The following is a 265,782-nucleotide window of genomic DNA, read 5'->3' as shown; positions in this document are numbered from 1 at the left end:
CCTTTGTGTTCTCCACGCCAACTCATTTACTTCCATTGCAGACTTAGCAGATCCCACTGGAAATTGCCCTCTGCCCTGTGTGTTCATGTTCTCTCTCCCCTCTTCCCCCTGCCAAGGGAGACTGCTCCTGCCGCATTACCCAACTCCTTCTTCTAATGGGCATTATCTCATCCCCAGTGCCCACTCCTACCTACACAACTGCTCCCTAATATACTGGCCCCTTCTGCGACACTGAAGGCCAGCAGTATGGGCAGTGGAAGGAAAATACAGCTGGGCTGGAGCCAGTTCCCTCTGGCTCAGAAAGGAGAGGAACACTAACACACCTGCTTGGGTCACACCTTCTTCCCCACCCTGCAACCCTCTCACTGCTAACTTTCCCCAGTACCGCACAAAGCAGAGGGAGAGAAGAGCAGGTAGGAATTACCTCACCTTCTGTTCTAAGCTGGCTCCACATGTCCCCAGCAGCTGTTGCTTCCCAAAGGCCTGCAGCTCAGATTTCCAACAGCAGCATCTAGTAGCTGAAGCCAGAACTGAAATACAGTAGAACCTCAGAATTACAACTGACCGGTCAACTGCAGCCCTCATTTGGAACTGGAAGTACACAATCAGGCAGCAGCAGAGACAAAGAAACCAAAACACAAATACAGCACAGTATTGTGTTAAAAGTGAACTACTAGGGAAAGTTGCTGTGCTTGTTTCACTTAAGATTGTTAAAAGCAGCATTTTTCTTCTACATAGTAAAGTTTCAAAGCTGTATTAAGTCAATATTCAGTTGTAAACTTTTGAAAAAAAAAACTAATGTTTTGGTCAGAACATTTTGGAGTTACGAACAACCTCCATTCCCAAGGTGTTCATAAGAGGTTCTACTGTAACAGGAAATCCTGACTTGCCAGGAGCTTCATGTGAGAAGTAAAAATAACCTAAAAATCATAGAACTTATGCATTTGATGAAGTGAGCTGTAGCTCACGAAAGTTTATGCTCAAACAAATGTTAGTCTCTAAGGTGCCACAAGTACTCCTTTTCTTTTTATGAATATGTAGTGAGTGAGCAACTGTATTAGACAAGTCGCTGTTCACAGCAGTGCCTATTTGCTGTGAGGTCCATACAACATTTTGTGCTTTCATAATTTGTAGCCCTCAGAATTTTAATATTAATGACCTGGCCTTTTCAGCTATGAACTATGGAAGTCTTGTCTCCATTTAAAAGAGCAGGAAGCAGAGGTACTGAAAGGTGATGGCACTCTAGAACCTGCTTTGCAATGAGAGCAATTTGTTCCTTTCAAGGAGCATATAGGGGCATTCTTACTGTTGATTACTCTTCATATCGTGAAAATTCCAAACATGCATATTCACAGTGGAGGTTCCAGGTGGAAATAATCAGGCCAGATTTCCTGTCCTTCTTGGGTGACTCTCTCTGCTCAATAGAACTTAGGGCACATATTTGCATGTTCATATTCCTCCAGTTCCTAGTGCTCTCTGCAGTTCTCCTTAGAGGATAAATATTTCCAGTTTAATAGCTGGCCACGTGGTCAGTCTTCAGCATGAGGCCATTTACCAAATCCTAGCATTGTTACTTGCCTGTGTCCATTGAGGAAGGGATCAAGCTATCCAGGTATCTCAATATCTTTTTTTGTAGAACCCTCAGTCTCCCAACAGCTGGTAGCCAGGGACAGGGTACCCTTGTAGCTGCCTCAACAGGGGTTCCCCCACCCCAGAAACTTCCCCCTTTTTGTTATGGTCCAGAATACCTATCTATGGATTGCTTTAATCTCCTAGTACAGTTTTCCCTTCTTGCTGAATGCCCAACTGCCGCTAAGACCATGTACACCTTCCTCAGTCAGAAGCATGTAACACCTTCACAGATGGCATAGATTTAGCTTTTTTGACCCCTCACGCAACTAAATCTTTGGTGTTTGAAGTCTTTTCCTCTTGTTGATACATGTTTCATCCTTATTTCTCTGTCAGTTTCTCTGTTTTTGCAGGGGGCACACTTCTCCATCCATATTTTCTTTCCTCCAGCCCAGTTCTCACCCTCCTCCCCCCACAGTATTGCTATCAATAAGTGTTGTCTGCTCCCGTCTTGTCTCACTCTGCTGCCCCACTCACTCTCAAGTCTGCAGCTTCCTCTGTGGCTTGGCTCTCCGGCCATGTCACCAAAGTCCTCCCCTTCCAGGGATTTCATGGTCTTTCCAGACCTGGTGGCTGGCTGGCACCTCTAATACCCTTGCTACTCTCCCAAGGCTGGTAAAGGAGCCCACCTCCACCCTGGGTTCCATCCTAGAGACCCTATAACAAGCCACCATAATCCCTAGACAGGTCTACCTCTTGCTGTTCTTTGCCTGGGCTTCTTCCTGCATATCCAGCCTCTAACTCCACTCAGGGAGCAACTGCAGGCTTTTCCAGCAGTAGCCCCTCTTTCTGCACCCCAGCTACCGGGCTTTATACAGGCCCTGCCTGTTCCTGCACAGGTGAGCCTGTCCTTAATTAGCTACCTCCAGCTTAAATCTCCCTTGCTTGGAGCCTAATTAGCTGATTGGGCCCACCTGCCCTAATTCAGCTCTTGCAGGGCTAGTGTGAGGAGTCCACCCCATCACAGATGCCTCCACTTCATAGACAGTGAGCATGGTGAAACATTCATTTCCAATGTTTGTAATGGCTACTGAGATCTGGCTACTACCTTGTTTGATTAGCAACTGGGTCTTTCTGCTTCTCAAGATGCTTCCTCTTTGGCTGCAGGGTCCTACTAATGTCATAATAAAGTAGTCCTACATCCTGTGGCTACAATTTGTTTTATCTGGTGTCTGCCCATTAATCCACTGTCCTTGGATGGGATAGAATTACTGGTAGCTTGCATGTGGCCAGTTCTACCTGTGAATGGCACGTGCACAAAACCATACATGAGATGCTCACATGTCTGCATGTCATCTGTTCTTATTGGCCTGAATTGTTTAATTTTAAAAAATCATAAATGTTGCTCTAGCAAGCATGGTGGGCTAGACCACCTATGGTGAATGACATTTTGTGGCTTAAAAGAGTAGATCTGTGTGTAGTTGAGGTAATTAAAGCCAGATGACTTTCTGGTCAGCTTGATGGCTGTTTAGAGCTGGAGAGTTCTGTAGAATTTATAGGAAAGTAATGTGTTAGTCTCTGGCTTCCTGATTGTTCACCACTCACACCAGTCTGCAGTCAGTTTTATTCAATGATTTAACTCTACTTATTTTCTTGTGTACAATTCAGCTCTAGCCTCGGGCCCTTAGTAGGTCATTGCTTTACACCTGCTAGAATAATCATAGGCCTTTCTTGAATGTGCCCTGCTTCTTGCCAATTTACAAGCTTTAACATTTAAGATGGATGCAAACATGGCATGGTATTAGTAAGCTCCTTCCTATTCCACAGATCAGGATTTAAGATGTGAAATACTTACTAAAATTATTTTTAAAAGCTAGTTCTGCACTTTTTGAAACTGCTGGAGCCACATCTCATAATCGTGTTGTGAAGCTATTTGGTTTCTCATCTGTCTGAATAATCCCGAGACTTCCATTTTACAGAAATTATTACAAACTATGGCTGGTCTTATTCTTCACCCCGGTTTCTAGAGTCTTAGTTTAGAGTCCAAAATCCTGAAGTCTGGGGTGAGTTATGAAAGAACTGTAGGGTTGTCTTCAAGTCAGTAGTAAACAGTGCTAAACAGCCTATTTGACAGAGAGGCCTCATGTTGCTATCAAGCTGGCTGTGTTCAGGGCTAGACCTACAGATGCACTTTCTCTTGCACCTTAGTTTGGGTTTTCAAAAATTTCTAAAAAAAACATGGAAACTTTGTAAGACTCTAGAATTATGACAAGTAGAATTCTGTGCTTAACTCACTAGTCAATATAAAACTATTCCAGGCACAGCTGTCTCAAATGCTTTAAGATAAAACATGTCCCATTTCCAGAAAGTTAAGCGGTTTGATGGGGGAAAAAAAGCTCCTTCCCCTTTACTGGAAAACCATGGTAGCTGTGAGGTAGTTAATGTGTCCTGGCAGAGTTGGTGCAGGAGGTAGTATATGTACAGTAGTAGGACAACATGTCTTACCAGGCACCTCAACATTTGCACCAGTGTATTAACTTCAAATTGCCCTACCTCCTGCTTTGCAAAGGTTTGCTGTCTCCCTCAAGCAATTCCATAACCTTTCTCCTTAAGGTTCCCAGCTTACCATACTTGTGTTTGGGCTATTTAAAGTCAGTGGAAGAGGATCAGTGACATACATTTAAAGGAAGAATGTATGTTTTCTGATTTGGAAGGTTGTGGCTGTTTCAATATTGTCTTGTAGAGTTCATTAAATAGAATCTTTAACAAAAGTAAATTTCTTACCTATTAAGTCTTTGAACATGATTTCTAAATTTTATATCTTAGTCTCCACTCTGGCATGACTATACTTCCTATACCTTTACCATTCACTGATTCCCCTTACCACTGACACTCCTGCTTTTCTTGTACCTGACAGCGGTAGTACACCTAGACAATACTAGAGGTCAGCAAGAGCAAAGGAATACGATTTACCCATGTAAAATGATACAGAACTACATTGCCCCGCTAGGGGACTGTGCACACACATTATTAGATGTAAGTAGTTAAATACTTCCACAATATTAATTAATCTAATGCAGTCACTGCGGCTCTGCTGAGTATGAGGGTGTGCCCGCATGGAACTGAGTGCAAGATCTGTATTTTTAGTGGGTGTCCCTGAAGTTTTCCATTTGTAATATAGGGTATGCCTACACTGCCCCCAACCCCATGCCTTCCTCATCTAATTTATAATGAAAAAGGGGTTGTCAATCACAAGGAGCTCTCTCTTTTCCCATCAGCCCCCACAAGTAACTAAGGAACAACAATGACCTGGTCTGCATCCAGTCCTTTGTAGTCATCCAGACATAGGATGGGGGAGCAAAGGGAGAAACTAAGGGTGGGGTCTGAGAGGGGCTTAGAGGACCCACTGTCATCACAGAGCAAACTCCCAAGGGAAATATTTAATTTTAATATTTAAAAATGCTTTTCATAAAGCAAAATGTAAAAGCCACGATTCTCCTCTCGGTCCTTCTTTAGGTATTGGCTTCATTGTCACTCCCAAACCCTACCCTTGATTCTCTTAAACCACCTCAAGCTCTCCCAGCTCTTCCCATACCTTCCAACTGAGCTATAATAAAAAATAATTGAGCCACACTAGAGAAAATAACGTACTGTGTCAGCAGCAATTGCTTAAAAATATTGGAATTTTGTGTTCAGGACTGATCTTCCATTGCCACAAAGATCCGCAGAAATGGAGGCTGGCAAAGGACACAACAAAATTGGTTAGCACGTTGGAAATTCATAACAGGAGAGTTGGAAAGACTGGGGACTATTCTCTTAGAGAGATGATCAGAGGGAATATGATAGGAATATAAAATAATTAATGGTGTAAAGGTAAATCAGCCGCTTCTGCTTAACTTTTCTCACAACACAAGCACAAGGGAGCATTCAATTAAATAGAAAGGCAGTAAATTTAAAACTGGTAAAAGGAAATATTTTATTTTATACAGTGCATCACCTCTCTTCGTTATTCAATTTAAGTAGTACTGGATTTGCCAGTGAAGTTGCTGCCTGATTTGAAAAGCTGCTTTGATGGTCCTTTCATTATTCGAGCAGAGTTCCTGTACATTCTGGGCCTTTCTGATTAATTTCTGACCAATAGCAAGTGACTATCTGCCAGAATGAGTGTTTATTTTTCTAAGTGTTTAGTTATTAAAGCAAAAGCACCAAGGACAGAAGTGCTTCCAAATGTTGTGAACTTTACAATTGTTAAGGTTTCTGAGAGGTCACAAAGGTCCCAGATAACATTAGCAACTAAATGCTATGTTGTCCCTTTGCGCTATCAACAGGAAACATCTTTAACAGCACAGGAACTACAGCTTGTAATTGGCTTGGTGCAAGAACATGACAGTATTTTTCTCATCCTATCAGGAGTCAGATATTTTGGGAGCTGATATATAAAGCACACAGCACATAGTGTCTTTTGAACATTGGGACATGGTAATGTGGGAATTTAGTGGTGCTTTGCTATTTATTAAGTTGTTGTAGTTGTAGAGGGATTATTTTCTCATCATGCATTGTTCAGGCTGATATTTCCTCACAGTTCATACATATTTACGACATTTTTGTGGATATATATGTATGATTAGATATACTTAACACTGAGAGGAAGCTTTTAAAGAGACATTTTGCAAATAACTAACTACAATAATTAATTCAAATATAGAAGTCCTTAGTCATTCCTTATCAAAATGCCCATTGACTTCAAAAGTACAGAATTAAGCTCCATATAAACAAACTTCAGTAACTTTCTAGATTATAGAACTTCATATGTGTGATGGACTCAGGTACTGAGCTAGTAAGGAGAGTTATGCTGTGATCTGTATATTCAAAGGAGCAGGTCTCTGTGCTAGTCACTAATATTCAATTAGTAAACGAAAAAGTTCAGTGCAAATACAACTCACTTTAAAGCAAAGCAAATGGGTATTTACCTGGGGCAGCAAAGAGTTGAGATGGAAGAGTGAACAAAACTTACAGTTAACGTTCTGCACAGAGCCAAACCTTTGATGGATATTACAAACTTCACTTTCCCCATTTGCTAAAGTGTATTTTCCAAGGCTTCCTGATTGGATCAGTAGCAAACTTCAGCTACCTAATAAGAAAAATAATTCATACTAGCACTTAAATGGCTAAACCTTAGCTAACCAGTCAGTTCTGTCCATTCATACAGGACGTGACTCGTCTTCGATTTTGCATTCTAATCTCATAATGAAGTCAAGTCACATGGAAGGCAAGATCAGGCCCAAAGTATTGACTATGGATTCCCTTTCAGTGTGAAATGCTTTCTCCTCTGAAGTAACTATCTGAGAGCACTGGGGTGTTAAAGACATGGCTGGGTAAAAAATAGATCCTGATGAGCATGATAGAAAAAATTGTAATAGCTGGAAAGCTGTTTTTAAACTTTCCTATAAAATGATAGATCTAGTCCTACAAACCCTTCCTCAGGTGATTAGTCCCGTGGCTGCTATTTGCCTATTTTTATACCATACCTAACATCGTAGCAGCTAATCCTGAATTCTCATGTAAGTAAGGATTGCTCTGGTGTGAACGGCTTCTCAGGAGTGGGTCCCCTGAGACCAATCCATGTTTATTTTTTAAATGTCCATAATCTTTATTACAGTTTATTCATAAATAGCTGTCACTTTAATTCATAAATGTACAATATATGTTTTGAACGGCTGATGCTGTGTTCGGCAGAGCTGGATAGCAGGATTGATGGTGGGCTGTAAGATTAAGTGGCACACCACCAAGCAGGTGAAGGTGTTGTTTTGATTTTAAGCTTGTCCTCCCCTTGCAAAAACACCATGGGAGGTGATATTCACATAATTTTGCAGATTTGCTTTACCCATAGATTATGCCATCTTAACCCAGCATAATGCAGGGTGCCTGATCCCGTGCTAATGGAAAGGCAAGGTGTCTGCCTAGCCAGCACTGCCACAAAAAGTTGTGGTACTGAGTTGGTGGGGGCATAGCCAGGGTCTTACTGCTAGATCCTGTGAGCTGTGTAAACCGACTGATTCCACCTTAAATTTTACAAGCTAAATTAAATCCAAACAAATTGACTTAGGGCATTGTATCAAGCACCCAAAAGTCAGAGACATCTGAGATTTGTGGTTATCGGCATCCAAGCTGAGATCCGCAAATATGGTCCATGGATAGAAAGTAGCTATTCACAGATTTGCAAGGCTCTAGATATAAAATTTGGCTTTGCATCAATCTGTGATCCACAAATATGGTCTGCAGATATAAAATGGATATCTGCAGATTTGCAGGGTTCTAGTTATTTGCAGTGTGTTAAGGTGACCACATTTCACAGATGGAGTATTTTCAGAGAGCAAAACCCTGTTTTGCTTAAACATGCCTGTGTAATTAAATCTCTCAACCCTAGATGCTGTTCAGTATAGCTGAGTTAAGATTATAGGAAAAACATTAACATTTTGAGCTTCCTGACTTTTAAGTGCTTGATTGCACAAACTTTATGAGGCATCAGTGTTAAAATTCTTCGTGTGATGTTTTATGACAGCATGTATGAAGGATGCCAGATAAAGAGAAATTGATTGCGCTCGTTGCAAAGAATAACTGTATCTTGTCAATGTTCCACATTTCAAAACCCAAAGGGTTCATTCGCTTCACTCTTTCCTTCTCATTCTTGATTTCTGTCCCCTTCCTCCCTTCTTACTCACGTCTCCAGTTGACTTCCAGGATAAGTACCTCACTCACTGGTTTAGAAATTTTTTGTAAAAGCAACCATGCAAATTTATGAAACAAGAATAAAGCAAAAGCCACAAATTTTTCACCGTTGGCAGCACCTCCGTAGTTGATATCCAAAGGAGTTGGGTTCATGTCCTTCTCATTGAGAGCTACACAAGGAGACACGCTGAAACTGCCTGTCCCTCTCCCACACAAAAAAGGGACTAGATGCCACCACAGCTCCTTTTCTTCCTGCGCCAAACCTCATGGAGACCTTACCACAGGTCTGGGGTCTTCACTGGGTAAGGGGTGGAAACAAGGTAAACCAGGGCAGGAACAGGCAAGCTAGCGATGGGACGGGGGGCCCACACATTGTCGCCTTTTCAGCTCTGTCCCAGAAAGACAACACTGCCTTGGGCTGTATTACCATTTCCATGTAGCTGTGAGTATGTGACATCAGGGTAACAATGCTTCAGAGGAGGGAGATAATTGTATCAGAGGTGGCATGGCAGCAGAGGGCCTCCTCATGGATTGGACAGATCCCTTTGGATCCAAGCAGCTGTCTGGTGAGTCACCAGGTCTTGGGTAGGCACTGCAGCTGTCTGGGTGTGGGAGCGGAAAATTCTACCCACTCATCCACCAGGCTGATGTGTGAGGATTTCCACAAGGGGATCCTCACAGAGATCGCTTCCCCCAGCCTTTTGCCACAGGACAAGTTACTCAGTTCCCTGGCTACCAACATTACACATAGCCACCAAGGCAGGATTGTTAATGTTAGATGGTTTTTGTTTCTTATAAGCAAATTTATCAAGGCAAAAGATCAAGGGTCACATTCACCAAATCTCTGTGTTGTGCAACCTTTTATCTACTAAGGCTCCTATTGGGTGTAGTGGTGGGGCACCTCCCAGAGGAATGAAAGCACTGGCTAGTGAAGGGTGATGCTGTGATGCTAAGGCCCTCATTAGTTTCTTTGTGGCGCACTGTGTCCAATGCTGGGCACTGTCTTCCAGGAAGGAAATTATTGCCCTGGTGAGGCTACATGGAAGGGTATTTTCCTGGAAGGTCTGGAAACACCTGCCTTACAGTGAGAGATTTATGAAACTCGATCTATTCAGTTTATCCAAGCAAAGGGTAAGAGAGTGACTTGACCACTGTCTAGATGTCCCAACATGCGGAGAAGATTTCTGATGGTGGTGGGCTCTTCAGTCTAGCAGACAAAGATACAATAGATCTCCTGGCTGCAAGCTGAAGCTAGACAAATTCAGGGTAGAAATAAGGTGCCATTTTTTAACAGTGAGGGTGATTACCCATTGGAACAATTTAGCTAGGGATGTGGAGGAATTCTTCATCATTTGCGGTCTTTAAATCAAGACTATGCATCTCTTCCTAAAATATATGCTCGAGCTCAACCTGAAGTTATGAGGTATATGAAGGACTACTGGTCGGCACTGGGGGGAGAATTCTTTGGCACAGCAGGTCAGCAACAAATTTAGATTTCAAAGGGGCAGACTTTGAGAAACTAAAGGAACTAGTTAGTGAAATCAACTGGACTAAAGAGCTGAGGCATTTAAATGCTTGTATCCCAAGCAAGGAGGAAAAGATTTGTAGGGAAGGCTCCAGACCTAACTGGATGAATAACAACTTCAGAACAGATATTAGGCATAAGCAGAGAGCCTACGAGGAATGGAAGAATGCACTGATCAGCAAAGAAAGCTATATCTTGGAGGTAAAAATGTGTAGGGCTCAAGGGAGAATTGCCAAAAGTCAAGCAGACTTAGACATTGCAAAGGAAATTAAAACAAATAGAGGTTCTTTAGTCATATAAATAAAAAGAGACTAAGAAGAGAACTACATAAAAATTAAGAAACTAGTTAAACAGAAATTAAAACGAACAGTCGCAAGGGTGAAATGCCTGCAAACTACCTGGTAACTACTTAAAAACACCATAATAGTGGCTCAAATTAAATGTATACCCCAAATTTAAAAAAAAAACAGTAAGAAGACTAAAAAAATAAATGCCACCATACTAAACAGCAGAGTAAAAGAGCCAGTGTGAGGCAAAAGGCATCCTTTTAAAAATTGGAAGTCAAATCCTAGTGAGGACAACAGACAGGAGCATAAACTCTGGCAAGTCATGTGTGAAAGTATAGTACGGCAGGCCAATAAAGAATTAGAAGAGCAACTAGATAAAGACACACAAACTAACAGCAAAAATATTTGTATGTACAGCAGACTCAGGAAGCCTGCCAGTCAGTAGGGCCACTGGAAAACTGAGCTGCTAAAGGAGCACCCAAGGAAAACAAGGTAGTTGCGGAGCAGCTAAATGAATTCTTTGCATCAGTCTTCACTAAAGAGGATGTGAGGGTGATTCCCAAACCTGAGCTGTTCTTTATAGGTATCAAATCTCAGGAACTGTCCCAGCTTGAGGTGTTAATAGAGAAGGTTTTGGAATAAATTAATACATTAAACAGTAATAAGTCACCAGGACCAGCTAGTATTCACCCAAGATTCTGAAGGAACTCAAATGTGAAATTGCAGAGCTACCAACTGTAGTATGTAACCTATTGCTTAAATCAGACTTTGGACCAGATGACTGGAGGGTAGCTCATGTAATGCTGATTTTTAAAAACAGGATGCAGAGGTGATCCTGGCAATTACCGGCAGGTAAGCCTAACTTTATTACCAGGCAAGTTGGTTGAAACTATAGTAAAGGACAAATTTATCGGACACATAGATGAACACAATATCTTTGTGAAGAGTCAACACAGTTTTAGTAGAGGGAAATCATGCCTCACCAATCTATTAGAATTCTTTGAAGCGGGGGGTCAACAAGTATGTGAACAAGAGTGATCCAGTCACTGTACTATACTTGGACTTTCAGAAAGCCTTTGAAAAAGTCCCACATGAAAGGCACTTAAGAAAACTAAGCAGTCATGGGATAAGAGGGAAGGTCCTCTCATGGATCAGTAACTGGTTAAAAGATAGGAAAGAAAGGGTAGGAATAAATTATCAGTTTTTCACCGTAAAGAGAGCTAAATAGCAGGGTCCCCTGAGGCTCTGTACAGGGACCAGTGTTGTTCAACATATTCGTAAACGATCTGGAAAAGGGGGTTAACAGTGAGGTGGCAAAATTAGCAGATGGTACAAAATTAGTCAAGATAGCAAGTTCAAAGCTGACTGTGAGAGTTACAAAAGGATCTCACAAAACTGGATGACTGGGCAACAAAACGGCAGCTGAAAGTCAACGCTGATAAGTGCAAAGTAATACACATTGGAAAACACAGTCCCAACTATACATACGAAATTATGGATTGTGTGTATGTGTGACTACAATAGCTATTACCACCCAAGAAAAAGATCTTGGCGTTATAATGGATAGGGCCTGAAAACATCTGCTGCTGTGGCAGTCAACCCCATGCTTTGGATGTCCCTAAACCTTCAGCTGCCAGAAGCTGGGACTGGACAACAAGATAAATCAATTGAAATTGTCCTGTCAGTTAATTCCCTCTGAAGCCTCTAACACTAGACACTGTCATAAATAGGATACCGGACTAGATGGATCATGGTACCACATGGGAAAATATTAATTAAGCTACAGAAGATAGGGATTAGCACAGATATTGTAAAGTGGGTAAGGCATTGGCTAAAGTGGAGCAATGATGGGTTGTGCCAAAGAACTATCAGGCTGGAGGGAAATTACTAGTGAGTTCCTCAAGGATCTGTTTTTGTAATAGCTCTTATTAAATATTTTAATTAATGGCATAAAAAGTAGGAGTGTGCTAATGAAATTTGATGGTGACACAAGTTGGGGGGCATTGTAAATACCAAGGAGGATCAAAATATTATACAGGAAGAATTAGGATGATGTAAGCAATAGAAATGGGATTAAATTTAATAGTACAATGTGCAAGGTCATGCTCTTAGGGACTAAGATCTGTGTGTTTTAGTCAATCATAGGATGACTATGAGCCATCACTATGATGAAGCCATAAAAAAGGCAAATGCAAGCCTAGTATGTATCAGGCAAAGTATTTAATGTAGAGATAGGGACGTATTCATGCCATCATACAGGGTAGTAGTAAGACATCCTCTGGAATACTTTGTACAATTCTGGTCACCCCACATCCAAGAAAAATGAAATCAAACTGGAGCAGGTGCAGAGAAAGGCTACTAGGATGATCAGAGGAATGGAGAGCCCATCTTACAAGAGAAGATTAAAAGAGCTTGACTCTTTTAGCTTAGTAAAACAAGGCTCAGAGGGGCTATGATTGCTCTTTATAAATACATCAGGGAAGGAAAACAGCTATTTAAACTAAAGGATAATGTTGGCATAAGAACAAATGGGTATAAACCGGCCATGAATAAATTTAACCTGGAAATTAAAAGGCTTCCAACCATCGGAACAATGAAGTTCCAAAACAGCATTCTAGTAGGAATACTGGGGGGAAACAACCTTACTAGATTTAAAATGGAGTTTGATAAATTTGTGAACAAGATTATATTATGAAGTTGCCTGTGATAGCTGAGTACTGGACTGATGACCAAGATGGTCCATTCCCATAGGCATCAACTTTCCCCGGCGCCGGTGGGTGCTTGCACCCCCACACCCCTGCCCCTGCCCCAACTCCACCCCTTCCCTGCCACATTCCAACCCCTTCCCCAAAGTCCCCACCCCAACTCCGCCCCCTCCCTGCCCCTATTGGACCCCTCCCCAGATGCCAGCCCCAGCACTGCCTCTTCCCCGAGTGTGCTGCGTTCCCCCTCCCTCCCAGCTGTTTTGCGGCAGCAAGCACTGGGGAGCGGGGGGGAATGCAGGATGCGGCGTGCTCAGGGGAGGAGGCGGAGCGGAGGCCCAGGTGAGCTGGGGTGGGGGTGGGGGGCGGAGCAGGGAGCTGCCAGTGGGTGCAGAGCACCCACCAATTTTTCCCCATGGGTGCCCCAGCCCCGGAGCACCCATGCAGTCGGTGCCTATGTCCCTTCCAGTCTTATGTCCTATATTCCTATGTTAGGCAGGATGTCGGACTAGATGATCAGAGTGGGCCTTTCTGGTCTTAGAATCTCTGAACAATCCATCCTAAACATTTCTTTTTCTTTCAGTGACCACTAGATTAAGTTATCTCCCCTTGATACAAGCAAAGCTCCTTGAGACACATCTGAAGCTTCCTGCGGTGTCCTGGGGCATCCACAGCAAACCATCTAGAAGACAGTCAGTGAGGGCAGAGCTGAGCCCGAAAACTAGAAGTGAACAAGCAATTCACAAAGAGGGACAGTGCCAGCTTTATTTCTCTCACCAAGAAACAAATGCAGCAAGAATAGCATCTGCTCAGAGAAAAATTCTCAGCTAGACTTCCTGCTTGAGCCAAGAGTTGAGCAGAAGGGAGGATGATGCAAAGAAGGTGTTAGGTGGGAGAGATGATGTGTCTGTGCTTGTACCAGGCCTCTGTATTTGCAGCACAATTGGTCAAATGGGGAAATCTTCTGCCGCACAACAGCACTTGGGACAAACAGTCCTGCTGAGTAAGTGGGGCAGTTCCTGGAAATGCCTAAATTGTGTTTCTACCTGTTGCTGGAAATATTTCCTCCCTTTCCTTTTTGGCAGAGGACTCTAGCACACGTATGCTCATCTGGACTTCTGCTGCACATAAACCTGCTTTGTCAGAGACAGCAACAAGCCAGAGAATCACAGCACAATATTGTAGAATATCTGTTTTTTTGTGGTTATAATTCTTTCCCCTTACAGAAGTATTTAGAGGTAATATAATTATCCCTGTAGGATAGCAGTTGTCAATAGTGCCTTTTTCCTGAGGCTCTCTAAGCACTTAGCAGCCATTTGGTAATTACATACCTGGGAGAAAGGTTAGTGGTGGTATTATCATTGAGCAGATAAGGAACCGTAGATATTGGAGGGAGGAGAAGTGATTTGCCAAGGCCACATAATGAGTTAGTGGTGCAGCAGGGACCAGCTCCAGGAATCCTGGCTTCCTTGCTCTAACTCACTAGGCTCATCTTTCTTCCAGAAGCTGAGTGGCCCAGACAAGAGGTTCCAGGCTGGAATTCCTTGTAACTTTCCCAGTTTAAAAATATTTACTCACAAAGACTGAACTAGAATCAGGGAAGAAGAGGAATAATTGAGTATGAAGAAGTTTAATAGTCTAAGTCTTGGCACCTCCCCACAAAAGATATAGCAAGGTGAGACGTATAGGCACTGAGGGGTGTCACCCACCTTTTGATGGTATTTCAGCTCTTGGCCCCTCACCATATGTCTGAGCTGTCTCATGAAGAACAGGAGAGTAGTGAGCCTTGCAGGGCTTGCAAGGATAGGGGTGCAGATGAGACAGAGCAAGTACCCATCATCCCTGGTTAGATTCTGTCTCACAGAACTTGCACAGGTTTCAGAGTAGCAGCCGTGTTAGTCTGTATCCGCAAAAAGAAAAGGAGTACTTGTGTCACCTTAGAGACTAACCAATTTATTTGAGCATAAGCTTTCGTGAGCTACAGCTCACTTCATCGGATGCATGCAGTAGAAAATACAGTGGGGAGATTTTATATACACAGAGAACATGAAACAATGGGTGTTACCATACACACTGTAAAGAGAGTGATCAGGTAAGGTGAGCTATTACCAGCGGGGGGGGGGGGGGGGGGGCAAGGGAGACCTTTTGTAGTGATAATCAAGGTGGGCCATTTCCAGCAATTGACAGTGTGAGGAATGGGGGCAGGAGGGGGGGAATAAACATGGGGAAATAGTTTTACTTTGTGTAATGACCCATCCACTCCCAGTCTTTATTCAAGCCTAAGTTAATTGTGTCCAGTTTGCAAATTAATTCCAATTCAGCAGTCTCTCTTTGGAGTCTGTTTTTGAAGTTTTTTTGTTGAAGAATTGCCACTTTTAGGTCTGTAATCGAGTGACCAAAGAGATTAAAGTGTTCTCCGACTGGTTTTTGAATGTTATAATTCTTGATGTCTGATTTGTGTCCATTTATTCTTTTACATAGAGACTGTCCAGTTTGACCAATGTACATGGCAGAGGGGCATTGCTGGCATATGATGGCATATATCACATTGGTAGATGTGCAAGTGAACGAGCCTCTGATAGTGTGGCTGATGTGATTAGGCCCTATGATGGTGTCCCCTGAATAGATATGTGGACACAGTTGGCAACGGGCTTTGTTGCAAGGATAGGTTCCTGGGTTAGCGGTTCTGTTGGGTGGTGTGTGGTTGCTGGTAGAATATTTGTTTCAGGTTGGGGGGCTGTCTGTAGGCAAGGACTGGCCTGTCTCCCAAGATCTGTGAGAGTGATGGGTCGTCCTTCAGGATAGGTTGTAGATCCTTGATGATGCGTTGAGGAGGTTTTAGTTGGAGGCTGAAGGTGATGGCTAGTGGCGTTCTGTTATTTTCTTTGTTGGGCCTGTCCTGTAGTAGGTGACTTCTGGGTACTCTTCTGGCTCTGTCAATCTGTTTCTTCACTTCAGCAGGTGGGAATTGTAGTTGTAAGAATGCTTGATAGAGATCTTGTAGGTGTCTGTCTCTGTCTGAGGGGTTGGAGCAAATGCAGTTGTATCGTAGAGCTTGGCTGTAGACAATGGATCGTGTGGTGTGGTCTGGATGAAAGCTGGAGGCATGTAGGTAAGCACAGCGGTCAGTAGGTTTCCGGTATAGGGTGGTGTTTATGTGATCATCGCTTATTAGCACCGTAGTGTCCTGGAAGTGGATCTCTTTTGTGGACTGGTCCAGGCTGAGGTTGATGGTGGGATGGAAATTGTTGAAATCATGGTGGAATTCCTCAAGGGCTTCTTTTCCATGGGTCCAGATGATGATGACGTCATCAGTGTAGCGCAAGTAGAGTAGGGGCGTTAGGGGACGAGAGCTGAGGAAGCGTTGTTCTAAGTCAGCCATAAAAATGTTGGCATACTGTGGGGCCATGCGGGTACTCATAGCAGTGCCACTGATTTGAAGGTATACATTGTCCCCAAATGTGAAATAGTTATCGGTGAGGACAAAGTCACAAAGTTCAGCCACTAGGTTTGCCGTGACATTATTGTGGCTATTGTTCCTGACGGCTTGTAGTCCATCTTTGTGTGGAATGTTGGTGTAGAGGGCTTCTACATCCATAGCGGCTAGGATGGTGTTTTCAGGAAGATCACTGATGGATTGTAGTTTTGTCAAGAAGTCAGTGGTGTCTCGAAAATAGCTGGGAGTGCTGGTAGCATAGGGCCTGAGGAGGGAGTCTACATAGCCAGACAATCCTGCTGTCAGGGTGCCAATGCCTGAGATGATGGGGCATCCAGGATTTCCAGGTTTATGGATCTTGGGTAACAGATAGAATACCCCAGGTCGGGGTTCCAGGGGTGTGCCTGTGCGGATTTGTTCTTGTGCTTTTTCCACAGAATAGGATACAATAGGAATTAGCAGGTCTAGCATAGTGCTGGCCCCTTCATTCCCACAAGATCTCCTACAAGTGTCACCTGTGCTGGATGATCAGTAGTGTCAAAGATTGCAGAGAGCTCTAGCAGAAACTGCAGAGGGGTTTTGGTGTGGCTCAAGGCCAACAAGGGATGGTTCATCAGCTCCAGCAAAACCATCTCTGGGCAGTGTCTGACACCTAAATGTGGTGAATGCAGGAGAGATGCTGCTGGAACTTGGATGCCACCACTTTCTCAATACCCTTGCTAAAAAGAAAAGGATAGATGGTTGGGTAAGTGTAGAGTCCTGCACTTTTTAAGGTGGCTCATAGATACTTTCTGTGTAGGAAGCATTGATGATCTCAGTATAAGGCCCAGTTGTTCTTTGCTTGCAAGAGGGGCAGGGTGTCTATGTCAGATATAACAATCTGGACCTACCTCAGAGCTTCCAGGAGGCTGAGGAATGTCCATTCCCCCCTGCCCCCGCCTCATATTAGTTACTGCAAAACACGTGAGCTTTGGATTTGCAGTCACTGGCTGTGGTTGGTGATGGCTAGTTATTAGAGCAAGAAGCAGGGACTCAGGAATCTGGCATTCTAGTTCTTTGACAGGTCCTGCCCCTGCTCTGTGCCTCAGTTTCCTCAGTCTGTAAAATGGGGATGATAATTTTACTTAGCTCGAAGGAGACTTGAGAGCCTCAAATCATTAATTTGGTAAGGCTGCTTTGAGAGCATTAGAGAAGAGCAGAGAATTATTATTGTCATTGGTGTGTGGTTGAAAGTGAAGAGCATGAAGGATCTTTTGTCCCTTACAGGGGAGGAGGCCAGCTTGTTTTTTTTCTGGTACTCTTAAAAAGAAACAACCAGCTGCTGTCGATTTTACATGTTAACTGATTCAGCTCTATATTGTGGCTAGAGCTAGGCTTGGTGGTGGGGCTCCTGCTGCACCCATGACAATGCTGCACAAAGCAGCGCACCCGGAGCTCTGAACACTTGCAGCAGTTTCTGGGTCTGGCTCGAGTCGCATCTCAGAAATACCCAAGAGCAGAGTTTTATGGTGCTGCTGCAGGCCAAGGTGAGGGGGACATAAGGAAGCTTCAGAACTGAAAGATGGCATTGCAGTAAAGCTCTGCTGCCCGCAGAAATGGCATTCATTGTCAGAGCAACAAGACAATACCAAGCAAGAGCCAACACAAGGGAATTCATTCCCATCCTGAGCCATTCGGACATATTTCGCCTTCTGATTCTACTTGAACTAATAAAGAGCTAATACTAACCACATTGGTGAGGCAGGACAAACCAATTATTCTTGTAGCAATTTGCCATAAAAAATACTTTGGAGCAAAGCAGATTATTTTTATTTTGGACAACATCATTCAAGAACGCTGCGCCACAAGTTTGGTCTGAAAAAAACCACACACGTTTTGACTCTTTTTATCTTGTATCAGCGGCGGAGAGCTATGTGTGGTTACAGTTTTTTCTGCTCCTCATTTCTGAGAAGAGAGGATCATATTTAATCATTGTGTCAGTTGGCACAAACACCATGTTTGTAGTGAAATGCTAAAAAAACAGCCCATTTATCTTTCCCTCAATCAAGATTCATATGATACGGGCTCCTAACGTTAGAACCTATCAGTAATGAAACCTGTGAAGGCTTGTTTACTGTAATTTATTGTAAAGCATGATGTGACCTATCGTGCCTAATATAACAAACACTACTGCTCTAGTCTGTACCCAAGTGGTGGAGTTGCCTGGAAGACTGCTGCTTTGGCTCTGGATTATTATTCATTGTCATATGAATGAAGAGTAACTGGAGTGTGGACTGCGCTATTAAACAACACAGTTCAGAATATGCAATAGCTGCACAGCTGGCATCAGAGCATCACGTCTATCGGTTGCAGCAGTGAGGGTGAGCTAGGTGTAGCAGTAATAGTACATAGATAAGGCCAGAGGGGACCACTGTGTTCACCTAGTCTGACCCACATAACACTGTCAGACAAGTTCACCCAATTTTTCCTGCATCTAGCCCATAACTTCTAGTCAAGTTACAGCATACCTTTTGTGACACCGCATTTGGTGGTACTGCAGCATATGTTGTTCAAAGGAGCCTAGTTTACCAAGTGAACCAGATTATGCTGTATAGCTGCCCTGTCTGTATTAATTATTTTATTTTTAATATTGTTTTTATTGTTATATCACCTAGGAGCAGCAGTCATGGCCTGGTCCCCTCTTGTGGTAGGTGCTGCACAAACACAGAACAAAAAGATGTTCCCTGGCCCAAGTGCTCACAGTGTTCACCACGCTATCAATTTTTTTGTCACCTGCAAATTTTAGCAGCACTTCTTTTATATTTTCTTCCAGAACATTGCTAAAGCTATTGAATAGCATTGAGCCAATAACATTATCCTTGAGACCACACTAGAAACACTCCTCATAGGTGAGGATTCTTCATTTACGATTACTTTTTTGAGCTCTACCAGTTAGCCAGGTTTTAATCCATTTCACATGTGCTACATCAATTTTGTGTAGTAGTCTGCTTAGAGCAGAGTTGTGGAAACCCCACAAGGGAAGCTTATGAAAGCAGTTGAAACTGTCAGCTGCAGTAAAAGCAGCAGGTACTCAAAGAAAGCAAGGATAGAGAGAAGCTGTGAAACACAAACAGCCAGATGTGTTGACTTAGATGATGATTTGAAACCTGAAAATAAATCATATGAATACATTTGACATCAGTTTAATTTTTTTCACAGACAGGTATATTTATAACCCTCTGCTCTCAAAATGTCAACAGGGGGAGGAGACTAGCCCTGGGGACTAGCGTCTTGGCACAGATGCAAAATGTTGTGCAACCAAGAGGAAAGTTAGGAGGTTAAGGTGATGTGCTTGGTCTTGTGAGAAAAGAGCGCAAAAGAGCTCACACACTAAAAAACCCAAGCCACACCCTCCCGGTCTCTTTTTTCTGGATGTTTTCTACTGGCTAATGACATTTCAACTGATACTAAATTGTGAGGAGATGCACATCCAGTTAGGCTGAAACCAGAAAAACATTATATCATATCTTGAGAGCTAAGACACATGAAAGAAAATAACATTGCATTCTTAGGTGCTTGAACTAGGGTGCAGCACCCCCTGACTTAAAGTGGTTTCCATTACACTCAGGGTTTACAGTTTGGTTCAGTGGCTCTCAGCACCTCCACTATACAAATTGTTCCAGCACTCCTGATTCCATTCATCTTGGAACAATTAAGGTAAAACATTTGGGAGAAATAATAATAATAAAAACAATAGATATTCAGTGAGACTGGAAAACCTGGTACACAGTAATTCTGGAAGGGTCCTAGGGGTGGTAGCAGACAGCAAATTAGATACAGTCTTGAGTGTCATACACAAAAGTTTCATGTTATAGCACAAAGTGATGGTCATTCTTCTCTGGAGATCTGTAGTGCACTCATCCTGGAATAGTACATTCAGTTCTGGTACTACATGACTGAAAAAATATTGACCACTCAGAAGGAATTCAGAGAAGAGCAACAGAAATGATCAAGTGGCTGGAGGGGTTGCTTTTATGATGCAAGATTAAGAATTAAATATATATATAGCATGGCTAATGTGATAGGACCATTATAACAATCTACAAATATTTGACAGGTGCAAACATCACGAACGAAGAACTATTTAGTGTGGTACTTGGTGGTAACTATAAGTAGCAAGGTTTCAGAGTAGCAGCCATGTTCGTCTGTATTCGCAAAAAGAAAAGGCGTACTTGTGGCACCTTAGAGACTAACCAATTTATTTGAGCATAAGCTTTTGTGAGCTACAGCTCACTTCATCGGATGCATAAAGTAGATGACATTTTAAAAGGGAACATAGCTGACTAACAGGATAAACTTCCTGCCTGTGAGATGTTCTAGGCTATGGAGTAATCACACACAGAAAGTTGTGGAAGCTCCATTGTTAGAGACTTTAAAAACTAGACTGCACAAAACACTATTAAATGCAACATAGAGAACAATCCTGAGTATACAGAGAGATGGCTTGAATGATTTACTAAAGGGGTTTCAAACTCATTCTGAGAAAAGAGACAAATTAAATTTTAGTTTTGATGCATGGGTTGTGTTTACAAAGTTAGGGTCACGTAGTCGTCTCCATCCACTGCAGTTCACCCCTTGTCTAAAACCAGGAGATGAGAGGAGATTTGCACAAAGATTGAGGGCAGAATATAGGCCTTATGTTGTAACTAATCTTTTATATAGTAACCTTATTGTTACAGTCCATATCAATCACTGGGAAAAATAATCCATGATACTTTTAGGACCACCACTACTTCTGCCCTTTGGAGTTACCAGTTTTGTACACACAGCTGAGATAATCGTGGAAATGAGGAGCACAAACATGCCAATAAATTGTTTTAAAATGTATCTCTTAAAGTGTCGTCATTAGTCTTAAGAATCAACATCCTAATAATGCTACCATGAGATGCATGCAGCAGCACATAGCGTTGTCAAATCAGGCTGGTTAGATACTTGTAAAGACAGCACTTGAATCAGTTGCTCCAAGTTTATGTTTGGAAAGTTTTCTTCACAGTCATAAGTTCTAGAAACTTACATTTTAAAAAGTGAAAGTTTGCACTTTGCAGACACTCTATCATGGGGTCAGACAAATACTTTTAAACAGCTGGATCCAGCCCTGGGTGTGGTGCTTGAAACCACTGATATAGCTGGGCGTTTCCAACTCTAACTAATGGAATGCCATGATTCTATGGCTTTCTTGTTGATTTGTTGAAGGTCTTTAGTGATTTTTAAGCACTTCCAGACCACATGCCACCTGAGCCAAACCCATTGTGACTTGCTACCTGTCTACCTGAAAAACCACTTCCTCTCTCTCTTTTGGTACCAGTACAAGCAGCTAGCTGTTATCTTTCTAAATTGGTGTGAAGCAAGACACAGTTTGATTAGGAACCACATGCATTTCTTTATCCAGAATTTCTGAAGCCAATTAATTCCATAAAGCACAATCGTAGGCAGACTCCTTCCCTTCTCATTGACCTCTCCATTCTTGAAATTAAGAGATTATTCTAGTCTACTTCAATGAGTGCTTGGTGATATTTTAATCCATGTCTTCTGCTTGCCTCTTACAGTAATCACTTTTAATTTCCACAATATTTTTTAAAATATGTAAACTTAGTTCATGTTTGTAAAATGCTCTGATGATGAAAAGAAGACTATAAATGCTAAGTGTTACTATCAGCATGTTCAGGAGATATTTTATTCCATATTATCATAAGGAAACATATTGTGGCCTCTGCACATGTTAAAATGGATGGTAAATATAATAAAATTGTATATTTTGATGAGCATCCATCAGGAAACTGAAAATTTAGAGCTTTATTAATATTAAACATTCCAGTATTTCAGGCACACTTTCCATGAGTCTGTTTTAATTGAATACCAGACAGTAGACCCATTTGTGCATCCATTCCACCCCAAATGTGAATACAGACATGGCTTTTTCTCTTAAAAATCATAAAGAAGGAACCCGTTAATTTAACTGGCAGAAATTGCATGATAGGTACCCACAAAGTGGCCAGCCAAGCTAGAATTTTCTCTGAAAGCTCAGACACCAGAGCAATGAAAACCCAGATATAGGTACATATCTTGATTTTACTTAAGATGGTGGCACATGTATGTGTAAAAGAAATCCTTCATGGGCCTTATTCTCCTTTCATATACACCAGTGTTAATCTGGAATAACTACTGAAACCAGTGGAGTCACTGGTGTGAGTGAAGAAAGAGGTCTCGTGTCTAACTTAATGTGCATCATGGAGGGACCTTACATTCTTGAACACATAAAACCAAATAGAAATGTAAATGTTAGATTCCACACCTCCCATGGGGCCAACAACAACCTACAGGCAGCTTGTCTCAGTTTCCTCTGATACTGTGGAGTTTGGGACCATATAAAGATCTAGAGAGACAGGCACATACCCTGAAAAATCTAAAAAATTTGCTTTACTTAACCTGTCATCATGTATCAAACTCTTCAGAAGTTCTCAGGAGGAATTAGGCTGCTTTGGATATTGCTGTTCAGATCTGGATTGTGAAAAGAATGTCTAGGAACTACAATTATAACTCTTTCTGCATAAATCTAGCCATTGTGAAAGCCATCTCTGTATCATAGACTGACAGTCTTAGAACTCAGGAAAAGAGTAGCAGGAGCAACCTACAGTTTTATAAAAAAAATAAGATTGAAAAAACACACCCCTTGAAGTGTTTCTGCAGGTGGCCTCAGTTTCGAAAACCACTTGAGTCCCTGACTACTGAGTGTGTGGCTCTCCACAGCCCCTTGAGGTTTACTGATCTACTGTTAAGCTACTGATGGTAATAACAATACTTTATAGAGCAAACACTGAGAATACTGACATTGCAGAGGCATGCACAACATACTTGATGCATTAAAATACTGATTAAAGATTAAATAGTTAAACAGCAACAAACTGTAAGAGCATTTAGTTTCAGTCTTTGAGACAATAGTTACTGGATCATAAATTAATTGTATACCCCCAAAATAAAAAGAATAGTAAGAGAGCCAAGAAACAAACAAAGAAACAAACAAACAAACAAAGCTACTGTGACTAAACCACAGAGTAAAAGAAGCAGTTGGAAGCAAAAAGCCATCCTTTAAAAACTGGAAGTCAATTACTATTGAGGAAAATAGAAAGGAGCATAAACGCTGACAACTCAAATATAAGTAGGCAGGCCAAAAAAGAATCTGAAGTGCTACTAGTGTAAGACTCAAAAACTAACAGCAAAATAATTTGTAAGTACATCAGAAGCTGGAAGTCTGCCAAACAGCCAGTGGGGACACTGGATGGAGGAGGTGCTAAAGGAGCACTCAGGGAAGACAAAGCCATTACAAAGAAGCTAAATGAATTCTTTGCATCGCTCTTCACTGCAGAGGCTGTGAAGGAGATTCCCCCACACGAGCCATTCTTTTTAAGTGACAAATCTGAGGAACTGTCCTAGATTGAGGAGTAAATAGACGAGGTTTTTGGAACAAATTGATAAATTAAATAGTAATAAGTCACCAGGACCAGCTGGGATTTACCCAAAAGTTCTGAAGGAACTCAAATATTAAATTGCAGAACTACTGTGGTATGTAACTATCACTTAAAACAGTTTCTATACCAGATAACTGAAGGACAGCTAATGTGATGACATTTTTTTTTTCAAAAGGCTCCAGAAGCGATCCTAACTTCAGTGCCTGGCAAATTGGTTGAAACTATAGTACAGAGCAGAATGATCAGACTCATAGACGAACATGATTTGATGGGCAAGAGTCAGCACAGCTTTTGTAAAAGGAAATCATGTTTCACCAATCTATTAGAACTATTTGAGGGGGACTCAACAAACGTGGAAAAGCGTGAATCCAGTAGATATTGTGTACTTGGACTTTCTGAAAGCCTTTGACAAGGTCGCACACCAAAGGCTTTTAAGCAAACTAAGTAGTCATGGGATAAAAGGGAAGGTCCTCTCATGGATCAGAAATTGGTTAGAAGACAGGAAACAAAAGGTAGGAATAAATGGTCAGTTTCCAGAATGGCGTGAGGTAAATAGTGGTGTCCCCCAGAATCTGTACTGGGACCACTACTGTTCAACATATTCAGAAACAATCTGGAAAAAGGAGTAAACAGTGATCTGGCAAAGTTTGCAGATGATACAAAATTACTGACAATAGTTAAGTACAAAGCAGACTGTGAAGAGCTACAAAGGGATCTCACAAAACTGGATGATTGGGCAACAAAATGGCAGCTGAAATTCAGTGTTGATAAATGCAAAGTAATGCAGATTGGAAAACATAATGCCAACTATGCATACAAAGTGATGGGGGGTCTAAATTAGCTGTTACCACTCAAGAAAGAGATCTTGGAGTCACTGTGAATAGTTCTCTGAAAACATCTCCTCAATATGTAGCTGCAGTCAAAAACACTAACAAAATGTTAGGAACCATTAGGAAAGGGATAAATAATAAGACAGTAAATATCATAATGCCATTATATAAATCCATAGTACGCCCACACCTTGAATACTCCTTTCAGTTCTGGTTGCCTCATTTCAAAAAAGGTATATTAGTGATGGAAAAGGTGCAGAGAAGGGAAACAAAAATTATTAAGGAACTGCTTCCACACGAGGAGAGATTAAAAAGACTGGAACTATTCAGCTTGGAAAAGAGACGACTGAGGGAGGATATGACTGAGGTCTGTAAAATCATGAATGGTGTGGAGAAAGTGAATAAGGAAGTATTTACCTCTTCCCATTACACAAGAATCAGGGGCTACCCAATTAAATTAATAGGCACCTGGTTTTAAACAAACAAAAAGCAGTACTTCTTCACACAATGCATAGGCCAGGAGATGTTGTGAAGGCCAAAATTATAACAGGGTTTAAAAATGAATTAGATAAGTTCATGGAGGATAGGTCCATTAATGGCTATCAACCAAGATGATCAGGGACACAACCCTATGCTCTGGATGTCCCTAAGTATCTCACCACCAAAAGGTCAGACTGAACAACAAGGTATGGCTCAGCTGATGATTTCCTTGTACTGGCCACTGTCATAAAACAAGATACTGGGCTCCATGGACCATTGGTCTGACCCAGTATGGCCACTCTTATGTTCTTATGGGAGTAATGCTAAACAGTGGTGCATTCATAGAATCAGAGAAGATTAGGGTTGGAAGAGACATCAGGAGGTCATCTAGTCCAATCCCCTGCTCAAAGCAGGACCAACACCAACTAAATCATCCTAGCCAGGGCTTAAAAACCGCTAAGGATGGAGATTCCACCACCTCCCTAGGGAACCCATTCTAGTGCTTCACCACCCTCCTAGTGAAATAGTGTTTCCTAATATCCAACCTAGACCTCACACACTGCAACTTGAGACCATTGCTCCTTGTTCTGTCATCTGCCACCACTGAGAACAACTGAGCTCCATCCTCTTTGGAACCGCCCTTCAGGTAGTTGAAGGCTGCTATCAAATCCCCCTTACTCTTCTCTTCTGCAGACTAAACAATCCCAGTTCCCTCAGCCTCTCCTCGTAAGTCATGTGCCCCAGCCCCCTGATCATTTTCATTGCCCTCCACTGGACTCTCTCCAATTTGTCCACATCCTTTTTGTGGTGGGGGGACCAAAACTCGATGCAATACTCCAGATGTGGCCTCACCAGTGCCAAATAGAGGGGAATAATCACTTCCCTCAATCTGCTGGCAATGCTCCTACGAATGCAGCCCAATATGCCATTAGCCTTCTTGGCATCAAAGGCAAACTGCTGATTCATATCCAGCTTCTCATCCACTGTAATCCCCAGGTCCTTTTCGGCAGACCTGCTGCTTAGCCAGTCGGTCCCCAGCCTGTAGCGATGCATGGGATTCTTCCATCCTAAGTGCAGGACTCTGCACTTGTCCTGTTGAACCTCACCAGATTTCTTTTGGCCCAATCCTTCAATTTGTCTAGGTCATTCTGGACCCTATCCCTACCCTCCAGTGTATCTACCTCTCCCCCCAGCTTAGTGTCATCTGCAAATTTCCTGAGGGTGCAATCTATCCCATCATCCAGATCATTAATAAAGATGTTGAAAAAAACCGCCCCCAGGACCAACCCCTGGGGCACTCCGCTTGATACCGGCTGCCAACTAGACATCGAGCCATTAATCACTACCCGTTGAGCCTGACAATCTAGCCAGCTTTCTAGCCACCTTATAGTCCATTCATCCAATTCATACTTTTTTAACTTGCTGGCAGGAATGCTGTGGGAGACTGTAACAAAAGCTTTGCTAAAGTCAAGATATATCACATCCACCGCTTTCCCCATATCTACAGAGCCAGTTATCTCATCATAGAAGGCAATCAGGTTGGTGAGGCATGACTTGCCCTTGGTGAATCTATGTTGACTGCTCCTGATCACCTTCCTCTCCTCCAAGTACTTCAAAATGGTTTCCTGGAGGATCTGCTCCATGATTTTTCCAGAGACTGAGGTGAGGCTGACCAGTCTGTAGTTCCCAGGGTTCTCCTTCTTCCCTTTCTAAAAGATGGGCACTATATTTGCCTTTTTCCAATCATCCGGGACCTCCCATGATCACCATGAGTTTTCAAAGATTATCTAGATGCTCAGGAAGTGAACAAAGCATTCACTTTATTGACACTTTAATTAGTCAAAACTGATGCTCTTACAACTAATGTATAGTTTACTGATGGATCATCAAGAGAAAGAACAGACACAGCATGACAGCTCCTATCTTAATGCCACTTTCCACCAGAACCATAAAGCCAAGATCCCCTCCTCCCCCAGTAAGCTGAAAATCTGATCAGTTCTGATTTTCACAGGACTGATCACCCCACATCCTGGGAGTTGATCCCTGAACATATTTGTGTCCCTCTACACTGTGTCGTTACATTGCAATAGAGCACTATGATAGGATGAGACAGTGACATCACACCCGGGGCACTGAAAGATCTGATGGTGCATACATCGGTAACAATTCAAAGCAGTGGCAGCCCTACCTAAACTCCCTCCTTCTCCAGGAACAAATTCAGGTATCTCTTGAGCATATCTATACTCTGCTTCAGCTGCCTTCCCTTCTAACACACTTCATATGTTTATATATTTCCCTTTGCAGATAGTAGTTCTGTCCAAGTTCCTTACATTTTAGCCTACATTCCCTTGTTTTTGATCTTTTGCACAAAAAATTACTCCCATTTGAAGCTTAATAATGAGTTCTTAGTCCATCTGCCAGGCTTGTTATTTGGCATATCTAACCTGCAGGAGCCATTACGTTCTATTAAGTTTCTAAAATTGCTTATTTACTTTCAATTGCATGCCAAAAATACTTTAAAATCAAAACAGTTTTTCCAGCTGTATAGTCAACAGAAATATCTTGAATCCACGCACTTCCATGGTGGTTCAATGCTCAATCTGAAAATAGTCAAAACAACTTCTAAAAAACTGTGAAAAGTGTTCTGTCCCAGGTCAGAGACCTCAGAAGCCTAGATCCAACCTCGGAATGAATTTGTGTCTAGAACTGAATAACGATGCAAAGCAGGATCAGCTCCCCTATTATAGCAACAAGAGGGGGAAAGGGCCATTTATTACATTCAGTAATACAAACACTATTTTTTTCTGATAAAGTGGGATGAGAAATAGGATTTTTTTCTTGATATTTCTTTTTAATTGATTACTATTAATTTAACAATAATGACATCAGACACAATCTGCTTTTTCTCAGGGTGTGGGCAAAAGCCAGTTTTTCATCATCCCCGGAGCAAGGACCAAAGCCCTTTTTATTCATGGTGAAGAACAATAAAGCCTAATACTTTGTACTTGGATAGCACTGCTCAGCTGAAGAGCTTAAAGCACGCCACAATTAAAGGTGTCATTCCATATTCCTTTCTCAAGCAAAACTCCCCTATACGTTTCAATGGGGTTTCAAGGCCGTAATTCAGAGCAGCAGTTGGCTCTTTTGCCGACCAGCTAATTATATCAGGAGATTTTGCTGAAAAAATCGGGTACAAATTATGCTACACTTGAAGATTGAGTAGCAAAAAAAAGATGATAAAAGCAAAACTATATTTGCTTTGCAATAGTAAACTCCTCGACAGCAGCAAACATTCTGGCCATTAACAGTGGACAGAACAGCCCCAACTTCTTTTTCCTTCTAGCACAGCAGAGGAATGTAGTCTGCATTTGTAGGTTTACAGGTTTTTTTGTAATGCATATAGATTTTAAATGGTATTGCAAGTCAAAATAGCACAATAAACCTTGAAAAGCTGAAATAAAAAAGAATCTGTGTTTTAACTTAGTGTTGAGTATTTGTACAGCTGGCACCATTTAGTCCGGCACGTATGAGTGAGTGCAAGTTTGTGGTTACAGTTGTATATAAAAATATTGTAGCCTGCTCCTGCTTTAGGAACTAAACTTCAGCTCCCAATAGCTCTCTCTGTAATTCTTTTTCCAAATAAAAGGAAGAACTATTCCTGGCTTGTAATGGTGTATTTCTGTGGCTTCTTGAACTATAATGAAGGGAGTCTGGAATGTTAAAAATTACACATGCAATGCCAGTTCTTAACCCAGTGTAATTTGAGCTTTAAATGTTTTTAAGTTTACATTTTGAGTCTGTTATTGTACAACTTTTTAATTAAAATATTATTATACCTCAGATCACTAACAATGCTTGCTCAGAGATCCATTATCAACCATGCTAGAAATCAGATAAATATAGTAGAGGATTAAACCCATCTGCTAAGAGAATGATTTGATTTGATTTGGCTGATTTCTATCGGTAAAATAGTAGACATACTATTTGATGTTTGCTGGATTTCTACAATGGAAATGCCAGTTCTTCCTTCACTGTAAATGCTGCCAGTGTTAGTCCATAAAGTGGACTAAACCCGGATGAGATTTAAGAAACAGTTTAACCTGCCATGTTTGTCAGCGTCTGAAAAATCAGCTAATCTGTATATTATAGAGCCTCTATATACCAGACTGATATGCTTGTTGTATGGTATCATATTAAAGACTGTTTGTAACTATCTGTTTTTACATTGTCAAGTACACCAGATCTCAGCTGACACATCTAGGTGCTATCATAATTCAAATAGAGGGGCGCACACTTTGCAATGTGTGTAGACCAGGGTGATTGCACCCACCAGTCCCTCTGTTCCTCTCTAAAGCTCTCCATGCGCCATGCTCCCATCCTTCTCTATTTCACAAATTCCCTGTAACTCCCCCATCTTCGCCCGGCCAGAGGTTCTGTGTGCCACCCTCCCTGCCCCATTCTCCCCTCTGCTCATACCAGGTTCCTCCATTCCCCACCCCTCACCATGGATTCTTTGTGCCCCCCAAATTTCACCTCCTCCTACCCCCGGGGTCCCCAATTCTCCTTCTATGCCAGGCACACAGTGCACACCCCTTTCCCACTTTCCCTCCATTAAGAGGCTCTGTATGCTCCCCATTTCCTCCATCACAGTTCAGGTCAACTGTCCCAGTCTTCCCCCTCCAGCAAGGGCACTCACTTTTATGCTTCTAGTTCTCCAGCTGTCACTTCTCTTGGGTGGAGGTGATGCTCGCTCTCTCGCCTGACCAGGGTATTTTCAGGCTGCACAGATCCCTGATTACAATGTGTTATTCCCAGCAAGACAGACTGCTTAAACAGGCCAGCTTCTGCACTTTGCATACTCTTCAAAGGCTCTGAACAGCTGTAATGACCAGCAGACCCAAGTTTCCACACTGCTCTTTATAAGCAAGCACATTTACTCTTAAGGTGAAAGCATTATAGAGTAACTATAACAAAATAATAAAAGTTCTTATACACATACTCAAGCACAGAATCACCCAAAAGTTTTATGGGGGCCTCTGTAGGCCAACATCCTTCCACCCTTCCCAGGAAGGATTTGGGCTCTCTTTTGACAGAACAGCCTGTCTGGTTGCTGCATCAGAAAGCTATTTAGCCAAAAGTCCTTTCTTTGGTTGTTGGGCCCTGGAGACTCCAATTTGAACCAATATATGCAAACCTCTGTGTGGGGGGTGAGGAGACATCTCTGGAGGTGTTACAGTCTGAGTCAATTTGCTTTAACACTCACCCACCCACACAGAGTTCTCAGTTCCTGGAGAAGCTGTAGTCACCCCCACCCTCCCCAACCCCCGGCATTACATACAGTCCTTGGCCCGCAGTGACAATACAGTAAGCTCTCCCAAAGATGTTGCGGCAAATTGCCATACCTATCACATCCCCATTTCCCACCTCATCTGCATTCTAGGGGCTTTATGTGGTTTCCCTCCTCTCATGCTAGGGTCCCCCAATTTCCCCCGAGGGTGTCTGTGTATCCCTCCAAGTATCCCCCAGACCAGGGTTCCCCCATTCTCCTCCCCACAGCAGGGGCTGTGTGCACACACACGCACACCATCTCTTCTCCCCCGCCCCCATTATTTTTGACTGGGAGATTAATCATTCAGGGTTTCAGGGTGTCAATATGTTAAAAGCTATTGGGAGGATGAGCAGCAATAGGGTTCTATTAGAAGATGTTAATAGGTGGCATCAACAATCGCAGAGGTGCTTGAAGCTGTGACTATGCTAATCAGATAGTGGGGCAGCCTTTAAAACCTCTCTGACAGTTGACCAGAGGTCTGGGCATGTCAAGAGTAAAGGCTTTGGGGCCTTTTCAGCCTCATGCATTATTTAACCAGCTTGTCTAATTGATCTGCTACTTAGTTGTCTGATTTATTCATTATTGCCTATTTGCTTATTCTTTCATTAATTGATTAATAGCCCTCACTTAATGTCTCCTCAGCATTATTGCCTTATTGCTTCTTTTTCCTATCCCTCCTGGATTCCTTTCTCCCCTTCACTCCACCCTACTGCTCCCACTAGCTCCCCCAACCCCACATATCCACTCCCCCCATCCCTTCCAGAGATGGTCAATACTATTCCTAGACTGACTAGAGGGGTTCTACAAAAATGCTCATTGGGCCACTGTTTGTAGGGCCTGTGCAGACACTTGACCTCTGTGAGTCTGGAGGGGCAGTAACCAAGTCCACACCAGATCAGATACAAGAAGTTAAAACATGCAGTTCCTCTCAAGTATCAGATTGTGGCACATGCCCCAGATTCTGAGTATTTGGAGTCTTAAAATGTAGATTTTTGAGCACATTGATGTAACATACTTCAGAGTAACATGCTCCAAACTTGTGTAACATAGTTATTAGAATGTGCTCTGGTTTCATAGTGACTTGATGCTTTTATCCACTTCTCCTGATATGACATAGGATTCTTACCCTTTTCATGCCATAATTTATTTTTAGATACAAATTTTGTTTTGCAAGTTTAAGTAAAATTGTTTTATTATTTCCACATAATCAAGGCACAAACAGTTTCACTTTCTTTGAAGCTTTTTTATCTCCCTACAACTGGATTTGAATCTCTATTTCACCACCACAACCCTGTAGCCATAACCACAAGGCCACATAGTCCCAGGGTTGTTTTTGGAGGTGGTAGTGATGTGAGCTATTTTAGAAGCTGCAAGATATAATTTCAGTTATATTTGAAGGAGGATTACTTAGCTTTGAAAGTTCTAAGGGAGCCTTGCCTCCAATGTTTAGGGGGCAATTGCTGAAACCATCAGTAAAATGCTTGAAGTGACAGACTACCCTCAAGTTCTAACATAAACCACTATGTACAAACAGCAGACACTAACTATAGCTGAACCAATTGTCTTTGCTGCTGCTACCTAGCACCTGTCTAGGGCAGAAAAAGATGGGCCATGACACAGAAAGCCAAGCTGTAGAGAGTCACTTTATCATTACAGTGAACACCAAAAAGCATAAAACCAAGTTGCTTTTGGACTGCTGCTCTTCTGTGTGATAAATGTAATTCAAAGAATAACAATTTTTTTAAAAAATTCCTCAACATGGCCCTCAATTTTGTGGTGAAGTTTGGTACCCCCATTTTTAGCTGTAGGACCAGATGCTAACATTACATACCCAGCTCTCTGTTTTATGCCTGCCAGCTACCATTTGTGTCTGCAACTAATGGCAAAATTTCACTTGCAAAATTAGAGGCCATTTGTCAAAAATTAAGCCCTTAATTTACAAATTCTGCTCCCCCTTTAGCTCTTAATGTGTCAAGAGAATGGTGCAAAATCTCTGACCTTGCCAAGGCTCAAATGTCAGACTCAAAGTGTGACAAAGTCCTAAAACAAGTGACGCACAAAAAAATTATTATTCATGCTGGAAAAGCAAAATGTGGTATTTGTCTTTTTAGTGCGACTAATTCCTATAATTTCAATTTAATGATTCTTTAGTTACACCTGAGCTTTTCAACAATAAAAGTGAAGGCACATGAACTCTGTGAGGAACATAGGTAATTTTGGGACTAAAATGAGTGATGTCCCTCAAAATGAGGGTAATTTGAGAGATATTAATCATTACTCATCCCAGGTCCTGCTCCAGGCAGCCAGGCCCCATAAGTTAATATCACATAACTATTGGTAAGGAGGTGATACAGTAATGATTTTCATTATTAATTCAAGTTAATGATATTGATTAACTCAGCTCTGGGCTGTCTGGGCAAAAACTCTGAGTTCAGGTATAACGTCTCAGCTGAAAAGAACATTTGCAGCGGAACTAATTACTTCTGGCCACCTGACAGGAAAATTGCTGCTGTTGCATCCCAATAACAGCTATTCCGCTTGTCCTGAAAAATCAGAGTGCGACTTTCTTCCTGCTACATGGCTCAGTTCAGTGGAGGGACACAAAGGGGAGAGAAGTCCACAGGCCTCACACAAGACCAGCAGGCACAACTGGTCACAACAGAGCTGGGAAAAAAGGAAAGGGCAAGCAGATTAGATTGCTGTTGTGAACCCACTGATCTGAGGCATGCACTCCAATGCTTAGGGTGGAGGCGGGCACTCAGTGACTAACATATTATAAGTGGAGTTTATTCACTATGATCAATATATTATAGATAAGGTTTCCCTACCTAGCAAAATGGTGGGATAGTCTAGAAATGCATCCAATGCTATGGAAATGGCTCGAGCATGTGTACTTTCCTCTTCATCTAGTATTATTGTTATTACACACATTTTTAAGATGCTCATAGGATGACCAGACAGCAAATGTGAAAAATCGGGATGGGGGTGGAGGGTAATAGGACCCTATATAAGAAAAAGATGCAAAAATCAGGACTGTCCTTATAAAATCGGGACATCTGGTCACCCTAGATGCTCATCACCATAGCATTTGGGCATCTTTTTACATAATTTTGATTCAGTGACAAAATAAATAAATAAATAAATAATTCCTCAAATTATGAATCATACACTCGACAACAGCCTCCTTTTCACATACCTGCCACACCAAATCAACTATCCTACAGAGACCAGTGATGGGGAAATACCAATAGATTCCAAAACCAGCAGCTAGTTTCCATTCTAACACAGAGATACAGCTTACTTCCAAGCTAAGTGGCCAAGTTCTGACTCAGCCATGTCTTGAATAGGAGCAAATTTCATCCGCAAATGTCCTGTTCCCAGAGTATGTAAGTCCTACCCTTGGGAATGGCAGCTAAACCATTCCTGCCAGAGGCCAGGTGATGTGGGCTATGAGATTCTGGACCGGGAACTGTACTATTAGGGCTTTAACCAGAACCTTACACTTCACACCAAGATAAGCTGGTAGTCAGCGCAGAGTGAGAACACAGGCATAATTTGCTCTTGCTGGTCGATCCTGCTCACAGGGAGAGCAGCCACATTCTGTACTGGCTGAAGCACTCATGTGACATGCAGAGGCAAAGAGGGCGCTAGAGAAGGGCAAAGAGCTACAAGAAACATTTTTTTAATAAATGAAAAATTCCTCAGCTCAAATGTTTTGGGTGATCGTCAACAAATTCCAAAGAAGTATTATCAGCCAACACAAAGTGAGGCTTCACTTTACTATTTAATAAGGATATCAGACAAATGTCTCATTAGGACAAAGCCGCATTTGTATACTCTTTAAGGTCATGCCTATTCTGAGTCTTTAATTCACTTTTTAGAAACACGATTCTCCTTTGGATGCAATTAAAAACATGTCAACAAGAAAAAAATAAATGAAAAGAATTACTGCTGAGTGGAAAATTAATGGGCTGAGGAAGCCATTAAATACAACCACCCCATCTCTGCCCTGACTTAACTTGGAACATCAGAAGCTCTGAGCCCAGTTATGGTCATTATTACTGTTATTTAATACTTATACTATGGTAGTACCCTGAGACTCCAACCATTCTGCTCCGTGCTATACAAACACAGAGCAAGGCACAGGCCCATCACCAAAGAGCTCCCAGTGGTCATCAGGTTTGGTTTTCAGTGAAGGCAAAAGTTGCTGTTGCATTCTAAGAAGAATGTCACAAGAAAACTAGACGAAAAAAACATTTCCCTGAAACCCATCTTTGTAAAGTATCAAAATATTTTTCCATCCAGTGAAATAGCTATAAATAATGTTTTAAACTATTAAAACGGTAAATGCAGAAAAAGGGCTATTTACATAGGAGCATTTTGTGTTGTTTCAGTTTAATTTGTCACTGATCTAGGAGCCTCATACGTTAGCTGGAGGGAATCCAGAGCTTTCAAAGGTTTTCTGTCAGGGTTTGAAAACTTGCCAGTTTTTTTAATGGAGCCGAGCAGTCTCAGGCCTGTTGTTCTCAGCGATTTTGTGAGCCAGGGCCGCATGTTAGCAGGAAACAGAGCCAAGTGGGCTTCCTGAGCGTCTGAGAGAGGAAACACTGTAATAAGCATGGAGGCTGTGGTTAAAAATAACTCTGGTATATAAAGGCTGCAGAGAATCCCCTCTCTCACTCATACATGCCGCGGCCTCTTGGCTGGCTGCTTCATGCTGATTTCATGTGAGTGAGACACTTTGACATCTACACAGAGCAGGTGGTTTTTAAGCAAATGGAGACAGAAAACAATTCTATGGAGAACTGAAGCCCAAGAATTCAGCGTATCAGGCATTTAATAGTTTACATGTTGCCAGAAAGCTGCATCCTAGCTTTTGTTTCAAAACCTTTGCGTGTAAGGATAGGATAAGGCTCTGTGTAGAATTCTTAAACCCCAAAATTTGCATAGAAATTAAAAAACCCATATGGGACAGTGACTGTATTGTTTTTCTGTGATCTGAAATTCACAAAAGAGAAGAATAGCCTGAATCACACAAGCTCTCTGTCCCCTCTGAAAGCGGACACAAACACTGTGAGTGCTAGACCATCACAGCTAACATTGCAGTTTTTGCTTTGGCTTGAATCAGAGCTTTTGTCTTCTCATTCACTTTGAGGAACCTATCAGGAGAAAATACTAAATTTGTAGATATTCAACTATATTTGTAATTGAAATGCATGTTTTGCTGCATAGCATTAGTGCATTATCAAACACAGCTCTGTACACATTTTTCAATGCATTTATTTTGTGTACAATTCCATCCTCCTGTTCTTTATTGGAGGGGATGATTTCTCTTGCAATGTAAGACAAATTCATTCTGGGTATTTAGCAAATGAAAGCACCCTTTGCTCTACAGTAACTTGATACAAACCTGCTGCCTTCCAGTGAGCTCTGGTCTGAAAACATCCTTTGTAACTCACATGATGCCATAACTGGCAAAAACAGCCATCCCAGACTCATAACATTAGTTTTTATTATTACAAGCATTTATTTGGCACCCATCATGATGGTAAATATAAAAAGTTATCCACGTGATTTTAAAAGTTGCATTATATCAGACTGCCCCTTTAAAATTAATTACTTAAAATGGATGCAATATTTAAAGAGACTTCAAAAGAATTGTCTAGGAGAACTGGTATTTATTTACAGTAGTACCTGGATATATTCTAGTATCATAAATCCATAATTTTGGCTGATGAGGATTGTACTGAAGATTGGCACTCAGAGCCCTTCTAAAATTCATCAACAGAAGTAGGTTTGGTGCTTCTTGTGATTATTTGTCGTGGACACCTTGGAGTACATTTTCAGGGATATGTAAAGAAGGGAAGTTGAGAGTTCTGTTCCTGAATGGACAATACTTTCTACCAATTACTAATTGGCATTTTTCATCCCAAACTTTACCAGGAATTTACGTATGCAAGTGCTCTAAAATAGAGGCACAAATAATTGGAACAAAATGACACTCACAAAAATGAAGACCAGTGATCTGAAAGAAGTCTGTCCCTAAATATGCTACTACACTTTCAAAAGTTTATGTAGTACTGTAATTATTTGTATTATTGGAAAAATCTGTGCAGTTTTTGGATGCTTTAATTATCTAAGTCTGAACAGAACTTCAGGTTCCAGGAAGACAAATGAGATCAGCTACTCTGTATGTAAAGTATAATCTACAACGTAAAGATCCCTGTCTTCCTCTCCCTGGTTAATTCACCAGACTCTGATTCATACTTCCATGTATTCAAATAGAGAAAGTCATTCCAGGCAGCAGCAGCCAATTAACAGTGTCACAGTTAGTGAAACTCTTTCTTCAATATTTCCCATTACTCAGCTCCAGATATGCAGGACATATGACTAATAAATAATACAGGTGCTGTACAAAGATGATATTTTCTAAATGAGAACTAAACATATATCTATCACTCCATATATGTTTTTCCCTCATGAACTCCATCTCTGTATAATTTGATAATACACTTGCATCTATCTATTTAGCTAAAAATGTGAAACTAGCAAGACTTTTGGACATTAGTGAAGAAGCATCTTCATCTCCTATTTCCAGTTTTGGCTAGGTCGTCCCCCCCGCAAAGTTTGAAATGTTTAACTTCATGCTGACAAAATGGTCTACTAAAATAATCAGCAATGCTTCTATGAGAGCTTTGGCTGTACCAAATCTCACAAGCTAAGCAGGCTTGGGTCTAGTCTGTAATTAGATGGGAAACCCTTAAGGAAAACACTGGGGCTGTAGAGATGGTTTTGTTTTTAATCGTTAAGTGCTATACTAGACTGGTTTACACTTTCAGTCCTCAATACACCACAGTTTACACCTTATTCTTTGGGTTGCATGGCTGATATCAGGGAAAATAAACATTAGTTTTTATACCGGTTCAGCATTATTTATTGCCCCAAATGGCCACAAAAGACACAGTCACTTTCCTTCTCACATTGTCTTCTCACAGGTATTCTGTAACTTTTCTCACAATTCAGATAAACATAATCTGTAAACATGAAAGTTTGGGCAGCATCTGCTCATTAATGTAACAGGGATTGAATGGGTTCATTTCCTGTGGAGATTCCAATAATTCTGACATTTGTAGATCGGATGTTTTTTCCCCAAAGTCTCTAACATCTCTCCAGATTAATGGAATTGCTTAACTCAGAGCTCACTTTAGGAATCATAACTTTCAGAGAGACTCATTGTGCCATATAAACAGGTCCAGTCACATCCTCCTTGGTGGCTCTGTCAGGCATCCAATTCCCCCATCTAGCGATATGACCCACCATCAAGCCCCTCTTGCCACACTGAACATTTGATTCCCTCCCTCAAGTTGGATACCAGGCATGCTTACAAATAGCAGCACTTTGGGTGGGGTGTCTCTTTTAAAATCACATTAATTCAGATACAACTTCTAGGCCAGGGATTGTCTCTCTATCTGCCTCTGAGCAGTGCCCAGCCTAATGAAGCCCCAATCTGGACGGATGCTACCGTAATATATATCTTTATAAAGAATAAGTTATCTTTTTAAATTAAATGATACAAGCACTTTCTGCCCCACTCTGCTATCAACCCCATGAGGTGCAAACTCTTCACTGTACATTTGAATGTTTAACAAATTGCAGATTTCAAAAAGGAGCATTCGGCTAGGTTTGAAAGTCACTAATTGTGATCTGTTCCTCTGACCGTTTCGGTGGTTTCACAGAAGTTCCCATTTTGTGGCATTTGAGTTTAGATACTCTGCAGAAATTTTGAAGCTGTGGTTCACCCATTTTTCTATAAGATTAAAAAAATGAACTAACAGGCAGAATTGAGTTCTTAATCCTGAATTGACAGCTAAACATGAAATGCAGGCTACATAGCCTCATGCGAATTCAAAATATTTGCTGGCGAATGATGACAGGAACCAAACTGTATATCTAAGCAAAGCAGGTAACTAATAAACTGGCATAAGTATTTTTGGGCTGAAAGCTCCCTAAATAACTTTATGGACAGACTGGTTTGAAATACATTAAAGATTGCATCCATAGCTGCTTACTCTCCCAAACCAAAATAATAAGAAATTAGTTACTGAAGAAAATGTTAATTCTGGATATATCAAATGCAGATTATTTAAAATACAAACTAATTTCCCTTCATGCAAACTTCCATCATGAAGGATTTAATTTCCTCATGATTAGTAAGATCCATAAACTACTTTAACAGCCAGATCACATTTTTCATACATATTTCTGGGCAACTTAATACTGTTTTTACAGGTAGAACTATTTGTGGAAATGTAGCCTAGTCCCATTTTCTTCTAGATCAACAGAAGTTACCTGGCTGGGTCTGTAACCACCACTATCTGGTTGATGTTTGTGAGCCTTTGTGAAATGAGTTAGCAGTGGTCTCCATGGACAGCACAAAAACCACCATCAGAAATGATGGAAAAGGTAGCACTGTTAATAATATTGCAGAAAAGGAAAAAGTGTTCAATAAATATTTCTGTTTTGTATTTGGGGAAAAAGTCAGATGATGTATTCATACCATACAATTCTGATGCCACTGATAAAATACATTCCATTTCAACAGTAACTAAAGAGGATGTTAAACAGCAGCTACTAAAATTGGACATTTTTAAATCAGCTAGTCTGGATAACTTGCATTCAAGAGTTTTACACAACCTGGCTGAGGTACTCTCTGGACCATTAATGCTCATTTTCGGTAAGTCTTGGAACATTGGGGAAGAGTTCCAGAGGAGTGGAAGAAAGTTTGTGTTGTTCCAGTATTTAAAGAGGTAAACAGGATGAGCCAGGTAATTACAGATCTGTCAGCTGACCATCAATCCTGGGAAAAACAATGGAACAGCTGATCGACAGGACTCAGTTAATAAAGAATTAAAGGGAGTAATATGATTAATGCCAATCAACATGGGTTTAAGGAAAATAGATTTTGTGAAATTAAACTAGATTTTTTAATTAAATTACAGATTTGGTTGATAAAGGTAATCATGTTGATGTAATTTACTCAGACTTCTGTAAGGCATTTGACTTGGTACCACATATGGTTAAGAAACTAGAATGATACAAAATCAACATGGCACATAGCTGAATTAAAAACTGGCTAATTGATAGGTCTCAAAATATAATTGTAAACAAGGAAACATAATTCAGCAGGCATGTGTTTCTAGTGGTATCCCAGAGGGATCAGTTCATGGCTTTTCACTTTGTAACATTTTTGTATATGACTTAGAATAAAACATAAAATCATTACCGATAAAGTTTGCAGATGACACAGAGATTGGGAGAGTGATAATTAATGAAGAGGACAGGTTACTGATATAGAGGGATCCGGATCATTTGGTAAACTGGCACAAACAAACAATAGGTGTTTAAATATGGCCAAATATAAGGTCATGCATCTAGGAACAAAGAATATAGGCCATATTTACAAGATAGGGGACTCCATCCTGGGAATCAGTGACTCTGAAAAAGATTTGGGGTCATGATGGATAATCATCAGAACATGAGCTCCCAATGTGATGCTGTGGCTAAAAGGGCTAATGCATTCCTTGGATGTATAAAACAGAATACCAAGTAGCAGTAAAGAGATTATTTTACCTCTGTATTTGGCACTGGTCCAACTGCTACTGGAATACTGTGTCCAGTTCCGGTATCCACACTTCAAGAAAGATGTTGAAAAATTGGAAAGGATTCAGAGAACCCTACAAGAATGATTAAAGATTTTAAAGTCATTTATAGTGAATGACTCATGGAGCTCAATCTATTTTAGTTTGTCAAAGAAAAGCTTAAGGAGTGATTTGATCATAGTCTATAAGTGCCTACACTGGGAACAGAGATCTGATAACAGAGGGCTCTTTAACCTAGCAGATAAATGTATAACAAGATCCAATGGCTGGACGCTGAAGCTAGAAAAATTCATACTAGAAATAAGGTGCAAATTTTTAACAGTGAGGGTAATTAACCATGGGAACAGTTTATGAAGGGTTGTGTTGGACTTTCCATCACTGTAAATCTTTTACTCAAGATTGAAGGTTTTTCTAAAAGACATGCTCAGTCCAATGGCAGCTATTGGACTTGATGCAGAAATTAATCAATCAAAGATTTATGGCCTGTGTTATGCAAGAGGTCAAGCTAGATGATCACAATGGTCCCTTCTGGCCTTAAAAAAAAAAAATCTATGAATTGGCACAACATGGCCCCTGTGTTTTTTCACATTTTATTTTAAAAATGTTAAATATCCAGCTAGCTACCTAGATAGCAACCAGAGTCTGTAGAAAAAGATAATGAAATAAAGAAATTGTCAGACCTATAAAAGAGAATGGCATGATAATAAAAAGCAAGATAAGCTGAAGAAGCTTCAGTGAGATGTGACGCTAAGAAACTGCTTCAAGTGTGTAAACAATGACCAACACAGTTCCAGATTCACAGTGGTATCACCAAAGGAAAAGGTGGAAGATGGTAACAGTGGAAACAGAACAAAAGGAAAGATGATACTACATCTTAATTTAGTTCTCAGCCAACCAGAGCCAACAATTCCTACCAATGGATCTGAAGAGGGTGAAGAATTAAACATTTCACTGTTAAAAATGTCAGAAGCAGAAATAGAAAATACAATTAAGCAGCTAAAAAATGGCGAAGTGCCTTGTCAAGATAAACTCACTGCTGAAATGCTTCAAGGTTGGGAGGATATGATAGTACATGAAATGCATAAACTTTGCAATATCATTTGGGAGAAAGAACTCTGCCCAGCAGATTGGAAGAAAGGTGTGATCTGTAAACTACCAAAGAAAGGCAACCAACTGATGTGAGATCACTGCTGAGAAACATTACTTTCAGTATCTGTAAAAGTGTTCTGCAATATACTATTGAACAGAATCAAACTGGTCACAGGTGAAAAATTGTACAATGAGCAAGCAGGCTTTAGACTAAAAGATCACGTGTAGAGCACATCTTTACAATTGATTGAGAAAGAGTTTGCTTACCAGAGAAAATTAGTCTTGAATTTCATAGATTTCACCAAAGCTTTTGATTGCATTCATAGAGAGTCGCTATGAAAGATGTTGTGAGAAAATGGCCGTCCTAGAAAGATAGTGTCACTGGTCAAGATGCTGTAGGAAGGTTCAAATGCTGTGTAAGGACAGAAAGTGGAGAGACCAATTGGCTTGATATCATCACTGGAGCATGGCAGAGTTGCATGTTATCACTCCTTCTCTGCATTGTGATAGATTATGTGATGCAAAGAGCAACATCAAAGGAAGATACAGGAGTTATGTGAAGTAGAGGAAATTTTCAAGATCTTGACTTCTCAGATCACATTGGACACAGATCATGATCCCTGGAAAACGACCATGATCAGTGTCAAACATGAGGCTGCCAAAGTAGGATTAAGAATCAGCCAAAAGAAAAGTCATGACAATTGAAAGAGGAGTCAGCAATGATGGTACATATGTTATATCTGGAAAGCACAATCAGTGGTGATGGACAACTTCATAAGTAGTGAAAGCAAGAATTGGGAAGGCAAGTGGAGTTTTTTCGAGACTGGCAAATATTTGGAAGAGCCAGGAGATTCACACAAGAACCGAGATAAAGTTACACAATGTTACTAGTGATACGCACACTGGTAAATGCTTCTGAAACTTGGCAACTGTTATAAACCAACAACAGGAAACCTAATGCACTCCATCAGAGATGCTTGGAGAAAATACTTGGTGTCAACTAGTGGGATAAAATAACTAATGCTGATGTGTTAAAAGAACTGGCCTACAGATGGCAAGGAAAGTGATTTGAGAAAGAAAGCTGAAGTGGTATTGGCATGTTGTACAAATGTCAAAAAAGTACCCTTATATAAGTCCTTGACTTAGGGAAGATGGAAAATAGAAGACCAACAGATGCCACTCTCATAGAAGCAAACTACAGTGAAGTAGGAAACATGGCACTTGACAGACAGAGGTGGAAACACTGAGTTGCCTCGCATGACAGCTTCTCATAATGACAATAGTTACCTATTTATACTGCACACATAATGTGGCATCTGAACACCTTTCATGACAGCATCTGAGCACCATGTCAACATACCTACATAATATGTATCAACATATACAATGCCCAAAAAGACCACAAAGAAAAAAAATCTGCCTTGTTGGCTGTTTTAGCAAGGTCTGAATGCAAATGAAAGGTCAAACGCATCTGACGTTACTCCACTGAAATCAATGGAATTATGTTGGGGATTAATTTGGCCCAAGGACAAGAGGTGTCCTTCTGGGACATGCCTGAGACACATTGGGAGGCAAGTTTACACAGTCATTACCTGAGCTTTACCAGGATAGATAACATACTTTAGTCTTAGCATGGCCAGTCTCACACCTTCCACAGGCACTAATTCCAGTGTGTAATTCAAAGCTAAATTTTAAAAAAATTATGAATACAAATTAATTAATCTACATCTGCTTGGTACATAGTTGAGGGAAAAATACATTAATACATGTCTTTCCTGCTTACACAACATGTGAACAGTCAAGATATATTGCTGGTGCTGTAGTTTTGAGCCAAATAATAGTATGCAAAGGTAATGGGCCTGATTCTGATCTCACGCCAATGTCAGTCCATGGAACATCAGGCTGAGGCCATCTATGGACTGTCCAGTGAGAAAGGAGCGCTCCTGTTTGAATTCTGGGCTGACACAGAATGTTCGATAGACAAGGCATGTCCTGCTGCTGACCCAGGTACAATCAGCAACAGATCCCATTGCAGCCTTTCTGTATTGCTGCATTCCCTTTATATAGCACTAGGTCTGACCCATTCATTAAAGTTTAAGGTCCTGATTACAGTCTATTAAAAAGTTGGTTATTCGTTCCCTTTGATATAAAAAGACCAACAGAGATCAGCAATAAATTATAGAAAACCAACCTTGCCAACATAATATGCAGTTTTCAAACTGGAGTATTTTGTGTCCTATTCTAGCTGAAGGCCTCCCAAATCTCACCCATTAGCATTCTACTCACAGCAGATTAAAGAATACACTTTGCAATAATTTCCTTTTAATTTCAGATACCCTGCTTTTTGCACATTAGTGTAACTCCACTGGCTTCAGTGGCATTATTCCAAAATTACACTGGTGTAAATTAAATCAGTGTAATCTGGTTTTGGATATTTATTAAAAAGACTTCCATAGGGTGAGAAACGAAGCAGTTTCAACACAATGATAATGAAGCCAGAGGAAGATTGTAGCAAACTGTTACAAGGGTCGCACGAAGGGTGACCAGACAGCAAGTGTGAAAAATCGGGACGGGGGTGGGGGGTAATAGGAGCCTATATAAGAAAAAGACCCAAAAATTGGGGCTATCCCGATAAAATCAGGACATCTGATCACCCTAATCGCACGTAACTAGTGACTCACAACATAAGTAAACTCTCTTCACATTCAACTCATGGAGTTCAATATACTGAAATTTTTTAGCTTAATGGCTCTACTGAGGACAAAGAGAAACTGGAGGCGGAGAGCTGATTATTTCATGTACTTGGCTTTCATCTTCAGCATCCACTTAATGTTTCTTTTATTCAAAGAAGAAAACACAATATACTTTAGGTGACACAGAGTGACTATGGAGTTGCATATTCATATGTGCTTCCAGCACATAATGGAAAACAGAATCTGACTAGAACTTTGTTGTTAAACTTACACTTACAGTTGTCTACCCTAGAAACAAAATATTTTCTGTAGCAGTTGCTGAAATCACAAGAATATAAACTGACACAGACACTCGGCATGTTATCCAGGGAACATACGCATTCATTCAGAATTCAACAGAAGACACTTTCTTGGCTGACTCATATCACCATATATACATAGTGTGCACTTACAAATATTTTATTAGAGGAAAAGAGTTTGCATTTAAAAATTACACAGTGTGACATTACATTGCAGTGAGTCATACGTCTTTGTGTACTTTGTTACCATGCATTCAAGTGCATTGATTCTAGTCCATTCACAGGAGATTGACTGCTCCTCCTGGCCATTTTGTAAACTTTTAAATTAAAATATAAAGATACAAATTATTCAACCAATATTTTGGTTTTTTTAATAACTTGTAGCTATTTAAAAACATCAGTTAATTACCACAGTTATTGTTTCCCTGAGACAGATGCCTACGTGGACCCACACTTCTGAGATTAAAGCCCCCAGCACACAAACTCAGAATCCTGAGGCCAGTCTATCTTGCTCCCCATCTCTTACAGGGATCTCAGGGTATAAAAGGGGGAGTTGTCCCCAAACACCATTAATTTTTCCCCACTAATTCAGGAATCCCTTTAGATTGCAAAGAAGGGGGAATGTGGGCAGGAAGCGTGGATCTGTCTGTGGGCATCATCTCAGAGAACCACAGTTACTGGGGTAAATCACCATTCTTCTCCTTTGAGAATTGGCCACGTGGATCCCTGTTCTTGGATGACTGACAAGCAGCAGTGACCCTCAGCATGAGTCTGAGGAGTGTTAATTAAAGCTAACTGGGAGATAGCTTCCCCAAACTGGCATCAGATCAGGATGCCAAGGTGAAGACCAAAATTTATGTGATGTCTGCCAAACTACAGAAGTTACTAGGATTATTTTATTTCATAATGTCACTAGGCTTTGGCAATCTTTGTACACCATAGTGAAGAACAGATGGAGACCTGAGATTCCAGTAAGGTAAAGAAAGTCTCTCTCTCTTTTCCTTGCAGAGACAGTATGCACAAAATAAATCCCCACTGCTTTTTGTTCATCTGGATGGGTGGTGGCACTGATGGTATTCCTAGTATAGATAATGTTCCAGCAATTTCCCATGTTTTTTACTAGTTTGTTAATTAGGCCTTTCTCATGTGTAGTTCTGACCACATCACCCTCCTCTTTTAATTGCTCCACTGCCTCCTTCTTTTTCTCCATATCAGGATCAAGTTTCATGTCCTCACATTCAAAGCCTTTCACAGCTCTGCCTCCTCTATGCACCCCTGTATTTTACTAAACCACCCCACCTACTCTACTCAGTTGCTCTGATTGACCCTTCGCTAGCTTCACACAAACATCTCTGCTCCTTCCACGCAGTGCCCTCCCGGAGATGCATATAAGGCCACTACTGTCTCCTCCTTCATGTCCCCTCTCAAGACCCAGCTCTCCTGTGATGTCCACAATAAACTGCCAATACATGACTGTTCAGCTCTGAGTTGAGGGGATATATATTTTTACATTTAGGCCTGGTCAACACTTAAAATTTAAGCGAAAAATCCATACCCCTCAGCGATGTATCTATGATAATCTAACCCTTGGTGGAGATACAGCTATATCGATTGGAGAATAGTTTTGTCAACCTAGCTACCATTACCTGGGAAGGCAGTTTACCTACAGCAACAAAAAAAACCCTTCCCCCAAAACAAAACAAAACCCTTCAATTGATCTAGGCTGAATCTGCACTGTGGGTTTATGCTAGCATAGCAATGGCGCTGTAACTCTGCCACTGTAGACCCCATGGTGCATGCATGTCTAAAAATTGTATATTTCAATTGTGTATATATTGGGTTTCCCTCCCCACCCTCCATCTTCACCCACCCTTTGCAAATCGATGGTCTAAATTGTGAGTTCTTTTGAACCAGGACCAAGTGTTCATACAGCACCAAGTACAGTGGTCCTCAGTCCTGACTGAGACCTCTATACATTATTGCAATATAAGTAACAAACAATAATAATGAATTACATTGTTAATTTTTACACAATTTCAGAGCAAAATCCCACAAAGGCAACATTCCAGCTGAAACCCGATGGTATGATTCTTCTCTTACATAGCTGTGTCAGGCGTACCTCCAAACACATGGAAAACTAGGGCGTGAGGAGAGTCATAGATGTGACCTGGAACACATACCTTATGTTTGGAGGCTGAGGGCCAGCTCCAAGAGCAGCCCTCATAGATATGCAGGGATGGATGGGAGCTCCAGAGAATCTACCCCATGCTGAGTCAAGACCAAGTATACCTAGACCATCCCTGACAGATCTTTGTCCAACCTGTTCTCAGAAACCTCCCATTAAGATTCCACAACTCCTTTGATAACCTACTGCAGCACCTAACTATCCTGATTGTTAAAAAGTTTTTCCTAATTTACCTAAACCTCCTTTGGTGCAGATTAAACAGCAGCGTGCATTGATAACAAGGTAGGGGGCATGCCATGCTTTGGCCTATGGCAAAGTCCGGCTTGGGTGCCCAGTAAACTGCATGCTTGTTTCAAACAAGACAGGCCAATATGCTGCGGGGAGCCCCCTGCTCTACCCCAGCAGGGATGGACACTGTAGCTGGTGCAGCTTGGACCTCAGGGACTTATGGGGCCGGGGCGGATTCCCAGTCCTGGGAAGTGCCTGAGCATTTCCCCCGGAGGGAGGCCCTCCTGGCTGTGGACGGTTTACACCCAAGCAGGACTTGTCCCTAGTCCCAGGCCGCAGCCCGGCTGAGAAATAAGAAACTAGACATGATTGCATCGTTAGCGGTGAAGAAAGGACACTGCTGGCCACCGCGCTCCTGCCCCGCGGGAAGCCCTGACCACCACCCCCTCCGCTCCTGCCCCACGCGAAACCCTTAAACCGCCCCTCCCGCTCCTGCCCCAGGTGAAACCATGAACCCCCCCCGTCCCCCCCCTCCTTCCGCACGGGAAACCCTGAACGCCCCCCCCTTCTGCCCCCCGGGAAGCCCTGAACGCCCCCCCTTCTGCTCCTGTCCCAAGCGAAACCCTGAACCCCCACTTCCGCTCCTGCCCCACGGGAAACCATGAACTCCCCCTCCCCCCGCTCCTTCCCCACGGGAAACCCTGAACCGCCCCCCCCCTCCTCCTGCCCCACGGGAAACCCTGAACCCTCCCTCCCTCCCCCCCCGCTTCTGCCCTGCGGGAAACCATGAACCCCCACCACTCTTGCCCCACGGGAAGCCCTGACCCCCCCGCCCCCCGGGGGTGGCCCCGGTGCAGAGAGGGGAGCTGTATCGGGGAAACTCGGATCCCGTTTCACCGGCACTCTAGGAGCCCCGGGGCTGATCAGCGGCAGCCCAGGTGGGGGGACGGGGGGACCCAGGGGCCGGGGCCGGGGCCGGGGCCGGGGGCCGGCCGGCCGCTCCGCCCCGCTCAGGCTAGAGCTGCAGCTGCAGCAGCCGCCGCTGCCTCCTTTTATAGCGGGGCTAAATTTAGGTTGCGCCTGGCTCGTTCCCTCCCGCCCCGTCCGGGACGCGTTTCCTCCGCTCCCTGCAATTGGCTTGAGGGCTCTGGCGGCCCGGGCTATAAGGCAGGGAGGGCCCGGGAGCCGCCAGCTCGCAGCCCCTCCAGCCATCGCCCCCGGAGCAGCCGAGCCGGGACGCACTATGGCGCTGAGCGACACGACCCTGCCCTCGTTCGCCACCTTCGCCAGCCCCTGCAGGGAGAAAACTTTCCACGAAGTGAGTGTCCGCGAAGCGCCTGGGCGGGCCGGCCGGGGGCCCGCGTCCTGACCTGCCGGGGGCCCTTTCCCCCAGCCCCAAACTCCTCTGGCCGGGGAGGTCCAGAGGGATGCAGCTACCCACTGCTCCTGCAAGGGGACAGCTGGATAGTAATGATCTGACTCCTGCAAAGGCTTGGGTGGGAAATGCTGTGGAGTGTCAGCATGTGTGTGCAGTGCTAGGGGTGGGGAGTATGTGCAGGGGGAATGCCCCATGCAGTGCTGGGGCATTATAGCATTTTGAGTAACACTGATTGGCTGTAAACGCTAGCCCTGGAGCAGATGGGTTAACCCTGTCCATTAGCAGAGATTCCTGGATCCTCTCCCCTGAGCTCTAATATTCTCTGCTTTTCTTTCTCAGAGATGGAAATGTGACCAGGAGGACAAGGCCCCTGCCAACAGCTGCACCATGCCAGAACTGAGGCCAGGACTGGGCAGCCTCTCCCCTCGCAAAGAGGATGAAGATCTCAACAACGTTTTGGATTTTATCCTTTCCATGGGCAACGACAACTTCAGCCAGAACTCACCTAGTGGGGACTATCCCTCAGCACAGACAGAGCCTAGCAGCTTCTACCAGACAAATCCATCTTCTGGATGCTACAGTTCCCTGGGACAGAGCAATCCACCTTCTTACAACTCCAGCCTCATGTCAGAGATGATCAGATCTGAAATGGACTCAAACTTCTGCCTCCCCAGTCATGTCCAGGGACGATTCTTTGTGACATCCAGCTTTGGGAGCCCACACTTTGTGGACAACATTAAGCCAGAACCTGACATGGACAGTTATGGGCCTGTCATGGGCCTCGTCCCTCAGACATGCCCTAAGATCAAGCAAGAAGGCAATGCAACCTGCATGATGGCCTACGAGCAGCCCAGGATGGCCAGCTCACCCCAGATCCCTGGCACAGAGACACCCCCTCTGAGCCCTGATGACCTCATGGTGACTGACTGCCAAACACAGATGATCTGCCCCTCGTCAATGTCATTCCAACAAAGCTATCACCCTGCCACAGGCTTCCACCATCACCAGACCCACTTCCAGTACCAGAGTGCCTCTCAGTTTGGCTTGTTTGAGGACAGCCTGCCCTTGCAACCCTCAGCTCCAAGAGGCATGCTAACTCCTCCTTCCTCTCCCTTGGAGCTGATGGATTCCAAGCCCAAAAGAGGGCGACGATCCTGGCCCAGGAAGAGGACAGCCACACACACATGCACCTATGCAGGCTGTGGGAAAACCTATACCAAGAGTTCCCACTTGAAGGCCCACCTTAGAACACACACAGGTAAATACAGCGCAATGCTTGGCTATATGGGGCAACCACGTGGTTTGCCATGTACGGATGCTAAGAAACCCCCCGCCACAGAATTAGTTCTAAGAGCAGAATGTAACCTGAATTGTGTGAGAAGTTCATTAATCCTATAGAGTCTGTAAACTACATGCATGCATGCCCAGCCACAGTCTGAGAGGTTAATAACCCTGTCGTGGCTGGGCGCAGTCTGCATGTGTTTTTGCTTAAGTTTTTCCAACATAACGACGAGTGATACTTGCAGCAATGGCCCTCCAATCACTTCCTTCCCCCCGCCCCAAAAAAACCAACCAAACAAACCCACAACCATACTCCAAGCAGAGAGCTTCCTCTGCCCAGAGAAGGGAGAAGAGTGGCTACTGCAATTTAATTATCCTGGGAGGCACTTTGATACTATAGTGCTGGGCACCAGCATAAAATGCTATGCTAAAATAAATGTTAGGAATATGCTGAGATCTAGTGAGAGAATTTACAACCCTTCTAGTGTTTGGGAGCTGCCTTTATGTGGGAGGAATTCACTGAGTCATGGTCTGTCTGATTTTCCCAACAGGTGAGAAACCTTATCACTGTAACTGGGAAGGCTGCGGCTGGAAGTTTGCTCGCTCTGATGAACTGACTCGTCACTATCGCAAGCACACTGGCCACCGGCCCTTCCAGTGCCACCTCTGTGACAGGGCTTTCTCCAGGTCAGACCACCTGGCTCTGCACATGAAAAGGCACATGTAGCTATAGAGACTCGGTACTGCACATCAGACATTATTTAACTGCTCAGGTGCAGAATCGTTCAAAAATCTGTAGCTGGTACTACTTAGAGGCAACAAAGCTCTAGCCATGGATGGGAAGGAAGAATTTGACTCAAGGAGGTTTAGCCTGTCATCTCCTGAAGAGAATTTAAAGGGACTGTAATAGTGTGACTGTCCACTTCACTCAAGAGAATATGGTTTATTTATAGAGCTTCTGTGAAGGGTAAACTCAACAAGACTCCATGCAGATTGTATAGAAGAAGCTGTAAATACTGTACCTCTGATTGTAATTGCCCAATACATAAGCTTTATAAGACAATGTTTGTATGGAAACTGCCTGAAGTCAACCCTAGATGGGATTAAATGAATGTTTCTGTCGATGATATTTTAGATTTCAGTTGAAGGCATGGCTAAGAGAAACACTCTGATTGTTAGACTATTTGTTTCATTGGTGCAATAATATTCTTGTCTGCCATGATCTACACTAGAAGTACAGGGCTTGATGTCTTGTAAAAAAATAACCTATTTTACTGATTGATTTTTTTTTTATATATTGTAAATAATTTTATACGTTGAGAAATGTTGTAATGTATTATGTAAATAAGACAAATGGGCATTTTGCCTATTTCTGTTTTTATTAAAAAAGTAGCAATTTTTCAATGTTTGAAAACATTCTCTCTTTTTAATAAAATAAATGTTTAAGAGATGTGATCACCCTTTATATCCTTATTTGAGAGCCAGTCATTATCCTTCCCAACAGCTGAATCAACAGCCTCCTGGAAATGTTTTAAACGAGAAAAAATTATAGGAGGACATTTAAAAGAAAATCAGGTCCCTGTTCTAAAAACAGGACAAAATTAGGTGTAAAACTCCTGATTAGTTATAGTTGAATTGCAGAAAATTCAATGTTATTTCAAATAGGAAAGTGTTTCATATTCAACATGTACTTCCTAAAAATGGTTGTTCAGGTAAAAAGTAAGCAACACTGTAATTTCAGTCTCATTTCTAGTTTATGCTGGACTATTTTAATAGCATCCTTAATGTTTTCCAGATGTAGTCACAGTTTTGCCAGCAGTGTGTGGGTTTTTACTATAAATTTAAACACTGCATTTTTGTAATTATGGAGGCTTATTTTAAGGCATCTTTGTACATAAATTACCCTTGCTCTCAAGAGCTCAGTGCAGAATTCCTATCGATCAGTAGTGAAATGTTTAAACTTTTTTTTTTCTTTTTAACATAATTCTCCCACAGAGTTTGGCTAAAGTTTCTTTTTAATACACTCCAAAAACAAAGGTTCATTGAATACGTTATAAAGATTCACAGATTACAAGAGTTAATAAACACATTTTTGTATTGGAGCTAGATGACCTAGTCAAGAGTCCCAATTGCTGCAAACTAATTTCAGACAAACTGAGTAGTGTGATTGTAACAGTGCAGAGGTGAAGTCGGTCCACTGAAACCGTAAGGAGTTTCTCTAGACCTACACTGCTGTAAAAAAGATCAGAATCTGGCCCAATTTCTATATTTATGCACTTAGTCTAAAATTATAGTGGATATACTTCATTTTTACTTTTTAGAGCTAGGATTTCACACTATTGGAGTAAAATTATAATTATTATTAATTAGTATAGTATTAGGAAAATGTTTTTCCTAAAATGTATACACTTGTATATTTTAGTATAAGAAATAGAGTTGGGATTTTTTTTCTGACTTTACAAGTTATACTGCACATGAATGAAATCAACAGGAATGTATTTAAAGTCATTGCAAATATAGCTATTCTTCTGTGAAAGCAAAGTCTGGATTTGTTCATGTGGAACAGATGTATTTTGGGCTTCTAATCAGTGACATGGAAGAGTGAGTTCCACATTTCACTTTTACAGCTCTTTCAAAGTGAAATTTGAGGTAAAGTAACTTATTTGCCAGAAACAATTGCTCAATATAATTCCAGAAAGTGAGGATGACTTAAGGATGTTCTAAAATTATCACACCCATTGTTGCAATAGTTCTAAGTATTTCCTCCTTTTTTCTCATAGGCCAAGATTTCATATCTGAGCGTGTCTGTTGGTGTTTATAATCTCCTGAACAGAATTTTAAAATCAAATCTTAATCTAATCTTTCCATATTGAACTGGATACTTCAAGAATTTCCCTTTTTAGAGTGTTCTTGTATATGTTGCAACATAATAACTAGTTCTTAAAATACTCCCTTCGTCTCCATAGACTCACAGTTTTTGTGCCTTCTTTTATCTCTCATCTTACACATGGTACAGTCTCCCAAATAACATTCACTGGGTGAAACCCACCCTTATACAGAGAACCAGAACAAGGCTTATTGTACCACACGTAAGCTCTGTGCAGGGCCTGAGAAGCAACATTTTCAGCTCCCTTTGGCCAGGTGGCCTGTGCAGCGTGGCTATGCCTACCTACTACAGTTTATGGAGAGGCGTAGCAGCCAGAGCCACTGCTCTCTCTTGCCCTTGTGGATTCCCCATCTCACTAGCCCGCTTTCAGTTCCACCCACACACCTTGTAGAGAGCCCCTGTAGAGCTCTGCTCCATGGCATATGTGGGAACAGGTTCAATATGTCCATGAAGAAGTCATTTAATATCCACCATACACTATTTAAAAGTGAAGCGTTCACAATGTTTTTAGCTTTCATTTTGATGTAAGCAAATGTTAGACTGTACAAAGTCATCCTGATACATACACAGGCCTCTGCAAAGTAGGAGCCAACTAAACATTAACAAAGCCCCCTGACCACTATGATTTGAACTATCTGATGGTTGCCATCTATGACAGTTTCTGTGTAGTCTTTCCTGAGAGATTGCAGGTCCCTTGTCTCAAGATAGTCCCTCAATAAACAGCAGTGTTGTTTATATTCCCTTCCACTTGATGTTAAGGGACATGTTATGTTAACAGACAATCCTTATGAGATAGCAATGTTTCTTAATTGGTGCATCCATTGATGCACCTCCAGAGGGGTCTTCTAGAACAGAGTACAGAAATTGTGTGCTTTGCCATATGAGTCATTTGAGCCACCAATTTTTTCTTCAGTTGGAAGGAGCACTCTTATGCTAAAACACCATCCCAACAACAGCACGGTCACGTCCTATTTCTTTAAGTAATGTTCTTTGTTATGATAAGTAATGATTTCCAAGAATCCTGGCCAGGGGAGACCCCTACCACTAACCATGCCGGAGAGAGTTAATTCCTCTCCCACGTCCCCTCCAGCACACTAATATCTACATTCACCCATTTTAACATGATTATTAATACATAAATAAAAATCAGTCAGTCAAATCTGCTAAGAGGAAATGTAGAGTCCGTTGTAAACAAGATTTTCACACACACTCTTAAAAGATACCACAATGATGAGTGCACTATAAATGCAAGATAGATCAATAGATTAGATAGAGCATGCTTAGAAACAAACAGATCCAGCACAATGTCCCAAGTCAGTTAGCTGTTAACATTTTTGAATATGAGACATTTTCCAACATAGTTACTGTTATAAAGTTCAGTTTCAGCCTGCAATTTTTCACTCAGTTGAAAACAGTCTTCTCTCACCTGTTAACTCAGAAGTGCCAGTTAAAGCCACATGATGTGAACTCAGACTTTAGCAAATACTGTCCTAGCCTCAAAGTCTGTTGCTGCTGAAACAGCAACAAGAGCAGAACTTGTGTCCTGTCAGCCAGAGAAGCCATTATTGTAGCCCTCCAATACTTCCAGCACTACAGTGAAAACAATTATCCAAAACAGAGACAAAACAATTTAAAATCAAGGGTCTAAAGACTAAAATAGAAGCATGGAAAGGAGCTCTTCCAGATTATCCTGCAGCAATCTCGGGAAGTTTCTAACAACAAAGGAAAGCTTATAACAAACACAGAACTTTGGGGCACCTATTCAGGCTTTAGCTAACCCCATGTAATGATGGGGCTACTAGTATTTCTGAGTTTATAAACCCTTGGTTACTTTCAGTAGTTTATAAACTGATTGTAAAAAATTGTTCCAGGCTGAAATTCAGTCTCTAGCCATAAGCAGTACCAAAAATAGTTTGTCAATTTTTAAAATAATAGGATTGTTAAGTGTTGTGGTTTCAACAACTATTTTGTGCACCAATAACACCTCCCTTTCACAAGCCTCAAGAAGGAGGAAGCGGTTTAGAAATAAAACAGACACCATTTAAAATGTGTTTCCATGGGTCTAGAGGCTGCTGGCTCAATCTGGCAACGAGTGGGGTTTTCACAAATTCCCATGATCTTCTGATCCCAAACAACCAACTCCCTGAACTGGTACCCCCTACCAAAACTTGTCATCCTGTGGGGGTGGGAGGGTGCCCTAGTGCCCTGCTTCCTCATCCTGTGGTGTCTTTAGGGAAGGGTGGCAGGCCTATTCCCAGCAAACCTTTCCCCCATTTTCTTCCTCAGCAGACATGACGGACCCATTTGTTTACTTTCATCTGTCCACTGGACAGGTCCTAAGGGCATCTCCTCTCTTCCTTTCGCTTCAGGATATTCCCTTTGTGCCCTTTACCCATGTGGCACTCTTCAACCTCTTGCCCAAAGCTGCAGCATATATAACAGTAATCCATATACTAAGAGCTACTGACCCCTCCCATGTAACAGGGCACTAACAATTGGAACCTTATCCAGGTCAGGTGACTGGAACCAGGCCATGAAGTGAAATCGCTTAACAGCCCTCCTGTGTCACACCTTTATTGCTCCATGTGGCCCCTTTCCCCATATGTGACACTGACCTTGTCCATATGCCTCCTCCCTATGTCCATGCCTCCCTTTTTCCCCATCTATGGCACCAAGAACCTTCCCCATATATTTCCCACCTGTCCCTGCTTGCTCTCCATGAAATGGGCTGTCCCCATCCTCACTCATTACAGCAACGGGTGGTGTGCCTATTGACAGTTCCCTGCATGCTCTCATTGCACTTTATCTGCCATGCTCTCGTCCTCCTAGAGATTCTAGGGCAGGAGAGTACCTGAGGCATGGAGGAAAGGGAGCAGGAACTGCTATGCCTCCCATCTATGCTTGACAATAACCCTTAATAGCAGGAAGAAAACACATGCCACACTAGCTTGACCTTCACCAGGCCTGTGAGCACCTAGGACTGGGTTCTCATATCTGGCCACCCCTATGCCCATCAGGCCAGATAGAACAGTACCACAATGAAGTGGGTGTACTTCTTGCTTTCTCCACCCTCTGCTATACAAAATTGGGAAGGTGGTATAAATGGGCTCCTGAGAGACTCTACAGGGTAGAAAGAAAAGGAGTACTTGTGGCACCTTAGAGACTAACCAATTTATTTGAGCATAAGCTTTTGTGAGCTACAGCTCACTTCATTGGATGCATTCAGTGGAAAATACAGTTAGGAGATTTATATACACACAGAACATGAAAAAATGGGTGTTATCATACACACTGTAAGGAGAGTGATCACTTAAGATGAGTTATTACCAGCAGGAGAAGGGGTGGGGGGGAGAAAACCTTTTGTAGTGATAATCAAGGTGGGCCATTTCCAGCAGTTAACAAGAATGTCTGAGGAACAGTGTGGGGGGGGGGGGGGAGGAGAATAAACATGGGGAAATAGTTTTACTTTGTGTAATGACCCATCCACTTCCAGCCTCTATTCAAGCCTAAGTTAATTGTATCCAGTTTGCAAATTAATTCCAATTCAGCAGTCTCTCGCTGGAGTCTGTTTTTGAAGTCTTTTTGTTGTAATATTGCGCCTTTTAGGTCAGAGATCGAGTGACCAGAGAGATTGAAGTGTTCTCCAACTGGTTTTTGAATGTTATAATTCTTGATGTCTGATTTGTGTCCATTTATTCTTTTACATAGAGACTGTCCAGTTTGACCAATGTACATGGCAGAGGGGCATTGCTGGCACATGATGGCATATATCACATTGGTAGATGTGCAGGTGAATAAGCCTCTGATAGTGTGGCTGATGTGATTAGGCCCTATGATGGTGTCCCCTGAATAGATATGTGGACACAGTTGGCAACGGGCTTTGCTGCAAGGATAGGTTCCTGGGTTCGTGGTTCTGTGGTGTGGTGTGTGGTTGCTGGTGAGTATTTGCTTCAGGTTGGGGGGCTGTCTGTAAGCAAGGACTGGCCTGTCTCCCAAGATCTGTGAGAGTGATGGGTCGTCCTTCAGGATAGGTTGTAGATCCTTGAGGATGCGTTGGAGAGGTTTTAGTTGGGGGCTGAAGGTGATGGCTAGTGGCGTTCTGTTATTTTCTTTGTTGGGCCTGTCCTGTAGTAGGTGACTTCTGGGTACTCTTCTGGCTCTGTCAATCTGTTTCTTCACTTCAGCAGGTGGGTATTGTAGTTGTAAGAAGGCTTGATAGAGATCTTGTAGGTGTTTGTCTCTGTCTGAGGGGTTGGAGCAAATGCGGTTGTATTGTAGAGCTTGGCTGTAGACAATGGATCGTGTGGTGTGGTCTGGATGAAAGCTGGAGGCATGTAGGTAGGCATAGTGGTCAGCAGGTTTCTGGTATAGGGTGGTGTTTATGTGATCGTTGCTTATTAGCACCGTAGTGTCCAGGAAGTGGATCTCTTGTGTGGACTGGTCCAGGCTGAGGTTGATGGTGGGATGGAAATCGTTGAAATCATGGTGGAATTCCTCAAGGGCTTTTTTTCCATGGGTCCAGATGATGAAGATGTCATCAATATAGCACAAGCAGAGTAGGGGCATTAGGGGACGAGAGCTGAGGAAGCGTTGTTCTAAGTCAGCCATAAAAATGATGGCATACTGTGGGGCCACGCGGTACCCATAGCAGTGCCGCTGATTTGAAGGTATACATTGTCCCCAAAAGTGAAATAGTTATGGGTGAGGACAAAGTCACAAAGTTCAGCCACCAGGTTTGCCGTGACATTATCGGGGATACTGTTTCTGACGGCTTGTCGTCCATCTTTGTCTGGAATGTTGGTGTAGAGGGCTTCTACATCCATAGTGGCCAGGATGGTGTTTTCAGGAAGATGACCGATGGATTGTAGTTTCCTCAGGAAGTCAGTGGTGTCTCGAAGATAGCTGGGAGTGCTGGTAGCGTAGGGCCTGAGGAGGGAGTCTACATAGCCAGATAATCCTGCTGTCAGGGTGCCAATGCCTGAGATGATGGGGCATCCAGGATTTCCAGGTTTATGGATCTTGGGTAGCAGATAGAATACCTCAGGTCAGGGTTCCAGGGGTGTGTCTGTGCAGATTTGTTCTTGTGCTTTTTCCCAGCAAATGGTGTAGTTTCTTTTGGTAACCCTCAGTGGGATCAGAGGGTAATGGTTTGTAGAAAGTGGAGTTGGAGAGCTGCCGACCAGCCTCTTATTCATATTCCGACCTATTCGTGATGACGACAGCACCTCCTTTATCAGCCTTTTTGATTATGATGTAAGAGTTGTTTCTGAGGCTGTGGATGGCATTGTGTTCTGCACGGCTGAGGTTATGGGGCAAGTGATGCTGCTTTTCCACAATTTCAGCCCGTGCACGTCGGTGGAAGCACTCTATGTAGAAGTCCAGTCTGTTGTTTCGACCTTCAGGAGGAGTCCACCTAGAATCCTTCTTTTTGTAGTGTTGGTAGGAAGGTCTCAGTGGATTAGTATGTTGTTCAGAGGTGTGTTGGAAATATTCCTTGAGTCGGAGACGTCGAAAATAGGATTCTAGGTCACCACAGAACTGTATCATGTTCGTGGGGTGGAGGGGTAGAAGGAGAGGCCCTGAGATAGGACAGATTCTTCTGCTGGGCTAAGAGTATAGTTGGATAGATTAACAATAATGCTGGGTGGGTTAAGGGAACCATTGCTGTGGCCTCTTGTGGCATGTAGTAGTTTAGATAGTTTAGTGTCCTTTTTCTTCTGTAGAGAAGCAAAGTGTGTGTTGTAAATGGCTTGTCTAGTTTTTGTAGAGTCCAGCCACACGGAAGTTTGTGTGGAAGGTTGGTTTTTTATGAGAGTATCCAGTTTTGAGAGCTCATTCTTAATCTTTCCCTGTTTGCTGTAGAGGATGTTGATCAGGTGGTTCCGCAGTTTCTTTGAGAGCGTGTGGCACAAGCTGTCAGCATAGTCTGTGTGGTATGTAGATTGTAATGGATTTTTTACCTTCAGTCCTTTTGGTATGATGTCCATCTGTTTGCATTTGGAAAGGAAGATGATGTCTGTCTGTATCTGTACGAGTTTTTTCATGAAGTTGATAGATTTCCACTCCATATGGCTAAATGCAGTGCCTTGCAAGGTAGAGCATCTGAAAATGGATTTGTCTGCTCACACTATCCTCAGCTTGAGGTGCAGAGAGGTAGAGGGCGGGATTTATCCTAAATTCGATGTGCAGGAAACAGGTTTGATTTAATCTCTCACGGTGTGAGTTTCAGCCACAATTATTTGATCTAACAATATTTTATGTGGACTCAAAATGAGTCATGTGCCCAGCTTTACAGTACAAAGATGATATGTTCACTTACAGCATCTCCCCACCTGCTGCAGCATCGGGGCCAACTGAGGTTTTATGCATTCTGCAAGTTTATTTTTTTACCATCTGTTATTGGTGCCTATTGCTTATTTTATAAACTAAAAGTGCCCAGGAACTAGCACAACTTCAGCCTTTCACCTTCAACTCTGATAGCTACCCCTCCAAATCCCTACTGTTATATTAGACCAAAAGAGACTTTTATACAGAAAGCTGGTAGCAGAGATACTTTCTACAGCTTTAATTAAGGATGTGACCATGTGATGAAGCAGGACTGTTCTTAATGTTTCCTCTGAATATTGTAGAGATGCCTCAGTTTCCCCTAGGCAGTTCTCAAGTATCTAGGTGGTGGGATAAGGGTGTATGATCGTTGCAGAGCTCTAGAGGGCAGGTGTGTGCAGGGGTCTGGACACAGAGAATGGCCAACACCCTGTTTCCTGGCAACTGATGGCCTGGGCCCTTCCCCCTGCAAGGTGAGAGCTAAAGGTTTGGAGAACAAAGGAATCCGGTGCCCTCCTGGCCCGGGAAAGGGACAAAGCCCAGAGGAGGAGGGGCTAGAGGGAGTTGCAGTTTGGGTCTGGCTGGGGACATGGAGTGAAGGGTAGACGGGGTTGTCTGGCTCACTGCCCCCCAAAATGGACCCGGCTGAGGGGTCCTGTTCTCTGCACCTACAAGCTCTATGTTAGGCCATGTCCCTGTCATCTAATAAGCCTTCTGTTTTACTGGCTGGCTGAGAGTCACATCTGACTGCGAAGCTGGGGTGCAGGACCCTCTGGCTTCCCCAGGACCCCACCTGGGCGGACTCGCTGTGGGAAGCGCACAGAGGAGCAGAGGAGGCTGAATGCTCCGAGGTCAGACCCAGGAAGGTGGAAGTTGTGTGAGCTGTGTGTCCTGAAGACAGTCTGCTCACAGAAAGGAGACTCCCCCAGAGTCCTGACTGGCTTCGTAGGGAGCAGTTCCAGAGCATCACCCGGGGACTCCGGGACAGACCATTCCTTGAATCAGAGTCTTCTCACATTGTGAGGATTTGGAGGTTGCTTACTGACAGCCCAAAATAAAGTGACTGGATATCAATTTAATAGTGGACTTACCTAAAACAACTTAAAAAGTATACAAATATTAAAGCTGCCAAACAGCTTTTTGGTGAGGCTATTCCCTTCCCACCTCCCTCTAAAGGTCTGCATTGTAAGGGAAAGGGATTGTGCAGAAAAAGCAAAGTGGTGCTTCACTGTGAGGCTTTCACAGCAGCCCAACTGGGTGACCCACTTGCTTCAGAGTCAAGATAGATGCCTAGAGCTTCTTCCTTCAATAGCTATTCTTTGCCATGGTCTGGGATGCCAGTTTCCCCAAGAAACCAATACTATATCTGTAGTGCTGTTGGAAGAACTTCTGGCTGCATCTCTTTGTGCCCTGTCCGTTCTGTCAGACCATTTTCCACTCACTGCCCTTTGCAGTCTTTCAGCTGAAGGTGTGTCTCCAGTGGCTGTACAGCATGGAGTATTCAGCTTAGCAAGTCTGACTGCAGCTCCCTATGCTCTCTCACTACTTCTAGCCACAGTGTTGTAGACATCAAATACAAGAACTTTTAGCAATTTATTAATGGCAATGGACATTTTACCCAATTGCTTCCTTAGCAGGATTTGCTCCACGAGGCCCAGGAGCGACTGATTAGTGATTAGTGCCTGCTAATCATTTGAGTTGCCTCCCCTGCTCTGTTCTGCCTGTTGACTGGTGGAAATGGTTCTTGTGTTTTGTGCGAGACACCAGTATGAAATATGCACAAACACAAGATCCATCCACTGGGAAAAGACAGCTAGGACTTTCCATGGAGTCCCAAAACACAGATGGGTCATATTCCCCTCACCTATCAAGTTTTATGTGACAGGTGGTACCTTGGTAATAGTGATGGCTGCTGTACAAATGCCTAAGAGCCATGAGAGAGAACACAGTTTATGTGGAGGCCCTGTATTCGGATAGACGGTCATTGACATCTTTCAAGGGATCGAGATTGATAATATTTACATATAACTAAATGTATATTTAATTGATATGCCTTTTACATGGATTATTTATTTAATAGGATAAGGCAAAAAATGAAAAAAGCTGGGTGCCTCCAGTTCCAGTTAGGCACTTAAGTCCCTATTTGGGTACCTGCATCGGTGGCCTGATTTTCAGAGGGTCTGAGCACTCTCACCTTTAACTGAAATCAATGGGAATCACAGCCACTTGGCACTTCAGGACACTTATTTAGGCACCTATCTTTGGCCTCCTAACTGAAAAGGTTGGCCTCCACATTGTAGTACTTACTCATTTGTCCACATCCTAAAGGGTTTTCCCTAAACAGAAATTAATTTTAAAAGTACATCACAAAATAGCAGTATGTGGACAAAAGCCCTGTTGTTTTTTTTTATTTACCTGCTTCAGCCATCATTTGTTTGCAAATTAAAACAAGGTATTCATTGGCCTGACCATGAATCCAATGTGTGTAGAGATTACTGCTGAAGACATTTATCTTTCTGGTGGATTTATGCTTAGATGTGGTATCCCTTTAAGTGGGCTTCACTGTATGCTTTTGCAGTTATGTTCTTACACTTCAGAGTGTTCCTAGAGGGTTTGACCTATCACTATATCATCAGGAAACATCTGGAATAGCAGACTGAGTACTTCCTGGGACATTTTTGGTAAATGTAAAGAAATTGTTGCACCTTGAAGGTTTTCCACAGACTATTTTAGCACCTGGGCATGATGTTGGTATAAATTACAAGTTATTTTTCATAAGTCTATGTTTTTATACACACACACACACTCAAACCAAGGGAAGTAAATTGTGTTGAAATTAATTGATCTACAGAAGAGCCTCAGAGTTACAAATACCTCGGGAATGGAGGTTGGTCATAACTCTGAAATGTTTGTAATTCTGAACAAAATATTATGGTTGTTCTTTCAAAAGTTTACAACTGAACATTGACTTAATACAGCTTTGAGACTTTACTATGCAGAAGAAAAATGCATTTAATCATCTTAATTTAAATGAAGCAGGCACAGAAACCGTTTCCTTACCTTGTCAAATCTTATTTTAAACTTTCCCTTTATTTTTTAGTAGTTTACATTTAACACAGTACTGAACAGTATTTGCTTTTTTTGGGGTTTCTGCTGCCTGATTGCATACTTCCAGTTCCAAGTGAGGTGTGTAGTTCGTAACTCTGATGTTCTATTGTACCTATAAAAAAAAAAAAAAAGTCAAAGCATTCCTAGAATCACTGAGTCTCATTCCTTGAACAGATGAAGCTGAAGCTGGGTGCAGAAACCATTTCTAAGAATCAAGGGATTATTCCTAAATCAACAAGGGATGTTCACTGCTCCAGTCTATAAGCTCTTTCTATTGATCTGTGGTCAGGAGGAGCATTAATAGAAGCCTAGGGGCCAGAGGCACAATGTTTCTGACAGCTGACAGACAGAACTGAGGAAGCACATCATCAGGAAAGGCTACAGCCTCTGCAGTCCTTGAATGCCAGATGCCGACAGGATTTAAAATTGTTCCTGTGTCTTTGGATTGCACTAAACTATTTCCACACACAGTGAAAGCTGCATCAAAAGTATGAATGCTCTTAATTTCTTATTCAACAAACATTCATTTGTTTACCTTCCATATCATTTGCCATGAAGATGGTGACTAGCACACGGGGAGTGGTTGCAAACATTTTGTTTTGAAGTGATTGACTCAGAACAATGTCTATTGGCTCGGATGCTCAGTGACTGTCTTCTAACATGCATCCGATGAAGTGAGCTGTAGCTCACGAAAGCTTATGCTCAAATTAATTTGTTCGTCTCTAAGGTGCCACAAGTCCTCCTTTTCTTTTTGTCTTCTAACAGACTCCTCCTTCATCCATGCACTGCAGCTGCACTGTCACTTTGGTATATGCTGGGAGGAATAAGAGTTAGTGTGGCTTGCAACCACTAAACTACTGGACACCAACTAGGGTTAGGATTAGCGGCAAATCAGTATAGGACCTTCTACACACAATACACCATAGTGTTAGGTTGTGTTTGGGGGGTGGGCAATCAGATTGTGGTGTGTTTTTTATTGAAGTTTGGAAGCTGGTAGGTAGCTTGGGGTTTTTGACACTTAGTGTCCCACTTATCTTTCCCCCTCACCTCCTGAGAGCCCTCTTCCTCACTCCTTTATGTAAAGAAAAAAAAGACCTATCAGTCTCTGTATTGGATCACTGGTACAGCACATCCTATTAGATTGTACATGCCCTGAGGAAAAGAGTTTGAGGCATGTGATATGATTTGAAATGTACTTGACTACATTGTACTTCATAGTCCAAATAATTAAATGGAAGGAAGAGAAAGATCTGGGCCCCATGCCTGTAAGATTAAGATGGGGCATTACAGGATGAGGGGATGTATAGTGGGGAGGATAGGAAGTTTGTTAAACTAGCTAAGGACATTGAAACTAAGATGAAAATCTTGGCTTCAATAAAATTAGAGAGCTGAATATATTTCTGGGGAGTAGTTTCAAGAATAACAGATGGGACCTGAAATGGTACTCTATTGTTAACACACCACTATGTACAGACACAGAGTACGTGAAATATGGCAGAAATAATAAGGAATCAAAGGGATTAAACCTCTTTCAGGCCAGTGCATAAACACACTTCAATGTAAGGGGCTGTCTGAAATGCTCTCACAACTCCTCCCTATGCTAATTCCCTGGAAGGTTTAACATTATGGGACACAGTTTTTGTAGAAGGTGTGGTATAAGATCTTGTGACTGGATGGTATGTGCCAAGTGTGGTTTGTGGGAGGGGGAAATAGTGTGGACAGGCCAACAACCAGAAAAAAATATACAACCTAAAAATGTAATTCTAAACAAGATTCACAAATTTGACCCAAGATAGTTTGTGAAATCAGGGACACGGAACTCCAAAAAAAAGTAACTTTACATTTATTATATTAAACAATAACATTTCTCTTCTTGTATTAAACAATAAACACATGGCAAAGATTAAAATTAAAAACACCTTTTCCCAATTTGTTATATGATATTTAAAGGATAAATATAACTACAGTAATGTACATATTTGGATAGACTAGTGAATTTCTGGTAAATGCTGCAGTTTCTACTTTATATTTTCACCTTCTTAGCCTGTAACTTCCATCAGACTAAACAGAGTCATATTAAGAGGGACATTAAGGAACATAGCACTGTCATTATACTAACAGCAGAAGGAACCATTTATATTAAGTTTCCCTTTTAAAGTTATTTAGTTTTAAAGGGAAAAGCAGAAGTTGGAGTAAATGAAAATTCTATTTTAAATGACTGCGGCATTTATAACAATTCAGCCTTTTATTTATACATCTTTCAAGTAAAAAGAACCATAAAATAACAACTGATAAAACAAATGTCAGCAATTATTAAAAGTTAACTTGTTCATCCTAAAAACCCCTTAACGTTTCCATCATGTTCAAAGCAGAATTTGTGACAAAATTTCCTTACTCAGAAAATGTAAATGGATTTGATTGTGAATGGGAGGTCTGCAGAAAAGATGTAAATGCTGGACCATAAAGATTTAACTATTACTATTTGGTAATTTAATTGCCACTGGGACAGGACAATGCATTTATAATTACACAGTCTATTAGCACAGATCAAAACAAAACATCTGTTTGACAGAACTTATTTTGGAACATTGGAATTAAATAGAAATGCATTTTCTGAGAGTCAGGAATAAAGACAAATGGAAAATAGGAATGATCCTTATACATGGAGAAAATGATGATTCCTAACACTTAGACCAAAATTCCATAACTGCTGAATCTTCAGGACAAATATGGAGAAGTATTTCAAAAATAAAATGGTAAAACCCCAAAAGGGTTACAAGAACCCTGGAAAAGCTGAAAAGCAAAGCTGAAGTGATGACAAGGTGATTTCTATGAAGTGTCTAACAATAGGATTTCACATAGACCAGAAAAAAAAAAAAAAAAAAAAGTGCCATACTTTAACAGATAAAGCTTGGAATTTCCTTACATTTAAGAACACACTATATAAAACAAAATACCTTACAGACTGATCACTTACCCCACTTAAAAATAATTAGGCCAGAGGTTTCATAAGGAAAACTTTGCTGATCATATGAAGTCTCATACAACAGTACAGAAGTACCAGTATATCCCTTAGTATTATCTGTTCCTATGGTAGAATGGTTGGCAGTCCCTACAACAAGAATATTTTGTAAAAGCCTAGTTTCAATTGGATAAAAGTCTTCTTCCATTTCAGTCTGAAATGCAGTGTAGTGTTGCTCTGTGGTAATCAATGGTTGCCATGAGTCACCCCAGTAGTGACTGCACTTCATAAATGCAGATGTATATACTCAATACACACATGCTACTATAGAAATCTAGCACCTTCTTTGAGATTGTTTTACATACTGTGGTCTAATGATTTCTCCCTGTAGAAAACAGAATCATCTTAATTCTTTCATCGAAGACAAAAATGCAATGCATAGTCACTTCTCCTAAGGCAAAAATGTAGGTAGAAACTGAGAAACAAACAAAACACAGTTTGAACCCAGAGAAGAGTGACTGTGCAACCAAAATGACAGACAAGAGATTGAGGAAAAAGGCATCTTCTACCACATTTCTACCTAATGTCCAAATATGAAGATATGTGAATCATTCTTTAATTCAACAATAAAATATTCAACAAAAAACTAGGAGGCAAAGCTTTGTCTAATGCTGAGAGAAGGGAATGAGATGCCTTCCAACACAGACACATGCCAGCAGATTGGAAATGGACAGCAAGTGCAAGTGGACACAGGTGATAATATCCCAACCACATTGTCAAACGCCACCTTGGCAGATTTGTACTCACCTTTGACAGACAAACCCCTCAGGTGTCTCTGACATCTGGCAACAAACACAGCTTGTCGTGCCAATAACAGCATTATTGAATGTAATGACTGGAAGTTAATTTTTTTCTTTTGCCAGAACTTTGAAATTCTAACCACAAAGGTCTCATTTCCCGTTTCTGTATAGAAAATGCACATATGCATATAGACATATATACACATTTTTACAGTATATAGTAATATACTATATATTTACTGCATATACACTTTATAGAGCATATATATACTTATATACTACATATAGTTTGTGTGAATATATACACACTATCTTTGTTATATAATTTATTGGGTATTTACATACAGATATACCTTATTTTTGTGTGCGTGCACACCAATCTGCCCAAACTGAAGTGAATCTACTTGTGGTTAAGATTTCAGTGTTTGGTGGAAGAAGGAAAGATTAATGTGTTCTGATAAATTTTTGCTTTAGGAGAAGAAGTGGAGTGATTTCTATAAAAAATGTTGCTTCTAAGGGTACAGAAGAATGAAGATGACTGCTTTCTACAAGGAGAAACTTAGATATTACAGAAAGAAATCAGAGGGACGTTTCCTAGACTTCAGACTTCTAAAATTTATCCCTTCTCTTCCCAAATTAAAACCATCTCAGAACAGTTTAGGGTTATTGCATGTTTGCAACTGTAAATGGATTAACTACATATTTTCTTGGATTCCTGTTTGGTTAATTTGCTTGACCTTTTGCTACTGGCTCATTCTCAATATTTGGCCACACAAGGCTATATACCCCAGAAGGGACAATCAAAGTTTATACTTGGTTATAATACTAAATATATATATTAGATAAATTCACTTTTCTGACCTCATACTGTGTCCCAAAAACATTAACTATCACAGAAGTAAGAGAAACAAGGTTGGTGAGGTAATATCTAACTGAATATCACAGAAGTAACACAATTATATTAGAAGATTTCAGAGATTTGATAAAGTGGCTGAAATTCTTTCTATGGCACATAAATTTTCTGAGTAATCAGGCTCTTTAGCTCATCCACATGCCCCATTTGTGTGCAGAGATCCAGCAGCAGAATTCCTTTATAAATTGGTTTAAAGATACTGTTTCATTTGAGCAGAAGAGAAACAAATTATGTCGTTCCCCCTGCCCCCACACTTTACCACACAAAGACCCAAGCTTGAATGCAATCTTGTAACTTTCACTCCTCAGGCCTGGTGTATTCCAGAAGTAATGCTTTTACTCCCTGGGCTGCGGGGGAGGAGAGTGAACCTCCTAATGATAGGTTATGGAACGGCACTGCCAACTTGGAGAAGGTGGCTTGACCCTGCAGTCAGAGGTGAGGGCAATTGATACCATACATTGGAGGAGAGATGAAAGAGGAAATTACTATAAAAGCAGCATTTGCAATAAAAGTAAAATCTTTTAATTGTAAAGGGAGAAAAGCAGTGGCCTAATGTGGCTGTAAAATCAAAGGCATGACCCCTGTGTTCACACTACACTTCGGAAGGGGACTCAGATATTGCAGTTGCTTTGACACAGCACATGAGATTATTCAGCTGCATAAGGAATGAAAAAATCCTACAAAGTAGGAACTGTTACTGAAAATGAAAAAAAAAAGAATCTAAAAGCTTTATATGCACAGATACAGGTTTTTAAATTTCATCCTGCATCCCAATAGCCTATTTTTTCAACTTGGAAGAGCTAGATGTGTAAGAGAGGTACTAAGACAAATGCAAAATATATATGTACACAAGACAGAAAAAATACAAGAGAAGACAAAATAAAATAACAAAACTGCAACAACAGCTCAAAGAACAGGGGCAACTATCTCTCTGAAGCAATGTGACTATAGTAAAAGGTGGACTGAGAAAAGGCACATACTGTCTCATACAGCTGTTTCTGATTTGATCTGACTATATAGTTAGGATGACATCTACAGCCCTGCCATGTAAGTATATACTACAGTCAACCCCCTTTAATGGTAAAAACTTTGTATTGATGTTAGCTACAAGTAGATCTAATTTGCTTTCATGAGCTCAGTGTGTCGTGGACCAAAGGAAAAGAGAGTGTTCTGAAACTTTTGAAATCAGACTTGATAACTTAGGGCTTGTCCACACAGTTAGGTAATGCGCTCTAATGTGCTTTAGAAATCACACTTCTGTAATGTGTAACACACTAATCAGTCCATGTAGATCTGTCTAGTGCAGCACTGGTTCAAACAGCACTACATTAATGCTCATTAACATAGTGCTTTTTGAACCAGTACTGTGTTAATTCACACTAGGGGTCAACGTGGACCAACTAATGCATAACACATTAGTGTGATTTAGAAATCATACTCACACAGAGTGCATTATACTATCATGTAGACAAGCCCATAAACTCTCCATAATATACTTTACAGAAAAACAGTTATGGTTGGAAGGGACCACATAGGTCATCAAGTACTGAAAGTATGGCAGGATTATTTCCAACAGTGTTCATGGCAGCTTGTTACATCAAATACAGGACAACACAGAAACATATATGTTTTGTTAATATTTAGGGGTCTCTTCTCCCCTCATGATTCAAATTTAAAAGCCCATAGCATCTGTAATAACATTAAACAGGAGTTACACACATATTCAGGGATCAGCAACTCTGTACAATGTCTTCTGAAATGACGGGCTTCAGTTTTGTCAAATACATTCTGTCAGAAGACCTTAAATGGATGTTCTTAATTTAGAGTCGATTTTCAATGCAAATGCAGCATTGTCCTGAGACAATCAATGTTTAATTACATTTCTAGGTCTGAAAACTAGTCATCAGAAAAAATAATCCCTACTGGGATTCTTATGTCTGTGTGAGGAAAGTATCCAGAACGAGGCAATTAGAATGTAGGGATTGTTTGACTGGAAAAACAGGCACTAACATCATTGTGAAAGGAAAAAATAAAACAAAACAGGGACACACAAAAATGTAAACACATTACAGAAGATGAAGAAATACAATGCTATCCAACAGAGAATGTTTTACAAGCGGAGGGCCACACTTTTGGACATTCAGAATGTTAACTAGCCAAAATGCACATGTACAGAATTGGGGATGCAAATACAGGTATCACAAAGAACATTTTGAAAATTTGGCCCTAAATGCCCACTCCATTTACAAACAAAACCAAAGCACAAGGCAAGGACAAATGAAGTGCTGAGATTCCTGAAATTTACCAGAAAAGGCAGTTTCTATAAATGAATAATTCACAGCAAAAAATACCATAAGTACTCATTTTATATCCGTAACAAGTAAAATACATGTTGTATTACCTCTATAAAATACATGTAACATCCCCCCTGAATTCTGGAAGTCTATAAAAAAGCTGGACATACTGGCCTAATTAGTGCTATCAGTAGATAGGCTGTTTTTTTAAGCCTATCTGTTCTACAAATATTGCTGTAACTTTTGCATGAATATCCATTTATTCTATCTATCTGGCAAATAAATTCGGTGTGAACTTGGGCTAGTTTAAAATAAAGAACTTTCTAGTCTGTACAACAGTTGTATAACTTTTAATGACGGGCAGCAAGATTAATCATCAACCATAATATTTAAAAATGAGAGCACACACTTAATCACTTCCGAGGTAGAGATTGTAACATAGTCAATTGGATCATACAAATAAGAGCCCTATATTCTGCCTGTTGGAGCAAATGAAGGGAAAATATGGTTGCAGGGAAGACTGCAGTTCAAAATTAAAATTTAAAAAGTGTGAAATTGTTCAACATTATGTAGAAAAAGCCTCAAAAACGATAATTCCTGTCTTCATGCTTGTTCATGGAATTAATCTATATTTTATCCCATGATTTAGAACTGAGTCATCATTTGTCTAATTTACAATATCAGGATCACTCCTTTTAATACCACCATGTACAAATATTAAAAAAAACTTTTATGCAAATAATCATGTTTAAATAAGAAGAAGCTATTAAGTCTCATAGGCTTTGAATTCAAAATATGATTGACTCTATACGAGTTGTGTCGCTATGCATCTAATATATAAATAATCAGAGTTTCTTTCATAAGATAAGCCATATCTCACAGATGAAAGGTGAACACCTAAGAAATAATTTGCCCTAAAGTCTTTGAGCTAGGTGGTTTTATAGTCATTGGCCTACTATGAGTAATTAAATAAATGTAACAAAAAGAACTGAAAGCTAAGTGATAATTTTATAAACATACCCTTTTTTTTTTTTTAACAAGTGTCATTTTCTATAATTTTATTATTCATACTGCAGCCTCAAAACAATGACAATGGAATTCAGGTAATAAAAGCCAGATTCACAAATTGCAGCTTATTGTGTGCAACACTGTCTGCATTATAACGAAACTTTGCTTTCAGTACCTTAGGGTCATACGTTACATTTCTTACAAGCGGTAACTTTTATCTAGGAAGTATAATACAATTTTTACAGTGTGTTTCCTGTGCATTATGTACTTGAAAAGCCATGGAGAGCCCAGTTTGATATAACCAGCCAATCTTGTTATGCTTTGACTTAAAGGTGACTACAATTACTTAACAACATAAAACAAAAATTTTACAAAACCTTTTTTTAAAGGGTTTGACTTGCATTGGGTGGAGCCCAAAGACTTGTATTTAAGAGTTTGGCATATCAGCCTTACTGAGTGCAATAGCCAATTCAAGGTCTTCCTGTTCTTGTCTTCGCAATCGAGCCAGCCTCTCCTGCTCTGCTTTCTCACTCTCTCGCTTTGCCCAGGCCAGCTGCTGCTCCTCATTTCCAAACTAAAAAATAAAAATGGAAACTTCGTTAATAAACAAAAGAAATATAAACTAAGACAGCAGAAATAGTATGCAACATGCAGTAGATGTATATCATTAAGAAATGTGCATCAAGTAACAAGACGTATAAAGCTATCGCTTTTAGGTTGAAACCAGAAATAAACTCATTGGTTTCCCTACTCCATTCACTGATCTTTTTACTTAATACCTTCCTCCTCCCACCCAAGGCATAAACTTTGCATGTTGATGTTGTCCTGCCTGAATCCAGGTCCCAAATGCATACAAGAGAGTGACAGAAGATCTGGGGATAGAGAGGAACTCTACATCCATGGGCAAAATTACTTGGAAGAGTTTGAGGGTATAGCAGCCTACAACCATACTATGATGTTAGCCTCAAGCTGACAAAAATTGGAAGCTATTTACTGATATGCCACTACACTGTGAAGTGTTTTCTGTAATAGTTTCTGTAAATGGTGATACATGTTAATAATGAACCTGGAGACTGAAGATTTGTGGGAAGGTTCACCATCCGATCAAAAGTAAAATTCTGCTTTTGCAATTGTCTATAAAATAAATGCAGAGTTTTTCAGGCAGTACAGTAGCAAACAATATAACAGAATCCAAATGATTTTGCAACAAACACTAAAGAAATAAAATACATTTTAATATTCATCTTATTTTTTTTAATATTATCAAATAATTTCAATACATGGAAGCAATGTACAAAATTATTCCAATAATAAGCATCCCTAATATTACACAGAGTTTCACATATTAAAGAAGTGGACATTAAAAACTGATTGCATTGGATTTTGTATAAAATGTGAGAAATATTATTTTCTTATCAAAATAACACTTTATTTTACCTTTAAATAAAACCAATGATTAGTTTTTACTGTTTAATCTTTAAGGGCCCACTGTCCAGCAAACATGCACACAAATGTTTGCCGGATAGTAAGTATTTGCAAAACTAGTCCTTAGTTTTGTATTATTTCCACTGTTTAAAAAATTACTCTGATACTTATTTGAATGTTCAGAAAAATGTATCATTTTGATTTTTTTAGAAGGGAAAAGCAGTGCATAGAATTCTAAATTTCACCTTTGGTTGAATCAAATCTGTATAAACTGTGAATGCCACCTCCCTGGTCCATGATAGGACATATCTTTGAATGCAGCACAATACATAGTTGCACTGGCTTATTTTGCTACAGCATCCAGTACAAACTTTGTCTTATCCATATAGCCCTCAATTCAAGAAAGCATATGCTTAACTTTAAATAATAAATAATAACAATAATAAACATGCACTTATCTAGTTTATTATATGTCTCATGCACATTTTCCCAAGAATCTACCTTTCCATTATACACTATATCCATGCTTCATATTATTTTTAAACAAACGTATAAGATTACATTTCTTGCAGGTCCAAATTAATAATGTTAATCTATGCCCAATTCTCTGATCTTTTTAGTTACACTGTAGTTTATCTTTATGTTATCCTGGCTGTTGGCAGTTCCTCCTGCTATTACTGCTAAAAAACTGATGTCAGAAAAGCAAAGCTAGTAATACAAGTGCATTGCATCTTAGCAACTTGACCTTTGAAACCAAGAAACTGTGCAGTCCATTCCTATTACAACTTATTTCAGTGAATAGTAAATAAGGCTTAAAAGCTCACTAAATTGTAAATATATGATTTTCAAGATAATGAGTGAAACCCTGACCCCAATGAAGTCAGACTACGTGGGGCCAGAATTTTACCAAAGTTTCCTAACATTCAAAAGAAAATCCTAGGGATGGGATTTAGGGTGAAATTATTGTTACTTTTAAAGTTTTAGAGATATAATGAGCTTCAGCTAATCGCTTTTGGTCTCAGATACTTTTTCAACATTTTGAAAAAGTAAGTTTACCAGTGGTGTTCATTCCTTAGGATAAGATGCAAATTTCTAAAGACTTTTCTAAAAACAAACATGTTTATTTCATACATATCTGAAATCATGTTGTGTGGTTAGAAAAGCTTACTAAAAGAGTGACGTGGATTCAAGACAAAGCAAATCTGGATTTCTGACTAGTGTGGAACTCTTGATGACTGACATTTTTACATTATCATAACGTGCTAGCATGATCAAATATCATTTCAAAGCGTACTTTTGTATCAGTATGAAGATCCCTATTTATTATGTAAGTATAATTTATAATCACCACCAGATTAAAAGAAGTTATTTGTTTTTAGAATTTAAACAATGTAAGAATGACCAGACTGGGTCAGACCAAAGGTCCATCTAGCCCAATATCCTGTCTTCTGACAGTGGCCAATGCCAGGTGCCCCAGGGGGAATGAACAGAACAGGTAATCACCAAGTGATCCATTCCCTGTTGCTCATTCAAATTTTGATTGTACTTCTTAAATGCTCAAGTCACATGGGTTCTGAAAGTTCAAGTCTGTCTAAATGAACCTTAAATGGTTAGTGTTGGAACGTATAACCTAACAATTCAATATCATCACTGTTCTATGTGCAGATTGTCCATAAAAATCCATTTTACCGAGCTAAAAATAAATCAGTATAACATTATTATTGCTGTCCATTTTTCCACAAAAGCTGGATGTTGAAAGACAGTTCCACATAAAGATTTAATATGCATTATCAGAGGTACTTTCATTTGGTACAAGGTATCTGAAAACAACACTCAATAAAGTATTGATATATTTTTCAAAATATTAGAACAAGTACATTAATGGCCTAGTATAAGTGGAGGGAAGACAAATCATATGCAGGGAAAATATGTCTAATATGTGACAAAACTTCATATGCATTGAATAAAGAGCAATCTTTGAGCTTAGTTCTGAATGCTCGCGTTCCTTGAAAATGAAAATGTGCTTTCTATCAATTGTTTGCAGTGGTGTTGTAGCCGTGCTGGTTCCAAGATATGACACACACAAAGTCAGTGAGGTAATATCTTCTATCGGACAAACTTCTTTTGGTGGAACGAAAACATTGTCCCTTTGACCAGCTTCTGTTGGTGGAAGGGACAAATTTTACCTTCCACCAAAAGGAAGACTCACCTGGCTTGTCTTTTTCTACTGTTTGTAAGATTATTGGAATTCTGCAATTTTTTCTACCAGTTATAAACTAGAAATATCTGAAAAATGAACTAACACAATGTTTTGTCAGCTCCCAAGACTCATGTTTTATGTCAATCCAAAAGTCAAGAATGCAATGGAATCACACTCATTAAATCCAATGGATAACAACAACTCAGTAATCCAAACAACAACACTAGAATAACAATAAAAAAACTAAAGGAAATCGTCAGCTTCTCTTTGTTTGTAATCATGCAGAATTCCAGCTAACCAACATGGCAATTGCAGATCCTACAGCTCCACACTTCATGTCAGAAAACATACTGTAAATGGAGTTGTTTGCAATTTTCATAATCGAGAACAGGTTCCTCCAACCAACAGATAAGCACAATCCTTTCCCTGGTTTATGAGATATCTGGCTTACTTATGACTTCACAAAGCACGAGGTGAAGTATTACTAAGCGTGGAAACGTGATCCTGTGTTGTACACAACCAGAAAGAAAATAATGTTGAATAGAACAGGGAAACAAATAAATCTCTCTTTTTTTAAAGGAGCACTTAGTGAAGAGATTTCTGAGGGCAATAGAGAGCATTTACAAATGCAAGTTTAAATTTGTTTTATCAGACTAAATACTGTCCAGCGACAAGAGTTAACCTAAGCTATGACCAGCTAAATGATAAATGGTTATTCAGATCCTATTTTTTTTCTACTTTCCAAGGTTGATCCTATCTTCTACAACCCTGATGGCACAGGGGCATAAACACAAACTTAAATGGAAGAAATGACACTGGTTAATCATTTGGTATAAATCACTGATGACTTACTCAAGCCTGTCAGCTAAGAAATATTTGTACTCTGTAAATACAATAATCACCGCTGGTGATTCAGTAATTCCATTTTTATGCTTAGACATTACATCCTTGTTCCCAAAAAAAGAAACTAGGTACCATTCAAAAAAATTGCAGATAATGCAAGCTTTGTGTCTGATTTTTATTATGTCACCATTTTGTATACAGTCACAGAATTTAACTGCATACCAACTTTCAACAGACTTTTGCTAATTATGGTAAAGTTTAATAATATTTAGAGCTTTGATATTTTCAGATAAACTAAAGAATTGAGGGCAACTAAAAAACTATGCACAGAGGACCTCAGCTAAACATATATCAGGGAGGAGAATGATACACGTTTTACTGTGAACTGAAATACTGGGGGAAACTGTTTAAAAATTAATACCACTTGAGATTAAACTTTTTAAATAAAAACCAACACCTACTTATCAGTGAAATACGTCCACCAGATTTAAAAGAATAGACTGAGTTGGTAATTTTATTGTGTGGCAGTGCAATCCAGAACAAAAAACTTAAACACATGAAAGAAGGAACAGGCTGGAGGCTTTGTATGGAACATATTTTCTATTTACCACCAGTAGCATTTAGAACAGCTATTCTTATACTACATTTGAAGTCATTGTAAATGTATCTGCCAACACTAGAAACAAAGCCAGGCTTTTTGAAAACTTGGTACTTACTCCCGGAAAGGCACTTGGCTTTGCTGTAAGACCTTTTGATCTTTTCTAATGGGGTGCAATATGGATGTTAATATACTGGTTCTATAAAACAGACCTTAGTTTGCTTTGTTTAACAAGGGTTTCTCTATGTAAGAACATAAGACTGGCCCTACTGGGTCAGACCAAAGGTCCATCTAGCCCAGTATCCTGTCTTCCAACAGTGGCCAGTGCCAGGTGCCCTAGAGGGAATGAGCAGAACAGGTAATCATCAAGTGATCCATCCCCTGTCGCTCATTCCCAGCTTCCCAACAAGAATGGCAAACAGAGGCTAGGGACACCATTCCTGCCCATCCTGGCTAATAGCCATTGATGGACCTATCCTCCATTAATTTATCTAGTTATTTTTTGAACCCTGTTATGGTCTTGGCCTTCACAACATCCTCTGGCAAGGAGTTCCACAGGTTGACTGTGCATTGTGTGAAGAAATACTTCCTTTTATTTGTTTTAAACCTGCTGCCTATTAATTTCATCTGGTGACCCCTAGTTCTTGTGTTATGAGAAATAGTAAACAACATTTCCTTATCTACTTTCTCTACATAGGTCATGATTTTATAGACCTCAATCATATCTCCCCTTAGCCGTCTCTTTTCCAAGCTGAAAAGTCCCAGTCTTATTAATCTCTCCTCATACGGAAGCTGTTCCATTTCCCTAATAATTTTTGTTGCCCTTTTCTGAACCTTTTCCAATTGCAATATATCTTTTTTGAGATGGGGTGACCACATCTGCACACAGTATTCAAGATGTGGGCGTACCATGGATTTATTTAGAGGCAACATGATATTTTCTGTCCTATTATCTATCCCTTTCTTAATTATTCCCTGTATTCTGTTCGCGTTTTTGACTGCTGCTGTGCATTGAGTGGATGTTTTCAGAGACCTATCCAAAATGACTCCAAGATCTCTTTCTTGAGTGGTCACAGCTAATTTAGACCCCATCATTTTATATGTATAGTTGGGATTATGCTTTCCAATGTGCATTACTTTGCATTTATCAACATTAAATTTCATAAAATATATCAGTAATTGAAACTAAATTCCACAGCTAATAATTTTCAATCTCTCTCTTGTATATGTCTCTTTATGATTCATATTCCAGTGCATACAGAAAACATTGTGACAGGATTGTCAGAACTTTTTCACAAACAGTTACAAATACTATATGGAACCCTTTGTTTTAAGGATTTACTTTTCAGGATATGGTGAAACTGCTATATAAATGTCTTCAACAATTATTTCTGAGGAATGTTTACATCCTGGCTTCCAAAAATCAACTACAAAACAGCCTCCATGCAACAAAAACAGTACACAGATTTTGCTACAAATATCTTGAGAGAAAAGGCACACTGTAGTAAAATAATTTAAAAGAAAACAAATCCTTTTAAAATTGAGTATCAAACTCAAAACTCCTTTATTATTGAGAGAAAATGCCTTTTTACACAGAAATATTAATACAGAACTACAATGGGGACAGCATGAAGGTACTAAGACAGAAGCCAGTGGACAGTAGGTCTGCAAATAAAACAAAAAAAAACTAAGAGTTTGCGGCAAGCAGAGCAGAAAGTGGTTTGCTCAGAGACAATGAACTTAACTTACAGAGCTGAAGTCTGCAAAACCCAAGGAAGAGTCTTTAGAAGTTTTACTTGAAGAGGAAGGAGCAAATGGATCTTTTCCACTAAACGGGTCCCCAAACCCCTTTTTACTTTGAAACGGGTCACTGCTCTCAGCCCCAAATGGCTGGAATGGATCATGGGGCTTGGTAAAATCTGCAGACCCGAGCTGGCTTACAGGAGTACTTTTACCTGGAAAGTTCAGGAGAAGAAAAAAAAAAAAAAAAAAGGAGAAAAAGAGAGGTTACTTACCATGGAAAATGCAAATCCCTAAGTAGGAGATTGTCCTTCATGCACTTTTACTGTAATATCATCCTTTCTTCTTGGAATAATCTAAAAGATAACCTGATATCACAGCACCCATTATCCCTGCAAAAGGTCTCAACAGTTGTTTCTCTCTTCATGGATTTTCATAAATGTTATTTGTAAGCACTTGCAATAAGTTTATCTAGATTTATGAAAATACTATTGACAAAATTTAAGAAGATAGAAGACCAATATATAAAGGCATTTGATCAAAAATATTTGTCAATTACGACTTGTAGTTAACTTCGCTTGATTAAAGGTAGAGACATTTTAGTTTGATTTTCGGTCTTTCATTAAATAATAAATAAGAATGAGCACTAAGGGCCAGATTTTTAAAGGTATTTAGGGACCTAATGTCTAACAACTTTAAAAATCTGGCCTTTAACGCTTTACATTTCCAAACACTGAACAACTATGTTAAACAATCAGATTTTCCTAAACAATTACTATTATCTGTATATATATATTTTCTTTTCCAGAACTGGTTCATCCATCCACATTTGCAGTGTACAGTATATGCACAATGAGGAAAATAAGTTGGTGAGGAAACAAAGAATTGTTTAATTGTGTTTGATTGTGTAACCCTTACCCTTGTTAAGCACTTATTCTTATAAGCATTGACACTGACTTTAATGAAGTCAATGGGATTACTTGTGTAAGTACTGACAAGCCTGAATAAAGATTCCATATTCTAGCCTTGATATTCAGATTCTTGATATTAAATATGCATTAACATTTTTGCAAGGGCAATTTCCTGAGCTAAATAATAAACCAGGTAAGAATAAAAACTGACATGGTCTCCTAAGCTAGCACTCCTCACAGATGTACAAACAACCCTTAACTCAGCTCCCCTAGAAACAAATATCTGACTTGACCCTTCTTGGTATAAAAGTCAAATCAGTTACAAAGTACATAGAGAAATTTAAATAGAACTCCTGGAAGAGATTCCAAAGGATAAAAAACAGCACAAATTAGGGCTCATCAATACAAAACTTAGTTCACAGCAAGCTGGGGTGTAAATCTACCCGGCACTAGCCTGATGTGCACTGTATTCATGTGGAATCTGCTGCTGTGCATTAAAAGTTCAGTACTGCACTCTGAAACAGGAGCAAACTATGTTCTTGTCTACACAAGGAAAAAGCCTGCGTTAATTCCCTGAGTAGTCCAGAATGGAACTTTTAGTGCATGGTAGAAGGGTCCACATGGATACTTAGGGCTCACCTACATTCTGAAGTTAATGAACAAAAGGAATGAATTTAACATGAATGAGAGTGTCCCCATAGGGGTTTAATGCAGAGTTTACATTAGAGGACTATATTAATATGAACTAGGAACCTTTTAGTTCACATCTGCAGCATACACACAGTGCAGCATTTTAGTCTGAACTGCAGGGCAGTGTAGACAAGCCCCAAGTGTTTGTATAGCCCTTTTTTAATGCCCTTGGTGCATATAAAACTATGAATTCCAGACCTTCCTTATTTTCTTAAAGCTCTTTTATCCAAGTACCACACAGATCAAATTTTCCTTAGTTTATGAAATCTGAAGGGAACAAAGACATTTACTATCAGCTACTGCTAAGAAAGATAAAGAAGACTAGAATACCTGGTTTTCTCAGATGGTTTGCCCATTCAAAGTAGTAACCAGGCCCGCAAGATAAGGTCTATTTTGACTATTAAAATCATTTGTTTGGAATCATCCAGTCCTTTGATATGTAACTTAATATGAATTCTGTAATACATTCACTCCAGGATGACCTTATATAAAAATAAGAATTGAGTTCAAGCTCCAAGTATTTTAGAGGATATAAAAACATGTTTTATGATAGCTAGGTGAGTCAGTCTTATGTCCTCTCAGAATGCACAGTGAATCAGTAGGAGGTGCTGATGACTATTATTCAGTGCACACAACATTCAGGGGAAATTAATACAGATTAAAACAACAGGGGCTGTCTCAGCTAAAAAATTTAATTCCACAACAATATAGTATTGTATGGTTCAGATTAATTTTAGAATCATAGAATCACAGAATATCAGGGTTGGAAGGGACCTCAGGAGGTCATCGAGTCCAACCCCCTGCTCAAAGCAGGACCAATCCCCAACTAAATCATCCCAGCCAGGGCTTTGTCAATCCTGACCTTAAAAACTTCTAAGGAAGGAGATTCCATCACCTCTCTACCTAACGCATTCCAGTGCTTCACCACCCTCCTAGTGAAAAAGTTTTTCCCAACATCCAACCTAAATCTCCCCCACTGCAACTTGAGACCATTACTTCTTGTTCTGTCATCTGCTACCACTGAGAACAGTCTAGAGCCATCCTCTTTGGAACCCCCTTTCAGGTAGTTGAATGCAGCTATCAAATCCCCCCTCATTCTTCTCTTCTGTAGACTAAACAATCCCAGTTCCCTCAGCCTCTCCTCATAAGTCATGTGTTCCAGTCCCCTAATCATTTTTGTTGCCCTCCGCTGGACGCTTTCCAATTTTTCCACATCCTTCTTGTTGTGTGGGGCCCAAAACTGGACACAGTACTCCAGATGAGGCCTCACCAATGTCGAATAGACGGGAATGATCATGTCCCTTGATCTGCTGGCAATGCCCCTTCTTATACAGCCTAAAATGCCATTAGCCTTCTTGGCAACAAGGGCACACTGTTGACTCACATCCAGCTTTTCATCCACTGTAACCGCTAGGTCCTTTTCTGCAGAACTGCTGCCTAGCCATTCGGTCCCTAGTCTGTAGCGGTGCATGGGATTCTTCTGTCCTAAGTGCAGGACTCTGCACTTGTCCTTGTTGAACCTCATCTCATTTCTTTTGGCCCAATCCTCTAATTTGTCTAGGTCCCTCTGTATCCTATCCCTACCCTCCAGCATATCTACCACTTCTCCCAGTTTAGTGTCATCTGCAAACTTGCTGAGGGTGCAGTCCACGCCATCCTCCAGATCATTAATGAAGATGGCCTCAGGACCGACTCTTAGGGCACTCCACTTGATACCGGCTGCCAACTAGACCTGGAGCCATTGATCACTACCCGTTGAGCCCTATGATCTAGCCAGCTTTCTATCCACCTTACAGTCCATTCATCCAGCCCATACTTCTTTAGCTTGCTGGCAAGAATACTGTGGGAGACCGTATCAAGAGCTTTGCCAAAGTCAAGGAATAACAGGTCCACTGCTTTCCCCTCATCCACAGAGCAATCTTATTTTCTTTCTACTGTTGACTATGTAAAAAATGTAAAAATATATTGTCAAAGCTTTAAAATTAACACATTCCAATGTTTACTTATATCAAAATCAAATATTTCTAACCTGTCACAATCACTTGCCCTCATTAGCTGTACAGTAAGTTTAAAACGTTTAAAAAGTGAGGTTTTTTTAGTTATGTGAAGGCAACGAAAAATATTATTACAACACTTTTATGCAATCTCCATGCAACAGCAGAAGTTGCAAAAAACAAAAACCCCACCCCCTAGACATACACACACTATTTCCTTGAAACTTTCCAAACAAATTAATATTAGAATAAGTATGAGAAATTTGATCCAAAAAGGAATTTATAAGATGCTAAAAAACATAGGTTAGGATGTAATAGCTTTTATACCCTTAACTACAGAGTTGCTACAGCAACAGTACCATTTTATAATGATTCTACATAAAGAGAACCTTTTGGTTATGTCATTTGAATATCAGAAAGTTACAGCATCAGAAACTAGTTCCAAGAATTGATTGCCCATTGAAATTTTATTAATATTTTGCATCTGCATTTCCTAGTAAATAGGGTGGAAAAATTATCATCTTGACAAAAGTACTTATCGGTGACTCCTAAATATTCTGAGTTGTTTATAAAGGTATAGAAAGATATTGCTGTTTTAGGTATTCTGAGACCATCAAAAACCCTGTACTGATAAGTGATATCTAATACGGTCTACACTACGAGTTTAGGTCGAATTTAGCAGCGTTAGGTCAATTTAACCCTGCACCCATCCACACGACCAAGCCTGTTTAGTCGACTTAAAGGGCTCTTAAAATCGATTTCTGTACTCCTCCCCGGCAACGGGTTTAGCGCTAAAATCGACCTCGCTGGGTTGAATTTGGGGTAGTGTGGACGCAATTCGACAGTATTGGCCTCCGGGAGCTATCCCAGAGTGCTCCATTGTGACTGCTCTGGAGAGCACTCTCAACTCAGATGCACTGCCAGGTAGACAGGAAAAGCCCTGGAAACTTATGAATTTCATTTCCTGTTTGGCCAGCGTGGTGAGCTGATCAGCACAGGTGACCATGCAGAGCTCATCAGCACAGGTGACCATGGAGTCCCAGAATCGCAAAAGAGCTCCAGCATGGACTGAACGGGAGGTACTGTATCTTATCGCTGTATAGGGAGAAGAATCTGTGCAGGCAGAACTCTGTTCCAAAAGACGAAATGCCAATATATTTGCCAAAATCTCCAAAGGCATGATGGACAAGAGGGTACAACAGGGACACACAGCAGTGCTGCCTGAAAGTTAAGGAGCTGAGGCAAGCCTACCAAAAAACAAAGGATGCAGACGGTTGCTCCAGGTCAGAGCCCCATATATGCCACTTCTATGATGGGCTGCATGCAATTCTAGGGGGGGCCCCTACCACTACTCCACCACTGTCTGTGGACACCTGCAAGGGGGGAGTCTCACGCAACAGGGATGAGGATTTTTTGGAGGAGAAGGAGGTTGAGGATAGCGCACAGCAGGCAAGCGAAGAATCCCTTCTCCCCAGCAGCCAGGAACTGTTCATCACCCTGGAGCCAATACCCTCCCAAGGTGGGCTCCCGGACCATGAAGCTGGAGAAGGCACCTCTGGTGAGTGTACCTTGGTAAATATAATACAGGGTTTAAAAGCAAGCATGTTTAATGATTAATTTGCCCTGAAGACTTGGGATGCGTTTGCGGCCAATATAGCTACTGGAAAAATCTGTTAACATGTCTGGGGATGGAGCTATGGGTACCCAGCCACTCCACCCCAGAGGACTGCCCAAGCAACAGAAGGCTGGCATTCAATAAGTTTTGAACTGTAGTGTGGCCTTGTCCTTCCCTCCTCCCCTCATCCACCACCCCACCCGGTGCTTCCCTCCTCACCCACCCCTCCTGGGCTACTTTGCGAGTTTTCCCCCTATTTGTGTGATGAATTAATAAAGAATCCATGATTTTGAAACAATAATGACTTTATTGCCTCTGCAAGCGGTGATCGAAGGGGGGAGGTCCGTTGGCTTACAGGGAAGTAGAGTCAACCAAGGGGGCGGGTTTTCTTTAAAGAGAAACAAACAGAACTGTCACACCATAGCCTGGTCAGTCATGAAACCGGTTTTCAAAGCTTCTCCACTGCGCAGGGCACCCAGCTGTGCTCTTCTAATCTTCTAACTGCCCTGGTGTCTGGCTGAGTGTAATCGGCCACCAGGCGATTTGCCTCAACCTCTCACCCCACCAAAAAAAATCTCCCCCTTAATCTCACAGATATTGTGGAGCACACAGCAAGCAGCAATAACAATGGGAATATTGGTTTTGCTGAGGTCTAACCTAGTCAGTAAACTGCACCAGCGAGCTTTTAAATGTCCAAATGCACATTCTACCACTATTCTGCACTTGGTCAGCCTATAGTTGAACTGCTCCTTACTACTGTTCAGGGTGCCTGTGTATGGCTTCATGAGCCATGGCATTAAGGGGTAGGCTGTGTCCCCAAGGATAACTATAGGCATTTCAACATCCCCAATGGTAATTTTCTGGTCTGGGAAGTAAGTTCCTTCCTGTAGCTGTTCAAAAAGACCAGAGTTCCTGAAGATGTGAGCGTCATGCACCTTTCCCAGCCATCCCATGTTGATGTTGGTGAAACGTCCCTTGTGATCCACCAGTGCTTGCAGCACGATTGAAAATTACCCCTTGCGGTTTACGTACTGGCTGCCAAGGTGGTCTGGTCCCAAGACAGGGATATGCGTTCCGTCTATCACCCCACCACAGTTAGGAAACCCCACTGCAGCAAAGCCATCCACTGTGACCTGCACATTTCCCAGAGTAACTACCCTTGATAGCAGCAGCTCAGTGATTGCATTGGCTAATTGGATCACAGCAGCCCCCACAGTAGATTTACCCACTCCAAATTGATTCCCGACTGATCGGTAGCTGTCTGGCGTTGCAAGCTTCCAGAGGGCTATAGCCACTCGCTTCTCAGCTGTAAGGGCTGCTCTCATTTTGGTATTCTTGTGCTTCAGGGCAGGGGAAATCAAGTCAAAGTTCCATGAAAGTGCCCTTACGCATGCAAAAGTTTCGCAGCCACTGGGAATCATCCCAGACCTGCAACACTATGCGGTCCCACCAATCTGTGCTTGTTTTCCGGGCCCAGAATCGGCGTCCACAGCAGGAACCTGCCCCATTACCACCATGATGTCCAAACTGCCAGGGCCCGTGCTTTGAGAGAAGTCTGTGTCCATGTCTTCATCACTATTGTGATCGCACTGTCGTCGCCTCCTTGCCTACTTCTGCAGGTACTGCACATACTGCAGGATAATGCGCGAGGTGTTTACAATGCTCACAACAGCAGCGGTGAGCTAAGCGGGCTCCATGCTTGCCGTGGTATGTCGTCTGCAGGAGAGCAGAATTGCAGTGGAAGCAGTGGATGACGACAACAGTTAGCAGTCCTACTGCACCGCCTGCTGACAGCAGTATGGGTTCTGCACGGAAAAAAGGTGCGAAACGATTGCCTGCCATTGCTTTCATGGAGGGAGGGGCAACTGACGACATGTACCCAAAACCACCCGTGACAATGTTTTTGCCCCATCAGGCATTGGGAGCTCCAGCCAGAATTCCAATGGGCAACAGAGACTGTGGGAAGTGTGGGATAGCTTCCCACAGTGCAATGCTCCAAAAGTCGACGCTAGCCACAGTACTGTGGATGCATTCCGCTGACTTAATGCGCTTAGTGGGGACACACATAATCGACTGTATAAAATCGCTTCCTAAAAATCGACTTTTATAAATTCGACCTAATTTCATAGTGTCGACATACCCTAAGTGGTGGCCAAAGAAGCTCATCATCTGCACTTAAAAAACCTGGGTACAATCACTGTTCAGAGAGTACAGACTGAGGCTGAAAAAGAACATGGATTTCCTGCCCTCCAATTCTTTATAAATGCCAAGGTATGGCAGAAAAAAAATGGATTTGCTTGCAATTTTGCTAGGTTCTTCCTCTGATTCTGCTCAGCCAGTTGGTCCTCATGATGCACTTGAGGAAGAGTGCTCATGGCAAGTTCTTTATATGCCTTATGTTACACTTCTAGTTAATACAACAGATACTAGATACTGTTTATAAATGTCAACTTCAGGTTTCAGCCTCATGGTCAGCCAATATGTTTTTAAAAACAAGGCTGATCAAATTAGCAGATTGTCCTCAAGGTAAGGAAATTACACAAAATATACAGGAATTAGCAGCAGTATTAGCTTTCTTCACTTCTACTATGGACCTTCTTTCATGCCCTTTGCCAGTTTCAGATTGTCTTTGAACTCCCCTAACCCCCACCTCATTATATTCATAACACATCCCACTCTTGGCCACATCTGATGGGAGATCTCTCTCTCACATACACCCATGCAAGTCTATTCATTAAAAAAATACGGAACTCTGCATTTGGACTATTACTGTTTAAAAGATAAAAACTGTCATTTGTTGAGTTCTTCAACAGTCCAGGCTCTACAGGCAAGAGGATCTTATGTGCAAACACAATTTTTTTTTTTAAAATAATTAATTTTGGCTACAAGCAAAATTGGAATATTTAGGTTTTCTTGTCTGAAAACCTAATTTGAGATTCAGGCTGTCCTTGAACAAGTGCCCTTAAAAGTGTGGTTTTTAGTGTGCTCTCTAACCCCAAATCAGGCAAATTCTCCTCAGAAGCACTTGTGCATTTCCATTTAAGTCAGAGGGCTGCAAGGGTACACAAGAGGAGAATTTGGCCCTATAGCTTCTAATACCAAACCCCACTGGGCAGATTTGTAAAGAGCGAGCTTGTTCCATTTTAAGTGGTCTTTTCTTAGCTGTTAGATTTTCTGTTGCTGAAATCACTGTTTGGAATCAATAACTGGAATTGTGGTCCCAGGTCTTGCAACTTATTTGCTCACGAAAACTGTTTTTTCTAAACTGTCTGCTTTAATGTTTTGCATGAAGCTCCATGGTGGGTTTCGTAGCACATGTGAAGAGCATCGGGGTTTCTTATGCTTCATATTTAGCTCAGATCACAAAAGAATGAATCTGCTGCAAAAGGAAGTGTCACTATGAATACTATGGAGTTACTGTTAACTTAGAAGTCTTCAATTTCACTTTATGTATGCTGTTTTCTTCATTTTTTGTATTAAACAAACTTATCTCAAGACAGTTTTAATTTGGTAATTTATTTTGAAGCCACACATGTCAAAGATGGAAAAGTCCTGCTTCTAACCTGCAACACCTTTTCAGGCAGTGCTCACTTTGGATAAACCAATCCCAGTGACCACTTACAGGTGATGGATGCTCTCCAGTGAAGGCTCTTCTTGTGAAGGCCCTCCACCTGGCAAATATGCTCTGATTCTGAAAGCTGGAAAATGTTTGCTTTACTGAATTAGGTCTTCCAATGTACTAGTTTCCTTCTTACCACTGCCCTCCAATTAATAATCTTATTTATAATCTTATCATTGGCACTCAAATGCTTCCCTGTGTAATGCAGCATGTGCCAAATTCTGTATTGATTTATAGAGAGTTGCACCAGGTACTTAAGTAAATGTACAATGGGGTGCACAGCATGTCTTTGGCCCTACATGTGTGCAATTACAAGAACCCAGGCTGGTATGAGAAGCATGGTACAAGTTATTTTTCATATTGATACAAACAGACCAAAAAAACCCCAAAACCCAAATCAAACCCCAAATTCCCAACAAAATTAACAGAACAAAGCAAACAATGGTAACAGAAAATTGGTAAACATATGTCGTTAATGATGACTGAGTAAAGAGGACAGTTTCAACTTTGATTCCTTGGAGATTAAATAAATGTGCAGTTTTACAATGAAATTCATATAGTAAAATGCCTTTTCAGGTTTGGAAGTAGGAAAATGCAAATAAACATTTGCAGTTCTTTCTTATTATGTCAGTATTTTAGCTAACAGTTTCAGGGAAAAAAGCTTTACAAAAAAGCAAAACAGGTCCTATTCTGAAACCACAGCAGTTTCAGCAGTTACCCAAGTGGTGCACCTAAACCACACAGAGGACTCACTTCAGCAAAAAGATGATGAACAAAATGATTTACCACAGTAAATGCTGTTAACTTAGTAATGAACTCCACCCATACTAAGCGCTTATCTTAATTTCATACCCCAAGACCAGCTTTAAGGCAAGTGACATGGGTGGCTGTTTAGAGGCAGCACTGGAGTTCAGGGTGAATATTTATTCTCAGTATCTCACTGAGGCAGCACTGGTGTAGTGTGCTATTACAGAATTTGGCTTATCAATGAAGCAGTGGGATGGAGTAACAACACATTTATGCAGAAATGAAGACCTTGATCTTTTCTGATAGATTTTGTTAGATTCTCCATTTAGGGTCTGAGCCTAAAATTTCTCTCAGAAATACAAAAACAATAAAAAAGATATTTTACTGTATTACATGATAAAGAGCATGTGACCATATAATTATAATAATACACACACACAGGGGTAGAGAATTAAGGTTACACATATCACATTAAATTTAGCACAGCCTGATTTAAGCGCTTATATATGCAACTTTAAATGTACCCAAAGTAGCTTTTTGAATGGAACTTTCTAGGGTGCAAAAAATAATAAAGAGTAGAAGGTTCACTATCTAGGATTTCAGATTTCTGCTAGTTTGCAGAAAAATTGTCAGTAATGAGTGTAAAATCCATAATCTGGACACTACTTGTGACAGTACCTGGATTCCTGTCTCATGCAACTCGGATATGCAAGAGGAAGCCCCATTCATGCAAGCCTTGGGGACTGCAGCGTTTGTAAAGTACTTCACAGCATGGCTCCTCCTTAGCACCTTACCAACTGTTCAGCAGTCTGTCCTAACTTTAATAAACTTGTTTCCAAGCAGCTAAATTATCCACCCAGTCCATAGACGTGGAATGTACCTTTCCTTAGCTGGTCACTTTACAAGCTTATAGAAAAAGGAGTACAAATGTACTGCACATTTTCAGTATGTGATCATAACTCAGTAAAACCAAAACTATTTTTTTTCAGAATACTCTGATATTTCTCCTCAGCAAGGGCTATTTCCTTGCCGTATTTCAGACTCTCAGCTATTTTGGCTGTAGAGCTGTTCACAAAATGAAAAACGTATATATACACACATTTCCCTCCCTCTCCTTGTACACAAAATTTTTGCAACCACTTTTACTTAAACTTAACAAAACAAAACAGGCACCCCTTTGAAAGACATCAGACCTGAAAAAATGTCTCTGGAAAAGTGAAAATTTCCAAAAGTTATGAACCTTCTAAAAGAGGGGGTTAGAATAGAAATCATTATGCAACCTTGACTATAAGTTGCTACTGCTGTATCATTTTGTTATGTTGGGGAAAAATGAACAGGTAAATTATCTTCTGAACAACTTGCTTCATCAATTAGTACTGAACTATCATCTTCAGTATAAGAGATCATCATAAAACAACAGAATCAAAACGTGAATGGAATTTTTAGTTTGTGGCTGGGCCAGCTGCTCCACCCATGAGTCATTTATCCTACACAACAAGGGATGCCTGTATTGTAACCTAACTGTCAGATCTTCTGGAAGTCATGAAAAAAATACGCCTTCCTGTCAGTCACCAACTCTAAAGCTGAGGTTCCTGCTCACAGCCGCAAAGGAGGAGGAATTGAGATGACTGGGGACTGCACCACCTTTTTATAATCATGGGCATCAACTTACAGAGCCATGAGCAGGCATCCACACTATTCCAAACATGCATCCAGAAGGTTACAAAGCTCTGCAAAACCAGAGGTGCTTAGCCATGAGTGGGAATAACCTTTTTGGTTGAGGACCTAATTAAATAAAGCCATTTTATATTCTTTCTGCCTCCCAAAGGAAGCCATCCACGCGGTTTGAATAAACACAAGTAAATAAAGTACAGCCCTGAGTAAAGAGGAACATAAAATTTTAAAACTGCAAGGGAAGTTTAGTATTTGCTTTTGTCTTGTTAATCAATTTGCTCAGTGTAAATTCTTTATTTCAACTATACTGCATAATTAATAATTGTTTCACATCAAAAACAAGTATTCTCTTCTTAAAAGTAATCTGAAGAAATACATAGGCCAAATACTGTGCCGAGTGATATTGCACTGGATGCAAGTCAGTAAAGGATTTAGCATAAATAATAAAAATGTGATAAGAGTTCAGATAAGCCTTTTGTATTAAGTGTTCAGGCAATTAAGATTTTTATTAAAAATATGGCTTTTTAAGAAAATTAGGCTAATGTATCCACAGGACATATAGCATTCAACCTTGGTTTTCAATATTTTACCAAGAAATTGAACAAAATTTTGTCCTAATTTCCATCCAATTGAGAGAGATAGGAGAGGAAAAAACAAACACTACTAAAAGTGTTCTTGCGCAATGCAAAAGGCAGTGCTGACCTAAGGTCCTTACCCCTTTGTACACTGAGAGTACTAAATCCTGAACTATTTTTACAGATCTAAAAGTTTCAGAAGATGTCAAATAGTCAAACCATAAAATACCTTAGATTTAGAGAAGTAACATTTGAAAAATAACTATATTTATCATTAACATAAAGGAGGAGGAAGCTGCAAATATAGAAGAGAGCAACCAATGTCAGAATGGTCTAGAATGATAAACCTGATATGTATATGAATACATACCTATACATCTCTATGTAGTCATTCATCCACTGTAGCTCCAGAGTCAACCTGTGCTCACATTTTCTCTCAACAGAAATTCACACTTGGGATGTTAAAACTGGGGCCTCTGCCCCCTAAACAGTCCATAAGAGCCATGTAGCATATGAACTGCACAATAATGGAAACAGCTCATCCTAGGGACTGACTACCGTTCCCATACCTCTAGCTCTTGGGGGCTCTTTACTGTGGTTGACATAACCCGCTCCAACTAACTTACATATGTTGCAGCTATGGCAAAGCCCCTGTCTTCAATGTTAGGGAAGTATCTTTCCTGCAGATGATGGAATAATGTACACAACTGAACTTGGAGTTTGCAGGATAGTCTGATAAAAATATTGTTTAAATTGTATTTAAAAGATTCTTGACACTTTTACACACATTGCAAGGTTCAGATACCATCTGCATTCATCTGCCAGCTCATGAGGTGAGGAAAAGGTCACATAGGACCTGATCCAGCTGCTACTGAAGTCAATGGGAGACTTTACTGCCTTTATTGGTAGTAGGATAGGGTCTTAATGCTTTGAAATGTAAAGAAATTTAAAAGGGTCTCAGACTCAAATATGTTTAATAAATCTGCTTTGGAAAGGTCAATTATTTATTTTACTGTTCATGTAAGGTCTGATCCTGAAAAGGGATGCGCTTATGCAGACCTTAATGCTGACACTGAATCCTGCTGAAGCCAATAGAGCTCCAACAAGTTGATCCCTTTGAAAGATCAGGGTCATATTTAATTGAAGCCAGCTCAGCGGGAGGTTCACAGTTTTCGTCTTCTCAGGATTTCTTGTGATATTTTGACAGCTCAGAAATAATACCAATTATAAGAACAACGTGGGAACGGAATTAAAGTCCTTCACTCAAAGGCAGAGGTGCTAACCACTAACCTTTGAGATACCAGTTTATAAATTTAGTTTCCATAGTAGACAAGACTCACAGATACAGAATGAAAAAAAAAAATCTAAAATCTTGGCTAATTTCTCCAGCTTTGGTGAGAGTCTATAGTTTAAAATTTTATCCAAGCATATATAAAAGTAAACATAAAATATATGGCATCAAATAGTCCAGGAGAATGGGAAGTCCTACTTAATATTTATTTAAATATCTAGATTTTTTAAACAAATAATAGCCAAGCAATTTCTATTTAAACACTGAGTTTAACACTTACTCCTTTGAATTCTAAAATATTATGTGATTATTTTCCAGCAATTTGTTACTTTGTTAGTGTTCCAATAAAACATGGAAGTGCGGCATACTAATGGCAAATATATTATCGCTGCAGACATCAACAGTTCGTACATACAAAAAATAGATTAGTTATTGAGATACAAGACATTTAATTCAAATTCCAAATTTACAAAGGAGAGAAAACTAGAGCAATCAGAAGTTATTTTTAAAAATTACTATTACAGGCATTAATTTATACTGCATGCTATATCAACAGCCATTTGTAAGCAGAACGCACATTTATAAGTAGATTACATTTTTATTTCAAAATGTTATGATTTTTATATTCTTTCAAGGTTAAAAAAGTCACAACCACTATAAGCAAGCAATAAAAATGAAGAAGAGGTTGAAGGTTACACACTGGTTAGTGGTGAAGGTTCTTCCACTAATATCACTGGTTAGCAGTACTGTTAAAACCACAATGTGGAATGCATGGTGCTGCATTTAAAGGAAGTGGGTAAGGGTGGGGTAAATGCAGCAGGTCCCACGATCAAAGCACTAGAGTATTGAATTTTACTTATAACCCAATCACTGACACCCACACAGGAACTTCCTGTACTTTAAAAAAATCTGTTTCTCTCTTTTTTGCAATCAACAACTTTTACCTAGAAACTAGTTAGCGGTGAACTCTGACTGATTTTAATCTGCAGTTCATTGCAGAAAACATGTAATTGTTAATCTGTGAGAACCTACAGACAGCACATTTTAACTGACAGGTTTCAGTGGATCAGCTTTTAATTTCCTCCTTTTTTAATTACAGGTAAGTTCTACAAGACGCAATACTAGCATAAGAAATACACAATGCCTTAAAGTTTAGTAACACTGAGTGCTACAATCAAAGAGCTACTTACAACAGGAAAATAAAAGATAAAATTAAGTGTATTTGTAAATCTACAAACGATATTAAGATATTAGAAGGATTTTCTAAAAGCATTTACAATACAATTCAAATTGCTCACATATGGCACCGTTCATCCAAAATATCAATGTAATTTATACTATCTATTACGCAACAATGAACACAACCCTGATTTACACTGAACAGACAAAAAACTAACTCTGATAGCTCCTTAAACTAGGCTTAAGGACAGGTCCTCCTTTTATGTTTGTAGGATAAAAATAAGGCTAATAAGGACAGTCTAAGAAACAGCTTTGGGGAAACAATTTCAAGAGTTTCTTTTAAAACGTGGGGAGGGATGGAATTATATGGATTTCGGGGTGGTACATGACCCGCACTATAGGGCCCACCACTGTATGTTGTGTTTGCCTGCTCTCTTCAGATGCAACAGCAATGACCCCAAACAATGGACTATGTATGAGCAGAAATACCTGCCAGTATAGTACAGTGGGAAGCAGTGAATTTTAAAAAGATTTGGGGGTCATGATGGATAATCAGCTGAACACGAGCTCCCAGTGTGATGCTGTGGCCAAAAAAGCTAGTATGATCCTGGGATGCATAAACTGAAATCTCAAGGAGGAGGAGGAGAGAGGATATTTGACACTGGTGCCACTGCTGCTGGAATACTGTGTCCAGTTCCGGTGTCCACACTTCAAGAAGGATGTTAATAAATTGGAGAGCGTTCAGAAAAGAACCTTGTGAATGATTACAGGAGTAGAAAACATGCCTTATAGCGTGGGTTCTCAAACTGGGGATCGGGACCCCTCAGGGGGTCGCGAGGTTATCAAATGGGGGGTCGCGAGCTGTCAGCCTCCACCCCGAATCCCGCTTTGCCTCCTGCATTAATAATGGTGTTAAATATATTGTAAGTGTTTTTAATTTATGAGCGGGGGGTCGCACTCAGAGGCTTGCTATGTGAAAGGGGTCACCAGTACAAAAGTTTGAGAACCACTGCCTTATAGCAACAGACTCAAAGAGGTCAATCTATTTAGTTTAATAAAGAGAAGGTTAAATGGTGACTTGATTACAGTCTAAGTATCTACATAGGGAACAAATATTTAATAGTGGGCTCTTTAATCTAGCAGAGAAAGGCATAACATCATCCAATGGCTGGAAGTTGAAGCTAGACAAATTCAGACTCAAAATAAGGCATAAATTTTTATTGAGTAATAATAAATATGGCCTGTGTTATACAGGACGCCATACTAGATGATCACAATGGCCCCTTCTGGTCTTGAAATCTAATTATCCATTTACATGTATAAATATGTCTTTTTACAGGTGCATTTCTGGAGACCCCTTTGAAATCCCTTACCAAAGACAAAGATGATCAAGGATAGCCTAGTGACAGTACTCACATATCACAGTGACAGAGAGAATTCCAGTGTCAAAGCAATTTATGTTTAATGAGATATAATGGGAAATTAATACACGGAGAGCGATTAAATATAACTGGCTGAACCCAGGCTATGGACTCATTACTGCAGAAAGTTCACCAAGAGCAAGATTGGGTCTGAGGAGCGTGTTTCTGCTCTGTCAGGTGATTCTGAGCCAGCCAGCCAGCACAGATCCAAAAGTGGGTATCAGACCAGGCTAGATAATGAATGTGCTGATTCACTGTCTTTCTAGGGCAGCCTCCACAAGATGGGCTCCAACACTCCTTAGACAGAAACCAATGGGGAAGGCAGTGGTGACATTGCTGCTGGCCTCTACTGGGATGAATCACCTTCCTAGTGCAGCTGCCCCTGCAAGGACAGGGGCAAGTCAATGCATATCGTCCCCTGTCCCTGCAGAGGTGAATCTGGCACAAGACCAATAATTTTGCACGAATCAATTCAGATTAAGTAGAAATCATAGTATTAGTGTCCTTTACCTAAGGATAGTTAGAGACCTTTTATTGGTACTTTATGTTTTCTGAATAATGAAGGGGATAAGGTAGATACAAACCACATAAGTACTTTTCACACAATGCTTGTGTATTTTTCTTATCAACTACATGATAAAGGAAGAGTGTAAACTGACAGTAATAAGACCAAGTTTTAGATTTGTCTGATCTGCACTGATATTTGTTCACCTCTTAGAAAGATCTTTACCACATACTTGTTTTTGAATTAAACGGACTAACGAGCAAGGTAAGAAACAACGGAAGTTCCTCTTCTGTTACTTGTTTTGTGAACAGGATTTCCATCATAACACTCATTTGTATCTCTTGCAAGCATCACAGAACATTACTATGTAATTTCTCATGTTTTAAGAAACCACTGATGATTGCTAGTGTGGAAGGAAGGGAGGAGTTTAACTGTGCATTTGTATGTGAGGCTCATTTGCTTTCCAAAAGAACAACTTTGTTTCTTTTATAGTCTCCTTTAACAGAGGAGTATTGCTCCTGGTAAATTTTCTGTCTTCACATAACAGGAGAAATGAAGATACTTAAGATGCTACTCTTTCAAAAAACTAGATAAAAGCAATGTTCTCTTGTCTAAATTAAAAATAAATTCAAATTAATGAACTCCGAATAAATGTAGCCTATTACAGCTAAAAATACAGGCAAAATAGGCAGTACTCTGAATCAACCACCTTCTAAGATAGTCTGCATAAAAACTTTTTTTGGGGAGGACGAGATACAAATCAAGGTAACATCCATAGGGGAAAGAATGAGGAGTACTTAGAGAAGTCATTCTTTGACTGCCATTCCCTGTCTTTGTTGGTAGAATTACACTGTATTTGCTAGGAATAATCATGTTTAGGCAAGAAAGACATAGAAAGACGCCACACTTAAAAATAATACTAAAATACGCCTCATCAGTATTATCTGTTGGTCTCATTCCACTTTACAGATCCCTTTTAAATTTTGAATTATTTTGTTCAGACCGTTTTCCAGAAAGAAAGACCAAATAAAATATTCTCTAATCAATAACATACTGCCTATGAAAACTGACAAAAAATACAACACTTCACCACACGTAGCATTCTAGATGGCAAAGAGATTACCTCTTGCTGCACAGTATATTCTCTCTCACTGCTCAATGTCCTGGTGGTCTGTTTTATTGTATATGTAATGTATTATTATTTCTATTTTAAATCCTTGGGAGGCTCTTAGATACTATGGTGATAGAGATCCTATAAGTAGATAGTTATGGAATTAACTGCTTCAAGGACCTTGCTACAATTACAATCCTTTTTTTTGTCAGTATTCATCAATACTCAGACCTGCAATGCTCCAAAATGCCTTATCAATTGGAAACCAATTTTTTAAAGTATCTATCAGATCCTTTCGAGGAGTAAAGCCAAAATGGCAGCTGAAAACTAGTGTTTGAAGATTTAAAGGCTGCAAAAATGCAGGTTCCATAAAGGTGGCAAGACTTAAATTTATTCTGTTTGCACAAAGATTTTGATTTATTAAATAATACGTCCCAAACATTGATTCAGTCTGGGGATAAAGGCATGATTTACAACAAATCAGAACCTACAGTACCATCTGGAATATATCCATAAGGATGCTGCCTCTTTTTGAGTGGGGTGGGAGAGATTAGCTAACCTGCAGTGCCAACCAAATGAGCAATTCTGCTTTATAAGTTGAATAGGTGTGAGAACTGCAAAGCAAAAGTGTCAGACAATACCAAAATGTAACGCAAGGGAACTGGGTGACCCACACTTAAAACGTATGGGGGTTACTGTGGCAGACTGACAATTTTCTGCAATATCCTGAATGAACTTTACTGAATTAAGTTAAACCTTACTGAATTAGGTTTAATACCTCTGGGTTGATTATTTAAAAATGCAATTGTGTATGTGCTATTGTGGAATTGTATGTACTCCTCTTGGAAGAGGGGGATGCTAATATAATTCCTCTGTTTATAAGCCGTTTGAAGTCAGCCCCTGGAAAGATATATGCATATACCAATTAAACTGGATTCTCCAGGGACCAACAGACAAAGAAAGGATTTTGGATTAAAAACCTGATCTTAAACAGGCTCAGGGCCGCCTTCTTGATCCAGCAAACGGATAGAACCTCTCATGGAGGGCCCCAATCCTTATGGAAATATTGGAAGGACTTGGCCTACCAAGGCCCCTTACAACTATGTGCTTACTCTGAGCTGAAGCAATGATGAACTTGAAACCATAAATTTCAAGGTCAGATGTTGAAGGACTAGTCTTGCCAGAGCCCATGTTAGGATTAGTGTGATCTCTGGCATGCAGATAGGATCTTTTATTGTTTTTAATAATGTTTTCTCTGTAGTGCTTTTACCTTAAGAATAATATAGTGTGCTTAAAAAGAGCTGTGTGGTATCTATAATTGTGGGCAATCATACTCTTAACCATCTCTTAAGAGAAAGCAAACTGGTATGTTTGGGACGCTGGTCTCTGCTGGGAACAACACAGTGAAGGCAAAGAACAGTGCAGCCTGCAAATACCATGGTCAGAAGGGAGTGAGATGCAGGTCTCCACCGAAGAAAGGCAATGGCTGGGGAGCTGGAATCCTGAGAGTGGGTGCCTTGCTGGACCATTGAGTGGAAATACAGGTTCAGTTGTCCTGAACTGTGACAGTTAGAATATCTAGCCACATCTTGTAAAATGCTCATTACCATAGTAAAAAAAAAAGTGTTTCTAGAAATTCTGGATGCTTGGCCTATACATTTTTATGTTACAGAAAATCTGGTGCCAGAGTTTAGAGAGCAAACTGGAAGCATGTTTGTGTCAGGATTATGCTTTTTTCTGTGAGCTAACCAAAAATTCACTGTTTAAGTCAACTGAAATATACCACAGCTTGATAAAAGTGGACTTGAAACTAATAGCTTATGAAATGTCTCCCATTTGTAAACAATTTCACCAGCATCTGAACAGCTTAGAAAATGAAATCTTGGGATAGCAAATGACCTGAAGCTGAATAACATATTAAAACAAGGTTTATATTCTTAGCTCAACCTATACAGCAGCTTCATTTGTATTTAGGGATCTCTCAAAACAGAAACTGACCCATACACTCAGAAGCACCTCTGAGCTGAACTAATGCAAAAACATGTAGACACATCTTGCCATTTACTGAAAATCTGATATTTAGTCCCAAGTACTGCAGGTCTGAATCAGCCGCTGGTCTTCTTAGAATCTGGGCTGACCGAGGTCAACAAGACAGAAAATCGTAAATTCCTCTTTATCTTGACAAAGAAGATGGGAAAACTGGGGGAATTGGCTACTAGGAAAAAAATGTACTTACCACTAGGTGGCTTGGGTCGTGGAGGAACACTTTTCTTCGGTGGGAGAGCTGGAGTGTCTGGCTTACTTTTAAAAGGGTCATCTGAGAATCCCATCCCTCCAAAAGAGGAGGTGAAAGGGTCTGAAGCTGTGGGCTATGAGATAAAGGAAAGGTAAACATATGCAGATAGTAAAGATGATCTGTGAACTTTATAGAAAGTAAGTGAAAATTATTAACTCCTGTTTGAATTAACTCAGAAAAATGATAAGGAGTAAAATTCACAAAAGCAACTTAGTGACTAGGGAGTCTGAGTTCCATTTTCAAAAGCACCTAAGTCCCTTAGGAGCCTAACTCCTAATAATTTTCATTGGTACTTAGACCTTAAGTCACCTAAGGCACTTTTTACAATTTTTATCCCTGACAAGAAAGGAAGGGCACTTGGGGAATAATAAGGGGAAAGAATGGGAGGTAAAACTGTATTTTATTCCTGTTTTTATCTTACCCTACTGTACAGAAACCGTAACTAATTGGTATTTGGCGTACTGGACGTAGTAAAATGTACTCAATGTGTACATACCTATTGAAAATTTCATATATAAAAAAAGGACTATTTTATAGCTGTCACATCACAGCTTTTATACACCACTTCTTTTATATTCACATACACACACACTTGTTCCTTAGGGCTTGTCTATACAGCGTGAGTATATGGCAAGCTGGGGTGTAAATCTATAGTGCACTAACTGGCCCCATGGACCCTTCTACAGCACTCTAAAAGATCTGTAGCGTACAACCCTGCCAGAACAAGAGATGCAAAACCTGCAGAAATATTTCCAAAGCTACAATGATCATCCCAAACACACCTCTCAAGATCCATGGACTCTACACATGCCTATCACAACATGTGGTGTACCGCATCCAGTGCATTAAATGCCCCAACAACTATGGGGGTGAAACAAGACAATCACTATGCTCTTGAATGAACTCACACAGGAAAATGATAAAAGACAAAGACACCCTATCACCTGTGGGTGAATACTTTTCACGAAGCCATCACTCTATAGCTGACCTATCAGTCCGCATCCTGAAAGGAAACCTGCATTGCAGTTTCAAAAGATGAGCCTGAGAGTTTAAATTCATTACTCTGCTAGACACTAAAAATCAGGGACTAAACAGTGACACTGGATTTATGGCTTATTACAACTATCTGTAACCCACTAACCCCGTCTTTTTGTCCTATGACCGTAGGGGTGTGTTAACAGGCCACTCTACCTTGAATGGTCCCTAATAATATGTGCTAACTACTTATGCTAAACCAGTGGTTCTCAAACTTTTGTACTGGTGACCCCTTTCACATAGCAAGCCTCTGAGTGCGACCCCCTTTATAAATTAAAAAGACTTTTTTATATATTTAACACCATTATAAATGCTGGAGGCAAAAAGGGGTTTGGGGGGGAGGCTGACAGTTTGCGACCCCCCCATGTAATAGCCTCCTGACCCCCTGAGGAGTCCTGACCCCCCAGTTTGAGAACCCCTGTGCTAAACAATCTGTTCCACCTTGCAGTTTGCTGGGAGTACCTTTCCCAGACCCAAAGAAGAGCTCTGTAAGTTTGTCTACACAGCAAACGGACATCAGCAGCTGAGCAGTGCCAGCCGACTCTGGGTTGCGGGCAGGGGCAGCGAGTTGTATGGGCCTGTGCTCCACCGAAGTTCGGAGCCGGGTCTCTCCCCTGGCCCCGCCTGCCGCTCCCAGGCAATCTAAAAGGGCCCGGGGCCGCCGCCACCACCACACTGGGGCTAAGGCGGCTTCTTGCCTGCCCGCTCCGCTCTACTTCGCTTCTGGAAGCGGATGGCATATCCCTTCGGCTCCTCCGAAGGGGGATGGGAGAAGGAGGGTGGTATCTCCGTGCGCTGACCCTGCCCTGAGCTGTGGCCAATGGAAACTGCGGGGGTGGTGCCTGCAGGCAGCAGTGTGTGGAGACCCCTCCGGCCCTCTGCCTAGGAACTGCTGCCAGAAGGGTGTGCGTGTTGCTTTCGGGAGCCATTCACGGTAAGTGCTGCACCCCTCACTCTCTCCTGCATCTCAACCACCTGCCCCAGACCCCTCACCCAAACTCCTTCCCAGAGTCTGCCCCCTGTACCCCCTCCCCCACCTCAACCCCCTGCCCCAGGCCAGACCCCGCATCCAAACTCCCTCCCAGAGCCCAGCCCCTGTAAAGGACCCTGCCAACCATTTAAAAATAAATATATAAAAAGTGATTCCACACTGATTTATTCATTGCTTTACTGCATTTTTATCATGTTTTCAAATGTATGTTAAATTTTGATTCTGCAACAAAAAAGGAGTTCTGTAGGTAAAGCACTAGAAGGCTCAAGCTCCTAGGGAGATCCTTCTGAGAGTTCTGCTAATTAAAACCAAACATCCTGCTATTTGTAGAGGCTGCTGCCACCCAGTGGAGGAAAAAAGCTTTATAAGCAAAACATGACAGTATTTTATTATTTTGGCCACAAAGACATTCTAATTTTAAAATCTCTGGAAAATATATCTTTAAAGCTTTCCTTTTCTTTCCCGATATATGAAAATCCCTTAAAAAATAAAATCTATTTCCTATCCAATATTTTCTCTAAAGTGCACACACATTCAACTTGTCATTGTAGAGCTGACTGTAAAGGTTGAGTGACGGACATTCATTTTAACTCTCCAAAAAGAATCTTGGAAAAAATGACATGGACTTTGTGAAGTTTTAATCTGTGATGTCTGTTTTAGTACAGGAACGCCCCAAAAGTTGGGACTTTCTAGAGAAATTTCAAGAAATGTTCACTTTTAAATGTTTCCTCTGAAAAAATGTTAATACATTTTTGACTAAATAAATAACAAAAAGAGTTATGTTAAAATTTGGAGAGTAAATTCTAATACAGAAAGTCAAATGAAGGGATTTGAATCCTGTTTTCCACGTAAATCTCAATGCAACCTTAACTAAGGAACCACCAGGGTAACTCAATAATAATCATTTGGTCACCTAAATTACACTAGAACACAGATACGCCCCTCTATTGCTCCCCCCCAAAAAATCTAGAGATTTTGGTGAGACAGACAAACAAGTTATTTAAAAGCCTGCTGTGTCCAAAATAATTATATCATTAGTCCCTTTCAGAGGGTTTTTCCAAATGTGACTGCAAGATTTTGCTTGTTTCAATATAATGCTATTCTTTTCTTCACACTCATCAAGAATTATATGAAAAAAAAAAAAAAAAAGGAAAAAATGTTTATAGAGAAGGACTGATGCTTCCTTTGGTAACATTTACCTTTGACATCTGGCTAAAATCTGCAAAACCCTCATTGCTATTGAAGGCACCACTTCCAAATGGGTCTAACGTTCCAAAAGGATCTGAAACAAGTATAGAACAAAGCTATATGGTTTTTATTTTGTTTAACATAATACCTAGACAGAGGAAAAATCTACTGTCACTGAAGTAGACCACCAGACAAATTGAAAAAGGACACCAACATAAAGAAGCCCTCTTAATACTAGTGCCAATAGCACAAATTATTTAATAAATTCACAGGAAAGTCAGGTTTCTCTCTTTATGATGCAGTCAAATCATGACAAAGTCTCTTTAAATAGGAGCTGACACCTACAACATGATTTCATAAAACATTTGCTTTAAAATACTATCAAGTCAGCAATCATGACTTTAGTGAACTAAAAGAATGATCAATTTTTTTCCCTTGGATGAAAAATCTGGCAGTAACAAGGCATGCTCTATTACCAAGATGAAAATATATAAGGAGAGAAGCTCAATTAGTTGAACTTCCATCTGTTCACTCCATTCGAGCTCTCTTTTGTAGGCCATAGTTTCTTTTTAATGCTGTTCATTCAGACTTTGTCTGTTACTTAAGGGTTGTTTACATGGAGAATTCAGGAAAATTAATCTGAATTAACAGAAGGTATGAATTTGAAGCTGATTATTTAAACCACATTAAACCTCTGGGTGAACACCCTCATTCAGAATTAACGTGGCCTTAATTTGGTTTAGTTAAGATAAATCAAATTCAGACTCCTTTAATTCTGAAAGATGGTGTTCACACAGGGGTTTAAATAATCCACATTAAATTCACATCTTTAATTAATTTGGATTAATTTTCCTGGATTTCCCAATGTAGACAAGCCCAAGACTACTCAGACCACATTCCAACTCTCTCAAAGATTCCTTTCTCAAGCATTGTTTTTCCAAAGGTTAGAAAATAGCACCTCTAAATTCCTGTTTATTTCTAGTATCCTAGTTTTTAAATTCTGTTCCCCAATTGAGTTCATAACCAATAAGAACAATCTATCAGCTCCAGCAAACTCTTCCATGATCTTGAAAACTTCTATAAGTCACCCTGAAGTCTTTTTTACCCATGAGAATCAGTCATGCTCAAATGACACATGTTCTTAATGAAGGTAGACCCAGACTGTCACATCCAGAGGAGAAGGGGAGAAAAAGGGGTAGCACATGAAAATTCTCCCCTCATGGAGGATTTCTCCATATTCTGCCACTGGGAGAGGTGTGTGGTTTTCCTACCTGAGGAGGTCCAGGTAGTTTGGTCCTCAGAAGCTAAGGATGTTGAGAGAGCTGCTAGAAGGACAGAGCCATCTGTATCCAGGCCCTGTGTACTAGCTGTACATCTCCTGGCTCCCCAGGTGCATGGTTCCACTGGAGTCATATTGCCAGGCACTGCCCTGGCCGCCCTTGGAATTCCCCACTTAAAGAGGAATTCCCCCAAAAGAGTTAAGGTTGCCTCAGGTTGGATTAATTTATCTCCTGTTTCATCATTGCTTGCTTAGAAGAAAGGTTAGGAGCAATGCACAGTGCATGTGTGGAGGATCCCTCGATAGTCTGTAATAAGTACACTGTGAGGATGTATCCCATAGAATTGCAGTCTGCTTCTGCTATTTCGAAGCTTGAGGTTGAACTCTGTGCAATTTCCAGTGCCAGCCCATTGGGGGTCCTAAGCAGGAACATTTTGGGGGGCTCCCCACAACACATACTAATAATTAATAGGGGGCCCCCTTGAGCTGCTCAGGGCCCTAAGCAATTGTTTAGTCTGCTTATGCCTACGCATTGACTCTGGCAATCTCCAAATTTTAACTGATATACTTGTGTGTCAAAAAGGCAGCAGAGTTTACCTGTGCATTTTACAGAAGAAAATACTTCCCTCTTACCTGGCCCTTTTGAAGAGATACCTGAAGATGTGAAAGGATCGCTACTTTCAAAGGGGTCAGGCTAAATGAGGAGGAAAGAAGAAATGGTACATGTTAATAATTTTAATGTATTCTGCACTTACCTTTCTGTGTATACCAAAATCTTCCCTACACTATGAAAACTGCTATTCTAGGCCAAATTAATCTCTAGTGCAGTGGTTCTCAAATTTTTTTTTTCACAGACCACTTGAAAATTGCTGTGTGTCTCAGCGGACCACTTAACGATCTTTCCAAATGTTGTTTGTACCATTAGCTAACTATTGTAAAGCACTTTGGATAAAAGCACTATATAAAAAAATCCTTAATAATAAAGGTTTTTTTGTTCTACAAATAAAAGCACACAACTCATATTTTAATATCAGTAGTCTTACCTTTCTAATGCCATGGATGTGCCCTCTCTCCCCCACCGCGGCAGCCCCCGACCTGGGGCTGGGAAGGAGTCAGGTCTTTCCCCCTGCCACAGCAGCCACAGAGCTGGGGCTGGGAAGGAAGGCCGTCTCTCCCTGGCAGCCGCAGCCTTGGAGCTGGGGAAAATCGCCTCTTTCTCTGTCTGCTGCAGCCCTGCACATCCCAAATTCCCCCCACCCCCTCTTCTCACCCCAATCGCCCCTCCCACCTACCTCTATTCCCCCCAAGGCCTCCACCTCACCTCAACTCACGCCTGCATGGCTCCACTAATTAGGTAAGTGGCCCTTCATTCTTTCATGTGCAGCCACCCAGGCACGCACCTTAGAGGGAACTATCCGCGGACCACCTGAATGGAGCTCCGCGGACCACAGTTTGAGAACCTCTGCTCTAGTGTAATTCTAATATAGTCAGCAGACTTTGCATTTGACCAAACACCATGAAATACTCTTGTTGGATAAATACACATTATTAGCGCATGTAGTCTTGATAGCAATGATACAACGTGGGGTTGCTGACTACAAAGGCAAATATCCCATTGAGCAGAACACATTCCAGGCAGGGGATCTTACAGTAAAATAAAGCTGGTACTAGTCTACAATTCAAAACTCAAGAACATACTTGTACAGAAGTCTATTGTCAAAATGTTCATACTTGAGTGCCAAAAGTTGGCATTTAAATAGACGTGGCTTAATTTCAGAGCTGCTGAGTACCCACAACTTCTCATTAAATAAATAGTAGCTGCAGGTACTCATCAGCTGTGAAAATCTGGCCACTTATGTAGGTGCATATGTTTAGGCACTGAAGTTTGAAAATGTTGCCCTATGCTTGTAAATAGAAAGGAATTATCTGAAACACATTTTCACCATAAGGATACCATTACTCTGCTATAAGTAGGGCCCTACCAAATTCTCGGCTCTGAAAACCGTGTCTCAGACTGTAAAATCTGGTCTCCACCATGAAATCTGGTCTTTTATGTACTTTTACCCTATACTATATACATTTCACAGGGGAAACCAGAGTTTCTCAGACTGGGGGTCCTGACCCAAAAGAGGGTCACGGGGGGGGCGGGGGAGGGCAAGGGTGGTGGTTTGCAAGCTATTGTAGGCGGGGTCATGGTATACCACCCTTACTTCTGCGCTGCCTTCAGAGCTGGGTGGCCAGAAAGCAGTGTCTGCTCGCCAGGCGCCCAGCTCTGAAGGCAGCACCGCCAGCAGCAGCTCAGAAGTAAGTGTAGCAATGGGAGGCCAGAGAGTGGCGGCTGCTGGCTGAGGTCCCAGCTCTGAAGGCAGCAGCACAGAAGTAAGGGTAGCAATACCATACCATGCCATCCTTACTTCGGCGCTACTGCTGTCAGTGGCACTGCCTTCAGAGCTGGGCTCCTGGCCAGCAGCTGCTGCTCTCCAGCCGGCCAGCTGTGAAGGCAGCGCCAACTGCCAGTAGCAGCACAGAAGTAAGGGTGGAAATACCGCGACCCCCCTACAATAACTGTGCGATGCCCCCACTAACCCCTTTTGGGTCAGGACTGCTACAATTACAACACCATGAAATTTCAGATTTAAATATCTGAAATCATGAAATTTATGAATTTTTAAATCCCATGACCGTGAAATTGACAAAAATGGACTGTGAGTAACAGCAGAAAAGTTTATTATAGTGGAACTTACACAAATTTAAAAATTACCTACCTTTGAGGGCAGCGTGGGTTTTTTTGTGAATGGATCTGAGGTAAATGGATCATTCTTCACCTGTTTCTTAAAAAAATCTTCAGAGACAGAACTACGAAATGGGTCACTTTCTTTAAATGGATCCCCTCCAAATGGATCTAGCAAAAGAGTTACGAGAGGTAAACAAAATGTACTGCTTTACTGGTAAAATACTAGACAATGTGCTACAATCACGCATTAGCAAGGAGTCGGAACAAATATGCCTTTATCTCAAACTTATTTATCAAATAATAAATTATTAATATATTCTACTCTAAAAAAGGAGAAAACTATTATGATTATTTAAAATTCCGATTAAATGGATGATGTTTTATGGAGTTTATATTACAGTTATGAACTACATTTAATAAAACTGTATATACCGTATATACTTGTTCATTAGCCTGGTCGTTTATAAGCCGACCCCATAAGATGGATAGGTAAAAATAGTAAAAACTGTATGACCCTTTCATAAACCAACCCTATATTTCAGGGGTTGGCAAACTTTGGCTCCCGGCCCATCAGGGTAAGCCACTGGTGGGTCGGGACCTTTTGTTTACCTGGGGCGTTCACAGGCACGGAGCCCCTCAGCTCCCAGTGGCTGCGGTTCGCTGTTCCCAGCCAATGGGAGCTGCAGGAAGTGGCGCAATGATTTCATAGAGTTTAAAATCATCAAATTTTGGTGTAGACCCGTTTATAAACCGACCTCCGCTCTTTGATGAGTCACATTTTTACCAAAAATATTCGGCTTATGAACGAGTATATATGGTACCTTATTAAACTTCTTCCTGAGCTCGCTCATGCGCGCGCACACTCTGGGCCCCCCAGTTTAAACTGAAAAACAAACACACACACTCTCTCTCTCTCTCTCTGGGCCCCCCAGTTTAAACTGAAAAACAAACACACACACACTCTTTCTCTCTCTCTCTGGGCTCCGCAGTTTAAACTGAAAATCTGAAGTCTTGGAAGGCCAGCTGTATACTGGGCATATCTATACTTGGCTACAAATTATATCCCACCTGTCTCAAAGGAAAAGCTTTTACCTGTTGAAACAGGTGGTTGTTCTGAAAAAGGATCATTCTGGAATGGATCATCTAGGTAAAAAAAAGAAAAATATCTTGTTTTGTCACCTACTTAGAGAATGTCTCCAACTGCCCTACAGTTCGGACTAATGGGGTGTGAACAGCAGTGCACACCAAAGTGCTGCACTATAACTCCCCTGTGTACATGCTGTGGGAGCAAACTTAAAAGTGTAAACTCTGGACCTTTAAGTTTGTACCCAGGGCATCCACACAGGGAAATTACAGTGCAGCAATTCAGTGCGCATGGCTCTTCACATCCCTTAGTCCAAACTGCAGGCACTGTAGACATACACTCAGTTAATAAGATTAGCACAGTTTGTAAAAATACATTTATAGTACAATATGGTCTTCTGATTCTTATATTAGCCATTAGTTACTTACTGCCTTTGAAAGGGTCTGCTCCTTTAAAAGGATCAGATCTGAATGGATCTTCGGCCTGGAATGGGTCCGTATGCAATTCTTGTGTATTATTACTAAACAATAAAGCTTTATTCTTGAAGGGATCATCCTAGAATTAAGAGAAATATTACAAAGATTTTATCAATATTAAAATGATTAATCATCCAGTTATAATTCTGATGTATCTTATTCCTGTTCAATTTTATTTTAAATTCAAGAAGTTCCTTATTGAAGCCAGAAGTGCCCTTTAAACTGAAGCAAATGTCATAAATACATTGCTTGAGGCTACACAGAACATCAACACTGCATACAGCACACAAAATGAAATACCTTCACAAACTTTCTAAAATTCCACCCCTCTAGGTTTTGCAAAAGTCCCAACACCATGTAAAACATCTTAATTTCCAAGATAAATATATCTTTCCACAAATCTTTGGCTATTGATCGCTGTCCAGACTACAGTGGAGCAGGAACAATTATAACAAAACTGTTTCGAATAGATCTACCGCAGTTCACTTGACAAGCAAGAATAGGGATGGATTTCCTTCTAAAAACATGCTACCCTAGCTATGCTGGAAACTAACTCTCCTACACAGATGTCATCCATAGCATAGTTTTCAGGTTAACTATGGTTATTGCTAGCACAGTTCAAGCCAAATTTTGATAAACTAAAAAAAACAAGCCACAACCACAACACACGAACTAACAAAGTTGTGTCAATTCTTCATCATATGCATTTGTTTCTATGATATATCCTTATACCCTTGTCTTTGCCTATTTTGTGTCTTTTAGACTGTAAACCCTCTGGAGTAGGGATTGTCGCTTATCTATGTTTGTACAGCACTCAGTACAAAGGAGCGCCAATCCTGATTGATGCCTTTTGACCATAATAAATGTTTACTAACAACAACAGACAAGGCCTTGGAGTTTACAAAGCTAAAGGATCTCTCCTCAGTATAGAAGACACAAATGAAGAAGTCTAAAATTAAATTTTTCAACAGCAAAAGAAACAAAATACAGAGGAGGAAAGAAGGATTAAGAAACAGGAAAGAAACAAATGTTTTACAAACTTTTCTATGAACATAGAGTTTTCTTCCAATAAGTGGTTCTCAGTCTTTACCAATAAAAGCAACATTCCAGAGACTTCCACTTGAAACTGAGTTTGACAATAACCATTCAAGCACAAAGACTGTGCAGCAAAGTATTAAAAAACAACAAGTCTGTGAAAGCATCACTGTTCTGATATAATCCCTTTCTTTCTCAAGTGTTTTCCCCTTGTTGCTTGAGCAGAGACAAAGTAATGCAAGGCAGAAAGGTACAGTACTTTCTAAATGCTTATTAGGCCAGTGTACTAAATATACTATGTACAATATAGTGGTATTCTATAAGTATTTGCATATTTTTAATGCTACCATATTTCACTTAAATGTTTATTTTGAAATAGATCAAAGTGCTTTGGATACCTAAAAAAAGAAACATTCTTTAAGAAAGCTATTCTACTTTCACTTTTATATAATCAAGTCTTCTAAAATAGCAAAATAAAATCTGATTTCTACAAAAAATATAAAAACAAAACCAATAAATATGGAAAAATAAAATTTTCTTGAAACTCCCTTCAAATTGGGTATTTTGGAGACAGTGTTCACAACTTTTTAATTTTACAAAAGATTTTAAATGACAATTATTTAAAAGAGCAAAAAATGTCAACCTTCCTCTTATGCTGGGATAAATTGTGGTCAGGTATAATAGCAAATGTAGAACAATGAGCTTTGCTCAAACAACATCCAGTCCAGCAGCACATCTCTTTGACTTCATTTTTTCCTTAGCTAGGCCTCCAAATTATGAATGGGAGCTCATGGTACAATCAGGCTAACCCTACAGTAAGCATCTTATTTATATTAGGGTTTGCAAGATGGCTTTCCCTGGAGAGGACACACGAACAGCATATGGATGCAACATGACTTAAATTTGGAGAAATGAACTTACAAATTATAAACGCTGGTTGTTTGTGTAATTTACTAAGGATTAGTATTAGTAATAGCTGCCTAAAGAAAATCAGTTAAGGAAGTTCTTAAGATCCTGAAGGAATATATGGAGGCAAAATACAGCTAAAATAAATATACTGGATGAGAGAATAGTGATGTTGGGAGTATTTTAGAGGAAGACAAAGACGTCCATATATTATTTTTTGGATAAACTCTTGTGGTTTAGAGTAGCAGCCATTTTAGTCTGTATCCGCAAAAAAGAAAAGGAGTACTTGTGGCACCTTAGAGACTAACAAATTTATCTGAGCATAAGCTTTCGTGAGCTACAGCTCACTTCATCGCATCCGATGAAGTGAGCTGTAGCTCACGAAAGCTTATGCTCAGATAAATTTGTTAGTCTCTAAGGTGCCACAAGTACTCCTTTTCTTCTTCTGGTTTAGGTTGTATTGCTGAAGTGTGTAAGTGTACAGCTCACATCCTACAGAAAAGCAGAAACCCTCATGACTGAAGGACCCCAAGAGAACAGCTAGACTGGAATTTAAAAGAAATGTGTCCCTATTTTGCTCAGGCCAAAAGTCAGACAGGCAACACATTACAGTCTAGTCTACATTTAAAACTTTTACCTGCATAACTATGTCACATAGGAGTAAGGGGAAAAAAAAAAAAATCACAACCTTAACCAATAGCTATGCCAGGAAAAGCTCTTGCATTCATGCAGTTATACTGGCAACAATTCCTTTGGCCAGTATTGCTTATTTAATTTGAAGAACTGCTATAAGCTATACCAACAAAAAGACCTGTTTTGATGGAATAAGCTGCATCTCCGGCAGGAGAGTTTGATGGCACAGCTATTCCAGCAGACTATTTCTAGCATAGATAAGACATAAGAATTAATCATCACGAGAACTAAAATGTTCTAAGCCTGTGGATGGAGGCTGCCATCTTGCAGAGATTACAGTGCCTGTTAAGGTCACACGGTCAACTAAATAAAAATCTTTTTACAATCTGAGTTTAGGTGCAAGTTACAAATCTAATGATTGTAAAATGTATTTTACACTGCATTGAACCATAAATCCACTTGTTACTTTTATTCAGTCTTTACCATAGCTCCAAAATTTCCTCTTTCTTTCTGTGCAATTCCTTCACTTATGTCCGCTAAATTCGTCATACTACCACCATGAATCCCATTCAGAGCATCATTATTTTGTTCAATACTTTTACTGATTTCCTGGTGACTCTCCTGAAGTTGAGAAAGTTTACTTCTTGCCTAAATAATGAAAAATATTTCAGTATCATGCAGGATTAGACATACACTCATATGAGCAAGCAACTAACTACTCTTTGAGAATGAAAACTAGTACTTATTGACAAATCTGAACATTGCATTCTCTCTGGAATTTGGTTACTGCAGGGCTCCAGAGATATGGGAGTAATTCTGCGTGAGGTTAAAAACAATTGTCAAATTGTTACAGAATTGTCCCGACTATATTTTGTACATGAACTGGCAAACAAAGTATTAGTCTACAGTCACAAAACCCTATGCAATTATAGCAGTCTATTTTTCTTCTGCAGGATTCACTTTGTAGGTGCAGTTCATCCCTTCCTAAACTACTGGGCTTTAAAGGAGGGAGAAAGATGTGTATAAGACTACAACCAATACCTGATTAATTTCTTCTTGTGTTGATTTTAAAGATTTAATTATTGTTTCAAGTTGCACTTTTCCTGCTTGGATACTCTGTTCTAGCTGAGTCTCTTCTTGCTGGAGACGATTCAGCTCCGCTTTTGCTTTATTCAGATCATCTTCCTGTGATTTTAAATCGGATTCCTGAGACTGAATCTCCATTTTCAATGATGAAATCTGAAAAAAATTGCCATGCAGTGCCAACTTCAGAGTGCAAACAGAAATTAAAGTAACATTATTATTAATTATTTGTGATTAATTCATATTTCATTATATTCAAAATACTCAAGATAGTTAAGTCCCAGGCAGACTGCGAAGAGCAACAAAAGGATCTCTCAAAACTTGGTGACTGGGCAACAAAATGGCAGATGAAATTCAATGTTGATAAATGCAATGTAATGCACATTGGAAAACATAATTCCAACTATACATATAAAATGATGGGGTCTAAATTAGCTGTTACCACTCAAGAAAGAGATCTTGGAGTCATTGTGGATAGTTCTCTGAAAACATCCACTCGCTGTGCAGCGGCAGTAAAAAAAAGGGAACAGAATATTGGGAATCATTAAGAAAGGGATAAATCAGACAGAAAATATCATATTGCCTCGATATAAATCCATGGTATGCCCATATCTTGAATACTGCGTGCAGATGTGGTCGCCCCATCTCAAAAAAAAATATATTGGAATTGGAAAAGGTTCAGAAAAAGGCTAACAAAAATGATGAGGGATATGGAACAGCTGCCATATGAGGAGAGATTATGAGGACTTTTCAGCTTGGAAAAAGATGACTAAGGGGGGATATGATAGAGGTCTATAAAATCATGACTGGTGTGGAGAAAGTAAATAAGAAAGTCTTATTTACTCCATCTCATAACACAAGACCTAGGGGGTCACCAAATGAAATTAATAGGCAGCAGGTTTAAAACAAACAAAAGGAAGTATTTTTTCACACAACGCACAGTCAACCTGTGGAACTCTTTGCTGGAGGAAGCTGTGAAGGCCAAGACTATAACAGGGTTCAAAAAAGAACTAGATAAATTCAAGGAGGATAGGTCCATCAATGGCTATTAGCCAGGATGGGCAAGGATGGTGTCACCAGCCTCTGTTTGCCAGAAGCTGGGAATGGGTGACAAGGAATGGATCACTTGATGATTACCTGTTCTGTTCATTCCTTCTGGGGCACCTGGCACTGGCCGCTGTCATTATGCAAGGCACTGAATTTAGCCGTATGGAGTGAAAATCTATCAACTTCATGAAAAAACTCGTACAGATACAGACAGACATCATCTTCCTTTCCAGATGCAAACAGATGGACATCATACCAAAAGGACTGAAGGTAAAAAATCCATTACAATCTACATACCACACAGACTATGCTGACAGCTTGTGCCACACACTCTCAAAGAAACTGCGGAACCACCTGATCAACATCCTCTACAGCAAACAGGGAAAGATTAAGAATGAGCTCTCAAAACTGGATACTCTCATAAGAAACCAGCCTTCCACACAAACTTCCTCATGGCTGGACTTTACAAAAACTAGACAAACCATTTACAACACATTCTTTGCTTCTCTACAAAAGAAAAAGGACACTGAACTATCTAAACTACTACATGCCACAAGGGGCCACAACTGTGGTTCCCTTAACCCACCCAGCATTATTGTTAATCTATCCAACTATACTCTTAGCCCAGCAGAAGAATCTGTCCTATCTCAGGGCCTCTACTTCTGCCCCTCCACCCCCACAAACATGATACAGTTCTGTGGTGACCTAGAAACCTATTTTCGACATCTCCGACTTAAGGAATATTTCTAACACACCTCTGAACAACATACTAACCCACAGAGACCTTCCTACCAACACTACAGAAAAAAGGATTCTGGGTGGACTCCTCCTGAAGGTCAAAACAACAGACTGGACTTCTACATAGAGTGCTTCTGCTGACATGCACGGGCTGAAATTGTGAAAAAGCAGCATCACTTGCCCCATAACCTCAGCCGTGCAAAACACAATGCCATCCACAGCCTCAGAAACAACTCTGACACCATAATCAAAAAGGCTGACAAAGGAGGTGCTGTCGTCATCATGAATAGGTCGGAATATGAACAAGAGGCTGCTAGGCAGCTCTCCAACACCACTTTCTATAAGCCATTACCCTCTGATCCCACTGAGGGTTACCAAAAGAAACTACACCATTTGCTGGGAAAAAGCACAAGAACAAATCCGCACAGACACACTCCTGGAACCCTGACCTGGGGTATTCTATCTGCTACCCAAGATCCATAAATCTGGAAATCCTGGATGCCCCATCATCTCAGGCATTGGCACCCTGACAGCAGGATTGTCTGGCTATGTAGACTCCCTCCTCAGGCCCTACGCTACCAGCACTCCCAGCTATCTTCGAGACACCACTGACTTCCTGAGGAAACTACAATCCATTGGTCATCTTCCTGAAAACACCATCCTGGCCACTATGGATGTAGAAGCCCTCTACACCAACATTCTACACAAAGATGGACTACAAGCCGTCAGGAACAGTATCCCCGATAATGTCACGGCAAACCTGGTGGCTGAACTTTGTGACTTTGTCCTCACCCATAACTATTTCACATTTGGGGACAATGTATACCTTCAAATCAGCGGCACTGCTATGGGTACCCGCATGGCCCCACAGTATGCCAACATTTTTATGGCTGACTTAGAACAACGCTTCCTCAGCTCTCGTCCCCTAACGCCCCTACTCTACTTGCACTATATTGATGACATCTTCATCATCTGGACCCATGGAAAAGAAACCCTTGAGGAATTCCACCATGATTTCAACAATTTCCATCCCACCATCAGCCTCAGCCTGGACCAGTCCACACAAGAGATCCACTTCCTGGACACTACGGTGCTAATAAGCGATGGTCACATAAACACCACCCTATACCAGAAACCTACTGACCGCTATGCCTACCTACATGCCTCCAGCTTTCATCCAGACCACACCACACGATCCATTGTCTACAGCCAAGCTCTACGATACAACCGCATTTGCTCCAACCCCTCAGACAGAGACAAACACCTACAAGATCTCTATCAAGCCTTCTTACAACTACAATACCCACCTGCTGAAGTGAAGAAACAAATTGACAGAGCCAGAAGAGTACTCAGAAATCACCTACTACAGGACAGGCCCAACAAAGAAAATAACAGAACGCCACTAGCCATCACCTTCAGCCCCCAACTAAAACCTCTCCAACGCATCATCAAGGATCTACAACCTATCCTGAAGGACGACCCATCACTCTCACAGATCATGGGAGACAGGCCAGTCCTTGCTTACAGACAGCCCCCCAACCTGAAGCAAATACTCACCAGCAACCACACACCACACCACAGAACCGCTAACCCAGGATCCTATCCTTGCAACAAAGCCCGTTGCCAACTGTGTCCACATATCTATTCAGGGGACAGCATCATAGGGCCTAATTATATCAGCCACACTGTCAGAGGCTTGTTCACCTGCACATCTACCAATGTGATATATGCCATCATGTGCCAGCAATGCCCCTCTGCCATGTACATTGGTCAAACTGGACAGTCTCTACGTAAAAAAATAAATGGACACAAATCAGACGTCAAGAATTATAACATTCAAAAACCAGTTGGAGAACACTTCAATCTCTCTGGTCACTCGATTACAGACCTAAAAGTTGCAATTCTTCAACAAAAAATCTTCAAAAACAGACTCCAACGAGAGACTGCTGAATTGGAATTAACTTGCAAACTGGATACAATTAACTCAGGCTTGAACAAAGACTGGGAGTGGATGGGTCATTACATAAAGTAAAACTATTTCCCCATGTTTATTCCCCCCCCAGCACTGTTCCTCAGATGTTCTTGTCAACTGCTGGAAATGGCCCACCTTGATTATCACTACAAAAGGTCCCCCCCAACCCGCCCCCCGGCTCTCCTGCTGGTAACAGCTCACCTTACCTGATCACTCTCGTTACAGTGTGTATGGTAACACCCATTGTTTCATGTTCTCTATGTATATAAATCTCCCCACTGTATTTTCCACTGAATGCATCCGATGAAGTGAGCTGTAGCTCACGAAAGCTTATGCTCAAATAAATGTGTTAGTCTCTAAGGTGCCACAAGTACTCCTTTTCTTTTTACTCCTTTGCCTGTGACTTTTTTTTTTTAAATACATTGAGTACATTTATTAAAGTGGTCAGCTTTCAGCAGAACCAAATTTACAAGGGTTATACCAATGTCCTGTTTCCTATGTACCCATATGACTGGTGTGATGGGATCCTCAGGGTGCATCCTGGAAACGTGGGACCACTGTGCCCCCTTAACTCTTCAGCCTGGGCTGTCTCTCACAATGCTTTGCTAGTGACAAGCAGCAAACCCCTCTAGGCGCTGTTATTACTCAGCATAACTGCATGTGGAGCCCTACATCCAGCTAGATTGCATGAATGTTCATAGAGCCACTCATGAATCACACAGAATAAGGCACCAGCCAAATCCCCCCACCTTGTACCTCAGGAATATACAGTCTTGCATTGCTCAAGACAATCAGTGAAAGTTTATTAATTGGTTCCCCACTTCAACAATGGAAAGTGGATATACACCAGCCTTTGTAAATCTGAGCAGATTTACCAAACACTTCCGGCACACTCACTGGTAAAGATAAACACTAAAACGAGTTTATTGATTACAAAGGATAGATTTTAAGTGATTATAAGTGATAAGTCAGAGTTAGTTACAGAAAGAAAAGAAAATATAAGCATGCAGTCTACACTCTCAACCTTATTAGACTGGGCAACATCTAGATTAAGCAGTTTCTCACCCCATTGGATATTGAATTCATAGTACACAGGTTTCACCCTTGAAACCTGGGCCAGTCTCCTCTGTTGGAGTCTTTAGTCTTCCGAGTGTCCTTGTTGCTTGCGGCGTAAGTGGGGGGAGGAGAAAAGGACAAGCATGGGGCCACTGTGCTCTATTTTATACCCTTAGTCCATGTGCTTGGAGAACAAAAGTCTAGGCATGTCTGGTGGGCACTGCTGAGTCCCCAGGCAAGGTTGAGCAATTCCCCTGGGATGGCCTTATGCAGGTGAGTCGTTAAATTGTGACTCCCTTGCTGGACAATGGCTGTTGATGGTTGTTTGACACCCACCCGGGCATTGGTTACTTTCCTTGCTGTTTTCCATGGAGAACTAATATCTGGCCGATTCCCCAACTTACAGCATGATCATAACCTTTCCCCTGATGTCTTACATGGCGTGCTTTATATGCAATAGCACAATTATATATAAATGAGGAATATGGGGGTCACAGGGTGCTCCCCTGTCGTGTAGTGTCACAACCGATCATATTGAGTTTCTATAAAAAGACAACATGTTGACTATACTGAAATAATGTTAGAAATGAACAAGCAAACTTAAAATGTTCGTCATTACAATAATGTACCTTAAACATTTTCTGTATTGAAACTTTAAAAAGACTCAAAATCAAACTTCCCAGCTTTGAGCCTGGTTCCTCTAAAATTGGCATTTTCACCTCTAACATGAATAATATCTAGTTGGGCAACTTGTAAATGTTGACAGAGTCCACAAGAGAAAAGGAATATTATTGCTTAATCCTACTTCCCACTTTTTATTGACCTTTTCCTGTTTGTCAGGATATTAAAGAAGTTCACTTATCTGTATTTTCATCAGACTAACATAGAACTGAAACACAAATTCTGATGTTTGAAACTACTGACTGCATCAAATAAATACTTCCTGCAATTTTAAGCTACCAGTAAAACAAAGTTACCCAACTGAACAAGAGCACCAGAGCATTATTTATCTTGCTGTATTTCTTTTCTTCTCCATTTATTTATCCATCACAAGTAAAAGAATAACAAAATAGATGTATACGCGCCAACACCTTCCAGCAGCACCCAAGAACAATACGAATGACTAGGCAAAGAGTTAAATAAGCTACTAAAATGGAAATAAAGGCCTCAAGTGACTACTACATAAACTGATGGGAAAGTGATAGGGAGGTGTGCACCATGAATCAGTACATATTTAGGGTTTTATTTTTTAAAACTGTTATCATTAAAAGATCAGCATGTTCACATGTTTACCTAAAGGACCCTAAAACTTTAGACATTAATGAGAGTTAATATTCTTTTGGAAGGGTCTCTTCTCCCAGAATATGGAGATAGAGTATGCTGGACTCCTCGGATAGCCAGATACTTGATCCAGATATTTAAAAAAAAATAATCAACGCAACATTATCAGCCAAAAAGATATTGAATAGGCATATGATGACACTGCCTCAATGGAACAGCCAGCCTGTTTTAAGAAGAGATAAAACTAATTTTTTTAAGCAATTCCTACAGTGCACAGAACAAGGTGGTCAACCCTGGATTACCCACTTCCACAGACTGATGTCATCTCTGTGTTGATGACATCCTAATCCGCTTCTCTACTACAATCTATACCCATCACCTGTGCCATTCTAACATCTCCGCTTGCAGAGGGACTGCCACATCTCAAGCTCAACATGGCAAAAACTGATCTAGTCAACTTGTCTGATATTCTTCATTTGTCTACATCTTGGTCACTGCCTTGACTTCTCCTCTTTGGCTTCCTAGCACCTTGTCTCAGCCACTCACCCTCCAGACTATTCAAAATGCTTCTGCTAAAATATTCATTCTCCTGATCACAGACTAGATCACTCACCACTTTCAGTCTCTTCAATGGCTTCCTCTAGTCTTAGGGCTTGTTTACACAAACATTTAGCTTTTAGCAAGCTGGGGTGTGAATTAACTGTCCCTGGGGATCCTGGGGACCTGTTAGTGCACGTCTTCCAACACTGGCTAGTGCCAGACACTTCAGAGGAAATGAACAGAACAGGACAATTATAGTGATCCATACTATGTCATCCAGTCCCACCTTCTGGCAGTCAGAGATTTAGGGACACCCAGAGCATGGGGTTTTGTCCCTGACCATTTTGGCTAACCGCCATGGATGGACCTAGTTTCTATGCACTGATCTAATTCTTTTTTTAACCCAGTTATACTTTTGGCTTTCACAACACCCCCAGCAACGAGTTCCACAGATTGATTGTGTGTTATGTGAAGAAGTACTTCCTCATGTTTGTATTAAACCTGCTGCCTATTAATTTCCTTTGGTGCCCCCTTGTTTTTGTATTATGTGAAGGGGTGAATAATACTTCATTATTCACTTTCTCCAAAACATTCATGATTTTAAACACCTCTCTCATATCCTCCTTTCAGTCATCTCTTTTCCAAGCTGAACAGTCCCATATCAGGAGAGATTAAAAAGCTGGAAGCTTCTCCATACCACTAATAGTTTTTGTTTCCTTTCTCTGTACTTTTTCCATTTCTAATATATATTTTTTGAGAAGGGGTGACCAGAACTGCACCCAGTTTTCAAGGTGTGGGAGTACCATGGATTTATTAAGTGGCATTATGATATTTTCGGCTTTATTATCTATCCCCTGCCTAACGGTTCCTAACATTCTGTTAGCTCTTTAGTCTGTTGCTGGACATTGAGTAGATCCACGAGTCCAAGATCTCTTTCTTGAGTGGTAACAGCTAATTTAGAACCCATCATTTGGAATGTATAGTTTGGATTATGTTTCCCAATGTGCATTTCTTTGCATTTATCAAAGTTGAATTTCCTCTGCCATTTTCTTGCCCAGTCACCCAGTTTAGTGAGATCCCTTTGTCATTCTCTGCAGTCATCTTTGGGCATAACTATCTTGAGTAATTTTGTATCATCTGCAAACTTTGTGAATTCACTGTTTTTCCAGATCATTTATGAATATGTGGAACAGTACCAGTCCCAGTACAGATTCCTTCCCTCCCTTTGTTTCCTTCCTATCTTTTAATCAGTTAGTGATCGTAAGAGGGCCTTTCCTCTTATTCCAGCATTGCTTACTTTGCTTAAGAGCCTGCAGTGAGGGACCTTGTCAAAGGCTTTCTGAAAATCCAAGCACACTATATTCACTGGATCACCCTCATCCATATGCTTGTTGACACTGTGATGCTGACAAATCAGCTCAAATCAAAACCACAGGATAATTGTGTGTGGATATAAAAAAAAAAGTTAATGTTATTGTCTTCATATACTTGCAACCTGTAGTTTACTATCACATTACATTAAGCATACCTCATATTTAATTAACTCTAGATCAAAAGTGTATGTTTGTGAGAATTTACTTGATGTGTAAACTGCATGAAAACCAATGAAAGATTGTTTGGATTTGTTGTAATTAAATGCACTGCCACAAGTACTCCTTTTCTTTTTCTGCATATCTTTGTAATTGGATTGCCCATCAAACAGGACTGGCACCTTGGAACTGTAAATGAAGAAGCTTCAAAGCATGGGTCATTGTGTTCAACAATGGGAAATCCACAGACTCAGTCTGCATTCAGTCAACAAAGAAAAAGCCTATGCTATGATGGAGACACTTGCCAGATTCCTTTCTGGGGAAAACAGCTATAAGAATGGATTCAGGGAATAATCAGGTATCTCTGAACTGCTCTGGATTCTAATGGGGTGGAATACTGAATAAGGGGACAGAGATCCCCAGAATTACACTTGGTATGCCTGAGGAACTTTTGGAAATCTAGCAGATTACAACTACTCTGTTAACATTTTGAATTTACAAACTTGGACTCACCTGTTAATGTACTTTACCTGCTTAACCTCTCAATAACTCGCATCCCTTTTTCTTAGCTAATAAACCCTTCAGTTAGTTTACTAGAGAAATTGACTTCAGCTTTGTGTTTGGTCAGATCCAGAATACCAATTTGATCTGAGGTAAGTGACCAATTCTTTTGGATTAGGAGTAACCTAATCTGAGGTGATTTTTGGTTTTAATAACCTTCCATCACAAAGTGCAGTTTGTCTGGATGGCAAGACTGGCAGGAGAGCCTAAGGGGACTGTCTGTGACTCCATGGTAAGACTAATATAGTGATCAGGATTTCACATTTGTTACCGGCGTGGTGAAATCTAATTATAGAATATACCACCAGTTTGAGGTGTCTGCCCTGTTTTTTGACAGTCTGACCTGAGTTCGGCACTCGCAGTGGTAAGCCATTTAAGACAGCATGACAGAGGCCCTCAGAGAATTCTAATAGATTGATGAGGCATGACACTTCCCCAGCATATTGCATTCATCTACCTGTCTGAGAATACTGTTTTTTACTATAGTTACAACCAATTTGCTTGGTACTGAAGTTAGGCTTACCAGTCTGTACTTGCCAGGATTGCCTCTGAAGCCTTTTTGAAAAATAGACGGTACATTAACTACTTCCAGTCATCTGGTCCAAAAGCTGATTTAAGCAATAGGTTACATACCACAGTTAGTAGTTCTGCAATTTCATGTTTGAGTTCCTTTAGAACTCTTGAGTGAATACTATCTGGGCCTGGCAACTTATTTCTGTTTATCAATTTAATTTAATCAAAGCCACCTCTACTGACACCTCAATCTGGGACAGTTCCTCAGATGGGTCACCTAAAAAGAATGGTTCAGGTATGGGAATCTCCCTCACATCCTCTGCAGTGAAGATGGACGCAAAGAACTCAATTGGCATCTCTCATTCCCTTAAATTCCCCCTTCTCCTTGCTCCACCCTACCCTTTCTCCTAATCTTCCTCTCGCCTCAACTTTTTGCACCTTCTTCCATGCTGCTCCCCCATGTTGGAACTCCAACCACACACACCTCTTTCATGCACCAAAAAGTAACTTCTCTTTACTGTATCTCTCCTCAAAACATATTTCTCTCCTGAAACACTGGTATGATAATCTTTCATAAACATTGCCACTACCTGCATCAGTGCCCAACGACGGTAGTTCCTGTGGAGAGGGACCATGCTTTTCACGTATTGTATGGTGCTCAATAAATATTCATGACTGTTAGAAAAGCTATTCAAGTTAATAAAGCCCTTTTCTGGACCTGCGTGTATTCGTATGGTATAGGTGATTAAGAGCAAAGTCCCCCAATAAAAGATGCAATATGCATGATCACCTCCAGAATTAATACACACTCACCATCTGTGTTTCTTCCTGGCATTTCTGCCTCACATCATTTAGCATATCTTTCAGTTTGGCTTTCTGCTGGTCCATTTCATCTAGACGGTCTTGAGCATCTTGTTTCTGAGCTTCCAGTTCTTGCAAGTTACTTGTTTCTCTGTCTAAATCATTCTGCAGTTCCTGAAAAAAGATCCACAACATTATAGACTACACTTAACTGATGTCCTGTGACAAGCGGTTAAGCTTAAAGAGACATACTGAAGTAGGCAAACCCCAAAGTCAACCTGCCTGTGTTGCCTATAGCATTTCCCCCACTCAAAGGTTTCAGTGCTTTTTGTAAACAGATCAAAAAAAACCCCAAACCTGCCAGCACTTCAGCACTCAGGAGTAATCTACTATAACAAATATAACTATATATAACTATAACTTATATAACAAATATAACTATATATAACTATAACTAAAGTCCAGGCGATGGGAGAAGAGTCTCAAAAGACAAGAATTTCAGCTATTCTAAGCCTATTATATATAATTTTGAGAACATGAATTTCAGTATTTAGATGGATACCTTCACAATGTTGTTTAAACCGTATTAATGAAGCATTAACAAAGAGAAACATTTTCTATTATATTCTATACTATCTGCATTTTACACTAACCAGCATCAAAACAAAATATTTTCTACAGTGCACAGAAAAATGAAATCATTGCTACAAGTTATTCCCCAAGTGTCAGAATAAACATTACCCAGATGAATTCATAAAGGAAGTAGTGGGGGGGCGGAGGGGGGGAACAAAAAAAAAAAACTGTTTAAAACGTGGTTGGTGCATCCTGTAGAATTTTAAAGAAATGTCATTAATAATAATCCAGAGTTTTTACCTGAACTTCATTGGTTTTCTGTCTAATTGATTCTTCCTTTTCTCTAATGTCCTGCTCTAGTGAATACTTTTCTCTGTAGGGAAAACATTCACATGACTGATACAATTAAAATAAGACAGGATTTTACAAAAAATCAATTAAATGTTCTTTTGTAAACAATGCACAGATGAAAAAGCAATCCTACATACTTTCAAGAAGTAATTAAGAAATATTCTTTTTCATATTGAAAGACTGATTTCCCCCACTTGATGTGCTAGACTCCGAGTAAACTTTCTAGGCACTGCTCCTGCTCTCAGTGTAATCAGTGGGAGTTATCATTAACGTCAATGACAGCCAGATAAGGCGCCTGAACTGTTAACATTCAAGAGACAATATAGGACCAATGGGAGTAATAATCACCAGTAACCAAAAGGGAAGAAATACTGAAACTGTTCTGCTAATCAGGGATTCAGTGGTTCCATTTAAATGAAAAGGAGGGTTTTAGTTTGTGCAAAATTTACTTTACTTACCTCAGAGTGACATTTCAGAATGAACTACTCTGGCTATAAATAAAAAAATACAGTGAACAATTGGGTTCAGCTATATAAAAAGTGATGGGATCCTATTTTTGATTGTACCAGATATACACACACACTTTTTTTAAAAAACAAGAATCTGTGGAACCAATAAATGCAAGGTTTCCTCTTTTTTGGAGGGCGCAGAGGTTAGAAACTCTTATGCAATTTGTTAAGAGCCATCATTAGTGAGGAAAATCCTCCATTTCCCAGGTTCAGAATACTAAACTTTAACAGTCCACTATATTTACCTCTGCAGATGTGCAATCTCTTGACTAATATCATCGAGTTCTTTCACCCCTGTAAATTCTCCTGAGCCAACAGAACTTGAACTATCCTGTAAGAAATCAAAGTATTCCATTATAAAGCAAGCCAAATTAAGAACAGGAATGCATTCTGGGCAAAGACTGAGGACAGAGGATCCACCCCTCACTTTACACTTCTCTAGCACCTTCCATCAGAGAACACAAAGTATTTTGCAACAGCAAATGAGCAAGCCTCACAGTTCTCTGTGGGGTAGAAGAGTATCATTTATCCCCTTTAGCAGATGAGTTAACTGAGGCACAGAGAAGTTAAGGGACTTGCTCAAGAAGTAGGATTAAAACTCATGGGTGAAACCCTGACACCCCTGAAGTCAACAGGAGTTTTTGTGTTGATTTCAATGGCCAGGATTATAGAAGCTACAGTGTCAGGCATTCATCACCAAACACAGAGTATATTGGAAGTTAAGAGGCCAGATTCAAAAGTTTTCTCTCACTTCTTAAGCAAGGAAATGCTCATTAAATGTTCACTGAGGAAGAACCTCAAGATCTGGCCTTAAGTGGAATTAAAATCAGCATTTCTATTCCTCTGAAAAGTGACAGTATTTGAGAGAGAACTGTAAACCGAATCCTCTCAGCTTTCATTGTCTGTTTGACAATCAGGACATCTACAGTATTTAACTATATTTTTAAACAATACACTGCAAAAGGCTTCTAACTACTATGATGAGAAAAATGGGCTTTTTTTCTTTTTAAACAGAAAATATGTGGTATTTTTTAGCAGAAACTAGCAACTCAGAATGAAGGAATAGGTGACCTGAGTTCCCAACTTACATGATTTAACAGCGTAAGACCCTACTTTGGGAAGATGAGGGATCCTTTGGCATGTATGTTTAGTTGGGGTCAGGTGAGCGTAAGGAAAACCTAGATACTAAGTCTTTGGAGTTACTAGACAACAGCTCCCTGTTCTCTAACACTACTCATATTTTCTAAGTACAAACATGCATGGAGACTGCCACTTTACAGCACTGAAACTTGCATTGCTCAGGGGTTTTTTCCACACCCCTGAGCGAAGAAAGTTTCTGCACTGTAAGTGGCCATGTAGAGACAAGGCCTTAGACAAATACAGCCCACTAGTCAACATGAACAAAAAGTTAATACACTACACTCAGATAAGGTGCAGTTTTTTTCATGCTACATTTAACTACAAACATAGCAAATCAAAAATATGAACCAATGAATTAAAGAATGAGTGGGAAGTTTTAAGGTTCTTGCACCAGGGTATATTTATTGGCAGCAATTTAATGTAAATTACGGACCTAGTAATTTAATATGCCAACATTGAGCTACCTGTCAAAACAAGTGCTTGAAAAATTAATGGATCTCAGATTGCTGAAGGAGCTCCTACCACTGGGTAAACAGCCAGAAGTGGCAGGTTCAGATTGTAATGACATCACCACACTGTTAGGTGTCATAGGGCACTAGTGCTGAAGAGATGGGGAAAGAGACAGAAATAAAGAACTCAAAGTTACAACTGGACTACACAAACAAATTTGCATTCTTTGGGGTGTTGAATTACTCACACGACGCATTTCTGTTAGCGCTGAGATCTCAGTTCCTACAGGGGTCAAGTAACCTGACAGAGTCTACAGAAAAAGGATATAGGAGAAATAGAAGAGCTTCAGAGAATGACAACAAAAATGGTCACAGGCCTGGAAAGATTTCCATTTGGGGAGAGAATGAAAAGATTAAGACTATTTCATTTACAGAAAAAACTGTAAGTGGTGACATGACAAGTGCATTGTATGCATTGGACAAGGGCAATGTGAGTGTCAAGGAGGCCCACAGATGAAGGGTGAAATACATTTGAAACAGATAAAAGGAAATTCTCCCCCTACAATCCCAGAAACACACAATGCTTTGACCACCTGTAGAATTCACTGCTACAAGCTATTGAGATAAAAAGCATAGTAGGATTTAGAAAAGAATTAGACATTTATGTGAATAATGTAGAGTATTTTTAATACAGCTCATTCCACTAATATTTAAAAGGCATAAGGGTTACCCTCATGCTTCAGGGAATAAACCATTAATTGCCAGGAATTAAGAAATAATTTCTCCCATTAACAGGATTTTATACTTTCAAGGAAAGCATCTAGTACTGCTACATTCAGAGACAGGACACCAGACTAACTCAATCATTGATCTGATCTGCTTTGGCAATTCCTATGTTATTTTCATTGTCTTGCACAGGTCCATCTATTTCATATCGGTTCTAATGTCAACTTCTCAAATTCCCTTATTTTCTTTAGTGATCTTCTAATTTCTTAAAACAGGACTTAACATTTTTCTGGTTTCTTCATCCCAGCTGTTTCTATGATAGTTTTCTGTTCATCTTGTAGGACTTCCTTTGTGGCATCTGTGTAAAATTCTTAATCTCAGACTTCATTCAGAGCTATAATTCATGTTTAGACTATTAGTTCTACAAGACCTTCAAATTCAGTATTCAGTCCTCCTTTCTAAGTTTGCTGAGTTTTTCCCTTTCTGTCTCAATGCTCAGCATGGCCGCTTCCTACATTTCAGGTCAACTCATTAGGAAGTCCATTTCATTCAAACCAGTTAAAAAAGGGAAAGGGTTTCAAATAAATAAAAAAATAAATATTTAAACAAGAAAGCTTAACTATTATGGTGTAAGATGAGTATGCAGAAAGAAAAATATACCCTATTTCAGAGCTCTTCTGTTTAGCTGTACTATAATGCAAAAAAGTGAGCTGCCGTCTGTTTATTTGATGCCTCGTCATCATTTATGATTTCCTAAAGATGTGTGTCAGTCATATCTTCCTGACATCTTGTCCTCCTATAGTGTCTGCGATGCTGACCTCTCCTTATACACCAAGAAAGATCCAGAGAAGGAGGAAGAGGATCTCTTTTGGGATCCTTCTCTCATTTCCCATTTTCTGTAGGACTCCCAGAAGCAATGTTCACTGTACCTTTTTTTCCCCTAAACTAAGCAAGCTACCATCTTCACGAAGCACTATATTTTTGGCCTTGGGCAAGCTTATACTTTTTTTAATTTTCAAAGTGAGTAGTGTGTACGAAGGGGGAGGGGAATTGTGTGTGTGTGTGTGTGTGTGTGTGTGTGTGTGTGTATGTAAAGGTGTGTTGGGGGAGTGAAGGGTGTTCGGGGGGGGCTACTCCTTGGTGGCTCATCCCCAGTAGCACACACTAGTAGTTCCTGTCCCTTGGATTCACTCTGAAGCAGCCTTAGGAGCCTGACCAGGCATGTGGGGTGGGCAGGAAGTGATGTCAGACACACCTCCCCTAGGTTGGGGGTTTCAGACACCCCCTCCCCCTCCCTCACCCCCGGGCACTCGCATAAAAGGGCCCAGTCTGCAGTTCCTTCCTCTGCTGCCTTTCGGCAGCAGGAATGACTGCATTCCTGGAAACCAACTGCCAGGCAAGGTGTGTGTGTGCATGCGTGCTTTGACCACATCAGAGCACAGCTCCAGAACCTCCACTGACCTGGGCTGGCACTGCAGAGCCTGGCCAGGCCCCTCACCTGAGCTCATACGTAATGGGTGTCCTGAAGTGTACCCCAAAGACCTGAAGGGCTTCCACTCCCCTTGTAGGGAATAAATAGGACGGTATGCACCCTGTCATCAAAACAGGGGGAACGAGCAAAGTGGGTTCTTAAAGGGCCGCACCACATCCCTGCTGAAGCTGCACAGAGGAGATGTGAGCAGCATGGCTGCACAGCTTACATAGAGAACACTGCCACAAGGTTCTGTCCTTGCCTCACCCTTTATTCCCTACTTCTGAGCGACCTCATTCACTCACATGGATTTCATAGACATTCATTTCAATTACAGTACAACCCCTATTTTACAAACTTAACTGTGGATTGAGGAGTTCATAATATTGAAAAATTCATAAAATTTAACATCTGAAAATTACAGTAGGTATGGTGCACAAGTACACTATGATACGGTGCATTGCCCTCTTTTTGTCTTTCAAACCATAGCAAAGTGATTTCCAGTGCACTGAAGGCACTGGGATGTGAAGGGCTGTCAACCTGTTCTTCATTGACATTTATTTACATTATGTGGGATTTTTTTCCCCTCTCTAGGGAAAAATGGTTTGTATCACTGGTGCTGGTATGATTAGCGTTCATAAAATTGAAGTTCTACTGTACCATCTTTTCGCCAGTCACTCCCCTCCCCCCCACTTGTTTATTTTTTCCACCTATTGCCTCTCATCGTATGCTAAGATTGTAAGCTCTTTTGGGAAGGGACTCTCTTTATATTGTGTGTGTACAGTGCCTAGCAAAACTGAGCCAACGTCCCTGGCTGGCGCTTGAAGGTGCTACTGCAACACAAATAATAAATAAATCTACCTCCACTTCACACTCGCCTTCCTCCAATCCCATCTCTCAGTCTCTTTCTATCTCATGACACCTGCCAGATGTCTCACTGTTAAATTTTATGTGGCCAAAATTGAATTTGATTTCACTCCAAAGCAATTCCCCCAGTCCTCTGTTCTCTCTCACTGTTTGACAACACCTCTATCATTCCTGTGCTCAGGCTCGCAATCTGGTAGACATCTTTAATTTCTCCTCTTTCTCTGAGTCTGCAAAATCTAGGCTGTGTCCAAATCATGCCACTTCTTCCTCCACAAGGTCTACAAGATATACTCTTTCCTCTCTGTCCTGACAGAAAAACCTTTGCCCTTGTCTATTTGCTTGACTGTGTCTCTCATTTTGCTCCCACTCCCTCTCCCCTTCTTCCTATCACCACCACTTTTGTGATGAAAGATATATTTTTTAATAAAAATTTTAAACTGGAATTTTTCCAGTCACAAGGTAGGATTCCCTCTGGTAATTGTGAAACTGGCCTCATATTTTTGAAAGCTACCAAGGTAACAGACAACTCATTTAGTAAGAATTTTTACAATTTATAACCAATTCATGAAGCATTTTTTGAAATCTGGAACTCAGTTATAAACAGAAGATAGACAAACATTCTTGCAAGTTAAAGATTCAACAATTCCATGTGTTACAAAATATAAATAAAAAATTAACAGCTCTCAAAGCTAGTTACTTTCAAAGCACATATTGGTCCAGTAGAGCAATATATTTATTAATAACCAATTACTTACTTGTATGGGAGTATTCCTCTCTGCAGGAGGGATCATATCTGGGGACAACACCTGTGGAGGATCAATCCCTTTACTGACCTTCTGTTGAATGAAATACATGGCTAGTGCAAACTGATCTTTGCTTAGCTTTCCCATCTGTCTTGTGTCTGCCAAAGCCCTGTTAGAAATTGGTTATTCTTATCATAAGTCAAAATGTGTTATAAACCAAACAACTATTATTAATACAATGAAATCTGAGATACATATAATTTTATTGTTGTTTCAGCCTCATCAGAGCCCATTTCCTCAGTGGAAAAGTTCTACACGCTGAGCTATGAATGTTTTATTAGATGCACTTAGCTGAATGAAACATCATCGTTTTCTTGGAAAAAATGCCTTTGACTTTTTAGCCAGTTGAGTGATAGGACTGCTAAAATGTTCCCCATTCATGGAATAGCCTATATGAGTACTGATTGCACTTATGCCACCATTACAGAGACATGATAAGGAGGGTTATGTTTTCAAAGTTTCATAGATCTCTCTGAATGCCTTCCAAGTAGCATCACAGTATCATAGAAATGTAGGACTGGAAGGGACCTTCATAGGTCACCTAGTCCAGGCAGGACTAAGTATTATCTAGATCATCCCTGATAGGTGTTTGTTTAACCAGTTCTTCAGAACCTCCAATAACAGAGAGTCCATAACCTTCCTGGATAATTTGCTCCAGCGTTTAACTACCCTTACAGTTAGGAAGTTTTTCCTAATGTCTAGCCTAAATCTCTTTTGCTGCAATTTAAGCCCATTAATTCTTGTCCTGTCCTCAGTGGTTAAGAACAATTTATCACCCTCCTCTTATAACAACCTTTTATACGTGAAGACTGCTATGTCATAAGAACATACGAATGGCCATACTGGGTCAGACCAAAGGTCCATCCAGCCCAGTATCCTGTCTACCGACAGTGGCCAATGCCAGGTGCCCCAAAGGGAGTGAACCTAACAGGTAATGATCAAGTGATCTCTCTCCTGCCATCCATCTCCACCCTTTGACAAACAGGCTAGGGACACCATTCCTTACCCATCCTGGCTAATAGCCATTAATGTCCTTCCTCAATCTTCTCTTCTCCAGACTAAACAAACTCAATTTTATAAATCTTTTCTCGTACATCATGTTTTCTAAACCTTTAATAATTTTTGTCGCTCTCCTCAGGACTTTCTCCAATTTGTCCACATCCTTCCCAAAGTGTGGTTTTTAGAACTGGACACAATACTCCAGTTGAAGCCTTATCAATGCTAAGTAGCATGGAAGAATTACTTCTTGTGTCTTGCTTATATCACTCCTACTAATACATCTCAGAATTACTTTTGCTTTTTTTGCAGCAGTATTTCATTGTTGACTCATATTAGTTTGTGATCCATTATAACCCCACATCTTTTTCTGCAGTACTCCTTCCTAGCCAGTCATTTTCCATTTTGTGTTTGTTCAGTTGATTATTCCTTCCTAAGTGTAGTAGTTTGCATTTCTCCTTATTGAATTTCATCCTATTTAATTCAGACCATTTCTCCAGTTTGTTAAAATCATTTTTAATTCTAATCCTGTCCTCCAAAGCATTTGGAACCCCTCCCAGCTTGGTATCGTTCACAAATTTAAAAAGTGTACTCTCTTTGCCATTATTCAAATCCTTTATGAAGATATTGAATAGAACTGAATACAGAACAGATCCCTCTGGGACCCCATTCAGTATGCTTTTCCAGCTTGATTGTGAACCATTGATAACTACTCTGAGTATGGTTTTCCAGCCACTTGTGCACCCACCTTATAATAGGTTCATCCAAGCCACATTTATCTAGTTTGTTTATGAGAAGGTTATTTGAGATAGTATCAAAAGCCTTACTAAAGTCAAGATATATCATATTTGATTCCACCCATCGATAAAGCTTGTTACCCCATCAAATAAGAAGCTTTAATCTGAATATGAGAGGAAGGGAAGAAAATTGATTTGGTTGTTCTCCTTGAGAGAATTTATCCTTACTTATAAATCTATGAAATGTTGTTGAGATAGTATGGTAAAAGAAGCCCTACAGCTATGAAGAAGAATAGCAGTGGCAGTCAACAAGGGGATTGCTAGTATCACATTTCTGGATGAAAAATGCTATTTCCTAGAGTCAACTAGCTGAAAAAAAATCAAATGAAAGCAAAATCAAAACAACTGATGATGAATTCTTACCATATATGTGCTAGAAGATTCTGAGACAACCCTGAGTGTATAAAAATATCCTTCACTTCTTGGCCGCTCACATAGCCATCCATGTCCATATCAGTTTTTAAGAAAATTTCATCGTATCGCACCTTATCAGACAATGGTACCACCCAATTCACAGATGGCTGAAAAACAAAAAGGTTTTTTTTACTTTAGCCAAAACCAAACACAACCTTTATTAATACACTGAGGGCTCACCTGTGCATAATGCTGAGTACCCTCAATGCCCACAGAAATTGAGAGGTGCACAACATATTGTAGGATCAAGCCTATAAAGAGTCCACTGACATTTCCCTTCACTTCAGTAACGTATCAAGATTAATATTGTATGTGACCATCTCACAAATACTGAGAAACAGAATGTTCATAAACTGGGTACATTCTTCCTACTTATAAAAATCATAGAATCATAGAATATCAGGGTTGGAAGGGACCTCAGGAGTTCATCTAGTCCAAGCCCCTGCTCAAAGCAGGACCGATCCCCAATTAAATCACCCCAGCCAGGGCTTTGTCTAACTTACTAACTTAGAGACTTACTAACACTCCAGACAGGTGTGCTTATTGACAGTACTCTTCACTGCAACTCAGGAGATCCATACTGGAGTCCAGGGCGCACATCCATCCCTACACTGCTGCTAGGGCTGATGCAGGGACAAGCTCCCACTTTTGTGAGCCCAACCTACTGGTCATGCCAGTAAGATTCATACTAAAAGAGAATTCACCCTTTAACATTCAGCTCTCCCCACATCCTGTGACATCATTTGTTTTCAAAACATAAAATACTTTCTCTCAAAAAAGTGTTTTCCTTGGAAAGAAAAGTGATCCAGCAAAAAGTCATTTCACTGTTTTGCACAGTTCATCGCAAAGGATATAAAAATTAACGTGAGATGTGTACCTGTGTTTGCTTGATGCTGTGTTTGGGTGACAAACTTCCTGTGCTATTCAGGCTGTTTACACTGCCATGGGATGGGGTAGAACGAAGGCTATCTTTAGGTGGAGGACTTGCAGGAAGAACAGGAACTGCACCAGGAAAAACTGGCGTCTTCTTTCTTTTGGAAGGTGGTATAAGTGGGGGGGGTAATACTGAGGGAACTGGCTCCTTCTCAAGAGCTCTATATACCAAATGCATTGCCTGCAAAGGCAAAAGGTAAAAATATCTGTAATACACCAATGAAGAGAGGAACACACAACAAAAAGTTTCCAATGGTAAGCGTCCAAAATATTAGAGAGAAGGAGATAAACATGATAAGAGAAAAGATCAGAAATACAGGTCAAAGCAGAGCTGTACAGGACTTTGAACGCAGGACAAAACATTTAAACTTGATACTCTGGGCAAGGGAGAGCCAGAGGAGGGTTTCAAGGAAGAAGACCATTTTAGTGGCTGTAATTTGAATGATCTGGAGTACGGCACAGTGTGAATAATGAGCAGCCAGAAAGGAGGAGTTTGCAATGCTCAAGACTAAGTTCAAGGAAGCAATAACACCTATACATTGCTTTGTCAAACTTTTAATGAATTCAGAATTTAAAACCTACCACAGCAAATTCATCCTTGTCCAGGTGTCCATCTTTGTCAATATCACTGAGATCCCAGACCTACAGTATTTGACAAAAATTAAAGTTGAAGAACATGTTACAACCAATTTTATTAAAGTATAAGTTAATAAGTAGGTCAGAAAACATTAAATGTTTTAAGAATGTTAATGCCCTCTAGAAATTTGAGGTGCATTTTCTGAAGATCATATTAGTTATGGTAATATACATGGAAGTATATGTTTGGGGCTGACAAGAGGCACAAAGGGATACAAAGTCTCATCTGCTCTAGCACTTATACTTCAGCCTACGTCATCATAACTAATATGATTATGATGGAGAGGCTGTGTGGTACCATGGAGAGGAGACAGGATGGGGATGCAGGAGACGTGGGCTCTATTTCCCAGCTCTGGCATAGATTGCTGTGTGACTTTAAGCAAGTCTCTTTATCTTCTTGTGGCTGTTTCCTTTCCCACACTTTATCTGTCTTGTCTATTTAAACTGTAAGCTACCTGGGGCAGGACTGTTTCATTTATATAGAGCCTAGACATCACCAAAAAAGAAATAATAATGCTAAGTCTGAAGCCTTTTAACACCAAGTGCAGCATAATGTTCAAGTGCAAGATTAAACAAATCACTTTTCATTCACATCAAGGCAAAGAAGGAAGTGGTCTTTCATGGTCAGAATGAAAGCATATTTCAGGAGAGATGGGGCTCATGCTGAACTAGTTGGAACCCAAACTTGGCCCTGGCACAGAACACTTCTCTGTGGACTAGTGTATATAATTAAGAATATGGCTGAAAAGAAAAGAAAAGAAAAACTGTTTAGGGATGTTTACTGCACGTATTACATATTTGTGAGGGGAGCCCCAGAAGTTCAAAGCTATTGCTCAAAAATAGTACAGAATGTGTAACAAAAGTACAAGGCAACACTATTTAAAACCCTTGGTTTACTGATGCTTTCACAGAACAACCTGTTCCAGAGTACATGCATGATAGCTGGAGTTTATATTTACAGTTGGTTTAATAGCTCCTAGTTAGGAAAAAAAAGCTAGTAGGATATAATGCCCTAAAAGGCATTATTGCTTAGGTGACGACAGCTTTTCTAACCAAGAGGCATTCACTTTCCTTTTAAACTGACTTGCTTTTCAATTTAATAATTTTTAAATTCAAGTTCTTGGTCTTGAAAGAATACAAGACAAATTAAGCTGGTCCAGCCTAGGGCCAAGATTTTTTGTTGTTTTGCTTTTAAAAGGACTATTTATTTAAGTGTCTAAATAATGGTTTAGAGAGCGTAACTTTAGGCAGCCATTTTTTAAAAATCTTGGCCTAGATCTGAACTATTGCTTCCATTTAAAGTAATGCTGTTATGATGACTTATATTACATATTTAATTTCACTAGAAAGAGAAGTTACATTAAAAAATGGTTAGGAAAATTTGCCACACACTTACCCTTCCTAGGATATCAAGAGGTAGCTTTGAGTTCATCAGTACTGGTTTTACTTTGTCTCCTGAAAGTAAACCATTTACTGGCAAAAGGCTTTCAAAAATACCATCAAATTTTGCTTTTTCTTCCACCTAGTTGGTAAGAAATAGCCTGAATAAGTAAAAAAGTGTGCCTGTGTGAGTGTCGAAAATTAAATCTTGCAAGAAACTAAGTGACTGGTCAGTAATTTATCATTTTAACTTCCTAGTTTCCCAGCACACACCTGTAAGCTATATCCTAAACACTGTGCTGTATTTTGATGTAAAACTCATGGAACAGGCTTTAGGACCTTATTTTTCCCAGTATGAAAACAAGCTTTCTGGAAATTACAGGACTGGGTTACAATATGCATCTCTCTAGTGTTCTAGAAAGACAAAGCATTTTGATTCACATATTGGTGCCCAGATTTTAAGTTATGAAACTTTCAGAGATCATTTACACTACTAAGAAGTGTTACCTCCAAAGATTTAGCTTTCTACATTATAATATAATATACAAACTAGAAACCTTTATTTAAATGATTTGATAATTTAAATTTTCTACAAGCAGAAATTTTATTTTACATTTATAACATAAAATTAGAAAATTAAGTTATAAATATAGGATATGTAGCAAAAATTACTGTTTTCATTAGACCATACAGCAGGCACCAAAGAAATCATAATCTCAGAAGGTTGTGGGTTCAAGTTCCAAACTAATACTTGGGGATGGGATTGGTGAAGTGCTTCATTGTTCTTTAAATCAGTGGTTCTCAAAGCTGGTCCACTGCTTGTTCAGGGAAAGCCCCTGACGGGCCGCACCGGTTTGTTTACCTGCCATGTCCGCAGGTTCAGCCGATCGCAGCTCCCACTGGCCACGGTTTGCCGCTCCAGGCCAATGGGGGCTGCAGGAAGCGGTGTGGGCCAAGGGACGTGCTGGCCGCCCCTCCTGCAGCCCCCATTGGCCTGGAGCGGCGAACCGCAGCCAGTGGGAGCCGCGATCGGCCGAACCTGCGGATGTGGCCGGTAAACAAACCGGTCCGGCCCGCCAGGGGCTTTCCCTGAACAAGCGGGGGGGACTGGCTTTGAGAACCACTGCTTTAGATCAAACATTAACTCAAAGTGCCTTCTGCTCTGACTCTGGCAGATAGGCATAAGATAAAAATCTTAGGGCATAACCCTCATGTCCTGGACAATGCTTCTTACAAATATTATACCAAATGCTGACAGAGACTTGTAACAATACTTATATTCAATATAGAAATATATAAAAATCCATATTCGGTACTGTGTAATGTTCACATGTCTGCTTCAATAAAGGAAGGTATTCCAAAGTAGGAAGTATGTTCTCTTGGTAAAATTAATCTATCAAACACAGCTGCCAGAAACAGAATTTACATTTAAAGAATGGATTCAAATGTACTGTCTTGAACACTTACCCTAACGGCCCAGTGAGCCTCTGTTGAAGGAGGTGTGATCAATAAGGGACTGCTAGTGTCATGCTAAAATGAAAAAAATAAATATGTTTATGCACATGTAGCTTTCTCTTTAATATTTAAATGTTTTACATATGGCTATTGATATGAAGTATTTCACTTGTTATACTGAAATGAAAAACAAACTCTTGCATATCTTAACCAAATAACAAAAACTTTAAATGTCATATTATTATTATTATTATTATTATTTATTTGTATTATTGTAGCATCTAAAAGCCTAGTCACTAACCAGGACCTCATTGTGCTAGGCGCTGTACAAACACAGAACAAAAAGACAATCCCTGACCCAAAGAGTTTACAATTTATGTCCTGTAACTATTATGAGACTAATTTGTAAAGTAAAAAAGATTTCCCAAGTTTTCATTTTAAGTTTCAGTTCTAAACTTAAAATATCACTTACAAATTTAGGAGGTGGTATAGTCAAGTTTAGATTGCTCAAGTTAACATCATGGCCATTCTGTGCACATGCTACGAGTCGCAATGCAACATAGAAACCCTACAAATTCAAACACAACAAGTAAATGCAGGACATTCTGTTAATAAAAACAAGCAATCTAACTCACTGTTTATAAGCAGGATAATCAGTATATTGTTTTTAATGATACTATGCAGATACCATTGCTTAAATGATGAAACCACATTTGAGGAGATGTTGAATTAGTTGCTCTCACACTCCCACCCCTTCCATTCATTTCTACCTTTATATATTTCTACAGCTGGGTTTTTAAAGAAAAGAACAGGAGACTTTGCAACAACTTTATGTACAGCCTTTTTGGCTTAAGGAAAGAAACCCAATCAATTGTATACATTCTAAAAAATGCTTTCCCACAATTAAACCATTGTTGCCAAACACTTTTTCTTAAAAATGAACTAAGTTTTTGTTTAACAATCCCAAAACCCACAACCTGCAAAAGCTATTTAATATCCCAAATCATTAACAATATATGGGTAGACTTAGCCATTACATTTTAAAACGAAATTTGAAAAGCCGTTCTTCATTCATTTATTTGTCAAATCCTGAGTTCACGTTTTGTATCTTTCTTCCAAAAACTGATGCCATTACAAACACCCATAGGAGCTGCCAGCATACAGTTGCATTCCCTGTTCTGCCTTTGCAATGGAAACACACAATCCTGAACTCAAGATCTGGCAAGTAAGTGATAGAAATTGCTTTTTAAATATATTTTAATGTATGTATTTGTCATTTAAGCTTAAATGGTCTGTTGGTGATTTGTGATATAAAATAATTTTTAAAACGTTTTCTTAATACTTTGAAGTTCACCTTCAATTTTTTAAAAAATTTCTTGGACTTTAATCATATCAAAATATTGTCAAATGCCAATATTTGCTACAGTATTTGATTAGTTTATTTTCATAATTTTTGTTAACTACAAATACCTAGAGTATTTTTAATAAATTGTGACAGAGTGCTGAGAATCAGCAGCCAAACCAGCACTCTGGTCACTGTAAGTCCAATTTGTTTTTCCCAGTGAAGGGCCTGATTGACGGAAGCAGGGGCTAATTACTAGATCAGTCTAAGCTCACGGAGCTAAGGAGCTATTTATTCACTAACTGGAAGAGTAGAAAGGCACAGGAAAGAAGTGTAAGGGAGAAATGAGAGAAAGAGAAGGGTTGGAGAGGATAGGCAGGGCCAGGGTAAAGGGAGATCTCTGCGTGGATGATGTTTGTATGTCACTGTAAACAAGAGTTGCTGCATGGGACTGTAAATGGGTGGTTGTTGAGATAAACACAAATAAACTACATGTCGGTGTTTACAAACTGGAGGTATTAGAGCCATTTGAATGAGAAGACAGTAGAAAAGGACTGCGCCCTGTCACACGTGCATTTATTTTTTCAAATAAGAAATGACAGAAAAATATAATAAATAATTAATGGAAATATCTCCAGATTATCCATATTAAATCATTTTAATTAAATTAGTTTAGAATAGTAGATACATATCTGGGTATGAGAAGCACTGAAAAAGGCCTTTAGGCAGTAAAGCATGTAAGCACATGCGTAACGTCAATGGAACTTAAGTACTATCCTGAATCAGGATGCTTTCCTGAATCAGGGCCAAACTGTGTATGGTTATATGATAGATTTATGTTCATGTTCACTGCACATTTTATATACCTGTTTATCCAAGTACCCTTTACCCTCTGGGTCAGCCAAATCCCATATCTGTGGAAATAAAAATCACGATAACATGTATTTTTGTAAGTAATTTATCTTGGAAAGCTCAAATAGAAAACATTAGTACTTGAATTGTTTGTTTTATATTTCAACATTTGAACTGCAAATTTGCTTTAAAAATTTTAAACCTCAAATTGTTGTATATGTAAAAAAGAAAGAAAGTGCTCTTTATTTTAAAATCAAATCCTTCTTCACATAAAACCAGATGCAAACTCCATTGAAGTAAATGGGAGTCTGTCCATTACCTTTAATGACCTTTGGATCAGGCCCTTACGTCCTACAATCTGAATTTCTCTTGCATTAGAGATCACATCATAACCAACATACACAGAACAGTGATCTAGCATTTTCCTGCACTCCCTAGCCTGCAGTTGTAGAGAGGAGCCCCCACTCCCTTCCAATAATCCTGAACTCATGACAGATAAGTCATGGAGGAAAGTGAAGGAGAAACAGATTTTCCAATATTTTGTTTTAAAATTAGTAATTTAAAATCTTATTGTGCAATCTCTAATCAATCACTGTCATCTTTAATTCGTTCCTCATCACAGCTAGTCTCTTTCCCTCTCAATAGGTCCTTATATCACCCTTATCACCACGGTATCTAAGCGTCTTCCAGTAGTCCAATAAATTATGTGATTAACTGGTTACTTCTCTTTTACATATCTTCAGAATCTACACTTTCTTCATAGCCTCCACCATTAAAACTTTTATCCAATCCCTGGCCATCTCCCACCTTGATTACTGTAACAATCTCTTGTCTGGCCTCACAGAATCACATCTCTCCCGCCCCTGTCTGTCCACATTTTCCTCCTCCACTGCTTCCTACACAATTCCCCCTCTTTGGATCCCTGCATTGGTGGATTCCTGTCTCTTCCCTTCATTTTCAGTTTCCTTTTCCTCATCCATATATCTCAATATCTCTGTTCCCAGTTCCCCTTACTGCTACTTACATTCTTCTCAGTCATCTTGTCTGACTGCTTACTCCCTTTGTCTCCTCTTCCTACTCTAACCTTTGTGCCTTCTAAGATGCTGTCTCATGTGCACAGAACAGTCTCACTGACAAGGCGCTCGCTCTTCAAGCAATTCTTTATATGACCTTATTATTAATTATCCCCTCATCTTCCTTATACTCAACTGTTTTATCTTGTGTGTTATAAACTTTTTGGGGCTCTTAAAATATCCACAGAAGCAGAGCTTTAGTCAGTGCAACCAAGGGAGTAACAACCAATCTACAGGCACCTGGAGTTCAGAAAAATCAGAGGTGCACTGTATTGCACACTCTCTCTAGCAAACCACATCCACATTCACTCAATACCAGCTGTGATCATAATGCACAGAAAAAATACTGTATAATGTATATGTATCTCCATATAAATGCACACATACTTAACTTACTTTTCCAAGGATAATGTCTGGAAGACCTGATTTTTTAAGGAACAGTGCAGCTTCACTAGCCCCAACTCTCCCTGTGTATGTTGGATCTACCTGGAAAACAAAAATTAACTGACTTAAGTATATCAGCTACAAAAGCAAAAGTGGAGAATGGAGGTTCTCCTGTCCCTTAACCACCCAATAATAGAGCAATATTACCACACAGCAGAGGGAACACTGCAAGAAACTAGACTTACAAAGGGGGAAAACAATTAAAAAAAAAAAGTATTAAAAACATACCTGTTTGTAATAAGTCTCATACAATGGATTCCCAGTGGAAAGCTAAAAAACAAAAAGGGTTGGTGGGTGGGATAAAAAATGAGAAAAGCAAAAATGGACCATGATCAAACATATTCCACTTTCAGAAAATGTCAAAAAAGCACATCCTGATATGAAACAAATTAATTTAAATTATTATTTCAGTATCACTAATATTACATATTTAAAATACAAAAACATATATTATGATATTGTTACAAATTTAACGCCTTAAAGTTCTGAATCTAAAATTTAGGGTTCTGATTGTATTGTTAATTGGACACACAACATGCTTACAGAAAGCTCTCAACAATAAACTTTAATATTCATATTTAACCCTGATCCTGAGTTACAGAAGTCTGCCTGCATGAACCCATTTTGCAGAATTGGGATACAGAAACATAAGTTTGAGATAAACATATGCAATGTAACCAAATTAACATTACCATGAGAACTGTAACACCAGTGACTTGAGAGTTTAGATTTTTTTTTAACATTAACATTCTGTTATTCAAAAGCAGCAAACAGTGTTAAACCGTGTATAGCTTCTCCCCCCCCTCCACAGCCTTCCCAACACTTAAAGTCATTGTGATGGGGTGGATGAGGCCTTATGGGCCTGCCACACCCCAGCCCAGAAAAGGGCAGTAGAGAGGTCTACATCGGCTGTGTGGGAAGTAGCCAATCAGGGCCAAGCAGGTCAGTATAAGAAGAGCTGCAGGTCTAGCATGAGTTCAGTTCCCTGTTAGAGCTGGAGGAGAGTGGATGGTGCTCCAGCTTGGCTGCTAGGACTCCATAAAGACAAGGCCCTGAGGTAAGGATGAAGAATGTATGGCAACCATGGGAAAGTAGCCCAGAGAATTATAGCAGCAACCTAGTTTATTTAAAGGGACATTGTGAATGGCTGCTATCTATAGGGCCCCTGGGTGGGACCTGGTGTAGAGGCTGGTGTTGGTCTCTACTGCCCCCCCCCCCCCAAAAAAAAAAAAAAGTGGCCTGGACTTTGAGGCACCCCAGAAGGGGAACTGAACTGTAGTAGCCCAGCTGAAGAACTGGGCCAGAAAGGCCCTGAGAGGGTGAAGACACTGCCTCCAGGGAAGGAGCCCTAGGGTGCTGCTCTAGTCTGGAACAGGGACAAACAGAGAAACATTTAAAAGTATGAAGTCAAACACTCAAAAGTTAGGAAAAGCCAGAATTAAATTACCTCTGAAATCTTAATTCAGCTCTCCTGTGTGTTTGTAATTATGTAGGTGTTTAAAAAAAGCAAACTGAAAACAGAAATTCCATCATGTGGAATCATAGGTAGCACCCTCACTGGTCATCAGTAGGGCTGAAACTTTGCACACCACAGACCTCTCAAGCTAGAGGTTCTTGTCAACTGCTGGAAATAGCCCACCTTGATTATCACTACAAAAATTCCCCTCTCCCCCTCCTGCTGGTAATAGCTCACCTTACCTGATCACTCTCATTACAGTGTGTATGGTAACACCCATTGTTTCATGTTCTCTGTGTATGTAAATCTCCCCACTGTATTTTCCACTGAATGCATCTGATGAAGTGAGCTATAGCCCACTTCAAGCTTATGCTAAAATAAATTTGTTAGTCTAAGGTGCCACAAGTACTCCTTTTCTTTTTGTGGATCCAGACTAACACGGTTGCTAATCTGAAAAGAGTAAGTGATAGCATTAATAAGTTGACATCCTCTTCATGGATCTGTCACTAGTGGAGGATGAGACTCATTTTGCAAAGGGGTTTCCACAAAAATTTATGACCGCAGAGGAACAGTGAGACTGAATCTTTGGCTCATTCCAAATTTTGGAGGGGACTGACCCTTCTGTTCCTGTTCCCCCACGCCTAATGCATTCTGTCACATCCCCTCCACCCTGTCCCTGTACTGTCTCTCTCCCATCAGCTTCTTGTCCTAGTCTCCTCACCTAGTCCATTCCAGTCTCCACCTCTGAGGGTCTTCATGCTAGTCCATGTCTCCCCTCTGGGCTGTCCTAGTGAGTCTTCCCTCCCCAGGCTCATTGCCCAGCCAGTGTTCCAACTCGGCTCCCAGATCTCCTCCCCTTAGGTCACAATCCTAAATCTTCCCCTTGCCAGACTTTGTCCCAATCTGCTCTCTCTGCCACACCTGCCCCTCCTCCGTAGGTCTGGCTTATTCTCTCTATTCTAATCGAACTGTTTCCTCCTCAGTGCTGCCCAAGTGCCTGTTCCCCAGAGGGAACATTGAGAGAACAAGAGAGTCTCCATAGTCTCAGTTCTGGTGGTCTGTGACATAGTGACTTGCAACAACTGGCAGGAAAGTCCTGCTCAGCCCATGTAGTCCTGGGTTGGCACATGCTTGGTACAGACAGAATATTCAAAGAATCGAGAGTCCAATCTCTACTGCGCATATGCAGACTTAGATTTTTTCCCCCCCAGAGTCTTATAAGATGGCTAAACTTGGGCTTTTATTTTTCCCCATGGGAATAGCAAAAGGTTCATCCCTGACACAAAGGCAACCCCTTGCCAAAATTTCAAGCTCCTGGAGGCACACTAGCACTACAGCTTCTCAAGAAAACAGTAAGATTGTGCAGTTTTTTGTTTTATAATCATGGGCAAAATGACACTTTTCCCCCACCCCCTACATTTCCTCAGAAATGGCTGAACCATTTTTTGTTGAAAATTTCTTAAAATATGCAGGCTGAGGCAGATACTTGACATGGGAAATTCTAAGCCAAATATTTAAAAATTGGCAAAGATATAGGCAATTGAAAACAGGGTCTTATAAGGGGAAATGTCAGGTAACCTGAAGTATAGGTGGAGCTGGAAGCACCGCCTGTAATTATGCACATGGGTGTGCACACACGTCTTGTGTCTTAACAGAATCAGAAGCAAGTGCTTGATGTGCAATTAGGAAGGGAAGAATCCTGGCTTTCCAACAGTACACAGTTCCCACGCTGAGTTATGATTGGTGCACAGCTGAATATTGCTCATCCTTCACTTTGACCATTTTTGGAGGTGTCTGTGCATATTTGTGGAGAGATGGAAATGGTCTGTATCAATTTTTCTTTGGCAAGCTAATAGAAATCCATGGGGAGATGAAATAGTTGGCAGAGTGCTGGTGAGGTAAAAAATACATAATTAAATTTATCAAAGGGTATCACCACCACTTTCTGTTTTGATATAGCATTGAGATTTGATTTTTATATGCATGCTTTTAGGCCCTGATCCTGTGAACACTCATGTACATGCTTAACTTTAAACACCAGAAAGCCCTACTGATTTAAAATTAATGCAACTATTCACGTGCTTAAAATTAAGCACATGCTGTTTTGCAGAACTGGAACCTTAGACTGTATAAAACAGAAGGTACAATGTAACAAACCTTCATTTACTGGGAACATTACTGATATATTATAAGCACCTCACATTTTTGCATTCTGTATAAACAACAAAAATAATTCAGCTCATTTGTGTCAACATTTAAATGTTGACAATCACTTATGTCTAGTCTTATTCTGGATGCCTCCATGTAAGGATACTTAAATTATATTACATTCCCCACCCCCCATTCTTTTGTATTCCATTTTGGTGGGTTTTTACTTAATGACTTGTCAAAATATTTTGAAGTAAATGTAAAAATTCAAGGTGGTTCTTTCATTTCCTCTACAATTATATGTATTCCCTTAAATAAAACTAATGCATTGACAGTTCTGTATAGGCAAAATATCTTTTTCCAAAGAAACTAAACACTGTTAACTAATTAGAAAATGTATTAATGTTGAAAGAACTATATCCTGTCCATTGTAAGAAGACTTATTATTTCAGTAACATGTACAAATTCTATTAAAAAGAGAATACCAAAAGAACTTGGAACAACAATCTCCCAAACATCAAAGGAGACGTGCAACTAACCATATAAAAGCAGGATTTCTAGTATGGTAAATATCTGAGACTTGCCATATGGGGTACATTTTATGAATCCACTTTAAAACTGTTTTACCTACTTTATTAGATGAGTCTTTAGCAAGTACTATATTTACCAAGTTCTAAGAAAGAAAAGTTCCCCTCTGAAGTCTAAGATATCACAAATGGTAGCTTGATATGAAAGGCCAGAGTCTAATCAGATTTAAATTGTAAACATCCATACAGATCACAAACTTCTAGTATGGTATTTATACACTAGTGGGTTTTCTTTTAGATGCTTCTCAGCCATATTGTTTATCAGATCAGAAATGCTTTATCACAATTAGCGTGATTATAGGGAAAAAATTCTACCCTAAAGTTTAAGCAAAATCATGAAAGCAAAGTGCCTCCACAAGGACAGTCCTTTGCTTCCTTTGTATATTTTTGTTTAGAATGAATTAATAGACGGAATGCTTGCCATCTTTCACTTAAAAATTCTTAAATTATGTCTTATCCATCTGGGGTATGTGTGACTACAGCCTTGTTGCAACCACAGCCAATTTTGGAATTCTTTCTTTGCTAGCAACTTAGCAAGAATACAAATTAGCAACAGTGACAAACATATTTGGGGCCAATCAGGGCTCTGATCTGTGCCCAAAAAAGGGCTAGAAAGTAACACTCTCTCTCCCATAATAAGGCACTTGGTAAATTGTGTTGTACAACCAATTATGTTTCCACAGTGTTTTGTCACACTTTGAGGAATTATATCAACCGTTTTCTCTTTAAAAAGACCCATGTTATTTCTTCAGAGCGCTAAAATGTATCTAAAGTAATTATTCTGAGCATGCTGATTGATACCTACTGTTTGAAGACTTAAGTCCACTGGAGTTTCACTCTGCTATTCTTAAAAGCAGTGCAAAATATGGTTTCTTAACTTATTACTCATGGCCAGTACATGGAACACTTGAGTTTGTATGGCACAGTAAGTTGTGTAAACAATATCAAACAACTATTTTGCAAAAGTCTGACTTCTGAACAGATTCATCAAGGTAACTAGGTCTGTTTCTCCCACAATGATTGTTACACACAACTTGTCAGACTTCAAGAGCAAGAGTTATTTGACTTTATATCAGAAACCCAATTCAGCAAGTTGCTTGAGCTTTTAAAGCTTTAAACAAGAGAACATGGATTTCAGGGGTGAAATTTAAAAGTGAAGTAGAAACATTTTAGAAAATATTAAAAGCTATGTGAAGCCAGAGAAGATTATGTTGCAAAGACCGCATGGATCTATGTATCCAAGTAAAGTCCCACAAACTGCAAGAGAAGAGAGAACCCTGAGCATGGGACTTGGGGGGAGGGAAGACTTAATAAATATAAGTGGAAACATTTTTAGTTACTTAGATTCATAGATATTTAGGTCAGAAGGGACCATTATGATCATCTAGTCTGACCTCCTGCACAACGCAGGCCACAGAATTTCACCCACCACTCCCACAAAAAAACCTCACACCTATATCTGTGCTATTGAAGTCCTCAAATTGTAGTTTAAAGACCTCAAGGAGCAGAGAATCCTCCAGCAAGTGATCCGTGCCCCATGCTACAGAGGAAGGCGAAAAACCTCCAGGGCCTTCCAATCTGCCCTGGAGGAAAATTCCTTCCCGACCCCAAATATGGCGATCAGCTAAACCCTGAGCATATGGGCAAGATTCATCAGCCAGATACTACAGAAAATTCTTTCCCGGGTAACTTGGATCTTACCCCATCTAAAACCCATCACAGGCCATTGGGCCTATTTACCATGAATATTTAATTACCAAAGCCATGTTATCCCATCATACCATCTCCTCCATAAACTTATCGAGTTTAATCTTAAAGCAAGCTAGATCTTTTGCCCCCACTACTTCCCTCGGAAGGCTATTCCAAAACTTCACTCCTCTGATGGTTAGAAACCTTCATCTAATTTCTAATCTAAATTTCCTAGTGGCCAGTTTATATCCATTTGTTCTTGTGTCCACATTGGTACTGAGTTTAAATAATTCCTCTCCCTCTCTGGTATTTATCCCTCTGATATATTTATAGAGAGCAATCATATCTCCCCTCAACCTTCTTTTAGTTAGGCTAAACAAGCCAAGCTCCCTGAGTCTCCTTTCATAAGACAAGTTTTCCATTCCTCGGATCATCCTAGTAGCCCTTCTCTGTACCTGTTCCAGTTTGAATTCATCCTTCTTAAACATGGGAGACCAGAACTGCACACAGTACTCCAGGTGAGGTATCACCAGTGCCTTATATAACGGTACTAAGACCTCCTTATCCCTACTGGAAATACCTCTCCTGATGCATCCCAAGACGACATTAGCTTTTTTCACAGCCATATCGGGTTCTGGAGCTCCCAGTTAACTGTAAACCTTCTTGCTGACAAATACCAGGAATGTGTAATGCCATTAGTAATATCTAGTGCCTTCCTCACTTGAAATCTAGATCAGATTTGCCTAGAAATATTCAAATACACTTGGAAGATTAATGACAGTTGTCATTCTAAATACAGTTGTCATTCTAAATACATGACTGATCTAATGCAAGTGGTGAAGACAGGGTTTCACTTTAAAGACATTGGGTAGATTTATCCCTTCCTAGGAAATCACTTAGGTAATGTCTGCAAACTGCTTTGCAGACAGAAAGGACTATGTAAGCACCAAATATTGCTGCCATGATTAAGAATTTAGGTAAGCATATAATGGCAAGTGGCTATTACAGACCATCAAATCAACAAGAGGAGCTGGATGAGGCATTTATAAAACAAACCAATCTCCAAAGCACAAGACTAGGAAGTAATGGGAGACTTTAATTACACAGACATCTGTTAGAAAAGTAATGCAGTTGTTGGAATGTATTGGACACATTCTTGTTCCAGAAAGAGGTGGAGGTAACCAGGGGACAGTTCTTTTAGACTTGATTCTGACCAACATAGAGAAACTGGTAGCAAATCTGAAGGTGAAAGGCAATTTGGGTGAAAGTGATCATAAAATAAACTTCAGGATTCTAAGGAAAGGAAGGAGTGAGCAGTGGAATAAGGTCATGAGACTTAAAACTCCACCCCACTTTAACAAACTCAGAGAACTGGTAGGTAAGGCCCATGGCGGGGGAGAGAATTCAGGATGGCTGGCAATTTCTCAAGGAGAAAATATTAAAGGCATAACTGCAAATTATTCTGAGGCAAAGGAAAGCTGAGAAGACTAGTGAGAGGCCAATATGGGTCTCAGGAGCTCTTTATGTAGGATTCCTTTTTGAGTGTCAGGTCATTAAAGTGGAAACATAGACAAATTGCTAAGGAGGAGTACAAAGGAACAGTACAAGCATGTAGGAACAAAATGAGTTACCTGTAGCAAGGGACATAAAAGGCAGTCAGAGGGCTCTTTAAATAGGAGCAAGAGATGAATAAAAGCATAGGTTCTCTATTTTGCAGGGAAGGAGAGCTAATAAGTTAAAACTGATATCAAAGCTGAGGTGTTTAATGCCTATCTTGCCTTTGTCTGTACTAAAAGCTAATGGGGACCAAATACTCAGCACAATTAATATTAACAATAAGGGGGAAGGAAATGCAAGCCAAAATAGAGAAACAGGCTAAAGAATATTTAGATATGTGAGATGAATTTCATTGGGCCCTGCTGACTTGATTACATCTTAGGGTACTTAAGCAACCAGCTGATATAATATTGGAACTGTTACCAGCTATCTTTGAGAACTCCAGGAGGATGGGTGAGACTCTGGAGTCTTAGTGGATCACAAAGAAGATGAATCAACTATGATGCAGTTTCCAAAAAGGATAACTATTCTTGGATGTATTTACAGGAGTGTCATGTAAGACCTGAGAGGCAACTGTCCCACTCTATTGGGTCTCAGTGGAGTACTGTGTCCAATTCTATGTACTGCACCTTAGAGGCATGAATGAAACTGAGTGAGTCCAGCACAGAAAGCAACAACAATTATAAAAGGCTGAGAACCTGTCCTATGAGGAAAGGTGTAGGGGTTTGGTTTTTTCTGTTTTTTTTTTTTTTTTTAAACAAAACTGGGCATGGTTAGCCTCTAGAAAGGGGTGGGGCGAGGGGGGGAAGGAAACTAAATGGGCTTTAAATATGTTAAGGGCTGTTAGAGAACAGTTGATCACCATCCTCTTTATATGCCCACCAGAAGTAGGAACAAAAGTAATGGACTTAATTTGCAGCAACAGAGTTTTTTTAGATATTAGGAAAACCTTTCTAACTATAAATGGAGTTAAGCTCTGGAATAGCCTTCTATGGGAGTTTGTGGAATTCCCATCGTTGGAAGTTTTTTAAAAACAGGTTGGACAAACATGTCAGGGATTGTCTAGGTTTACTTGATCCTGCCACAGCACAGGGGGTTGTACTTCTAGAGGTCCCTTCTGGCTATACATTTCTGTCTTAATAAGATTTAAAAATAAAATGTGTCCCATTTGTTAAACTATACCCTGTAACACAACCCTGCCTTTCACAAGGGCTCAGGGTCTTTTCTCTCCACTGCAGAATCCTGATTATCCCACTCCCCTCACTCACTCTTTGCTAATAAGGAGTGAGAAGAAATGAGCCTTTCAACCGTGTGTCATTAACTATCATACCGTAGAACCTCAGTTATGGAACATCTTAGAAATAGAGATTGCTGGTGGTTCTGAAATGTTAGTAACTCTGAACAAAACATTACACTGGTTCTTTCAAAAGTTTACAAGTGAACACTGATTTAATATATCTTTGAAACTTTACTATGCAGAAGAAAAAAGCTACTTTCCCTTTATTTTTTTTTTTAGTAGTTTACATTTAACTCAGTACTGGGGGGGTTTGTGTCTCTGCTACTGCCTGAGTGTGTACGTTGAGTTCCAAATGAAGCAAGTGGTTGATTGTCAGCTCATAACTCAGATGTTCTACTGTACTTATGACCCCCACATTTCCATCACAACAGGATGCAAGCACCTTTCAAGATTTAAAGAAAAAACAAAACCAAAACTTCTCACAACATCCCTGTGCACTAGGCACTACTAGCTCCATTTTACAAAGGGGGAAACTAACCCGCAGAGAAATGAACTGACTTAAGTAAGGTTACACCAGGAGTCTACAGTAGAGCTGAATCAAAGTGTCCTGAGGCCTAGTCCCGTGCCTTCACCACACGCTTAGGCTGCCCTTTCCCCTACGGTGGTTCAATACCAGGCCCTATAGCTTGGGGGGAGGAACAACAACGATCTTCATCCCAACGAGGCAGCGAGCATCCTCCCTCTCTGAGATTCCACCTCAGGGCCTGCTGCTGGGCAAGGGGCTCAAAGACCCCCCAGCGACCGGCTCCCTCCCCAAAGGCTCATCCCTGCCCCGGCTGCTGAGGGGAGCTGGGGGCCTGCCCCGCTCCGAGCACTGACCCGCCGGCGCCGGATGGGGCCCAGCTTCCCCCCCGCCATAAGCCGGTTTAACTCGCCAGCTGCAGGCCGCAGCCTAGAGGCCTGTCCCCCTGCCCGGGTTTTCCCCTGGCGGGGTCCGACCACCATGAGTGGGGCGTCTGGCCCGGGCCAGGCCGGTTACCTGCTGGCTGTGGGGAATGAGCGCCGCCATCTTCCTCCCACTGACTGACTGCGGCGGGGCGGGGGGAAGGCGGAGCGAGCGCCGCCGAAGGGAGGGGGAAGGGACCAGCAGGCACCGCAGGGGACTGGTCGGGCGTGTTCTTGCTTCAGCAGGGGGCTGAGGGCGCGTGTGGCTGGACTCACTGTGCGGGTGAGGGGACTAGGAGGTCCCGCTACGATGCTGTGCAACTTCGTAACAATGAGACCGTAGCTGCTTTTATCTGAGGGTGTCAAAACATTTTACAGAATCCCCATTTGTACAGACCATTGGGGAAACAGGCTTGCCCAAGGTCAGTTGCAGAGCCAAGCGTAACAGGCAGGAATGGTGATTACCAGTCTCCACCTTCAGTCCCCAGAGAATATATTTACTTCATGGAATATACAACGACAGAGTTAAGCTTAACTAAATAAACAGGTGTTTGTTCTAACAATAAATTGGCATGTTTGTTAAAATATATTTCCACTGATAACATGAAATTCACACACAAAAGCTAAATTGGTTGAACATGCCACCCCAGGTACTTTTCAAAAATATGTTAGGGTAGGTTAAGCCTCCTTACACTTCTAAATTTTAGCTTAATCAGGTTCTACTAATCACATAAAACTGTGGCATTAGTAACTGTTTGTTCATATATTAACTGATGATTTTTTTTAATTCAAGGGTTTTTATGTACTAGAGATTCCTCTCTGTCAGCTCTTTCTTCTCCAGTCACTTTTAAACACCTTAAACCTTTAAAAGGCAATGTAGTCTAATGTACAGAACAGGTGACTGGGTGTTATGACTCCTTACTCTGGGAGGGACTCCAGCATTTGTGGCTGAAGACACTTGTCACTATTCAAAGTATAGTAAAACAAGTTAATGGTCACTACAGAAACTTCTGGTTTTCTGGTCATTGTATCAGCAACATACTGCAGGCAAAAAAAAAAACACCCCACAAAAGAGACAGCCAAATATCCTTGGGTTATTTTATCTCTCTCTGTCTCTCTAAAAGAACATTAAGATTGCATCTACTCCCACCTAGCAACTTGTCAAAGTGCTGTTGCCTCATTCCCATGACTGTCTCCTTGCCTAGCCAGTCCCCATGTCCATTCCTCAGTCACCTCATCATAGTCCCTTGGCTAGCTAGACCTAGTCCCCTACTCTGCTCTCCTCATCGAAATCAGTCATCCCCCACACCCCGCTTCTCAATCCTAGTCTTCTTGCTCAGCCAGATCATCTTCCATCACTAGGCTCCACATCTGATCTGTCTTCCCGCAACCCACTCTCACTCCCATGCTTCTCTGCTGGTTCCAGGTTCAATCTGTCTGCATTCCTTCCCCATTGGTTCCCAGGTTCATTGCCTCACCAGTCCCCCTTCAAGCTCCTTGTCCAAATCTACCATCCTCTGTTATTTCCTGTACCTCCCATCAGACCAGTACTGCTCTTGTCACTTCTGTATTAGAACCAGGCAACTTTCTCCTTCATGGTGCTTGGGCACGAGCAGGTGGAAGAGAATCTCTCTGTTCCTGTGTCATAGCAGCCTACAACGGTCAGGAGCAGCAAGTATAGAAGTCCTGCTCAACCCTGGGCTGGAGCATGCTCAATAGTACTGGAATGTTTGGATAATAACAAGTCTCTACTGAGTAAGTTTAAGATTTTGCAAAGATTTTTAACTTGGCTACATGTAGCAATTTTTTCCATAGAAATAGCAAAAGACAGATCCTGCTATGTTTGCCTGGTTATTGGGGTGTTTTCAGTAGGACAGTATAGGTTTAACTTGACAGGAGTCTGTCAAGAAAAACAAGCAGAGGGGAAAAGAATGGCTCAAGATAATATTCAGCTCTTATATAGAACTTTTCATCAGTAGATTTCAAAGTACTTTATAAAGGTCAGTATCATTATCCCCATTTTACAAATGGGGAAAACTGAGGCACAGAGCAGTGACATGGCTTGCCGAAGGTTACTCAGAGGCTAGTAGCAGAGCCAAGAAGAGAATCCTGCTCTATACATGAAGCAATATTGCCTTTACTTAGTCACTCCTCAGCAAACACTTGAGGGCTGTTAAGAGACAATGTCAGAACCACTGGCTCCGAGGACTCTGGCTTGATTGCTAGCTGAGCCTAACATTACTGGTTTTGACCAGAAGTGTCAAAGTCTAGAAATGCAGGAGAATAAAATGCCTATAACAGGGCTTAAAAGGGACACTCTTCAGGAGAGGGTTGTTCAGGAGAGCTAGGACTGAGACAAAGGAACCACTTTGAAGAAGTTAAACCTGCCTAGGTTACCGTCAGGCAATAGTAAGCCTTTAAGTTAGATAGATTTGCATGTAGACTTTTTGCTATTTTAAAATTCTTTTCTCCTAAAAGGTTTGTTCTTTCAACAAAATAAATACTTTTTTTGCTTTAAGAAAGGTGTTTCGTCATTGTATATCACTGGTCACAGACTCCGAAAGGGAAGAGCTGCAGGCTGAACTCAGTTGGACCTCCAGGGGAAGAACAGTACATACACAGGGTTCTATAGCCCAAGGCCTGGTCTAGGAGTACAAGAATTGTGAAATTCCACACCCAGAAGACATGAGGCCTTGCATGTCCAAAGGTGCACATAGAGATACTACAAAAGGGCCAGGGAAGCAGCTAGCCCTATAACTATGACAAGCATAATTACTACGGAAGTACTTCAAGTCTTCTTTAAGCCTTTGTAAAATGTTATGTAGAAACATACAACATTCCTGATCTGTGAAGTATCTTTGAAAAAAGTAATTTTTGAAAAAGCTTTTGTGATGGAGACAAGGTGGGTGAGGTAATATTTTTGATTGGACCAACTTCTGTTGGTGAGAGAGACAAGCTTTCAAGCTCTGTGTAAGCTTGAAAGCTTGTCTCTCTCACCAACAGAAGTTGGTCCAATTAAAAATATTGCCTCACCCCCCTTGACTCTCTAATATCCTGGGACCGACATGGCTACAACCCTGGATACAAATTTTGTGATGAAGGGAGAATTTAACACAATTTGCAAGTATTTTACATTAATATTAATGAAAGTATCAAAACAGTTTAGCTCCAAAGACGTTGGGTTACAAGACTTTTCACTGCGGAGGAACATACTATATGCCAACAGCATCAAGAGAAATATAATGGCCCTTCTTTTAGAGGTAATTTACCAAATCCTAACTCAAATACAAAATATGTAATTTAATATATTTTAGTAAGGTTTTTTTATTGAATTATTTCAATTCCATGTTCTATTTACAGGAAACATGTTTTCTTAATGTCTTCCTGTGCTAAAATATATATATTTAAATCTCATAAAAATGAATAGTTCTAGCAAAGTTTTATTAGAGGAAGTTTTAAATATTATTTTCAGTTAGTTATTAAGAAAACATCTGAACCTCTATACAACAAATTAGAGAAAAGCCAAACTTTAAATATTTCTCTGAAGTCTTTTAAAATAATTAAAGCTCCTCCTTCTTCAGAGTTATCCTGTTCGATTTATCCTTTCCAGATTCTTTTGGCTTTTCTACCTTCTTGTTAAACCTTTCCTTAAAACGCTTTTCTTCTTTTGCCCTTTCCCTTTTCTTTTCTTCTTCAGTCTGTTTTATGTTCATTTTCTTTTCAGGGTCCTGAAGAAATAATGAAAAGGTCAGTTCACAGTAAATATCATTTTGGGTCCAGTTCTGCCAGCTCTCTGTCTACTGAATTTACACTGAAGTCAATAGGAGGGAGTTTGCCAATAGAGGAATTGCAAGGGCCTTTATTTAGCATTGGCACCTAAACTTACTTACAGAATCATCTTTCCAAACTACCCACATAGATTATACTTTAGCATAGTTTAGTTGTTGAACTATTGGCTGTCGTCTTAAAATGGAAGATCTGCTACAAGAATACAGGGGGTCAGATTCTGTCCCTGGCCCCTATACAGCCCTCCAGCAGCAACAGGGGCTTCAACAGCCAGAGGGAAAACTGTCCCCAGGGCAGAAGTTGCATAGGGCTGACATGCTCTATGCTGCCACCGTAGCGGGCATGCTGGAAGCAGGAATAAATGTGTGGAGGAGTGACGGTAGTGTTCAGCATTATGGCTTTTCTGGGCTGCAGAGCAATCCATTTGCAGCCATAGGGAGGCTGATGTAAGGATGCGCTGGCCATGGGAGGTGGCAGAATCTGGACATTTATTCCAGAAATAACAAACCTTAAATTATTAATAACTTAGGGATAAAGTCTGAACTCAGTACAACCCTATAAAAGTCAACGGGATTGCAGGAGTTTACATGAATAATCTAATTATTATTTTGTAATTATTGAATCATAGATTACATGCCTGGCACTATTCTAGAAAAAAATATCCAAGTAAGTTCCTTGGGGCTTTAAGCAACCTTTGTGGTCTCTTGACCCTAGGCTGCTCCAAGGGCCAGAGAGGCTCCTAGCAACAAACTATTGGAGTTACTTTATTGCAGCAATGCTGTCTTGATTATCTGCAGCACTATGTGCTCTGTGACCCTTTCCCCAGCATATTCACTTCACCAGGGCTTTTGAGGGGGTCCACAGAAGGCACCCTTATGGCTGTCTTCCACAGAGTCTGCAGCAGGGGAATCCTTGCCTTGACTAGATACAGAGATTTTTAGGACCCGTTTGTACTACTCCAGCCCTTTTACCTGCAAAAAGGGGCCTGGGTGGGAGGAAGAGCTCATCCATTACCTTTGTTTCACCCCAGGTGTCATCTCCAAAGTCTTCTGCATATTGTTCATCATCTGTGATCAAGAAGTTATCAAAAATTGTTCCAGCTCTCACCTGCAATGGAAAACAAAATCACATTTTATTTATGTTCCCTATTCATAATTTTAATCTCATTCCTTTTTATTGGTTGTTACTTAATCAGGATGATATTACTGAATATTTTCCTGTACTCAGGGCCCCATGTATTCCTCAAAGTCGCTGCAGAATTTGCTAAGGAATTCACCCTTGTTACAGAACCCAAGACCTTGTCTTCACTTGTTTAAACAAAATTTGTTGGTTTAGACAGCAATTCTATTTAGGGCTGGCAAGCGATTAAAAAAATCAATCAAGATTAATCGCGACTAATCATGCTGTTAACAATAGAATACCATTTATTTTAAATATTTTTGGATGTTTACTACATTTTCAAATATACTAATTTCAATTACAACACAATACAAAGTGTATAGTGCTCACTTTATATTTTTTATTACAAATATTTGTACTGTAAACAAATTAATTTACCTCATACAAGTACTGTAGTGCAATCTCTTTATCATGAAAATTGAACTTACAAATGTAGAATTATGTACAAAAAAAACTGCATTAAAAAGTAAGACAATGTAAAACTTTAGAGCCTACAAGTCCATTCAGTCCTACTTCTTGATCAGCCAATCATTCAGACAAACAAGGTTGGTTACAATTTGCAGGACATAATACTGCCTGCTTCTTGTTTATGTCACCTGAAAGCAAGAACAGGCGTTCACATGGCACTATTGTAGCTGGCGTTGCAAGATATTTATGTGCCAGATCTGCTAAAGATTCATATGTCCCTTCATGCTTCAACCACCTTTCCAGAGGACATGCTTCCATGCTGATGATGGGTTCTGCTTGATAACGATCCAAAGCAGTGCAGACTGACGCATGTTCATTTTCATCAAGTCAGATGCCACCAGCAGAAGGTTCATTTTCTTTTTTGGTGGTTTGGGTTCTGTAGTTTCCGCATCAGAGTGTTCTCTTTTAAGACTTCTAAAAGCATACGCCACACCTCGTCCCTCTCAGATTTTGGACTGCACTTCAGATTCTTAAACCTTGGGTCAAGTGCTGTAGCTATTTTTAGAAACCTCACATCCGTACCTTCATTGCATTTTGTCAAATCTGTTGTGAAAGTGTTTTTAAAGCAAACATGTGCTGGGTCATCATCCAAGGCTGCTATAACATGAAATATATCCAGGATGTGGGTAAAACAGAGCAGGAGACATACAATTCCTCCCCCAAGGAGTACAGTCACAAATTTAATTGATCCATTTTTTTTTAAAACAAGCATCATCAGCACGTCCTCTGGAATGGTGGCTGAAGCGGCATACGAATGTTTAGCATATCTGGCATGTAAATACCTTGCAATGCCAGCTACAAAAGTGCCATGCGAATGCCTGTTCTCACTTTCAGGTGACATGGTAAATAAGAAGCTGGCAGCAGTATCTCCCGTCAATGTAAACAAACTTGTCTGTCTTAGTGATTGGCAGAATAAGAAGTAGAACTGAGTGGACTTGTAGGATCTAAAGTTTTACACTGTTTTGTTTTTGAGTGCAGTTATGTAACCAAAAAAAATCTGCATTTGTAAGTTACACTTTCATGATAAAGAGATTGCACTTCAGTACTTGTATGAGGTGAATTGCAAAATAGTTCATTTTGATTATCATTTTTACAGTGCATGTATTTGTAATCAAAAATATAAAGTGAGCACTGTGCACTTTGTATTCTGTGTTGTAATTGAAATCAATATTGAAAATGTAGAAAAACATTCAAAAATATTTAATACATTTCAATTGGTATTCTAAGGTTATAAATGTGATTAATCGTGATTAATTTGAGTTAATTGCATGAGTTAACTGTGATTGACAGCCCTAATTCTATTACTTGACTTGTCCACAATAGCTTAAGCCATGTTCAAGCATAGTTGTTAAAGTGGATTAATCATACCGTCTATGTAGAAGAGGTCCTCCTTGCTCTTGCCCTCCCCCTCTAGACTTTGCTTCTCAAATCTTTTGTATAGGAATATCCTAATTTTCAAATGTACATTGCAAATAGAGCACCTGCAGCTTCTACTGTGTTCAGCGGGAATTGAGGTTGCTTAATACCTCTGAAAATCAGGGCAATAATTTATACCTCACCTATCTTTGTTTGTTTATCCTTCTCTTCTCCCTGCACTGTTTACATTTAACTTTTTTTAAATGAATATAGTAAACAAAAAAAACCCTATATATTGTTTCTGCCTTGACATCTGTATAAAAAAGGTACTATATTCAATCAATTTTTTTTTAAATCAGACAATCTACTTAGAAAAAGTTCTCATATACAAAAATGACTTGGCTGAGACGGTGCAGTCACTGAAATACATAGTATAGCTATAGAAATAAACTCAATTATGTTAAAATGCTTCCACTTTGTCTTTCTCTTAATCAGTTTAAAATAACTTGTAGGTCTGGTATTATATAAAAATTAAATGAATAAACAGCTGAGAAACAGAATGCTTAAAGTTAACTCAGACAAAAATGTTTTTAAGCAATGTCATGAACTGATAGCAAACTATCACTTTGATAGAGGTGATAAAAACACCCAGAAAAACAGAACAAGTACTTTGGATTGTGTAAGGCAAGGGGCTCAGTGATCAGTAGGAATTCCAATGGAAATTATATTTCAGGGGTGGCTGAACTGCAGTTTGCGAGACCTATGTGGCTCTTTTACAGTTAAAGTGCAGCTCGCAGAGATCCACCCCTTCCTCTCCCCCTACCAGACAGGGTGGGGCGGAGGGGCCCTCAGGGCTTCTGTCTTGCTGTGGGGTGGTGGGGCTAGGAGCTTCTTCCCAACAGGGAGGGGCGTCTCAGGGCTTCAGCCCTGTGGGAGATGCCTGCCAGGGCTTAAGACCCCACTCCCCAAAGGGCTAAAGCCCTTAGGCCCACCACCCCACTGCAGGGCAGAAGCCCCGAGTCCTGGCAAACACATCTGGTTCTCAAACTTCTGAAGATTATCGTATGCAGCTCAGAGGGTCAGTAAGTTTGGCCACCCCTGTTGTATTTAAAAGAATGGAGCTCTTGAATAAAAGATTGAACTGTTTTTAACAAAAATATTCTGATTTCTTTTACCACTGTATCTATCTATCTATCTATCTATCTATGGGTTTAAAAGACATTTGTGACCAACTATGCTCCCAGGTTAAAACCAAGTTATAAAATCCTCAAAATTAGTTTTAATACAAAACTTAATAAAACACATACTTCATCAGTGTTTATAAAATTATAAATTGAGAAGAACAGTTTATGTCCCTCATTTGTTAGCACATCTGGAGATAATTATGATTCAAACAAATGGCTAAAAATACCTATTGAAATGAGGGCACGTTGAAAATATAGGCATGATCTAACTCCCAACTCAGTAGATGATGTGTATATGCAAGGGCAGAACATACTGATGCATAGTTAAGGACAGGAAGCTCTTTCATTTCCAGTTTCTGTAATAATTAAAAACAACTCACCTGCCAAAGGTCTAGTCCAATGATGCTAATGTTTTCATAGCTATAGATATTGAAGTCTGGTGAGTAGTTTGGGTTTTCAATCTGTGGACAGGGCCAAACTCCTTTATAATTTGGGTTATCAATTTTCCTTGGTTTCCATTCACCCTGTAACAAACCACATGTTCTGAATACTATCACCAAAAGAATAGTCAACTGGAACATGTTATGCATAAATAGAATGATTTATACTCTGTATAATGGATTCTTGATCAGAGGAGGTTGCCATTCTCCATTTGTTGCATTATCCCAATCTTCAGGTTTCTCAGCAGTAGTATCCAGAATGTATTCAGGTTCATCCCAATCCTTTAAAAATATCCAGAAGATAAAGGAAGTAAAATTATCTGGGCTTTATATTTGTACCATGAGGCAAGATGCCATATTGTTTCCCCAACCAATTCAGCTGTGAAAGATTTTTTTTATCATATAATTTTAATAAACAGATCTTTTCAGGAAAAGGAAACCCTCACATACTGACTAATTCAGTAGATATCAAGGTGCTCTTTGCATAATCTGGACAAAAAGGGAAAACTAGAAAATGAATATTAAAATTTATATTTAGAACCTTGATTTATTGTTAAAGCTTGGGGTGGCCTAGTGTAGTGTTAGGCAATGCCAAATCAGAGATTTGGATTCAATCTCTTGTCCTGGTCATTTGTGTCCTGAATTGTCAGAAGTTGGGCTTGCTGGAAGGGGCTTTTGATTAAATCCTAACCTCATTATGCATGTTTACCCAATCAGAACCTTTGAAGATTGCTCATATAAGCAGGCTAACAGAGGGTTAATTGTTTGGGGCTGTAATTAACATAAGGCAACTCACTGTAGGTCTAATCCAAAACACATGAAAGGCAATCTGATCCTCTCCTCATATAAGCAACCCTCATCATCTTGTCATGTAATTTTTCAAATGACAAGAAATTTCAGTTACTAACATAGTGTATATATCTAAGGAATGGATGGGGCACGTTCTGTTAGCCTTGATAACAGGCCAACTTTGGTACAGAGATGTGCAGCAGTGGAGCTGGATATCTCCAAATTTAGGGTCCTTGCAAAGCACTTCTGAGTTAAATAATCGTATTTTCACGACATGCAGCTGCTATGCACAGAGAACACCTTGACCCAGAGAAGTTTCTCCAGGTTCAATTTCACTGTGTACTGGAAGTAGCTCTACCTGATGATATGAACAGTAGTAACAAATCTGTGTTCAATTATAATGAAATAATCAGATATTTCTGACATTTATGTGCTTCCTCAAAAATACAGGACAGAGGAATATTCAGGAAAAAGAAACCACCTCAGGCTTGACATCATTGGGATCAGCAATTTGGGGTACATCATCCCAATCCTTGGGTTTCTTTGCTGTAGGATCATTTATTTTCCTTGGTGGCAAGAAATCCCAATCATCTTCTAAGGTGCCTGATTCAATTATTTCGTTATCAATTTTTACTTCATAAGTCTGATCTGGTCTTAAAATCAGTGTATACAAATGAGTGAATCCATCAACCTATAAATTTTAAAGAAAGGAAGTTAAATGTTTTCTGCGCCATTTAGAAGTATCACTAAAACATGTAGGTTTTAGAACCAGTTTTGCATCAGAATCACATTACTGCAGAAAATCCATTATAAACAGGCTCAAACAAAAAAAAAACCTCGCAAGGACTTTTATACTGGCTAAACATGAAAAGTTATTTATACAAAAAGCAATCTACTTTGCCAGCAATCTTGTACGTTTCCTCTGCTATTTTTGAATATATATATGTTTGAATAACAGCTTTCTCCCTTTTTAGCCATTTTCTCATGCTTAGACTTGCAGTAAAGACATAACACTTTGTGAATGGCATCTTAAATCTTGCCTTTGAAATGCCTGTCGTCATAAATTTGGCATTAAGAGTTGTTTGCAGGATTATGCAAGATAAAAAAGTTTAATTACAAATCTTTAAGTCAAGAAATATATCTGATCATTTTGAAAAAGCAGCAAGAGAAAAAGGTAACCGAGTCTACATTTTAAATGTGAAACATCTGAACTTTTTCCCCTTTGTGAAAGTCTCTGTCTTGACTCTAAATTAAATGGCATGAAGGGGCAGGAGGGAAAGCTTTGAACTGTTACTGGCTTACTCTTCTGTGTGGCAGTCAGAGCAGCACTGATGGAGTCCAAAGTAAGCACTGTCTATCCCGGCTTGGCCATAGGAAGAGTTATAATATAGAGAGCATAAGGTGGATAGTGATGGAAAGGGCATATAAAACAACCACAATCCAAAAATACCTTACTAATTTATATCCCAGACAAAAACAAAGTTAAGGTTAAGGTTGAAAGTACATATCAGTAAGTTAAGGGTGAAAAACATTACAGGGATGTTGTAACTATACCAAAAGAAAGCATTACAAATCCAGGAAATTCAGTTAAGGTTACACTTAGAAATTCAAACGTTAAACTAGGAAATGCACAATATAAGATTCTAAAGCAACCTGAAGTCTGCCCTGTAGTGATGCCATGTGATAACCATACAACAAGAGTAAATCATTTTAATGTTTGTAGTCCAAAATTAGATTAAATTAATTTTAAGACTTTAGATTTTTTTTTTTTTTCATATAAAAGTCAGTGGTTCTCAATCTTTCCAGACTACTGTACCCCTTTCAGGAGTCTGATTTGTCTTGCATACCCCAAGTTTCACCTCACTTAAAAGCTACAGGGGGCCCTGCGAAGCTAAAATACATGCTTCAGCCTCCGCTGGGGCTTGGGCTGAAGAATATAATTTAGCTTTGCAGGGCTGCCTATGGCATTGCCTTGCTTGCCACCCCCTAATGCCAGCCCTGCACTTGCAACTCCCCTAAGCCCCATCCTATGACCCTGCTGGGGAGGGGGGTCACAATCCTCCAGGTTGTGAAACATTGATCTAGATGAGTTGGTGTACCCCTTGGAAGACCTCTGTGTACTCCCAGGGGTAAGCGCACCTGTCATAAATATAAAGGGAAGGGTAAACATCTTTAAAATCCCTCCTGGCCAGAGGAAAAACCCTTTCACCTGTAAAGGGTTAAGAAGCTAGGATAACCTCGCTGGCACCTGACCAAAATGACCAATGAGGAGACAAGATCCTTTCAAAAGCTGGAAGGGGGGAGAAACAAAGACTCTCTCTGTCTGTGTGATGCTTTTGCGGGTTCAGAACAGGAATGGAGTCTTAGAACTTAGTAAGTAATCTAGCTAGATATGCGTTAGAGAACAGGAATCTACATTCCATTCAGCACAGCTTATTTTCTCAGTCATTTAAAGAAAACAGAATCTAACGCATATCTAGCTAGATTACTTACTAAGTTCTAAGACTCCATTCCGGTTCTGAACCCGCAAAAGCATCACACAGACAGAGAGAGCCTTTGTTTCTCCCCCCTTCCAGCTTTTGAAAGGATCTTGTCTCCTCATTGGTCATTGTAGTCAGGTGCCAGCGAGGTTATCCTAGCTTCTTAACCCTTTACAGGCGAAAGGGTTTTTCCTCTGGCCAGGAGGGATTTTAAAGGTGTTTACCCTTCCCTTTATATTTATGACAGCACCCCTGGTTGAGACCCACTGATATAAGTGATGTAAGCTTGGAGGAGCATATGCTGTATTTTGCAAACACAAGAATGAGGTTGAAGCCCTGCTTTAAATGCAAAATGGAACTCAAACTTAACTACTGAGTTGTAACTAGTGCCTCCATAAGGCGTTTAATATGACAGATCTTTAAATTATTATTTAGTGAGAGTGCCTCTTTAAAGTTATCTAAATGCAGCTATTAGGTGAATTTTAACATAACTAATTTCAGGAATTTCAACAATCTTTAAAACTTTTATATTCTACAATTTACCTTGCATCGGATTCGTTTCTTCATTGGATGAGGTTTACTCTTATAATTTAAAATAACATGGACTTTCCTTGTTTCAGATCCACAAATATCTGGTCCTACAAAAGATTTCATACTGTCTATTCTTAACTTCTTTATACATACAGTTAGCTTATCTCATGTCTTTTTTTTTTTTTTTTTAATGCCAATAGACAGCCCTCAATTCCACATGCCGCTTGATGGATTCCCATTTTTGCTTGCATTGCTTCTCTTCCAATCTCTAGACCTGCCTCAAAATTATATTCTGATTTTACTAACCAAACACTGTTTTAGGGTTTGATTCTCCTGCAGTCCTAATACAGGCAAAAATCATATAGAAATCCACTACCAACTGCAGTTACCCATAGTTCTATAAATATGTATTATGATATAGGCTATCTGTGTGACAGACTGGCTATTCAGCTGATAAGTCTTTGGACTAAAGTTTACTCTGAGATACACAAGTCCAATTCCCAATTAATGGGAGTTACATGTGAATATATGAGGTGTAGCGGAGTGGTCACCCGCTCCTGCCCTGAAGGGCTTGAAATCAGCCCTGGGAGCAGGCTTAGGCTGTGAGAGGGCTGCTGCTAGGGAAAGCAGCAAGCCTCGGCTGATTGGGGAAACAGCCACAGCTATGGCCCTGCCCCAATCAGGGCCCAGCCAGCCTTTATAAGAGGGCAGTGGGCCAGGAGGCCACAGTCTGTCTGTTGAGAGGGAGGGGCCTGACTGCTGGGAGCTGAGCAGGGTACCTAAAGTGGAGCAGGGCTAGGGAAATGCCAGAGGAGCTGGAGAGCTCTGGCCTGAGAAACCCCCAGGCTGCAGGCCTTGATGAAGGCCTAGGAAAAGGGTACCGGGGTTGCAGAGGGCAGCCCAAGGGTAGGCTGAAGCAGCAGCTCTAGACCCTCCTTGCCAATGATGAGTGGCAAGTATACTGCAGTCTGCCCCAGGGAGCAGGGGCTAGATGGTGACTGACAGTAGCAAAGACTGAGGTGAGGTGGGGATAGAGTGGGGATTCCCCGGGGGGTGGGGAAGACCCAGATCTGTGGAGGTACTGCCAGGGGGCAGCATCCCGGTGTGGAAGGGGCACTGGGGTCCGGGAGGGACTCGGGGCCCAGGGGCAAGTGGGACACCAGCCTTCAGAGGGCACTCCAGAGGCTGGAAACGCTAATTCCCTGGACAACCAGCAGGTGCCGCCGCAGGGGTGAGTCCCGCCCTGTCACATGAGGGCAAATTTTGGACCATCATTGGGATTACCAAAAGCCCTATGACTGAAATAATCTTACTGGACATTTGGCTTAATTCTAAAAACACTCATTTGTGTCCCTTAATCAGTTAAGAATGTTAAATCATTTCTAATTTCAATTTGTATTTTGACAATTTATGCTTAAAAATATCTGAACCACAGAGGTGCTGAATTGCTGACCAGTCACAGGATTTTAATCTTATTAGGGAAGTCTTGTATTAAATCTTTTGCTGTACCAGTTCTAGATCTGTCTTTGAAGAACTGTGCAGCTATTGTGACAATATTTTAGCAATGCACATGTAACTAAACTCACCAAACATAATGTAATACTGTGAATCTCCACTCATATTTTTCTGATCCAAGTTTGAGGAAAAGATCTTAACATATCCACCACCACAATCTATCTTCTGCTCATGTTTTACTGTGTACTGAATGACCAGAGATCTTCCTTTATTGCTAAACGGTTTAAATCGTGATGAAATGGCATAAAATTTAGAATTTTCACTAGTTTGCAGACCTATAAAAACATTAATATTTGCATATGGTAACACAATACTTATGTTTTGTTTTCATCTGCTATTAATAAAATCATAAATTTTAATTACATTAGAATAAGAATGCAGGACCTCTCTGAAAGGCAAATAAATTAACATTGATTTAAAAAAATCTATCAACTGGATGTTTGCAAAAAACTCATGGATTCAGCTTTCTTCATTTCAATTGAAAGTAGGGGACAAGTCCTCCTGTCATTTACACTGTTATACATTTGGAGTAATTCTGTGGCACTAAACTTACTTTGGCTTTACAACACTGTAATCAACAGTAGAATTTAGCCTTATCATATTCCTCACCAAATTAATGCTAGACGTACTAAAATCAGCCAATTTTAAACATTGACAAAACATCACATGCAAAAAAATGACTTAACCAGACACAGTTTTAAATGAAATCACAAAAACCAGTTAGCACTTAATATATGTGAATTAATAATTTGTGTAAAAAAAACAAACAGCAAAACATGTTTTTAATTTGTATCATAAGTGATCCATAAACATGAGGAAATCTTTGAGGGGGTAAACAAATGGGGGGAGAAGGGTGATCCAGTGGATATAGTGTACTTGGACTTTCAGAAAGCCATTGACAAGGTCCCTCCCTCACCAAAGGCTCTTAAGCAAACTAAAAAAAGAAAAGGAGGACTTGTGGCACCTTAGAGATTAACAAATTTATTTGAGCATAAGCTTTTGTGAGCTACAGCTCACTTCATCAGATGCATTCGGTGGAAAAAGCAAACTAAGAAGTCATGAGATAAGAGGGAAGGTTCTCTCATTGAAAAGTGGTAAATAGTAGGGTCCCCCAAGGGATCTGTATGGGACCACTGCTGTTCAATGTATTCGTAAGTGATCTGGAGAAAGGGGCAAATAGTGAGGTGGCAAAATTTGCAGACGATACAAAACGACTCAAGAGAGTTAGGTCCAAAGCTGACTGTGAAGAATTAGAGAGGAATTTCACAAAACTGGTTGACTAGGCCACAAAATGGCAGATGAAATTCAATGTTGATAAATGCAAAGTAATGCACATGGAGAAAAAAATAATCCTAACTGTACAGTACATACAAAATGATGGGGTCTAAATTAGCTGTTACCACTGAAGAAAGAGAGATCATGGAGTCATTGTGGATTGTTTGCTGACAACTACTCAACATGCAGCAGCCGTCGAAAAAGCTAACTGACTATTAGGAACCATTAAAAAACAGATCGATATTTTCTCTCTTATATCTTAACACCACTAATATATATATTAAAAAAATTCATGGTATGCCTACACCTTGAATACTGTATGTGCAGTTTTGGTCACCCAATCTCAAAAAAGATATTCGAATTGGAAAAAGTAAAAGAATAGCAACAAAAATGCTTAGGGGTATGGAACAGCTTCCATATGAGGAGAGATTAAAAAGACTGGGACTGTTCATCTTAGAAAAGAGATGACAAAGGAGGGATGTGATAGAGGTCTATAAAGTCACAAATGGTATGGAAAAAGTGAATAAGGAAGTGTTTACCCCTTCCCATAACACAAGAACCAGGGGTCACCCTATTAAATTAATAGGCAACAGGTTTAAAACAAATGAGGAAGTACTGCTTCACACAATGCAGAGTCAACTTGTGGAACTCAATGTCAGTGGATGTTGAGAAGGCCAAAACTATAACTGGGTTCAAAAAAGAATTAGGTAAATTCATGGAGGATAGGTTCATTAATGGCAATTAGCCAAGATGATCAGGGATACACCACCATATTTTGGTGTTCCTAGGGTGACCAGATGTCCCAATTTTGGGGGCTTGCTTTTTTTTTAAAATATATGCGCCTATTACCCACTCCACCCCCTGTCCTGATTTTTTTACACTGGCTATCTGGTCACCCTAGGTGTTCCTAAACCTGTGACTGCCAGACAGAGGATGGATCATTCAATAAATTGTCCTGTTCATTCCCTCTGAAGCATCTGGCACCGTCCACTGTCAGAAAACATGATACTGGGCTAGGTGGACCCTTGTTCTGACCCAGTATGGCCATTCTTATGTTTTCCTTCTATGGTACCTATCTTAGATGTTTCTGTCATTCTAGTATGTAAGCACTTTGTGGATTTCACGTAAGCCTTATAATGGCTTATATGAAACTCCTCAGTTTTATTTATGAGCTCTCTAAATGTGCTGAGAATGCATGTGAGTTTATATTACTTATTTTTATATATTTATATTACCAGAGGACTTACATACCCTAGTCATGGACCAGGACCCCGTTGTGCTAGGTGCTATATAAACACAGAGCAAAAAAGATGGTCCATGCCCCAAAAAGCTTACAATCCAAATCTAAGAGGAGAGACAACAGATGGCCACAAACAGAGGAATACAAGGAGACAATATTGGTCAGCATGATAGGCGGTGGTATCAGCACACGAGCAGCCTAACCATTGTCAAGTTTTTTGTAGGCATCACAGCAAAGGAGAGTTTTGAGGAGGGTTTTTAAAGTGGATAATGAGGTGGCTTTGCAGATGTTTATACAAGTACTTCCCAAGCATGAGGGGGAGCATGGGATAAAACCCCAACGTGCTTATTTAAAAATTTAACAGGTGGGTGATGGAGGCTGTCATCATGGGCCAATCAGAAGTGAGAGTCAATAGCTTGATAGTGAATGAGATGATAGGTAGAGCTCATACAGAATATGCAGGGCCTGAAAAGTGAAAATAAGCAACTTATATTTTATGTGACTGAGATGGGGAGCCAGTGGACGGTTGACATGATCAAAACAATGGGGTAAATAACATTATCTTTATTGCAGCTTTCTGAATGGAGATGAGCAGGGCAACACTACATTTGTTAAGGAAACTGCAGTAATCAAGACACAAGATGAGAGCTTAGACAAGAGTTTTAGCTGTGTGGATGTATCTTAGCTATATTATGCAGAAAAAAATCAGTAAGATTTAGCTTGGATGTGAAGACCTACAGAGAGATCCATACAGAAGATGATATCCAGGCTAGGGGTCTGAGTGAGTGACAGACAGGATGTTGTCACCATCCACAGTGATCAAGAAAGGAGATAGAAGGAATGGCATGGATGAAAGATTAGGAGCTTTGCTTTAGCCATGTTGAGCTTGATCTGATATCTAGACATCAACAAGGAAATGTCAGAGAAACAGATTGAGATTTTAGTTTGTACAGGAGATAAAGATGGAGTAGAGAAGTAGATCTGAGAGTCACCAGATGGAGTTGAATTTATGTTTGCAGATAAGATTACTCAAAGATCAGGTGTAGAGGGAGAAGTGAAGGAGACCAAGGGCAGAGCCCTCTGGAAACCCCGCATAAAGTTGGAAGGTGAATGAGGAGAATCATCTGAAGGACACAATGAATAAAGAGATTAGAGAGGTAGGAAGAGAACCAGGGAGAAGACAGTCATGGAAGCCAAGGGAGGACAAGATTTCAAGAACAACATGTCAATTATTAACAATGTATGCAGTCCTAATAACACATTTTAAATGAAATGCACAAACCTTTATCTCTGACTGCATCTCCATAAAACTTTCCAGCTGTTAGTCTAAATTTCCCATAATTGGATTTATATTGAGAATTCATCCATCTGTCTTGCCATTTAGCTGTTAAATAATATTAAATATTAGTAATCTGATACCAATAGAAACATTTAGGCCACTAAATAAATTAAAATGACACAGACAAGGTCTCTTTCAAATTTTAAAACTTTTTGAAACATACTTTTATATACAAAAACTCCTCAGAAGTTTGAAAATGAAATCTGTTCCGTTACTCATTATTACCTTTTGTTATAGAGTAAATGAATCATAGAATTGTAGGCCTGGAAGGGACCTCAGGTGGTCATCTAATCCAGTCCCCTGCACTCGTGGCAGAAGAATAATGGACTGTTCACACTAACTTTTTTTTAAAGCATTTATTTCAGGGGAAGAAAGGTGAAACTACTTATAAAGAATTGAGTGAAATTTTGAAAGCAAAAAAAGTGGGGGCAAATCTTGATAGGCCCCAACTATCAAGGGGTAAAAGTGTCTTCAGCAACTTCTCAAAGGGCCAGAAGTGACAGATCTGGTCTCCCAGTGAAGTGGATCTGAACTGAACAAAGCAGAACACCATGAGGTGTATTCAGGACAGGAGGCTGCTTAATAGGGTGGTGTGGAACACAAGTTTGCTGCCTCTAATCTGCAGCCAGTACATCCTGTACAATAACCGCTTCAGACTCCGTGTGCTGAGAAGGGCTGAACTAAGTTACCTATTTATCCAGGACCTCTCTGAGTCCCAGACTCTTCCCATATTCCCTAGGAATCACTCCTTTCTAAAAACTTCTCCCCAACCTGGGGTTCTCCGGTCACCCAGCAGGAATTGCACCCCCAACTCTCATGGCCTTAGAAATTCCTCAACCCTTTAATTAGGGTTGGCAGGTGTCCAGTTTTTGAGTGGTACACCTGGTCGAAAAGGGACCCTGGCAGCTCCGGTCAGCACCGCTGACCAGGCCGCTAAAAGTCCAGTCAGCAGTGCAGCGGGACTATGGCAGGCTCCCTGCCTGCCCTGGCTCCACAGAGTTCCCGGAAGTGGCCGGCATGTCCCTGCGGCCCCTAGGTGAAGGGGCGATCATAGGCGCTGACTCTGTGGGTGCTCTGGGGCTGGAGCACCCACAGGGAAAAATTAGTGGGTGCTCTGCATCCTCCCCTGAGCATGCTGCATCCCCGCTCCTCCACCTACATCCCAATGCTTGCTGCGGCCAAACAGCTGTAGCAAGCTCTGGGAGGAAGGGGGGAGGAGCACAAACATGGCGCACTCAGGAGAGGAGGCGGGGAAGAGGTTGGGCCGGGGCAGGGATGGAATAGAAGTCAGCACCTAAGGGGGCGATCAGGGAAGCTCCGTGCACTGCCCCCACCCTGCGTACTGGCTCCGCACCTCCCATTGGCTGGGAATCCTGGCCAATGGGAGCTGCAGGGGTGGCACCTACAGGCACGGGCAGCACACACCATGCAGAGCCTCCCACTTGCCCCATGCCTAAGAATCAGACATGCCATCCGCTTCTGGGGGCAGCGCAGAGCCAGGGCAGGCAGGGAGCCTGCCTTAGCCCTGCTACTCTGCCAACTGGGAGGCACCTGAGGTAAGCACTGCGTGGCGGGAGCCCAAACCCCCACCCCACCCCTGGCCCAGATTGGAACCCCCTCCTTGAGCCCAGCCCTGAGCCCACTCCCACACACCAAACCCCTTGGCCCCAGCCCAGAGACCCCTCCTGCTTCCCTAATCCCTGGCTCCACACCAGAGTCTGCACCCCCAGCTAGAGCCCTCATCCTCTCCTGCACCCCAACCCCCTGCCCCAGGCTGAAGCCCCCTCACGCACACCTAACCCCTCATTTCTAGCCCCACACCAGAGCCCTCACTCCCTCCCACAGCAGCCCCAGCCCAGTGAAAGTGAGTGAGGATCGGGGAGAGTGGGTGATGGACAGGGGGAATGGAGTGAGGTGGAGGGTGGGGTCTCAGGAGTGAGGCAGGGCAAAGGTATTCAGTTTTGTGTGATTAGAAAGTTGGCAACCCTACCCTTAATCGCTCTCAGAAATTCCCTTTCCCCTCAGGACTTGCATACCACAGTGAGCTGGGGGGCGTCAAGGGGCACTTTCCCACTGCCCCTACCCCACACAGGTTCATCTCCACCTATCAACCCAACCTCTTGGACACACTCCCCTTTCCTCACAGGACTCCCCCAGGCTCTCCCCATCCTCTCGCCGATCTCCACCGGACTCCCTCCTCGGTCACCTCCATCCATAAACTGCTCCCGGAAATACACGACGGCGTGGGCGGCGCTGACCGCTGCCCAGAAGAGTAGGGCGAGGCCCAAGGGCCCCATTTCTAGGCCGATCCCGCTTTCCCCCCGCAGGGAAGCCGTCTTCGCCGGAGCAGCCCGGGAACCACTGTAACCGAACCAAACGCCGTCGCCAGCTAACCCTGCCCGTTGCCCGCCCCGCCCGGCCTCGCGCCTCAGGGCGAAGTCACAGTTGATTGGTCCTTGCCCTCGCGCCAATTTGGCGCTGTTTGATTCGTATTCTCGCGCCTCCTGGTGGAGAGGGCTCTGATTGGTTTAGAGCCGTGAAGGAGCGCGAACTGTCCGGCGCCTCCTGCCGGTCCGGCCCGCCCACTTCCGGCCGTAATGTGTGCCGGGACTTGTAGTCTGCGCTGAGCCACACGCCTGCGCCCCGGAGACAAGGCTTTGTGATTGGTTCGCGTTAGGCAATGAAAGGTCATCGCTACGGTAGCGGCGCCAGTGGGCGGGCTGGCCAATCACGGGTCGGTGCAGCGCGGGCCGGCGTTGCTGGGACGCCGAAGGAATACGGGCAAGGCTGGAGTGCGGAGCTGTGGCCGGGGGCGGGCCGCTGGCGGGCGCGGAGCCCACCCCGTCCTCTCTAGGCCAGGGACGCAGGCCGCGGGAGCCGGGAGCCTCGGTGCCGCCTCCAGCAGCCTGGCCCCCGCAGGGGCAGCCGCCGGGATGCGGAGGGAAGCGCTGCGCTCACCCGACCTCAGCCCTCGGGCGGGGCGGCAGGTGGGGTCCGGGCTCCCGTCACGGGCTTTGCTGTGGCATCGGCCCCGGCGCTGGGTGGCCTGTGCGGGGTGCAGGGGAGGGGCTGGGTCGCGGTCACTTCAGGCTTGGTCGTGCCTGCTGTGTGTACTAGGGAAGCGCCTGGAGGCCCACGAGGGCGCGGACCCTAGGTCCACGCAGTAAGAGACCAGTCCCTGCCTTGAAAAGTTTATAGTTGAAATAGAGAAGACAGGCACAGGGTAGAGGAAGGAAATACTGCTATCCCCATTTTACCCATGGAGAATGGGAGCTGAGGAAGATTAAATGTCTTGTCTAAGATCATGCGGGAAATCAGCAGTAGATCTCCCATGGTTCAGTAGTGTCCGATCAACAAGGGATCGTAAGAACGGCCACGCTGGATCAGACCAAAGGTCCATCCAGCCCAGTGTCCTTTCTGCCGACAGTGGCCAATGCCAGGTGCCCCAGAGGGAATGAACCTAACAGGTAATGATCAAGTGATCTCTCTCCTGCCATCCATCTCCACCCTCTGACAAACAGAGGATAGGGACACCATTCCTTACCCGTCCTGGCTAATAGCCATTAATGGACTTAACCTCCATGAATTTATCCAGTTCTCTTTTAAACCCTGTTACAGTCCTAGTCTTCACAACCTCCTCAGGTAAGGAGTTCCACAGGTTGACTGTGTGTGGTGTGAAGAAGAACTTCCTTTTATTTGTTTTAAACCAGCTGCCCATTAATTTCATTTGGTGGCCCCTAGTTCTTATATTATGGGAACAAGTAAATAACTTTTCCTTATTCACTTTCTCCACACCACTCATGATTTTATATACCTCTATCATATCCCCCCTTAGTCTCCTCTTTTCCAAGCTGAAAAGTCTTAGCCTCTTTAATCTCTCCTCATATGGGACCCGTTCCAAACCCCTAATTATTTTAGTTGCCCTTCTCTGAACCTTTTCTCATGCCAGCATATCTTTTTTGAGATGAGGCGACCGCATCTCTACACAGTATGCAGGATGAGGGCATACCATGAATTTATATAAGGGCTATTAGATATTCTCCCTCTTATTCTCTATCCCTTTTTTAATGATTCCTAACATCCTGTTTGCTTTTTTGACAGAGCGGCACACTGCATGGATGTCTTCAGAGAACTATCCACGATGACTCCACGGTCTCTTTGCTGATTAGTTGTAGCTAAATTAGCCCCCATAATATTGTATGTATAGTTGGGGTTATTTTTTCCAATGTGCATTACTTTACATTTATCCACATTAAATTTCATTTGCCATTTTGTTGCCCAATCACTTAATTTTGTGAGATCTTTTTGAAGTTCTTCACAGTCTGCTTTGGTCTTAACTATCTTGAGCAGTTTAGTATCGTCTGCAAACTTTGCCACCTCACTATTTACCCTATTCTCCAGATCATTTATGAATAAGTTGAATAGGATTGGTCCTAGGACTCATCTTTGGGAATCACCACTAGTTAACCCTCTCCATTCTGAAAATTTAGCATTTATTCCTACCCTTTGTTCATCTTCCTCCTTTTGTAATTATTCCACAGGGACACATGGATTCTCACCATAAAAAACTCACCATGTCCAAACATAGCAGTGCCCCTACTGACTCTAACGGTGCCCTTTCTATAGGCAACACAGAAAGGGTGGAAACTGACAAAAACAAAGACCTTAAAAGGGAGAGCCTCGTGGAAACTCAGTTTAGTCACAGCAGATTCCTAAAGAAAAAACAGCATGCACAAAGAAACCAGCTGAACCAGAATACTTGTGCCATGCAGGAGGGGAACAAGCATGTTGCAAAAAAAACTCTGGATACAGCCTCAAAGGTGAGGTCAAGTGCCGTTCTGAGAAAGCTAGCACAGATAGAAAGCAATATCATGACCCGAAAGGTGCAGATGGATTTTTCTGATACTGGATTGGACCCGAAGATTTCGGATGAAAAGAACTTATCAGCCAGATCCAGCCTGGAGGAGAGTGCAAGAGGTAGCAGGTATCTGAAGAAAAATGACACAGTCAAGGAAAATGTGACATTGAGTAAAGTCCATTTCAAGGGGAAAAGTAGCTGCCAGACAACAAAAAACAAAGTGCCAATTAGAAAACAACTTGGTCTAGATAGTGATGAAGAGGAAATGAGACAATTACTAGGGAGCTCTTTGGAGTTTTCCAGTGAAAATGAGAACCAGAAGGATGTCACCAATTTTTCTAAACCTGACAGAAAGGTAACAATTTTACTGGGTTAGACATTGTTATTTACATTTTATGAAATTACAGTTTAAAATGGCAGATCACTTTATAGAAAATTAACACACGGTAACAACTTAATTTCTAGTATTTGTAATCTACTTTTATAAGATGAGAGCTAATGGTCAATTGACATACTACTAATTCTATTTAGCATTCTGAATGGTAGATTATTCATTATTATCAATATGGTGTATTTTTAATTTCAGTGAAAGTAAAAGTTGTTAGTAAACCTTTTAGTAAAGGTTGAAAATAGGTAAAGTAATGACATAAATCTCTTTTTCAAGTTATTCATGAAGTCCAAGATGAAGAGTCCACCAAGAACATCTTTTCCACCCAAAAAACAGTCTTTGACAAATCTATTTAGCGCTCCTTCACTACTTAGCAGAAGTTCTCAGAAAAGAACCTCTGATAGAATTAATCCACAAACTCCCTCTCCACCAAGTAGAAACTTGCAAAGACCAACTAGTATGTCTTTTCAATTGCCAACTTCAATAAAAGACAGCTTTGCAGAGACCACTTCACCTAGAACCAACCACATCAAACAAAGTCAGGTGTCCTTGTCTGAAAGGAGTGAAATCAAGTCTTTGGATGAGTTGTTTTCAAAAGCAGCAGATACAGAAAATGCAACCAGTGACAGTTCCAATGGTGAGTTTTTCTAAGTTCATTTTACATTTCTGTTTATGTTCTGAACAGACTTGATGTAATCCATGGACACTCAAACTAAATTAGAGCTCATCATATTCAACAAACTTATCCTACAGAACTCTAGATCCTGTCAAAGGGATTGAGATTTGCTCTGAGCAATGTTGTTCTAATGTAATGTAAACCTTCCCCCCCACCCCCCATTTTTGATTGGCTGAAGGAAGCAAGGTCCTACAATCAATCTGATGGCATTTCTCTCTTTGTCTGTAACACGATACCTTTTGAATACTGCATCTGATTAGTTCAGAATTTCAGAGAATGTTCTAGGCACCAATGAGCAGAAATCCTATTGATTTTGGTAAATATTGGAAAACCAGAGGTGGGAAATGGGGGGCACATGTTGTCCCTTTTTGTCTGGTTAGGAGACCCAGCAGCTTCAACCACCTCTGTAATTGTCTATAGATCAAAGAACAAGTTGTTGGCAGCCATTGATATCTTCCAGCATAACAATATCCCCCATCTCATCTCTGCCCAATCTTCTAGTTCTCTTTTAAAAGATGACAACCTGAATGACTTATCTCCCAACAGAAAGAAAAGAAATAAGAATGATCAGGAACAATGGGTTTGCATCCAGAGCCCCTGGCATGGGTGGGGGGAATGAGGAACCCTGGCACTATGATGAATGGGGATGCACACAGAGACCCTGGCAGGTGGGGAAATGGGGGACAGTGGTATGGGGAGGGGGATGTGGTGGGGCACACAGTGAAATAGGGGGCCTGGGTAGAAGGGGAAAATAAGGGGCCCACAGAGACCCTGGCACTGGATGTGGAAAGAATGGGAGACAGGAAGGAGGGAACACACAGAGCCTCTAGCATGGTAAGAAAGGGCACACAGCATCCCTGGAATGAGAGGGAGAGGATTGCAGGGTGTCCTTGAAACAAAGGGGGATGAGAGAGAGGCATGGGAAGCTTGTGGGGGAAATGGAGGAATTCAAGAAGTCCCTGGTATGTGCAACGACCTGTGTCTACAGAAGAAATAAAGTGCGCGACCTCTAGCTTAATGATATGAACAAGTGAGGAAAGCTTGGTTATAACCATGTCAAAATAGATCATAGCTCACAGACATGCCTGTGTCCTCTTAGCAGTGTCTATACTGGGGCTTTAGGTCGGCTTAACAATGTCTCTTGAGAGGGGTCTGAATTTTTCTGATTTTTTTTCTGAATTTTTCCCCTCACTGAGTGACATAGCTAGGCCAACCAATGTTTTCGGTCTGAACCAGGCTGCCAAACCTGCTCCCATTGTAGTCAACGCAAAACTCCCACGAATTTGAACGAGAACAGGATGTGCCCTTAGGAAAAATTTTCAAAAGGGCCTAAGTCCCATTTTCAAATTTCAAACTGAGCCTAAGACTCCATGAAAGTCAGGGCTTGTCTACTGGGAAACTGACTGTCACAGCTGAGTAGAACCATTCTGCTCTAACTATGCCAATTTCCGCTATAAATAATTTGAAAATGGGACTTAGGCACCCAGTGGAATCTAGCTTAGGCCTTGTCTGCACTGCAGAATTAAACTGTTACTGAGCACAGTTGTCAGAAATTGGTAAAGATGCAAGTCTAGACAAGCACAGTTTACAGTGCTGAACACAGTTTGTCCATGTCTACATTTGCAGCTTCATGCTTAGCTCTGGTTTGGCTCAAATAATTGTTGACAATTGCATTTAAGAAATCAGGATTATGGTTCAAGCTGCACCATCACTATGGACTGTAGTCCTTACAGTGACTTACCTTGAACTTTGTTTTAGTGATGTATTACTGATGGTAATACAGTAAAATTTATATTGCCTTTCATTTCAAGCTATGCAGGCAGGCACTTTACAAACATAAGTTAAGTCTTGCAAATTCATCGCCCCATCGAGCAAAAAGGTATTATCTCCATGTTAAATGGAGGAAAATAAGACAAAATGAGATTAAGTGACTTGTCCATACTCTAACAACAATTACAAGGTAGAGCCAGGAATAGAACCTAGGAATTCTGAGATTTAGTCCTGTTCTAAACATCAGACCACAGTACCATTCTGACCAGTCTTATGGAACTTCTAAAAATAGCTTTCTTATACCATCACTAGACAACATTAAACAAGAGAATCTGCATGCATTATGAGTCCAGTTGATTTAACTTAATCAGTGCTTGGATTATCTCTTTAAAAAAAAAAAGTCCTCCAATTCAAGAAAATTGTAAAGTACAAAAGATCTTAATAGATAGGGCATGGAGGGTCTGAAGTAAACACCACGTAAAACTTTCTTGATCTGTATAAGTGAATATGTAAATCAGGAAAACAGTATTGAATGTATGGCCTTTTCTCCTTTAAAGGAATATGTAAGGTAACTTTCCTGCTGTGATACCATTTGTCATTCAATTGCAGACTTCAGATTAAATATTTTGAGCATTGATGACTTGAATTCAAATGTTTCTGGTGATAGAGAAGCATTAAAACAAATGGTAAGTAGTAAATCCTTACGTTATCTAGGAGAATTTGTATTCATGTGTTAAATGAAGATGGATGTTTTGAAGGGAACAGCTTCCATTTTACCTTCTAATAATCTACCTAGACCTATTATGTAGAAAGCAAATTAACTAGATTTACACTGTCTGAGATTATATTCACTGGGTTTTAAATTTCTTTTAGTAGATTACACATTATCTGTTAGTTAGACTTACCTTTCTTGGTAATATTTCAAGGGAACGTTACTCATTTCCTATTAAGAAAACATAAGTCTGGTCAAAGTTTGTAGCAACCAATAAGGCTAATATTTCATAAGTGATCTATACTGTAGTACAACGTTGTAGAAATATAACAAACCTTTCCAACTTGTATTGCTGAGACTCCACTCATGGAATTTTTTAACAGGAGACAGACATTCAAATAAAAAAAAAATCAAACAAGGACTCAGAACCAAATGTGTTTCCTGTGAATAATAATGACCAAACCCCCCTTAAAGTGGTGAGTGTCCTAACTAGTACTAATGCTGCTTTTAACAATGATATGGATGGGGAAATCATGACTGAAGCTGAAATCTCTGAGGTTTTAAGTGGAATTTCTACAGACTATTTTGGCGTTAGACAAGTGTTTCCAGGACCTGAGGAGAGCACTGTTAATTCAGAATATTCTGAAGACTTTGAAAAATCTCTGTCTCTACCAGTATCTGAGACTACAGACAGAAAATCCTTGTCTGAAATGACAGTGGGGCAGTCTAACAGCTCTATGTATTCCAGAAAAGACCTTTCTCCCTCACTCTCATCGCCTCAGTCTAACAAAAAATGGCATGAGACAGTAAGCAGAGTGACTGTGAAAGAGATGGCTGTGCAGACAACTGATTCTCCATTCTCCTATCACTGGTCAAAGAGTAAGTTCACATTGATTTAAAGTTTTGGGGTTTCTAGGATTCAAGTGCTAATCCTAAATAGTTGTCTAAACTCTATTAATAGATTCCAAGGCCAGAAGGGACAATTGTGATCATATAGTCTGAGCTGTGGTATAACATAGGGCATAGAATTTCCCCCAAATAATTCCTAGAGCAGATCACTTAGAAAAACTTCACATCTTGATTTAAACATTGCCAGTGATAGAGAATCTACCACAACCTGTGGTAAATTGTTCGAAGGGTTACGTACTCTCGCTGTTAAAAATTTATGCCTTATTTCCAGTTTGGATTTGCCTAGCTGTAGTTTTTAGTTCAGGTACTATATCCTGAATTAATCAGAAAGATCCCTTTTAATCTGTCACAATATTCATTCAGCAATCTGTACAAAAGATACTCCCATTACCAGATAGTACAGCTCATCACCTCCAACTGTTGTTGCTAAAGGGCAGCAGAGGGATGGAACTGACTTTCTTGAGGGGCACTGGAACCTACACAGGCCTTCGTAAGACAGTGGGGTTTGGAATAATACTCAGATGATGTCCTCAAATGGGATTTTTTAACTAAGGTATGAAATAAATATGTTGCTCAAGCGACCCTACCACCGTAGAACCCTTTAAACTGAACGTACTTCCTAGTGAAGAGCCAGGCGCTCAGTGACAAAGGTCAAGCAGCTGATTCTTGTACTGCTTCTGCAGGTAGCTGTTTCAACCCAGGACTGTCCCCTTCTTTAAAAGTAAAAAAGCACCAGCGGCTTTTGCCATTCAGGTCCTGAACTGAAGGATTCTAGGTCTGATTCTCCTAATATTCGCTGCCTAGCGCTGAAGTTCTGCGTGAACTAGACTTTCGGGAGGGAGGGCACCTGCCTGTGAATGGTTGAGGGTAGCTAGGGCTCTTCAGGAGGCATGAGGAAGTAGAACAAAAACTAGGCAGGTACATCTGAAAACAACTATTCTGCACTGAGGTGCTTGAACACTTCCCTATGCCATTCCTAGGGTTAGAAGCTTTCTATAAAATGGTGATTTCCCACACCATGGCAAATAATAGGGTGACATCTCAAATAAGACAGTAGCATAACATGACCAGTGGTCTTCAGCTTCTATGTTGACTGGTACAAGTCTCTGGTTAAAGCTATGCACAAATTCTACACAGACTTCTGAAAAGGGGAATGCTGCATACTTCTAGTTCTGAAATACTCTATCAGAAACATTAATGCTAAGATTCTGTCCTATACATAGGGGATGGCACAGCAATCCTTGGCCCAGCTCTAGGGTGCAGTTATATTGATCCGGTACCTATTGCCAGTCACGTTGTCACCATGGATGCCATGGAAGGTATTGTAAAAGCAAGAAGCTAATACTCATTCTGTTGTCCTTTACTTGTTCAGGATTCACTGTACACATTACAACACTCAAAGCACTTGTTCTCTTCCCTCCTGCTTGTAGCCCTGACAGCATACAGTCCTGCAGTGTTTGCTTTGAATGACTTGTTAAAACAGCACTTGATACTGACCCAGCACTTCGTGGAGACCATCCACCATCTTCATACATCACTTGTGGAGTCATTGGAGAATGAGACATTTCAATATCACACACTGGCAGAAGCTAAGGAGGTAACTGCAACAGAGTACAAACTGAGTGTTGTCTAGAGCAGCTGTTCTCCATGGGGGTAGAGAGGATCTGAGGCCCCCAAGAGGTGTGAGCTGGTTTCATGGGGTCAACCAAAACAAACCAGAGCAGGGCTGGCATTAGAGTTTCTGGGCCTAAGGCAGAAAGCTGAAGCCCAAGCAGTGTAGCTTCATGAGGCTCCTTGTGGCATGGGATCCTGGGAAATTGCCCTGCTTGTTACCCCTTAACACCAGCCCTGGCTTTTAATCTACTGGATATGCAGAAACAGAGTTGTGGGACAGGTGGGCTGTGGAGTTTAATAGCATGTTGAGAATGCCAGTCTGGAGCAGAAGACAGTTCATGTGTTATATAAACTGGGTCTAGGCAAGAGCATAAATGTTTATGGAAGAGAGTCTTCCTCTTCCCCTGCAAGTGTGTAGCAAAGAAATAACTGTTTCCAGTACCATTTGTTCCCCCATTAGATTAACAAGTAGAGTTTACTTAGCTGTTATATCTAAATTAGAAAAAGTTTTTGAGTTTGTAGGAATAGATAGTTACATTGCTTACCAAAAGCTTAAACACTTAAGTGTTATCTAGCAACTCAAAAACCACTCTTTACCATAGGTCAAGTCCTATAGTATCCATAGCATACATCTTAGAAGAACCAATTTTCTCCCACTAATTTAAGGCATGGTACTAATCCTTAACTGGAAGGCAGCCTTGACCCATTGGATCCTGCAGAGAACTATTTGTGTCTGGCTCCTTTTGCCAGAACCCAAGCAGGTGATCTTATACATCCACATTGCAACTAAAAGTTCTGGTAAAAGACTGTTAAGATTGCAAAGTGAAGCAGTCAGGTTAGGAATGCCAGAATTAAGGCTGCTATAACTTCAGTTCAGGCCATTTGTGCCTAAGCATTATGCTTTTTAATTACATTTTTTCATGAGACTCCTGCTTCATTCAGTGCACAGAATACAGTACTCACTGAACTTGCTAGTTTTTTTTAATTATTGAATGTGTGGTCCCAGACTTTATTTGCTACTCACCATCCAAACCCTACACCTGAATATAAATCTTTGCAGTGCTCACTACCCTAGTAGCTGAATGCTTTAAAACATTAATTTTTCAAAACAGCTCTGAGAGGCAAGGTGAAATTTCTCTGTTTTACATAGGGAGAATGGAAACCAAACTTGTGAACGGTCCACTAATTTTGGGTGCCCAATTTATGATACCAAGAGCCTGTTTTGTTTTGAGTATTTCACATTCTAGTCAATGCACATCTCCCACTGACATCACTTGTAGCTGTATGTGTTCAGCATTCCTGTAATTTGTATCCCAGCTGTCTCAAGCTGGATAAGGAATACAGTTAAACCAAACCAGGTGGTTTAAGAGATTTACCAAAAACCACACAAGAACTCTGAAAGATGGGACACCATTTGACTGCCTTAACCCTATGACTACCCTTTCTTTTTTGCAGTCATCTTCCTTGTTCACTACACACCTTCCACATTGTACAATAAATGAGGCACAGGGTCTCAAACAGCTGTATTCACTACAGAGCTCTGCCTAACTCAATGCACAGGGAATGGGATGGGGAAGGGAAAGCTGTAGAAAGTGTAATTAAAGATCTTAATGCATATGCACAATAGGCTACATTAAGGTTGCACAGGCACCCCTGATTTCAGCTCTTCCTAACTGTGGTTGCAAAGTCAAGCACTTTATAGTGTTCTGATTGAGTTTTTTAATGTGCTAGATGCTATACAGAGAAATAGTTCCTACTCCAAAGAACATACTTACAAACTTCTTTATCACCCCACTGCACCCACCAAACACACAAGAAAGAGGCTTCCTCTGCCACACTCCACCAGCTTGGATAGAGACCACAGCTTCTGTTGCTTGGTATAGAAAGGCACAAGTGTTGTGAGGCAAACTTATTTTCAGCATTGATTGAGCATTTGCGTATTAACCAATCTTTTTGTTACTTTGCAGTACATCAAGAGTCACAAATCCCCACCTCTGACAATTGAGCAAGCACTGGAAGAAGTTCAGAAAATGAAAGAGCAGTAGCTGCTTTGAGCTTACCATAATGAATAACCAGATTTACTTTCACAAGTGGAATTTTCAGTTGCAAGTCTCAAACTGAAATAAGATTTTCAACTGTTGTAGAAAAGGCAGATACTGCTACTGAATTGATTTTGCATGTGGTAAGAATTCATGCCATCTGTAAACTTTATCCTTATGTACATGCTGTTCAGGACAAGAAAGTAGCCTATCACTACAGCAAATATTAGTTTTAACTACCTACATGTCTTCAGTGGTAAGTTAGACTTAAAATGTTCTAAGTAAGAAACAGCACATTAAATCTAGCAAGCAAAGAAACAAAGGATTATATGTAGTGTTTGTTGCGTATTTAACATAGTGGTGATATGGTTAAAAAAAAGCAAACCTCCATTATTGTTCAAGTGAGGAGTCTGAAAGTGAAAGAATATCAATCATATTAAGTTAGTGCACTGCTTCATTTCAAACTGTGTATGGATATAATTTTGTCTTCAAGTTGTTATAGAAAAAATTTTCAGAACACCTACTCTTAAAAATAAAGGTGAATTCCAGACAAGTTACCTAGATAAAGTAGTATCTTCTTAAGGACAACCCACTTACTTTGGAAAAACAAGCTAAAGGCAGTTTTATAAAAGTGTTTATTTGAAGGCAAAACAGTAAAATTCACAAGTTGATAACATACATGTCTTTTGCTGATTCACAGACAGTTACAGTTTCACAGCTACAATAAATCTAGAACAAGTTGATTTACCATATTGGACTGGATGGTTTTGAAGATTGTTTTTACTGTAAAAATGGCTCTGGAAGAGGCTGCCATCCAGCAGACCTCTGCAGTGGAGGTGCAGTGTAAGGATGTCTAACAGTTGTAGCTGGTGGTCTCTGGAAACAGAATTCAGTTACAAAAAAAAGTATTTTGTAGGCAGGGTGGTTTCCAAGAATGTTTCATATTTAGACATGTGGGGTGGGGAAAATGAAGTCTTTTCTACTGAATTAGTTTTAGCTTTTTATTCAAGGGTATATACAAAAATATAAAAAGCTTAAAGAATGCCTTTCATTACAAAGCACTGAACATCTTAGAGCACTTGAGTGGCTAAAACAGTTAACACTCTACATTCTGAATAGAATTGTGATTGCAGCAGGTGGTGCATAGGGGCTTTAAGTTGTGTAGTAGGTTCTAATAAGCTCATACAGTGCTCATAGGTCACCTGTATTGGAATTAGGTGCTTCATTCCCCATTTAGACATTAGGATACACTGTTCAGCATCAGTCTGACTTGCTCCCAAGGCAGCAACCCCTCCACTTCAAATAGAATTAACCTTTGAGAGAAAAACATACATTATGGAACAAGAGACATAGAACCATAACAAGTAACATCTGTATTCCACAGGAATGAGTGGATCACAATCCTGGAGCAGGGATAGCTTGGCAGGGGTTTAGTTCTAGTATAAAATGGGGCAACTAATTTTTAAAAGTTTGCAAAATAAATGGGTATTTTTAAACTCGCTAGACATGTAACAGAAACAACTGGCCTTTTTAAAGCACTAAACAAATGTTGGAATACATGTCATAGCCTTCCATTTTCCATCATAGATTTAAAGTCACTTCCTCCAGACATTAATCCTGATTTATACAAGATTAAGTTTAATCTTTTGTAGAAGATGCAAGACATCTTTCTTCAGATTTCAGGGAGTCTTATTCAGGTGGTGGAGGGTCTTGGGTTTCACGCTTCACTGAAACAATAGGGAAAAAAGTTCTTACACATTCTGCAGTTAGTCTCAGTTCTATCTGAAGAGTAATGCAGTTTAGGATGAGGGCTCCATTCACAAAATGGGTTCTCTCTCCACATTTTTTTGGGGTGGGGGGGGTAGTAGAGATTTTGTTACACAGCCATAGAGCTATGGCTAGAAGTGACTTTGCCTGCCCACAGCGCCTCCCTCTTACTGTTTTCCCCATTGCTATTTGTGAATCTTTACTCAGCAAGGGTACTTGTCACTCAGAACCCCTACAACTCCTGTCCCTCCCTCATTCTCAAAATGAGGCTCTCCATCACACAGAGTGCCACTCACAATGGCAAAGACCATTTTAAGTTACACTTGTGTCATCTTTTCCTAAGCCTCTGCTTCAGGTCTGTGCTGTGCCTACCCACTCTGGTTCTGGTCCTTAGGAAAGGAGCAGAACTCAACAGTAAGGGTGAGCAGCTCACAGCTGGATAGACAAAGCCAGGCAGGAATGCCAGCCTGCCTCCCAGTACCCACAAACCCATCCTTTCCTCCTGCCCTATTAGCCATTAGCCATCCTCCCCCGATAGTTTGATAAAATCTAGTTTCCTGAAGGTTAAAAAAACAAACTGCCTAGCAACCACCCCACAGCCAAAACATGGCTTGTAGAGGAGGGAAATAAGTGTGGTTGACTTGGAATGAAAGAAGAGGTTAATTAAAAATGCACATGAATTTCCAAATTGCAAATAAAGCTCAACTCAGATTAAATTTAGAAAATGCATAGTTCTTTCCTACTACAATAGTCTTTTCAGTTTTAACCAAGTATTCCAAAAGAGATAGCAGCTGTATGTAGTACTCCTGGGGGAATGCTGCACAATGCAGAAATAAATGTGTGTACAGAATTTCCTTTCCCCCCTATAAATGGGCTGCAGTGCTGTTGGCTGCCACTAGGGGCCACTGGACCTGGCAGAGCCTAGCTCACACATAGAAGACACTACCAGGGGGAGGGAGCTAGAGGGCTCCTGGCAGCTGCAGTTCCCAGCATGCCCTGAGGGAAGGAGACAGCAGCAGGTAGGCACACAGGAAACTCCATGCAAGCCTGGGACCAAGCATCAGGCTGTTTCTCCCTTTGGATCCTGGGGGAAGGGGGGAGTGTCTGGGCTCTGAATGGGGGGTGTGCAGGTATCTGGGCCAGGGGACCCTGTGGCTGGGCTCCGGGAGGAGAGCGGGTGCAGGTATCTGGCCCCCTGGCTGGGCTCTGCAGGGGTGGGGTGGGGTGGGGTGGGGGGGGGGGGAGAGAAAGAGGGCAGAGAAACAGGAACTGGGTTGTCATAGGGGTTTCTTTAACTCTACTCCTTTTCTGTGCATCTCTGTATTGTTACAGGTTTCAGAGTAACAGCCATGTATTGTTACAGACATACTTGCTGACACATATTTTGAAATAAATTACCAAAATAATTGAAACTGGTGTGATTATATAGTGTTGTTTTGAAAAATAAAATTTGCAGAATTCTAAAATATTGTGTGCATAATTTTTTAATTTTTTTGGTGCAGAATGTCCCCAGGAGTAATGTAGTGTGACAACAGCTCTTACCAAGGAAAAAGTGTTGGGGTTATTCAGGGAGCAGCATTTACTTACCCAGAAATTAAAAATGAATAATAAAACAATTATAAAACTAATTTGTGTTCTTAATCTTTTGATTCCCTATGCAACCTCCACTGGATTTTATAGTCTAAGGAAACCCATGCCAAGTGGGCTAAAGTAGCTATTATATTAACTACAATGGGTTCACAGGACCTTTTTAGATTGTCCATCAACATTCACTTACAGTCATCTCTGGCCTTCATGCGTGCAATAAACGAGTAACTTTTATTTCTGCGGTAGTTTTCATATGGGTCATCTAGTGCAACTCCTACTCCTTTATACTGATCCCATTTATCTCGGATATCCCCTCCTTTAATTGGGTCTTGGATTCCTTGTTCCTTGGCTCCCAGTCCTCCAGATCCACTCCATCCTATAAAAAGGACATGGGAGAGCATCTTGTTATTAAATTCAGTAGTGTGAATTCTACAGGAAACAAAAGTGAAGAAATAGTGTACAAGAAGCTTGATACAGCCTGAAACAATAGCTCTGAGAAGGGTGAACTGTCCCATTCATCTCAAGACCTGCTGCTTTGTGGAGAATGGGAGGCACTAACACCACCTGACACCACTGTGTGTGCGAGGAGGAGTGCAGTGGGCTCCACCTTCCCACTCAACCAAGCAGATATATTTTGTCTACTGGAGTAAGTACCTAGTGTGGGGAGTCCCCTTGCTGCCACGCCCATGGCATACCCCCTGCTTCTCTAGAAGGAAATGAGGGCCCCTTCAACTACCACTCAACATGGTAGTGGGACTGGCAGGTGAGGGTGTATAACAAGGTGACTATGGCCCTGTATTGCCTTAAGCTGGCCCTGTTATGAAGGTGTGCATAAAACCAGTTTAGAACCTGTATGAGTGACTGATGAACAACTGTCTGCTGCAGGACAGTTTGGGGTGGAGGAAAGTAGATAATCATTAGAAGGAGAGGTCTATATTTCCAGCTAAAAAATTATTACACATGGAGCAGTCAAGAGCAGCACTGCAAGATTTGGCATTCTAATATGTTAGAAGGAAGATTAGTCCCAACAGTTAGAGCATTAGCCTAGGATTCAGGGGTTCTAGATTCAAGCTTGTGCTCTGCCAGGCTTCCTCTGCGACCTTCAGAATGTCACTTACTCTCTCTGTGCCTCACTTCCCCTCTCTGTGCCTCACTTCCCCATCTGTAAAATGGGGATTATTAGTAGTACTTCTCTACCTTACAAGGGGTGAGTCAGGACAAATTTGTTAGTATGAGTGGCTCTATCAATTATGACAATAGGGGCCATATAAGTACTTAAAGAGCTGCAATAAAACAGTGTTGTTAATACTGTTTCTGACAAGGCTGTAAGATGAAACAGTTTACAACAGAAGCTCCAAAACAACCTACTCCAGTCTCAGCCTTTTGCAACCAAGGCCAAAAATAAGGTGGACAATGAAATGCATGGCTGGTTTCATTTACTATTAGCAAAGGCAGGGAAGTTACGACCTCTCAATCCCTTCTCTCAGGCACTCACGATTGCAGGGGGTACCAGTTATTTTCAGAGCTCCTTGGGTGCAATAGGCCTACAGTCACACAATTCACCTACACATTAACAGTCTTCATTTGAAATACATTAAGAGCTGTTATAAAGAGGACAGTGATCAATTGTTCTCCATGACCACTGAAGATAGGACAAGAAGTAATTTGCAGCAAGGGAGATTTAAGTTAGATATTAGGAAAAACTTCTGAACTATAAGGATAGTTAAGTGCTGGAATAGGTTACGAAGGGAAGTTGTGAAATCCCCACAACTGAAGGTTTTTAAGAATAGGTTAAACAAAACACCTGTCAGGGTTGGTCTAGATATACTTGGTCCTACCTCAGCATGGTGATGGACTAGATGACCTCGAGGCCCTACATGATTCTATATGAAATGCATTTAGTCCTGGGTGCTTTATACAGATATATATGGCAACCATCCCTCTCAAAAGAATGGTGTAAACACCAAAGTAGTTCAGTTACTGTATGTCATGCTGCAGCATTGTGAGTGGCTAAAATGTCTAATTCTTGAAGTCTTTCTATGAACAATGCAGCCCTAAGACAAAGGGCCAGAAGATGAAGACAGCACACTACTAGCATTTCAGATCTGCTGGTCTTTCCTCTTCACTCTTTGCTTTCCTCTCTCTCAGCTACTTCTCTTCAGCCTCCAACTTCCTGATGCAGCACAGCCCTCCAAGTGTGACCTGTTGCTAGCAGCTTCCCAGCTTGCAGTGTTGATGTTGAAAGTTTTCAAGTCCCTCTTGCAAATGACCTTGAACCTGAGCCTAGGTCAGCCTAGTGGCCTTGGAGCATCCATTGCTCATACGCTGCAGGTGACTAAGCCAATGGAGAGGTCGGTGTTTGAGACTTGGCAATTTTGCTTTCTCAAGTACTTTAGTGTCAGGAACTTTGGATTCCCACTTGATATTTAGAATATGGCAAAAGACAGTGGCTGTGGAAAGCTTAGCCTTCTCCGACGCCTACTGTCAGTGGTCCAGGTCTCTCCACCACACAGCAGTCTGCTCAGAACACACATCTACTAGACCCGGGTCTTGATGTTCAATGTTAGTTTCCTGTTATCTCACATTTTTCTGTTGGCTGAACGTGGTAGCTGCCTTTACAATGTGACAATTAAGCTTGTCATCTAGAGAAGTTATCCAGTATAGTTGATCCTAAACAGCAGAATGCGTGCACAACTTTAACAGGGGGATCAGAAAAAGTCTGGCCCACATATTTATGAATGCAGCGTGGCTTTATTTCTGAAGTCTACACTCTTTAGGAGCATGACAAATTATCTTTAGGCAGAAGAGTCCAAACCAAGGGGCACCATAAAAATTACATTATAGCCTCTCACCCATACAGTACGTGAAACCCTGGAGAGCAAGGACCTTCTGGAGTAAGGTGTAAAACACTGTGTCCTAAAGTCAGAAGGCTGCTTTTTTTTTCCTCCCTGCTTTGTGAAAGGTTCTATTTGGGGGAGGACCCAGGATGATTATTTCAATCAAAGACAATAAATCTTACCCATTTTCACTAACATTTGATGCCCTTTATTTTCTTCTCCAAGTCTTGAATCAGGTATAGGAGGCCCAGAGTTAGAGCCTAAACCAGCAGCAGAGCTAAGAGAAAATACAAGTTATAATTTATCATTAGAATTTTAACATTTCACTGTGTTAAAACATATTGCATATAACTTATTTTTTATGCATATGTATTGTTTAAACTTCTATGATCAACATAACTAGCCAGATATAAACCTTTGGAAAGGCAAGACACAAGGAGTCCTGTTGCAGCACATTCTATGCATCTCCCCACCGCAGCAGCAGATATCAAGGATATCAGACACCATGGTTTTCTCAAGAGTATGTTATGTAATTAAGGGTTTTTTATGCAGTGTTTTAAAACACAAGTTTTAGTTATCACCAGGAACTACGAAGTCATTTTATCCTCTCTCCATGTATATATGACATGACCGCGCAGTTTGTTCAAGTTATGGTTTGATCAGCTAAGAATCCTGCCTTTTTCTATCCAATTCGTTAAGTGTTTAATATACAGAAACTATCAGAAAAGTCCTAGCCCAACCTCATCACGCTCAGAGTACATCACCAAACTCAATCCAATGGAAAGCCTTACGGAGGAGTGGGACTACGAGATCGGGACCGGTGCCGCCTTCCCGGGGAGTAAGATTTAGATCTTGATCTTGATCTTGACCGTGACCGACTACGAGAAGAGTGGGACCTGCTCCTGCTTCTGGAAAGTAAGAGTGTGTGAAGTCAGTTACCTTTCTCTAATGCACAGGATTATAGCAATATATAGCTTATTCATTGGTTCCCTAGCTTTTGTAATTCACCTCTGACATTAATGAAATAATATTTTTAAAAAGGTATCTAAGATCTGGAGAATTTATGTACAGAAATGCTGATATACCATTTCATGTACACAGCTTCCAGTGTGGTGCATTCGATATATTCATCTCCCTGAACAAAACCTTGTGACCTTTGGTGCCTTAAACTAATTAAGATTTCCTGAAGAAAGCAAAAAACCTAGAGCTAAGTTTCAGAATCTTCCATTTTCTGGAGGAAAAACCCTGCATTCTCAACCTTCGAGAGATTTGTTGAATATGCAAACTGAGCACAGTCTAAAGTAACAGGGTCAGGAGTCAGGAACTTCTGAGTTCAACTAACAGCTCTGTCACTAACTCACTGCATTGCCTTGGACAACTCATTTCACCTCTCTATCATTTTCCTCATCAGTAATATTGGGAATATTTACTGCCCTACCTCCAAAGGGCTGTTGTGAAGGATCATAATGGCACACATCCAGCATTTTAGGAGATTTAGCTAGCCATAATTCCTAATGAGCTCTTGCTTCACCCTACCTGGACTGTGATCGTGAATAGGATCGTGATCGGGAGCAGGATCGTGATCGTGACCTTGAATAGGAGCCAGATGACTTTGAAGATCTTGAATTGGATCGTGAGGAGGAACGACCTCTGCTTTTAGACCTACTCCGAGATCGAGATGGCCCACTGCATAGGGATAACAAAATATCAAGAAACCAGAGTAAGATTCCTGTAAGCTGCATAAAAAGCAAACATGTATTTTCAATTAAACTAAAATTTAAACATCCTGAAATTTTGTTGACAACCCAGTGAAGCCAAAGCCTGCCAGGGTGGCAAGTATGCGGTTTTCTATATGTTAAATAAATCAAGCTCCAGAAAGTTAAGACATAATTATTGCCCCAGCACATTGTGCTACTGCTGCCATAATTAGACATATAGTCAAAATCTTTTTGACAATATGTCTAATTAAGGCAGCAGTAGCACAGTCTAAATGAATGGCAAAAGGCACGTAAGGGAACTCTTACCTATTTCTTTTCTCCTGACCTTTCCGCCGTCTAGCTCTCATTTTAGCTCTGAAGAACTCGTACAGCCCATTCTGCTCCCAGCCTTCACTGCAAGATATCAACCACACACAGAGTCAATATATGGGAAAAGCTCACTTTTGTCAAATAGATGAGTTCAGGATTTTTAGAAAATAGGGAGCCTGGGGAAAGCGGTCTCACATGCTCTCAGTAGGAGACCAGACAGCACACTGGAGTGGATGAAGTTCAAAATGTAACTTAGAGTACTTATTTCAGCATTAGCAGAAACAAGTTAAAGGCCTTGAGAGCTTCTCAGGGCAGGGCATTTTCCTTACCATATTGTTGGCTATACACATTCTTACCTGTTTCTAGGCCTGTCATGAGATGGTGGACTATAAAATGCTTCAACTGCAGCCAGCAACCTCTCACTTGGGGGCATTGGGGGTGGAAGACGTATATCTTTAGGATCCAAAGGTTTATATTCATGATCTTCAAGCTGTCAGAAACAAAACAGATGGCTTTCAAGTCATGGGGTAATTACCTAAAGAGATAAATATGCCTAGAAAGTTTAACTGCTTAGAATCTTGCACTTCATTACTGAGTTTAAAATGGTCTAAAAATAAGGCTTTGGCCGGTACCATAAACAAGCACTGGGTCATCTAGTATAAAACAAAACCCTAGTGACATTTGCAGCATTAAAGTTGGCAGCACGTTATCTGGGATTCCTAGGTGTATAAAACATAGTTGTAGTCTATACAGCCCCATGATATCCAAGTTTCTGGCATGAGACTTGGGAAACAGTGATGTGAACTAGGAATAACAGAATTTAGACACAGAAGAGACCTATTAATTAATCTAGAATACTATATAAATTATACCAATTTAACCCATCCCACAGCAGCCAGTATGTTCCCTACAGTCTATTTTCTGGTGTTTTGTTCACTTGTATTAGATAAGAATTACAAAAGTCTTCACAGAAAAGAGTTTAAGACCAGCTACCAAACATGGCTGGCCAGCAACTGGGACTGATTCCACACTCCTATAAATCACTATGTGCAACTGATTTTAAAATTATGGTAAACTTTAAAATCGATGGGACTTAACATTTTGAGAAGTGTCTTCTTTCTTCATAGTCTAGCTAGCTGCTTTTCTGAAATGTCCCCTGTGTCAATCCTGATTGATGCACAAAGCACACTACTTTGAAGTAATAAATAGCTCGTTAATTTTAAACTGTCCCTAAAATTGATCATGGGAGTTTGATCTTTTAACCCTTCTGCCCAGCTTCCATTTCAGCAACTTACTTTCACCAGTGGAGCCATAAGTCCAGCGGGAAGATCAAAGTAGGGAACATTTGGCACCAGGCTGGGATCATCATGGTTTACGTGAGGGGGGCCTTGTCTCCGCATGTGAGGAGGCTGCCCATTAAATCCATGTGGAGGAGGCCCAAAATCGGGGTGCTGTGGCCCACCCCAAGGAGGATGCTCACCAATTCCAGGATGAGGCAATCTATGCCCAGGATGATGATGAGGTGGTCCAATTTCTGCACAGAGAAGGACAAGAGGGGAAGACAGGAAGAAGGACAACTAATTGAGATGCCCCCCACCACATACCTTTATTCTAAAGAGAAAAAAATCCTATTACAAGGAGACCTCAATAACTACTACAGGGAAGAGAAGACACTGGATACAGGTTGTGCTCACTCATGAAGCACCTACTGTCTCCCTCCCTCCCTAGCATATCAGCCACCCATATTCTCAATAGCAAAATTTCAAAAACTAAGGCCCTGTCGCTTTGTGGTACCTTGAGTTTGGAAAGTGCTAGAATGAAAGTTTCTATTCTCAAAACCAGGTTACCTTGCATTCAACAAAGGAGGCACTAACGTGTTATACTTCTAAAGGCTCAAAATACAATTACAGTCCATCTCCAAAGCAGTACACTTGCAAGTTTTATCAACGTGCACAGACAAACAGATGGGAGTGGTTTCACAGGAGGACATGACATGCAAGTGCTTTGTTAAAAGGGCATTCCAAAAGGAAGGAGAGAAAATGTTCCTGTTAAAATAAGGCAATGAATGATCTCAGCATGACCCATAATGGACAAAAATACTGGTTATGTGTACCAGGATTGATACAGCACACAACTGGGCCATTGTGAAATACGCTGACAGTGCTGCATGGGAGATGCGGCCTGGAACAGCCGAGGGTGTTGCAGGGCAAGAATGAGCAGACAGACAGATGCTGGAGGGAAAGCCTGCACTATGACTAACCCAACTCTAGCCGGTGCTGGTAGTCTCTCACTTTCATTAGAAGCAGAATACTATTAAACATGAAGTAAAAAACATGTCTCTACCATTTCCAGGCTCTCTCCCACCCTGTTTACATTTAATAAGAAAATGTCTCTCCAATTCCCTGCTAGAATTTAGAAGATGGAGCAACTTGTCTGGATTTAGCTCTCTATTCTCTCCTATCGCTCGGGCTATTTTCCCTACTCACACATGATGTTGGCTCCATCCAATACATTTCAAAGAAATTTTAGCATTGTGGTGGATTCTCAATCACTGGAAGTTTTTAAATCAACAATGAACATTTTTTCTAAAAGATATGCTCTAGTTCAACCATAGCAATTTGACTTGAAGCAAGAGTTAATTCACAGCAGTCCTGAGTTATGTAGGTGTTCAGACTAGATGATCATAGTAGACCCTTCAGGCTTTGGAAATCTACAACTCTAAAACTAAGGTGTATAGCAGCAGGTGGCAAGGGATGTGAGCCCTTGAGGGGCGAGAGCTTTCCAGGAAGGGCTACCCCATTCCTTTGATGGGAAGCTCTCATCACAAGGAACTAATTAATTTTAAAACAGCAATCGTCAGCATCCTCAGTACCCACTTTACCTTGAGGAAAGTCCCCTTGGGGGTAGTCAAAACGATGAGGATAAGGCGGCCTTTCAAAGGGATGGCGAGGTGGAAAATCATCCTGCATGAAGCGAGGTGGGAAGCGGTTGAAATTATGTGGATGTGGGGGCTGATTGAACTGGGGATGTTGCTGATGTGGAGGGAACGGGCCTCTGAAGTGGGGTGGCCGCTGCATTCGAAATGGAGGTTCCCTTTGGCCCCCTCCCCATGGGGGCTGCTCATGTTGGTTGTTCCATGGTGCTTCAAATTGGTTGTTCCAAGAAGGATCTGGCTGGTTATTCCAAGGGGTCTCCCGCTGGTTATTCCACCCTGAGTCTCTCTGTTCATTCCACATTCCTTCATGGTTGTTATTCCATGGAGGACAGTGTGGAGGTCCCTGCTGGTGAGGGTAAGAAGGTTGGTCATAAGGCTATAAATATAAAGAATGTAATAAAAACAGTCTATTTCTAAATTATTAACTAGAGTGTAAGTACTACATGTGCACAGAGGAGGGGGAACAAACATCTGTGTACAGAGTCTGCTTTGCAAGTAAAAGTTAGGACAAACTGAAAAGGAGAATTTTGAAGGAAAAGCTAAAGTGTTCTTCTCAATCCTGTCATTAACTGTAAGAAAAGATTTGTCACTGATCAGCATATCTACCACCAGGATTCCTGTTCTTAACACAACAGAAGAGTAATGGCCCAAAGAGCTTTGAACCCCAGAGGGAGCACCTGCATGCTCATAAAGGAAAAGCAGTAGAAGGACAACTGTGAAATATGATTAATGGATTTGCTACTTAGCTTTCTTTTGACTATGAAAACTCCAGATATTTTAAATCTGGATTAACATTTCCAGCTTTTCACCAAGCTCCTAATTGTGTGATGATTTTTACAATATGGCAATTATTGGACACCCCAGTGCTTTACCATAGCTACATTTACACGTTTGGTACCTGTTGTTGACCCCAAGGTGCAACAGGATGAGGCTGGTCAAACCAGGGTGGTTTATTTGGAGGAATCTGATCATGAGGCCCAGGGCCACGTGGTCCAGCAGCTGCAGGATCTTGCACCCCAGCCCCTGTTGCATCATACTCTGCAGAAGCAGCTAGAGGAAGCTGAGATTTGCCATCATCTGAAATAAATTGGAGACTCTTGTAAAAGCCACCCTTTGTTGCACTGTAAAAACAAAAATAGACAGTGTCTGCCCAAACAACTTATACGTGATGGGCAAGTCAGTCTAAATAGCAGCCTATTATCAAGACAAGTGGTAAACTTTCAGGAAAGCTGACAGCCATTAGCTTGTAACACACAAGTCCCGAGAATGCAATCATACCTGCTTGACTGACTGGAGCAGCAGGCGGTGCTGCAGCAGGTGTTGGAGCCGGAGGCGGGGGTGTCGATTTTACCTCACTCTCCAGTGGTGGTATTTGTATTTGTTGCTGCGGCTGTGGCTGCTGTGTTAAACTATTGACAAACTCTTCATGTTGTGTTTTCAAGGTTTGTATCTGCTGCTGGAAGGCCACCTGCACAGGCTGCACTACTGATGCATATTCTGTGATCAAAGTTGCCTGATGGGATGAGTCACAAATTAAGATCAGCATTTTCAAGAAGTTACCGGGCGGCCATAATAGACACCATCCCTGCTCATACAGGCTCCCCCAGTAATGTATCCACCTCTTCCTAGAGGGATTCAGAGATTGAAACTACTCGGATGACAAACCCTCATTACGATTTACTAGATGCTATATGGAAAATCCCTCCTGTATTTCCCTTTCCCTTATTTAAAAGCTGGCAATTAGCAGCGTTCATTCTGGGTGACTTAACAAAGGGTTAACCACAGACGCATATGGTACTATAAAAAACTTTTAACAGCAGCCAAAGAAAGAAGAGAATGAAGTAAGCAAAGAGCCAGGGTGGGCGTAAAGACAACAAACATGCCAAGAGAGCAGAATCAGGGCCAGAGATGAGGAAGCTGATGGGGTGAAGGGATGAAGAAACTAGGCCTAATCAGAACAGTATAATTATATGCTATATTTTAAATGGCCCCACTGTATTTAACTTTAGAACAATGTATTACGTTATTTTTGTACTGCGGCAGAATAGAAGTTCATAACAAAGAGACAGCTACTATTTACATTTCACAGAAGAGGAGTTACTGCATTCAGCACTTAAAAATATGTCCGCAATCTATTATGCAATTATAATGAGGGGCCAACTTTCTCTCATGGCTAACCTGGTACTGGCCAAGTCCAAGAGCCGGGCTCTGTAACTGCTGAATAATTGATTCATCAAAGTAGCCATTTTTCTCCCACAGCTGAAGGAGCTGTATAAACCCAGGAAAAAAAAAATTCTGTTAAGCACATGACAGCAGTGACAGAACAACATTAGGGTACAGTAAGCTACATCTTTATAAACTAGTCACAAGGACTTCTCTAGCATTGAAAATAGAAACATAAGGCTCAAGCTAACCTAAAACAACTACTCACTCTGGCAATTTTCTGTTGCTTATCCTCTTCCACAGCTAAAAAACTAGTACAATATATAGGGACAACCACCTTCTGTAAAGCGGCCAGAAGATCTCGTGCTTGCTTCCGCTGGCTATAAAAGGGAGGGAGGGAAAAAAAAGTATCAGCCTTTTACTATATTGTTAAATGAGCAGTAATACCCTCCCACAAGTGTCTCATCCAAATACAGACGTATATGGTTAGTAACTCATTTGTATATAATGAATAGGATACTTTACATTTTTAACCACACAGCATCAGCTGGAAACAATGTACAACAATGACCAAGTTAATTCAGTTCTTACTCTACCACCACTTTGCTTGCACCAATTATAGACATCATTCTACGGTCACTAAACATGATGGGACTACGTAGATATAAAAAAACTGTGCCAAATCAGGCAAAGTACAAATTTTCTAGCAGAGAGACCCATGACTATCTATTAAACTCATGAGAACAACAAGTTGAAGAATGCACTTTAATCCTTACCAGTGGTGCAACACATCATTGATTAGATAGATTAAATGTAACCGAAGCTCAAAGTGTGCCCCTTCTGCTGTTATGCGATTTCGCAGATGTCCAGCCATCAGCTCACAGTGTTGAGGAGACTTTGCATTACTAAACATCCAGTTTTTGCCAGCCTTTGAAAACCAATTTAAAATATTTTAAATTAATCTGACTTGTTCACATTGCATGGATTTCATAAAGCAATAGATCACTAGTCTGCAAGAAACTACAAGGAGGGAATTCCCATGTAACAGCTGTTATTGAGTATACTATACAACTAAACAAAGAAGCAGTTAACTAAAACTGTATACAATGCAGTTAGAGGTCAAACACCATGTTCAAACTAGCAATAACTTTTAACAGCTGTTTGGGTTAAGAAGATGTTGGTCACTGAATTTTGTCCAGCAGACTTAATTCCTCTCATCCATCTTTTGGGGCTTTGTCCATCCCATTTTGCTTTTGCTCACTGCCTCAGACCAAATGATTTGTTGCTCTGGGCTTCTCTCTTCCCCCTGTGGATATCTTTATCAGACTTCCAAACCATCAGAGTTATAAATGAGCTGCCCCAATGGTACTGTGAATGGGGAACTGATCTAGTCTCCCTATGTAGGGTAGTTCAGCCCGCATCTCTTGCCCCAACACCCCAAGCAGAGTCCCACTCGCTCCTGACTGTAAACTGCTTTCCTGTACTGAACAGCAGTCAACAAACTCTGATGAGTAGTTCATAAGCAGAACAGGAAACATATGGAATCACTCGTATTAACAGAGAGGATGACATTCACAGCTGGAACACCAGCAGTCTGATCTATTTACATGCAATCACACCCTCCTAAAACTGCACGTTACACACACAAGTACATTACTGGCAAAGGCAGGAACAGAACATACGGGTGAGCTTAGACATTTACTTACTGAGATTGCATCTTTTGTACATGTGTCAATTATTGGCTGCAGCAAGTTATCAAATTCATTCATGTCTAGCTGGGTTTCCTCCAAGACTTTATGCATTTGTTGTTCAACTGCAAGGGCTACCGCTGATGTAACTTGTTCCTAAAAAAAGACTGTTTTAGTATTGGCAATATCCTTTTGATACAAAACTCAGCAAATAAATCGGAGGTGCTCCTAGTCAGAGGAAGCCCTCTACGGAGACCAAGATTCTCTACTCCTATTGACACAGGTACAGCTATGTTTCAGCGGGCTGTCACTAACCCCTTGTCCACCTGCTTCCCTATGACAAATCCTGTATCTGTCAGTATCTAGCAGAAACCAAGCAAGGACCTCAGCACATAATCCAGGTCCACACCCAGAGAATTCTACAATGTAATACAACACATCTTTAATACTGAGCTGTGGCCCATGAAAACCACTGTTTCCTGCATGCAATGTTTCACCCTGATCCAAGAAACCACCATTCAGATAAAAAAATGGATTGCTGCATGCTGAAAGCCTCTGCAAGTCACAGCTGCAACCTTTCAATTTTATGCAAGATGAGTGTAGCCTTCACTCTCTTCGTAAGTTATAAATGTGGTCCTTGGTTGAACAAAGGTTGGGTGTCTCTGCTCTAAACAGGTTATCATTTCTGTTCTGCAGGAGATACCATATGCAAAGTGATGCCGGCTCATGTCTCCTCCCATGCTACCCTAAATTACCACTAGCTAGAAGCAAGATGCTCAAGATTCCCTTCAATCCAAATCTTTGTGGGCACACAGTGGACTGCTGCCACTGGCAGTCCAGTGTATATAAAGCTAGTACTTGATCTTGAGCCTACCTGTCGCATAGCAAGGAGATGCTGCTCCTGCTGCTGGAGATTCCATTGACTCTGCTGGATAAGTTCCTCCACAGAGGGAGCTCCTTGTGGAGCTGGGATAGCTGCAGCTGGCGGAAGAGAGGGCTGTGACAATGGCTGGATCTGTGCAGTGGCCTCTGTGTCTTGAGTCTGTTTGCACAGCACTACCAGAAAAAAATGTTCATGGTAAGAGTCATAAGTAGTGGTCCGTTTGTTTACACCAATATCCTAAACAACCTATGCACCCTGTTAGCGCCAGAAACCAAACTCAAACTCTTTCTTACATAATTTCAAAATATAAAACAAACATCAATTAAACTGATGCACGCTCCTGGATACTTAGACAAAATCTGAAGCTCCACCATGTTATAGTTCAACATGATTTTTAACATGTATTTATTTAACAATGGAAGTTGGATCTGTTGCAAATGCTTAATTCTCATTCACATTTTAAGAATACCATTAAAGTATGCCAGATCAGCTTTTCCATAATGACTGGCTTAATTTTTCTACAATTACAGTATAAAGAGTACGAGCGATTGCAGGCACAGGACTAAGTCAACTGCTTGAGCATGAACCGCAAAAAAGATTAGAAAAAAAACCTTCAAGCTAAGACTTGTCTGCGTCACGACAAAACATTAGACGAGAGAGTCTGGGCTGAGCTATATAAAATATAAAGGTTTCAGAGTAGCAGCCGTGTTGGTCTGTATTTGCAAAAAGAAAAGGAGTACTTGTGGTACCTTAGAGACTAACAAATTTATTTGAGCATAAGCTTTCGTGAGCTACAGCTCACTTCATCCAATGAAGCTCACGAAAGCTTATGCTCAAATAAATTTGTTAGTCTCTAAGGTTCCACAAGTCCTCCTTTTTTATAAAATATAAAATTCACATCCGCCTCCCCACCCCCCAAAATCAAAAACTTTCTTTCAAAAGCAGCTTAAAATACACTATTCTTCACTGGAAGTGTGGAGGGTGGGAGTCAGGACTCCTAGATTCTATTCCCAGCTATACAAGGGGAGTGGTTAAATCAGGGGGCTGAAAATCGGGGCTGCTGGGGCCTAGTCCCAGCTCTGTCACAGACTAGCTGTGAAGTCTTTAACAAGCGATGGTTAAAATACATCTGTTCTTGTCCGCCAAGGGCTTTGGCGACACCAACACTCACACTGCTGCTGCTCCAGCGCCAGTTTGTACTTGTAGTAGCCATAAAACTCGCCCCCAAAAAGGAACGAGAACTTGGGGTTCTCCTTCTGCTTCTCCATCGTCATCTTCTCGAACTCGGGCCCATTCCGCGCCACAAACTGCGCCAACTTGTCAATGACATTCCGCAGCTCCTGGTCTGGGGCGGGGAGAGGGAGACGTCACCGCCCTGCCACAGCCCTACTCAGGCCCCCACCCCAATTCCCCGGGCCTGCGCTACCCCCACCCCCCGCGAGGCCGCACACCCTCCCGCGCTAAGCCCCGCACGCCCCGACCACCCCCTTGACCAGGCCCAAACCCCGCCCCGCCCCCCGGCGAAGGAACCCCCAGTGCCTCCGGGGCCGTGGCGACAAGTCCAGCCCCCTGGCCGGTCTCACCATCGGGCGGCAGCGGCATCTCCATCGTTGCGGGAGGACGAGGTATCGCGCCTTCTCCAGACCCAAAGCCAGGGTAGGCCCGGCCTGCCCTAGGCCCAGCCGGCCGGAAGTGCCGCAAGAAGAGCCTTTACGGCACTGACGCAGCCGCGCTTTACGGGTCCGTCACCATAGAAACAAGGGGGAGGGCGGGTCACTCGCCGTGGCTGCGCCTGCCCACCTCGGAGTCCGCTTCGCGCCGGACGTCGCCTCATGATCCGGCGAGTGAGTCCCTTGCTCCGCGAGCGCCCGCGGCTGAGGCGAGGGAGGGGGTAGCGCTGGGTCGGGGCGGCTTCTCTCCCCCCCCCCCCCCCGCCTGGCTCCATCCACGAGCGCCGCTTCTCCCCCCGCCCCGTCTCCTTCAGGCCCCGCGTGGGGCGCACGCCGGTCCTGCCGGGCGCCGCGTGTGAATTTGCCGCTGGAGCGCTGCTCCCTGCACCGGGGCGCTGGGACGCTTTGTACTGGGGGCCGGGGGTTGCTGAGAGCCCAGGAATCGAATTGCCAACCCCGTGTAGAACGGACACCGCTTCGGGCCAGCGCCGCTGTCCCGGAGCGGCCCCTGTGCGCTGCGCCCACGCCCCGGCTGCAACCTTCCACCCGTTGCTGCTGCTGACACAGTTACGTATTGGCACCGTGAGCATCCCACCGCGGGAGAGGCCCCGGGGCAGTCGCTTCTTTGAGTACAGGGCAGTTCAATCAGAGGGGCACTTCAGAGGGCATCCTCCAGTGTAAAAGCACAACAGGGAACTAGGACTCCTGGAGCCCCTGAAGGTTAGGTGAATATGCCAGCATAATAGTCCACACTGGGGATTTGTCCCACTTTAACTATAATCTGTTTCTGAACAGATATTTATAGTACTACAACACCACCTGTGTTTATACCAGCCCTAACTCTTCCTTGTGCTCACTGCATGGTGTCACTTTCCATTTTTATAAATTGGGAATAACAGTCCTTGCCTTTCATAGGCAGCAGAAGCAGAATGGGAGATTTAATTCACTAATGATTGTATAAAGTACTCAGCAAGCATGTGATGGAAACAGTTACAGGCATATAATAATCTCAGTAATTAGGGCTGGTTTTATTGAATCAGAAAATTCTCAAAACAGAGATTGCTTTTAATTGAAAAAAAAAAAATCAGTTCCATCACTCCATTTGTTTCGCAAGGCTTCCTGGACTGATCTGTTCCTGGTCCTGTCCCAGCCTTCGGCTTCACCACAGTTTCCTTGAAGGGAAACTAACAGCTTCACTAACAGGATACATGGGGCAGGTAGGTTCTTCTATCAAGACAGATTAAATGGGGTCTGAATTTCAATTACTGGAGTAGAGTTGTATGGGACAGATCACAAGTCTGAAATGCAGAGGCCAGATCAAGGCCAGGTACGGTTGTCTCTGTGAAGGTTGTACTTGCTGCCCTAAGGAACATTAGAATTGTCCACTTGTCCCTGCAAGAGCAGATTTTTCTATTTTAATCCCAGTTTACCTAGAGATCTGTTCCCTGTATACTCAGACTTTTGTGTTTTTTGCTCTATGGAAGAAGTAGAGACAAAAAGCTATCTCTAGGTTTCCTTGTTCATCCCTGGAAGAGAATGAAAACCACATGAAGCACTGCATCAGCTAGGGAAACCTAGAGAGAGAGAGAGAGCTTTTTCGTCTCACTACTTTTTCCATGGAGCAAAAACAAAGTCTATACCAGTATACAGTAAACAGATCTCTGGGACAGGAGACTAAGCAGAAATAATTTTGCATGTGCAGGTTGAACTAATAATAAAGGAAGCTTCCTGTTCCTGTGCATATGATAAACACACAAGTGGACAATTCTAGTGTTCCTTTGGGTGGCAAGTACTGAACAGTGGGGTTTAAGAACCATCTTCCATTAGTTTTAGGGAAGGGTGTCTAAGGAGAAGATTTTTAAGTGGGAGTTAAGTACCTAACCGCGCTTTATGCCTTTGTCAGAGTCCCCTACGCCATTTTGAAAAAGTCAGCTATGACTGTTGGAGACTGGAAATGTGAGTCTACTAGCTGATAGGCTGTATTAAACTATCTAGATGAAAACCATGGGATAATGTAGAACAAGTCACTGGAACCAAACTTATCAAAATGCTAAAAGAGGAGGTTTTATATTGCCAGCATTGTAGTATATTTTATATACCTGTTTAGACCAAACTGCAAAATGAACAGGACCTAATTGGGATAAAAATATTGACACCAGCCCACCCTCCTCATTATGCTATGTGAGCATCTGGAAGATCTGTAACTAGAACATAGTTACTCTTATTCTTGAGTGCAAGGAAAAAAACCTATGTCCATGGTTAAACAGGTAGTATATTAGAGAAGCCACTTACTGCAACATGTTACAAGTTTAACAGGCTAAATCCTTTGGTCATTAATAGGGCCCTACCAAATTCATGGTCCATTTTGGTCAATTTCACAGTCATAGGATTTTAAAAATCTGAAATTTCATGATTTCAGATATTTAAATCTGAAATTTCAGTGTTGTAACTGTAGGAGTCCTGACCCAACTCTGAAGGCAGGAGCGCAGAAGTAAGGGTGGCAATACCACGATCCCCCTACAATAATCTTGCTCCCCCCCCCCACCCTCTTGGGTTAGGACCTGCAGTTTAAGAAATGCTAGTCTCTCCTGTGAAATCTGAATAATAGAGGGTAAAAGTACACAAAAGACCAGATTTCACAGTCTGTGATGCGTTTTTCACAGCCATGAATTTGGCAGGGCCCTAGTCATTAAATAAATTGTCCCATAGCCCAACTGCAGACTAGCTAATCTTGTTACAGCCCAAGGGTGACAAGAATTAGCCAGCTTCTCCACAATTCTAACTAGTAGGCAGGAACTGATTTTGCAGAATTCATCTTTATTTACATTTTCAATATTTAAAAAGTATAATTACAACACTTTTTTCCACTTTAAAGTTCATAAGCTAAAAATTCATAATTACTGTACATAAAAAATAAAACTTGAAATAAATTCACTTGAGATTTGGAAGAGAGATACATATCACAATTAAATATTCCTTCCCTGGAAATATTCTGTTTGCATTCCAAAAAGAGAAGCGTTCAGAGAACATGAGCGGAATACACCTTTCCATATTAACATAAATGAACCAATTTTGTTGGATGCACAACTAAAAAGTTCACATTTATGAAGTAACTGGAACATATTTAAGAACTCTACCACAGGATTCAGATTTTAGATACTAAGTTTAACCATTTAGAGAGTGTCCTGAACTTGTCTTTCCAAGTTGAGGCCAGCTCCACAGATCAGAAAAACTTCCTATTCCTCTAAGAACAAGCTGTTAATACTTATCTGTGCAATAAGAGCAGGTCTGTTTCCTCTCCCCCTCCTTGTCCCAAAACCTTTGAAAATCTTTTTGGACTATTCCCATTTCAACATCCTCAAAGGAATAAACACCTCATTTGCGTACATATTAGGATAGTGTAACCACAGCATTTGGACCTTGGCTCAACTCTTACAGAAATGCTATAATTTGAACATGGTGGAGGGGGGCAGGGAGAGAGAGCTTTTGTGACTTAACACCAGTCCACGCCAGCAGCACTTAACACTACACAGGAATTTTATTACCCAATGGCAGGATGTCAAGAACCTGGGCATGCAGGAACCTACTACAGAGCTAATTAAACTTAAGTATGAGCATAATTGTTACAGAGAAAGAAAATGCAGATTTCTTTAAAGGGACACTATCATGCCATAATTAAGAAGCCTTGTGTTACTTTTAATTAAAAAATTTAAAATATAGCTTTTCACCATTTACACTTCACTTTTTGCATTTCATCTTGTATAATAAAATTAGACTGATGTTTCATTTTATGGTTCTCATATGTTAACACAATCCTTTTGTACCTGAGTTTCCAACTTCTCTTCCAAAACTGAAGTTTAAAAAAATCGAACATTTATATTCAAGTTGATAGGTTTTTAAAGGGTTTTGAAAAACCCTTTAAAAACCTATCACTGACTTGCCGTGTTGCTTCACACTTCAGTTGAGCAGCTTTTCTCCTTTGTCACCAACTCTTACTTCTCTCTTCACTCCCTCTGCTTCACTAAGTAATTCTCGAAACCATTTTGGGATATAGTTTATATGGGAACTACAGAACAAGACCATAAAAATCTAAATGTGGGGCCTAAACTATTAGAAAAGAAAAACTCAACTTATAAAAACAAATGACCAGTTAGAGTTTTAGAAGACCTAATGAGGACTTGATCCAAGAGGTTTTTTCTACCTCTTTGTCTGGGACATACAGTTGCAGACATCTCCCACAGTTTCAGCAGTGTGTGTATATATTTCAGCAGTATATTTCCAGTTACACAAAATACCAGTTCATAGACACTCCCACAAAAGAAAAAAGGTGAACTCCCCCAACACAACTATATCACAAGACCCACCCACCCTCTATCTGTTAGACCCCAATCGCCCTAAAAGCTCACAAGAAAATGAGCTTTTGCAGCATGTCTGGATATGATGGTGCACAACTGAAACTGACTTTATACCAAACAATAGGAAGAGTCTGGTCACCATTTCTCCATCACTCTGCATTCCTGGGCGTTCCACAGAACACTGCGGGATCATATTAAGAATTTTAGTTGTGGCTTCACCTAGCAAGAAACTTCTCAATCAAGACTACCACCACCACACACCTCCACTTGCCAAACTCTACAAGATTCTAGTGCTCTAAGTCCTTACAACCACTGTCCAGTCTACCATATCCGCAGCAACACTACTCAACCTTCTTGGTAATCACAAGGTGCCCAGAGGGCTACAACCACCACCACCACTGGGTATTCAAGTAAGGAACTCGACGGCAGGCCTAAAAAGTCCATCTAACCTATCCAATTAGATAGCAGATAAATCCCCACAGATTCCCCAACACTCAAAAGCCACCAGAGCAATTTCTCCCTCTCCTTAGTCTTTCACCTGATATGGACCACCAGCACACCACCAATGACGATATATACAGAGTAGCAGAGGGGAATCTGCAGCTAAGGGCAGATAAAACAGTCATACTAAGTTACATACTGAGTGGTACAGAGTAATGCAGTAGAAATAAGAACCACAAACATTTTACAGCAATTCACACTCTTCTCTACAGTTTTAAGTGCCAGATTCCATAAGCATCAGATTTTATCCTGTGAGAGGTAAAAACACTAAACACACAGTAAATTCATCCAAAATGTATCAACATGTTAAAAAACACAGAATGGGGGAGGTTTTTATGTGCCACCCATACATCTGCTCTTAAATATTTACATATAAATATTTGTATGTAAATAAGATCACAATTAATCATTTACCTTAAACTGCTCTTAGCAGCACCAAGTTAACCTAGGTTTTTTTTTTTTGTTTTTTTTTTAAACTCAGTTTATAACATGGCTAAGGGCAATACAAACAGCTTTATAGCAGAAAATTCTACTGCTACATTGAAGACAATAGAGAGGTGGGTTAGGACATTACTGAAGGATGGGACCTTTTCTGACCAGCAACTCTCTTAGTGTTGACATGAAGTTACTAAAGTCATTTTCATTTTCACAAGAGCCTTGCACTCCTAATATATTGAACTGTCTCAGAATATAATTCATCAGTGTTTAGCTATTTCAGGTAACTGCATAAGACACCTGGATGTTTCATTGACTGAAATAAGGACACCGCTAGTCATCATTTGGTCCATAAGGGAAAGGTTTTCACAAGATCTTCGAGCAGCACCAAGTTATTTGATGGACTCTCTCAATGCAAAAACCCACGGAAGGGGTAGCTGAAAGAAGTGCCTGGTTTCTTTGCGCATGCTTATTTTTACTAATACCCAGTACTTTTGGGTGGATAGGATTCCTCAGTTTTGTGTCAATGTAATGTACACTACAGATAGACTGTGGAACTCTGACAATTTAAAAAAGCTGCAGTAGCTGATGTCTGAATCTTAGACACTAATTACAGAGCCCCAGCTTTCTTTTATTCTATGTAAATATCTGAAACCAACATATTACACACAATAAAATATTGCAAAAAATTAATCTGGTCCCCCAATTGGCTAATATTCTTACTGATTTATGGCACTCCCTCAAAATGTACTGAAAGCAAAAAAAGAGTAAAGTATTTTCTTCACTTATTTAATAGCAGGGTCATTATACATGATTATCTAGATATACCCTTTTTATTCCTGTGTTTTCATATTTTCTACAGACTTATGTACAGTTAAATATGCCATTAATTTACAAACCATGTTAAAACTAGACAAATGTTTCACCTCACGAAACAAAATCTCGCAATGTTCAGTAAGATTACAAGTTCCAACAATATCAGAAACTTCCTTTACCTGAATGTAGGCAGTAATTGCATTGGAACTTTGGTTCAGGTATTCAAGGAAATCATTTATTGTAGTATGATTCACATAAAGATTCTATTGTACAAAGTAATTCCCACTGACTATACAGCTTGAACTAGCAAAGCATGACCACAGGTCATGTAGCCTCTTTTTCTCCTTTGTAGGAGAAAAGCCTACAAAGTTATCTTCAGAGCCCTAAGTGGACGATGGCCTAGCTCTCACCCCCTATTGCATTGCACTGCTCCGCATTACAGCAGTTGTGTTCATGGGGGACACTGAGGCTGCCACAGTCCAGATCAGAACTTGAGAAACAGGGACAAGGCATTCTCAGAAGGGGCCCTCACTTGTGATTACAACCCTCACAGCTGAGACTGAGCCCAAGTCCTGCTAGTATAGGAGGGTGCAATACAAGCCTTCTGAGGAAGGAGTTGTGAAACAGACTAGGTTGCAATCACTAGAAAAAAAGGCACCTAAATATGATTAAGCAAGCATCTACTTAGGAAAAAAGGAGAAGGTGGCTGTGTTCCTCTTCCCTGAAGGGATGATTCGCATGGTACCAAGATATTGTGGTGGTAGGCACACTAGAAAAGCATAGATCAGAGGGATTGTTATGCCTTTTTATGGCCTCCATCACTGCAGTAACCCAGAACAGCACCCCTATGAGGTATGGAAGAATTATCTCCATTTTACAGATAGGGAACTGAGGCACAAAAATCAAAGGCTGAGATTTTCAGACAGGTTTATAGGAGTTACCCACTCAGCTCCCATTGAAAGTAACTGAATTTGGCATCTAACTCCCTTAACCTACTCTGAAAATTTCAGGCTAAGTGATTTGTCCAAGTGCACATGGGAAGTTTACAGCAGAACCAGGAACTGAACCAGAGTCCCAGTCCAGAGTATTAAACCACAAGATCATCCTTCCTTCTGCATTTATGCAATGGTACTCAGATATTAAAAAGGGTGCCTTAGAAATACATGATGTCAGTCTTTCCACTGGCTGTATTTTTCCCTTTTGCACGTTAATATGAAACAACAGTTGTAAAGAAATGAAGCCCGGAGTCTATGAAAGCAGTTCTGATTTAACAGTTGTGTGGGAAGGGTCTCCAGAATGATTTCTGAACCATGAGTTTTCCAGACTAAACATCCAAGTGCAAATTTCCTACTAGCATGAACACACTCACCTCCACTGACATCAGTGGAGTTCTGCTTATACACCATGACTGAATTTGGCCCAGCCTCCAGAGATTCAGGTGCACCATTATCTCCTTTGAGACACATCAACAAAACTATTACACTGGGAATTTCTACAAGCATCCAGCAGACTGGAAATAGATTTAGCTTTGCACTTACAGGAAAAAAAAAAGTTATGTAAATAATTAATCCAGAAGAAAGCCACAAAATTATCTTGATTCTAAAAGGCAATCATCTTTCATGAAAAGAACACATGGGGACGGAGTATTTTGTATAGTATCCACCACTACTAACGTCAGTCACTGGTGTTTGTTTAATGACCCATCAGCAAGAATGCGCCCAGCACTTCTCCTGCCAGAATCTCAGTCCACTATATGATGGGCTCCTCCTCCAAGAGACAAGGCCTGAAGATCATCTTCTTTGCCAGAAATAGCTTTCTATACTCCAAAGCTCATATGGCTTCACTTTTATCTCTCACACACAATTTCTGACATAACTCATTAACAAAACTTCATGTTTTGTCAAAGCACCCTCATTTATGCAAAAAGTGCAAAACAGAAAATTCAATACACATTCTTCACAATTTTACATATTCACTCTTGACTCAAGAACAATTTCTCATAATAATTCATTATTCAAGCCAGGGGCACTACAGGAGGAAAGAAGAGTATAAACGTTAACTTCCATAACTCATCTGAACATACAAGTTAGGCAGAACATATTTAGTGCTACTAGAACTATTGTGGAAGAGAAACATATAAAATATAATTGGGGGCCAAAAAATAGATTTTGTAGACAATCAGAAGGGATGTGATACATCCAAATTCACATTCATGAAACATAAGTCATATGATGGAGTATAATTCTCCCAATTAAAAGACTGAGAAAGAAAAAACATAATCCGTAAGCGTCTCCCAACTGAGCATGGCAACAAGCTAGGTTTACAAAAACAAGTGCAGAGAAGTCACAGGAAAACAGCCTTGTTCCAAATACTAATTTTTATTTGGCAAGGTGTTTTCTGTTGTCAGATGAAGAGTAACTACTGAAACAGTTACACAACTTCATTAATCAAAGAATGTGAAATCTCTCCAACAGGTACTTAATATCAACATGAAGTTTTAAACCTGTGCAACTGAAATTCAAATCTACACATCTGCTTTTAGACACACAAATCAACTCTCCTCCAACTGACAAGCCCTGCTAACACCAATTAGGAGCATACACAGTTTCACTTTCTCCAAAAGTTTCATCAATTTCATTTGGAAAGTAATGAGCTATGTAGCATTAAAAATAAAATTAAAAACACAAGTTAAAGGTCAAGTTGTTAGCATGGAAAGGAAATACTGGCTACATTTTTACTGCCAAAACAGCAGTCAGTTGACAGGCTCTGAAAACATATGACAGCAAATATTTCCGCTGGAGTTTTACACTTGCATTTCACCAGAATCTCTGTACAAGAATTATACTGTACACTCCTTTCCAGTGCCTGATCCAATTGCTTCATGTTTAGAGACCTGCTTGGCTGAGAAGTCTATACCACTTTTGATACACATGCATCTTCCCCTCTGAAGAACCTATACAATCTACAGCTTTACATTCAAGGGCATGCCAGAAGTTTCTGATAATTCTGGGGAAACTGTGTTACAGTCTATACCTGCTTATCAGAATCCTATATATCATATCTGTTTAAGTTGTATGTCGTTGGATAGTTTTGCCTGTTATACTGGAAGTGATCTGTCAAGACATTGGCTCGGCCATACTGATAATCTCCATGTTGTGCGAATGCCATGAGTCCATTCTGAGACTTTTCAGGAGTGTTCCAGTGATGTTCCATATTCATAAGGTCTCCAGTTGTAACTGGAAGTAGCTGCTTCTTTGCTTCCTGATTTGCATCATATTTTGTCTGTGGAACAAAGAATTAATTAACTACTTCTCTCAGACAACAGTGAGCAAAGAGCAGACACATGTTCCACACAGAAACTAGTCACATTAGACTGCAGTGGTTCTCAACTTGCGGCCCAGTCAGCACAGAGCTGCGGCCCACGTGACATCCTCAGGGCCATACAGGTAGTATTGGATGCGGCCCACATAACATGTTGTGGGCCATATATGCGGCCCACAATGGTAAACAGGTTGAGAACCACGGCCTTAGAGGCTATGCTCACTAATGTTTTAAATCCACAATTACTCCTAATGCAAATCTTCCGCCATCATCATTCCTAGTTAACAAGAGTCCTGATTTTGCTCAAAAGCCTTGAGCCACTAGTGAAACACGAAGTCAATCTAGGTTAGAACAGTGATCACAAGAAATGTTTTCTTACGTTCACCAGAACCCCCAAACAAACAAGTTATTGGCACACGTATTTGTGTGCTTGTAGAAGCTGAAAAGGAGCAAGAGCAGCACTGTAAACATTTGTAAGAATGAATTTAAGTGGTGGTGAAAGATGCTATAATTTACAAGTCTGGAGATAAGTCCACTGATGCCACAAATGTCACAGTAAGGAGCAGTAAAGCAAGTTTCCCCTTATGCACTGCTCCCCACTTCCAACGTCAATGTGTCTCAATCCACCCAAGGTCCAGGGGGAGCTCATTAACCAAGGCCCATTCATTTCTTGGTCTCCCCTGAGCCTGACAACTTGGCCATTTATGATTTTTGTTTGGGATTTTTTTTTGTTACACAATTACCTGTTTTCGTCTGCTTATGGACAACTCATTTTACAAAGGCTATTTACAGTCAGTAGAGAGTAACGGCTGACTGGCGTAGGTTTCACAATAGAGACTTACCTTGTTATACAAAAATACCCCTAAGATTGCAGTTAGCATCCCAAGAACGTTGGTGCTGGTGACTGGATTTCGAAGCATTATAAGGGAAACTGTAATGACCATGATCCTTTTTGTGGCATTTGCAACAGAGTAACTTAATGGGCTGATTAAGTTAAGAATACTGAAGGCGATCACATTCTGGGCAAAGTTACAAAATCCACTGATTATGAGCAGCATTAAAGTCCAGGACCAGTGGGACACTGTACTCTACAGAAAAAACAAAGTAAAAAAATGTTAATCTTCAGTTTCAGAGAAGAAATAGAGAACTTCATAAGGAGAAAAGGATGCAATTCACAATAGCTTCTCAAACAAGTCACTTGTTACTGGCATTTTGGTAGGGAGGGCTGAGTAAAAAGGCAGTGGCACACCACTACCTCCCCTCTCAAATTAACTGTTTTGTCCATTTCAACAGGCAACCTCACAACCTATGTTTTAGGCTCATCACAATCTGCTCTTCAGTGCTCTTGCCTCAAGGTGCTAGTGCCAAATACCAAGCAAGTTTTGTTTTGCCTAGTGACTCTGTAATGAGCCCTTACCATAACCTCAGAGCCTGCTTTTTCACCACTGTTTAGTGGCACATGGTGGCAATTACAATACCTCTTGCCTTAGATATGGGTAAATCTTTAAAAAGCAGGAGAGATGTCCAAGCAATTACCCTACCTTGAAGCTTGCCAAAGACTTACCAAGTCATTTTCTACTAGAAAGGAAGAAAGATCCACCAAAACCCATGTTGGGATCATGAAGAACACAGCATGACATCCGAGTATGTTTAGCAGCCGAAGATGATGTATTCTGGAATCTCTCAACACCTGATAAAGACATCAGAAATCACCCTTTCTCCAAGTATTGACCATCCTCACTCGAAGGATGGGGAATTGTTTCAGCATGTACAATTCCAAACATTTGACTCATTGATGTAGTGTTTGATCAAACAACTACAATACTTCTCTTTCACAGAACCTACAACTCACTTTGTACCATGTGATTAAAGATAACTAGCAGCCTACCTGAAGGCAGTGATGTACTGCCTAGTTGACTTGAATGCTGGAAGGGTCAACAGCCAAGTCTTTATATAAGGGCATCAGTCACATACTAATAAGTGCTAAATATTCTGTTTGGTATTAAGAAGTCTGACTTTTGTTCACAAGTTGATTTACATGTTTTAAATTTGGATTGTAGTTCCACCGCAGGACTTGGAGTAATGGCACTTCAGTCTGGAGAGAGGGGCTGGCTCGGTAAAGGTGCCATCCTTCAAATATGTTGTTAGACATGAAGTCCTCTCAGTCATTGCTGATGGAAGCTAAAGATTCCATGGCATGGAACAAAGCCAAGGATAAACTCTGGGTCATGGCCAACTTTCTTCACTCAACATAACAGCTAACTTCCAAGGCTTTGTGAACTATTGCTGGACATATAACATGCACAAAGCACCATATAAGAATACAAACCCAGTTCTATACTGGGAAATACATTCCTGCCATCTGAAAGGTGATGCCACATATTTAAGAGTTCCATCCAGCAGAATGAACAACAGAACTATTACCTTTTTGGAGAAGATGTTCTGAAGCGAGAAACAGAGTGTAGCAGCAAGAGCACTGATGAGTCCCCACATATCAAAAGAGAGTTCCGTGACTGTAGCCAGCAGTACACCACTGATTATAGGGATCAGTGATAAATACACCTGGAAGAGGAAGCAGATGACAACAGCATGCATCTTCTAGGAACTTTCAAGTCAACAACATTCATGCACATTTTTAGAGGGACAACAAGATCCTGGGCTTCCGCTTTCACCTTGTTGCAGCTTGAGAAAATTAAACTGTGCCAGATAGCACAGAATAAGCTCGCTCTTCATATTTGGAAGGATTTCTTTACAATTATAAGGACGAGAAGCTTATATCTGTAAAATGAATGCTTACTCTCTGAAATCTTACAGTACTCGCTTGGGAAAGATTTCCACTTGCCCCATGTGAGTGAATTTTTCAGTCCCTGTCATTAAATTCAACACGGATTAGCAATGGAAAGGAAGATGAGGAATCACCAGTAATTTCCTTACCTTTGTAGTCTGTTTTTCTTTCATTATAATTCTTGACAGCAGAACCACCCATATTGGCATTGTTGCCTTTACTGAAAGGAGAAGGGAAGTTTAAATAAGGGTACTAAAGTCAGACTATTCCCAACAGAAAAGCATGAATGGGGAAAGTACACAGAAGTCTGAAAAAAGACATATCCAAACCCTAGCACTGAGCAAGAGTTAATGTCACAACTGAGATTATGAAAATAAAACAAAGATTAAGATCATCAGCGAAGGTGCCACAAGTACTCCTTAACTTTTGTCAAGTGGAAGTTTCACAAAACTGTTAGAAACTCAAAGTGTTATGCTTTTCCTTTAAAACATCATTTGTTTAGAATGTGGCTGAGCCTAACATTGATCATACATTTAGAGGGGTGGGGAGTCCATAGCTCAGACTGACACAAAGAACCAGATTAAGAGTCTATAGAAAATAGTAAATAGGATGGGTAGCTCAAAAAGGGGAGTGGCAGGAATATAATATCAGGGGGCAGCCGTGTTAGTCTGTATCCACAAAAACAACAAGGAGTCCGGTGGCACCTTAAAGACTAACAGATGTATTTGAGCATAAGCTTTCGCGGGTAAAAACCTCTTTAAGGTGCCACCGGACTCCTTGTTTCTGAGGACTATAATAGGCCACAAGGGGCAAACGTTACTAGTACATGAGCTGGGAAAGACTCTACAGGAACCAGGGCGGGGTAACTCAGTTTCGAGCGAAGGGAAGCAACGAGGCTGAGCCAAGGACAGGTCAGAGAAATGGCACCCCTCCCCACCAAAGGCGCCCCAGCCCGGGCCGGGCCCGGAATAATGCAGGGGGCTCCCTGGGGACGGCTGAACTAGGCTCAGCGGGGCTGGACGGAAGGGCTCAGCTCCCCCCGGCGCCGGGCACCCCTCACCTGTGTGCGCGTAGGACACCGGCACCCGCCAGAGCGAGACGTGCGCCGACACGGAGGCGAAGTACTTGCCGAAGGCGAGCGGCAGGATGTAGCGGGGGTAGGCGCGGGGCGGCAGCTGCGCGGGCCCGGCCGGAGGGACGCGCCAGGCGCGCAGCAGCGGCGGCAGGAGGCCGCAGAGCCCCAGGATGTGGAAGAGCGAGACGGTGACCGGCCGCGGGAAGCCACCCAGCAGCAGCTTGTTCACCACGTTCCCGCCCGCGCTCAGCCCGTACCAGGCCAGGCAGAGCGCGGACACCCGGGCGCCCTCCCGCAGCGCCGGTCCGCGAGCCGCGCCCGCCGCCGCGGAGCCGGAGCCGGAGCCGCCGCCGCCCGGAGCCGCCAGCGCGGCCGCCATCGCTACCTACGGGTCCCGACAGACCGCGGCGCAACGTCAGCGCCGCCAGCGCGTCGCTTCCTGGGGGGCCCTCCCCGCCATGCCACAAGGCTCGAGGCCGGGGCTTTGCACGTGGCGTCACTTCCGCTCGCCTGGCTCCGCCTCCGTCCGGGCCGTGAGGCGCCGGAACAGGGCCCCGGCATTCCGGGTTTGCGGAGAGCGTCGTGTCCTGGCGGGGCCGAAGCCCGGGGCTGGGGTGGGCCACAGGCCTCTACCCCCGCTACGCCCGGTGGGGTCCGTGCCCGGGCGGCGGGGCAGAACGGCCCCGCCCCGCCAGCGTCGTGGGGCGACGCGAGGCTCGAAGAGGCGGCGCGCGGTGCCCTTGGCGGGAGGCAGCACGAACGCCGAGGTAACGGGCGAGGGAGCGGCCCGGGGGGGAGGCCCCGCAGCGCAGGGCTCGTCCCGGCTGAAAGACAAGGAGGGAGGTAATGTCTTAGACACACCTCTCCCCGCGGGCCTGCTTGTCCCGCTCCGCCCGAAGCGGGTCCCATGAAGGCCATTACCTCCCCCTCCTGGCCTCTCTGCGGGCAGGCCTCTGGTTCAGGCAGATGGACAGAGGCGGGGGAACTAGGGGCGGGGCTGCCACACCCCGGGCTTGAACTGCTTTCCGTCAAGTACAGGGTTTACAAGGTGGTTTCCGGGCTCCTGCAGCGCCCCCCGCCCCCCACACAAAGAGGCGGTTGGTGCTAAACGGAGGGAACCTGGCTTTGATTCCAGCTCCTGCCTCACCTCTCGGCCAGCAGCCTCTCACACGTAGAAACGCAAGAGCAGCAGAGCCGTCCAGGCATGCAGCAACTACTGCTAAAACTCCCTGACCGACCTTTTCTTCTCTAATAGTTCAAACACGGCTAGTGCAACTTAAACACAACGCTGTAGTTCTGGAAGATTCCCCCCGAAACCAGCTGTTACGTCACCATGAGCGCACACCAGCTGTAAAATAATTAAGGGCGAGGGAGGATGGTGGTACAATTTCAGAAGAGGGAAGTGACTTCAGAACTAACTGTTGCCAGCTACTCCATAGAATTAACCTAGGTAGAACTTCCACAGACCTAACTTACTCATGAATTGTTACAGGAATATTAAACTCAGAAGCAGTTTACATTAGCATGCGTTTGATGGATTCGTTAGTCAGGGTCAGTGCATTTACAGAGGTTGTCATGGGAGTCTGCTTGCCTGCATTTAATAATGGTGATATAGAGCTTTTTTGCATTATTTTTGTGAATGGCCTAAAAAACAAATGCTAGTAACCATACACTGGAGATGTGCTCTCTACTATCTAATGCATATCATTAATAAAGATCAGGAAGGCTTGGAAAAGCATTTAGTCAAGAGGCAGATCTCGCCCCCAACAATAAAAGTTACCAAATTGCACTCTTTACTCTGAACTGCCCCATGTCTGCCACCAATCATGCCTGTCCTAACACCATTGTAGTAAGGTACACATATGTATATTTTGCCACTTGACAATGGTCACATAGAGGGAATGCAGAGATTAGTCTTTGATGTGGTCTACCAGTGCTGTTGTTTCTCTGTACTCCCCTCTGGCTCCAGGCAGCTGTTAGTTCTAAACACTTTAGAGGGAAGGTGTGTGTTTTTGATCTGTGTACAGGACCTAGTATATGACTAGGGCTCCTAGATACTAGCACATAAAACCAATAGGGTGAGGGGTACGGAGCACAAAAGGCACCTTTTCCCTTTAAGATAGCATAGTTACAAAAGAAAGTACTTCACTTAGGTAAAAGCACATGAACTTGTTTACGTGAAGTAAAAAGGGTACAGAACAATAAAGCTGACTAGTTTTTTTTCAATTTTGTAATTTTTTTCTCAGGGAATAGATGGACAGGAGTTTTGGGACCTCCTCTGTTTCTGAGGTGTTTAGCTGTGTGGGACTGAAGGCCTTAGTCCAGGACTCCCAGGGCATCACTTTCTTGGTGACAGAATTTTTCCACTTGCAATCTGTGGTAAACAAATGAGGTATCCCCCTCCTTCAGGCTTCAGCTGCTCACAGAGTGAGGTGAGGGCAGCTCACTGTATACACCACTGTTTCCTTCCCTGCAAATGGAAAAAAATCAAGACCTCATTTCACATCTTGTGATTTCTTGTCAAACTCCTACATTTCCAAATGTGTTTTTTGATGTGACACACCCCCACCTCCCTCTTCCCCTCTCTCTAATTTTAAAATTCAGGGGAAAATTGCTAACCGTCCATCCACCTACCCCACATTTAAATGAGCACTGAATTTAGTACTAATGAAAGACATTGCAACCCAGAGTCCTGGAAAATGAACTCCACAAACCACCACAGGAAGCAGTTTCCTCACTTACACAATTCATTCATGAATTGGAGGGGTCATCTGCAGGACAATACAGGTAACTTACACTATTACTAATTCAGATAATCTGCCTTCCACCTATACTGTCAGTAAAGATGCCAACTGGGACACTTGTTTAAAAGTGTGCTAGAATAAGACCAACTAATTTCATAGTTAGCATTGCATGGGTGTTCACTCAAAATTCATGCACACCAGATTTGGACCAGGGAGCGAGAACAGCATAAAGATAGTCAGTCCTCCATGCTAGCCACTCTTGGTCACCAATTTTGACAGTAAGTGTTTCAGTAGTGCTTAAACTTATAGATAAGGATAGTTATAGATGTAATTGCTTTGGTACAATGCATAATTATTTTCATGAGGAGATCCCCTCATAAGTGAAGGGAGAAAGTTTTTTTAAAAAATTAGATTTGTATTGACACTGGTAGTCATGGGCAAGATTAACACACCTACTCAGGTGGGATAACATTCCTGAAAAGTTTGAGGTAGTAGCATTAGTAAAACATTTGCTAGCAAGAGTAAGTGTTGTGTCTGGCTTTTTCCCTAAGTGCATTGAACACAAAAGGATAATACTAATAGCCTGCTGGGAACCTCCTCTCTAACACATCACATAACTTTTACAATGAAGCAACAGATAGCTTGTTAAGGCCACTGTTTCCATACAGTCTTCCTCCTAGGGATGCGAGTTTCTACTCCGTTACCACCAATACTGATAAAACGCTTCTTTACGCTTGTTAAAAATCTGCAACCATTTAAGGGAAATTATTGTTGAGTGTTTGAGCAGCATCATGTAAAGTGTTCGTAGTAAACTAAGGCTAGCTAAAATATAGAATGCGAGACACATTGAATGGTTCCCGGATAGGTAAATATTAATTGTTTGTACTGCTTATTTCTTCTATGCATCCTTTGAAAAATAAAGAAATTTATATAAAACCATCTCAGCACACCTAATACAGGCACCCATACTGGAATGGGGCCATATCAGAACCTAGATTCACACATGGGAGCCTTTCAGTGCCACAGTGGAAGGAGATGTCTCTTCTACACTTGTTAGATTGTAAGTGTTAGGGCAAGGACAGTGCATTTTGGAAAGCGCCTAAGGTACAAGCAACTGGCCAAGAAACAGTCCATGCAAAAATATGAAAATACACAAAGGTAAACATGTACAAGGTAAACTTCATTTGAACTGGTTTACAAAATTAACAAGACCACCCTGTAAACATCTTCAACATTTGCTGGAGCTGATAGAACATCACCGTTTACACTAATAGACCATGCTGAAATATAAATGTCTTTGAACTTATTTCTGACCCTGGATTACTTCCAACTTGGTTGACGACCTAGTTTAGAACCATGAAATCTAGTCACACAAGAGATTTAAAGCACACAGTAATCAGTGGAATGTCTGATCAGTTTGTAGGGCTGTGGACAAGAGCTGGGTCTGATACTTTAGACTCCTCCCCTACAAAATAGATGAAATTAAGATCATCACAGTGGTTAGTCAGCCTCTGGGCACTGTGGCAAGTTGCTTGCAAATACCAGTGACAATTTAGAGTATTATATTCCTCTATAGACCCCTGTAGTGCAGCCAGAATTTCAGAAGAAATGGAGTAAATAGGAAATAAAACAGTGGCCAAAAATTATGTGGTGGATCAGAGTCCAACCATTCCCTTCTGAGAGTAACCCTAAATTCAAAGGCCCTAAGATGGGCAGGTTAATGACTAAGGTCTTTCAGGGAAAGGGGAAGCGAACAGACTCCCTGGGGTGGGGGCAGGGGGGGGCAGGTTTAGTGTGTAAGTTTTCTAAATAAATAAATGTCAAGCATCTTCCCCACCCATTCCAAGACACAAGGTGATACTACCTTCCCCAGCTCCAAACAGCTTGGGTAGTCTTTATCACTGCAGAAGGGTAAAAAATGGAAGTAAACTGAAAATATACTTGGAAACATTTTTATGGTGACTGGTTTTTCCAGCTGAGAAGCCTTTCTAATTCTGAAGTCCTGGAGAAAAGGGAACAACTAGGCACTGAGGAGATTTTGAAATACCCATATACAGCAGGTTTCAATATTTCACAAGCCAGGCAAATCACAGAAGCATTCAGTCTGAATGGGAAAGATTAGATTTTAAAAGCTTTTCTCATTGTACTCCATGGAACAAGCCAATGCTGACCTGGTGAATAACATCCATTATAGAAAGTAGATTTTGTCTGAAAATTAAGAGCCTGATCCTGCTCTCACTAAAATCAGTGGGACTTTTACTAGGACCTCAGTGGAAGCAGGATTGTTGATGTATCTAATGTTACTGCAGTGGCAGTAATCCAGATTCTTTTTTTAAAGCACCAGCAGGCCAAAAGCCCAATACCAGATGCTGTAAAAGTAAATTGTTCCAATTGCTAATATATTAATAGGAGCTGCAAGTATTTTGCCTATACTGAATATAAAAATATTACTGAATCAGACTGTGATCAGAGGTGAAAGACATTTTACAATTATTATTATTACTACGTACAAAAGTGGACTAAAGAGAAAGCTGAACAATAAGCTCAACTTGTGAGGTATAGTAAAAGTAACTTGGAGGACTCTCTCCGAACCAAGCACATTCTCCCTGGATTTAACCATAGTTAAAATTATCCAGTATATATTAGTAAATATTGCCAGCACACTTGGAAGACTAAGAAAAGCTAGACAGTACATCTTATATGACTAACCACCTTTAACTGGTTTAGAAAGTAAACTAACAGGATGCAGTTTTAATCACACTGCTGGCAATATGTACTTAGCTTCAACTTGGCTTTTCTGAACTGACCAAACTTTGAAAGTAACCAGTTTAAATATAAATAATTCACAAACTTTTTTGTGCAAATTTTTTTATTTCCACATTTATATCACAATGTGTCCACTTAAAGGACCAAATAGCAAAGTTGCTCCCTTCTGCATCCCAAGAACACAGAAGTCTAATTACTGTACATTCACTAAGGCTCTTTGTTTTTGCAAATTGCGTTTATGATGGATATCCATAAGGCAAACAATATCTAAAGGAATGGTAACAAGTATATTTCCAGCATATAAACAGGCTTCCTTTTTCCCCTCACAGTACAGTTACAAACTTGTAGCACCCTCATTCCTTTTGGATTCTAGAAAAGGTGAATTTTTCTAGAGGTTTGCAGGAAGGGAAAAGGAGAAAAATGATTTGGCTGGTGGTGGAAGAAAAAAATTAAAAAAAATACAACCTAGTTTTTGCAGCATTTCTGAGAGACTGGATTTTAACTGAAACCAGACTAAAGTATGTGGTTGCCTATGGAATGTTGAGCTGAAGCCAGATCGCCAACCTGCAGTGCAACACCTGCTGTTTAAAACCCAATCTTTGCACCACATAATTTGAAAAGAACACAATCATGTTCAAAGATCTGATGCAAATAAAAACTAGATTTTTTGCGCATTGTCTCGGACATCTCACTGCCAAATAAACTCAAATCAAGTCAAATAAATAGATGCATATTTTGTTAAGGTAATTTCTACAATTTTATCTGTACCTGCCTGTAATAAGATTCCGGCATTCACAAAGTGCTGGAAATCATCTTCACTTCTTGGGGACTAACACTTTTTTATAGCTGGCTTGCTATAGAGTTTTGAACTCAAATTATCAACCTTCGAATGCCTTCCTTTGCAATTTTGTTAGTAAACTGGTAGCAGCATTTCACAAAAGGAGAATTTAAAGGAAAGAGCTGTAAACAACCAGCTCCTTCAGACCCTCTGCTCGTTGGCCCTGTTTGTCCAGGACAGGAGGCTCTCTCCATGTTAAGTGGCATAGTATCTGCCGTTTTTTCTAACTGCTGATGTGAGAGCATTTTAGCAAAACTGTACTCAGTCTAGGCAGACATAAGGCAGGATGTTCAATCTACCATCATCCCCATGTGGATCTAAAGATATGCACTGCGTCCAATTATACCAGTTACCCTGTGTATCATAACAGCCATTCACGCCTGGCCAGTGATGTTCACGTATTCTGTTGAGGTCATCGCTTGTGACCTCTCTTGTGACCCCAGGCAAGTCTGTGGGTTTGCTGTTAGGAGCTAGAACATGAGTCTTTCTAGCTTCTCTTCTAGTGCTTTCCTCCTGCTTTAAATATTCAGACATGAAGTAGTGAGCTCCTGGGGTTTGTACTCCTGATGAAGACAGCAAACTACTTTGTCTGTTTAAATACGACTGAATTATTTCATTTCTGGATAACTCTTTCCAGTTCGTTTGTTCAAAAGGACTTTGCAGGTTGGGTTTTTGCTCCTGCTTGTCTGTTTCTGTCCTGTGCTGTTCAGCGACTGTAGGGATTTCTGCCTGCAAAGAATCTTTTTGTGTTAAAGGTTTTATCTGTCCGGTCATGGGATCAAACGTGAGTTTTCTTTCTTTTAATCTCACAGGTTTCACACCCCCTTCTACGACCTGCCCATCCAAATTGACTGTGTGGTCTCTGGGTCTGTACCTTTTCTTCTTCTTACTATCTGAACCTGAAGCAGCATCATCACTGTCCATTTTTGAAGTGTCCGGTGAAAAGCCAACATGTGGCGTCAGAGATTCCCCAGGATGCAAGTTAGTTTTGCAGCTAGGAGATGTGTGCTGAAGTGTCCCTGCTGTGTGCCTGTGCTGGCTTTCAGAAGATGCCTGCTCCTGCCAATGTTGAGATACCTCAGTTCCTGATTGCTGAGAAACCTCCAGTCTTTTTGCTGGCATTGGAGGGGTTGATGGTTGCATCAAGGAAGGGGGTGGTGGTGATGGCACCTGTGCAGTATCTAAGAACTGGGACCTTTGAGATGGACTAGGTATTGAACCCTTTGGTGAGTATGTGATATGCTGTCGAGCAAATGTGTCATGCCTAATATTCCCAGGATTAAACGAGGAACAGCGGGGACTCTTAGGTTGGTGCTGTCCTGTGGTTTCTTCCAATTTATCATGCTGCTGAAGCACTGCAGTCTTTAATAATGAGGAAGTGCTTGAAGGTTTTACAAGTCCTGGAGAACTGGTGTGAGGTTTTACAGCATTTACTGGGATCTTACTGTGTTTGTCATTTTCACTATGTTCTGTCCTGCTGCTTTCAGGCCCTGGGTGCAGGTTTACATCTACAGGACTGGGGAAACTTTCAGGGCTCCCCGCAATCCCATTAGTTGGTGGAGGAGAAGAGTTTTGTAATACTTCATGACTACCTTTGGAAACTTTAGAAGGAGGGGGGCCCTGATGCCCATCCCTATGTTCGCCTTTCCTTTTCCGATTTCCCAGTTTTTCTGTTTTCGGGGAGTTTAGCTTTTGGATATCATTCCTGCTTTTCAATTCATTGATGGGCTTTGATCCAGTTACTACAGCAGGTGGCACTTCTGGTTTACAGTTGTGTGCACCACCGTTTGCTGATCCAGGTGGATTCGGTAATCCTCTTGGAACGGATTCATTCTGGGTTACAGGTTCTATCAGTTTTTGCCAATTCCGTAGCAATTTCTTGGCACGTTTGGCAAGTTCCTCATTGGATGTCTTCTTTCTTACATCATTGATGAGTTTTCCTAATCTTGTTTCCTATAAAAAGTGAGAAGAGTTGTTTTACAAAAATTTAATTCTGAACAGATAGCACGCAAGTCAAATTGTAAGATGCATTTTCACTTGTCAATGCATACCGTTCTGCCAAATATCACACCAAAAATTCACAAAGAATGTAGGAGCTAAATAAGATATTATGCCATTAGTCTTTTTGGAAGGGATTGATTCAGCTGACCCCATGCTCCACCATTTAGGAAACCTACTGCAAGTTTGATTATTTATCTCTTCTCTTTCTCCGCTGGCTGAGGTGCCATGGGAGCCATCTGGGGAGGGTGGTGGGGAAGGAGTCCCTCACTCAATAGGAACCTCTTGCAGGTGACCAAGGAGCATGCTCAAGTTCTGGGGAAAGGTGTGCACAACCCCCAACCAGATAAGGTGTGTGTTCACCACCACGGGCATGTAGAAAGAGGGAGAAGAAATCACAGACCTTAGAGCTGATAATCACTCTTGGCTTATTGTCACATCCTACTCCACCCTCCAGAGTCAGATGGAATTTTCCCCAAGTGCTGTGGGAAGGATTTATGGGGCCAATTTAAATAAAATTCTTGGGGTGCCTAAACATGACTTCCCTCAGTTTGCAAGGGAAATATCTGGGCCCTTCTTTGTTTTGTGGTTATACCCAAAACATTCATTTGGAAACATTAGGCAACTGCCCCAGAAATCAGATTACAGGTAAGGAATATTGGCATATAACATTAGACCAAAGAAAGTGCAGTCTGTGAAGTGAAGCACTAACATCTTTTGCATATTAGAGGGGATGGGACATGATAGGTTTGAAACTGATAAAAGTGGATACATTTCAACCTGAGCCAATTGGAAATGAATCATGATTATGACTGGCGTTGGCAGAGCAGTGCTGTGCTGTCCTAGAAAGTAAAAGATTCCCAATGAGGAATGTAATTGGATCCCTTTTGAATACAAGTCAGTTATGTTTTTCAGAGGCATGACACTGCCAGTTTAAGTGCATTCATCGACAGCAACTGGTGACCTGCAGAAGACCTCTGCATAGCTCAAAAGTTGGTCTCTTTCACCAACGGAAGTTGGAATTCCAAAGCTTTAAATTTAAATTAAATATTTTAAATATCTAGGTGCAAAAAAATCCTCTTTAGCTTTATGGATTTAAAAGGGTCCAAAGAGGACCAGCTTATGCAGTTGCTGTCCCACCAGCAGAGGTACTGGAAGTCATAATCTGGTGGTTCTCTCAGTGATCCCTTTTGTATACCAAGTCTCACAGAGGGCATATGGCATAAGAGTGAAAAGTAAATTGAACAATGAATTACCCAATGTGTATGAGTCAGCGTTCTTTAGCTATATAGTCTTCTCACAGGGGGAGCTAACCTCACAGCCAATCAAGGATTGGCACTGAATTGGGCATATTTCAAACTAATTTTATGGCTATATAAAGTGATGTTATTCATGGTAGGTTATCAAAGAGAATTAGAATTTGAGCAAGAAGAAGAAGAAGAAAGTGACCAGTCATAAGATACAGAAGTGATACTGGCTGAATCAGACAAGGAATTAACCAGTGGCAAGTAGGGATTGCTCTGGTCCCTTATGTGAACAGAAATTGGATTGCCCCATACACCAATGTAGTTACTCTTCTGCTGGTATATGATTCCAACAAGACAACTCATTCGGTCATGTACTGAGGTGCCAGAGGAAGAAGTGGGGGACTAATTACTATATCTTTGCCTTAAATTTGTAATCTTTTGTTGTTTATCTATGTTTTTGTGGAAGAGCTGGAATACATTAAAGGGGATTCAAAAGATATTGTACAGAGGCAATCTGTTTTCATACATAAGCATGTGTGGATTTTACATGTAAGGTGACATACCTCAAGTGCCTCTTTGGTTATGGGATATTTCTCCAAGCTGGAGATCACTTCCAGCACTGCCACCATGTTATGGATCTGCATCAAGGAAGAGAAAGTTATTTAAATTTTCGTGCATACATTTTAGTTCTCAAATAATGCCACATTTAAAACATGTTATATTGTATAATTACAAGAAGAACTGAGCCCAAAATGGCCACCACATCTCCTGGCTTAGGGAGCTGCCTGTGTGCAGTAAGAGGGAAAAGGATACTCCTCCAGCCTACCACCTGGAAGTTGAAGGAGCTGTTACAATCTTGTTACAATCTTGCTCTTACATAAAACTAAGTTCAACACACACTGTCAGAGCATATTGCCAGCTGAAGTGCTTGATTTCAAGTGAACACCCATGATGGTACATACCTATTTTCATACATAAAGATGTGACCAGTTTAAGCACAAGGTACGTTCACCATACGTTAAAATAAGGTGAGAATGGCAAGCATAAAGACAAAACCACCCAGTTTCCACTCCTCCAGGTAAAATCCTGAATGAGTAGACTTGTACTGTGTCCCAAGTGTCAGACCAATTCTGTCAGACCAACAAGGAAAGCAAATTCCAAAGCACAAGACAGAGAATGCACATCAGTGCCCAGGGTTAGATAATATTGTGTATATTCAACAGTGGTGGCATAGATTAAATGTTAAATTAAAATATTTAATCTTGTTCAGTCTATTAATGTACTGTACTTTTGAGAATCACTCAAACTGCTCATATGGTGGGCATGTAACAAATACTCACATAATGGGCTGGCCCAGCCCAATATTTTATAGCATTGTTGAAAAAAGCCTGCTGTAAAGCCAGACTGGTGAAAGCTATGTTCTTAATCGACAAATACAGTACCATCATATGCCACAATAGGGGTTAAACCCTGAAATTCATATCTGTCCTTATATAACGAACTCAATGAAAATGAAATTTTACAATACTTCTTCTTCTTCTCCCCCACAAAGCCATAGCTTTAAGGGTTTTATGAAAACATGGGGCTTAACCAGCAGTTGAGCATTACTACCACTGAAGCGTTATACGGTGTGTTTAGTGCTGTATGAGACAGGAAGAGAGAAAATCCCTGCTCCAGTGAGCTTACAACATAAACAGAGAGAAAAAACAAACAAACGCAGGAGATGCCCCAGGGGATTGTTCAGTCTGTGCTCAGATAGGTGGCTTACCATGTAAAGGAGCCTGCTCCATCATCATCATAGGCATTCTGCCTACACTTTACCACAAAGAGAAAACTAGAAGCTGATAAAGAGTTCCAGTTTGAAATCAGTCTCATGCAAAGAGAACAGAACAACAAAGCCAATATAAATGGTTTTCATGGAGCCACAGCACGTGTCTAACCTGAACTGTGGGATTAATGATCAGGGCCAGTCTTAAACACAAAAGGCCTGATCCAGAATCAGCCACAGATCATGCAGTCTGTTGATTCCAGTGGAGTCTAACTGGGCACAAGCTGTGCAAGCAGCCACTTTGGATCCTCCATCCCATTATACCAGTACATCTCATGGGTGGTCCCATCTATCTCTTCATCAATAGGGCTGTGGGGGAAAGGGTGCTGAGAAGTCTGCTTGATGCTAGACGCCCCCAACAGCATCCTTGACTTAACAGAAGAAGGGAACTCTGCCTTATATTCCCTTCCCCTTCCAGGAACATGGGATTCCATAAATTGTAATGCTGGCCCTGTCAATGATAAACATTTCAGAGAAAGCCAGCCAAGTCTGAAGTAGTGTTACTTTTCCTACAGTCTAGACAAGAAACTCCCAACCCACAGACCATTGAGCACATGCTGATATGGAGAGCTGTCTGGTCATGTGGTGCTGCCTCTCCTTGTTTCCAATTGAGAAAGTCATAACAGCTGGGAGGAGAGGTAAAATGAAGAGCAAAAGTAGTCAATCTGATTAACTCTTTCCAAGAAGAACACTCAAGACAAGTAATAAATAAATACATACTTTCCTATAACTTTTCCTGTGAGGAATTAATCTTGCTGTCATAGGAATATTATGCAATTAATTGGGAGTTAAACTGGTACCCAAAAAATCTGAACATTAATCTGAAGATTATCTACACTATGAAACAGCTTGGGAACCAGTTTAGACAGACTTTTCTAACAGCAATGGTGAAAACATAATTTCAGAGTTATTTTTAAGTATCACTTCACTGAATGCATTAGGTACACCAGAGATCGATATCTGTGTAAAACAGTAACTTCTCCATTGTACTTCCTGAATGAATTTTCATCAAACAATACTTTGAGAAAAATCTACATAACAGTGACTCATTTTCACAGGGGGATAGATCCTGAGCAAAGTCTAAAAACCTCAACATAAACCATAGTAAAGAGTTTAAAACCAGAAAGAGAAACAAACACGCCGATGAAGTGAGCTGTAGCTCACGAAAGCTCATGCTCAAATAAATTGGTTAGTTTCTAAGCCCTGGTCTACACTAGGACTTTAGGTCGAATTTAGCAGCATTAAATCGATGTAAACCTGCACCCGTCCACATGATGAAGCCCTTTATTTCGACTTAAAGGGCTCTTAAAATCGATTTCCTTACTCCACCCTTGACAAGTGGATTAGCGCTTTAATCGGCCTTGCCGGGTCGAATTTGGGGTACTGTGGACACAATTCGACGGTATTGGCCTCCGGGAGCTACCCCAGAGTGCTCCATTTTGACCGCTCTGGACAGCACTCTCAACTCAGATGCACTGGCCAGGTAGACAGGAAAAGAACCGCGAATTTTTGAATCTCATTTCCTGTTTGGCCAGCGTGGCAAGCTGCAGGTGACCATGCAGGAGTCTCAGAATCGGAAAAGAGCTCCAGCATGGACCGAACGGGAGGTACGGGATCTGATCGCTGTATGGGGAGAGGAATCCGTGCTATCAGAACTCCATTCCAGTTTTCGAAATGCCAAAACCTTTGTCAAAATCTCCCAGGGCATGAAGGACAGAGGCCATAACAGGGACCCGAAGCAATGCCGCGTGAAACTGAAGGAGCTGAGGCAAGCCTACCAGAAAACCAGAGAGGTGAACGGCCGCTCCAGGTCAGAGCCCCAAACATGCCGCTTCTATGATGAGCTGCATGCCATTTTAGGGGGTTCAGCCACCACTACCCCAGCCGTGTTGTTTGACTCCTTCAATGGAGATGGAGGCAATACGGAAGCAGGTTTTGGGGACGAAGAAGAAGAAGATGATGATGAGGTTGTAGATAGCTCACAGCAAGCAAGCGGAGAAACCGGTTTTCCCGACAGCCAGGAACTGTTTCTCACTCTGGACCTGAAGCCAGTACCCCCCAAACCCACCCAAGGCTGCCTCCTGGACCCAGCAGGCGGAGAACGGACCTCCGGTGAGTGTACCTTTTAAAATACTATACATGGTTTAAAAGCAAGCATGTGAAAGGATTACTTTGCCCTGGCATTTGCGGCTCTCCTGGATATACTCCCAAAGCCTTTGCAAAAGGTTTCTGGGGAGGGCAGCCTTATTGCGTCCTTCATGGTAGGACACTTTACCACTCCAGGCCAGTAACACGTACTCGGGAATCATTGTACAACAAAGCATTGCAGTGTATGTTTGCTGGCGTTCAAACAACATCTGTTCTTTATCTCTGTGTTATCCTCAGGAGAGTGAGATATAATCCATGGTCACCTGGTTGAAATAGGGTGCTTTTCTTCAGGGGACACTCAGAGGAGCCCATTCCTGCTGGGCTGTTTGCCTGCGGCTGAACAGAAATGTTCCCCGCTGTTAGCCACAGGGAGGGGGGAGGGTTGAGGGGGTAGCCACGCGGTGGGGGGAGGCAAAATGCGACCTTGGAACGAAAGCACATGTGCTATGTATGTAATGTTAACAGCAAGGTTTACCCTGAAAGAGTGTAGCCAGTGTTTTATAAAATGTGTCTTTTTAAATACCGCTGTCCCTTTTTTTTTCTCCACCAGCTGCATGTGTTTCAATGATCACAGGATCTTCTCCTTCCCAGAGGCTAGTGAAGATTAGAAAGAAAAAAAAAAAAACACACTCGAGATGAAATGTTCTCCGAGCTCATGCTGTCCTCCCACACTGACAGAGCACAGACGAATGCGTGGAGGCAAATAATGTCAGACTGCAGGAAAGCATGAAATGACTGGGAGGAGAGGTGGCGGGCTGAAGAGAGTAAGTGGCGGGCTGAAGAGACGGCTGAAGCTCGAATGTGGCGGCAGCGTGATGAGAGGAAGCAGGATTCAATGCTGAGGCTGCTGGAGGACCAAACCAGTATGCTCCAGTGTATGGTTGAGCTGCAGCAAAGGCAGCTGGAGCACAGACTGCCACTACAGCCCCTGTGTAACCAACCGCCCACCTCCCCAAGTTCCATAGCCTCCACACCCGGACGCCCAAGAACGCAGTGGGGGGGCCACCGGCCAAGCAGCCACTCCGCCACAGAGGATTGCCCAAAAAAAAAAAAAGAAGGCTGTCATTCAATAAATTTTAAAGTTGTAAACTTTTAAAGTGCTGTGTGGCATTTTCCTTCCCTCCTCCACCACCCCTCCTGGGCTACCTTGGTAGTCATCCCCCTATTTGTGTGATGAATGAATAAAGAATGCATGAATGTGAAGCAACAATGACTTTATTGCCTCTGCAAGCGGTGATCGAAGGGAGGAGGAGCGGGTGGTTAGCTTACAGGGAAGTAGAGTGAACCAAGGGGCGGGGGGTTTCGTCAAGGAGAAACAAACAGAACTTTCACACCGTAGCCTGGCCAGTCATGAAACTGGTTTTCAAAGCTTCTCTGATGCGTACCGCGCCCTCCTCTGCTCTTCTAACTGCCCTGGTGTCTGGCTGCGCGTAACCAGCAGCCAGGCGATTTGCCTCAACCTCCCACCCTGCCATAAACGTCTCCCCCTTACTCTCACAGATATTGTGGAGCACACAGCAAGCAGTAATAACAGTGGGAATATTGGTTTTGCTGAGGTCTAAGCGAGTCAGTAAACTGCGCCAGCGCGCCTTTAAACGTCCAAATGCACATTCTACCACCATTCTGCACTTGCTCAGCCTGTAGTTGAACAGCTCCTGACTACTGTCCAGGCTGCCTGTGTACGGCTTCATGAGCCATGGCATTAAGGGGTAGGCTGGGTCCCCAAGGATACATATAGGCATTTCAACATCCCCAACAGTTATTTTCTGGTCTGGGAATAAAGTCCCTTCTTGCAGCTTTTGAAACAGACCAGAGTTCCTGAAGATGCGAGCGTCATGTACCTTTCCCGGCCATCCCACACTGATGTTGGTGAAACGTCCCTTGTGATCCACCAGAGCTTGCAGCACTATTGAAAAGTACCCCTTGCGGTTTACGTACTCGGCGGCTTCGTGCTCCGGTGCCAAGATAGGGATATGGGTTCCGTCTATGGCCCCACCACAGTTAGGGAATCCCATTGCAGCAAAGCCATCCACTATGACCTGCACATTTCCCAGGGTCACTACCCTTGATATCAGCAGATCTTTGATTGCGTGGGCTACTTGCATCACAGCAGCCCCAACAGTAGATTTGCCCACTCCAAATTGATTCCCAACTGACCGGTAGCTGTCTGGCGTTGCAAGCTTCCACAGGGCTATCGCCACTCGCTTCTCAACTGTGAGGGCTGCTCTCATCTTGGTATTCATGCACTTCAGGGCAGGGGAAAGCAAGTCACAAAGTTCCATGAAAGTGCCCTTATGCATGCGAAAGTTTCGCAGCCACTGGGAATCGTCCCAGAACTGCAACACTATGTGGTCCCACCAGTCTGTGCTTGTTTCCCGAGCCCAGAATCGGCGTTCCACAGCATGAATCTGCCCCATTAGCACCACGATGCCTGCATTGGCAGGGCCTATGCTTTCAGAGAAATCCGTGTCCATGTCCTGATCACTCACGTGACCGCGCTGACGTCGCCTCCTCGCCCGGTATCGCTTTGCCAGGTTCTGGTGCTGCATATACTGCTGGATAATGCGTGTGGTGTTTAATGTGCTCCTAATTGCCAAAGTGAGCTGAGCGGCCTCCAGGCTTGCCTTGGTATGGCGTCCGCACAGAAAAAAGGCGCGGAATGATTGTCTGCCGTTGCTCTGACGGAGGGAGGGGTGACTGACGACACAGCTTACAGGGTTGGCTTCAGGGAGCTAAAATCAACAAAGGGGGTGGCTTTACATCAAGGAGTATTTCAGGCAGGACTTCACGGAGGGTTCCAATAAGAAATGGTGCACCTAAGTTATTGTTCTTATTGGAACAAGGAGGTTAGCCTGGCCTCTGATTGATACATGGCTAGATTTACCTCGCTGCACCTTCTCTGTGAGTGACTACAGTGTGACGTAGAGAAATGAGTCCCCTAAACGGGGGAGGAGGCAAATGAGTACAAAACAAATCTGGTCTATTTCTTGTTTTGATCCACTCCATCTATCTTTTACATCTTTGGCTGGCAGCAGACGGTGCAGAAGGACTGCATGCCATCCACATCTCTTGCCTGCCCGGCAGAAGATGGTACAATACGATTGCTAGCCATCGTCATCTCTTGCCTGCCCGGCAGAAGATGGTACAATACGATTGCTAGCCATCGTCATCTCTTGCCTGCCCGGCAGAAGATGGTACAGTACGACTGCTAGCAATCCGTATTGCCTGCCTGCTCACCATAAGACGGTTCAATAGGACTGACTGCAGGACTAAAGAGAATGACCTGGTCAAGTCACTCCAAATTTAGTCCCTGCGCCCATGTCTGCCCAGGCGCTCCCAGCCGACGTGGCCAGGAGCACCTCGGACATGACGAGGACGGCTACCAGTCGTACTGTACCGTCTGCTGCCAGAAGGCAATGGGTTGCTGCTACTGTGTAGCAATGCCGTACCGCATCTGCCAGCACCCAGGAGACATACGGTGATGGTTACCTGAGTGGGCTCCATGCTTGTGGTGGTATGGTGTCTGCACAGGTAACTCAGGAAAAAAGGCGCGAAACGATTGTCTGCCCTTGCTTTCACGGAGGGAGGGAGGGAAGGGGGCCTGACGATATGTACCCAGAACCACCCGCGACAATGTTTTAGCCCCATCAGGCATTGGGATCTCAACCCAGAATTCCAATGGGCAGTGGAGACTGCGGGAACTGTGGGATAGCTACCCACAGTGCAACGCTCCGGAAGTCGACTCTAGCCTCGGTACTGTGGAAGCACTCCGCCGAGTTAATGCACTTAGAGCATTTTCTGTGGGGACACATACACTCGAATATATAAAACCGATTTCTAAAAAACCGACTTCTATAAATTCGACCTTATTCCGTAGTGTAGACATACCCTAAGGTGCCACAAGTACTCCTTTTCTCTTTATGCCCAGTAGGTGTCCTCCAATTATCACAGCAAGTAACAAATCTCTGCTTTATGAGCTCTAAACTCAGTCTCAAACACTTGGTATTCTCAGCACCAATAATTCCAAAGCTATGCTACCTTACATATAGGTTAGGAAGGAGTTATTCTACAAATTTATATCACATTAACACACTTGGTGCCATGTTTTCAAATAGGCCTCAATGCAATCTTCATCTGTACATCTGCAGCTTTATGCATACACATCACATGTGCACAAAAGAATCTGTGGACACACTTAGCATAAGTGAGATTGAAATGCTTAGGTGACAGTGTTCAAAAACAAATGCACCACAAAACCAATAATATTCTTGAGATACATCAATGATATTTTCATCCTCTGGACAGAAACTTATCTACTTAAGATATTAAACTTAGATACCACAGATATCTACCACAACTTCAACAGCCTAGACTACCCATCCATTTGGCTCGCTCTAGAACATGCCCACACTAGTATCAACTTCCTGGACACCACGGTCAGCTTCAACAATGGAACCTTAGCCACTATGGATGTAGAAGCCCTCTACACCAACATTGCACACAAAGATGGACTACAAGCCGTCAGAAACAGTATCCCCGATAACATCACGGCAAACCTGGTGGCTGAACTGTGTGACTTTGTCCTCACCCATAACTATTTCACATTTGGGGACAATGTATACCTTCAGATCAGCGGCACTGCTATGGGCACCCGCATGGCCCCACAGCATGCTAACATTTTTATGGCTAACTTAGAACAACGCTTCCTCAGCTCTCGTCCCCTAATGCCCCTACTCTACTTGTGCTACATTGATGACCTCTTCATCATCATCTGGACCCATGGAAAAGAAGCCCTTGAGGAATTCCACCATGATTTCAACAATTTCCATCCCACCATCAACCTCAGCCTGGACCAGTCCACACAAGAGATCCACTTCCTGGACACTACGGTGCTAATAAGCGATGGTCCCATAAACACCACCTAATACCGGAAACCTACTGACCGCTGTGCCTACCTACATGCCTCCAGCTTTCACCCAGATCACACCACACGATCCATTGTCTACAGCCAAGCTCTACAATACAACCGCATTTGCTCCAACCCCTCAGACAGAGACAAACACCTACAAGATCTCTATCAAGCCTTCTTATAACTACAATACCCATCTGCTGAAGTGAAGAAACAGATTGACAGAGCCAGAAGAGTACCCAGAAGTCACCTACTACAGGATAGGCCCAACAAAGAAAACAACAGAACACCACTAGCCATCACCTTCAGCCCCCAACTAAAACCTCTCCAACGCATCCTCAAGGATCTACAACCTATCCTGAAGGACGACCCATCACTCTCGCGGATCTTGGGAGACAGGCCAGTCCTTGGTTACAGACAGCCCCCCAACCTGAAGCAAATACTCACCAGCAATCACACAACAGAACCGCTAACCCAGGAACCTATCCTTGCAACAAAGCTCGTTGCCAACTGTGTCCACATATCTATTCAGGGGACACCGTCATAGGGCCTAATCACATCAGAGGCTTGTACACCTGCACATCTACCAATGTGATACATGCCATCATGTGCCAGCAATGCCCCTCTGCCACGTACATTGGCCTAACTGGACAGTCTCTACGTAAAAGAGTAAATGGACACAAATCAGACATCAAGAACAACATTCAAAAACCAGTCGGAGAACACTTCAATCTCTTTGGTCACTCAATTACGGACCCAGAAGTTGCAGTTCTTCAACAAAAAAACTTCAAAAACAGACTCCAAAGAGAGACTGCTGAATTGGAATTAATTTGCAAACTGGATACAATTAACTTAGGCTTGAATAAAGACTGGGAGTGGATGGGTCATTACACAAAGTAAAACTATTTCCCCATGTTTATCCCCCCCCCATTCCTCAGATGTTCTTGTCAACTGCTGGAAATGGCCCACCTTGATTATCACTACAAAAGGTTTTTTCTCTCTCCTGCTGGGAATAGCTCACCTTAAGTGATCACTCTCATTACAGTGTGTATGGTAACACCCATTGTTTCATGTTCTCTGTGTATATAAATCTCCCCACTGTATTTTCCACTGAATGCATCCGATGAAGTGAGCTGAAGCTCACGAAAGCTTAGGCTCAAATAAATTGGTTAGTCTCTAAGGTTCTACAAGTACTCCTTTTCTTTTTGCGGATACAGACTAACACAGCTGCTACTCTGAAACTATACACAAGAAACCCACAGATCGCCACACCTATCTTAACTGATCCAGTAACCATCCCAAACGCACCAAGAAATCTGCTACACATAGCCAGCCACTCAGACACCACAGAATATGATCTGAGGAGAAAGTCTGGGATACACATCTTAAACACACCTAAAACGACTTCGCCACACAAGGACACTCCACCAGAGAAGTAGATCACATCATGGAATGGGCTACCGAAATGCCCAGAGAGAACCTGCTTCAATACAGAAATAAAAACCCCTTTGACCGCACACCCCTAATTGTCACCTATCACCTCACACTGGAACTCATACAGGGTATCAAACAAACGAAGAGGTTACTTACATGTAACTGGCGATTCTTTGAGATGTGTGGTCCCTATTCTGTATTCCATTGAGGGTTTACACATGCGCACCATGCTCCCAGAGTCGGAGAATTTGAAAGTAGTGTCTGTTGGTTTGAACATGTGCCTTAGCTCATCTCATGCTTCCGCTCAAGGTGACAAAGGGCAGGACAGACCTACCACATCTCCAGTTCCTTCTCCACTGTGAATCAGACAGATCCCCATAGTAAAGGGGAAGGAGGCCAGGAAATGGAATACATGTGGACTTTGAGAGTTAATGGCAAGACCCGCCACCTTCAAGGATAGAAGGTAGTCCAGGAGAAGGGGGATCCCCATCAATTCCATCAAAACTCCCTTTTGTTGGACCCAGGAAATGAAGCCTTCCCACTTAGCCTGGTAAAAGTGTTTAGTGGATTCTTTCCTGCTGCTGGATAGGATATTTCTCAGCTGTGCAAGACAGGTCCATCCTGAAGTTGATGCCCATCCAAATACCATGCTCTGAGGTGGAGCACCTGCATATTGGGATGTCAGTTCAACCGTGAGATCAACGTCAGCAGGTTGGAGAAGGTGAGGATAAGAATTGGTGGATGGGTTGACATCTGAAGGAGACTGGGAAACCAGAATTGTCTGGGTCATGACCATCACTCTGTCTCATCAGATTTTGTGGAGTACTCAAGGTAGGAGCAGCAGAGGAGGAAAGGAATAGTTGATTTGGTCGGACCCTGAGAGTAGTGGCAGAGACCTCCCTGGAGTAGTGTGTAGTGCATTTGAGGTTTATGTGGGAGGCAAAGAGGTGTGTAGTCGGAAACCCCCATCAGGTGAAGATGTTTTGAACTACTGAATTGTGGAGTACCCATTTCTGGTAAGTCACAAGACGTCTGCTGAGTGAATCCGTGAGCACATTCTGTGTCCCTGGAAGGTAGGGTGCAGACAGGAGGATCTGGTGAGTGACACACTAATTCCAGAGATTGACTGCTTCTGTGCATAAAGCGGTCGATCTTGTGCCTCCATTTGTTGAGGAAGAAAACAGCAGTGGTGTTCTCTCATGTCAGACAACATGATGAGAATGGATGAATGGGAGAAAGGATTGACATGCTTTCATTACAGCTCAGAGTTCCAGGGTATTGATATGCATCCTGGATTCTCAAGGAGACCATGTTCCCTGTGACATGTAATCGTCCACATGCTCATCCATGTGCACGCCCCAGCCTATGAGGGATGCATTGATGATCACCATCTTGTCTGAGGACAATGAAGGAAGGAAACTTCTGTGCATATATGATGTGGGTCTGTCCACCACTGAAGGGTGAACAGTACCCTGGTGAGGACTGTCAGCATGAGGTCCATGATGTGACATTTTGGCAAGTAAACTATCTGGAGCACATCTGGAGGCAATGAAGGTGGAGTTGAGCAAAGGCAGTCACCTATGTACACTAAGCCACGTGGCCAAGGAAGGATAGACAAGTCCTGGCTGGTACGTGAACGCTCTTTACTGCTGTCAAGATTTCGGCGTAAGGCTTCATGAGCCACAAGAGTAAGGGGTACGCTGGGTCTCCCAGGATCACTGTGGGCATTTCCACACCCCCACTGGAATCTTCTGGTCTGGAAAGGAAGTACCCGCTTGCAGCTTTCTATACAGACCTGTGTTCCTGAAGATGCATGCGTCATGAAGCTTCCCTGACCACCCCGCATTGATATCCATGAAGTGACCCCATTGATTCACCAGTGCCTGGAGTACCATAGAGAAGAGACAGTTGCCTTTTCCATAACTGGTATTCTTTGAGATGTGTTGCTCATGTTCTTGCCACATGCACCAGTGCCGGAAGTTTTTCCTCGCAGCAGTATCCATAGGGGACCAGCTCTGGCACCCTCTGGAATGGTGCCCACATGGCACGGTATAATGGCGCCCACCTTCAGTTCTTTCTTGCCAGAAACTCCAACAGTGGGGAAGGAGGGCGGGCTGTGGAATGGACATGAGCAACACATCTCGAAAAACACCAGTTATGGAAAAGGTAACTGTCTTTTGTTCTTTGAGTGCTTGTTCATGTCCATTCCATATTAGGTGATTCCAAAGCAGTACCCCGGAGGTGGGAAGGGGTTCATGGACTTGTAGATTGCAACATAGCTCTGCCGAACCTAGCATCGTCTCTGGCCTGCTGAGTGATGGCATAATGAGCGGTAACTGTATGAACAGAGGACCACATTGCGACTCTACAGATGTCCTGGATAGGGATGTGCACCAGAAGACCACCAAAGATGCCTGCGCTCTGACAATCAGCAGCAGCGGAACCCCACCACGTCGTAACAGGTCCTTTTGCAGGGACTGTTAACAGGGAGTTTCGAGAGGGAGTTCTCCAGGTGAAGGAGGAGCAAATATGGGACCCTTGGGGTAAGTGGCTGTCTGTAGTGTGTGTGTGTGTTTGGGGGTTACTTGCTGTGTGCCGAGCTTGTGTGTGTCTGTCTGAAGGACTGTGTGCTGTGGCCAGCAGTTGGAAGCCATGAGCTTGTAAACAAGGTTTGAAATCTAGAAGCCTGTGTTCATTGGCTGAGCCTTAGTCAGGGGGCGGGGCTATCAAGAAGGCCAGGGCTTTATAAAGCAGTGAGCAAGTGACCAGGGACCGCTAACAGGGAGTTGGAAGGGGAGTGGGAAGGGGGTGAGGTACACTTGCCATTCTTTAAAACCTTTAAACTAAACTGTAATCAAAACTTCTTGATTTAAACAAAAACACTATCATTAACCTAGGTAGCTGTAGGAGAAATGCAGGCAGAAGCCAAGCAGCAGAGTGGAGACTACCCTGTTTATTGCACTCAGTGTAGCATGATTATCTGCCCTGTGGGCGGGTGTACATTCAGTGCAAGGAGCTCCTGGACCTCAGAGACTATGTATGGGCTTTGGAGGCCACCCTGTTTATTGCACTCAGTGTAGCATGATTATCTGCCCTGTGGGCGGGTGGCGGGTGTGCATTCAGTGCAAGGAGCTCCTGGCCCTCAGAGACCATGTATGGGCTTTGTACGCCAGGGTGGCAGAACTGGAGGAGCTAAGGGAGGCAGAGAGGTATGTTGATGAGGCTTTCTGGGACACTGTAGATTTGTCCCATCTCCGGTCAGACAGCCCCTGTGCTGTTAAGGAGGAGGAAAGGCCCAGAGAAGGAGAGCAGTCAACAGGAACCGAGGGAAACCTTCCCATAATTGGGACCCTCCTTCCAGATGATGTTGGGGTATCCTCTCGCACTGAGGTTACCTCTCCGGGGGAGGGAACTCCAGTCATTAGGAAAAGGCAGGTGTTAATGGGAGATTCGATCATTAGAAACATATGTGGGTTTGTGATGTCCGGGAGAACTGTATGATGACTTGCCTGTTTGGTGCAAAGGTTGCGGATCTCTCGAGGCATCTAGATAAGACTTATGTGTAGTGCTAGGGAGGAGCCGGTGGTCATGGTACATGTAGGTACCAATGACGTAGGGAAGGGTAGGAGAGACATCCTGGAGGCCAAATTTAGGCTGCTAGGAAAGAGACTAAAATCCAGGACCTCTATGGTGGCATTCTCGGAAATGCTTCCAGTTCCATGCGCAGGGCCAGGTAGGCAGGCAGAGCTTCAGAGTCTGAATGCGTGGATGAGACGATGTGTAGAGAGGAGGGGCTTAGATTTATTAGGAACTGGAGAAACTTTTGGGATGGGGGAGCCTATACAAGAAGGATGGGCTCCACCTAAACCAAAGTGGATCCAGGCTGCTGGCACTTCACATTAAAAAGGCTGCAGAGCTGTTTTTAAATAAAGAGATGGGGAAAGCCAATTGCTGCAGAGGCGCATGTGGATCGGACAGAGACTTCTCTTAGAGGAGAGTCTATTGATAGAGATTCTCTAGGTTTTTGTTAGGAGGCGGGTATGGAAGAGGATAAAGCATGGGCCAGATCAGATGAGAAACATTCACAGAAAGAATCTGACCCATCAGAAAAGGTCAGAAAAATAAGCAGTGACAAGTTTTTAAAGTGCTTGTACACAAATGCAAGAAGTCTAAATAATAAGACAGGTGAACTAGAGTGCCTCGTGTTAAAGGAGGACATTGATATAATAGGCATCACAGAAACCTGGTGGAGTGAGGACAAATCAATGGGACACAATCATTCCGCGGTACAAAATATATCGGAAGGACAGGTCGTGCCAGGGGGGAGAGACCGACACTATATGTGAAAGAAAATGTAGAATCAAACTAAATAAAAATCTTAAATGAATCCACATGTTCCATAGAATCTCTATGGATAGTAATTCCATGCGCTAATAAGAATATAACAGTAGGGATCTATTTTCGACCACCTGACCAGGACAGTGATAGTGATAATGAAAATGAAATGCTAAGGGAGAGTAGAGAGGCTATCAAAAAAAAAAAAACCCTCAATAATAGTGGGGGATTTCAGTTATCCCCATACTGACTGGGTACATGTCACCTCAGGACGAAATGCAGATACAAAACTTCGATAGTTTAAAGGATTCCTTCTTGGAGCAGCTGGTACAGGAACCTACAAGGGGAGAGGCAACTCTTGATTTAGTCCTGAGTGGAGTGCAGGATCTGGTCCAAGAGGTAACTATAACAGGACCGCCTGGAAACAGTGACCAACATTTAACATTCCTGTGTGGGAAGAACACCTTAACAGCCCAACACTGTGGCATTTAATTTCAGAAAGGGGAACTATGCAAAAAATGAGATGGTTAATTAAACAGAAATTAAAAGGTACAGGGACTAGAGTGAAATCCCTGCAAGCTGCATGGACACTTTTCAAAGACACCATAATAGAGGCTCAACTTAAACATATACCCCAAATTAAAAAAACACAGTAAAAACTAGAAGAGCCACCGTGGCTTAACAACCATGTAAAAGAAGCAATGAGAGATAAAAAGGCATCTTTTAAAAAGTAGAAGTCAAATCCTAGTGAGGTAAATAGAAAGGAGCATAAACACTGCCAAATTAAATGTAAAAATCTAATAAGAAAAGCCAAAAAGGAGTCTGAAGAACAGCTAGCCAAAAACTCAAAAGGTAATAGCAAAATTTTTTTTTAAGTACATCAGAAGCAGGAAGCCTACTAAACAACCACTGGGGCCCCTGGATGATCGAGATACAAAAGGAGCACTTAAAGACAATAAAGTCATTGCAGAGAAACTAAATGAATTCTTTGCTTCAGTCTTCACAGCTGAGGATGTTAGGGAGATTCCCAAACCTGAGCCGTCTTTTGTAGGTGACAAATCTGAGAAATTGTCACAGATTGAAGTGTCACTAGAGGTGGTTTTGGAATTAACTGAGAAACTTCACAGTAAACAAGTCACCGGGACCAGATGGCATTCACCCAAGAGTTCTGAAAGAACTCAAATGTGAAATTGCGGAACTATTAACTATGGTTTGTAATCTCCCCTTTAAATCAGCTACTGTACCCAGTGACTGGAAAATAGCTAACGCAACGCCAATATTTAAGAAGGGCTCTAGAGGTGATCCTGGCAATTACAGACCGATAAGTCTAACGTCAGAACCAGGCAAATTAGTTGAAACAATAGTAAAGAATAAAATTGTCAGACACATAGAAGAACAAATTGTTGTACAAAAGTCTACATGGTTTCTGTAAAGGGAGATCATGTCTTACTATCAGAGTTCTTTGAGCAGGTCAAACAAACATGTAGACAAGGGGGAATCCAGTGGACATAGTGTACTTAGATTTCCAGAAAGTCTTTGACAAGGTCCCTCACCAAAGGCTCTTACGTAAATTAAGATGTCATGAGATAAGAGGGAAGATCCTTTCATGGATTGAGAACTGGTTAAAAGACATGGAACAAAGGGTAGGAATAAATGGTAAATTTTCAGAATGGAGAGGGGTAACTAGTGGTGTTCCCCAAGGGGTCAGTCCTTTCAACTTATTCATAAATGATCTGGAGAAAGGAGTAAACAGTGAGGTGGCAAAGTTTGCAGACAATACTAAACTGCTCAAGATAGTTAAGACCAAAGCAGACTGTGAAGAACTTCAAAAAATCTCACAAAACTAAGTGATTGGGCAACAAAATGGCAAATGAAATTTAATGTGGATAAATGTAAAGTAATGCACATTGGAAAAAATAACCCCAACTATACATACAATATGATTGGGGCTAATTTAGCTACAACCAATCAGGAGAAAGATCTTAGTCATCGTGGATAGTTCTGTGAAGACATCCACGCAGTGTGCAACGGCAGTCAAAAAAGCAAATGGGATGTTAGGAATCATTAAAAAAGGGATATAGAATTAGATGGAGACTATCTTATTGCCCTTATATAAATCCATGGTATGCCCATATCTTGAATACTGTGTACAGATGTGGTCCCCTCATCTCAAAAAAGATATATATACTGGCATTAGAAAAGGTTCAGAGAAGGGCAACTAAAATGATTAGGGGTTTGGAACGGGTCCCATATGAGGAACGATTAAAAAGGCTAGGACTTTTCAGCTTTGAAAAGAGGAGACTAAGGGAGGATATGATAGAGGTGTATATAAAATCATGAGTGGTGTGGAGAAAGTGAATAAGGAAAAGTTATTTACTTGTTCCCATAATATAAGAACTAGGGGCCACCAAATAAAATTAATGGGTAGCAGGTTTAAAACAAAATTAAAGGAAGTTCTTCTTCACTCAGCACACAGTCAACCTGTGGAACTCCTTGCTTGAGGAGGTTGTGAAGGCTAGGACTGTAACAGGGTTTAAAAAAGAACTGGATAAATTCATGGAGGTTAAGTCCATTAATGGCTATTAGTCAGGATGGGTAAGGAATGGCGTCCCTAGCCTCTGTTTGTCAGAGGGTGGAGCTGGATGGCAGGAGAGAGAGATCACTAGATCATTACCTAGTAAGTTCACTCCTTCTGGGGCACCTGGCATGGGCCATTGTCAGTAGACAGGATACTGGGCTGGATGGACCTTTGGTCTGACCCAGTATGGCCATTCTTATGTTTATGAGGTAATCCAATTGGAAATCCTCTGCGAGGACACCAGGTGACCCTTCATCCTATCCACTGCTAGAGTGAGTGTCGACTCCATTAGGAGCGCTCTTAGACAGATATTGAGGTCCTTCTTCATCCTAGGTTTGAAGGACTTGCAGATATGGCATCTTGTCACATCACTTATGTGCCCTAAGAGCACTTCTAATGGAGTTGGCACTCACTCCTGCAACGGATAGGATGAAGGAACCCCTGGAGTTGCCAGCTGCCATACAGCAATCGCCACTTGCTTTTCCACCACGATGGCAGCTCTCATTTTGATGTCTTTGCTCTGCACACCATTCCAGGAAGGTGGCTTTGCGCATCCAAATGTTCTGCAGCCACTGCCTGCCATACATGCATCACGATGCAATCCCACCATTCAATGCTTGTTTTCCGAGCCCAGTACTGACAGTCTATGTGCAACTGCTCTGTCAATGCCAGCTTCAGTCCTGAATTGTTTCTTTCCACAGCACACAGCAGGGCAGGTATCACAGATTCATTATCAGATTCACAGCTCATGAAATAACACGGCTGATCCTGCAGTATGTTCATAATGCTCATCACAAAACTGGACAGCAGTGCAGGATGCATACTTTCAGGCAGAGATGGCGGGCGCACAGTTTACAGGGGCTGCTGAAAAATGGAACAAAATGTAGTTGGAAGCCCATGGAATAATGGAACAGTGAGAACTGCATCATGGGACGGTGAGCCTGCCCCCATGATGCACTGCAATCCATTCCCAGAACTACAAGCAGCAGAAGGTGGCAAGTTGCACAGTGGGATAACTACCCACGATGCGCTGCTCTCTGTCAGTGCTGGAGCACCAACGGTGGACATGCTCCACCGGCACAAGGAGCGTTGTGTAAACATGCACAAGCAATGTAGTTACAGTGGTTTATGCTTGTTGACTTAACTCCATCATGTAGACATAGCCTCAGTGTCATTAATCACTGCCCCAGCTCTTCGTTAGGTCCCAGCAGTGCCTCAGCAGATATCGTGTGCATATCTAACCCTACTTTCCAATCAGGTCCGGTCTAACTGTGCAGAATTTTTGAGTCTGCAGCTTCAGGCACTTTGGCACCCAATTTCCTGCAGTGCCTGCCCTCAGCTGCAGTTTTGGTGTCTATGTTTCACTTCAATGGGCTGCTGTTTCTTGATGCTCTGGCACCTGGATTGTTCTCAGTGCCCTGGTGCCCAAGTTACAGCAGTTCAGCAGCACACAATTTTTTAGGCAACCTTAAGGCTACCTGGTGCATTGGCACCTGCTCTACTATTTCAGCACCAGTTTTGTCAAGGTTCTTATAAAATAAGATTAGTGCACTAGCTATTCCAGGTCCCTGTTGACAGAATAATTCTGGGGAATTTCTAGACATCAGAATACACAAAGCATCTTTAGGCTTTGGAAAACTGGGTATCTTCCCTCCTAATAAGTTTTATCTGAAATGAGTCATGTTAAGTAATTATACTCAATGTGCCCTCCAGACCAACAGTCTAAGTGACTGTTTTTTTTTACAATTACTGGTAATCCCCAAACATTACAAGATTTAAGTGACTGTCAAACTGATGGAGAGAGAGGCCATACATCTATTAAAAAGTTAATACAAGGAGTCTGATAATGCAGGTGTGCATATGAAGCTGGCAGAAAAGAGCATTTTGACAGGGAATATCCAGTAGTAACTCTTTTTAATTAGGAAAAAACCCAAAGAAATAAACAGAGGTCACTTCGGGGATTCCACATACACTCTCACCTCCAGCATTCTGAGAAAATAAAAGAAACCCTATTACAAAAATCTCCTAGAACCATAAAAATATGTAAAAAAGCACTCTTGGATATGAGGCACCAATGCCACCAGCTCTATGCATGCCTTCCATATACTAAAGGCAGCAGGATGTCTCTTCTGAAAGCCCCCGTGGCCAGGTGCAACAGATTTTGTTTTTGTTAAGAACCATGAGAAAATTTCTTTCCACATCTTGTGGAACAACAGTTCACTAAAAACAACCACCATCTTGTGGAATCCTTAATAAAACCATATTCACCTAATTCTAAACTATAATACGGAATGTGGAGGCTCTTAATTGTCAGTGTCAGACCTAATGCCAAATTGCACATGGCAAGGAGACCTGCCAAAGATGAGCAGCCTGCTTAGAAGTACCATCTCTACAACAGGAAGTCCATCCTTTGATGACAATGGCACATTAACACTGCATGACTTCACAATTAGAACATTGATTTCAAAGGACTATATTAACATATCAGAGCATAAACGTTCAAGAATATAAACATTTATACAATAAGATTTCCCCAGAAAATAAACATTGTAAGCAATAGCTAATAAGCACGTGGAGTAAGTACTAACTTTCACTTATGAGAACTCAGATTTCCTTCAAAATTCCACATGTACATTAATTCACTCTGAAGTCTCACCATTTGCCAAATTTACTTTAAAGCGAATCGTGTTTCTATAAGTTGTAAAAACTAAATTAAAAATGTAGAAATCAGAAATTCCAGTTTAAGACTGAGAATTAAATTCTTCTTCCTAACAGGAACTAAATTCCAAGGCTTAGTAAGATGTAAACACAGTTGTTAAACCCCTGAACACAGGGCTCCTACTAGAAACACCAAAACCCCACAGCTACCACCATATTTAAATACTTGCTCGCTTGTTAGATGAAATGGTTTTGCTAACTTCAGCCATATACATTGACATGCCATGAGAAACTGTTCTAGTTTGAAAAACAGCAGCCCAGATAACAGTCTGCTGTTCAGAATGTTGTATTATTGTTTACATACCAGATAAAACAATAAAATGAACTGGCAAGGGACTTTAACAATCTGGGTCTCTGTAGAAACTGCAAGAGTATATAGTTGCATAATTCAGCTGCCTCAAGAACTTATAGGTGGTTTTATTGCCTATTTGCCTCAGTCTATGACTGCCACTTTCCCTCCCTGCCAAAACTACTCCCATTTACATAGCCAGTTCTTCTAACTCCTCTTCTGCAAAGCTAAAGAACTTCTACTGCTTGTCCTTATGCTGTGTTTTGAAGCTTGATAGCCACATGGATCGTGCACACAAAAGTTTATTGGAGGAGGCAAACATCTGTGTTGAGCCACTTTCAACAACCCATTCAATGTCATAGTCCATGGACTATGACAGAATGCAAATCCGATCTATTTATTCCACAATATCAGTCTCTAGCAGTTAAACTCATTAATCACACTTCTGAATTTACAAAAAGGAGTACTTGTGGCACCCTAGAGACGAACCAATTTATTTGAGCATAAGTTTTCGTGAGCTACAGCTCACTTCATCAGATGCATTCGAAAGCTTATGCTCAAATAAATTGGTTTGTCTCTAAGGTGCCACAAGTACTCCTTTTCTTTTTGCAAATACAGACTAACACGGCTGCTACTTTGAAACAGGTTAGGAGGTTAATAATGCATACAATAAACATGCAGAGTAAACTAGAATGTTACCTATAGCGCATACCAAATAGGTAAGTTAGCAAGTTGACAACATGATTTTGACATTGAAATCAGTTGTAAGGGCACTAATCTATTAATTCCCCTTTCCACCCACTATCACGAAGTTGTCTAAAGATAGGGTATGCATAAGATACTATTCATGTCAGTAAGATGATCATGTACTACACTACTCTTAATTTATGAAGTTTTACTTCTTACAGTTTGGATTTTTGGGGGAAAGGGTGGGGCCTCAATCTCGTGGTGGAGTTCAAATCTTCATCAGTATAGAAAGATGCCCTTAAAAAGCCTGAATCAGCGACTCCAACAACAACAGACAGGTTGTAAAACTAAATAAATAGTCAGCTCATTACTAGGGCCCTACCAAATTTACAGTCCATTTTGGTCAATTTCACAGTCATAGGATTTTTAAAATCATAAATTTCATATATTTAAATCTGAAATAGTGTTATTGTAGGGGTCCTGACCCAAAAGGGTGTTGGGGGGGGGGGGGGTTCCGCAAGGTTATTGTAGGCGGGGGTCTCGGTATTGCCACCCTTACTTCTGTGCCTCCGCTGGTGGCAGTGCTGCCTTCAGAGCTGGCTGGCCGCAGAGCAGCAGCTGCTGGCCAGGAGCCCAGCTGTGAACACCACCACCAACAGCAGTGCAGAAGTAAGGGTGGCATGGTATGGTATTGCCACCCTTAGTTCTGCGCTGCTCTGGCAGGGTGCTGCCTTCAGAGCTGGGCACCTGGCCAGCAGCCGCTGCTCTCCAGCCACATAGCTCTGAAGGCAGCACAGAAGTAAAGGTGGCAATAGCATGACCCCCCTACAATAACCTTGCACCCCCCCCCAAACCTCTTTTGGGTCAGGACCTCCTGTTTGAGAAATGCTGGTTTTCTCCATGAAATCTGTATAGTATAGGGTAAAAGTACACAAAAGATCAGATTTCACGGGGGGAGACCAGATTTTCCCAGACATGAATTTGATAGGGCCCTACTTATTACCTTTGAATTGTGAGTTAATTTAAGCACTAAGTTTGAAAGTTATCCATTTGTAGTATCTTCCACGGCTAAATATTTAATAAGAGGTCAGCGACCTTCCATCCAACAGTAGTTTGGTGCATTACATGAAATGCATTCGGGAGCTCAGGGTTTCTAGTGGTGCAGGTGTCCACGGTGCATGACCACAACAAATGACACCTTTGTTGGCTGTGTCAGCAGAGGGTTGAAGGAACAAATAGGCACAAAAACTACTGTACTTATCCCTAGAATTAAACCCTACATGTTAAATCACATGGAGAAATTTGTACAGATTGTTTGTGCTGTGCTGCTCTATAGTGAGACATGGTAACATTCCCCAGAGTTGACATATATGGCACTGTAATGGGGTTGGCACCTGCCTCTCACAAGCACTTCCTTCCTCTGGCTGATGGTGCCTGCAATCTCTCAGTTCTTTTCAGCAAGGTGGCACCTACCTCTTGCGAGCACCCACCTCCAGCGGATACACGTCTCGGCAGGTATTCAGCGACTCCGTCCTCTGGCTGAGCCACCTATACTATCTCTGTAGCCCTTCGGGCTCAAGTCTTCAAAAGTCTGACCAACAGGGACTATCTCAGTACACTAGTTGCGGCCAGCTTACATGTGAAGGTTCCTGCTCTGGGGTGGAGAAGCACCCCCAGGGCTTCCTCCCTGGAGGCTCTTCGCCTGCCCTTTAGTCCTCTGACTCTGGCTCCCCAGCTGGGTCAGTCTAGATTAGGCCCCTTCCAAGGGGAGGTGTTAACAGTTCTATGTAGAGTCCCTTCCCTGGGCCTGCCTTAAATGAGTCCTGGCAGCCACACAGAAGCTATTCCCTCACTTCCCTGGTCCCTGCTGGCAACTACCTGCCTTACCCCTTGCAGCCAACCAGCCAGGAGTACCTGTTGCTCCCCCAGTCCCTGCTAGCAGACTGCACTCACTCTGGCCCTGCAGCTCCTTTTATATGAGCCTGCTGGGCCCTCATTGGCTACTCCCTGTGCCTCTCTGATTCGCTGCTTCCTCTGCAACCACTCTAGCCCGCTTGTAGGACCTCTGCAGTTCTCCTGTCCTGGGATGGGTATGGCAGGACCCTGAGGCCTCCAGTAGGAGGCCTTTGGGCCTAGTCCACTCCACCACAGGCACCTTTCAAGATCAGCATTGAAAATATACTTCCCAAACAAGGATTTTTTTGGCAAGTAGGAACACCATGAAGAGACACTAAGTTATTTGTAATAAATTAGATCAGATTCAAGCAAAAATGACTGCATCATCACTGAAGATGCTTTGGAAATTTCATTAAAGACTATGACAGATTAAATGATTGAAGGGTTAACCCTTCCAATATTTACACAAATTTAGATGTCTTCTGAATAGATACCCCTCTAATCACCAAGCACTAGAAACAAGATTGGCCGTGGCAGCGTATTTCTATCTATTCCCAAGCAGAAAAAAAGTCTATTCAGTACAGCAATTCTTGTTCTAAATTAGATCTTGTCAAAGAGATACAGTCTGTCTTGGATAATTGCTTGTATGTAATTATAAAAGGCTGCGGACAATGAAAACTGAGCAAGAAACCTTTCAGTTTGCAATTCATCATCTGATAAAAATACTTTGTTCCTAGCACAGAGTTCTGAAGGAGAAAAAAAGTTCAAACCCATTCTGGTATTTAAAGTTAAGGCAGTAAAGAGTCTACTAGATGGTGACAAAAGTAGCTTTTTTGAAGGGGGCTGAAAGGGATTGCGGAGATAGGAAATTATTTCAAAATTGTAAGCAGGACTCTCTGATCCTCTTGCTATGAATTGACTACTCAGCTGTAAAAATGATGAGAACGTAGGCAAGAGACTAAGGCTGTACTGCACATCTTACAGTGGCCCAGCTGTGCTGTGACAGCAGTGCCGCTGTAAGGTATGCAGTATATCCGCTCTTTGTTGGCAGGAGAGAGCTCTAGTCAAAAAATAAAACCACCCCCAATGAGGTGGTTACCGACGAAAGTTCCGTGTAGACATTGCCTAAGGCCTGATCTACCCTAGAAAATTAGGTTGTTTAACTACATCACCACTCAGGGGTATGAAAAATCCATACCCCTGAGCAACGCAGTTAAACCAACCAAACCTCCTGTGTAGACAACACTAGGTCAACAGGAAAATTCACCTGTGGACCTAGCTACCACCTCTCAGGGAGAAGCCCTGCTGCTGGCACAGATAGTGTCTTCACTGAAGAGCTAAAGTGGCACAGCTGCAGCAGTAGGGGTGGGTGGGTTGGTGTGTAAACAAGCCCTAAAAGTGCAGCAAACTACGCTAATTTTAGTGATAGAATCATAGGACTGGAAGTGTCCGAGAGGTCATCTAGTCCAGTCCCCGGCACTCATGGCAAGTCCAGGTATTATCCAGACCATCCCTGATAGGAGTTTGTCTAACCTGCTCTTAAAAATCTCCAATGATGGAGATTCCACAACCACCATAGGCAATTTATTCCAGTGCTTAACCACCCTGACAGGTAGGAAGTTTTTCCTAATGTCCAACCTTAACCTCCCTTGCTGCAATTTAAGCCCATTGCTTCTTGTCCTATCCTCAGAGGCTAAGAACAACAACTTTTCTCCCTCCTTCTTGTAACCACCTTTTATGTGCTTGAAAACTTATGTCCCCTATCAGTCTTCTCTTTTTCCAGACCAAACAAACCCAGTTTTTTCAGTCTTCCCTCATAGGTCATGTTTTCTAGATCTTTACTCATTTTTGTTGCTCTTCTCTGGACTTTCTCCAAACTGTCTACATCGTTCCTGAAATGTGGTGCCCAGAACTGGACACAATACTCCTAATCAGCGTGGAGTAGAGCAGAAGAATTACTTCTCGGGTCTTGTTTACAACACTCCTGCGAATACATCCCAGAATTATGTTCACTTTTTTTTGCAACAGTGTTGACTCATTCAGCTTGTGGTCCACTGTGACCCCCAGAACCCTTTACGCAGTACTCCTTCCTAGGCAGTCATTTCCCATTTTGTACATAACCTATGAAGCGTGCTCACTCTGTTCGACAGCATATGTATAAATAACATCAAAATTCACCAATTAAACCTGTTAACACAGATGGCTACACATTCTATTCAGTTTACATTCTCAACTCAGTTCAGCTATATATCATTACTAGTATAGTAACTCCAAGTACTCTAATTCAGAGGTGGGCAAACTACGGGGAGCATCTGCCCCATCAGACCTTTTAATATGACCCTCAAGCTCCCACCAGGGAGCAGGGTCATGGGCTTGCCCCGTGCCGCGCAGCTCCAAGAAGCACCAGCATGTCTCCACTCCGGCTCCTACATGTAGGGGGAGCTAGGAGGTTCCACATGCTGCCCCCGCCCCAAGCACAAACCCTGTAGCTCCCACTGGCCAGGAATCGTGGCCAATGGGAGCTGCGGGGGCAGCGCCTGCAGACAGAGCAGCATGCAGAGCTGCCTAGAGCCTGCACCCCTGACCTCCTCCCACGTCCCAACCCTCTGCCTCAGCCCTGTTCTCCCTCCCGCCCTCCGAACCACTCAATCCCAGCCCAGAGCCCCCTCCTGCACCCCAAACCCCTCATTCCCAGCCACATGGCAGAACCCGCACCCCCAGCCAGAGCCCTCACCACCACCACCCACCCACCTGCCAATCCCCTGCCCCAGCCCGGAGCCCCCTCCTGCACTCCAAACCCGTCAGTCCGAGCCTGGGGCCCCCTCCCCCACACATCAACCTTGTATCCCAGCCCAGAGCACCCTCCTGCACCCTGAACCTCTCATTTCTAACCCCAGCCTGGAACCCACACCTCCAGCCCAGAACCCATACCCCAACCCCCTGCCTCAGCCCAGAGCCCCCTTCCATACTCCGAACCCCTCTGTTCCACCTCCAGCCCCCTCCTGCACACCAAGTCCCACATCCCTGGTCCCACCTCAGAGTCCACACCTCCAGCTGGAGCCCTCACCCCCTCCCACACCTCAACCTTCAATTTGGTGAGCATTCATGGCCTGCCATACTATTTCCATACCCAGATTTGGCCCTCAGACCAAAAGGCTTGCCCACCCGTGATCTAATTAATCCACATCTCCTTCTGGGAGACCAAAATCCTAGGAAAGACTAGCTTGAAAGGGAGAGTGTCAAATGTATGACTGTTGGACTGGATCAGAGTTTTTGGCACATGAATTGTCATCTTTACTGCCAGGACCAGGCAGAGGGATCAGCAGGTAAAACACCATCCAAGCACCAGTTAAACCACCCACAAACTCAGGCTGACTGAACAGCTGCAATTGCACACGGTAAATTTCACATGCTTCTGTTGAATATAATTGGAGTATCTCACAATAAGGAAATGTATTTAAAAGAATAAGAATGACCGCTTGAATTCTGATATAACAAGACTGTAATCCAAACATTATCTGGACATAGTGTTAATTTTTAATCTTTGAGACCTCTATATGAGGTTTATTCTTGGGTAAGTTATTAAATTCACAGGGATGAACAACTCCATTTCACCAACATAATATTTAATTTGGAACACTTTTTTTAATTAAAAAGTAAAAGCCCAACTGATCTACAGAAAGACAATTGATTTTAGGTTTCTTGATTTCGATTTGCTATGGTCTCAGTGCTCTTTACAGTAAAAGGAAATTACTTGTCCTGTGTGTGTATTCTATCAGAAGTCTATAGTTAAGTCTCATTATGGGAATCACTACCATGCAATCAGTTTGAATCCCTTCTCCAGCTTCAACAGTTGATACTCAGCTGACAAGCACTGTTTTCTCTGTTGAGAGCAAAATATCCCAAAGTGACAGCATTCCATTTCATCTGACCAGCAAAGAAATCACTGACAGTTCAGTCATTTTCTGCCACCACTACAACAAAAGCAAAGCTAGACTCTGTTAGCCAGGCTGTGTATGAGAAGGAGTTAGAAACACCAACTAGAGAGAATCATTTTGGAATCATTTGCTTAACCCTAATGAACCCTAGGGAGTAATCAGAGATTTAAAATTATGCAAGCTTGCATTTAAGAATCTGATGGCTCCTACAGTTCTCTAAAACTCGCTCAGGAATCTAATTCAGTCCTTTTTTTTTTCGCAATTCACTGTATTTCTATCAAGTGTTGCCCATTTGAGCTATAACTACTGGAGTTATGTCTTTGAACAAGTATCGAAGAGTCCAACTAATGTCACCTAGATTAGGGATGTAAATATTGCTTTAAAAAGTACTTGTTTCAACTATTAAAATTATATCAGTTAATCGTTTAATCATTAACAAGTTCACAGTCGGGGGGTGGGGGGGGAGAGACACCCTGCTGTCTCTCCTCTGAGGTGGAGCAGAGCATGCTGGGGATTGTTTGTATGTGCATGGCTGGGTGCTGTGCGCCTTGCTCTGATCCCACCCCTCGCTCTCCTAGTTACTAGATGCTGCGTAATGCAGCTAGTTTGGCAGATTGCTGCCAGGAAAGCAGCAGTGCCAGGAAAGATCCAACTGTTCTGGTAGATCCGGTGATTCACGGGCAGATCCACTGCTGCAGCCAGCAGCGGGGGGCGGGGGGCGGTTGCCCCCAGCGGTAGCCTCTCTGCCAGGCACAGGCTGTGAGAGCATGACAAGCTCCAGCGCCCCCCAGGTATTACTACAGCGTTTTTAATGTGCACATTAGGTATTACATCATTAAATGATTTTACCAATCTGTTTTAAACATTAAACTGCAATATATGAATAGTAAGACTAATACTTATCGGTTAACCATTTAATATTTTACATCCCTAATCTAGATGATGTAGAGTTCTTATTTCTGTCCACAATGTCCAATGGTGCAAAATGTGCAAGCAGTCACACAGAGAGCTAACTTGTCCAAGTACACACTTGGCTATTCCAGACTGTCCCTTTTCTCTACTGCTCAAGTTCATCCCTCACTAGAGCCACACAATGAAAAAGCTGGTTATTCTGACAGAGCTAGTTATCCATTAGATCTGTCTGCTTTTTGGATATTCTATTTTCAAATTAGTTCCTTAAGAAGAGCAAGACGAGGAACAGTTAAATCTTAAGAGACTGGATGATCAAGTGGTGCTACATTACTGGCTCCAATACATATGACTGGGCAGATAACCTCGAAATATGAAGCATCTCCTGCAATGCCAGCTGTCTGAGTGTGAATGCTGTTCCAGTGACCTGGCAGAGTGCAATGATCACAGGCAATCACATGTGCACAAATGTAGCAGGAAGCAGTATGACGACATGACAAGAACTACAGAAGTCTTGTAATCTCTATGAAAGAGGCATCAAAGTAACAGGAAAGAAGTTTATGTATACTGCTGCTGACACCCTATCACAGCGTCCTTCATTGCAAGGCCCGTGAGCCAGTGGCGGTGCCCATTGACCTAAAGGGCCATGCAGCAGAGACCTGGAGAGGAGAGAGGTAGGGGGTGGGCGGGAACTGGGGAGGGGAGCAAGTTGGGGCTTGCAGGGCTGCTGTGGGCCTCTCCCCCAGCCCTGGAGCTCCCTGCTGCCAGCAGGGAAAGAGAGGGCTCCTTCCCCCGGAGCCCCGTGCTGCCTGCTGGCAGGGTGGGAGAGAAAGAACCCCTTCCCCAGAGCTAGCTGCTGCCAACAGGGAGAGGGCTGGGGTGAGTCCTCCGGCTGCAGCCAGGGGCAGCCTGCCTACGCCCCAAACTCCTAATCCCCGGCCCCACCCCAGAACCCTCACCTCCCCCCCCATCCCAACCCTCTGCTCCAGTAATGAGCCCCCTCCTGCACCCTGAACCCCTCATCCCACCATCTGCCCTACCCTGGGTCACCTTCCACACTCTGAATCCTCTCTGCCCCATCCCACGTGGCTCTCACATTGAAGGATTTTTGCCAAAGTGGCCCCCACTTCAACAATAGTGAAGAGCACTGCCCTAAGCATCTCAAAGAGTGATCAGGCCTGTTACCCTTGCTCCTCAGAAACAACTACCCTCTTGACTGGAGGGAGGGAAGAGATTTTTTTTTATAAATGAGACATGAAAGAGATAAGGTGGGTGAGATAATATCTTCTATTGGACCAACTTCTGTTGGTGAGAGAGCATGCCCCAGCACTGAACGACTCCTCCAATACAGATTTGCAATATATGGATCCATCACAAGTCTGACTCTCCTACAGAATCAAAATGTTTGCATGTGAGTATAAGTAGTCTGACATTAAAAAAAACCACTCTGGAAACCATGTGCAAGTGCCCTCAACTGGTATTTTGTGACAATGCAATAAACTGAATGTGACTAATCCACAGTCAACTGTAAACAAACATAATTTTAAGATAAGAAGTTATCTCAGATCTTCAGCATGCCAACTAAGACAGGATACTGACTAATGGCAATGATACTCAAACAATAGGATTCTGTATCATAAGCCTCAGTGTGTAGCAGGGCAATTTTCAAACTGCCCCATAACAACATTAAAAACAGGTATCAATAAAGTGTCTACATACTAATGACAGTACTTAGGTATTGCATGGTTAAGAGATTTAACAGTAGTAAGATACTGCCTCTCACTGCGAAGTCCCTGGTTTGATTTACTGGTACTACCATCTAATAGCAGTTCAGTGACCTATTGTGCAATAAGTTGGTGATCTCTTAATACAGTTGGTGATGGGCTTGTGTCACTTATGTCCCTCGTTCCACTAATGAGGATCAGACAAAGAAAGAGAATGGAAAGTTCCTCTGTTAAATCTAGTGCATTAGAGTAAGAGAGGGGGGTCACTGCTGGAGCATTTGTGGGAAAATGTGTGTCTCAAGGATGGTCCAGTAGTAAGAACACTAGCTTAGGACTCCCACCAGACTTCCTGTGTGACCCTCGGCAAGTCACTTAGCCTCAGTGCCTCATCTGTAAAATGGGGATAACAGTCCTGCCTCACTGGGGTGTTTTGAGAGGATAAATACATTAAAGATTATGAGACACTCCAATACTATGGTGAGGGAGCCATATACAAGTACCTAAAATAGATGAACTAGAAATTTAAAAAGGAAGCAAAACAGGTGGGCTACAGAAATTCAGAAGAAAAGTGGCAAGCAATGAGAAACAGAGCCTTGGAGGCAAGGACAAGACTTTGAATTTAACAGTACTCAGTTACACCTCATCCGTGAGGAAATGGAGATTGAACAACAAGGCCAAGAACAAACCTTAAGTCCACATTATCTTATTGCATACCCATGTTGGTGAATCTGGCCACTTTCTGTAGCAGGTTCTCTTGACACATACTGACTGAATGACAAAGTCATGTTCAGTAGGGGACAACTACAAAATTATAGGGTCAAGATATACACCAGAGTTCTAGAAAAAATGAATGCCACTGCTCTTAATGGGTATATCAAATATATTCCTTCCCAGATATCAACGTTCTTTTAACATTAATCAGAGTATTTATCCTGAAATCTGCCAAAACAACTAAAGGTTAGAAAGATCTTCAGAGTTATGTGCATAATTTGGGAGGCAAAGGGAAATAGACCATTGTATACAGCCACTCCAACTTGCTCCACTCCCCTAACCTTAGGTAACCTTCACTAGGCCAAGCTTCTCCCTCAGCATCTCCTGACCATGCTGCAGGTACAATCCCTCTCTCTGCTCACTGACCCTCTGCTTGAGCCTGTTGCTGCCTGCCCTGCAGCACAAGGAGCCAAGTCAGAGTGGGAGATGGAACTACAGTGGGAGAATCATAGGACTGGAAGGGACCTGGAGAGGTCTTCTAATCTAGATCCTGCACTCAAGGCAGAACTAAGTATGTTACAGAGTTAGACCATCCCCTGACAGAAGACAGCTTGCGCTCTATAGCTTGTATTCTAGCTACAGATTTGCTAAAAAATCTTTCCCCCTGCCCCCCAACTTTTTGAGAAGTTACTTTCATCCTCACTGAAGTATGGGTTGTTTCTTCCTCAGCATCCCACCTACTCAAGTACTTTGTTTTCTCAAAATAGTGCCTCATTATTTTAAACTGTTCCATCTGGTTTGGGTTATTTCTCCTTCCCCTACAAGTAAGCACAATTATTCCATGGATAGCCAGCTATTGTCAAGGCCATTCAGTAGCATGGCCATTAACAGGTTCTTGAGAACAAAATGAGCTCTCCCCTCAACCTCTTTGCCAAGAAAAGTATCATTTCTTGGAGGGTTGTAAACCCAACCCTTCCCCTCAGCAATGTACAGCCCCCAGAGTGGTTTATTTTATTTACCAGCAAGTTTCACTACAGCAAAGCTGTCATGCAATGCAATTACAACAGGACAGAGTGCCATAAAGGAGCTCTATATACTGATCTGCATTATGTAAAATAAAAAAAATACCTTTCAAAGTTGGGGCTTGGTGTGCACTAAGTTAAAAAAAAAAAAATCAATTTCAAATCAGATTACCTGTTCAGTGTAATCTAATGCCAAACATGAAGTGACAATTCCCACTTTGGAAAGTCCCTGATGTCATAAAATATCAAGAGACTAACACCACCACGTGGCTCTTATATAGCACTTTTCATCATTTTTACAAAGGAGGTCAATATCATCCCCATTTCAAGATGGGGAAACTGAGGTACAGGGAGGTTAAGTGACTTGCCCAGATTCACTCATTAAGACCAGTGGCAGAGTTTGGAACAGATCCCAAGTCTCCTGAAAGCTGCTTTGTCTGTGGACTAAATATTATGCCAATTCAAAAAACAATTATGTCAGAATTTAAAAGACTGAATGTCTTCCACTATCATTAAGGTTAGAATAACCTATTTACATGAAGTATGCAGGGATAGCCATACAAAGTATTTTTTTAAATTAATTTTCTACCCACCTCAATTTCATTTGAAAGAACAAGAAACCCATTTTCTTTTCCACTGTCCTCTTCACAAGAGAAAGAGAGAGTCAAACTGCATTTTCCCTAAGCAAGGGTATTGGGACAAGATATGAATATTACGGAGAGATCTAGCACAGTGACTACAAAGAAAGCCAAATGTGACAAAACCCTTAACATCCAATATATTTTTACATAAACATGTTCCCACCTGACTGGAATTACCCCACAGAATCTTATATTCCCACAATGCCATGCACCTCTCTGCTATGCACCTTGTACAAGACCTCTGGTCAAGCAACTGCTCAGTTATGGAGATTATTTATGGTGTTTGGAGCTGCATGTCAAGTTTGTTCACTGTAGGCAGTTAAATTAACATGATGTGTGTTACCTACCGCAAATGACACAAAAATAAACAATGTTGAGAGTGAGATCAGGAGGACTTAAGATACAATAAAATATGTCACCACTTTAGGAGTAATATTAAAATTTCTCCATTTTACACCTTGCATTCATTAATGGAATGAAATTAGCCCTACAATATAACCATGATGTTCTGCAAGTTTTAATTCTAGATGGATTTCATAATATACTAAAAGAAAAGCGTCCACAAAAGCATTAGCCACAACATATACAGGCAAAAGATTTTACTCACAAGCACCTTCAATGCTACAAAACCTAAAACAAAATACACCAAATGGAACTGAACTTATTGCTGGAAACTATGCAAATAGATTTATACCACTACTACAGTCCTGGAACAAACCCCTTGTAAATGGAATATAAATAAAGAGAAGAATACAAATCTGCTAGATAGGACATATGTACAACTTACCGGAAGAATAGTGATTCTAAAGGAATACGGTATTTTGTTTTGCAGTTATTTCATAAGAATATGTGAGATACATGCAAAGTGACACCATTTAATCCTGTTTGGTGAAAGTGGCAAAAAAAAGTGTGCAGAATCAGAAACACTCAGAGCTGAAACTTTACATTCCTAAACTGTTTTCTGGGTTCAGATATTTAAGTGTCAGATGTGATAATCATACTTCCCAAAAGAATTCATAGCTTAACTTTTTCTTGCTAAACTTTTGTTTCAGTTCACGAAGGCCACTGCTGTGGACTAAACCTTCAATACTAACTCAGTGAGAAGAACCAGCTGGAACAAACTGGTCTTCAACCACTACCTTCTTCAAAGAACAAAATATAAACGCATCAAGTTGTGTGTCCACTGGCTCTTCAGTGGAAAATTCTATCACCAGCTGTTTTGTACATGTTAAAATTGAATAATCTGAGACTAAAACCAGTCAAACAACTCCTCCAGTTTTAAGCACGCATTACTCTTCTGTCACAAACATGCCACAGAAACTGATGAAATACTGTGGCATTAAATAGATTGTATCTCAAATGAGCAATTTTCTAGTACAATAAAGATGTAAGTACACCAGGTTCACTTTAAGTACAATTATGTTTCTTTATTCAATAAGGGTTTTATTATTTGTATTGTATAGTGCCTATAGATGCTAATTGAGGTTCAGGGCCCTACTGCACCAGATGCTATGCTGACAGAGTAAGAAGACACTCTATCCCAAAGAGTTCATCATGTCATAACAAAGACGAAAAAAAAGGTGGATGAAAAGCAAATGGGGGAGGGGGAGAAAGGAGAAGAGAAGGAGAATGACATGACAAGAAAGGGTAACAGGAAAGTGAGTTATAGCACACAAAAAATGAGGTTTCCACTTATCACCTTACTACAATATGCTTAAGCGCCCCATCATTTTCAAATCTGATATTGCTGAATAACTATGCCCTAAAGAAAATGCTTCTGAATTAATGTTAACATTGACAAATAGATAGTATATATAGATATTACATAAAAAATACATTAAAAGAATGGTAAGGTTGCAAAGTAAAGCATTCTTAAGTTTGAAAATGCCAGGATTAAGATTGCCCAGGCATCCTCAACTCAGTCCCCTCACATTAATATAGTCTTTAATCACATGATCACACACTATTTTTCTTCAAAATATGCCAGTAAGTCTTTGAAGTATCCACTAAGATGCATAAGCCTTGCAAAATCATGCAACCTGTCCTCTACAGTTCACTCACTGAGGACTCCATCATCTGACATTTAGCAAATCTTAAACATAATTTAAATGCAGATTTGGGGACAGTTTTAGGAAGGTGTGGTTTGTGTAGCAGGGATTCAGCAATATCTTCCTCTCGATGACCACTACAGACCCCATTGCTGAAAATAGTTTCCAGCTCCTCAGGATGTCCTGGTAAAAGACAGGCAGCGCAGAGATGTATCGGGGAAGACCTCTTGGATGGAGACAAAAGAGCTGCTGGTCATATCACGGCCCTTGGACGTGGTGGAGGAAGGCATGTACTGGCATACTCTATGCCAGACTATGAACACTATATGAGTCTCTGCAAGGCCTGAAGGTGGAACATAAGTACCTGGCTGTGAATCTTTATTGTTTACCAAGTTTGTGTTACTGCAGTTTTTTCCACTTGTTTTTCCAATATTGGCTCTTTCTATAAATGAGTGGAATAGATTTTTATGATCTTGATAAGTGTTCAGTCCCTTATATCATGACTTTCATACAAATGATACTAAGCATTTTACTTTCCAGTTCCCCTGCTTCCTCTGTAAGAATCTGTTTTACACAAAAATCCTCTTCACTATTTTTTCTTTTTATATAGTAATTTAAGGTTTTATTCCAGACAGTCTGCATCAAGTTGTTTTTGTTCTAGTGACCCCTCTGGTGATACAAAAAGAAAGGGAGTACTTGTGGCACCTTAGCGACTAACCAATTTATTTGAGCATAAGCTTTCGTGAGCTACAGCTCACTTCATCACGAAAGCTTATGCTCAAATAAATTGGTTAGTCTCTAAGGTGCCACAAGTACTCCTTTTCTTTTTGCGAATACAGACTAACACGGCTGCTATTCTGAAATCTGGTGATACAGTGACTATAACATTTCAGGGTACTTTGATAGCAATTTCCTTCTGTATGCCTTCCTTGTCTTGAGATTCTCAAGAGCAGCCAGGATGCTGATTTCTCACCATGGGTCCTTGTTATGGAGAGTGCTGTTAATTTATTCATTGCTGAATTTTGTTGTTAACCATCTTGCAGAATGGGTGAGAGATGGGCAGTTTAGATTAGGGAATCATTTAAAAACAAAGGGAAACAAATCTCCATGGGGCACTGCAGAGAGCATCAGTGGACATCTTGCCTTCCTTGCAAAGTCAACTCAATTTGAATCACACACACACTAAACAACTGTGATGGTGCTTTTAATTTAAAGTTGGTTGGCCCATCAGCGAGCAGAGGCTAAAGCTAGAACTGTCAGCTGCTAACATGAGCATTCTGATCGTGGATACAGGCTAGCTCCATTTGACTGATACTAGTTCATTATTTGTATTGCCATCGTGCCTAGAAGCCCTAGTGATAGACCAGGACCTCCCTGTCCTAGGTAAGTTACAAACATTACAAAAAGACAGGCCCTGCCCCAAAGAACTTACAACCTCCAATGCCTTTGCAAAATTCCTCCCATATGCCCGGAACACAGACATGTTCTCCCGCAATTCACTGGGAAAGAATTAATTGTTTTAGTGCCAGACATGAGTGAGTGCAGCACCAGTGTGGACACAGCATCTTGAGTGCTATTTAGCAGTGTGGGCACTCTCACTCAAGCTAGGCTCATTCAAGAAAAACAAGCATAGAACATTTGAGTTAATTCAGTAGTGAAGACATACCTTGAATAAGTTACCTCCCCTTCCCACTGAACACCAAGGGGGGGGGGTTAGGGTGAGTTCAATCCTTGAAGGGGCCATTTAGTGATCTGGGGCAAAAATTGGGGATTGGGCCTGCTTTGAGCAGGGGGTTGGACTAGATGACCTCCTGAGGTCCCTTCCAATCCTGAGATTCTATGAGCCATAATATGTTTAAGACTATCAAGGAGGATGTTTCTGGATAGTACTAGCTCATATTAGTTACAACCTGGTACCTATGCAAGTATTACTGTGCCAACTACAGCCACCTTTTGGAAACAGTGGAAGCAAGACAACAGACCTGCAAAAACTCAGAAAGCCATTCTGAACAGAAATGAACAACACTACTGTGGGGCTGAATCCAGCTGACCCACTACACCCTTTCACAGGCATGAAGCCAGTCAACCCACTATGCTAACATTCTCACTTGACCCACATGACTTAACAGAAAGCACCTCCAATTAGCTCAGTCCAGCTATTAAAGATATTAAAGTATCAAATGCAATCCTCCCCACTTAAAGTGGCTTTGAAAATTAAATTGTTTCAGATGAGACCAACTACAGTGGAACACATATCAGTGCACCAAATCCTCCTCTGCAACCCAGATTTTGATGTGCTGATTCAAACTCTAAAAAGACTACCTTATTATTCCTTCTACTCTGCAGCCCCTCCATAAGCATGCAGTGAGGCAGGTAACAAGAGAGACAAGGCAGGTGACAGGTAAAATCTTGTCAGCTGCTTTTGCATTCAAAGTATAATTTAGAATTTCAAGTTATTTGAAACAGAAAACTAAAGTACAAATTGTAAGTTTAATTCTTTACCATAAGAAGTAAAATACACACTAGCTTTTATATACTCAGGCAGCATCCTTGAACTAAAACTTATTAGTTCCTTAAAGGAAAGGATAAAGCCAAAGCAAAGGTCAAGTCTGTTTTACCTTCATTCACACCTGAGACACTTTCCTGCACCTAAAAAAGTCACTAAGAAGGGAAGCGAGGGGGCACTGTCCTCTTTCCCTTCTATTGCTTAGAAAATTAAGGGAGAAAACATTCTCCCATTATGCTTTTACTACATTTTTTTAAAAAAAGTAAAAAGAGTGAATTTAGGGTGACCCAATGTCCCAATTTTATAGGGACAGTCCCAATATTTGGGGCTTTTTCTTATATAGGCACCTATTACCCCCCACCACTCTCATCCCAATTTTTCACATTTGCTATCTGGTCACCCTAAGTGAATTTCATATTGGTGAGATGCTATAAACCCTGAGCCATGGAAGCTTAGCTGCACAACTCAAAAACCAACTGGAGGGAACTCCCCAGGCCAATACACGTAGCCTTAATCTTTTACTAATAATTCGGGTCCGTTCTGGGAGTCTAAGCAGTGATGCCAACTATCATATGATCTCCATGGCATCTTGACTTACAACCAAGTCATTTCACATAGTAAGTATCTTATGGGTGTTTACTCACCATCAATCCAGATCAGATTTGAACTAACGACAGACATGGTAACGGCAACAACACTTAATCCTCCAAGTCAAACTCCCTGTTTTACTAATTCATTTCTAGTGTTTAAACTCAGGGAGGGAATGTTATGTATTTACTCATTTTAGTACTAGGAATCCATCATTTCTCTGGGGTCTCATAAGAGGCCAGCAAAGGGAAAATAGTTTAAAAGATAGGCCTTGTGTACACTGGCAAGTTTCTGCGCAGTAACGCAGCTTTCTGCGGTGTACGCTGTAAAAGAACCATGCCGACAAGAGCCATACAGCTTTCTGCGCTGGGGCTACAGCGCCGTGGTGCCAGTGTAGACACCCTGGTCGATCACAGCGCGGCAACCAGCCTCTGGGAGGTGTCCCAAAATGCCTGTTCTCGCCTCTCCGGTCATCGGTTTGAACTCTACTGCTCTGCCCTCAGGTGACCAACCGTGAGCCCCAACCCTTAAATTCCTTGGGAATTTTGGAAGTCCTCTTCGTGTTTGCTCGGTGATGCGTGCTGTGGTCTCAGCACATATTTCCAGGTGACCATGCCTGCTCCATGCACCAGAAGATCCCCCGCTTGCAGAATGCCGAGCTGCTGGACCTTATCAGCATTTGGGGAGAGGAGGCTGTCCAGTCCCAGCTGCGCTCCAGTCGTAGGAATTATGATACCTACGGACAGATTTCACAATGCATGAGAGAAAGGGGTCATGACCGGGACACACTACAGTGTAGGGTCAAAGTGAAGGAGCTGCGGAACGCCTATCACAGGCGCGAGAGGCAAACCACCGCTCTAGTGCTGTGCCCACGAGCTGCTGGATCTACAAAGAGCTAGATGAGATACTCGGTGGCAACCCCACATCCACTGCAAAGGCCACTGTGGATACTTCGGTGGCTCGTGTGCCAGTCAAGAATGGATCGAGCCAGGAGGAGGAAATCTTGGACAAGGATGTGGAGGGGGACCCAGAGACAGAGGATGACTCAGAGGTCAAAGATCATGCAGCCAGGAGCTCTTCTTTACCCCGGAGGAGGCTAGCCAGTCACAGCTGTCGGAGCTTGGCGAAACACAGGATATGACCTTGGGAGGCTAGGCTCCCTCTTTGTTATCACCGTCTCAACAGCTGCGCAGAATTAGAAAGCGGCCACAAAGAACTAAAGAGGACTTTCTGCAAGATGTCATAATGCACTCTGCTGCTGAAAAACAAGAACTGAAGGAGTGGAAGGATAGCGAGAAGATGGACCGAAAGGAGAACATGGCATGCCAGAATGAAGCCACGGAGCAGCTCTTAAACGTTATGGAGTGCCAAGCGGACATGCTCCAGGCGCTATTAGCACTGCAAACCAAGCAGCTCCGTGCCCACCCTCCTCTGCGGCCGCTGTCGCAAAACTCTTTCCCATGCACCCCCACACATGCACCCCCCATACACCAGCCTGTGTTAATGTCCGTGAAACACCCAAGGTGATCCACAAGCGTCTGGAGAAGCAGAGAAATACCCCTTCCAATTAATGTATCTGGTGGGTAGGTGGTCTGGTGCCAGAATTGGAATATGCATGCCATCTATCACCCCTCCGCAGTTAGGGAAGCCCATTTGCACAAAGCAATCCACAATGTCATGCATGTTGCCTAGAGTCACAGCCTTTCGAAGCAGGATGCAATTAATGGCCCTGCATACTTCCGTCAACACGAGTCCAAAGGTCGACTTTCCCACTCCAAACTGGTTAGCGACCAATCAGTAGCAGTCTGGAATAGCCAGCTTCCGCAGTGCAATCTCCACGCGCTTCTCCAGTGACAGAGCAGCTCTCATTTTCATGTCCTTGCACTGCAGGGCTGGGGCGAGCTCATCACGCAGTCCCATGTATGTGGCTTTCCTCATCCGAAAGTTCTGCAGCCACTGCTCGTCATCCCAGACGTGCATGACGATGTGATCCCACCACTCAGTGCTTGTTTCCCGAGTCCAGAAGTGGCATTCCACTGTGGTCAGCAACTCCGTGAATGCCACAAGCAATCTCGTGTCGTAGCTACTACACATGGCAAGATCAATGTCGAAGTCCTCTTGCCTTTGTAGTTTAAGGAATAACTCCACTGCCACTCGTGACGTGTTAGTGAGAGCGAGCAGCATATTGGTTAACAGTGCGGGATCCATTCCTGCAGTAGGCAGTACACAAACTGTTGAAAAATGGCGCCAAATGTGGATGGAAGCATAGGGATTGCTGGGATGCGAAGCAATGCCTCACAGGGCATTGGGACAGGACCAAGGATGCCTTGCGACTGCTCTGACTTCCCACAACTCTTAGCGGCAGAAGAGGAAGAGATGCTCTGTGAGATAGCTGCCCAGAGTGCACTGCTCCAAATACCACTGCAAGTGCCGCACGTGTGAACACGCTATTGCGCAGGCAGCTGACAGTGCAAACACACAACAGCGGTTTCCCTTCAGCGCTCTCTGAGCAGCGATGTAACTCTGCCAGTATAGACATACCTTTAGAGTTTCTTTGATAGGGTGAGTCAAACAGGATTAATAAATCTCAACATTACTGGAGTGGGATAACACCACTCCTGAAAAGTTTAAAGTAGCAGCATTAGTCAACACTGTTTATGTTTTGGGGGGGAGGAGGGGGAGACAGGGTGTTATCTGCCTTCTCAATGTACCGAGAGCAAAAGAAAAATACTGTTATGTTAAATACAATGCAGCATGTGGCAGACCTCCTCTCCATAACACTTCACACAACTATTACAATAAAATGGCAGGTTTCAGAGTAGCAGCCGTGTTAGTCTGTATTCACAAAAAGAAAAGGAGTACTTGTGGCACCTTAGAGACTAACCAATTTATTTGAGCATAAGCATTCGTGAGCTACAGCTCACTTCATCGGATGCATTCAGTGGAAAATACAGTGGGGAGATTTATATACATAGAGAATATGAAACAACAATGGGTGTTACCATACACACTGTAAGGAGAGTGATCAGGTAAGGTGAGCTATTACCAGCAGAAGAGCGGGGCGGGGGCCCTTTTGTACTGATAATCAAGGTGGGCCATTTCCAGCAGTTGACAAAAACATCTGAGGAACAGTGGGGGCTAGGGAAATAAACATAGGGAAATAGTTTTACTTTGTGTAACGACCCATCCACTTCCAGCCTCTATTCAAGCCTAAGTTAATTGTATCCAGTTTGCAAATTAATTCCAATTCAGCAGTCTCTCATGGGAGTCTGTTTTTGAAGTTTTTGTTGTTGAAGAACTGCAACTTTCAGGTCTGTAATCGAGTGACCAGAGAGACTGAAGTGTTCTCCGACTGGTTTTTGAATGTTATAATTCTTGACATCTGATTTGTGTCCATTTATTCTTTTACGTAGAGACTGTCCAGTTTGACCAATGTACATGGCAGAGGGGCATTGCTGGCACATGATGGCATATATCACATTGGTAGACGTGCAGGTGAACGAGCCTCTGACAGTGTGGCTGATATGATTAGGCCCTATGATGGTGTCCCCTGAATAGATATGTGGACACAGTTGGCAACAGGCTTTGTTGCAAGGATAGGTTCCTGGGTTAGCGGTTCTGTGGCGTGGTGTGCAGTTGCTGCTGAGTATTTGCTTCAGGTTGCTGTCTGTAAGCAAGGACCGGCCTGTCTCCCAAGATCTGTGAGAGCGATGGGTTGTCCTTCAGGATAGGTTGTAGGTCCTTGATGATGCGTTGGAGAGGTTTTAGTTGGGGGCTGAAGGTGATGGCTAGTGGCGTTCTGTTATTTTCTTTGTTGGGCCTGTCCTGGAGTAGGTGACTTCTGGCTACTCTTCTGGCTCTGTCAGTCTGTTTCTTCACTTCAGCAGGTGGGTATTGTAGTTGTAAGAAGGCTTGATAGAGATCTTGTAGGTGTTTGTCTCTGTCTGAGGGGTTGGAGCAAATGCGGTTGTATCGTAGAGCTTGGCTGTAGACAATGGATCGTGTGGTGTGGTCAGGGTGAAAGCTGGAGGCATGTAGGTAGGAATAGCGGTCAGTAGGTTTCCGGTATAGGGTGGTGTTTATGTAATAGTTTATTATACCATCGTTTATTAGCACTGTAGTGTCCAGGAAGTGGATCTCTTATGTGGACTGGACCAGGCTGAGGTTGATGTTGGGATGAAAATTGTTGAAATCATGGTGGAATTCCTCAAGGGTTTCTTTTCCATGGGTCCAGATGATGAAGATGTCATCAATATAGCGCAAGTAGAGTAGGGGCATTAGGGGACGAGAGCTGAGGAAGCGTTGTTCTAAGTCAGCCATAAAAATGTTGGCATACTGTGGGGCCATGCAGGTACCCATAGCAGTGCCGCTGGTTTGAAGGTATACATTGTCCCCAAATGTAAAATAGTTATGGGTAAGGACAAAGTCACAAAGTTCAGCCACCAGGTTAGCCGTGACATTATCGGGGATAGTGTTCTTGACAGCTTGTAGTCCATCTTTGTGTGGAATGTTAGTGTAGAGGGCTTCTACATCTATAGTGGCCAGGATGGTGTTATCAGGAAGATCACCGATGGATTGTAGTTTCCTCAGGAAGTCAGTGGTGTCTCGAAGGTAGCTGGGAGTGTTGGTAGCGTAGGACCTGAGGAGGGAGTCTACATAGCCAGACAATCCTGCTGTCAGGGTGCCAATGCCTGAGATGATGGGGCATCCAGGATTTCCAGGTTTATGGGTCTTGGCAGACAGTCCTCTTTGGCCACTGTTTTTATTCTCCCAGGGACAGGAATTCCTACATCATGTTATCACCTGAATTGATAAAGCTTCACACCCTACCCCCGCTAAGTCCCGTCACGCTGTTAAAATCTACAAACATTTGAGGAAAATGAATACTGAGGACTAGTGCTTGAGCAGCACCACCTACAGACACTGGATGTCTCCTGAAAGGGTCTATATCAAAGTTGTTTACACGACCTATTAATTTTTATATGCATCCTTTGAAAAATAAGGGAATTTATGGAATACTCCACATACCTAGTAGCACTTAAAATATTAGTTTCAGAGAAGCAGCTGTGTTAGTCTGTAGCCGCAGAAAGAAAAGGAGGACTTGTGGCACCTTAGAGACTAGCAAATTTATTTGAGCATAAGCTTTCGTGAGTTGCATCCGACGAAGTGAGCTGTAGCTCACGAAAGCTTATGCTCAAATAAATTTGTTAGTCTCTAAAATATTAGTGTATTCCCCTGGGTTTGGCGGAAAAGGTTTCAGTTTTAAAAGAGTAAACGTCTATATAAATTTAACAGATTCTGTTCCTGAGTCAATGTGATCTGGTGGTTAAAGCAAAGATTGAAGAGCTGAAAGTCTCCTACACTAATTCTAGATGAGCAACTTGTTTATGAGATTAACTGACCATGTGGGGAGAGCACTTATTTGGCCAATCACACTCAATCGACCTAGGACAAGTTTTGTTTGTTTTAAAGAAGGACCTCAAAGTCAACTCAGGCCTTGTCTACACTAGAAAGAGTTTGCTGGTTTAGCCATACCAGCAAACCCTCCTAGTGGAGATGCAGTTTATACCAGTTGCCAGAACAAAAAAATTACATCAGCAAACTGACTTTTTTGCTAGTATAACTGCATTTAAACTAGGGCTTTTGCCAGCATAGCTACATGAGTTAGGGGTGTGATTTCTATATAAGACTCCCTGGTATAGCTATGCCAGTTAAAATTAAGTATAAGCCTGGTCTTACTCAGACTTCCTTGCTGAACAACTTATTCAGTATGTGATTAATGAAACCCTCGTATCAAATTAATCTAACAGGCTATAACCGGGCTCTGAAAGAAAGCAACCAAGATTTTTTTAATTATGAGTATCGATTCCAATGGTGGAGATAGTGCTGCAGCTCACAGCTTCCTTAGTTTCCAAAGCAATTTCCCTATGTGACTCTAAGCAATTGTTTATAACGTACACCAGGACTCAAATATGTCAGACACATCATCCAGGTTGGTGGTGGTGGGTTTTTTTATTTTTGTTTTTTGTTGGGGGGGGTGGGTGGGTGGGAGGAGAAGAGAAATAGTGTTTTCAAAACTCAAAGTTTAAGGCCAAAAGGGACCATCCACTTCAGTAACTCAGACAGAGCTTATGGGTCTATTACAGAAGTCCTCAAATCATGATTTAAAGACTTGAAGTTACAGAGAAGCCACTATTTACACTAGTTTAAACCTGCAAGTGACCTATGCCTCATGCTGCAAAGGAAGGTGAAAAACTCCAAGTCTCTGCCAAGCGGATCTGGGGGGAAATTCCTTCCTGAACCCACATAAGGTGATCAGTTAGACCCTGAGCATGTGGCCAAGACCCACCACCCAGACACCTGGGAAAGAATTCACTGTAGTAACTCAGAGCCTCCCCATCACCAGCCACTGGATATATCTGAGGCTAGCAGTCGCATCAGCTGCAGGCCACTGAAGTTTTCTGCTTAATTAAAATACCTACCTGCACAGTATCCATGCAGCATTTGTTGACTGTCTTACAGGCTTTGGAGTCTAGAACATCCAAGGTCTATTAACAGTTTATTGAGTTGATCTCGAGTACATTACCTTTGCTCTTGGGTGAAAAGGTTAAAATGGAAGACACCCCCATTCCTATAGGCACTTTTAAACACTGGGCTTATTTTTCCAATATTATTGGTCAGGATAAGTCTATCAAAATATGCAGAATAATAAGCTTATTATTAATGTACATTAAATTATGTGGGTAACTAACCTGTCACAAGCTCAGCATCAATGCTGTTAACTGCTAACCTAATTCTCTCTGAAGATATCAGTCTGGTTACTTATATGTAAAGGCTGCGCGTCTGTCACAGAGGTTATGGGTTTTGTGACTTTCTGTGACTTCTAGAGTGGCCAGCAGCAGCAGCAGCTTGGGTGTGTGGGAGGGGTCTCAGGGCTGGGGCAGGGAGTTGCAGCACGGGGTGGCGTTTACCAGGGAGGGGGTCCCACCAGCATGTCCCTACAGCTCCTAGGTGGAGGGGCCATGGATTCCACACACTGCTCGCAGCCCCTATTGTCTGCGGTTCCCAGCCAATGGGAGCTGCAGAGCCAGTGCTTGTGGCAGGAGCACCGCGTGGAGCCCCCCGACCACCCCTCCCACTAGGAGCTGCAGGAACATGCCAGTCAGAACTGGGTAGGGAGCCTGCCAGCCCCACCAACCTTCCCCTCCCCCAGCAGGGGTCCCAAGCCACGTGCCGCCACCCACCCACCCCCCAGCATCAGCGAGGACCCCAGGCCACACCACCACCCAGCCTCCCCTCCCAGCACCAGTGGGGGTCCCCGGGCCACTCCCCAGAGCACCCAGAGCCCCCCAGCCTAAGTTTTATTTAGGGGCATATAGTAAAAGTCATGAACAGGTCACAGGCCATGAATTTTTTTTACTGCCTGTAACCTGTCCATGGCTTTTACTAAAAATACCTGTGACTAAAACATAGCCTTACTTATATGGCCCCCATCATCATAATATCTGAACACATCACCACAGCTGCACTCCAAGCAGCAGTAGTGCTGAAAATACACGCTCTTTTTATGTTCATTTTCATGGGTCTTGGCAAGACTGGTGAGGGAGGGTAAAAAAAATTCACAGAATATTTATTTCTTAATTGCATATTGTTATATGTTACAGAAAGCACTAATTCCACAGGTCTGTCATAAACTGTGCTAAGTTTACTGTTTAAAAAGACAAATGAATTCTTTTAAATGGGAAACTAATTAGATGACACTTGCTCAAATACAAGTTAAATAATTCTGAATTCCAAAACATTAGACAGAGCTCTAGAACAAAGAAGGTTCAGCAGAGCTAGTGCCAGAAGAAAGCCATTGGTACATAAATATTTTGACTTACCTTTTCTCCACTAAATGGTTATTTTTGCACCTATTAAAACCTTGAAAGTTGCACTTACATTGTATTACTGAGGCCAGGAAAGATTTGAAGTGACTAATGCAGGGACGACCTGAATTTAACACATTTTCTAAAAAACAGAAGCTGTATTATAGATTGGTATCTCCTTCCTACAAGGTCAAGGTTTTGATCTGTTTAATACTTCAAAGCCCTACGTACTCTGATCTGATGGCAAAAGTAAGAATTAGCCTCCTGACTCAGTTTCCTTATAAACAAGCAACTCCACACATTCTAGACACTGTACTCATCCAAAAATTCAGTATGAAACAAACTGAATAGCAAATGCAGGACAAGAAATCTATCCATCTTCCATCTGCTTGAAGACCTTTACGTGGAAAATGAGGCCAGAACTGTACAGTTTAACCTCATGAGCAATATACTGCCTCAGTCAGCAAATCCAAGATTCTGACATATGGTTTGGCAGGCTGTCCAGCAAGCAGTCAGGAACCATATTTCACTTCATATGGTTTTTTCACTTGTTTTCTGTACTGCCAGGCAATAAGATTATAGTCTGGCACCATCGCTCCCTCCTGCCCCCTGAAAACTGCTCTCTCTGAAATACCCTTCAGAGTTCTTAATCAGTAACTGAGATGGAGGTAAAAGAAAATTTACTATTTAGGGGCACTTCCTCTCCCAATAATCTACAGCACTCACAGCATGCTGTGCCTAGATGTTTTCTATTTAAACTCTAACAAATGCCTATAGATTAATTTACTATGTAAAATCAATTACATGAAGTTTTACAATTCTGATTAACTTCCATATTTTGGGATCAGTAACTGTCAATATCCAGCACTGCTGAGGGTCAGCGTATAGTACATTTTAATGACGTTACCACAGGTTATAAAGGGTGCATAGGAACAGAAGATTAAAGATAAATTGCTTTAAAATAGTATGTGCTACTCCTGTGGCCTGTTAAACTGAAAGATCCAGATCTCATGAGTTTGTAGAGGGCACAGTATGACAGACCTCATTTAAAACAATGCTGTAATAACTGCACTGAGTGACAACTAGGGTCAAGTACTGCATTCTTGGACAGCTTTATCTTTAAAATGCCTCAATAAGTAACATTATTTATTTTATTACAGGATCTTTTAGTCCAAGATCAGATGTATAGGAAAATAAACAAGAAGTGATTGAGCTGATTTTTCTTTGGTTTTCAGATTACATGTATAATTTGTTGTAGCATCCTCAGTCTGCATTCACTTCATTATCCCACTTTATTACTGAGACACATACATCTGCTCCTAATAAAAAGAGAACTTCTCTAAGAGACAGGTATGTGTGAACTGATATCAAATTCCATCTGCCCTATGGCAAGTGGAAAAGAGACCTGCCCACCCTGAGGGTGGCATGATGTATTGGTGTATAGCAAAAAGAAAAGGAGTATTAGTGGCACCTTAGAGACTAACCAATTTATTTGAGCATAAGCTTTCGTGAGCTACAGCTCGCTTCATCAGATGCATTGTTTTTTTTTTTCCTACTGAATGCATCCGATGCAGTGAGCTGTAGCTCACGAAAGCCTATGCTCAAATAAATTGGTTAGTCTCTAAGGTGCCACTAGTACTCCTTTTCGTTTTGCGAATACAGACTAACACGGCTGCTACTCTGAAACCTGGTGTATAGCATTAGACTTTGCGCACACTTAGGCTCCATCATAGCCAGCCTCAGATGTTATATGAACTGAACTCTACTTTGCAACTTACAGACTTTGATGTAAAAAGAACAGGAGTACCTGTGGCACCTTAGAGACTAACAAATTTATTAGAGCATAAGCTTTCATGGACTTTGATGTGCTGCTGATCCAAACTAACCCTACAGCCCCTACGTACCACTAATTTGAAACAGAAAATTGTAAGTTTAATTATTTAAAGTACAAGGTAAAATGTACACCAGGTTCTCTGTGCTTATGCTGTATCCTCAAACTAGCTAATAAGCTTATCCTGTAGAAAAGAATAAAGCCAAAGCAAACACCAAGAATGTTTTACCCCCAACTGTAAAGAATTCGGGAACTCACAGCCTGCTTCTGCCCTAGCCCCAGAGATGGCCCCAAAAGTTTCAAGGGCCTCACAGTCCTGTAATTCCAGATCAGGATCTTATCTGAGACACTAACCTGCATCAAATGAAGTCCCTAAGTGTGGGAGCTTGTGGGTCAGGGAATAGAAAGAGAAATGACAAGAAGCCCCTTTCAGGGTGTGCTACGGTGCAGCGGAGAGCAGAGGGATTTGCTGGGAGTGCCCCCCACGGGTGTAGATGTAGGGGGAGAAAGAGAAGCTGGAACACGAAATAGGGAAAGGGTGGGAGCCCTCCAGAGAGGGCAGACAGGGCAGGGGTGCCGAAACCACTGGAGGATACCCCTCCCCGAGGGTCTTTTATGGGGTGAAGAAGGGAGAACCGTTGGGATGCCCCCTCGGGAGTGCAATCGAGCACTCAGAGCAGCCTCGGCACGGACACTGGTTGCTCTGCCGCCGCCTCCTCCCGCGCGGAGGCCGGAGAGCTCCCTGTCCCGCCGCTTTCCCAAAGGAGCCAGAATAGGAAAACCCATTGCAGACAGCCCAGAGCCCCTGCAGGCCGCGCCCGAGCCGCGGGCTCGAGTACGGAGCGCAGGCCGGCACCGCACCACATGGCCGCTTACCATCTGCCCCGGTCCCCGGCCCCACAGCCCTGCCCGCGGGAGCACACGCACCGGCAAGCCCGGCCCTGTGGCCAGGGGATCAGGCCTCGGGAAACCCCCAGTCCTGGGGGCGCGGGAATCCTGGGCCCGCGCACAGGGAGACGAAACGCCTCGACTCCGGAGCATCCCAAGAAGGGAGCCAGGAAACCCAGGCTCCCCTTGCACCACCCGCGGCCGGAGCTTCCGGTCGAGGGCTGCTCCTCGAGGAGGGGACCCCGGGGAACCGGCATGCAGGCTGCCTGCGGGATCGGCGCCTCCCGGGAGGCCAGAAAGCAGGAGCTCGCAACACACCCACAAGGGTCACCGGTTCGCTGGCGGCGCGATCTCCGGGGCAGCGCCCCCCCGGGGAGGGGGAAGGGGAAGGGGAGGTCGGCGGAGCAGGGGGCAGCGCCCCCCCCCCCGGGGAAGGGGCCAGGGGAGGTCGGCGGAGCAGGGGGCAGCGCCCCCCCCCCCCGGGGAAGGGGCCAGGGGAGGTCGGCGGAGCAGGGGGCAGCGCCCCCCCCCCCCGGGGAAGGGGCCAGGGGAGGTCGGCGGAGCAGGGGGCAGCGCCCCCCCCCCCCGGGGAAGGGGCCAGGGGAGGTCGGCGGAGCAGGGGGCAGCGCCCCCCCCCCCCCCCGGGGAAGGGGCCAGGGGAGGTCGGCGGAGCAGGGGGGCAGCGCCCCCCCCCCCCCGGGGAAGGGGCCAGGGGAGGTCGGCGGAGCAGGGGGCAGCGCCCCCCCCCCCCCGGGGAAGGGGCCAGGGGAGGTCGGCGGAGCAGGGGGCAGCGCCCCCCCCCCCCCGGGGAAGGGGCCAGGGGAGGTCGGCGGAGCAGGGGGCAGCGCCCCCCCCCCCCGGGGAAGGGGAAGGGGAGGTCGGCGGAGCAGGGGGCAGCGCCCCCCCCCCCCCCGGGGAGGGGGAAGGGGAAGGGGAGGTCGGCGGGGCCGGGGGCCGCGCCCCCCCCCCCCCCGGGGAGGGGGAAGGGGAAGGGGAGGTCGGCGGAGCAGGGGGCAGCGCCCCCCCCCCCCGGGGAGGGGGAAGGGGAAGGGGAGGTCGGCGGAGCAGGGGGCAGCGCCCCCCCCCCCGGGGAGGGGGAAGGGGAAGGGGAGGTCGGCGGAGCAGGGGGCAGCGCCCCCCCCCCCCGGGGAGGGGCCAGGGGAGGTCGGCGGAGCAGGGGGCAGCGCCCCCCCCCCCGGGAAGGGGGAAGGGGAGGTCGGCGGAGCAGGGGGCAGCGCCCCCCCCCGGGGAAGGGGGAAGGGGGAAGGGGAGGTCTGTACTCACGTTACTCTGCGGGTCGATGGCCTGCAGCAGCCGGTCCCTGATCTGCTGCGGGGAGGGGGCCGGAGCCGCTGTCATTGCCTGGGCGAAGCGGGGCGGCTGCGGCCGGGGCGGGCAGGCGGCGGGGCCGGGCCGGGCCGGGGCAGCGGCTCCTCACTCGCCGGCAGCAGCCTCCTCAGGGCGCCGCAGCCGCATGTTCGCTCCCCGCGCGGCGGGGGGAGCGGCGCTCGGAGCCAGACGCGACCGCGAGGGGAGGGTCGAGGCGGCAGGACTAGGCCGGACCCGTCTGCTCAGCTCGGGGCCGAACTCAACTGTGGGCAGGACTCGGAGAGCCAGCCCCGCGCAAGGCACCATGGGACCCACCCGACGCCGTTACGCACAGCGCGTCTGTGACGTACAAGCGCACGCACAGGCACGTTGAGCAAGCGCTCATGCTCGGTAGAAGCGAAGGCCACCTGTTCGCAATACGCATGCGCCCAAGGCGGACGGCAGCGTATAGCGCCAAGGCAAAGCCAGCGCCCTGACCCCGCACATTACCGAGCCAGGGGGAGCGGGAAACACGGAGCCGGCGGGGGAGGCGGCTCCAGCGTCCGCTGGGCTGCACCGGAACGAGAGCGACGGACCCCGCTAGGCCTTCCCCTTAGCCCCAGCAGCTGCTCCCGGCCCTGGATTGCTCGGCTGGAGCAGCAGGGGCCCAGCCCAAGACTCGGGGGCAGCCCCCGAGCTGGGGCAGCGGCAGTCGGGGCTGGGTAGGGCTGGAATAATACAGGGCT

General features: G+C 42.0%; 7 protein-coding genes and 1 long non-coding RNA gene across 35 annotated transcripts; 3 read left to right on the top strand and 5 right to left on the bottom strand.

The window, feature by feature from the left end:
- The first annotated feature begins 47,583 nt into the window (after positions 1-47,583).
- Positions 47,584-50,654, top strand: KLF2 (Kruppel like factor 2). The gene is made up of 3 exons (XM_007072023.4): positions 47,584-47,863; positions 48,263-49,181; positions 49,756-50,654. The coding sequence occupies exons 1-3, from the start codon at positions 47,789-47,791 to the stop codon at positions 49,929-49,931; spliced, it is 1,170 nt and encodes a 389-aa protein (XP_007072085.1). The 5' UTR covers positions 47,584-47,788; the 3' UTR covers positions 49,932-50,654.
- A 12,696-nt stretch (positions 50,655-63,350) lies between these two features.
- EPS15L1 (epidermal growth factor receptor pathway substrate 15 like 1) lies at positions 63,351-145,438 on the bottom strand. Of its 19 annotated transcripts, none has more exons than XM_037886062.2 (25): positions 145,341-145,438; positions 135,856-135,897; positions 135,580-135,669; positions 134,125-134,172; positions 132,389-132,484; positions 131,929-131,991; positions 130,478-130,603; positions 129,028-129,087; positions 128,390-128,626; positions 127,462-127,619; positions 125,258-125,414; positions 121,687-121,749; positions 120,095-120,180; positions 119,290-119,362; positions 118,429-118,590; positions 108,337-108,534; positions 107,779-107,943; positions 104,674-104,800; positions 104,254-104,304; positions 103,193-103,329; positions 101,061-101,121; positions 99,160-99,242; positions 95,875-96,007; positions 76,316-76,521; positions 63,351-70,074 (listed from the first exon to the last, which is right to left on the bottom strand). In XM_037886062.2, the coding sequence occupies exons 1-25, from the start codon at positions 145,368-145,370 to the stop codon at positions 69,928-69,930; spliced, it is 2,799 nt and encodes a 932-aa protein (XP_037741990.1). In that variant the 5' UTR covers positions 145,371-145,438; the 3' UTR covers positions 63,351-69,927. The 19 variants fall into 19 exon arrangements, with proteins under 19 accessions (XP_037741990.1, XP_043391660.1, XP_037741993.1 ...); XM_043535711.1 differs by lacking the exon at positions 63,351-70,074 and adding an exon at positions 75,633-76,231 and having other exon boundaries at positions 101,025-101,121; XM_043535710.1 differs by lacking the exons at positions 63,351-70,074; positions 145,341-145,438 and adding exons at positions 75,634-76,231; positions 145,181-145,234.
- A 3,116-nt stretch (positions 145,439-148,554) lies between these two features.
- On the bottom strand, positions 148,555-165,420 carry CALR3 (calreticulin 3). Of its 3 annotated transcripts, none has more exons than XM_037886079.2 (9): positions 165,228-165,420; positions 162,772-162,876; positions 159,046-159,249; positions 157,472-157,566; positions 154,930-155,139; positions 153,828-153,941; positions 153,600-153,743; positions 150,047-150,139; positions 148,555-148,974 (listed from the first exon to the last, which is right to left on the bottom strand). In XM_037886079.2, exons 2-9 carry the CDS (start codon positions 162,851-162,853, stop codon positions 148,807-148,809), a joined length of 1,110 nt encoding a protein of 369 aa, XP_037742007.1. In that variant the 5' UTR covers positions 162,854-162,876; positions 165,228-165,420; the 3' UTR covers positions 148,555-148,806. The 3 variants fall into 3 exon arrangements, with proteins under 3 accessions (XP_037742007.1, XP_027690069.1, XP_043391748.1); XM_027834268.3 differs by lacking the exon at positions 165,228-165,420 and adding an exon at positions 165,035-165,215 and having other exon boundaries at positions 162,772-162,873; XM_043535813.1 differs by lacking the exon at positions 159,046-159,249 and having other exon boundaries at positions 162,772-162,873; positions 165,035-165,417.
- Positions 165,421-165,470: 50 nt separating this feature from the next.
- C25H19orf44 (chromosome 25 C19orf44 homolog) lies at positions 165,471-176,351 on the top strand. 3 transcript variants are annotated; one of them, XM_037886076.2, is made up of 9 exons: positions 165,471-165,815; positions 166,930-166,980; positions 167,370-168,041; positions 168,351-168,711; positions 171,130-171,206; positions 171,616-172,111; positions 173,365-173,460; positions 173,572-173,738; positions 175,723-176,351. In XM_037886076.2, the coding sequence occupies exons 1-9, from the start codon at positions 165,762-165,764 to the stop codon at positions 175,798-175,800; spliced, it is 2,052 nt and encodes a 683-aa protein (XP_037742004.1). In that variant the 5' UTR covers positions 165,471-165,761; the 3' UTR covers positions 175,801-176,351. The 3 variants fall into 3 exon arrangements, with proteins under 3 accessions (XP_037742004.1, XP_027690061.1, XP_007072179.1); XM_027834260.3 differs by lacking the exon at positions 166,930-166,980 and having other exon boundaries at positions 165,472-165,815; XM_007072117.4 differs by lacking the exon at positions 165,471-165,815 and having other exon boundaries at positions 166,966-167,025.
- A 60-nt stretch (positions 176,352-176,411) lies between these two features.
- LOC102931952 (calcium homeostasis endoplasmic reticulum protein) lies at positions 176,412-193,446 on the bottom strand. Of its 5 annotated transcripts, none has more exons than XM_037886072.2 (18): positions 193,265-193,446; positions 192,853-193,026; positions 191,673-191,854; positions 190,817-190,954; positions 189,887-190,038; positions 189,379-189,490; positions 189,126-189,215; positions 188,226-188,460; positions 187,846-188,024; positions 186,894-187,293; positions 185,308-185,546; positions 184,369-184,502; positions 184,010-184,096; positions 183,522-183,671; positions 182,777-182,893; positions 182,168-182,262; positions 179,339-179,524; positions 176,412-177,521 (listed from the first exon to the last, which is right to left on the bottom strand). In XM_037886072.2, exons 1-18 carry the CDS (start codon positions 193,287-193,289, stop codon positions 177,484-177,486), a joined length of 2,733 nt encoding a protein of 910 aa, XP_037742000.1. In that variant the 5' UTR covers positions 193,290-193,446; the 3' UTR covers positions 176,412-177,483. The 5 variants fall into 5 exon arrangements, with proteins under 5 accessions (XP_037742000.1, XP_037742003.1, XP_037742001.1 ...); XM_037886075.2 differs by having other exon boundaries at positions 176,412-177,107; XM_037886073.2 differs by having other exon boundaries at positions 186,894-187,290.
- LOC119564488 lies at positions 193,440-199,335 on the top strand. Its single transcript, XR_005223400.2, has 2 exons — positions 193,440-193,525; positions 194,466-199,335. It is a non-coding gene; the product is annotated as an uncharacterized LOC119564488 (long non-coding RNA).
- SLC35E1 (solute carrier family 35 member E1) lies at positions 196,149-207,419 on the bottom strand. The gene is made up of 6 exons (XM_007072028.4): positions 206,625-207,419; positions 205,714-205,784; positions 205,204-205,341; positions 204,344-204,469; positions 203,622-203,867; positions 196,149-202,740 (listed from the first exon to the last, which is right to left on the bottom strand). Exons 1-6 carry the CDS (start codon positions 207,016-207,018, stop codon positions 202,507-202,509), a joined length of 1,209 nt encoding a protein of 402 aa, XP_007072090.2. The 5' UTR covers positions 207,019-207,419; the 3' UTR covers positions 196,149-202,506.
- A 5,192-nt stretch (positions 207,420-212,611) lies between these two features.
- Positions 212,612-265,428, bottom strand: MED26 (mediator complex subunit 26). 2 transcript variants are annotated; one of them, XM_037886077.2, is made up of 3 exons: positions 265,013-265,428; positions 216,796-216,870; positions 212,612-214,940 (listed from the first exon to the last, which is right to left on the bottom strand). In XM_037886077.2, the coding sequence occupies exons 1-3, from the start codon at positions 265,085-265,087 to the stop codon at positions 213,249-213,251; spliced, it is 1,842 nt and encodes a 613-aa protein (XP_037742005.1). In that variant the 5' UTR covers positions 265,088-265,428; the 3' UTR covers positions 212,612-213,248. The 2 variants fall into 2 exon arrangements, with proteins under 2 accessions (XP_037742005.1, XP_043391747.1); XM_043535812.1 differs by lacking the exon at positions 265,013-265,428 and adding an exon at positions 263,768-263,896.
- Between the last annotated feature and the right edge of the window lie 354 nt (positions 265,429-265,782).

Source organism: Chelonia mydas, chromosome 25, assembly GCF_015237465.2.
Source record: "Chelonia mydas isolate rCheMyd1 chromosome 25, rCheMyd1.pri.v2, whole genome shotgun sequence".
Taxonomy (NCBI): Eukaryota; Metazoa; Chordata; order Testudines; family Cheloniidae; genus Chelonia; species Chelonia mydas.
Note: the sequence above shows the minus strand (reverse complement) of the source record. Positions and strands in the feature narration are given on the sequence as shown.

Excerpts from the sequence above, each read along its gene's own strand:
- KLF2 (XM_007072023.4), top strand. The coding sequence starts at position 47,789 with ATGGCGCTGAGCGACACGACCCTGCCCTCGTTCGCCACCTTCGCCAGC. Across the intron at positions 47,864-48,262 it reads GGGAGAAAACTTTCCACGAA|AGATGGAAATGTGACCAGGA; the intron begins GTGAGTGTCCGC and ends TTTCTTTCTCAG. Across the intron at positions 49,182-49,755 it reads CCACCTTAGAACACACACAG|GTGAGAAACCTTATCACTGT; the intron begins GTAAATACAGCG and ends TTTTCCCAACAG.
- EPS15L1 (XM_043535711.1), bottom strand. The coding sequence starts at position 145,370 with ATGGCGGCGCTCATTCCCCACAGCCAGCAG. Across the intron at positions 135,670-135,855 it reads ATGAGACTTATTACAAACAG|GTAGATCCAACATACACAGG; the intron begins GTATGTTTTTAA and ends TTTGTTTTCCAG. Across the intron at positions 104,305-104,673 it reads AGCAGACCCTTTCAAAGGCA|ATGATCCATTCCAGAATGAT; the intron begins GTAAGTAACTAA and ends TTTTTTACCTAG.
- CALR3 (XM_027834268.3), bottom strand. The coding sequence starts at position 165,125 with ATGGGGCCCTTGGGCCTCGCCCTACTCTTCTGGGCAGCGGTCAGCGCC. Across the intron at positions 155,140-157,471 it reads AGAAACGAATCCGATGCAAG|GTTGATGGATTCACTCATTT; the intron begins GTAAATTGTAGA and ends TAAAATTTATAG. Across the intron at positions 153,744-153,827 it reads TCAAGAATCCATTATACAGA|GGTGAATGGAAACCAAGGAA; the intron begins GTATAAATCATT and ends GGTTTGTTACAG.
- C25H19orf44 (XM_037886076.2), top strand. The coding sequence starts at position 165,762 with ATGCGGAGGGAAGCGCTGCGCTCACCCGACCTCAGCCCTCGGGCGGGG. Across the intron at positions 165,816-166,929 it reads GCCCTCGGGCGGGGCGGCAG|AGCGGCACACTGCATGGATG; the intron begins GTGGGGTCCGGG and ends CTTTTTTGACAG. Across the intron at positions 173,461-173,571 it reads CACCATGGATGCCATGGAAG|CCCTGACAGCATACAGTCCT; the intron begins GTATTGTAAAAG and ends TCCTGCTTGTAG.
- LOC102931952 (XM_037886072.2), bottom strand. The coding sequence starts at position 193,289 with ATGGAGATGCCGCTGCCGCCCGATG. Across the intron at positions 188,025-188,225 it reads TGCTCCAGTCAGTCAAGCAG|ATGATGGCAAATCTCAGCTT; the intron begins GTATGATTGCAT and ends AATTTATTTCAG. Across the intron at positions 185,547-186,893 it reads CCAAGGGGACTTTCCTCAAG|AAATTGGACCACCTCATCAT; the intron begins GTAAAGTGGGTA and ends TTCTCTGTGCAG.
- SLC35E1 (XM_007072028.4), bottom strand. The coding sequence starts at position 207,018 with ATGGCGGCCGCGCTGGCGGCTCCGGGCGGCGGCGGCTCCGGCTCCGGC. Across the intron at positions 205,342-205,713 it reads AAGAAAAACAGACTACAAAG|GTGTATTTATCACTGATCCC; the intron begins GTAAGGAAATTA and ends TTCCTCTTCCAG. Across the intron at positions 204,470-205,203 it reads AGAACATCTTCTCCAAAAAG|GTGTTGAGAGATTCCAGAAT; the intron begins GTAATAGTTCTG and ends TGTCTTTATCAG.
- MED26 (XM_043535812.1), bottom strand. The coding sequence starts at position 263,881 with ATGCTCCGGAGTCGAGGCGTTTCGTCTCCCTGTGCGCGGGCCCAGGAT. Across the intron at positions 216,871-263,767 it reads CCACAGGGCCGGGCTTGCCG|ATCCATAACATGGTGGCAGT; the intron begins GTGCGTGTGCTC and ends TCCTTGATGCAG. Across the intron at positions 214,941-216,795 it reads TAACCAAAGAGGCACTTGAG|GAAACAAGATTAGGAAAACT; the intron begins GTATGTCACCTT and ends CACTTTTTATAG.